General features: G+C 47.1%; 3 protein-coding genes and 5 long non-coding RNA genes across 19 annotated transcripts; 5 read left to right on the top strand and 3 right to left on the bottom strand.

Moving 5' to 3' along the window:
* Positions 1-11045: 11045 nt before the first annotated feature.
* LOC111560200 lies at positions 11046-18521 on the top strand. Its single transcript, XR_002741932.2, has 3 exons — positions 11046-11822; positions 11919-13008; positions 18211-18521. It is a non-coding gene; the product is annotated as an uncharacterized LOC111560200 (long non-coding RNA).
* Positions 18522-34083: 15562 nt separating this feature from the next.
* On the top strand, positions 34084-35341 carry LOC109499246. The gene is made up of 3 exons (XR_002741535.2): positions 34084-34639; positions 34761-34878; positions 34979-35341. It is a non-coding gene; the product is annotated as an uncharacterized LOC109499246 (long non-coding RNA).
* A 43709-nt stretch (positions 35342-79050) lies between these two features.
* Positions 79051-80338, bottom strand: LOC111560199. Of its 2 annotated transcripts, none has more exons than XR_002741931.2 (2): positions 80053-80338; positions 79051-79415 (listed from the first exon to the last, which is right to left on the bottom strand). It is a non-coding gene; the product is annotated as an uncharacterized LOC111560199 (long non-coding RNA). The 2 variants fall into 2 exon arrangements; XR_002741930.2 differs by having other exon boundaries at positions 79051-79315.
* An 86-nt stretch (positions 80339-80424) lies between these two features.
* On the top strand, positions 80425-86004 carry SOD3 (superoxide dismutase 3). Its single transcript, XM_023253250.2, has 2 exons — positions 80425-80579; positions 84621-86004. Exon 2 carries the CDS (start codon positions 84637-84639, stop codon positions 85375-85377), a length of 741 nt encoding a protein of 246 aa, XP_023109018.2. The 5' UTR covers positions 80425-80579; positions 84621-84636; the 3' UTR covers positions 85378-86004.
* Positions 86005-89310: 3306 nt separating this feature from the next.
* Positions 89311-189951, bottom strand: CCDC149 (coiled-coil domain containing 149). Of its 11 annotated transcripts, none has more exons than XM_045056530.1 (13): positions 177587-180167; positions 154719-154880; positions 152720-152758; positions 137934-138041; positions 123967-124083; positions 123114-123286; positions 122301-122373; positions 120790-120874; positions 118342-118486; positions 108193-108269; positions 106299-106331; positions 100466-100582; positions 89311-89697 (listed from the first exon to the last, which is right to left on the bottom strand). In XM_045056530.1, exons 1-13 carry the CDS (start codon positions 177812-177814, stop codon positions 89627-89629), a joined length of 1428 nt encoding a protein of 475 aa, XP_044912465.1. In that variant the 5' UTR covers positions 177815-180167; the 3' UTR covers positions 89311-89626. The 11 variants fall into 11 exon arrangements, with proteins under 11 accessions (XP_044912465.1, XP_044912466.1, XP_023109014.2 ...); XM_023253246.2 differs by lacking the exons at positions 89311-89697; positions 177587-180167 and adding exons at positions 91427-94364; positions 189819-189951; XM_023253249.2 differs by lacking the exons at positions 89311-89697; positions 177587-180167 and adding exons at positions 91427-94364; positions 189436-189666.
* A 994-nt stretch (positions 189952-190945) lies between these two features.
* Positions 190946-193799, top strand: LOC111560197. The gene is made up of 2 exons (XR_002741929.2): positions 190946-191150; positions 191282-193799. It is a non-coding gene; the product is annotated as an uncharacterized LOC111560197 (long non-coding RNA).
* A 14415-nt stretch (positions 193800-208214) lies between these two features.
* Positions 208215-219444, top strand: LOC109499472. Its single transcript, XR_006597178.1, has 3 exons — positions 208215-209001; positions 210115-210396; positions 219200-219444. It is a non-coding gene; the product is annotated as an uncharacterized LOC109499472 (long non-coding RNA).
* A 33924-nt stretch (positions 219445-253368) lies between these two features.
* Positions 253369-285212, bottom strand: LGI2 (leucine rich repeat LGI family member 2). The gene is made up of 8 exons (XM_023253245.2): positions 284998-285212; positions 283034-283105; positions 281378-281449; positions 278948-279019; positions 273981-274052; positions 272874-273043; positions 266066-266230; positions 253369-258683 (listed from the first exon to the last, which is right to left on the bottom strand). The coding sequence occupies exons 1-8, from the start codon at positions 285204-285206 to the stop codon at positions 257866-257868; spliced, it is 1650 nt and encodes a 549-aa protein (XP_023109013.1). The 5' UTR covers positions 285207-285212; the 3' UTR covers positions 253369-257865.
* Between the last annotated feature and the right edge of the window lie 3146 nt (positions 285213-288358).

The following is a 288358-nucleotide window of genomic DNA, read 5'->3' as shown; positions in this document are numbered from 1 at the left end:
TAATTTTAAGGTTAAACACCCTTAAAAACAATGAAAACAAGTCATGAGTAAATGTCTATTTTTTAAACCGCTTTTTTGAGGTATGATTGACATGTAAACCGCTATCCATAGTTAACGTCTGCAACTCCATGAACTTGAGAATAAGTAAGTGCCCATGAAACCATCACCACCATCAAGGCCATCAATATATCCATCACCTGCCAAAGTTTCTTCCTGCCCCCTTTATCATCATCATCATCATCGTCATTCTATTTTTTTAAGTGTATTTATTTATTTTGAGAGAGAGTGTGTGTGAGCAGGGGAGTGGCAGAGAGAGAGGCAGAGAGAGAGAGACAGAGAGAGAATCCCAAGCAGGCTTCACGCTGTCAGCCTAGAGCCCGATGCAGGGCTTGAACTCACCAACCATGAGATCATGACCTGCGCTGAAACCAAGAGTCAGACGCTTAACGGACTGAGCCACCCAGGTGCCCCTGTTCTTTCTTTCCAAATTGTGTGTGTGTGTGTGTGTGTGTGTGTGTGTGTGTGTAAGAATATTTAACACAAGGGGCGCCTGGGTGGCTCAGTCAGTTAAACATCTGACTCTTGGTTTTGGCTCAGGTCATCATCCCACACTTTTGTGGGTTCGAGCCCCACATTGGGCTCCTCCGTGCTGATGGTGTGGAGCCTGCTTGGGATTCTCTGTCTCCCTCTCTGTCTGCCCCTCCACCACTTGCACTGTCTCTGTCTCTCTCAAAATAAATAAATAAACTGAAAAAAAATTTTAAAGAATATTTAACATAAGATCTTAGCAAATTTTTAAGTACACAATACAGTGTTATTAGCTATAGACACTATTGTACGGCAGATCGTCAGAATTTATTCATCCTGCGTAACAGAAATGTACCCTTCGACCAATAACTCCCTGTTTCCTCCTCCCCTCAGTCCTGGCAACCAGCATTCTACCCTCTGCTTCTGCGCTTGCCTTTCTAACATTCCACATGTAAGTGAGATCCTACAGTGCTTGTCTTTCTGTGTTCACCTTCTTTTTTTTTTTTCAATGTTTATTTATTTTTGGGACAGAGAGAGACAGAGCATGAACGGGGGAGGGGCAGAGAGAGAGGAAGACACAGAATCGGAAACAGGCTCCAGGCTCTGAGCCATCAGCCCAGAGCCTGACGCGGGGCTCGAACTCACGGACCGCGAGATCGTGACCTGGCTGAAGTCGGACGCTTAACCGACTGCGCCACCCAGGCGCCCCCTGTGTTCACCTTCTTATCTCACTGAGCACAGTATCCTCCAGATCTATCCATGGCGTCCCCAATGGCAGGATTTTTTTCTTTTTTAGGGTTGAATAATATTCATTGTATGTATATTCTACATTTCCCATTCCTTTCTTACATTAGGACACTGGCAATCCTCCAGAAACAGATGGGGTCTGTGTTCCCTCGCCTTGAGTGGGACAGGCCTGTGATGGGTAGAGGTGACACTGCATAGCTGTGGTCACCCACAGTGGGTCACGACCCACTTCAAGCTCGGTCATAGAAGGTGAGACAGCATTCTCTGGGCCCTCTCTCCAGACAGCCTAATGATCCCAGAGTTGACACAGAAGAAATCCAGTTACATTGTTGCTGCTATGCTGAAGCGCTCACATGGAGAAACCACACAGAGACAGAAAAATACACCAAAGGAGGCCCAGTTGTTTCTGCCTCCAGCCTTTGAATCTTCCATCTGAAGTCCTAAGAGGTCAGCTGCACCTTCTCAGACTTTCTTAACTTCATAATCTGTGAGCATGATAAATGGTTCTTTTATGCTACAAGTTTTGGGGTGATTTTTTTATGCCACCCTCGTAACTGGAATAGGCTATATGTTAGTTGGGCAGGCAGAAGATACACCAGTGAACAAATGAACAAGATATTGTCAAACATGGCTACAAGGCACTGATGACAGGGTGCCGTGGCCAGGGAAGGGGGAGTGGCACCCCCAGACAGGATAAGGAGATCCTGGCAGAAGAGAAAAACATTTGATCCTTGGAGAGCTGCAAATATAGAAAGGGGCCAGAATGAATGTTCTGGGGGACAGAAGTAACAGCAGGTGCAAAGGCCCTGCGGCAGGCTGAAGCATGGCACATTCAAGGAACTAAAAAAACGGCTGGTGCTCCTGGATTATCGCAAAGCGAGGATAACCGTCCAAAGCGAGTCCGAGTAGACAGGGTCACCTTAAACAGGGACATGTAGGCCAGAGCCAAGGGTTTGGATTTTTATCCAGGCAATGGGGAGCCATTGGAAGATTCTTAGCAGTGGTGAGATACGGCTTTATGTACATATTCACAAAATCCTGTTGGCTGCTGTGTGGCAAAAGGTTAGAAGGGTAAGAACTGAAGAGGTTGTAGGCAGCTGGAGCCTCGGTCCAAGAGAGAGCTATGGCAACCTGGGTCAGCTCAGAAGTGGAGGATATAACAGCAACCATAACACTGCCTATGTGGTTTCTGTGCTCAGGCCTTGTGTCAGGTGCCTTACTTGGATGGTCTGATTCTGTCCTCGCAACAGCCCTACGATGTACGTTCTACTGCTTTCCCAGTGAGAGTTCCATCCTCCCATACGTAGTAAGGGGAAGAAGCAGGCTCCTGACCCAGGCAGGGCCACCACAGAATGCTGTTTTCCTGGGGGGGGATCCAGTGGGAGGATTCGGGATATCCTCGAAGTAAAGCCGACAGGACTTGCTGGGTTTGAAGGAGGCGAGGAGAGAACCAGGGATGATGCCTGCGTTGCGGACACGGGCAGTGAGGAGGGAGCTGATGCCCACCTACTGAGACCGGGGAGTCTGGAGAAGCATCCAGGGGGGAGAGGTCTAAGAATGAACAATAATAGTGATGAAACGGATATAATGAAGGCTGATACTTACTGATTTCCTGCCATGCGCAAGCATTCCACGTATACCAACTCATTTAATTTTGCAACAACCTCAAGTAGTAAGGTAGCATCGTTTCCTTGTTTTAGAGAGGCTGAACCCACGGGGTCAGGTCATGGTCTCGTGGTTTGTGAGTTCAAGCCCCCGCGTTGGGCTCTGTGCTGACAGCTCAGAGCCTGGAGCCTGCTCTGGATTCTTTGTCTCCTCCTCTCTCTGCCCCTGCCAGGCTCGTGTTCTGTCTCTCTCTGTCTCTCTCTGTCTCTCAATAATAAATGAATGTTAAAAAATAAAAATTTGGAGAGGCTGAACCCGAGGAACAGTGAGGCTGAAACATTTGTCAGAGGTCACAGAGGTGGGACTCAGGCTGGCTGGCTGGCTGCTCTAACCACTGCACCTGCTGCCTCTCATTAACAGAGAAAAGGTTTAGGGGCGCCTGGGTGGCCAAGTCAATGAAAGCATCTGACTTTGGCTCATGTCATGATCTCGCGGTTCGTGGGTTCAAGCCCCCCATTGGGCTCAGTGCTTTGGCCCCTCTGTCTCCCTCGCTCTCTGCCCCTCCCCTTCTTCCAAAAAAAAAAAAAAAAACATTAAAAAAGAGAGACAGAAAGTGGGAAGCAGGAAGCCCAGCGCCCAGTGCATAATAAGTGATCAGCTATTCTTATTATTCCAATGTGGTTGACCTTCTCTGGTGTATATGACATTGTGTTACTAAGAAGCAGCCCACGCTCGGTGCCCTCAGGAAAGATGCCATGTCTATGGCAAACCCAGACTCAATACACGTGGAAGTTTAAATGATTCAAGACAGCCACAGCACAATACAAAGCAGCAATAGAAGAGGCGCCGTGAGGCAGCGTGTGATGAAGTGTGGAAGGAATGGCATATATCTAGCTATGCAGAGTTTTCCAAATATCTGGAGGAATATTAAAGCCTTGTGCCAGGATTATTAACACATGTGCTCGCAACAGGGAGATTCCTTCTCTATAATTCATGCTGCCCTGTCAGGACCCAAACCAAATGTCAAAGATTGGAATAGTGACATTTACACTGTTTTAATTACCCAGCCAGATTAGTGTTTGTGGTCTTGTTAAGCAGTTCCCAAACAAAGCAATGAAATTTAATGTGTCTGCTGTGCGACAAAACTCATCCCCTTTTCTTCCCCTCCCTCCTTCCCTCCCTTCCTTCCTTCTTTCTCTTTTTCTTTCTTCTCTCCCCCTCTCCATCTCCTTCTTTCTTCGGGGAAGCAGTAGGGACAAATTTTTACTAGTATAATCGAGACAAATTCCTTGAAGTTTTGATACAATAAAAATGAAAAACGCAAGCTGCTCTCAACTTTCTTGCTATTTATGACACCATTTCTTTTTCCTTTGCGGTTCCCCAAATGCCAAAGATTCAAAGCAATAAGTCAAGCTATGTTTTGGGGATGTGTTTCACATTTCCTTAAATTAAAAAAAAAAAAGGGGCGCCTGGGTGGCGCAGTCGGTTAAGCATCCGACTTCAGCCAGGTCACGATCTCGCGGTCCGGGAGTTCGAGCCCCGCGTCGGGCTCTGGGCTGACGGCTCGGAGCCTGGAGCCTGGAGCCTGCTTCCGATTCTGTGTCTCCCTCTCTCTCTGCCCCTCCCCCGTTCATGCTCTGTCTCTCTCTGTCCCAAAAATAAATAAATGTTGAAAAAAAATTATAAAAAAAAAAAAAAATAAAAAAAAACACAGAAAATTTAGAAATAGAGAACATTGAGAAAATTTCACACAATCACACCACTGCCAACACAACTGCTGATAATATCTTGGTGTGTTTCCTTACAGGTTTTTATTTTCCCAAGCTTATTTTCCATACTTGCAATTCTTGTATGCTTATAATTTTGTATCCTGCTTTTATAGGTAAATGTTTATCCGATATGTTTTCCTTTGCTGTTAAGTAATCTTCCAAATTTTGCTGGAAGTCTTTGGACTGAACACTGAAGTTTCTAAACCACATAAGTAAATCGCTTTTAAAATTAGAAAATGAACGAACAAAAGAAGGTACCTAAGTGAAACAGTATAACTCTTTGTCTTGAGGTTGAATGTGGCAAGGCCTCCTGTGTAGGGGTTGAGTATTTTTGGCTCTGAGCTCGCCTCTTGCCAGCTGTGTGACCTTTGAGAAGTTATTTAACCTCTCTGGGCTTTAGTTTCTTCACCCATAAAATGGAGACAATGACGGTCCTCGCTCGTTGAAGCGGATGATCACTGAAACACTGCGGTACCTGTCACGTGATAAGCGCTCACAGAATGGTAGCCATCGTCACGGTTATGATCATTATTATTATTTACATTTGCAAACATGTTTTTGGTGGAATGTACCCTGGCTTAGGGGGAAAGTCTGAGCTCTAGACTTGGAGGAGTTGTGTACTTGTCGCTGACTTCCTTACCTGGAAGATGGAGTGTTAAATGCCCGTTATGCCTCTTTCAAAGAGAACGCTGAACAAGATTAAAAGTTCCGTGAATGCAAGACCTCATGCATGTAAGATCGCACGCGCTGCCTTGTGATCTGAGAGGCACAGTCCTATGGCCGTGGCGGGGAAAAGCTGGGGGCTGGATGGCTCCCCGGCATCTCCTGATTACCAGACCTCATCACAGAGCCAGTTTCGCCACTTAGACCGATGCTGGCAGAACACAACACTATGCAAAGGTCAGCAAAGGATTTCCCATCGACCTGGGGCATCTCCCGCCGTCCTATTCACAGAAGGCTCAGAGCCACATGGTTCTGCTGTGTTAAGGAAACCCATACCTCAGGCTTTTTCTTTCTTTCTTTCTTTCTTTTTCCTGTTTCCTTTTGCCTTTTTTTGCTGTATTCATTTATTTTAGATATTCTATCGGGGCCATTTGCACGGCTCAGGTTAGAAGTGGTCAGCATCTCCCATTTAGACTGCTATTTCCAGGGGATGGTAATTTGATCGCAACATTTGTTCCGGGGAGCAACAGGCCAAGGAGAGGTCTCAGCACAAAAGCATCTTCCACCCACTTGAAAACAACAGCCACTGCAACGCACGCCTCGTGTGACCAATTTAAAATGATGAAGGTCGACAAAAAACACTGATATTTTGAATTCCGGAAGACGGAGGGGGTTGTTTCGACATCGGCATGAAGTTCGTGGCTCAGGTCATCAAGAGTTCATTCTCTAGCGTTCTGGCAGGATCCGAGGGGCTGCCGGCTCCTCCCGGTGCAGCCCCAGGGGCCAGCCAGGTCCCTTCTCTGGGGAAAATGGGTCTGTGCTGCCGCCTCCCCGCCTTCTTCCTTCTCTCCCTCCTCTCTGCCCAGGATGGATTAAGTATGGAGGGGACGTCACAGTCAGTGCCTCCTTCTTGGAAGTTTGCCCCGTCGGGGGGAGCAGGCTTAGGGAGGTGGGAAGTTGGGGACACATTATTTTTAAGAGGTGGACCTCCCACATTTGAGCACCTTGCCCTGCATCACCTCCCCTGTCATCATGAGACAGGGGAATGAGTATAGGGGCTGTGTCAGAGGCTCGCTTATTTACTGAGCACCTACTGTGTACCTGTGCTTTGTGTCTTGCTGGGTGTGCAAAGTTGAACAGTAACACACTTCATCTTTGCAGGGAGGCTTGCTTGGTGTGAAAGACCATCACTGGTGAAGGTACAATTACACATGTGTTTAGGACTGCCCAGGGGACCCTGAGACTCCTGGAGAGGCACAACTGGGAGCAGAAGTTTAAACGTCTCTGAGCGAGTGACGTTTACTTTGAGAAAGGAAGGCTGGGGGAGGGGATGAGGATGTACGTTAAGAGGCATCTTCTTTGGGGCGCCTGGGTGGCTCAGTCGGCTGAGCGTCCAACTTCAGCTCAGGTCATGATCTCGCGGCTCGTGAGTTCCAGCCCCACGTCGGGATCTGTGTTGACAGCTCGGAGTCTGGAGCCTGCTTCGGGTTCTGTGTCTCCCTCTCTCTCTCTCTCTGCCTCTCTCCAGCTCACACTCTGTCTCTCTCTCTCTTTCTCAAAATAAATAAACATAATAATTAAAAAAAAAAAAGAGGAATCTTCTCCACCAACAGCATCTTTTGAACAGTTAGTAGGTACGTTCTGTTGAATTTTGTTTGTCTGAGCCAGAGTACATTTGGATGTGAGACTCTGATACCTATTTAAATTGCTTAAAGTAACAGGGAGATTTGTGAAAAGGGGGGATAAGAAAGAACCCAAGGGGCAAGAGTGTAGCTAAATCTTGCAGGGGATGGGTCGGGGGACAATCAGTGGCTTCCTCCCTCCCTCCCTTATATTGTCACTGCCTTTGGGGATGAAGTCCTGGCTCTCTACTTGGCCTTTTCTAACACCACCCAGAAGGGAGTTCTGAGCACCTTGCTAGAACCTGCCAAGAGTGGGGGTTTGGTCTTTGTTGTCAGGTGCTGGGTTGGGGTCGCAGCATTTTCCTGTGGTGTTGGCTGGAGTAAGGTGCCTATTGTCTAAAAATTTCTGTCCTGCTTGGCGTCTCCTGTCCTGATCATTTTGGTGAAGATAGCAGGCTTCTCTGGGAACTTTTGGTCTGCATGCCTTGATGTTTCTGGAGCCGTTGCTCTGGAAGCTGAAAGATTCTGCCATCACCTCTGCCAGGGTGAGTTCAGTATGGTGCCTGTTTCATCCCTCACTTCTTCTGACTCAAGGCCTTGTGTGGGAATGTTCGATTGGAGGCCAAGTCAACGTCTGCATCTTGGCGGCAAGGGATGCTGGGAAGACCAGGTCTGGACTTCTCTCTTATGGAGGTGAGGACATTTCCCACATATAGAAAGGGTTCCGGTTGGCCCAAAACATGACCGTCCACTACAGAGTTTATTTCAGCAGTGTACGTGAAAAAGCAGGTGAGGACCCAAACTGAGGAGGGGGGGAGAAGAGGTGGAGGGAGAAAATGTATTTGAATGTATTCGAGAGATAGCAAGGACATAGAATCCATTGAAGCTCATAGCAGATTGGGTATAAAGCATGAATAAGAAGGAAGAATCTCGTTACCGATCAAATATCTTTGCTTTTAAAGTAAAAGATGACTGTTATTGTGTGAGTGGCTGATAAAGAATCCAATTACCAATTCTTAATACTCTGTTGTTGGGAGTAACTTTCCTGGAGAAAAAGTATAGAACATAGAGTTCATCTATTTTTTCAGGATTACCCACCACTGTTGCTGGGCCTTTCCACAGCCCAGCTTTAGTCTTATGGGTGCTGCAAGCTAAGACCTTCAGAAACAAGCTCATCCGATCTCCAAGACCAGCAAAGGAGTAGACACACGCCTCCGAAGGGTATCTTTCCTTATGGCATCACAACACAAATCTTTTCTTGTGTTTATCATTATCGTGTCCCATCAGTTTTCAAAATTTATTTGGAAGATTTATCACGAAAACATATCTACATATGTTGTGGAGTAAACAACAACATAACAAGATAAAATTCCACATCATTACAAGGACGAAAGAATAAATACTGAGCAAGAGGGCAGGGCGGGTATGGAAACATTGTAAATGGAAACCTAGATGAAAAATGGCAGTGGAGGGGTCCCTGGGTGCTCAGTTAAGCGTCTGACTCTTGGTTTTGGCTCAGGTCACGATCTCACGGTTCATGGGATCAAGCCCCGTGTCAGGCTCTGTGCTGACAGTGTGGAGCCTTGGGATTCTCTGTCTCCCTCTCTCTCTGAATGGATTGTGTACCTGTGTTGCTATGGACTAAATTCGGTCTCCCTCCCCAGATTCATGTTGAAGCCTTAACTCCCAATGTGACTGTATTTGGAGGATAGGACCTTTCCAGAAAGTGATTAAGGTTAAATGAAGCCATACCATAGAGCCCTGAACTGACTGGGTTGGTTTCCTTGTTAAAAAAAAAGACACCAGAGAGCTCACTCTCTCTGCCATTGTGAGGATGCGGGGAGAAGACAGAGGCTGCACGGGAGGAAGGGGGCCTCACCAGAACTCGGCCCTGCAGGCACCCTGATGATGTCGCACTTCCAGCGTCCAGGACTGTGAGAAATAAATTGTTTATGCCACCTGGCCTCCGGTGCTTTGCTATGGCGGCCCGAGCTCAGATACGTGCGCTCTACATGTCTGGTCATCAAGAAAGAAAGCAAACTGCTCTCTCAGTTCTGAGCTCTGAGAGTCACCCTTACTCAGATAAGACACGTTGAACAATGTGCGAAAATTTGGTAGCAGTTTGTCAGAACACATAAAGATGACCTTAAAATGGTTCCTGACAAACAGCCGATGCTTGAAAGTTAAATTAGGGTTCTTTGAAGAGATGTGGGGACCCCGTCACATTATACAGACGCTGAGCTTCCCGGTGGGGGGACTTGGTGTCACAGTTAGCAGTGAGGTGGTGTCCATCAGCGTCCAGAAAGTGGCATTATTGGGGCGCCTGGGGGGCTCCGTCGGTTAAGCGGCCGACTTCGGCTCAGGTCATGATCTCGTGGTCCGTGAGTTCGAGCCCCACGTCGGGCTCTGTGCGGACAGCTCGGAGCCTGGAGCCTGTTTTAGATTCTGTGTCTCCCTCTCTCTGACCCTCCCCCGTTCATGCTCTGTCTTTCTCTGTCTCAAAAATAAATAAACGTTCTAAAAAAAATTAAAAAAAAAAAGAGAGAGTGGCATTATTTCTGGTCCATATTTTCTGTGCAGGAGCCCACAAGTTGGAACACTCTCGTGAGAGTATGCTGTGTGTATGTGAGAGGAGTCCACACGTGCCAAATGACAGAGAAAGGATGAACACAGAGTCAGAGAAATGTCTGATCAAGGTCACAGAAGGAGAAAACCCTTCAAGAGCCGGACAGGTGTGTGGAATGAGCCCAGTGGGTCCACACTTGGTCAAAAGAGGGTAGCGATGTTTTCAGAAGCCAATAGATTCCCTGCAAGAATATTCTGCTGTCACAAAGGATCTAAGGGCAGAAGTAATCCAGAGGACTCCCAGCTTGTGGGCCTCACAAGCCTCAAGACTGCTTCCCTCGTTTATCAGTGATCCCATTCAAATCATAGCCAACAATTCAAATGGAGACCGTTGGTGAGCGTCTAAGTGCAGCTAATGTCAAAACACGTCCACGAAGCAATTCTTCTTTAAAATAGTGACCACCCTAGGGGCGCCTTGGGGGGGGGGGCTCTGTCGGTTAAGCCTCTGACTCTTGGTTTAGGCTCAGGTCACCATCCCACGGTTTTGTGAGTTCAAGCCCCACACGGGGCTCCCCCCTGGCTGTGTGGCACCTGCTTGAGATTCTGTCTCTCACTCTCTCTGCACCCTCCCATCTCACTGTCTCTGTCTCTGTCAAATAAAATTAAAAAAAAAAAACTTAAAACAATACTTTATTAAAAAATAATAACTATAATAGGAAAAGATAGGATTCCGTAGGCAGAGAAGGAAAGATTAGGGCCTGGGGTCCCTGGGTGGGGAAGAACACCTATTTTGGAAGATGCTGGGAGTGCCTGACCACAGGAAGCCCCCTCAGGCATCAGGTTCCTCTTAAGAATGTAACAGATCCTAGCTGCTCACCCTCAGGTTTCCTTCAAGAATTTGACAAAAGACCTGAGTATGGCCGGAGGCTCCCCCTCATACTATGGAAACGAGCCAATCAGGATAGCTGATTGAGCTGTGTGGCGTCTAGAGCTATCCAGCCAATGAGGGTAGAACCTGAGCAGGAACCAAGGGGAAGGGATGAGGGAGGGTAGACCAGAACCTTATAAAACAAGGACCCTTGCCTGTAGTGTACGGACATTCCCTTTTGAATGTCCCCCCTCTGTAAAGAGAACTTTCCTACTATTCCTAGTTTTTTAAAAAAAATTTTTCTTTTTTACATTGAGACAGAGCCCAAGTGGGGGAGGGGCAGAGAGAGAGGGAGGCACAGAATCCGAAGCCGGCTCCAGGCTACGAGCTGTCCGCACAGAGCCCCACGCGGGGCTCGAACTCACAAACCGTGAGATCATGACCTGAGCCGAAGTCAGACGCCCAACCGACTGAGCCACCCAGGCGCCCCTGTGCTTCCTCTTCCGATCTTATATTCTACTAAACTTTTGCCTGCTGCTTATTTTATTTTGCATCCTCTTCTTCTTCGAAGTGGCGAGACGAGGAATCCCAGGTATGGAGGTAAAAAAAAAAAAAAAAAAAAAATCCTGCAACCTAATGACCCCATCAGGACTTTCTCCCAAGAGTTTGGAGGCTGGCTATCCTTCCCACTGCTGCAGAGTGCAACTGTTTTCTTTCTTGTCGTTTGCTTGGGGCCTGATTTCCAGCCGCGTGTCCTTCAGAGGGGTTTCTCAGTGGGTTAACCACACCCTCCCCGGAAGTGCTTGGTCAGGATATTTGTCGCTTCTTTGCAGCCATGGAAATGCACACAGGGATTGAAAGGCCCACTTTATGCAACGTTGCTCAAAGGATTTGAGGATTCCATTACTGCACAAATCCTTTAATTAAAGCTGGTTCCTCCAGGCCCCTGTTGCCCGGGCCCAATCCACAGCGTCCCTGGCGACCTTGGGCGGGTTGATTAATTGAGGAGCTGGCAGTGCCACCATTCCTTCAAAGATCCCACGATATATCTGTTAAAACAGAAATGCCTCCGGACACCATATGGTCCTGAGTTTGCAGTGGCTCTTAAAATTTATCTGCCACGTCTCCCCCGTGTGACTAACGCCGGCTGCCTTCTACTCGCTAGCTGATTTGACCCATCGCCCTGCCTCTCAGAGGCAGAGAACTTGCCAGCAAGGAGGTATTTGGGGAAAACTCAAGAGGGCGTTTTTTTTGCAATCTGGCAATAAGAAGAACATTCTCCGCTGGGCCCGAGTCACTGTTGATATCAAAGTGGCCAGAGTTTTGCAAAATCTCTCTGCCTCGGCTTCTCAGGGAGGCAGCGATAAGCAATTATATCTGGGAAGTAACCAACATCTCCATTCTGCTGAGGAGAAGAGCCAGGGGAAGGGAAACTGTGTAGCATAGAAAAATCAGGTGGGAGCCTTTCTTCATGGCAACTCTTAAGGGTGACCGTAAATGCTTCCTCTTTATAATTCTGGGTATTCTTTTTTTTTTTTTTGCCTTTGCCAGTGCCCTGAGGATAACACTCTAGTAAAACTGAGCTCTGAGGCATCTTTTCAGAAACCTGAGAAATGAGAGAATTTAACCAAAGGCGAACTTAAAAAATTTTTTTAACGTTTATTTATTTTTGAAAGAGAGAGACAGAGACACAGAGAGACAGAGAGTGAGCTGAGGACGGGCAGAGAGAGAGGGAGACACAGAATCCAGAGCAGGTTTCAGGCTCTGAGCTGTCTGCACAGAGCCAGACGCAGGGCTGGAACTCCTGAACCACGAGATCATGACCTGAGCTGAAGTCGGATACTTAACCGATTGAGCCACCCGGGTGCCCCAAACTTCTAAAGTTGTCTAAAGGAGAGTGGCTTCTGCGACGTTTGTCCATCTGCGTGCAATGCCATCATCGCGGATCTGGGCGTGCCTGTTTGAGAGAAGGAGCTTGCTAGAATCTGTGTAACAGACGAAGAATTCAAAGTAGCCGAGGCAATCCTGGAGGAAAGAGGTAGGGAGGCCAGAGAGGGGAGGAAGAGGGAGGAGGCTGTCAAGGAGACAGAAGCCTGTGAAGCTGGGTTCTGACTCCTGTCTGGGAACCATATCCCTCCACCAGAAGATCCCACCCATCGGGGTGCTTTAAAATGTTTTTAAGTTGTTTAAAAGTGTGTTTGTTTGCTTAGAGAGAGCAAGCGGGGGAGGGACAGAGGGAGAGGCAGAGGGAGAGAATCCCAAGCCAGCAGGCTCCGAACTATCGGCGCAGAACCCGAGGCAGGGCTGGAATTCACAAACCTCGAGATCACGACCTGAGCTGAAGTCGGTTGCTTAACCGACTGAGCCGCCCAGACATCCCAGAAGTAGGTTTCTTCTAAATGGAGGCAAACATTTATCGGAATCCTCGCTGCAAGGGATGCAGATGGCTAGTGTTTGAGACCTTCATCTGTGGCGCAGGAGGAAAAGCAGTTACTGGGTTGAATAACAAGTACCGGAAACGTCTTTGGCGTATAGACAACGGCATCCACACGTGTACTCGTCTGTCCACGAAGACCTGCGCATTTACGTGCGTAGAAGTGAGGAGATTCAATACGTGGATTCAGAGGAGTATGTTTGGCTGGTAAGACTTACAAGAGATACGGTGAGAATACGATGGACCGTAATCTGGCAACCCCCCAAAGGAAGGGAGTCTGGCGGGGGCGGGGAGGGGGGCGGCCGGAGGCTGGCTGTGTAGGATAGTGGCCTCAGCTAAGTATGGATGGTGCCAGCTTCTCTCCTGGTCACCCTGGGAAGAGGACCCCTGGCCTCATGCTAACCACGTGATCGGAAGCAAACCCACACGCAGCTAAAGTGCGCGGGAAAGGTGGGAGGAGTCGAGAGCAAGTTGAGCGACTCGCTCAAGACACGGGGTGGCGAGCTGGGCCTTGCACGTGGCTGTTGCTTCTCCCTCGGGCCTGATCAAAGCTAAAGGAGCCACGTGTCACTGCCTCCCACGGCGCCTTGCCCACCTTATCTGTTGTCGCAGCTGCGTCCAAGCGTCTGTGGACTAAAGGCTAGCAGAGCGTCTCGTCCCGGTGGGTTTGCGAGGGTGACGCGAGCTTTGACTGCCCTCCACTCGCCCTGCTGCCGTTCACGAGGGAAAGGGTGGCTCTGAGGGCAGCGTGGGCCCAACTTCCGTCTCCTGTGGATTCCCATGGATTGGAAGCCAATCTCGTGAACAGGCGGGGGGACAGAATTATAGACACCAGCTGTGTCACTCTCCCACCCGCCCGTTCAGTATGCTCCCTGGGGAAGAGGAGGGCCCTTGCCCTGCCTGCGCGTAGACGTTCAGGCTGCTCCAGTTCATCACCGGCCACGCTTAGACAATAAAACATCCTCCGGTCACTTGCAGTCAAAAGCACAGAGTCACTTTTAGTAATTTAAAAATGCTCAGCCCCACGGAGGGGAATGATTACTCTCACGTTTTCAGGTAAGGGAAGGAAATTGAAGTTTGGAGGGAATCCCTGCTCCAATAAAAGTCTCACGGGTAGAAAGCGAGAAAGCTAGGATTTAAACCCGGACCCTCCCCCCCCCTCCCGTCTCTACCAGGAGCATCCAAAACGATCCCCTCTCTCTCCTTTCTTTCTAACCGGTTTTATCTGTGATAAGCGAAGGGTTGAAACCCAGTTACATCCCAGTCTCTTAGCATGTCTCACGTAGGTGGTGTTCATAGCGGCAGAACTCTCAGATCACACTGGAAAGGACCGTTTACCATTCTGTCCTACCGGGAAGAGAAGAGAATTGTTTACAAGCGGGGCTTCTTAACCTGCGCTCCGTGAATGATCTCCTGGTGGGAAGATAAGTATCTTCTCTCAGGCTTTTTTTTTTTTTTTTCTCAGTGTGCGTCACTTTGTAAATTATCTTTGTGGAATAATATGTTCCTTCTAAATGTAAAAATATTTTCGGTGTGTGGTTTTACTGCAAACAAACGTAGGACGGCAAAGATGTTGTACATGGTTAGTGATAGACACACTAGTGATTACCCCAACTTCCTTTTGAAAAGAGGAGCTTCCCGTGGATGGGGGTGGATGACGGTACTCTGTCGTTGTGAATGTGCACACCTGCCTTGTTTACATTAGTCCTAGCTTAGGTTGCAAAATGCAAGGAGAAGAAATGATGTACAAATGTATATATACCTTGTTCTTTGACATTTACCAATGCACATGAAAAGGACCTTCCCCCTCCACTCCCCCCAAAAGCCCCAGTGTTTCTTATGTGGCAAAATTATGTCAGTCTATCCTCATAATACATTGGACAATGCAAACATTTTACATGAGGCTTGCTTTTAAAAGGCTTTTAAACTTCTGCTGTCTTGACACGAAATCCTTTTGTTAAATATCGCACACAATTGTTTATTCACCCTTCAAGTAAAGAAAGCCATATATAGTTAGAGTGATCTGGGTAAGTCCTTATTCCATGGAGTTGATCTAGTTTATTCGAGACTTGGAGCAGATGAAGAAAATTGAAGTAATACCTCTGTCAAATGGCAACGCTGCTCTGGAATTGTTGACATTTCTTTTAATGTGATGTCCTGCGAGGATTTGTTGTTTGGAGCCACTGCAGCCATTTTGTGACCACGAGGGGGAGGCCAAGAGAATTGCAGAGAAGCTGACCCAGAATTGTGCCATTGTTGAATTGCTAAATTAACACTGGATCTCCCTATCTTTAGATTCCTTGGGCAAAAACACATTCTTGGGATTGAAACCTCCTTAGTTAGATATTTTGTTACTTGCCTTCCATAAAGGATCTGTGATTTAAGCCTGTCTTGAGAATGCTGTTGCATCTTAGCACAAGTCTTTTCTCCTTGGCAAAAAGCTTCAGGGGTACTGATTCTTTTGTGACTTAGCACTGAATATTTTCCAAAGGAAAAGTCAAACTGATTAGATATCAAAGGTAACACTCACGGACCACGTCAAACTGTATATTACAGTTTCACCTTTTATTTCACGGCAAACACCATTATGTTTTTCATTTTATTTTATTTTTTAAAATAAACAAATTTTATTTTAAAATGAAATATCATTCTAAGTAATAACGGCCTGAGGTTAAATTTAAAAATTTAGAAAATATTTCAAAACTTTAAAAAACAGTATTGTGAAACAAGGAAACAAAGTAGACCTAGTTCTAGTTATGTTTCCACATGGGCTCAAGGACACTCTAGCATTTCAAAATAACTGTTGAATGACAATGAGACTGCGGAGATCATAGCAGGTGTAACTGTTGACAGTTGGTAAGAACAGACTATAAATCCCAAGGAAAGAATTAACCCTTGAAAACACAAAATTTGTCACTTAAACCTACTACTTTAGAAAATTCTGGAAAACATACAGATGCATAGGAACATATTCTAGTAACTATTGGAGCCATGATGTTATCACAGCTCATACAGCCTTGGGAAAAGCCTACTGTGTACTCATAGAAGAATGGAATTGAAAAAGAAAAATCCCGTCTTAGTATTATAATCATAATCATTTTGACCTTTCCAGACCTTCCTGCAGGAACCCAGTGCTGGAGTGAGCGCCTTAGGACTCAGACTAGAGCTTAAACCCTAGATGTTCTCCAACCCCGCGGCTTTAAATACATGCGCTGATGACTTTAAATTTGTGTCTCCAACTTTGACTTGTCCGCTTGCCTACTCAACATTTTCACCCATATATATACTAGACATCTCAGAATTGACATGTCCCAAATAGAACTTTCGACTTCCCCTAAATATGCCCATCTCCAGGTCATTCTCAATGCATGTACCACCTGTATGATTGTGCAGGTCAGAAATCACAGTACATATCCAATATGTGTCCTTGTCCCTCAACCCTTATATCATTCCATGGGGAGGTCCACAGGGTTTAGCTTCACAACACAGTTCAAATCCACTGGCTCCTCCCCACCCATCCCTACACTTACCTTTGGTACCAGATATCATCTTGTTTCTCCTGGGCCATAGTAGCAGCCTCCTAATTATCATTGTTGACAAAGTTTTGTGCTACTGTAATCCGACTTTAGCCATTGCAGCTACAGTGATCCCTTAAAAATTCAAATTAGATTTTGTCATTCTTCTACCTAAACCTGCTCTGGTTTTAGTGTTAGTTTCCCAAAGACCCTTCATGATTGGACACTTGCCTCTTCTACTCCAACCGCATGCGGACCGCTCAGCTCCCTCTTTATTATGCTCTAGTTTCCCACCGTTAGGTTTTTTTTAGTTGAAATGTACTTGTGAGCAGATTTAGGATTGAGTTTTGTGCCACTGCACTTTTTCTTCTTGGAAATCATCCCTCATTTTTGAATAATCAAATTAAAGTAAGAAACATGATTTAAAAAAAAACAAAACAAAACAAAAACGGGGCGCCTGGGTGGCGCAGTCGGTTAAGCGTCCGACTTCAGCTCAGGTCACGATCTCGCGGTCCGTGAGTTCGAGCCCCGCGTCGGGCTCTGGGCTGATGGCTCGGAGCCTGGAGCCTGTTACCGATTCTGTGTCTCCCTCTCTCTCTGCCCCTCCCCCGTTCATGCTCTGTCTCTCTCTGTCCCAAAAATAAATAAAAACGTTGAAAAAAAAATTAAAAAAAACAAACAAACAAACAAACAAACAAAACTTCGAACATGGAATGCCTGGGTGGCTCAGTGGGTTAAGGGTCTGATTTTTGATTTCGGCTCAGGTTGTGATCTCACAGTTTGAGAGACTGAGCCCCGCATATCGGGCTCTGTGCTGACCCCGTGGAGCCTGCTTGGGATGCTCTCCCTCTCTCCCTGTCCCTCCCCCCACTCACGGTGTCTCTGTCTCTCTCAAAATTAAATACATAAAAAAGAATTTGAGTTGATTATGGACAAGAGGTTATATTCAAAGCCTCAACTTTTGCTAGATTTCTACCTAATTTTTTTTTTCAACGTTTATTTATTTTTGGGACAGAGAGAGACAGAGCATGAATGGGGGAGGGGCAGAGAGAGAGGGAGTCACAGAATCGGAAACAGGCTCCAGGATCTGAGCCATCAGCCCAGAGCCCGACGCGGGGCTCGAACTCACGGACCACGAGATCGTGACCTGGCTGAAGTCGGACACTTAACCGACCGTGCCACCCAGGCGCCCCGATTTCTACCTAATTTTTATTACAGATGGACATTTGCTAGGTCCACGTTCCTGTATGTTGCTCCATTCCTATGCCTCTATAAGCCCTATGCTGCGGTAGCTTAATCCATCTCACCCTGTTGATTTCAGGAGTGGCCACATGACTTGCTTTAGTCAATGAAACGTGAGTGGCATTAATATGCATCACCTCCAGGCAGAAACTTTCAGAGTCAGCCTATGATTCGTCCTGCTCCCTTTGCTCCCCGCTCTGTGATCTTGCAATCGTGGAATCAGACAGAGCTTCTGTCAGGGACCTGTCAGGTTTCTGAGTGGTCACAATGAGTAGGGCTCCTTTGTCAACCCGTGACGGGCATGAGGTGCGAGTGAGAAATGAACCTGGTGGTCCTCAGCTGCTGAGGTTTTCAGATGGTCTAGCCTATCCTGATGGAGCTAGTGTCCCTTTCTGTCCTTCAGCCTAACGAGCTGGTCAGGGACTCACGGCCTCAGCGCAGAATTGAGGAAACTGAAGCTCCAAGAAGGTGAAGCACCCAGTGCAGGGTCCCCCCCGGTTTCCACTCCAAACCTCTCCCTCTTTCCACTACAGCAACTGTCTCTCACTGAAATGCCACTGGCTAAGGTCATTTTGGGAGAGAGAGAGGCTTTTAGATCTTAAAAAAAAAAAATAAATAACCTTTGCTAATGACCTGGTAATTGTTTTTATAGCTTCCCAATGAAGTGTGAAGTGTTCTAAGAGACAACACAGGACAATTTCCTCTGATGGCGAAGTTTTCCGAAGAGTGATTGCTTCACTCTTTCTGGGCTTTTGCTGCTCTGACTTCGGAGTGATATTGAACGGACGCGGAGCTCTAGGTCTGGCATCTTTGAAGACACTGCAGAGGTTGGGAGGCATGTTGGCTCAACCTTGTCTTCAGTTTAAAGCATTTTTTTAAATGTCCTTCTTTTTAAAAAATGGTCGCATAATAACATATGAACAAATAATAAACAGCTGCCATTGATCAAGCACTTACCCTGTGCCAAGGCTGGGCTCTTGACTTAAAGTCACCGTCCTCTCCGACCAGGGCCCAGGGCAGTGCCCGGCACATGGTGAGGGCTCCAGAAATATCTCTGTAATGAATGAATTATCCACAGCAAACATTTGTCGGACCTGCTGCTTTGAGCGCTGCTCAAATGCTGTGAAAATTTACTGAGAGGGGGGAGAAAAAGATTAGTGTTCAGACAACTTGGTCATCGAAATCACATCCAAAAAGCCATTCGAAATCCCAAGAAGGTGAGCGTTTTAATTGGAAACGTTCATGATTATGTCAGCTAAAATATTAGAGCGAGGTCACCCTTATGACCCTGGAGAGTTTCCTTTTATTTGCTTTAGTACAGATAGCTGGACTCAATCTGTCCAGAGCATCGTGTTCCTTGTAGGATAATGGCTTCTACGAGGATGCTTCGCAATTTCCTTGCAAAGCCTTGCCAATGGTTGCCTCATGTTGTTCTCACGACAGTCCACTAGAGCAGGCCTGGCAGATGTGTTTATTATGCGTGGGAGCCGAGGAGGCTTAGACATCTAGTGACCTGCCTAAAAATCACCCACTCACCACAGGGCAGAGGGAGCTGGAACCCGGGATGCCGGCGCTGGCATGAAGCACTTTCCATCAGACCGGGGCATCTTCCTTCTTTGCAACTTGGATAGGCTTGAGGGGACCATGCAGCCATCAGCTGTTGTACCTTTCGTGTGGCTGTCGTGCTTTTCAATGGTGTGTCGTTTTTTTAACATGAACGGGGGAGGGTCAGAGAGAGGGAGACACAGAATCGGAAACAGGCTCCAGGCTCCGAGCCGTCAGCCCAGAGCCCGATGCGGGGCTCAAACTCCCGGACCGCGAGATCGTGACCTGAGCCGAAGTCGGCCGCTCAACCGACTGAGCCACCCAGGCGCCCCAATGGTGTGTTGTTTTTTAAAAACTTTCTTTTTATTATTTATTTATTTATTTATTTATTTATTTAGAGAAGGGGGGGGCAGAGGGAGGGGAAGAGAGAGAAGCTTAAGTAGGCTCTACACTCAGTGCGGAGCCCCGACTCGGGGCTCAATCCCACCACCCTGGGATCAGGACCTGAGCCGAAACCAAGAGTCAGGCGACTTAGCCACCCAGGTGCCCCTAATGGTGCATTTTTAATCTAAGGTTGATGCCTTTCTCACTGCTTGGTCAGGTACACTTTTCCCCGATGACATACCTGTGATGTTCAGTTTGCGTGTCGACCTGGCCGGACTGTGGCACCTAGTTGTTGGGTCAAATGCCAATCCACATGCTGTTCTGAAAGCATTTTTTTTTTTTTTTAAATAATGGGATTAACATTCAAATTGGTAGACTTTGCATAAAGCAGATTACCCTCCACGACCTGGGTGGACCTCAGCCAATCAGTTCAAGGCCTTGAGAGAAAAAGCCGAGGTCCCTGAAGCTGGAGGAATTCTGCCTCCCAACTCCTTTGAGACTGACTCAAGGAACTTTAATTTCTGCTGGAACTTCCTGGCTGACAGTCAGCCCTGCAAATTTTGGGCTTGCCAGCCCCCACAATTGCATGAGCCAATTTCTTTCTTTTCTTTTTTTTTTTTAAGTTTATTTATTTATTTTGAGAGAGAGAGGAAGAAAGAGAGCACTCACACGCGTGCGAGTGGAGAAGCGGCAGAGAGAGGGAGGGAGAAAATCCCAAGCAGGCTCTTCACCGTCAGTGTCACAGTGTAGAACCTGACACGGGGCTCGAACTCATGAACCGCGAGGTCATGACCTGAGCCAGAATGAAGAGTTGGACGTTTAACCGACTAAACCCCCCAGGTGCCCTGTGTGCATGAGCCAATTTCTTAAAATCCACTCCCCACCCTCTCTCTACACGCCCACATACACACACACTTACGTATTTATATTTACATACACTATGTATATACATATTTACATCTTATTGTCTGGTTTCTCTGGAGAACCCAACACAACACGTCAGTTATGCCTCGTTGGCAGGTATGACAATGGGGACAGCTCCCATCCCCTTGAGCCTCCTGTCCCCTTGAGCCATCTCCTATAGCCTTCGCAACGACTCGGTGTGGTGAGTCGTTACTCCCCCATTTTACAAATGAAGAAACCAAAGTGACTTGAAATGTCTCACCCAAGGTCAGAAAGCTAGACAGTGACCGAGAACGGAGCCAGGTTTCCCGTGCGAAGCACTCAAACAAATATTTCTGGATTCATCTGGCAATCCGTTTTTTTTTTTTTTTCAACGTTTATTTATTTTTGGGACAGAGAGAGACAGAGCATGAGCGGGGGAGGGGCAGAGAGAGAGGGAGACACAGAATCGGAAACAGGCTCCAGGCTCCGAGCCATCAGCCCAGAGCCCGACGCGGGGCTCGAACTCACGGACTGCGACATCGTGACCTGGCTGAAGTCGGACGCTTAACCGACTGCGCCACCCAGGCGCCCCCGTTTTTTTTTTTTTTTTAAGGCAGTCTAAGAATGCATCATGGCGAAAACCAGGCAACTGTCTGTGTTTTTCAGATGTGTTATTTTACCCATCGGGAAACAGCAGTCCATTTGTCAACGATTACTCGGGTCGACCGAGTATAATACGTTGAGCTAAAAGAAAGAGGAAACCTTTCTGACTACTGCTTTTCCAAATTCACTGGGGAGAGGACTCCGAAATCTGTCACCTGGCACCTCCAAGACCAAGTTCCGTCTGTGTGACAGAAGACAAAAGCCTGTCGCTTTCCAGGGGGTTCGGGGTTTGGAGGTTTGGGACCCGAGGTGGCGCGTGGGACCCAGTGGAGAGCGATGATAAGTGATGGTGGAGGCTGTGTTTTCTCTGCAGGCAACATGGCCCTCGGGAGCGCGAGCTAATGTTCTAGAGAGACGGAAAGGAGACCGAGTTTGAGAGAGGCTGCCACCCGTCTCTGCCTAGTGCGCACACTCCCTGCCATTTATTTCACCTGTCACACGTGCACAAATATGCAAAACCTCAGGAAAATTGGCTCTCCATCTTTCTCTGGGAAACTTGATGGGAGCTTTGGAAGTTAAAGAACAAAACAAAACAAAACAAAACAAAAAAAACAACAGGCAGGGATCCTCCTTCATGCGCGCTTATTTTTAGCTCCTCTCTCTTTTGCAGAATGGCTAACGCCAACTCAAACTATTTCTGCAAAGAGTTGCCGGGGACCGAGCGGGGATGTGGGTAGGCCTCCTCGAGCTGGCTCTCAGAAGCAGGTGAGACGCAAGATAAAGCAATCGCGTTGCAGCCACCTTTGACGTAAGTGCTGGAGATTTCTTCAATTAGCTTAATCCTTTCCTCCTGACGCGCACTTTATAGGCAAGCAAATGCCATAATTATCCTCCCCCGTCCTCTCTAATCCCTGTCCGCGTGGCATGCCGACAGATGCTTTTCTGCCTGCCTGTGCTGCCTGCCTCTCTGCGCCCCGTGTCACGATGAGGCGGGCTGTGTGTGACAGATTGCTAAATCTGGCCTCCTCCGTGCAGGGGACTCGGTGTTCAAGTGGCACCGGCTGCTCGCACCTCCCCTCAGGGCTGAGGCAGGCCTGGCTTTGGGCAGGCAGGCCCAGAAAGTTCTGGAGGGCTGCCTTGTGACTCAGGAAATCCCTCGCAGAGAAGGCCAGCCCTCCGCCGCCGGCAGGGTCCACCGTGCGTAGCTTGCCTTGTTCAGGATTTAAATCTGGGACCCTGCCCAGGAAAAGCTGCTCTCCTCCAGGGAAGAGCGTCCGGCCCCAGATGCCAGGGCAGGCGCAGGGTGATTGTTTGGGAGCCAGGGGCACATTACCTGGTCCTGCCCTCCCGTCTAAACACAACAGTCCGTTTGCAGTCACTTATTCGTCTACTTGTCTATGATTTACATCGCTCACACACTTCCATTTCTTTTTCTGAGACCGCCGTTTTGGATCTGGAAACTGCCGTTCACTCGAATTCAGCCCCTCTTCCAACACTCTGTGATGTTTAAGCTAGTTTTTGGGCCTCAGCCTCCCCATCAGCAAACTGGTAACAGTTTCTTTCTTAATTTATTTTTTTTTTCAACGTTTATTTATTTTTGGGACAGAGAGAGACAGAGCATGAACGGGGGAGGGGCAGAGAGAGAGGGAGACACAGAATCGGAAACAGGCTCCAGGCTCTGAGCCATCAGCCCAGAGCCCGACGCGGGGCTCGAACTCACGGACCGTGAGATCGTGACCTGAGCTGAAGTCGGACGTTCAACCGACTGCGCCACCCAGGCGCCCCATAACGGTTTCTTTCTTTGCAAGATCTTTGTGAGGACTGAGGGAAATAACGAACGCTAGGCATCTAGTACAGAGTGGGTGCTTAATAAATGTGCTTTGTTCATGGGACATATTAACGTATTAACGTTACTGCTGCTACTGCGACTGATGTATACTTCTCTCGTGTCTTAGTTCCTGACAGTTTTCAAGATAATTTCGTATAACATCTCTTCAGCTGTTATGAAGTGGATATTATATCCCCAACTTTTTTCTTTTCTTTTCTTTTCTTTTCTTTTCTTTTCTTTTCTTTTTTTTTTTTTTGGAGATAAGGTTTTGACAGTGCTTGAGATCACTGAGATCAGGCATTGGCACACTATGGCCAGTGGACCAAATTTGGCCCACTGTCTGTTTTTGTCAATAAAGTTTTATTGGAACGCGATCATGTCCATTCAGCTGTGCATTGTCTGTGGCCGCTTTTGTGTTGCCACGCTAGAGCTGAGAAGAAGTTTAGGCTTGGTTTAGCCCACCCCGTAAGCTCAGGACAGAGACAGTGTGGGGTCTGGAGTTTCTCATTCTGGAGGAACTTCTAATGAGGGCTTGTCTCCTCATTATCTCCAGTATCTCCGTGTAAACATTTCTTGCTACTTATTATATGCTCTTTATCCCACTCATTCCTCTTTTCCCCACTCCCACCTCCAACCTACAGGAGCATAGCCGAGGTTCCTGGGGTCTATGGACTGGGGCTGCTCAGAGACGAGGGGCCATCGACACCGCAGGCAGAGAATCTGGCTCTGGTGACCCCTTCCTTCTTCCTTCCCTTCCCTACATGTTCCCCAAGAGCCTCCCGTGTGTGCAGCCCAGTCCTGGAAGCTGGGGAGACGCCAGGGGTCAACAAGTCTTTGTGCTGATCCTGAAGGCACAGTGGGGAGGAAGAGCATTAGAAAGTAAAGAAATAATGATAAAACAGGGTACGTTGTCTGCTCAGGGTGTCCAAATTGTTTAGTGGGTCTGGAATGCAAATTTGACAGGGAAGCTGGGAAAGTGGCCAGAGCTGGAGAAGCACAGCAGGGAAAGATCCTTCTGGGCCTTATATCACACTCTCAGGTGTTGGAATGTTCCTGAGGGCAGGAACGAGTCCCCAGGGGCTCAAAACAGGGAGGCCCTCAGCCTGCCCCTCACACTTACAGGGCCCCCAACCCACTCCCCACCTTTCTCCACCCCAGCGTCTGTCCCACTTGGCAGACGTATGCTCTCCTCAGCCCGTGTACTAGTCCACGCAAACCCTACTCCCAGGCAACAAGCCGCTCCTTGTACCTCAGGCCTGGTGGTGTGTGCAGAGCTCATGGCTCTGCGGGAGAATGGATGTGAGGAGGGAAGTCTAGAATTTGTGTTGGTGGGCGGGGCGGGGGGGAGGGTATGGGAGGGCGTAGGGGCCACGGGCTTTAGTGGGAACACCCCTTTGGCCTGCAGACCCTTTGTGTGGGGAGAGGGCTGAAGCCAAAGGAGGGCCAGGGGCGCCTGGGTGGCTCGGCCGGTTAAGCGTCCGACTTCGGCTCAGGTCACGATCTTGCGGTCCGTGAGTTCGAGCCCCGCGTCGGGCTCTATGCTGACAGCTCACAGCCTGGAGCCTGTTTCCGATTCTGTGTCTCCCTCTCTCTGACCCTCTCCTGTTCATGCTCTGTCTCTCTCTGTCTCAAAAATAAATAAACGTTTAAAAAAAAAAAAAAAAAAAAGAGAGCCAGAGACGGACCCTGTGTAGAAGACAGCCCGAGGGCAGGGAGTCATGTCGCTGGACCAGACTGGGCGGGGGTGAGCCTGGAAGCCAGGCCAGTTAAAGGGCTGCTATTGTAGTTCGTGGGATGTCAATGCTGGTCTGAACCAAGGTGGAGGAGACAGGTCTGAAGAGGGAGAGCAGCGCAGGGGGAGGACTTGACAGGCCCAATCCCCCCGGCTGCTCCTGTGGTCTTGACCCTGCTGAGTCTGATCAGGTCACACGCTGCAGCTGAAGAGGCTGCCATCTGCACCCCCCCCCCCCCCCAGGGCAGACCCCAGACACAGAGGATTACAAAAGGGGAAGTACAGGCTTCTAATTAAAGTATGTGCCTCTTGGGGCACCTGGGTGGCTCAGTCGGCCGAGCAGCTGACTCTTGATTTCGGCTCGGGTCGTGATCTCGCGGTTCGCGTGTTCGAGCTCTGCATTGGGCTCTGCGCTCACGGCATGGGGCACCTCTGTCTCTCTCTCTCTCTGCCCCTAACCCCCCTCCTCTCAAAAATAAATAAATGTTAAAAAAAAAAAAACACGTACCTCTCTGAGGAAGTGAGATCCGAAGGGAGCCATGGGTCGGCTGGTGGAAAGAGGGTGGGGGCGGGAGGCTTCGAAGAGAGGAGAAGAGGCAGGGACTGTGTTCCGAAAGGAAGGGCTGCGGGGAGGTAATATTCTCTCTGGCAGGAGTGAAAGGGCGAGGTGGCAAGTGGCAAAAGGTAGGCTAGACCCAGGGTGTCTGTGGCATGAGTATACAACTTTGCATGCGTGTGCATGTGCGTGCATACGTGCACGTCTGTCTGCGTGTGTGTTTGTGTGTGCACTCGCATGCATGCTGGGTAGGAGGGAAGGGCGTACACGAGGCACTTCTTCAAGTGACGCACTCGAGGAGGTTACGTATTCGCCCAGCAAGTCAGGGAACTGTCAACCTCAATGCTTACCTCCTCTTTCCTGTGTGGGGATGTCAAGGTGCGGAAAGAATTCAATCCAGAGACACGGAAGAGAAAAAGGAACAACCAACAGCAACACATACCCATGTGCACAAGCAAACGAAAAGAACTGCAAATACCTCTTCAGCCCACACACTGAGAAGTATTTGACGTTTGACCCATCCGAGCATCTAAAGTGCAGCAGGAGAGCCATGACTTAGATGCCAATCACGCTGTCTTTAACGAGTTTATGTTCGAGGCCGTGATGGCCCCAAAGGACTCCTGGGTCGGTTATCTATAGCTGGAACATTGTGTATGCTGTCTTCGCACAAAACAGGGCCCACTTCCAAAAAGATATTATGTTTTCCCCATCAATAAAGCTTGATTTTTATGGGTGTTTAAAATCACACGTAGGTGTTGAACGGGCTCCAGGACACGAGTCTGCCAATGTCCATCATCTTCATGAGCTCAAATGCCCTAAAATATTGCCCTTGAGGTCCTTTCCAGAAAGACCAGCCCTGCCAGTTTTTCAGTATATCTTGAGATAAGAAAGAATCTTCTGGAGACTGCAGAGCATTTTGGAGAGAGCCGTGCACCACAGTGAGGGGATGTCGGCTGATGGTCTTTAAATTGGGGCTTAGTCAGTGGTGACTTCCTCTCTACCTCCTTGCTGTCAACCCCTCTTCTCTCTCACCATCAACACAGTATTTATTTGTAAAAAATGTTTATTTATTTGTTTATTTGAAAGAGAGAGAGAGAAAACGTGTGTGGAGGAGGGGCAGAGAAAAAGAGAGAGAGAGAATCCCAAGCACGCTCCATGCTTTCAGCGCAGAGCTGGGTGTGGGGATCGAACTCATGAACTGCGAGATCACGATCTGAGCCGAAAGCAAGAGTCGATGTTCAACTGACTGAGCCACCCAGGCGCCCCAACACAGTTTTTATTTTTTAATTTTTTTTAATGTTTTATTTATTTTTGAGACAGAGAGAGACAAAGCATGAGCAGGGGAGGGTCAGAGAGAGAGACACACACAGAATCCGAAGCAGGCTCCAGGCTCCGAGCTGTCAGTACAGAGCCCGACGCGGGGCTCGAACTCACGAACCTCAAGACCGTGACCTGAGCCGAAGTCGGACGCTTAACCGACTGAGCCACCCAGGCGCCCCCAACACAGTTTGTAATATGGGTGCAATCAAAAGTCTAAAATTAAGCTCGTGTCATGTGCTGCCTTGACATCTGATGAAATCGGGAGGGCCTCGAATGGCCTGACCCCAGCTCCCCTTCCCATTCCGCTCCTGTGGATGAGGTCCCGGAGACAAACAAGCTTCCTTATCAAAAGGACCAGGTGTATCCCTGAGTAGCGGCTTTCAGTTATTTGCTGGCCTGCAGAATTATTGAAACAAGCCAATCATATCTTCCCACTGGAACCAGGGGACACACGATCCTTTCGATACTACAGAGCCTGCCTCTCGCGGGCCCCGTGGTCCACTCTGTCCCCTAGCGGACAACCCCTCTGTGGCCCTGCTACCCCAGGGTGTAGCTGGGTGGCGTGGGCAAATTGTTTTAGCTACTCTGAGCCTGAGTTCCCTCAACTGTAGTGTAGGGCATGCCTTATGGGTTGCTGGGAAGATTAGGTGAGATAATCTACTCAGCACATCTTTGCTGAGCATCTCCTAGGTGCCAGGAACAAGGAGCATAGCAGTGCAGAAGCCAACCAGGGTTTCTGTCCGCATAGAACTCAGACTCCGATGGAGGACATCAACAACACGCATTTAAAAATTAAGGAGATGGTTATCGACAGTGCAAAGTGCTCTGAAGAAAAGAATTAATTAAGCCACAGGAGTGAGATGGCATGGCTGGTCCCGGGCAAAGAGGGGGATATATTAGATGTGGGTATCATGGACGCTCCCCTGGGGTGATGATGTTAATGCTGACACCTGAGGGTGAGGGGCCAGCCCCTGGAAGATTTGGGGGACAGCTATCCCGGGCTGAGGGAACATTCCGTGCAGATAACCCGAGGAGGGAGCAAGCTGGGCTATTGGAGCAAAGCCAGAGAAGTCAATGTGGGGGAAATACAAGCGAGAGGGAGCACAGTGCTTAAGGACCAGCAGGTACCTTCCCCAGGAAGCCGTCCAAAGTCAAAGCCCTGCCATCGCATCCCCTGCAGTACATCACGGGAAGGCACAGGCTCTGTGATTCTGCATCACAAAGGGTCACAAAGGGGAGAGCCAGAAGGAAGTGGGGAGGCTTTCCTGCCGGAACCAGTGAAAGGTGTGACTGGTGAGTATTTTTAAAGAAATGAAGCCCTTCCAGAGATCAGAATAGAAAGAGAGCCGGACCAAGTTTGGGCAAATCGAGGTCCTGCTGGAAATTGCTTTGGTGAATAATTAAGAATTGCTTGAAACCAGCCCCCCAACTGATGGAAATGCCAAGCTTCTGATAGTTATTTCTGAAGAGCTGGGAAAGAGTTTGATTTCTCCAGTGCTTGGTTGGGCATTAGATCTCCCTGGGTTCGTATCCCACCTCCCCTACTGGCTAGATACTCAGAGCCTGGATAAAATATTTCAGTGGGGTAAGCCTCAGTTTCTGCAGGTCTAAAATGGGAATAAAGACGATCAGGAAGATAACGATGGCAGTAAAACCTACCTTGGAGGGCTGTTGGAAAGGTTGAGACAATCCCTGGGAAACTCTTAACGAACCAGTGTGGCTCTGATGAGAGCCCACAAGATTAATACGTTCAATATTTTCTGAGATACTTGTCCATTATTAATTGCTTGCTTTTTCAACACAAAGGAGAAGTAACAATTGGCTTTGGTTTGAATCGATACATTCTGGGGGCGCCTGGGTGGCTCAGTCAGTTGAGTGGCCGACTTCAGCTCAGGTCATGATCTCACACTCTGTGGGTTCAAGCCTGGCATCAGGCTCTGTGCTGACAGCTCAGAGCCTGGAGCCTGCTTTGGATTCGGTGTCTCCCTCTCTCTCTGCCCCTCCCCTGCTCATGCTCAGTCTCTCTCTGTCTCAAAAATAAATTAAAAAAACCAAAAAACCATGAATTGATGCATTCTGAATTATGGAGCTGTTCCTAAAAAGGGTGTTCCATTGTCTATCTGCTCAGTGTTCTTTGACATTAAGGGAACTTTTCCAGACTGTTTTTTGGATACCACCCATTAAAATTTCTTAGAAAATGGATTTTTTTGTGTTAAATATAATACAGCTTCACTACAGAACTTATGGAAAACTCTAAAATTTCTTAGAAAATGGATTTTTTGTGTTAAATAGAATACAGCTTCACTACAGAACTTATGGAAAACTTATGGAAAGACAATATTCGGAAGAAAATAAAAATCACTGGTAATTTCATGCTTCCAATGCTGTCACTAACACTTTTTCTTTTAGGTTTTTTCTCTATGCATCTTTAAACATAGTTTATAGCTTATATGTGTTATTTTTGTCCTATTTTCAAGTTTGCATTATAGCATAAACATTTGCATACACTGTGAAAGATTTCCATAAACATTTAAAGTTTTTTTTCTTAACGTTTATTTATTTTTGAGAGAGAGGGAGACAGAGCGTGAGTGGGGGAGGGGCAGAGAAAGAGAGGGAGACACAGAATCCGAAACAGGCTCCAGGCTCTGAGCCATCAGCACAGAGCCCGATGCGGGGCTTGAAACCACAGAAGGACCGTGAGATCATGATCTGAGCCAAAGTTGGATGCTTAACTGACTGAGCCACCCAGGTGCCCCTCACTGTATATTTTAGAATTTTAGCATGGATCAAAAGCAAGCTGATAGAACAGAAACTTGGGGACAGACTTAGGTATGCATGGAAACTTTATCTTCGTAAAGATGGCACCAAAAATCAGTTTGGAGGAAAAGGATTGCTCTGCATATTGTGTTGGCATATGGTGTGAGGTAAGGATCTGATTCAAATTGTGACCTGAATGTGAAAGGTAAAACTATAAAGTAGGGTTCTTAACATAGAACCTTTTGTTAATCTGAGGAGACCTATGGGCTCTTTCTCAGAATAATGGTTTTAAACATCTAAAATGAACTAGATAGGATTACCAAGGAAACCAATTAAGTAGAAATGCAGATATTTTAAAAATTCTTAGGTAAAATACATGTTTCTTTATGAAAGCATTAAGTAAAGCTCTAGTAGTAAATCCAATGACTATGCAATTTTGAAATAGTGATGAACATGAAGAAAATTTTGAGATATCCATAACAACTGTAATAGAAGGTGAAGATATACTTTGTTCCAAGTGCACTGACACCTAGGATTCTAGGTTAATGCCCTCCAGGTTAAGACCCCCTTTCATACAGCTGATAGAAGTGGAGGACATTATTATGTTCGTTAGGCTAGGGAAGAACTTTTTTTTTTTAATATAATTTATTGTCAAATTGGTTTCCGTACAACACCCAGTGCTCATCCCAACAAGTGCCCTCCTCAATGCCCATCACCCATTTTCCCCTCTCCCTCACACCCTAGGCAACCCTCAGTTTGTTCTCTGTATTTAAGAGTCTCTTATGGTTTGCCTCCCTCCCTCTCTGTTTTTGTCCCCTTCCCCTCCCTCATGGTCTTCTGTTAAGTTTCTCGAGATCCACCTATGAGTGAAAACATATGGTATCTGTCTTTCTCTGACTGGCTTATTTCACTCAGCATAAGACCCTCCAGTTCCATCCATGTTGCTACAAATGGCCAGACTTCATTCTTTCTCATTGCCAAGTGGTATTCCGTTGTATGTATAAACCACCTCTTCTTTATCCATTCGTCAGTTGATCAACGTTTGGGCTCTTTCCATAAGTTGGCTATTGTTGAAAGCTACAAGCATTGGGGTACATGAGCCCCTATCCGTCAGCACTCCTGTAAGGGAAGAACTTCTTCTAGTGGCCCCCAAACACACAAGAAATTGATGAATTTATCTGCATTAAAATTCAACAGTTTTGTTCAATAAAGCTCACTAGACTTTAAGAAGGGGACGGGCAGAGAAAACTGCCACCTCCAAAACCAAGAAGGGATTAATATCTAGAACATAGAAGTAGCTTCTGTAAATCAATAAGAAAAAGACAGGAAAAGACAGCAGAAGGTGGGTATAGCACAAGAACAGACAGTTCACAGAAGGGAAAATCCTGAATGTGTAATTAGTGCATAATGAGATGCTCAACCTCACTTGTAATAAATAATCAGAAGATTAAAACATCAGTGGAATAGGTACTACTTTGCGCCCTCCCATTTTCCATAAATAAAAAGCCTGTAACTACCAAGTGTTGGCAAGGATGTGGGAAAATGAGAACCCTCATGCACTGGTGATAGGATATAAACTTTTATAACCACTCTGAGAACAATCAGAATGATACTGAAACTAAGGAGTGCATGTCCTATGACTAAGCTCTCCTACACTGAGTATATGAACAGGGGATTCTGGCATGCTGTTTCCTAAGTGAACACACATCAGGATCTTGATCTCAGCGTTAGTGCTGGTGGATACTCGAGGCAATTTGATGTAGAAGTGGGAGGTGCATACTAATGGATGTATACAATGGAACATATGTGGCCACAGGTACAATGTGCTATATACATCCAACAGCCCAGACACACCCTTGGCTGATAGTGTTGAGTGAAAAAAGAAAGAGTACGAACATCTAAAGATTTATGCACATGCTCTTGAGTAAATTAAAAACGCATGCACACAGAAAAAACCCGCTACTGATTCTGTAAGGTACCTGTATCTTGAGATTGAATATACAAACGGACAATGGCTGACCCAGGATGTGCAGCAACCTCCCCAGGAGACCAAACCCTTATCTATGCTAATCAGCCCAGGAAGCCAGCCTGCTATGTCATTCTTGTAGGAATCAGACTGAACTATTTATTTATTGGGGAGGAGAGACGCAGAGAGAGAGAGAGAGAGAGAGAGAGAGAGAATCTTAAGCAAGCTCCACACTGAGCTCCAACGTGGGGCTCGATCCCACAACCACGAGATCAATGGTCTGAGCCGAAATCAAGAGTTGGATGCTCAACTGACTGAGCCACCCAGGTGCCCCTAAACAAAGACATTTTAAAAATGTTGGTTTAAATTTCTCTCTGCATGGTACCTTCCTTTTCTGAAATTTCTTCTACTGCCTGCTTCCAGGCTTTGCTCTGCTTGGGCTTGGGGGCAAGTATCCAGATCATTCTTCAGCCAGATGAAGGTGCTCAAGGTATGAAAGGCGTCTCCTGACACATGGGTAGCCTACCAAACCTGGCCGTCTCTAAGAAGCTCTCCTACCTCAGCAAAGGCAGGAGGAGTCTTGAATCCAGGCTTTTCTGCCTATGGCCTGGTTTTCTCTCTGTTGGAGCACAGTTTAAAGCCGGGGTCCTCCTGACAACTCAGGGCAGGAGATTAAAGGACAAAAGAGCCCCAGTGATGTCATCTCACGCCTGTTGAGTGCACATTACTTTTCAAAACGATAAAGTCTTGTATGAAGGTTACAGTAGAGGACTCAGGTTCAGTTTAGCCCACTTATTAAGATATAGGCTATCAAGCCCCGATAGAAAAAATAAACAAACAACTAGTAGTTTACTTGGATTTATGCAGTTTGTCTAATCAATCGATCTATAAACATTATGCAAATGTGTGTAAACCCAAACCTCGCCCAGACTTTACGTATGCATTGTTATGTAAACGATCAATCTTGTTAATGCAAATATTAATATAAACCTGACATTAAACACAAGTTTACACAGCCTGGCTTGTTGAAGGCGGCTTGATTTACATTGAAATGTAAATAGCACTCGTGTTCTTTCCGGGGCTTTGGAAAACAGACTGATTAGAGTCCACTGGGCGGCCGTCCCCCTCGGGTTCCCCAGACCCACTCCCAACCCCTCCATTCAAAATGTCTCATGAGGAATTTTGGGGAGAATCGGGACTGCAACTCATCGGTCCCTACTGGTGGGTGTCCTTGCTTTTGATATCCCTGTTCCTTCTGGCCTCCTTCGGGACTCCAGTCTCCAAACCGGTGTCTCAGGGAGAGTCCTTCACCAGCTTTCACTCTCTCATGGGTTGAGGGCCAACAAGGTTTACTATCGGGTGGCCTGCTGGGCAGCTCTGAGCAGGGGCAGGTCTCTGTTCAGTCTGCTCATCCCTCCTTCCCCTGGCTGGCCCCTTACCCTTCAAGTCTGTTTTATGTCACCTCACCTCTTCAGACAGGTCTTCCTGGGTATTCTCAGGTTTCCTCCTGAGCTGTCCTCGAGCATAGCACCCTGTACATCCCATTTGTGTTGCTTTTCTCAATTTGCGACGGCAGGTTGATTTCTGCGTTTACTCTTCCCATCCCCCCCCCCCCCCCCCCCCCATGAGCTCCATGGGATCAGAGCTGTCTGTTTTGTTCGTCCTTTTCCACTCAGTGCCAGGCACATGAGGCGTGCTTAGAAAAATTCTGTTGGGTGGATGGATGGTTGGACAGATCGACGCGTCTGCTCCAAGGCTTGTGGCTTAGCACAAAGATCCACCTTCCTTTCCATAGGCAGCCTCAGGAACTCACCCGGTTCTGTCTTTTCTTTTCGGACCTGGGTCCTGCCCTGAACACACAGAGGAAAAGTAGCTGTCATATATTCAACGTTTAGTGGGTTCCAGGTTTTACATAGGGTGCCTTACACCCATCATCTCGTCTGAACTTGAATCTTCAAGGAATATTTTTTCAAAAGATCGGGCCTTGACAGGGGAGTCAAAGGGAAAAGGTGCAGGCAGGGGTAGTGCAGGCCACAGCTCAGAGTCCAGACGTGAAGTCAACTAGACATGAGTTCAAATCGTGACTTCGTTTGCTATGGATTGACATGGATTTTTACTGAATAATTGTTTCCTGTGGTTGTGGTGACAGTTAAGTAGGATTGAGAGCACAGCATGGGAATTTCGTAAATATCCATAATTATTTCTAGCCCTTCCACAAAAGTTCAGACATCTAGAGACCCAGGACTGTGTTTGTTCTCTTCAGTCACTTTGTCTTCTTTATCCTCTTTGAACCCTTGGTTGCTTTCTGCTCTCTCCTGCCCACCCAGTACACCTTCTGGTAGAGAATTTGTCTTTTTATTTTATTTTCATTTATCTATTTATTTTTTTAAGTACGCTTCACGCTCAGCATGGAGCCCACCATGGGGCTTGTTCTCACGATCCTGAGATGAGACCTGAGCTGAGATCAAGAGTCAGATGCTTGGGGTGCCTGGGTGGCGCAGTCGGTTGAGCGTCCGACTTCAGCTCAGGTCACGATCTCGCGGTCCATGAGTTCAAGCCCCGCGTCGGGCTCTGGGCTGATGGCTCAGAGCCTGGAGCCTGCTTCCGATTCTGTGTCTCCCTCTCTCTCTGCCCCTCCCCTGTTCATGCTCTGTCTCTCTCTGCCTCAAAAATAAATAAACGTTAAAAAAAAAAAAAGAGTCAGATGCTTAACCGATGGAGCCACCCAGATGTGCCCCCCACCTCCAACTTTCTAGTAGAGAATTTGTATGGGATGTACCTTCTGGGGCCTCCACTGAGATCAACGACCCCAAAGAGAGACTGAAGAAGTCAATGACCCAGTCATTTCCTTGTGGAAATGAAAGAAAGAGGTGCTAACATGATCTGGAGGTCTTATACATACCAATCAGTCCTAACCTTAAGGGTCCTGATACTAAGTGAGTGCAACTGGGCTTTGCAAGGCACAGCTAGCTGGTTGGTCACTACCACCAGCCAGAGCCTATCTAATACTGGGCATGTCTGTTTATATCTGACTCCCTCAGAAAGCAGGCCCAGTATCTTACTCATCTTTGTAAGTCACCAGCCAATCCAGTGCCCGCACACAGTGGGTGTCCAACCAATTCGTTGAATCAATACTTCCGTTCCAACCCCTCTCACCCATATTATTGGGCCTTTACCTTGTTAGGGTGCTTTTTTGGAGGGTCTACTTTTAAAGTTGTCTTTGATCTTCACCTGGGTGGGAATTGGGGGGTGCAACAAGAAGACCGTACAAATATAATTTCTCCTAGGGTCTCTGCATGTCTAGGCAATGCCTGCCTGAAAACTGCCTTCTTATGGAGAGGCTCAGTCCTTGGCCAGATGGAGCTCTCGTCCAGCGAGTGAACCCCAATCATCAATAACAGCTGTGGGCCCCAGGAGCTCCCTGCAAAAGCAGAAATACCAGCTGATATGAGAAACTTCCCACTGACCGCCGTGAAAGCAAGAAAAACGAAACTGGAGTGTGAAGGTGGGGCTAAACTATTTCTCTTACATATTATTAGCAATAACATCATTGTTTGAACAGGGCTTTGGAATTGATAAAATGCTCTTTATTGTATCATCTCGTTCATTTGTCTTCCAATTTGCAGATGGAGAAACTGCTCTGCGACAGGCCACGACAGCATCTGGAACCTTCTGTGATCAGCTGCCAGTATCCTTTAATGAGAACTCGTGTGTTCCTTGATATCTCTCTGGGAGCATCTCAAGGTAAGTAAGGACCTTGTGGCGGTCAGCTGGATGACCCCTAGCTGAGTGACTGTAATTGTTCTGACCGTTATGGGCTCACAAACCCTTTTTTTTTTTTTAGAGAAAGGAGATGTTCGCCAAGATGGGATTTTCCCAAAAGAATTCTTTAGAAAAAGTGCCAGAACTTTTACCTTCCACCTTGACAGTCCCCAGAGACAAACTGAAAGGACCTCGCTTAAATGCCTCATCCGAAGGGTATTTGCAATGCTGGCTTCATCATTCAAAGCAGGAAAGGCCTTTGTCATGGTCAAATGGCTTTAATGTGTTCTGAATGCTACATAAATTCAAAGTTGATGGCTCATTTATTTGTTGGATTGAAGTTTTATACAATAAACTAAGCCTTGGTATTTACTAATAACTTGTGCACTGCCCTTTGTTTGTTTAGAACAGCCAGAAGGCAAAGAAGTTGACCGAGTCCCTCATGGCCAATGTGGTATTCAGATCCTGGCATTTCCTGGGACAGTTTATGGATTGGTGGTGGGGATGATAAGAGGGTTGTTTGTGGAGGGGGCAAGGGACATTGTGGAGAAAGGAGAAGGGGAAAACATTGCAGATACGTGTTTCCTTCCAGGCTAATTTGACATAGTCCCACCACACATGCTTCAACTGCTGAACTCAGTGAGCTGGGAATTCAGAACATTGAGTGACAGGCCAGGCTTGGCTGGTGACTTGTGGCATGACCTTGGAAGATTCATTTTCCCTTGCTGTGTCTCGCTGTCTCACTCTGGAAAAAAAAAAAAAAAAGCAAGCAAGCAAGAAAAGAAAGCTTATAATAAATTCTATTCATTGTTCAAGGTGAGTTTCCTTAAACTACTCTCCTTTCCAGAGATCTTTGCTCTATACCTCTATCCCACCCAGAAAAATCTCTCTCTTTCTCAGAATCCAAGAGGTATCATTTGTCCCATGTATTAGGGGCAGGAGCACAGGCTTGGGTGGGCAACTGAGCTGGGTGTGAGTTCCAACTCGGCCACTCATCTCAATTTGAACAAGTTCACGGATGTTTCTGAGTTCCCTTTTCCTTTTCTGTAACATGGGAGTAACGGCGTATATCTCATTATGTTGTCGCAGCAAGTGTAGGATTGGATGCATGTTGAGTCCTCTGTTAAGTGCCTGGAATTTAGGAAGTAGTACTCCTTACAAACAGGAGCAATATTAATTACAGCCTAAACTTGGGGTCCAGAATAGATCGTTAGCTCCTTGGACTGGGTGACCTTCTGATCCTTCATAGCATTCAGCACATGGAGATTTTTTTCGTGGTATTTTCTGTGGCAATAGATGCTCACGGCCTATCTGTTCAAGACAGATAATGTGACTGCCTCTCAGAGGACTCACTGAGAGCAGAAGAATCTTTGGGTTTATTTGAAGGGCAAGAATGAGTTCTGGGAATGACACACGTGGGCAGTATCTGAAAATCTCTCCATTTCCATGGCTGAGGAAATAGATTCCTGTTAAGATTGGATCATAGGATTTGCCTTCAGCACCTCCTCATTTCCAGACAAAGACATTCTTCTTCCAGTCTCACTTATGAGGGCCACCAGCGGGCTCATAAGATGGGGTAGGTTCTAGTCGCAAAAGGAGAAAACGGCTTGCTGGGCTAGAGCTTCAACTCAGGGTCTCTGGTATCTCATGGCCTCTTGGATGCTGGCACCTGACTGTCTGGGTCCCGACCTAAGGCTTGCGGCCCTTGAACACCCTGTAGATGACACTGGCAAGTCTTCCCCCTCCTTCCATGTTGGGCAAGCCTTAGTTTTTCCAGTCTGCATATCTTCCCAAGTTATTTAGAGGAATTCAGACTGGTTTAAGCCAATCAATGGTAGTTCCATTCCCCAAATGTAGCCAGTGAGAATTGAACTCCTGAATAAGATTTCTTAACTCTAAAAAAAGGGATAAAAGGGGGGCACCTGGGTGACTCAGTCAGTTGGGCATCTAGCTCTTTATCTCAGCTCAGGTCATGATTTCAGTGTTCGTGGGATTGAGCCCCACAATGGGCTCTGTGCTGACAGCATGGAGCCTGCTTCAGAATCTCAGTCTCTGCCCCACCCCCCCCCATCAAAATAAATAAACAAACTTTAAAAAAAGGGATAAAGGGATACCACAAAGAACTGGTTCCTTATATTATTAGGATTCTCCAGAGAACCAATAGGATCTGTGTGTGTGTGTGTGTGTGTGTGTGTGTGCATGTAGATATATATTTACTACAAGGAATTGGCTTACATGATTATGGAGACTGGTAAGTTCCCAGATCTGCGTGGTGAGTTGGTAAGTTGGAAACCTAGGAGAGCCTATGGTTTAGTTCCAGTCTGAGTCTGAAGTTCAGAGAACCAGGATCCAGTGGTGGAGTTCTAATCTGAAGGCCAGCAGGCCCAAGATCTAATAAAAGCTAATGTTTCAGTTGGAATCTAAAGGCTGGAAAAAGACTGATGTCCCAATGTGAAGGCAGTCAGGCAGAAGAATTCTGTCTTAGCTGGCGGGGAGGGTCAGTCTCTGTGTTCTATTCAGGTCTTCAACTGATTAGATGTGGCTCACCCACACTAGGGAAGGCAATCTGCTTTACTCAGTATATTCATTTAAATCTCATCCAAATATACCTTCACAGAAATACCCAGAAGAATGTTTGATTAGATATCTGGGCAACCTGTGGTCTAGTCAAATTGACACATAAAACTGGCCATCACATTCCCTTTCTGATTTGGTATATATCATTAGTTGAGTGTGTCTCTCAAAAAGATATGTTGAAGTTCTAACCCTTGGTACTTTAGAAGCTGAACTTATTTGGGAACGGGGTTCTTGCAGGTGTAATTAGTTAAGATGAGGTCAAATTGGAATAGGGTGGGCCCTATTCCGACATGACTAGTGTCCTTATAAAAAGACGGAAATTTGGACACAGCTCCGGAGAGAAGGCCAGGTAATGACAAAGGCAGAGACTGGAGTTCTACAGCTGCAAGCCAAGAAATGCCAAGGATTTTGCAATACCAGAAGGTAAGAGAAAGGCATGGAAGAGATCCCTCATTGAAGCTCTCAGAAGGAACCAACCATGCCCACACCTGTTTTCTGACTCTGGTGTTCACAGCTATGGGACAATAAGTTTTCTCTTAAGCCACCAGTTTGTGGCACTTTTCTACAATAGCCCTCAGGAACAAACGTGTATGATGATGTCATGCCTGGGGCTGCTTACAGACACACTGAAGATTATGGTGCAGAGTCAGAAAAACATGGGTCTTTGAGAAATTTGTTGAGCCTCTGCATTAACCAGCTCAGAAACTGCCCTACATCTAAATTTCTTTGTAATAAGGATAGTACGTATCCTTATTGTTTCAACCATTTGGGATTGAACTTTCTGATACTTGCAGACAAGGGCATCTGACTAATGGACTGATCTCACATCTTCCCTGCTCAGACAGAGCCCCCTTCCGAGTTCCTTGTCTTTGTCAATGGCATCACCATTGACAATCATCACCCATCACCAGATGCCTAAAGGAGAAACCTGGTTGTCATCCTTGGGTGCCTGCTTCTTCCCTCATCCCTCTAACTTAATCACTCATTACGCTTTAACAATGACCTCCTTACTGGCTTTCAGTCTGGCCAGCCATCACTTCCTTGGTACTATCCTCCCTCCTCTGTGTTATCATAGTAGCTTAACTGGACTCTCTGTGTCAAATCATGATGGACCTAAACCATTCTCTTCACTGAGACAGAGCGATGTTCTGTAATATATAATTTTTTCAGGTCATTCTCATTGTCTTTAGAGCAAAGTTCAAGTCCAAACTTCTTAGCCTGGTGTTCGTTGTCATTCACGATTTGACTTCTGGTTGGTATTTCAGCCTCCTCTCTTATTACCTGTCCTCTGGTCAGACTTTGAACTGCTGAAATTTTCATTGTCTCTCTCTTGCCGCAGGACCTTTGCATATGCAGCTCCCTCAAGATGAAATGCTACCCACCTCTCTTGCCCTGCCCAGTGTTAACTCATTCTTCAGGCTTCAGCTCAGCCACTCCCTCCTCCAGGAGGCCTTTTCTGATACTCTGCCATGCTTTGGTTGGATATTTTCAGATTCTAGAACAACACGGATTCCACCCTTAGCCTTCACACGGCCCTGGGTTGTGGTGGCAAAAGCACCCGTGACTCTGAACCAGTGGCTCACAGCTGATAGGGAGCGAGGAGACCTAGGTGCTTGCGTGTCTGCCACTGAGGAGGTTGTGGGACCTTGGGAACGTTCCTGGCATCATCCAGTGAGGGAGTAGGGCTATGTCAGTAATTTTCAAACTATGTCCTTCAGAACCTGGGGGTTCCAGAGAGATGGCCCAGACAAGGGGCCAAAGAAGGGCAAAACAACTCCTAGGTCCCATTCAAGTCTTACTTGAATCTGTATCATATATTGTGTTTCATAAGAATTTCTTCAAAAACAAAGAAGGTCATTAAGAGCTTAAAAATGTTAGAAAGCCACAAATCTTTCGTTTTTCGTTTCTTGTTTTTTAAAGTTTCTTTATTTTGCGAGAGGGTGTGTGCATGTGTGTGGGGGGAGGAGGACAGGAAAGGAGAGAGAATCCCAAGCAGGCTCCACACTGTCAGCGTGGAACTGTTGTGGGGCTCCGACTCACAAACCATGAAATCATGACCTGAGTTGAAATCAAGAGTTGGATGCTTGACCAGCTGAGCCACTCAGGTGCCCGGAGAAGCACGAATCTTTCTAACTAAGGTCTCGTTCAGCTGCCTTTGTAACAGAGGCAGGTGGAGAGGAGGAGAGGTTGAGGAAACAGGAGGTGAGCATGGCAATGTCTAGGAGAGGAGGTGAGGAGAACGTCAACCTCCCCGATTGCTCTGGCCCGGTGAAACCCAGTCCAGGTTGTGGGAGAAGCTGTGTGCTGCGACCGGGTAGTAGGGGTCTGGAGTCCAGAAGGCCTGTGTCTTTCAGACTCTGAACCAGTGGCTCACAGCTCGTATGCTCAACAGAATCACCTGGGAGCTTTTAAGAAACACTGATGTCAAGGGCACTTCCTCGGACAACTGGACCATCTCCAGGGGTAGGGCTGAAGCATCTGGGTGATTCTGAAGCATCTAAACCCTGAGCGAGGAGGGGCTGTGATTGCCTTGCTCACCATCATATTCCTGGTGCCTAATGCATATGGTCAGCAGGCAATCAGCAACAGCAAATATTGAGTGAACAGGTGAGTAAATGAGTTTCACATTAGCAACTGATAAGATTTATACCACCGGCTTCAGGTTACTGCAACTTGCTGAGGTTCAGTTCTCTCACAGGCAAAGTGAGAAAAGTAATTTCTACTTGGAAATGATGCTTTGAGAATTAGCAATATGTCAAGTACCTTGCAGTGCATGTGGCACATAGTAGTTGGTTAATAAAATGGTACTATAATCAGGGCGCCCGGGGGGCTCAGTCAGTTAAGTGTCCGACTCTTGGTTTCAGCTCAGGTTATGATCTCATGGTTCGTGGGTTCGAGGCCCATGTTGGGCTCTATGCTGATGGTGCAGAGCCTTCTTGGGATTCTCTCCCCCTCTCTCTGCGCCCCCCACCCCGTAAATAAACTTAAAAAAAATGGTACTGCAATCATTAGTGGTAATTGATATTGATCAGATCCAGACCAAAAATTAACTGGGTTCAAATGTGGCTGCCATGGATCAGTCAGGATCGCCTAACTTATGCTGTGGTGACAAATACCCCCTAAATTTCAGGGGGCATAACATAGCAATGGACTCTTGTCATCACAGGTTGGCTGGGGGCTGTCGGAGTTTCAGTCCTATGGAGCATTAGAAATGCTGTTTACCATGAGACTACAGAGGAATAGTCTAGAGCTCCTTCCACTGGCAAACAGCCCAGAAATGACCCACATAACTTCCACTCACCGTTGAGTGGCCAGAACTAGTTATATGGTTCTATCAACTGCAGGGGCCCAGAAAGTGCATTCACACCAGGTGCTCTGAAGGCAGAGGACTGAAAGTTACATTGATGAGCAACAAAAAGTGATCAGCCCGGGGGGGTCTCAGTGGTCCGGCCTGACCACACACACCTAACTCCAAAGACAGCACATGTCAATGACAGTTGAGGAAGGAGCTCTGAGTATTCGTCGTGCTTTGAGACCCACCATTAATTCCTCCCTTTGGAACTGGTGCTCGAACATAATTTTTAAACAACCTAATGAGATCGAACTTACGTCCCACAAATTTTACCAGTGACAAATTTCAATGATTTTTAGATTCACGGAGTTGTGCAACCATCACCCCAATTCAGCGTTTCCATCACCTGGTGCCTATTTGAAGTCAGCCCCCACCCCCACACCCAACCTCAAGCAAATATTAATCTGTCTCCACATATTGACCTTTTCTGAACACATCACCCAAATGAAAGCTTGCAATATGCGGTCTTTTGTGTTTGGCCTCTTTCACTTCACGTGTTTTTGAGGTTTATCCATGTGGCAGCTTTGTAGAGGGTTCAAAGGATTTGGGGGTGGTCAAAAACAATATATACGGTGCTCAGGATTGCATGAGAGGGTAAATCCCTTTCGGGATGAGACCATCCAGAGGCTTATGGTTCTGGGACCACCATCCAGAAAGGGAAGAGAACGAGGAACTCCCGACAGAAAGCTGGGTCAGAAAGGGGCTTTTGTGTCTCAGTGATGTCACTTATCAGTGCAGCAGTGGTCTCTGGGTCTGAGAGAAGTGCAGGAGTAGCTTGGGGTCTCTTTGACCCGGGATGTATCTTATCTACCGCTAGCAGAAATAGGATGACGTTTAGTGGGAAATGCAAAGCATGCAAGCTCTAAATGGTTAAAAATCTGCTTGTTTGGACTATTTTTAGAATAATTGGATGTATAAGAGTTTTGGTTTCATCAGGCTTTTTTGCTAATGGGTCTCAGCCTGCAGGAATAACCAACTTAGAGCTCAATACACAGAGACCTTATCTGGCTCATTTACATAACAAGCATATATCACCTATTGAATATAATTCCTTCCTTCCTTCCTTCCCTCTCTCCCTCCCTCCTTCCTTCCTTCTTCCCTTCCTTCCTTCCCTCCCTCCCTCCCACCCTCCCTCCTTCCTTCTTTCCTTCCTTCCTTCCTTCCTTCCTTCCTTCCTCCCTCCCTCCGTCCTTCCTTTCCCCTTTCTTTCTTTCTTTCTTTCTTTCTTTCTTTCTTTCTTCTTTCTTTTTTCTTTCTTCTCTTTCTCTCTCTCTCTCTCTCTCTTTCTGTGGAATAGTATTCCCTTATATGATTCACCACATTTTGTTTATCCATTCATCAATTGATGACCATATAGATGTTTCCAGTATTTGCTATTATAAATAATGGTGTTATGACCATTCACAAACAAGTCTTTTTTTTTTTTTTTTTTTTTTTTTTTTTTTTTTTTTGAGATACGTTTTCATTTCTCTAGGGTGATTCCTGGGAGTGGCATAGCTAGGTCATATAAAAAGTTCATATTTACCTTTAAAAGAAACAAACTTTTTCTAAGGCAGCTGTAAACATTTTACATTATTGCCAGCCATGTATGAGGGCTCTAGGTTCCCCACATTCTTGCCAACATTTGTTATTGTCTGGTCTTATTGATTATAGCCATTCTAGTTCGTGCAAAGTAGTGTCTCATTGTGGTTTGAATTTGCATTTCCCTGACAACTAATGATGTTGAACATTTTTTACGTGCTTATCAGTGATTCATATATCTTCTTCGGTGACACATCTATTCAAATCTTTCGCCCATTTTTAAACTGAGCTGTTGTCTTCTTTATTTATTCTGTTATTCATTCTGGACACAAGCCTTTTATCAGATATATAATTTGAAAATATTTTCTCCTGGTTTATGACTCGTTTCATTTTCTTAATGATATCTTTTGAAGCACAAAATTGTTAATTTTAATGAAACCTGATTTCTCAATGTTTTCTTTTGTTGATCATGTTTTTGGTGTTGCATATAAAGAACTCTTGGTCTAATCCATGGTCACATCACAGGGATTTATTCCAATTTTTAATTTCTAGAAGTTTTATAATTTTAGTTTTAAATCTATGTCTATGATCCATTTTGAATTCATTTTATGTGTATGGTGTGAAGTAAGGGTCTCAATTCGTCTTTCTGCACATGGATATTCAATTGTCCCAGTACCATTTGTTGAAAAGATTATTCTTCCCCCATTAACTGTCTTGGAATCTTTGTTGAAAATCTATTGACCATAACTATTTTTATTTGAGTTGATTTCTAATCTCAATTCTGTTTAATTTAAATATATATTAATTTAAATTAATTTAAATTTATATTAATTTATAATTATATTAAATTATATTAAATTATATTAATTAATTTAAATTAATTTAATTAATTTAAATATATATATATCTCCTTATGCCAGTGTCAAACTGTCTTGATTACTATAGCTTTATAGTAAATTTTGAAGTGAAAGTTTTTATTCTTTTTCAAAATTGGTTTGGCTATTCTGGGACTTTTTGCCTTTTTAAGATCAGTCTTGTCACTTTCTGGAATTTTATTTTATTTTAAAGTTTATTTATTTCTCTTGAGACAGAGAGAGAGAGAGAGAGAGAGCACGAGCCATCGAGGGGCAGAGAAAGGGGGAGAGAGAATCCCAAGCAGGCTCTGTGCTGACAGCTCGTGAGATCATGGCCTGAGCTACAATCAAGAGTCAGATGCCGAAGTGTCTGAGTCACCCAGGCGCCCCAAGTTCTGGAATTTTCATAGAGAGTATGTTGAAGCTAAAGATTAATATGGGCTACATAGAACATCGTTAATAATTAAATGCACCGCATGGGCAAATAATGATAATGTGGCATAAACAAAGTTAAAACCACAGCCTTTTGAGCCAAGAAGAAAAAAAATCTAATTAATAAATTGAGACCATGCAACTAGAAAAAAAATAAAGATTAATTACGGGGATAACTGATTAAAAATTTTTTCCAATCCACTAATGTGTAATGTTTCTCATATATTCAGATTTTCTTTAACTTCTCTCCATAACGGTTTATAATTTTCAGTACACATGTCCGCAAGTCTTACACTGTATTGGTAAATCCATTCCTAAATATTTTATCCTTTTTGATACTATTATGAATGATATTGCTTTCTTCATTTCGTTTGGTGGATTGTTGGTAATTACTATGTAGTAATTGATTTTTGCATACTGAGTTTTTTAAATTTAAATTTTAGTTAGCCAACATACAGTACAATATTGGTTTTAGGAACAGAATTCAGGGATTCATCACCTACATACAATACCCAGTGCTCATCACAACAAGTGCCCTTCTTGATATCCATCACCCATCTAGCCCATCACCCACCTCCCGCCCTCCATCAACCCTCAGTTTGTTCTGTATCATTAAGAGTCTCTTGTGCTTTGTTTCTCTCTCCTCTCCCCCTCTTCTCATATGTTCATCTGTTTTGTTTCTTAAATTCCACATATGAGTTAAATCATCTGTCTGACACTGTCTTCCTCTGCTTATCTCGCTTAGCATAATATTTTCTAGCACCATCCACGTCATTGCAAATGGCAAGGTTTCATTCTTTTTGATGACTGAGTAATATTCCACTGTGTGTGTGTGTGTGTGTGTGTGTGTGTGTGTGTGTGTGTATCACATCTTTATCCATTCATCAGTCATTGGACATTTGTGCTCTCTCCATATTTTGGTTATTGTTGATAATGCTGCTATAAACATTGGGGTGCGTGTACCCATTTGAATCTGTATTTTTGTACCCTTAGGGTAAATAGCTAATAGTGCAGTTGCTGGATCATAGGGTAGTTCTATTTTCAGTTTTTTGAGGAACCTCCATACTGTTCTCCAGAGTGGCTGCATTAGTTTGCATTCCCACTAATGGTGCAAGAGGGTTCCCGTTTCGCCGCATCCTTGCCAACACCTGTCGTTTCTTGTTAATTTTAGCCATTCTGACTGGTATGAGATGGTATATTATCATGGTTTTGATTTGTATTTCCCTGATAGTGATGTTGAGCGTCTTTTCATGTGCCTATTAGCCACATGGATATCTTCTTTGGAAAAGTATCTATTCATCTCGTCTGCTCATTTCTTAATTGGAGTATTTGTTTTTTGGGTATTGAGTTTGATAAGTTCTTTATAAAATTTGGGTACTAACCCTTTATCAAATATGTCATTTGCAAATATCTTCTCCCATTCTGTAGGCTGCCTTGTAGTTTAGTGGATTGTTTCCTTCACTGTGCAGAAGCTTCTTATCTTCATGAAATCCCTATAGTTCGTGTTTGCTTGTGTCTCCCTTGCCTTTAGTGATGTGTCTAACAAGAAGTTGCTCCAGCCGATGTCAGAGAGGTTGCTGCCTGTGTTCTCCTCTAGGACTTTGATGGCTTCCTGACTCACATTTAGATCTTTCATCCATTTTGAATTTAGTTTTGTGTAAAGTGGTCCAGTTTCATTCTTCTGCATCGCTGTCCAGTTTTCCCAACATCATTTGTTGAAAAGACTGTCTTTTTTCCATTGGATATTTTTCCCTGCTTTGTCAAAGATTTGTTGACCACATAGTTGTAGGTTATGTATTGATTTTATTTTCGGTGACCTTGCTGTACTCATATATTAATTACAGTAAAAATGAAATTGTATGGATTCCTTAGGATTTTCTCCATACAGGATCATGTAATCTGTAAATAAAGACCCTTTTTACTTCTTCCTTTTAATCTGAATGGTTTTAATTAAACACTTTTGCCCTACTACACTAGCTAAAAGCTCTAGCCTAATGTTAAGTAAGAAGTGGCAAGAGAGGACATCGTTGCTTTGTTCCTCATCTTGAGGGAAGTGCATTAAGTTTTTCACCAATAACTATGAAATTTAGCTGTAAGGTTTTCAGAGATGCCCTTTACCAAGTTGAAGAAGTTCCCTTCTATTCCTAGTTTGTTTGACAGTATTTTACTAGAATGGGTGTTAGATTTTGCTAAATACTTCTTCTGCATCTAGTGGGTTAATCATGTGGCTTTTGTGCTTTATTCTATTAATGTGGTGCTTTACATCAATTAATGTTTAGATGTTAAACCAATCTTGAATTACTGAGAGAAATCCTACATGGTCATGGTGTATAATTCTTTTTATATGTTTCTAGATTCATTTTCTTAATATTTTGTTGAAGATTTTTGCATCTATATTCATGAAGACATTATTCTGTAGCTTTAGTTTCTTGTGATATCTTTCACTTTGGCATCAGGGTAATGGTGCCTTCACACAATGATTTGGGAAGTGTTTCCATTCCCTGTATTTTCTGTGTGGGTTTCAGAATTATTGGTATTATTTATTATTTAAATATTTGATAAAATTCACTAATGAAGGCATCTGGATCTGGAGGTTTTTGTGTGTGAGGGGAGAGAATTTTTAATTAGCAATTTAATTTCTTTTTTGTTGTTGTTATAGGTCTATTCATATTTTAAAATTTCTTCCTGAGTCCATTTTGATAATTTGTGCTCTTCCAGGAATTTGTCAATTGCACTTATGTTGTCTAATTTGTTGCCATAATGTTGTTATACTAATCTGTTATAATTATTTTAATTTCTGTAGGGTAGGTAGTGATAGCCTCTCTTTCACACCAAGGATTTTTGCCATTTGTGTCTTCTTTTTTTTCTTGGTCAATCTAACTAAACCTTTGTCAATTTTGTTTATCTTTCCAAAGAATCTAGTTTTGGTTTCATTGATTTTTCAGTGTTACTTTATTTTTTGTTTTGTTGATGTCCAAGTATAATTTTTCTTCGTTTTTCTGTTTGATTTAGGGTTAGTTTGTTTCCTTTTTCTTGTTTCTTAAGATGGAAATGAAAATTTTTGATTTGATATCTTTCTTCTTTTTTAATACATTTAAGCATTTAAAGCTATACTTTTTCCTGTTAACACTGTTTTAGCTGCATCCCATAAATGGTTGATATGTTTTAATTTTCATTCATTGAAAAACATTTTCCAACTTTGCTTGTGAATTTTTTCTTTGACTCATTGGTTATTTTGTAGTGTGTTATTTAATTTCCAAATATTTGTGGATTTCTCAATTTTATTTCTATTGCTGATTTCTGATTTATTTCCTTGTGATTGGACTTTTTACCCCCTAACGCCTTCAATATGTCCTTCCACTGCCCTCTGGCCTCCATTGGTTTTAATATTTTTATTTATTTTATTTTTATTTTTATTTTTTCAATATATGAAGTTTATTGTCAAATTGGTTTCCATACAACACCCAGTGCTCATCCCAAAAGGTGCCCTCCTCAATACTCATCACCCACCCTCCCCTCCCTCCCACCCCCCATCAACCCTTAGTTTGTTCTCAGTTCCATTGGTTTTAATAAAGAGTTAATTCTTAACTCTCTTTATGTGTAATGAGTCATTTTCCTCTTTGGTACATTCAAGTTTGTCTTTAACTTTCACCAGTTTGTATATGATTTAGGTGTGGATTTGTATTTAGATGTAGATCTATTTATATTAATTTTATTTAGAGTTCTTAGATCTTCTAGAATCTGTAGATTAATGTTTTCTCATCAAATTTGGGGATTTTCTGGCCATTATTTTTCAAATATTTTTATGTTCATTCTCTTACTTCTCTCCCTCTGAGGTTACAATTACATACGTGTATTTTGGTATGCCTGATGGAGTCCTGATGGAGCTCTTTAAAGTTTCTCTGCCCCCTCCTCCTTCTCCTTCCTCTGTTCTTCAGAGTGTATAATTTCTATTGATTTATATCCAAGGTCAGGGACTCTTTATTATGCTATCTCAAATAAGACATTGAGCCCCTCTAGTGAAAATTCCATTTCACTTACTTTACTTTTCAATTCTAGGTTTCCCATTTGGTTCTTCTAAAATATAATTTCTTAATTTTTTTTAAGTTTATTTATTTTGAGAGAAAGAGAGAGAGCGAACAGGGGAGGGGCAGAGAGAGAGAGAGAGAGAGAGAGAGAGGGAGAGAATACCAAGCAGGCTCTGCACTATCAGCACAGAGGCTGATGTGGAACTCAAACTCATGAACTGTGAGATCATGACCTGAGCTGAAACCGAGAGTCAGACACTTCACCGACTGTGCCACCCAGGTGCCCCTTAAAATATAATTTCTATCTGGATGTCTATATTCTGTATTTGATAAGTCATTGGGCATATTTTGCCCTATTTTTTTTTAAGTTTATTTATTTATTTTGAGAGAGAGAGAACATGTGCAAGAGAGAGAAAGTGGAAGGGGCAGAGAGAGAGAGAGAGAGAATCCCAGTGCAGAGTCCATTGCAGGACTTGAACTCACAAACTGTGAGATCACGACCTAAGCTGAAACCAAGGGTCAGACGCTTAACCAACTGAGCCATCCAGGCACCCCTTACCTTAATTTTTAAAGTGCAATTTCTTTTAGGTGTTGAATGTATTTTGACCAGCCGCTTTGAAATTGTTTCCACCGTCTTAGAGGACCTCTCAGAGACAGTTTCTATTGATTGCTTTTCCCATTTTCCTGTTTCTTTGGATGTTCTGTAATTTTTTTTTTGGAAGCTAGACATTTTAGATAATACATTATAGTAGCTCTGGAGTCTCACTCCCTCTCTTGGGAGTTGCTGTTATTGCTATTTTGTTTTGTTTTGTTTTGTTTATTGACTTGCCTGGACTTATTCTGTAGGGTATCTCCTTACTTCAGTATTGATAGCTGATATCTTTTTTGTTCTTGTTTTTATTTTGAAGTTTGGCTTCCTCCCATTCACCCTCAGTTCAGCACAGCTCACTAACTGGTCCGAAGTTGGGCACCAACACATTGAGCCACCAGGCCTTCTGCCCTTTGCTAATGGATCTCTTCATGGATTGGGGAAGCTATTTGAAGGCCAGGCATTTTATAAATCTGCTCCTGTCTTTACTCTCTACTGAGCCTGTTTGTGCCTTCTCTGCATGTCCACAAAGTCTCACATTCATCTGGGGATGTGTACTTAGCTGGGGGCTTCTCCACTCTCTATTGAGCTTGTACTCAGCCTTGAGCGTGATTACAGCCTCTCAGACCTCTAGGAATAGCTTGGAGCTTTCCTAGGCCCACTATGCCTGTTTTGTTCCCTACGTGTCCCTGTCAAATTTCCGCCTGGGCTTCCAGTCTATTGTTTGTCCCAACCAGTATCACAGCCTCAGAATACCTGTGATACTGGCCTTCCCCCGATGTTTGATAATGCAATCCCTACCGTTTCCCATGATTTCTGAGGGTGTAGGATTTTTTTCCATGCTCCATTCCAAATCAGGTCTGCCTCCCCTGGAAGAAAAATCTGTTGTTTTTCACAGCTTGCCCTGCCCTGGTAGACCTACTCTACTGATGGAACTGAGGGGATAATGGGAACAGCCCCAGGCTAAAACACCCTAGGGTCCAGCCATCCTTAGCCAAGTTTCAGTAGGTTTCCTTGAATAAACACTTCTCATTTTTTTTTGTATGTCTTTGGTCAGTCTCCAGTGTCTCAAAGTTGTTTTTGATAATTTTGTCCAGCTTTACAGTCGTCTGGCGGGAGAAAGAATTTGCAGAGCTTCTCTCTGCCGATCTGGAAATCCCACCTCCTCAATATAACTTTGGGTCATTATCTTTCTATTGTGCGCTGCTTTGCTGAGACTGCTGACTAGAGGCCCCGCCCTTTTCTGGCCAGGGGGTACCTCGAAGACACAGCTAAGCCATCAAACTCCCCTGATTCAAATATTAAATTTTGACAGGAGAGATACAAAAACAGAAAAAGGTTATACTCCATTCATTTTAGCCCCACCCTGACAAGATTCCCAATGATCTCCTGCTACCTACGTTTCCAGAGCTCCCCGGTTCCCACCGTGTACAAAGCCTCGTTCTCTGGCCTTTTATCAATTGCGGAAGAACCTCTACGTCCATCCAAAAAATACCCTTCCCGCTCAAGTTAGCCAGAGCCTGTTTCTGTTGCGTGCAAACAAAGAACCTGACTGATAACGGCTTTTCAAAGGATGTGCAAAAGGGAATCTTCCAAAGACTCCAGATAAGAGGCCAATTATTCACTTGACAGTTTTCAGGACTGCTGCAACACACACGTGCCTGTGGGAAGCTCCTGAGCCGGCAGTGTGCTGTGTGTCTGATGAGATCCCACTGGAGGGGCCAAATCTGCACCTGTCACCATCCACAAAGAGGATCCAATTTTTATCCATTTCATCTGGAGAACCATCTGGGCTGGGAATAGCAGTAATAATAACAAGTCATTGTCACCAGATTTCCTCATCGATAACACTTCTTTTTTGTTGCTCGTGTTAAAAATCAAGTTTTCAAGTCTGCCGGCGAATAAGCAGCCAGGAATCGTTTTAAAGGCTGTCCCGGGCTGTCGAGGGACTGGATCGGGACGGGGCCTAGGACCATGGCATAGAAGGACTTGGCTGCTGGTAGTCTTTTCTGGAGGGGCAGGAGGTTAGGAGGAAAACCCCAGAAGGCTATGGTAGAAAGAAGTCATACTAAAAACTATGCTTGGAGTACTGGATAGACATGGGTTACTTACTAACATCATGTGTGCATATTTAGGGTTTGTTTGGTGTGGGCCAGCATCAGGATGTGGGTGCTAAGTAATCTGTGACTTCTTTTAGAGCTTCTTTATGTATTTTGAGAGAGAGAGAGAGAGAGAGAGAGAGAGCAAGTACAAGTAGGGCAGAGGCAGAGAGAACGAGAGACAGAATCGCAAGGAGACCCCATGCTCAGCGCAGAGCCCGATGCGGGGCTTGAACCCGTGAACTGTGAGATCATGACCTGAGCGCAAATCAAGAGTTGGATGCTTAACCAACTGAGCCACCCAGGCACCTCAGTAATCTGTAATGTTAAGTAGCATTAATAGAGATAGATTACCTTAAACAAGGGAGATGATAGTCCTTCTCTATTTCAAGTTTCTCAGAGCACTCAAAGGTATGGCTTCATTTTGCCATCATATATTTAGCGTGCTACAGACTCATAAGAACACATCTAGAAGAGAACAATCAAGACGGCAAATTGACTTAAATTACCATGTGATGAACAATGGAAGGAACAGAAAGCATTTAGTTCATAGAGGAGAAAATAAGGGGGTAGATATAGAGAATGGGAGGTATGATAGCTATTTTTAAAAACCTGCAGGTCTGACAGGTGAAAGAAGGATAAAATGTGTTCTCTCTGCCTCCAGTGACAGATCTGGGATCAATGGGCAGAAGCTACAGATAGACACATTTTAATTCCATATCCCTCTATGTGAAATACTTAAATATATTTTCCCAAACGTCACCTGAAAATGGGTTTTCACTTTATAATTCCAGTCAAATAATGTATTAAGATGAAAACCAAAGCTATTAGTTTATAAAAGCTGACAATAATACATGGCAGGTAGGCTATGGCTATATGAATTGTGTGTGTGTGTGTGTGTGTATACACATATATATGTAAGGTTTTTTTTACTTTTTAAAAATTTAGCTTAGCAACTATACTACACATTATAACCTATAATAGCAAATGTTTGTTTCCTGTTTTAAAATTAATACAGTGTACAAACACTATTTATAAAAGAACGATGTGTGTTTTGAGCATTTATTTGCTTAAGGGTGTTTAAGAGTTTAAAACAATTTGCAGAACCGTGTATAAGAGCTTTGAGAAATGGAAGAAGATACATCAATAAAGCCTTAAAGGAGAGGAGAGATCAGATAGCTGACAGTGAAAGGCTAACAGTGAACCTGGAGGAAAAGTGTAGGAATTAACAGAAGAGGAAACAGCCTGACAACTGTCAGAAGGAGCAGGGAATAATCTGTCAGCTGTAATCAAGGCAGATGCACACAGCTTAGAAAATGTTAGAGCCATGTGCACTGATCTTGGACAGGGGTACCCTACTGTAACAATAATCGAAATGATCATCCATAGTCACAGGAGTAAGACTCAGGTCCACAGCTAGCTCATCCAACACCTTTGGGTGAATTAGAAAAAGTTCTCCTGCTGGGTAGATACAGCTCTGTAGGTGGATCACTCATAGAGTGGAACATGGGCTAGACTTTACCCTTCTCATCCCCCTTCCACTGAGCTTCTCCATGCAGGGAATAGCTGATTCCACAGACCTGGAGAGTCCTGACATGATCTGTTCCTATACTCTGAAACCCATATACAGAGCTCTGTATCTGAACTCTTCAAGGGCTGTGTTAGAAGAATGAGGTTGTTCATTGTGTTTGGAATGGAATGGAGTATGTTACATTACATACAACTGGTAAGGGTGAACTTTCACAGCTATCCAACTTTGAAAGGTAAAGCTTTAAAAGAAAGTGGATTCCCCACAATTAGAGGGGATCAAGCAAAAGTTTGGTCATCGGAAATAAGAAAGCAGTCTAGTTACTACAACCAAGATCTCAAGTCTGAGTAGAATTAGGACAAAGCCAGTGGGGCTGTGCCAGGGATTTTCAAATGTGAGGGTGCATCAGAGCCTCCTGGAGGTTTCAAGCACATACTGCGGACCCCACACCCCCAGAGTTTCCGATCTAACAAGTTCCCAGGTCATGCTGATGATGCTGATCCAGGGATCATAGTCTGAGATTGCCCTAGACAGTCATTTGCAAATTTGAATGTGGGAACAAATCACTTGGAGACCTTGTTAAAATGCAGAATCCGATTCAGTGGGTCTGGATTGGGGCCTCAGAATCTGTATTCCCTGGACAAGTTTCCAGGTGCTGGCCCGGGGACCAGGATTTGAGTAGGAAGGGACTCAGACTGGTTCCAAGGCAGATGCTGAGCCTGAAGTCATGTGACAAATGATCTCAGCTGTAGAGACTAGAGGAGTGTCAGGCAGGGAGCCAGGTCTTTCATTCATTCCAAAGATAGGAGCACCAGGTTCTGTGAAAGGTGCTGGGAACACAGCATTGAACGACCAAAATGCTTGCTTTCATGGAGTTCACATTCCAGAGAAGCAAAGTCACATTTACAGCTCACTCCCCAAAACTCAGAGGATTCTTCTTCTGGCTTCAATATTTCATATCACAGCTTATCCTGAGAAAGGAGAAGAAATATAAAGGCCTGCAGAAAAGTAGAATAACTTAAAATACTTTTTTTCTTCCCATTTTATTTAAGAAGTATAAAATTTCTCAGGCTTGTGAATAAATTTGTTCAGAAAAGATGTTCATATATTTATGTATGCATACTCACTTTTGCTTTCTCCAAATAATTTCTAAGAAAATGCATCTTAACGCTACTGTCGCGTAGAGGTACAGACGTAGTTAAAACCTGGACGTTGACTTTTCAATTGGTATAGTTCAAAGGTATGGATCAGGACAACGTTTGGAGGGTGCGCATGAGAATTTTCCATCACCTTCTACCTTCCTCCCCCAAAGTCTGGGTGAGTAGGAAGGAAACACCCAGCAGATTGGTAGTCTGAGGTAGTGTGGTAACCAAAAACATGGGTTCAAATCCTGTCTCATCACTTAGGCATCGTGTGACCTAGGTAAGTTACTTAAGGTCTCTGATCTTAATCCTTATCTGAAAAGGAGGAACAAAGTCTACTTTATAAGGTGGTTGAGCGAAAGAATGAAATAACATATGTAGGTCTCACAGCAAAGATAGTAAAGTCTCCATCAATAGTAACAATAGCAGGCTAGAGGTAGACCAGAAAGCCAATATAGTTCAGGGATATTTTTAAGAGACAGGCAAGTAATGTGGAGGGCTAGATATAGCCTAGGCTGCTAAGGTTCTCCTTGGCCAACTTTCCAGAGGGCGACTGGGGATACAATAGAGTAATTTTGTTGGGATAAAAAGAAACATACCAACCAGATAATAAAGGACTGAGTTACACTGAATGGGAGAGAGCTCCGTGGCTACAACTGAGGAGCCTTCCTTTCTAGGAGTAGGGTTAGCGGAATTCTGCAGTACATACGCAAGAACAGCTTTTAAATTTGTGATGCTTTTAAATATGCCTAAAATTACAACCCCCAAAGCTGGAGAAGCTGCAATAAAGCTGCTACACCCATAAGTTTTCGGTGGCAAATTGGTATTATCTTTTAGGAAAGTAATTTGGCAGTGTGAATTAGAAGTTACAAAAATGCTCATGCTCCTTCACTTTCATACTCTTCCACTTGAAAATGTGTTCTAAAAAATTATCCAAAAGAAGGAAAATGAGGAAAGCGATTTTTATCTGTATTTGAGAAAACAAAGAGGAAGCAGCTATAGTAACTTTTATTTTTTTATTGATGCAACTGACATCTAACATTGTGTAAGTTTATTTTATTTTTTATTTGTTTTTTATTTTTTTTCAACATTTATTTATTTTTGGGACAGAGAGAGACAGAGCATGAACGGGGGAGGGGCAGAGAGAGAGGGAGACACAGAATCGGAAACAAGCTCCAGGCTCTAAGCCATCAGCCCAGAGCCCGACGCGGGGCTCGAACTCACGGACCGCGAGATCGTGACCTGGCTGAAGTCGGACGCTTAACCGACTGCGCCACCCAGGCGCCCCCATTGTGTAAGTTTAAGATACACAATGTATCGATCTGAAACGTATATTTTAGTATGACTACCACAGTAGCATTAGCCAACACCATCATCATGTGACATAATTGTTATTTCCTTTTTGTAATGAGAACATTTAAGATCTAATCTCTTAGTAACTGTCAATTACATAATACAGTACGTAACTATAGTATTGTTAACTATAATCACACTGCTGTACTTTAGATCTCCAGAATGTATTTATTTTCTGACTGCAAATTTCTACCCTTTGACCAACAACTCCCCAACTCCCCCAAACCCCCATACCCTGGTAACAACTGCCATTTTACTCTCTGTTTCTGTAAGTTTGCTGTTTTTAGATTTTTAGGTCATATAAATGATATCATGTAGTGTTTTTCTCTCTGACTTATCTCGGGGTAATACCTTCAAGTCCATCCATAGTATCGCAAATGGCACGGTTTCCTTCTTTTTCATAGCTGAATAATATTCCATTGCATATGTATGCCACTTTCTATATCCATTCTTTGTCTGTTCATCCACTGGTGAACATTTAGGTGGTATCCGTGTTTTGGCTATTGTGAACAATGCTGTAATAAACATGGGAATGCTGGTATCTTTTTGAGATCCTATTTTCACTTCCTTTGGATATATACCCAGAAGTGGATTGTTGGATCACAGGGTAAGTCTATTTTTCATTTTTTGAGGAACCTCCATACTGTTTTCCACAGTGGCTGCACCAATTTGTATTCCCACCAACGGTGCACTTTTCTTTTTAGTCAGATTCAGTCCCACTTGTTAGTTTTTGCTTTTGTTGCTTGTGTTTTTGATATCATATCCAAAAAACTATTGCCAAGACCAGTATCAAGGAGCTTTATCCCTGTATTTTCACCTAGGAGTTTTATGCTTTTGGGTCTTATATTTACATCTTTAATCCATTTTTGAGCTAATTTTTGTGAGTAGTGTTAGGGGTCCAATTTCATTCTTCTGCATGAGGTTATCTGGCTTTCCCAGCACAATTTCTTGAAGAGACCATCCTTTCCCCATTGAGTCTTCTTGGCTCCCTGGTCAAATATGAGTTGACCCAATCTTTGCAGATAGTTTCTGGGCTCGTGATTCTGTTCCATCGGGCTATGCGTGTATTTTTATGCCAGTACCATAATGTTTTGATCATTATAGAACTTTGTGGCATAATTTAAGATCAGGAAATGTGATCCCTCCAGCTTTGCCCCTCTTTTTCAGGACTTCATGGCTGTTAGGAGTCTTTTGTGGTTCCACACAAATTATAAGATGGTTTTTTGTATTATGTGAAAAATGCCATTGGAATTTTGAAAAGGATTGCACTGAATTTGTAGATGGCTTTGGATAGTCCATTCTTTTCTGTAATAAACAGCCTGTGTTTGCAGCTGGGTACCTTTCTCATTCTGCTTCCTTCCTACAGAAGGTTGGAGATTCAGAGGCCTTTTTTTCATTTTGTGCTGCTTCTGACTCTTTCGGTCAAGATGGCATTGCTTTGGTCAAAAAAATTCGTTTGAAAAATGTCTGGTTTTTATGAATCTTATTAGAGTTCTCTTCATTAGGCAAAAACCACAAAAGGTCTTTGAGACTGACCCTTCTCTATCTTAGACTGCCTGTAAGGCTGCTAAGGGTAATATCCCAAAGAACCCAGAAGCTCTATTATTTAAGAGGTATGATCTACAAAGCAGGACTGGAAGATCCTCAGGCACTTTTTTTCTGGTTGACAATGTCTATGAGATGCCGCCTTGAATCCTTCTGAAGTCTTTAAAAACATGTTTTAAAGTGACCCCTCTGATGTCATTTTTACCCTATGATCACATTTTCTTGAAAATCTTTTTCCAAGGCTCTTTCTTACTTTAAGAACCCTTTGCTGGCTCAAAATATTCTCTTGGGCCCTTTGTATTTCTTCTAAATTCTCCCTGAAAACTGAATGGTTGGTTCTTCAGCTTATCTGTTTATATCTCTCTGCTCTCATTTTATTATAGGCAGTCCAACAAAGGCGGGTGGGATCTTAAGCATTCTGCCTGGAGGTTTTCTTAGCTCAACTGCCGAGTTTACTGAATGCATTTTCTAATTATTGCAGGTGATAGTTTTGCTGAACCTCCCACCATTACACAACACTGGTCTTCAGCTTCTTGTAACATTTTCCTCACTTTCCTTGAAGCCCTCACTGACGTACTTCTCAAGGTCCTTCCAGCCCTTACCTCTTGCCCAGTGTCAAAGTCAGCCCCACACGTTTTAGGTTTTTGTTACAGCAACCCCTCATCTCCAGGTACCAAAATTAATTTTGGTTAATATGGCTGCATGGGAAATTGCCTCCAAACTTACCAGTTTAAATGAACCGTTTAACTTTTCCTCAAAAATTTGTGCATCAGAAACTTGAAAAGGGCGCAGTTGAACAGTTCTCGCTTGGAGTTACTCATGCAGTTGCAGTAAGAGGTCAGCTGGGGCTGCAAACATCTGATGATTTGGCTGGACGTCCAAGATGGCTCATTCATACCGTGAGGAGTTGACACTCGTGTCAGCTGTGAGCACATCAGGGTCATCAACCAGTTTGTACACATGGCCTCTCCAGCATGGTTGTCTCAGGATACTTGGCCTTCTTACATGGTGCTAGTTTCCCCCAGAACCAACATCCCCAAAGAACCAGGCAACAGCTGAACCCCCTTCCCCCCCAAAGAACCATGGCCCCATCTGAGCCAGTTCTGGATGTTACAGCATCACTCCTGCTGCCCTCTAATGGCTACAAGGAGGTCACTAAGTCACCCCAGATACGAGGGGAGGAAACACAGTGCCACCTCTCAACAGAGGAATGACAAAGAATTTCCAGGTATGTTTTAAAAACTGCCACACAACACATTAAATTCTCTAAGATCAAATACAAAAGGCAGAATCTAGGATTGTGTGGATACTGCGATCGAAGTGAGACACAAGGAATAGGCACGTGGAAAACACTGGAAATATGTGCAAAAATTATTCCAATTATTCTGTTGTTAAGGATGACTTTCTCCATTTATTTTATAGTAAGAAGGAAAGACAAGAAAACAACATATGCGACCTATCTCTAAGTGATTTTATATTTTTGCTTGCTAGCCTCTCCCATTTTTCTCCTAGTTTACACTCGGGGTCACCATGAACAGTGAGGGTGAGAGGAGGCACTGACAGGGGGACTGGTTGGACAGGGAGGCAGCACTGACTGTGGTGGGAACTGACTGAGCAGTGGTTGACTTGCTTATATGACACTTCCAGGACTACCTAATTTAGGGCCAGGAAGGAGTGTACCCACAGCTGTTATCTTCTTGGATACAGGCTCAAGAGCTCCCAAGGTAGGTTAATACATTCCATTACAATGAAATTCTGTCTCCCTCACGAAATAACTAACAGGAGAAATAAATCAAATAATGGAACTGAAAAATGGTACAAACCTGTGCTTGCTTTCAGCCACCCAACCAGCGCAGAGTCAAAGGCCACCTGTATGTTGTACACCACAGCACATCTTGCTCCCCACATTCTGATATCCAGAGAGCTTTCTTCATCTGTTTTTGCTCACACAGCAGGGCCTAAACCACAGTATAGGTGAACTGAACTGTGTACTCCAAAAATTTGTATGTTGAAGCCATAACCCCCAGTGTGACAGTATTCAGAGACAGGGCCTATAATGAAATAATTAAGGTTCAATGAGGTCATCAGGGTGGGGCCCTAGTCCCACAGGACTGATGTCCTTATAAGAAGGGAAGACACAAGACAGCTCACTCAGTGCACACACAGAGGGAAGGCCATTTGAAGACACAGAGGGAAGGTGGCCATTTGCAAGCCAGGAAGAGGGGCCTCAGGAGTAATCCAACCTTCCCCTTGATCTTGGGACTTTCCAGCCCCCAGAACCATGTGACAATAAAATATCTGTTGTTTAGATCACCCAGTCTGTAGTGCTTTGTTATGGCGGCCAGAGCAGATGAATACTAGGCCCTTCAAGTTGGCTTCTGGAGTCCTTTTGCTATGTCCCCATCATTAATTGAGTACTTTCTGGTACAAGGTGATGTTTTAGGTCATCTAATGTCCCCCGTGCCTGTGGAAGGCAGAATAATGCCACCCGTCCCAAAGATGTCCATATCTTAATTCTCCAAACCATGAATATCTTACCTTGAAGGCAATAGGCCCAATATGTATGCCCCCATATACAATTGTTTTCCAGGAGAAGGAAGAACAAATTTTGAAGCACACACATTTGTAATTTTTCCTGATGCGAGAAATACTGAAAATGAACTTAACCGAAACTTAAGAAAATGGGGAGCTCTTTCAAGGATAAGGGTGGTGCAGTTCTTACCCCCTCTGCACAGGACAGGTAAGTGGAAATGGTCCAGGATGGACTTGGGCGGGTAGTAAGGAGAAATGGAGGGCTTACACAATTGGAACAAGCCAGGCATGAACTGAAAACTATTCTTTGAGGGAAAACTTAGAACACATAAACCAATTCCCAGCAGTTCCAATGCGTCTGCCACAAAAGGCCCAGATCTGGGAGCTGAGGGGAAGACGAAAATGCTTGAGACACAGTTCCTGTCCTCAAGGAACTTATAATCTAGGGATAGATTCTCATCTCCATGTGCGACCAGAGACATCACCTAGTATATACAAGGACATTATTCTGGTATTGGCAAGTAAACCAGATGACTCGTTTAGTAATCCAAGTGACGCACCGATTTAAAAGATAGAAAGCAGAAAGACACGGCAGATCTTTCCGAAAGATCGGAAAAGATCACCCCACATGGAGCTTTATTCATCACAGCTGAAAGAAGGCTGGTACAAAAGAAACTACAGAATAGGACAGATCAAGGTCTTGTGAAACCACTTGGCTTTTGTGATCATCCCACCTGTGTTTGCTGACCTCATAGTGTTGGCAGGAGCGTGGCAACTGAAGAACTCAAGAACACGAATGCCTGAAGCCACGTGGCAAGAACTCAAGCCACGAATGCGTGGCTGACGCTGCTGTCTTGACATTACCATAAGATAGTGAAGAAATTACCTGGACGATTTCACAAGGATTCTGCTAGTGTGTCCTCTTCTAAGCTTCTCACTGTTGACTTATTCCATAGGAAACCCACCAGAGGTCTTCATGCTCAATGTCCTGTTTAAGTCATGAGTGCCATATGCCTTTTGCACCTTTGTAACTTATTGATAATTGAAATTTTTAGGAACTCTTAGATCCACATAGGAAATGTGTTTGTGTAGCGGCTCAAGCTCAGGTTTTAGAGTGATCGTCCCCGTACAAGGCCTTAGAAGCTTTACGGGCTATGTGAGCTTCACTGAGTTACTCAACTTCTCTGGACCTCAGTTTCTTTTCTGTAAAATGGGAATGACAGTATAACAAACACACTCATGGTAAGTGGGGTCTGTACCTGGCTGACTCCGGGTCAGATTCCTTTGCAGGATGCTCAGGCCCTTCCAGAGAGACTGACTGAATCCAGTGAAGTTTCACCTTGACTGAGCTATCAGTCTTCTGGCAAGCCCTAGAGCTGGGTGAGAAAACCCTTTCTTCCTTGTAGTGGAGCTAGGCAGAGTCAGCCTTGCCTAAACTCTAACACGTGGTAACATCTGGGGCCTTTCTTTTTCTTTTTTTTTTTAATTTTTTTTCCAACGTTTATTTATTTTTGGGACAGAGAGAGACAGAGCATGAACGGGCGAGGGGCAGAGAGAGAGGGAGACACAGAATCGGAAACAGGCTCCAGGCTCTGAGCCATCAGCCCAGAGCCCGACGCGGGGCTCGAACTCACGGACCGCGAGATCGTGACCTGGCTGAAGTCGGACGCTCAACCGACTGCGCCACCCAGGCGCCCCAACATCTGGGGCCTTTCTAATGGCAGCTGAGTGAAGCTCATCCAAGCCACAAAGCAGCCAAAAGAGTACATGTCCGGGAAACTGACCTGCTGGGACTCCAAGATGGGTCTGGGGCCCATCAGAGCTATAAACTTTTGTTTGTACTTTGCTTTCCTGTCGTTATTGCCTCACCTACACTAGGCTTCATTAAAAGTGACATCCCGATTTCTGATCCCCTGTGGAAACCGAATGGAAGTGGCTGCTTACTTTGGGGATTTGGTGGACACAAGCAGGGGAGCCCTCACTTCCTTAAGGTCAGCTGGCAGCGGCAGTGGTGTCACCAGCAGAGGGTCACGGGGGGGGGGGGGGTAAAGGCACTGAATGGTGGCATGATGAAGAGGTCTGAATGGCAAAATCCGAGAGTCTGTGCCCAAGCACATGGGAGACGGCAGCCCAAGGACTGAAATAGGCGGAAAATGCTGTGATGAAATGGAGGAGTATTTTCTGCAACTAAGTAGGCAGGGTCATGGAAATAGTCCCTTGGGTCACCAGCCCAACACCTTCCTTTGATAGAATACACACATACCTCTACCCAGTCAGTGGTGATGCTCACTGTATTTAACCACTGTGCTACTGTATTGACAAGGACCAGTTCAAAAGGATGTAGCTGGCCCTGGTGCTGAAGCTTCCAACTGTAGACGAAAGTCGCCGGTGACTTGGAAAGGCTATAGAACACTTTTACAAAAGAGACAAGGGGGCAATTGGGTTGTCCGTGATTTTCCCAACAAACCACAGATTCATTCCTGCGGCCAGTAGAATTTTCAACACCAATGCTTCTGAATTCTGAATTTTGATGCTGACGTTCTTTCTAGAGAACAGAGGGAATCAGATTTTCTGGATGTCCTGCTGTGTCAGGAATTAACCCTCTAGTTGCAGGGCACCAGGGAAGTCGGTGAAGCCCCAGAGGAGGGAATGGGTAGCTGCCGCTAATAAGAGGAAAATAGAGGACTTAGGTCAATGTCTATTTACCAAGTAGCACGAAAATACTCCAAAGTTTTGAAAACCAGGGCAGCTGGGTACCGATGCACACCAGTCTTACACACACGAAATCCATATACAACGGACGTGTCCCCACCCTGATGTCGTTTCGTGACAGCATTTAGATAGCAAGCCGAGGCTCTGCACCCCCCCCCCCACCCCGACTTTAGCTGGCGATGGGATAGGTGAGCAACCATGCTTCAATTTAGGCCGCTTCCCGTGCTCGGACATGGGAGGAACATACCTTGCTCCACAGGCAGGGAAGCTACATGAGTGAGACCCCAGGCTACTGCCCCTTCCCCTTGAGTTTCCAAAGAGAAGCAGGTCCACATGCCCCAATTCCCATTTTAGGGCTGTCCTCTTCCTTGCCTAAAAATAAAAGGTTGACTTATTTTTAACTTTAGCTCTTCTGCTTCTGGGCCTGCATGAATGCAAGTTGATTCGTAGCTGGCAAAATGAAACTATTTCCATGACCACAGAAACCCACTCAAGGTCCCGACAAATCCAACCCACACCCTCCTGCTCCCAATCAATAAGGCTGACTCAGTTTCCTGCTGACTCACAGCAGCCCTGGCCCTATCAGTCAGCTGGTTCCACAGGTTACAAGTGGCACGAGGCAGAACACAAGGTCCCTGGGAATCAGAACATCACACAGGGCCACTGCGAGAGACTCAGAAGGAGTCCTCGGACTGCCTGCACTGTCCTCATGGCCTAGACCTCCTTGCTAGGTTGAGCATTTCCAGGGTGCTCTCTGGAATGAGAGCTTGAACAAGAGTGGCAAGTGCCAGGCCAGCTGGAAGCACAGGGCTGAGATTGTTGTTGAGCCAAAGGCCTCCCAACTCCTCATCCGTTACGCAAAATCAAATACCTTGGGATTTTCATGCAACCTAATGGTCAGCTATTTAGAAAAACTGGATTCTAGATGAAATCCCCAGTCACTCTGGAAGAACATAAACTCTATTGCTGGTGATGTGGAAGGGCTCTAACGTGCTTTACATAAAGGGGAGAAGGGATAATTAGGTTGTCCATGATTTTCCCAATAAACCACGGATTCCTTACTGCGGTGACTGATAGAATTCTCAACACTAATCTCTTTTAATTCTGGGTTTTGATGCTGGGGTTCTTTCGAGAGAGCAGAAAGAATCAGATCTTCTTAAAGGAATATATTCTCGGCTTAAGATCAACCTTTTTACATCCACTCTAGTGAATCTCCTTGCACAATTAACGACACTCATTCCTGCTGACAAAAAGGGTTGATAATCTTCTAATAAAAACATCCAATGGCAAGATGATGGAACAAAATACTTTATCTTCTCATAATTCTTAATTTTAATAAAATCCGCGGGCTCTGGGAGGAAGACTTACAGATGACAAGTAAATGGTTAGTTCCTCTTGGAGGCAGCAGCCAAGGAATTTCGGTGACAATCTGTAACCATACGAGAGAAACACACCTTCAAAGGCACACTAAACTCCTGTCTCTCCATCCTCAAGATGACGTTTTTGAGTAACCCCAAACAACTGTGAAACTGTGATGGTTAACTATATGGGTCAGCTTGGCGGGACCACAGTGGCCAAATACGTGGTCCCAACATTATTCTGGATGTTTCTGGGACAGTGTTTGTGGATGGGACTAACATTGAAACCAGTGGACCTTGAGTAAAGCAGGTCGCCTTCCCTAACGTAGGTGGGCCTCATCCACCAAAGACACCCCTCCAAGCAAGAGGGACTTCATCAGCAGGTGGTATTTAGACTTGGACCACAGCATTGGCTCTTCCCTGGTCTCCAGCCTGCAGTCCCATCCCACAAATTTTGTCACCTCTGTAATCATATGAGCCAATTACTTAAAATAAATTTCCTTCTATGTGGATACATATCCCATTGGTTCTTGTCTGGGGAATCCTAACTAATACCAATGTGTTTTCCTGTTTCCCTAATTTGATTCCCTTCTTCTAGTCTTTTCACGGTGGTGGCTGAACAGTGGAATCACCAAGGGAGCTTTGAGAGACTCAGATGCCCATGTCCCCCGACCACAGAGCCTGATTTGATTGGCAAGGGCTGTAGCCTGGGCATCAAGGTTTTAAAAGCCTCCCAGATGATTCAAAAGTGCAATCATGGTTGAAAAACATTTTTCTATGTCCGTTGGTCAAAAAAATCTAAGAACTGGGCTAAAGTCTTCAACTATCCTATTCTTAACCAGCTGAATGGATCCTTTTGCTACAAATCACATGTGTATCAGGCTGTAGAGTAGGGTCACAATGTCCGGGGAATGGATGTTTTTCTCATCAACCTGCTTGTGAGAGCTCTTTAGGTCGCCAGGTGTGAACCACGTTACTCTGTGTTAACACAAATTCCTGCTTCCAAGAAGAAAAACGTGCTTTAAAATTTCATCTCAAAGTTTGACATTAATTTTTTAATGCTGGCAAGTGGAGGGTTAATTTGCATCCATTTTATTCACAAGGAAACTGGGGCAAAACCAGACAGTTTCTTTGCACAGAATTCTTCCTAACACCATAACTGTCCAATGAAGGAATAAATTGCCTTTTGAGAATTTCTTCCCACAGTGAATCTCATGAAGTCATGGAACCATGTCTACGGCTATATTTGCACATGAGCAAAAATGACACACACACAAGGTTATCCATTAAAACCAGGTTTATGAAAGTAAAAGACTGGAAACAACCTAAATGTCTACCACGAGGGACTGGTTAAAAAATTATGGTGCATCCTAAAATGACATGCTATGCAGTCATAAAAGGGAATGAGGCAGTTCTTCATGCTCTGATATGGAACGATCCAGTTGTGTGTTGGAGGTAGCTTGGACCAGTTCGTAAGGGCGGATTATTAGCCTGTGTTCCTAATTCTGCAGTCAGTGACCTCACCCAGCTTGACATTGGCTATGGCGGCAGTTATGTCATGGGAATCTGTACGTGCTACCCCATCCAAGCCCTCCTTACCCCGTAAGCGCTGGTGCTAAACATTTATTAGCATATCACTGAAAAGATCTCCACCACCTACTGTCAAGTAAATAAAGCAAGCGGGAGCACAATGTGCCTCGTGAGCTAGCAACTGTATAACAACAGGGGACACTACATGTTAAAAACCTCTGATTGGGGCGCCTGGGTGGCGCAGTCGGTTAAGCGTCCGACTTCAGCCAGGTCACGATCTCGCACTCCGTGAGTTCGAGCCCCGCGTCAGGCTCTGGGCTGATGGCTCAGAGCCTGGAGCCTGTTTCCGATTCTGTGTCTCCCTCTCTCTCTGCCCCTCCCTCTCTCTCTGCCCCTCCCCCGTTCATGCTCTGTCTCTCTCTCTCTCTGTCCCAAAAATAAAAATAAACGTTGAGGAAAAAAAAAAGGAAAAAAAAAAAAAGGAAACAAAACAAAACAAACAAAAAAAAAACCTCTGATTCTTCAATATGTAAGTACAGAATTACCATATGACCCAGCAATTCTACTCCCAGGTATATACCCAAGAGGAATGAAGACATACGTCCATACAGAAACTTGTACACAAGTATTTGTAGCAGCATTAATCGTAATAGCCAGTAGATAATAACAACCCAGGGGCGCCCAGGGGGCTCAGTCAGTTAAGCGTCTGACTTCGGCTCAGGTCATGATCTCGCAGCTTGTGGGTTCGAGCCCCTCGTCGGACTCTGTACCGACAGCCCAGAGCCCGGAGCCTGCTTCGGATTCTGTGTCTCCCTTTCTCTCTCTGCCCCTCCCCCGCTCACACTCTGTCTCTTTCTCTGAAAAAAAATAAATAAACATTTAAAAAAAATTAAAAAAAAATAAACGTTTAAAAAAAATGAAAAAAAAACCCAACCCAAATGTCCATCAACGGATGAATGAATAAATAACTGTGGTATGTGTGTACAATAGAATGCTATTTAGCCGTAAAAAGGAATAAAGAACAGATACATGCCAAAACCTCGACAACATTATGCTAAGTGAAAAAAAGCCCAAAAGAAAAGGTCATATATTCTGTGTGTGATTCCTTTTATATGATGTATCACACACGGAGGCAAATCCATAGCGATAAAAAGCACTTTAGTGGTTACCAAGGAATGCGGGAAGGGGAAAATGGGGAGTAATTGTTACTCAACGGTGATTTTTTGTGGTCTTTTTTTTCTGGGTTGATGAAAAAGTTTGGAAACTAGAGGGAGGTGGTGGCTGTACAACATTATGAATACGCTAGAGGCCAGTGAACTGTGCACTTTAAAATAGCTATATGTGAACTTCAATTTTTGAAGAAACCAAAAAGACCTCTGGGAGACTGCACATAGAAACAGGTAAACTCATTGTCTCTGGGGAGGAGAACTGGGCATTTGGGAAACAGGGCGCAAGGGTGAGTTTGCCTTGTATGCCTTTTTGTACTTTATTTTTTAAATTTTTTTTAACATTTATTTATTTTTGAGACAGAGAGAGACAGAGCATGAACAGGGGAGGGCCAGAGAGAGGGAGACACAGAATCTGAAACAGGCTCCAGGCTCTGAGCTGTCAGCACAGAGCCCGACGCGGGGCTCGAACTCACAGACCACGAGATCATGACCTGAGCTGAAGTCGGCCGCTTAACCGACTGAGCCACCCAGGCGCCCCATGCCTTTTTGTACTTTAAAATGTCGAAGCCTGTGGCCAAGAGAGGCTATGAAGATGCAGCGGGTATATGCACACCCTCTACAAAGTGCAAGATAAATAAGTAAAGCATAAGTTAGTGGCAGATCACAGTTGGCTCAGAATCTACAAACTAAGGTCCTATCTCAGTTCTCCAAACACTAGCTTCCCAGGAGCCCGTTGGTTGGGTTAAATCTCCCATATTCCAGCAGGTGGGAGTATCTTCTCCAGAGGGCAACTGGACCTCTGGGTTTACTCTGCCCCGTGAATGGAGGACGCAGCAGAATGCTCGGGAGGCCTGGTCATGGGGTAGGTGAGGTGGATCTGGGAAACGGCCATATGTCCTTGGGTCAGGCACATGATGTCTGTGAGCCTCAGTTTTCTCCTCTGTAGAATGGGGATGATCAGACCTGCCTTTCAGAATTGATATGGCAGTGGTATAACTAAGATAAAATACGGGCATGTCTAGCATGTGACAGGCACTCGACGCCATCAATATTCTTTCCCAGGAAGACGGCGGTGCTGCAGGATTCTGCCTGCTCAGGAGAATCTACCCGGGGACTTACCACGAAAATTTGCTCAGCCTTCTTTGGGCAACGAGTCCAGCTGCTAGCACGACCTTTCTCCAGTATCTATGAGCCCTCCGTTTCTTTTGCCTTTACGAATCAAGACTATCGTTGAAGTAGAGAAGGAATAAACAAGTGACAGAAGTAGGCTCCAAAGAGTAACTGGGGCCGAGATTTATTGAGTGCTTGCCTTGGGCCTCGTATTTTACGTGTATTATTTGTAACACTTACAACAGCCCTAGAAGCGATAGATTTCAATTTTCATTTTACAGGGCACAGAGGGTTAAGTCACCTGCTCATGGTCACCTAGTGCTAACGAAGTTCTGGGCGGAGACTGGAGCCCAGGCGTGCCTGACTTTCCGCTTTTATCGCACCCCGCTATGGAACCCAACTTTCAAATTCCCAAAGTCAACACTCCTGCTCTGTGTGTGGGCTTAGAACAATCAGAGAATGCAGACGAAAGCTGGAAGGGGCGCAAAAGAGTATGGAGCCTAACCCCCACTTGACAAGGGCCTCTGCTTAGACATCCCTGCTTCGGTGATGGGGAGCTCACCACCTCATGTGACAGCCCCTTCCATTTTTAGACAACCCTAATTACTAGGAAGACTCCTAATGTGCTATTTGCCACTCAGGTTCGCCTGCTATTTTCATTACAACCTCATACACCCTGATGAGGCCATCGTTAAGATGCCCTCAACTGAAATCCGGAACCCCATTACCTCCTGGACTTGCAATAAGGCCCCTAACACCATTGCCAAATAAAGCTTCTCCAGAACATCAGCACTGCAGACAAAGTCATGAAAGGGATGTTGATTGCTGCTTCAAATGAGTCTGGGATAGGTGATTATCTCTTCCTGAGAAAAGGTTATTCTGGGTGGGATGTATTGTCACTCGGGACAGAGGTATATCGTATATTGCAGGAGTTTAAAATAATCAGAGTCGTGTGCATGCGACGCAATTCCTTGGTTAATTAAAATGCCGGGAAAAGCAACGAAAGCTGATTTTTGTGTTTCTCCTTTTCCTGGTTTTCAGCTTCTCTGGCAGTTTTCTGTGAGTTGAAGGGCAGTCAATTTTAGATGATCGAAAATGAGCTAATGTCGCTCGCTTCCTGCACCATGAGCTTACTGTAAGATCGAACAACCAGCAATGGAGATGAAAAACGGACAGGGATTAGAACGGGGGTATCCGAGGTCTTCCGGGTGTGTGAGCCGCGCTCATCGGATTCCCCGCGGGGGGAACACAATATGTTTACGTGATTGTGTGAACCGCAGGAAGCGAAAAGATGCCAGGGTCAGAAGAGTGATGGGGCCCCTCTGGGATTTCAGGTGGCAAACAGGATTGAGAATCTTAACTTTAATGAAGACAACGAAAATCGCATAATTAACACACACTGTTAGCACCTCATTAGTCTCCCGGGGCTTAAGCTACGCTAAAAATAATCAACACGTTTTGCTTGGATAAGGTGCTCTTGCACGTGGCCACGAAGTCAGCCTTGGCCAGAGCAGAGTGAGGCCATCCCTCTAGCTTTTCTCCAAATGCTCAAGAGCAGGCTTTGCCTTCATGCCGCAGGATGGATGATTAAAACCACATGTGGAGCTACGGAGTGCGAATAAGTGCATTATTGAAGTCTCTCTGACTCTGAGCCAGACTCCAAAATTGCACGCAACCCTATTTCACCACCCGGCCTGCCTCCTGCGTCAAGGCTGTCTCCTAAATAAACGTGACGGGGGCGGGGGCCGGGCGCTGGTGCTGGCTACGAGGCAAGTCATGAGACAGGCAAGGCTTGTTCAGCCCCTTCCCTTCCCCTCCTCGTGGAATTCAAAGCCATTAACAGCTCCCCTCTATGTTTACACACACCCTTCCGCCTAATCTGAGCTTGGCCACCCGAATGCTTTGACCAATGGCATTTGGTGCTGCTCCAGGAATTCTGAGCTCAGGGAAGCTGTGGCCATGCCCTGAGCACCTGAGGCTCAGACATCCAGCTTCGTGGCAGCCCCAGCCGCCCAGTGACGGCAACTGTGAGAAGGAACCCAAGTTTCTAGAGGACAGCCTCTATTCACGCTCAAGGTAACCAGCAGCAAATTCACGGACCGAGACGAACCCTTCTCATCCGACCTTCTCGCTGTCTTTAGAAAAATCCTACATTATAGAACTTCCTTGGTGCCTTAAAGAACTAAAGATAAATACCTGGACCCGTGTGGCAGACAGGGCTAGCTGCCTACCTAGTACACATCCTCCCTTCCTTCTTAATAAGGAAAACTCAATTTTGTTAGGGTAGCAACACGTTCGGCTAAGAGCACTCGCTCTGCCAAATTCTGAAGCGTCGTGTCCCGTGGCCACGAGACATAAGCCAAAGAAGCCTGGGAAGTAGGGGGCTGCTACTCCTCCCCTTTCTTCTTCCTGCCTGAAATCAGCGTCAACATCCAGATGTGCAAAAGCCAAGGCGCAGCCATGCGGCAACAGGCGTGAGGTCAGAAGTCTACAACGCGGGAAAGCCCCGTGCCCTGACGGCATAACGGAGCCACCCTGCCGGCTCTAGACCTTGTGTTCTTATGCGACAAACATCTAAGTGTTTCAACAACTTTTTATCATATTTTCCGTTAGTTGCAGCCAAAAGCCCTCCTTGGCAGTCGCTCTTGGGTTGAGCTAATTGCAAATTGCAGTCTGAATTCTGGTGCCCAGGGGACATAAGGGAAGAAAACATTTTTTGTTGAACACCGCCTGCATAAAGGCCACTTCCTTGCAGGGTACGCTGTGCTAGTTTGGGCTCCCAATAAAAGGAACCCCTGGCTTGCACTAATTTACGTAACAAATCACAGAGTGGGAAGTCCAGAGGTACAAAAGACACAGGTGCAGAACCATCATAGCCTCAGGGACCCAGATTATTCCATCCCTCCGCTTGGCCGTCCTTGGGGAACCCTGTGTGCCAGTTAAACTAGACTAATCAGAAACTTTCCCTGCTGAGCCCCTGCATCTTGTCGGGTAGAGCTGGATACCTGAACAAAAGGAAAGGAGACGCAGGGATCGATCAGCCCAGGGAACCAAAGTGGGCTCTACACACACGTTGCATCATCTGCAAATGCAGAAAACCCCAAAGTACAGAATGACGACGATGATTCTACCAACTTACTGCCAACGTTGGTTTCAACACTGTCTGGCTGCTACTTAAAAAAGGAGGGCTTGTTTTCTTGTCCATTCAGCTAACATTTATGGTTCCAACTGAATGGTCTAATTCATTCATCCTATTTGACTGGTCTCATAACAGGAAGCAATTAAAGCTTCCCAAGGGACCAAACAGTCTACTTGTAAAAAGGGAATATTTGAAGAAAAAAACCCACAATTCCTCCCTTCTTTTTCCTCCCAACTGAGTCACCTTCACTCTACTAGAGCGTGCTGAAGTCAACCCAAACTCTGTTTAAGTGGAAAGAAAAAGATTCCAAAGTCTGTTTATTTTTTTAAAAAAAAATTTTTTTTTCAATGTTTATTCATTTATTTGGGACAGAGAGAGACAGAGCATGAACGGGGGAGGGGCAGAGAGAGAGGGAGACACAGAATCGGAAACAGGCTCCAGGCTCTGAGCCATCCAGGCTCTGAGCCCAGAGCCCGACGCGGGGCTCGAACTCCCGGACCGCGAGATCGTGACCTGGCTGAAGTCGGACGCTTAACTGACTGCGCCACCCAGGCGCCCCTCCAAAGTCTGTTTAATAACAAAGCAAAATCATGGTTGTTTATTGGAAATAGTCTTTTTTTTTTTTTTTAATTTTTTCAGTGTAGAGCTCATGTTCTTAGGAATTTCCAGAACTGGTGCCTCACTGGGAATGGATGTGAAAAGTGATGACAGGATCACATGATGTATAGGCAGCTTCGCAAGAGTTAATTTAATTCCTCCCCAGAATGCTAATCTGCTAACGCATAAAGCCCCATGGTATTCAGTGGAGAACCAGGGGAGAACGAGTTGTACCAGGAACCGCCTACCAGACTGACAGAGCCAGGACAGGACAGAGAGGCACCTGTGTTTTCCTTTGGGGAACCTTGTCTTTCCCTCTCTCCCCGTGTGGTTCTGGTGTGCTGGCCCAACTCCTGGCTAGGGGGATGGGTCTATGACACAATCTCGTATTCCAATCTCAGGAGTTGGTTCTGATGGGCAAACATGACCCAAATAGGTTCTGTGAGACTCAACCTGGGACTCTGTTGGAATTATCGGGGGTTGCAGAGCTACTGGAATGTCAGCTCCTGGGGTTTTTAGTTACGTGAACAAATAAAACCCCAATTACTGAATTTGACATGAGTTGCATTTGTGCAATGTAAGGCGATCCAGTTAATACAAGACACCCATAGTGCCAGTCTCTTGAGTCTTAAAGAGGAGACAGTCACCCGTGACTATATAAAAAAATTAATTTTATATGCACAACTGTCTCCTAACTCCACCCTAATATCTTCGTCTATTTCCTAGCTCAGTGTAGAAAATGAGACATCTTCAAAAACAAGTGATAAAATTACATAATGTGGTTACCATATGCCACACACTCTCTTATCACTTTTACATCCATATCTCCTTTAATCCTCACCCGATTCCGGTCTCTGTTCTTATGTGTGAGAACCCCAGGGTTCAGAGTGGGCAAATGCTGGGAGGGGTGCCAACTCAGTCAGCATGAGGTCAAGAGCAGTGCTCTCACCTCTCCTAAGGTCTCAGGGAGAGCGGGTCCAGCTAGCCTCGGTTGTTTTTACACCTCAACAAGACACCCAGCCCCGCAATGAAGTCTTCTCTTTTTACTCTAGAATGCTGGCTCATTAGAGGTCTGATCTCAAACGCTGCAAGACTGAATTTTAAGGACCAACAACGTATCATACAAAGTTCCATTTAAATGACTTTGCCTGGAAAGACTTTGAACTTGAGGCTATCCTCACACCAATGAGGTCAGCCCAACAGCTGCCAACCTTGTTATCAGGCCATTTACAAACGTTTCTGCTTTCCAAATGTATTAAAGTATAACTTACAAGCAATAACATGCATGATCTTTGGCAAATGTAAACCCTCACGTAAGCATCCCATATTCAATATTCTGTATATAGAACACCTCATCACCCTAGAGAAACTTCTCAAGTCCCTCTGCAGCCAAGTCTAACACACTCATATCCAATGCCCCTGTACCCTAACCCCTTCACGATTCTGACTTTTATGATAATAGATTAGTTGAGCTGTTCCAGGACTTCATGTGAACAGAATCGTACAGTATGCACTATTTTGTGTCTGGCTTCTGTCACTCAGGGTTAAATAGTGTTGAGGTCCATCCACATTGTTGTATGTGCCAACAACTTTTTATTTCCGAACAATATTCAACTGTGGAAATATAACACAAATGATCTATTCACCTGCTGATGAACATTTGTGATGTTTCCAGTAGAACTTACAATTAAAGCTCTTACATATACTCTTGTGTCTTTGTATAGACATACATTTTTGTTTCCCTTGAGTAAATATCTAGGGGGAAAAAATCAGATCACATGTTAAAATATGTATTTAACCCTATATGAAACTTACAGTTTTCCAAAGTGGTTGTACTGTTTTATACTCCGACCAAAATGTATGAGTTTTAGTTAATCTACGTCCTCACCAACGTTTACATTGTCAGTCTTTTTATTTTTAGCAGGCACCCTGATCAAGGGGCATTCGATCGTGATTTTGTCTTGCATTTTCACGATGACCAATAAAGACACTTATATTTATATATCTTCTTTTGTGAAGCCACTGGTTAAATTCTTTGATCTGTTTTTAAAATTGGGTCATCTTTCTTCTTCTTCTTATGTTCTGAGAGTTCTTTATATATTCTGGATACAAATCCTTTGGTAGATCTATGTATTAGGAATATTTTCTCCCAGGCTGTGATTTGTTTTTTCAGTTTCACAGGGGTGTCATTTTTACTTAAGATGAAGTCCGTTTGTCCATTTCTTCTCTTATGGCTTCTGCTTGTCGTCCTTCCATTAAGCAATCGTTACCCTCTTGAGGGTCACAAAGATGTACCTCCTATTCTACAGTCTTACAATAGTCAGGTAGTATTAGTCTGTGACCTTTTTTTTTCCAGAATTATTTTAGCAATTCTAGATCCTTTGCCTTTCTACGTACGATGTGAAGCCACTTCTTCAATTTCTACAAATAAGTCTGCTGAGATTTCGACTAGAATTACAGTCAGATAATGGACATCTTGACAATACTGAATCTTATCCTTCGTGAATATGGAATACCTGCTTTTACATCTACGTTAATATCTCTCAGAAACGTTTTGCATGTGTGTGCATTTTGTACACGTTAAGTACAGAGGTCTTAGATTCTTTCCCAAATTTATCGCTAAGTATTTTCTTCTTTGGTGCTGTTATAAATAGTATCTATTCTATTTTCAATTGTTTGTTGCTAGTATATAAAGTTCCAACTGATTTCTATTTTCTGACTTTGTATTATATGACCTTAAGTTCTCTTGTTATTCATAGTAGTGTTTTTTTAATAGCCCTTCGACTTTCCTATGTAGATAGTCGTGATGTTTGTATGTTTACTTTCTTCTCACTCAATATCCAAGCTTTTTATTATGTTTTTTTCTTGTCATATTGCCCTGGCTAGACTTCTACTACAATGTTGAATGGAGGTGGAGAAAGCAAATATCCTTGCCTTGTTCCCTATCTAAGTGGAAAGCGGTCAAGATTTCTCCATTAAGTATGCTAGTACCCGTAAGTTTTTCATAGCTGCCTTTAATAAAATTGAGGAAGGTCCCCTCTATTTCTAGTTTGCTAACAGTTTTTTATCACGAAAATAAAATATTTTTCTTCTTTATTCTGTTAATGTGGTGAATTGCATCCGTGAGTCTTCAAATGTTAAACCAATCTTGCATTTCTGAGATAAATTGTACTTGGCCATGATATATTTTCCACATATATTTTCTGGATTTCTTTTGCTATTATTTTTCTCAGGCCCACGAGGGATATTGGTCTATCAAGATTTTGGTTTCAGGGTTATGCGAGCCTCCTAAAATGAAGTGAGAAGAATTTTCTCCTTTCTTCTCTGCAAGAGTTTGTGTAAGTTTGGTATAACTTCTCAAATATTTGATAAGCGTTTGGTAGAATTCACCAGTGAATCCATGTGGACTATACTTTTCTTTGTGGGAAAAAAATTTTTAATTAGAAAATAGACTTTAAATATATGGGGCTAAGCATTTATAACCATAAATATGGGGCTATGCATTTATAACCATAAGTTTGTTCAAAATATTTCCTTATCCTTTTGTTAGCTATAGGACATGAAGTGATATGCCTTTTGTATTTCTCACAATGGTAATTCAGATTTATCTCTCTTTTAATTAGTCTTGCTAGAGCTTTATCAATTGTATAATCTTCAAAGAAGCTACTTTTGGCTTTTTTTAACTTTCGGCAATGTTTATCTGTTCTGAACTCCATTGATTTACGTTCCTATTTCTTTCCTTCTATATACATTGGGTTTAATTTGCTGCTACTTTTATAGCTTCATAACATTTAAATCTTTGCATTTTTCTAGGCATTTAAAACTATACATTTTCCTCTCAAAACTGCTTTGGCTACATCCCACAAATTTTGGTATGTTCCTTTCATTATGACTCACTCAGAAATATCTTCTAATTTCTCTTATGGGTTCTTTGACTCACAGATTATTTAGTGTGCATGATTCAATTTCCATGCATTTGGGGATTTTCTAGATCTCTCAGTGTTACTGATTTCCATTTCTTACTTCATTGCAACCAGATAACATAGTCTGTAAAGCTTTCACCTTTTCAAATTTAATGAAACAAGACAGACTAGGATACGGTCTATCTTGGTGAACATTTCGTGTAAACTTGCAAAGAACACTTATTCTGAATTCTTGGGAAAATATCATTTCAGTCATGTCGGTTGATGATGTTCAGATAATCTAAATACTATTTCTTCTATCAACTAGTAAGAGGGTATGTTAAAAATATACAACTATGATTGTGGATTTATTTCTCTCTTTAGCTTTGTAAGTTTCTGTCTAGTGTATTTCAAGGCTTTGCTATTAGAGAGATAAACACTGAGGATTATTGTCTTTCTGATAAATGTGCCTTTATCATCACAAGCTGTCCAATTTCTGTGACCATGGCAACAGTCTTTGTCTTGAAATCTACCGTATCTGCTATTAAGACAACCATGCTCATTTTATGCTTACTGTTCACATGGTATATCTTTTTTCCATCCTTTTACTGCCAACCTATCTGTGTCTTTATATTTCATATGTAACTCTTGTAGGCAGCAAATAAGCCTAATGAACTACTTCTTAATTTTTTTTTAATTAAAAAAATTTTAATGTTTATTTGTTTGAGAGAGAGAGAGGGCCACAGAGCGTGAGGGGGGCGGTGGGGTAGAGAGAGAGAGGGAGACACAGAATCTGAAGCACGCTCCAGGCGATGAGCTGTCCGCACAGAGCCTGATGTGGGGCTGGAACTCACGAACCGTGGGATCATGACCCGAGTCGAAGTCAGATGCTTAAGTGACTGAGTCACCCAGGTGCCCCTTAACTACTTTCTAAAAAATGAGAGGTGGGGCGCCTGGGTGGCGCAGTTGGTTAAGCGTCCGACTTCAGCCAGGTCACGATCTCGCGGTCCGTGAGTTCGAGCCCCGCGTCAGGCTCTGGGCTGATGGCTCGGAGCCTGGAGCCTGTTTCCGATTCTGCGTCTCCCTCTCTCTCTGCCCCTCCCCCGTTCATGCTCTGTCTCTCTCTGTCGCAAAAATAAATAAACGTTGAAAAAAAATTTTTTTAAAAATGAGAGGTATCACGTGGAAATCTGAATCTCTGGCGTCTCTTGAGGAGTGGAAGATCTGGCGGTAATGGGCTGCATTCCAATATGGCAACACATGGTTGGGCTGCCCCTGCCCCCAATAGACTTGGCATCTTGCGTTCTGCCCACGCACCGGGGGCTGGGTTGCTATTTTTCAATGAGCTGCAAATATTTCTTCAGATAAAGATCTCCACTACAATATGAAGACACGAGGTAAATAAGAAGGCTGTGTGTTTAAAGACAAAAAAGAAAGGGCATGCACTTGGCCTATTTTATTCATTGTATAACCTGTCTGGCCCCCACAGGCATTTGAATTTTCAATTCCTGTTACAGTAAATATTCAAGTTCCGTTTGAGATGATCTAACTTGGAGGCTTAGAATTAAGAAAAGGGAGGCTGGTTTCAGGCTATGCATAGCCATTTTCTTTTACAAATAGCTGCTCTCAGCTGCAAAAGCAATTTCAAGTCTACACTAGTGATTATATAATGAATATATGCTCACAAATGAAAAGACAACTGTATTCTGATAGATAAAACCCAACTAGAACAATGCTCTGATTATTAAGCATGTCTCCATAAGTAAAATAAAAGAGTTGAACCAATAGTTAGATCCCATCTCTTTTGCCTTGGCTTTTGAGGGAAATAGGCCAATGAGAGATAAACGCCTGTATTTGATGTACGTTTTGTGGAGAAAGACCAACGTGAAAAGCTTCTTACACCGCGATGGACAAAAAGTTGAGGGAAACACTCAAAAAGTTCCATGTCTTGGTCCCTGGTTGGAGGCACCAGTAGATCCTCTCACCTCTCCATTGTGAGCAGAACGTCATAAGACCCGACTTTATCTCTCCTGCTCTTTCCAGAGAGGGCAAGGTGGTGCCCTGTACATCTGGGCCAGGGCCCAGAAGCACTAGGAGGAGGTTCATGACTTTATTAGATTGCTCCAAAATTAATTCAATTTATTAACTACTCTAACTGTCCCAATCTTCCAGATGCTGCTGCCCCCATCAGTGGGCCTGGTGGGCGACAGTGATTTGGAAGCTCTGGTGGGGGTTCCAACCCACTCCCTTTGGAACCATCACTTAAGAAGGGCCACAACCATATTGGATTTGTTTTCTGAATGAAATCACATGGCTGCTCCCCTATTTTCGTTCCCGGGCCTTGATTCGAAGGCTTTTTGAATCCTGTTAGCATGTAGATTTTCTAATTTCTCTTCTAGAACAGAAGCTGAGTCACAGGACCTCTCTTTTCTCTATAGCTGCTTCCGGCAACGATTTTCCATAACCCTGGCAGTAGAGAATATTCTATCGCCTTTGTCTCTAGATTTCACTCTCTACATGTTGCGACGTTTGTGCTTTTTGCATAAGTTCCTGAGGAGTTTTTCTGCCCATCTTTTCTGTTAGTTTGGTCATTCTAGGGTCTTGAGTGAGGACAGTATTGCTTCTTCAGGGTGAGGTTGCAGGGTGTGTGTGTGTGTGTGTGTGTGTGTGTGTGTGACAGCATGGGAAGAGTGAAGAGATGGTGAATGGAGCCTCAAAACTGGTGAGGTACAAGGTCAAGAGCCTGACAGCTCAGCCACCTGGGCATGAGTCCCTCCTCTGTACCTATAGGTATGACACTGGACAAGTCAGTTAACTCCTGTGAGTCTATTTCCTTATCTGTAAAATATGGGAGTGACTATATCCTTCCTATAGGACTATGCTTTGGTCTCTCATATATAGGTCTCTCCGAATAGACTACAGGCTGCTTGAAGGAAGGCTCTGATTTCTACAAGTTCCTAGTCATGATGCCCACCGAAGGGTCTGGCATCTAGCCATATCAGTTGGGCATGAATTTGGCTGCAAATAACAGAATCTCACTAACAGGAGAACGTATTTGAGGTTTCTTTTCTCCTAGAACAAGAAGACTAGAGCTGCACGGGTGTTGGTTAAGGTGCTCAGTGGGGCACTGGGTTTCATTTAGTTTTTTTTCTTTTTTTCACCACGTTTTCCATGAGGTTTCTGAGGACCTAGATTCTTTCCATCTTTCCCCTCTGTTGGCTTCTGTTCTCACTCTTGCCGACACGTAGTCCCAATGCGGCTGCCACGTCGTTAGACGTCGCACCCACGTTCAAGGCAAGAGCAAGAGGAAAGAGGCACCAACCATTTCTGCCCCTTTTAAAATTCTGCCTTCCCCAAAGCGACATCAGGTTCTGGATCTCACTGCCGGATTACTGGGTCCCATGAGTGCCCCTGGGTGAAAGCAAGTGTCTGACTTTCCAGCTTCTACAGTGGGGGGGGGGGGGGGGAGCAAGAAGAGGGAGGGGCAGGTGTGGTCGTTGCGCTCGGCAAGTATTTTTTTTAAAGTATGACGAGAAAGTAAGCTGAAAATGCTTCCCTTTTCCCAAGAGGAATACACTGTGCGATTATTTTGAGGAAAGAGGCACCACGCCCAATGTGCTTTTTGGTTATTCACGCTGCTATCTTGTTTTCAGACGGTAGGTAAAGCAGGAATGACCTGTTTCCTCTCGCAGATATGGGCAGGAAGGGGAACCGGAGGCAGGGTCAGGGCGCGTGCAGAGCTTCGCCTGGAAGGGTCTCACTCTGGTGCTTTCCTGAGAGTAACTTCCTTCGCACACCCTAGCCTTCTGGTCGGAAAAGGCACCGCTGTCGTGTCCTGTCATTGGTCATTCTCGTCACATGGCCAGCCAAGTGTAATTAGTTGAGAAGGTCCGGGTTCTGACTGGCTTTCATTACCTTCTGATTCGCACACATTGTCCTGACCTGTGAGCGGAAGGGTGACACGTTCACAAGGAAGAGGAAACTTGCCAGAATGCTCCACGGACCCAGAATGCAATCTCCCTTCTTCACTGAGGAGCGGGGCTATTCACGGGGACGCAAAGGTGCACACAAATTGTTTAACAAGTGCCCAGCACACAAGAGCCACTTTAATAAATGCTAGATGCTATTAGTTTATTGCTGTCACTAAGAATGATGCTTCTTTGCCCAACCTTACTGACAAGGACCTCCTTGCCCCTGTATTACCCTGATGTGTTTGGACAAAATGACCCAGATCCAAACTTAGACCCTGTCGTTCCCTGACTCCGTTTCCCTCCCTCTGGGGTGTCTGGGCCAACCTGAGGCAGCCAGACACAGTTGGGAGTCTTCTCAGGCGTGTCTAAAGTACTCGGGTTGGGTTAAACTATCATCACACAGAATTTGGCCTTTTAGGGACGCCACCTGGAGACCCTAATCACTGCTTCGAAAAGTTTTCTCCTCGTGGGAACCGCTTTATCTCCTGGTGGAATTTTGTTCTATGCGTTTTCTGAACACAATGAAAAGGAAACTATAATCGGTGTCCCTGCACAAAGGAAGTTCAAAGTTCTCTAGCAGAGATCTCTTCTACACAGACAGGAGTACCTCGGACTGCATTTTCTAATACTGCTGCTTTTACAACACTCCCTTGATTTTTTCGGTTGTTGTATTAGACATTAACCGACGTGAAAAGAAAGAGAGGTCAGCAGTTCAGCGTCTGGCTGCAAGGCAGTCACTGATGCGAGGAGACAGCCGTGGGGGGCCGGCTCACCTGTTGTCTCTGTCTTTCATCTCTCAGCCTGCGAAGTAGTAAAGTGTAACGATTAAGGAGGCAGGCTTTAGGGATCAGAGTCTTGAGTTGAGCTCTCGACTTTGCCACTTTCTAGGCTCTGCAACCTCGGGCCCCTTCCGGGTTCTTTCCGAACCTCATTTTCCTTATCTACCAAGTGGGCAAGCTAACGCCCATCCCACACCATGAATACGAACGTTACATAAAATACCGTATGAGAAAGCGTTCCGCAAAGTGTTCAGTTGCCAGTTTGGAAAACAAAACCCAGACAACTTGAGCAAAATGGGAACGTATCGACTGACGTAAAAAAACAGAGCTTCAGGTACGGCTAGATCCAGGGGTGCAAACTCTGCCCCTGAGTCACGATTTCACTCAACTTTTATTCCGCTTCCCTCCACATTGGCCCAGTCTTCAGCTGGGTTCTCCCCCAGTGGGGGCCAGGGGGTGGCTAGAACTCCAGTCCTTCTAAAAGTCCCGGCAGAAGTGGCATTACATTTCCCTGGCTCTGCGTGAATTATCCTGGAGCCAATGCAATGTTTTGATGAGTCACAAGCCCACCTCTGGAGTGAGGGATGAAGTCAATTCCACCTGCATGGAATGAAAATGCAGAAAACTGAGGTGCCGTTGCCAAAGGAAGGGTGGGGGCGAACAGAAGATCCTAGAGCTGGCTGCCCGCCAGAATGACCACCTTGAAAAAACAAGCAAACAAACAAACAGTTCTAGGAAGCTGGCAATTGATTCACTCAGCCTCGGGTGGGGCCCAGAATCTAAGATTTTGAACAAGCTTCCGGCTGCCAGGACTAGCATTTGGGTCTCTAGGGGCCCTGTCCGTCCCTTTGCAGCCTCACCCCGCACTCTGTACTGGGTGGGTCTGTCCCTCCCGGACTACGAACCCCCAGAGGGCAGGGGCTTCTGCAGGTTTGGGCACCCAGCATGGAGTGAGCACCCACAGAACATCTGTTGAAGGAAAGAAGGCTGGAGGGCGGACAAGCAGGCAGACAGGACTGCCTTCTCCCATGTGGGCTTTTCTGGGAGAGAAAAGCTGCTATTTCGGGAAAGTGCTGCTGTGATTGAGAAAAGATGATGGCAGCAAAGGAAGGAAGGCCACTGGGGGAGGGGGGGGGGGATGTGGAAAAGGCTCGCCGTGCCCTGGGCCGCATACTCTCCAAAGACTTCTCGAGAACTTTAATAATAAAGCGACAACGGTGACGATGATTGCTGAGGAGTTTGATTGTGTTCCAAGCCGCAAAGTCAGGATGTGACACAGCGGGGCCTGGGCAGCCGGAGTGCACGGGCCCCCCCCCCCCCACCCTCCTGCCTCTCACCTCTCAAAGGCCCTGGGACGAAAACACCACGTGTATCTGCAAGGGGCCCATTCCCTTCTTGGTAGCATCGAGCAAAAGTAAGTCAACAGCTGAGGAAATCAGGGAAGAGCTAAAGGCCGCTCAAGAAAGAGACCATTGTACATCCCTCCAAACAGGCTGCTTTCTGTCTCCTTCTTATCCCTCTGCTGCCGGCTGAAGGTCACTGGCTCCGTCTGGGCGCCACTCAGTGGAGTCACAGGAAGGAACAACTGGCCAGGGAGCCCGGGGACTGGGGAGGGCGGAGGTGGAGGCGGGTGGAGTCAGAGGAGGAGGTGAGGCAATCGGACGACTAGGGACCTGGCCTACATTCCTTCGCAAAGTCAGCCCAATGGCCTTCTTTCCTTCCCGGCCGTGACCACTCCCCTGGGCCGGCTTCCCCCTCGCTGCCCGCAAACAGCCCGGCCTCAGGAGCCAGCCTGCATTCCTGCGAACGCTGGGTGCAGCTCCCCGCTTCTCAGGAGGAAAGCTCTCTTGGAAGAGCGGGAAAGGTGGGTGCCAAGTTGGAGTTCGTTTCCTTCTTCCCAGAGCGCGTTTTTTGAGTCTGAAACTGGGGCGGGGCATGGGGGGGGCGCTTCTTGGGAAAGCGACTGATCATCTAATGACAGAACCTGGCTGCTGGGGAGGGGACGAGCGGGGAGGTGGGGAAGGGGTGAGGGAGGCCTGCGGGGGGGAAAGGAACTGTTGTCCTTTGCACCGCGGAGGCCAGTCCCAGTGGACTTTAGTGTCAGGAGTGATCCCGAGTGAGGAAGGCCGCCTCTCCCAGGACCTCCTCCTGCAGAACCACCTGCTTGGTTGGCGGAGGCACAGAGCGGGGCTCCTGGCCGGTTCAGGCTCACGTCCAGGGCTCCTTCTGGGAGTGGGCCGAGGGACCGGAACACGGGGAAGGTGTCAGAAGGGCCACCGTCTTCCCAGATCCAGACCCAGGACGGGGGCACAGGCCTGGTGGCTTCCTTTGACCTCTTTCTCCAATGACCTGTCTCCCCTTCCAGACCAGGCACATAGCAGGGCCCCCCGAAACCACTTGGTCCTTCACAGCTCGATCTCAGGGGGACCCGGTGTTTGTGTGAGAAAGGGGAGCCTCCCGGGGACCGGCCTCAGGACGTAGAAGTCCAGGTTGAGAACCAAGGAGTCCCGGCTCACCTGAGGTGGAGAAAGATGCTTTTTCTCTCAAGAGAAAAGGATCTCCTTAAAATGTTAATTATTACCCAGCCAATTCTGAAAAAAAGCTTCATCGACACACCCCGCGCCATCTGTTTTTGTTGTTTTTAAGGAAGAGTTTTCCAACTGGCAGAGCCCTCCTGGGGGGCAGGACGGCCAGCGGGGCTGGGGCAGGCAATGATGGTGGACAGCTTGAGGCTGAGGCCTGGGACGGTCCCCCACTTCCGCTCCTGTTCCCTGGGGCTCCAGGGCGGTAACCCCATACCAGGCCATGTCTGAGGTGGTGGTTCCCTGGACCTCACTTTCTGGGGCTTCTCCTACCTTCCGCCACTCCTCCTGGGAGCCCTTCCCGGGCATCACGTCCTCCTGTCACGGCTGCAATAGCATCTCTCACCTGATTGTCCTGAAACTTCTTCTCCTTTTTTTTTTTTTAATGTTTATTTATTTATTTTTGAGAGAGGGAGGGAGAGAGAGAGAGAGCGAGCATGAGCAGGGGAGGGAGAGAGAGAGGAAGAGAGAGAATCCCAAGCAGGCTCCAAGCTGTCAGTACAGATCCCGACAAGGAACTCGGTGCCACAAACTATGAGATCATGACCTGAGTTGAAACTGAGAGGGGCGCCTGGGTGGCGCAGTCGGTTAAGCGTCCGACTTCAGCCAGGTCACGATCTCGCGGTCCGTGAGTTTGAGCCCCGCGTCGGGCTCTGGGCTGATGGCTCGGAGCCTGGAGCCTGTTTCCGATTCTGTGTCTCCCTCTCTCTCTGCCCCTCCTCCGTTCATGCTCTGTCTCTCTCTGTCCCAAAAATAAGTAAACGTTGAAAAAAAAATTTAAAAAAAAAAAAAAAAGAAAGAAACTGAGAGCTGGATGCCGAACCTAGTGAGCTACCCAGGTGCCCCTGTCCCGAAACTTCTATCAGCAGCTTCCCTCTGCTCGCTACGAGTCGCCATATACTAGGAACTTTCTACCAACCAGGCTCTATGCTAAGTGCCTTCGACTGGAGAGCCATTCGGTGTAGCGGCTAAACCTTGGCTTGGACCACACACTTTTAAATCTTGCCCTCAGCTATTTATTGTGTAACTTCGGGCGTGACACTTGCTTCTCTGTGCCTCAGTTTCCTGCCCTGTGGAATGGGGATAACAGTGACACCTACCCCATAGGGTTCATGGAAGACTTATACGAATTAACATATACAAAGTGCTTTTTAACAGCGCTTCTGTGTGTTTGATAAATGTTAACGATTCGAACTGTCTCCCTGAAGTCTCAGCCAGCCCCTGAGGTATGTATTATTATCCCCATTTGCAGATAAAAACAAAAAACAAAAAACACAGAGGCTCAGGAAAGAGCTGGAGCCCCACCAGTTTTCAGTCCGGCAGTCACTCTGCCTAACTCTGCAATAAAAATAACTAAACCCTCAGAGAGTAAGTGGCAGAGGCAGGCTTCAGACAGTGAGTTCCAGAACCACCTTCTTGTACTCACCATACTAGATTGCCTTTCTGTAACAGTTACGGAAGAAAAAAAATCCTCAACCCCAGAGTTTGCTTTTATTAAGATTTTTTTTTTCAACGTTTATTTATTTTTGGGACAGAGAGAGAGACACAGCATGAACGGGGGAGGGGCAGAGAGAGAGGGAGACACAGAATCGGAAACAGGCTCCAGGCTCCGAGCCATCAGCCCAGAGCCTGACGCGGGGCTCGAACTCACGGACCGCGAGATCGCGACCTGGCTGAAGTCGGACGCTTAACCAACTGCGCCACCCAGGCGCCCCCAGAGTTTGCTTTTAAAATGGTACTTGCTGTGGGGCTGGAGAAGACCCTTGAAAGTGCCGCTGACCTGACCCCTGAAGATTCACTTAAAAATATGAAACTGGCCTGCCATATAATACCTCATTTAATCCTCGCCGTGATCCTTGGTGACATTACCCTATTTTACAGGTAGCTAAGACAGAGCCGGTAACTCCCCCACAATATCGCCATGAGCAAACGTCAGAACTGGGATTTGAACCTGTGTTTGACTCTCAAGCTCTGGCTGGGTCCCAGAATCTCTGACGGAGCTTTACAAAAATAATAATTCGTGTCCACTGAATCAGAAGCTCTCGGGCAGGGCCTGGGCACATGGCTTTTATGAACCGGAATGTGACGTGCAGTCGACACGGAAAACCCCTCCCAGTGACGCTGCCTTTTCCAAGTGCCAGACCTGTGTTTCCAAATGTCTACCAAACACCCCACGTGCGTCACCGACCAGACTCTCACCCCCGGGGGCTCGGCTGAACTCACCCTCCCTGCTGTCCTCTCAGGGCCTCTGTCCATGGGCCCAGCCCAGTCTCCCCTGCTGGCTACTCAGTCATCGCGCCGGCTCGTGCCCCCCTCTCCCCCCCACCACTGTCTGTGCTATCCAAGACGTCTCTCAAGTCCATACCCCTCCAGCATTGCTGCCTCCACCTTGGTGAAGGCCTTCACTGGTTCCCATCGGGGTTGCCGCAACTGGGCAACTCCTCTCCCTCCAGCTGTCTCTACTTCTCCCACACAAAATCTCCCCCCGTCCCTTAGACATGCCGTGTCCTTTCACAGGCTGTGAACACGTCAGGGTGTGCCTCCTGCCTGAAAGCAGTCTCTAGTCTGGTTCAGCTCAAAAACGGCTTGTCTTGGGAGACCAAGCTCAAATGTCATCTCCTCTGGGGAAGCATTCCTGGCGTTCCCCTGGCGGGATGGGTACTACTTTCTCTGTCCTTCCCCAGCCCAGAGCTCATCCATCTCCAATCACAGGATGGTGTTAGAATGACTTGATGACATGCCTGTCCCCCGGTGAAGTCCTCATTCAACAATCACGTATTAAATGTCTCCTTACAGCCAGGTGTGGGCCCAGGTGCTGGGGCTGATGAGGAGGAAAACCGAGTTTCGGTCTTCAAGTCTGCTGTGCCCGGCAGAGAAGAGGGGGCAGGACACTTCGGAGAGGGCACGGCTGTTCTAAGGGCCGAGAATGAGGGGTAGGAAGTCTTAACTGGTCTGTACAGGAGGATGCTCAGCGAGGGTGGCAGGGGGTGATGGGGGAGGGGAAGGTCTGGAAGGGCCATCCTTATGTGCCCTGAGACTCTCCCCCCATTGCCCCATGACTTCCTCCAAGTGATGCAGACAGGACTTGAGAGGGCCATGATCACCCTGGCGGCTCGAAAAGATCCCCATGAGTTGCTTGAGACTGTGTCAAAGCCATCTTTACAAGCACAGCACCTGACCCAGGTCCCGGAGCATAGCAGGCCCAGAAAGGCACGGGGCCAAAGGCAGGAATGCGCGCTGGGCGAGGAAGCCCCTGGGGTCGGGGGTCCTCACGTTGCCAGGGACTAAGGCTCGCTCTGCTCCACCCCTGGGGGCGCCCGCAGGTGCCCGACTCCGGCCATGCTGGCGCCGGCGCTGCTGTGTGCCTACCTGCTGCTGGCGGCCCGCGCCTCGCGCGCCTGGTCCGACCCGGACCCGGAGGAGCCCGGCTCCAGCACGGCGGCGCAGATCCGCGACATGCACGAGAAAGTGACGGCGATCTGGCAGGAGATGACGCAGCGGCAGGCGGCGGGCGACCGCCCGGACGCCGCGCTCCACGCCGCCTGCCGGGTGCAGCCGTCGGCCACGCTGGACGCGGCGCAGCCCCGGGTGAGCGGCCTCGTGCTCTTCCGGCAGCAGGTGCCCGGCGCCCGGCTCGAGGCCTTCTTCGACCTGGAGGGCTTCCCGGCCGAGCCCAACAACTCCAGCCGCGCCATCCACGTGCACCAGTTCGGGGACCTGAGCCAGGGCTGCGACTCCACCGGCGCGCACTACAACCCGCGGGCCGTGCCGCACCCGCAGCACCCGGGCGACTTCGGCAACTTCGCCGTGCGCGACGGCCGCCTCTGGAAGTACCGCGGCGGCCTGGCCGCCTCGCTCTTCGGCCCGCACTCGATCGTGGGCCGCGCCGTGGTGGTCCACGCGGGCGAGGACGACCTGGGCCGCGGCGGCAACGCGGCCAGCGTGGAGAACGGCAACGCGGGGCCCCGGCTCGCCTGCTGCGTGGTGGGCGTGTGCGGGCCGCTGCCCTGGGCGCGCCAGGCGCAGGAGCACGCCGAGCGCCGAAAGCGGCGGCGGGACAGCGAGTGCAAGGCCGTCTGAGTGTGCCCCCCCCCCCCGCCCGGGGCGGGGCCCGCGGAGACCCCCTGCGGGCCCCGCCGCTCCTCCGCGCGCCAGGCACCTGCCCCCTGCCGGCCTTGACTTTCTCCCCCCAGCTCCCAGAGACACCTTCTCGCCCGGGGTCCCAGTTCTGCGCGGCTGAGGTCTCCCCGAAAATCCCCTGCACCCTGAGGCCTCCAACCACGTATGCGGTGACACCCCTCCGCATCCAGAGGGCAGGCCGTGCCCTCTGAGACCCCCATCTCGAGCTCTGAGAAGCCCTGGACGTATTGAAATAACCCACCTACCCTCCCGGACCCCCCACCCCCACCCCAGGTTCCTTTCTACCCTCATTCCAGGAGCCCTGAACCAATCCTGCTGTGCCCTAAGGGCTCAACTCCTCCCACCCCTTAGAGTCCTTCTAGGCGCTCTGAGACCCTTCCTGAGGTCACCTAGCCCCCCACCCCAACCGCCGACCCCAGACCTCTCACACACCATGCCAGCACATGCAGCCTGCAGTTAGGCGCTCCTGCCCGGTGTCCTCGGCTGTTGCTCGCCCGCTGCCACCCACAGAGAGGCCGATTGGCAGTCTTCGTGTTGCATATTAAAACTCAGCAATTCAGTCTTGCACTGGGGCCTTGGTTACTTTTGTTTGTTTGTTTGAGGCTCTGCTCCTAGGCTCAGCTACTATTTGGAAACCGCAAAGATAGTTCCCCAAAACAGGCAGGATTTCTCCTGATCCTCTTCTCTCTCTACATCTGCTGACCACGACGTGGGGTCTCTGGTTATCTTGTCCTTCCGTGTGGCTCCCAAGATGGAGGGCACCAGGATCACTCAGGAAAGTGAGAAAAGAAAAAACCAAAAAAAAAAAAAAAAAAACCCAAAAAACAAAAAAACAAAAAACCCAAAAAACCCCAAAAAACCCTGGGCATCCTGGGCTGGAATCCGAAGGGAAAGATGGACAGCTATTTGCAACAAGCTTCCTGGTGGTTCTGATGCTGGGGCCGCCAGCGTGACACAAGGCCAATGCCACTTCACTGGGCCCTGTGTCTCCTCACACGTGCCTCTGAGGGCAGCCTGAGGTCCCAGATGGTGAGAGGGCCAGTGAAGCAGTGTGACAGAGCAGTTTACAGGGCGGTTGGCTTTGGGATCTGAAGTTGCTGGCCTTCTCCACAGTCAGGATAAGGACAAGGCTTCTCTTGACTTGTTGACACAGAGGCGGTTGGAACAATGAAGCCCATGGGCAGGCTGATATTGACTAAGACTTGGATGTTCAGCCTGTCTTTTTGAAAATTATAATCTCTACACAGACTAGATTAGAATGCGTAGCCACCTTCATTTGTGGAATAAAAGCACCCAACAACTTTTTACGCTCCTCGGGCAGACCCACTTTCTAGCTGCGACTTCCATTCCTCCCAGACTCGAGGCAGTGAGTCAAACGGAACCTTCGCCAGAAACCCATCCCCGGTGGCTATTTTTACCGCTTACTAGGACTAACTTGTTATTTACAAATCTTTCCTTGAACCCAAGTGACAATTGGAGAGAAAGGTTTTTGCCTGGTGACTTTGCTCCACCAACTGGTTCTCACTGGTTTGAAGCGTTCGCTTGAACCGTGCAGATTAGCGTTGAAAGGGGACTAGCAAACTGCTTCTTTAAATATCCTGATCCCAACAGATGTGTTTGCCTATCCCCACAGTTAAAAGTGGTGAAAACGAGGCAGGAAGCACATAGGACACACAGTGGAGAGGAATGAACACCCCACGGATGGATGCCCAACACCCCATCTTCCACTCGCTGCCCCGATTATAGGTTAAATTCAGGATCATCAAGGGAGGTTTGGATTTCTTTTTTAGAAGGAGGCTGGTGCTTCTCATCACTTACCTTATGTCGTAGTCCATTTGGGCTGTCATAGAACAGTTCAGACCGGGTGGCCTATAAACAACGGAACTTCATTTCTCACAGTTCTGGAGACTGGAAGTCCAAGGTCATGGCACCAGCATGGTCAGGTGAAAGCCCTCTTTGGGGTTCACACCCAGTGCCTTTCACTGTGTCCTCACATGGAGGAAGGGGTTAGGGATCTCTCTGAGCCTCTTTTATAAGGCTCCCCGCCCCTCATGACTTTGGGACACCTTTGGGAAAAGGTGTCACCTTCTGTTACCATCATCTTTGGGGGTTAGGATTTCAATGTATGAATTGGCGGGGGGGGGGGGGGGCACAAACATTCAGATCATAGTATCTTCTGTTTTTAGTTTCTCTCTTCATGACCCTCAACCCTCCAAGACTAAAGAGGTAACCTAGCAGACCCATTCCATGTTCTTTCGGTCCATCGGTGGGAATTGGATTGATAAGCCCTTCCATGGGGCTCCAGAGGCGAGAAACAAAGAAAGGAAATAATAGAAGGGTGAAGTGGCCTGTTTGGAACCCCCGCTCCGCCACACTTTTAGAAGCTGTGTGACCTGAGTTAAGTCACTTCACCTCTCTGGGTCTGGGTTTTCTCATCTGTAAAATAAGATCATTATATTGTATTGCTGTGAGAATTAAATCAAGTGTTATTTGTGAGAGCTGTATAAAGGGAGGACCTAAGTATCTAATAAATGTCTACTTAATAATGATGGCTAATGTCAGAAAAATAGCTACGTACCAACAGATTGAACGACCTTGTGTCCTAGTGAGTGCCTGCAACTAGAAAGATTCAAGTAGAGGAAACGTTGCTTCCACTTAGGTTTGAAAGAAAGTTTCTGCATCCGGTGAAGAGGCTGGCGTGCTGAACTTTGATCCCCGCTCCTGGGGGAGGGCAGGTAGAGTTCTGGGACGGAGGAAGATTGCGAGTGGTACAGGCAGGCATCTGGTTTCGGGCACAGAACTTGATGCGTGCGGCCAGACCCACCCACTGGACCCCACTTGGCCCCTGGAAGCTATTTTTACTCCTCTCATCTTACAGATCTGTTTTGTTAATCTCCTTATATTTGCTGTTTTGACTTCCCAGCCAGCTTGCTAATCAGTTTGCCTGTTTGACTCACAGGGTTTGCATTTGTCACTGAGACTTAAACACACACTTGTTTTGATTTCTTTTTGTAAAATTAGAAGCGTTTGATGTAATGACTCTACCTAGACACAGCTGGTAAAGTGAGAATAATGCTCGAGTTTGCACAGTTTAAACACAATGTAGACAATAATTAGAAATGCTATCTTTAGATGTTTAGGATAAGCTTTTTCTCAGAATTGCAGTGAATTTTTTTCCGAGTGGGGCTTTTCAGTGCATATATATATATATATATATATGCAGAAATACTAAAAACGTAAGAAAATAGAGCAAATCAGTGAGTGCTTTGGTCAACTTGAAAGACTGCAGGAAATAAACTAACTGATTTTAGATCTGGCATTTTTGACGGAATGCATAAAATCTTTACATTCTCCATAATTTTCATGACTACCATACGATCTAATAATTTTAGGTGGCAGATTGCAACTGATAAGTTGTTACAATATGTTCAGAAGGAACGCTCAGTCTATATGCCTGGCCTGTGGCGAGGGTGGAGAGGGAGAATGGTGCAAATAATAAAGATAATCATCTGTATCAGGAAAATTACTGCATGTTTATTTCAGGGAACAAAAAAATATATATAGTTATGTTACATGATGGTCATAGAATCCAGTAACACAAAGTCTGCAAATGAATAGAAGTTACTTCTGTCTTTAAGTTAAACTACAAAATAGCAGCTGGTCTTCTTTTTCTTTCTTTCTTCTTTCTTTCATTCATTCTTTCTCTTTTCTTCCTTCTTTCTCATTCCTTCCTTCTCTTTCTTTTTCTTTCTTTTCTCCTTCCTCTTTCTTTCTTTCTTTCTTTCTTCCTTCCTTCCTTCCTTCCTTTCTTTTTCTTTCTTTCTTTCCCCTTCCTTCCTTCTTTCCTTCCTTCCTTCCTTCCTTCCTTCCTTCCTTTCTCTTTCTTTCTCTTTTCTTTCTTTCACCAATTGTTTTAAATTTAATAGGCTATCACTGGCCTTGGCTAAGATCCAAAATATATTCCTGGGTTTACATAGATTCCAGAAAGTCTAACCTGTCGGTATTGTACAAACTTTCCCTATAAAAAAAAAAAAAAATCCCATTCAAGAGGTGATATGAAATGTAAGGCAGCACATCTGTATCTATCATCTTAAATTGCCTTCATGCTGTATCAACTTGTTCTGTTTTGTTTTCGTGAGCAATCATAATATCGAGAGACAGGCCCTTCTTATTTTTCTGCTTCTCATTCCTAATTAGATTCACTCCTGAGCTCTCTACTGCATCTCGGAATTTCAAATTTTTCTCTGTTCAGAAAGACATCTGGAAAAAAGGAATATATTAAAGTAGTGAGTTAAGTAAGGGGAATCTTTTGGCTCTTTGACATCCTAACTGAGCTGTGTGATGGTACCCTCTGTATTATTAAGAGAGATTGTTCCAAATGGAGGCGTCCAGAATGAAAGCAGAGGGCAGAGCAAAGAGAGGGCTTTTTCAAGGAGAAGTCGGATACCAAGCCATCCCAAGGGCTACAGGAAGTGATGGAACCAGGAGAAAAGTGTGGCAAAGGCTGCTGGAATTTCAAAGAAACGGGGACGAAAACACCAATGGGCAAGTAGCTGGTCTTTGAAATTCCTTGAGGAAGAGATTGAGCCTTTCATGTCACATGGTGAGTAGGGGCACAAATGCCCCAGTGGGAATAACGCATCCCCAAGTTCACCCCACCATGTGAACGACTGACGCCAGGACCCTTTTTTAGAATTCCACGTCGTCACAATGGTGTGTGTTTGGGATTGAGGACACAAGAGGACCCATAGGGGAAAATGAATTTAGCGTAAGATTGCCAACTGGGAGGAGGCCCCAGCAGGGACTGAGCTGAATGCCAGTAGGAGCCTCCTAGCTAGAGAGGCTTCTGGAATAGCCACGTGAGGTGAAGATGACAGAGGGGCAGGGGAAAGTGGACAGAGGAGGCATGGAAAAAGGCGTTAAGGAAGAGAGATGCCTGATTTTAAAAAGCCAATCCGTTTCCAGGGGCCTTAATTACAAGAAGGACAAACGCTCGTATGTAAAAATCCACACCTAAAGGCTCTCAGGTACAGAGCCGTCACAAGAAATGCAGTATGTGCAAACAAGCTCTCATTAAGAGGCCTGTCAGCTCTGTTTCATTTATCCAGACTGCTCTGCATTCTGCTGGCAACCGAGCTGGAAAAATAACGGAAGGACAGACATACTCGAAGAGGTAAACAAAGGTGGGAACGTTCCAGCTGCAAAACAGAACAGATGATAAAGAAGCCAGGAAGGAGCAGAGGGAAGATGGCATTTTTCTTAACAAACAAGCAACCACTGCCCCTCCCCCCACCTCCAAACCCATGAGTAACGCAACATTCTGGCTTTTAAAGGGAAGAAAGTGAAACAAAATCAGACATGGACTTCAGAGACCATGCTGTCGGTGGTCTATTTTAAATCCATTTCTAACTTTCCTGTACTTCTTCAGACCTGATTTTGTTTTCGCGTTCACCCTTTTAGAGTGTGCGTGTCCCGGGTCCGGCCCTCCCTAGTTCCCATGGTGATCTTACGGAACCTAAACCCTTCGCAGGAATATTCCATCTCCCTTGCCAGGCGTTGGTGTAGACAGAGGCATGCAATAATTCTGACCGATGAAATGTGCCAAGAACTAGATTTCTTGCTCTTGCTCTTAAACACACACACATACACACGGGGAGAAACTTCCTTCTGCCTTTGGACACAAATGTAAGAACAGTGACTGATGCTGGAGCTGTGGCAGCCATCTCGGCAGTTTGAGGGAGTAGCTGACACTGAGGTTCAGCAGAGCAGGAAGATGGGAACCCAGATACTCGATGACTTCTTGAATAAACCAGCCCAGGAATGCCCTACTTCTGAACTTTGTGTTACGTGATGTAATTCATTTCTCTATTAAGTTTCTTAAAGTGTGAGTTGTAGCTGAGAGGACTCTGACTGACCCAGGGTTACCTGGTGGAGGAGAGAGAATGCTGTATGCTTTCACGACGACTCTCAAAAAGAAGACAACCATAAATAATTGCTGAAACCTCCTCTTTAATGTCTGTGGAACAGGAGAACCATGTCGGGCTAGGACAGCAGGGGTGGGGGAGTGTCATATGTGCGTATGGGGCATTGTCAAGGTTACACATGTGACAGGATCAACTCATTGGCTCCGATTCCATCCATTGACACAAAACCCTCCCAGGCCCTCGGCACACACAGTTTGGCTTATCACTCCCTCTGACCTCCCTACCCCAACCCCCCCTCTCTCTGGGACTCAGCGTTTCCCTGCCCCTGACGGAATGGGACGGAGTTTATTGTAAGCCCTGCTTTCCAGAAGGTGATTCAATGGGCCCTAAAGATGTGCACCTGGCCGACCGTGTGTCAAAACCAGAGCTTCCGAGGGGAGAGATCTTTCTTTTTATTATTATTGTATTAAATCTGGCTGTGTTTTCCTTTGGTGGCTCTGGCGGACGATGCGGTCGCGCTGAACATTTGCAGATAGTTAAGGCCTCGTGCAGCAGGAAAATTATTTCTGTGGCTGCTGGCCTGTGCAAGGTCTGCAGCTGCAGAAGCGACCTCCCTGGAGAGGGAGTTGAGGGGGGGGGGTCTGGAGAGCGGGGAGGCGCTGAAGTGCAGTCGGATGAAAGGGGCATCGGGGCCTGACGGGCAGGGGCAGGTGGTGTGTCCAGATCCCAGCTCCTGTGTCCAGGGGCAACAGAGCACCGACTCGGCCGTGCCACCTCTCCCACTACTGGGGTGACCTCTAAGCGAGCGGGAAGAAAGCAGCGGGAGGTCCGCCCAGGCGCCCACGCTGGACCTTCTTGCCTACACTCCGCTCTCCTGCAGCGCAGATGAGACGTGGCAGGGAGGTATCAGGGTGGGCCGGCCCTCCCCGCCCTCCCCCTCCCCCTCTCCCACCACCCCATCTGGAATCACACGCTTGCTATTGACAGCTGATACTTCGGAGGAATTTTCAACTTTCCCAGCTGGGGAGCCTCTCTTTTTCCTGCAGGAGAGCCTCCCCAAGGAGTGATTCTGGTTCTCAGGGGGTGTTTGGAGCTTTGGGATCTGGTATCGGGCCTTTCTGGGGAAATGAACGGAGTTCAGCGGAAAGAAAGGTCTATCATTCGACGAGCCTCTAATTTCCTGTGGCTCCAGATGCCACCTGCAAGAGCTCATTTGATCCCTAAGGAAAGAACCAGGAGGGATGATATCTCCCCTGTCCCCACCCTTGGTGCTTGGCCCCACAGTCCCCCTTAAACGGGTTGTCATGAAGTTATCTTGTTTTCCTCTCTCTCTCTCCACCCTAGGGCCACCCGCTCTGTGTCTTGCCTTTAAAATCCCAGGGGCGCCTGGGTGGCGCGGTCGGTTAAGCGTCCGACTTCAGCCAGGTCACGATCTCGCGGTCCGTGAGTTCGAGCCCCGCGTCGGGCTCCGGGCTGATGGCTCAGAGCCTGGAGCCTGTTTCCGATTCTGTGTCTCCCTCTCTCTCTGCCCCTCCCCCGTTCATGCTCTGTCTCTCTCTGTCCCAAAAATAAATAAACGTTGAAAAAAAAAATAAATAAAATCCCAGTACGTGGCAGCACAGAGGAAGCGAGGTGAAGGGTTCAAGGTTTCAGGTGGCACAGGGAACTGCTTATCTTGCCCTAACCCTACATGGCCATGAAACCCTATAGGCAGCACAGGTTGAGTGGAGAGAACCAACATTTCGAGGTTCTGGCTCTTATCTCATCTCAGAAACAAAAAATCAAAACACCCCTGGAGTCCCCTTCCTTGCCTTCTTATCCCCCCGCTCCCCCCCCCCCCCCCCAGCCCCACTCCATCAGTCCAGGTCGATTAATCCTTCAGAATTACAGGCTGGAAAACTCAGCTCGAGCAGTCAGCAAACAGGGCTCAACAGGGGCTGTGGATTTCAAACCGGAAGCCCAGCCTTCTGAGCCTGCTTAAGCCCCTTTCCACCTGCCAGTCGGGGCCGTGACAGACAGGGCTGCGGGCAGGGTGCCAAGAACACCCGTGCTGGGAGGCCTTACGGGGCCCTGACATGACGAGGCGGAGCCGTGGGCCCTCTGGACCCATTACGCTCAATTACACCTTTCTCTCCAGCCGCCTAACCATTACAAAGACAGGGGCCTGATTAAAAACCTCATCCCTTTCAAGCTCTTCCCATAATCTTGATCGACAACATTAAATGCTAATAGAAAAACATCTTATCTCTAATAAAACAAACGCCGACAGAAAGACGGATGCCAAAACCCAGCCGTGTGGGGGACACGATGCTGCTGCGCCCGGCCGTGTTCACCGCAGCGCGTCTTCGGCACAAAGAGAGGACACCGGGAAGCTTGAGGACCGGCATTTAATAAATCGCACTGTGCTGGCATCATCAGCATGTTCAGTTTGCAACAGGACCTGTGTCCCTTCTCACTTGCGGACTTGGAAGTGTTTTAGGAGAGAGTCGCCTCCGAAAGCTGCTCTGGTGCTTGATTCTTGACCGTCCCCCGTGCCTCTGACGCGACATCGCGGGGATCCCTTTCCCCTTCATGTTTTCACGGGGCTCCTCCTGCCTGCACCCTCCAGGGTCTCCTTGCTGTCCTCCGCGGTGGAGGCTTCGGCCGCTGCCTGGCTGGACTCAATGGGGCCCTGGCAAGATTTGGGGGCCTCCCCCCTGGAGGTCAGGCCCAGCGTGGCTGTCCCCATCTCGTTCCTCTGAGCCTCCCCGAGACCTGCTCTTCTGGCCCCTTCTGGTTCTGCCTCTGCGTGTGCCTCTGTCAGTTTCGTGATTTCCCTTCCAAGCCTGTTCATTTCTTCTTCCTCAGAGGGTACCTGCGGTAATGAAGGATGAAAGGGGTTGCATTGGTTCCCGTGGCTCTGGTTTGCCGGGGAGCTGATGGCGGGCCTTCCCGCGTCCTCGGGTGCTGTCAATGCCTCGGTGGCGGCACGACTTTCATCTCGTTCTTGCGTCTGGATCTCCCCTGAAACAGACCCGGGACAGCATCACACCTCTGGCAGGAAGTCAGCTCTCACTCCCTCTCTCCTCTCAACCCCAGGCCCACGTCACAGGGGCTCTCAGATAGAACATGCTGCTGGCGGGGGCCATGGGACCCACATTAAAAAAGAAAGCAGCCGCTCTGTGTCATTCACGGAGGGAAAGGGAGCCCTTGGCCACGTCCATAACCATCATTTCCGTGTGCCGTTAAATATCTAAATCGAGGCAGGTTTTATAGATGCTGCAGCTCAGGAAAGACCTGGGACCTTTAGTAATGACAAGAGGTGCTGGCTGCCTTCAGGGCAGGAAAGAGAACAGTGGGAGGGATTTAGGGTCCCCCATCACCCTTTCTCCATCAGCACCTCATTCTTCGATGCAGACAGCTGATGTTTCCTCAGTTTCAACAACATGCTATGTATAAAAGAAGCTTTAAGCTCCCTACGCCTCCTAACTAAATTGTTCCACCAAACTTCTCTAAATAACAGAGATTGTCGAGTTCAACTGGAGGGGGATGGATGGCAGAGAACGGGGTCCTGAGGACTGGTACCCAGCCCCATTTTCCTGCTCATCGCTTTGTGATCAGGAGGACCCATCTGGTCTCCTTTCCTCAGACACAAAATGGGGGGGCGGGACTCTGACGTCCCTTCCAGACTGCAGGACTGAGACCCACTTGGGGAGCAGCTTCTTAGCACCCGATCGTGTGCGCTCCACGCCAGACTCTGAGGCCCCCGGAAGTCAAGATTTTCTTAGCTCTCAGACCAAACAGTGGTGAAACGCATGCAAGATCCTCACAGGGCTGATTTCAGGGGCAAGGGGCCTGGGGGGAACACTTCCTGGTACCCATAAGGGGGCCCGAGAGGAGTCTTACTGCGATTGGGCTGGCATCAGACACATGCAAATATTTTCAGGCTGACAGCTGGCATTTGGGGAAACTGGGGGACAAATGAGGGCAGTTAGAGGGAGTGACCTTTTTTTTTTTTTAAGTTTATTTATTTTGAGAGTGAGTAGGGGAGGGGCGGGGGGGGAGGGAGCGGAGAGAATCCCAAGCAGGCTCCACGCTGTCAGCTCGGAGGCCAACTCAGGGCTCCAACTCATGAACTGTGAGATCATGACCTGAGCCGAAATCAAGAGTCCAACACTCAACCGACTGAGCCACCCAGGCGCCCTGAGAGTTGAGCTGTTCTGACCATGTGCTTTCCTGCTTAGAACCTTTCACTGGAGGCTTGCTGCTTTTAGGATAAATTTTCATTCCTTTCACTTAGGTCTTTGGCAGGATCCTAACTGATGAGTTCTTGCTTCAGTCCCTAGCCTCAGTTCCCACGTTTCTTTCACTTCTGTCCATTTTATGCAGGCACCTTTGGTTTCTCCCTCTCTAAAGTGAATCGTACCGGCTAATGACTTTTAGGTGATTTTCTGTGCTGGGCTGAGTGCTCAGCCTTTTACATGTTTATCTTATTCTAGAATATAAGCAGGAGCCTCACCTGACCTGTTCACAGTGCCTGGCACATGCTAAGCATTCAAGAATGTTTATAAACAGCCCCTCACTTTCCTTTTTTTCTTTTGATGGAAGTATAACTTACATAAAAGTGTGCAAATCATTATGTCTACAGTTCACTGAATTCTTACACTGTGAATGCGCCCACGGAAGCAGCGGCCGGGACAAGAAGCAAAATATTACCAACCGCAGTGCCCCTCATCTCCCCCAGCTGTGTCTGCGCCTCTGAGAGAGCTTTGTACTTTTTACTTTTTTACCCCTAACTTGTTACTTATGTATAATTAGCTCATACAAAAATCACCTGAAGTATAAAATCCTACCTGATTAATTTTTAAACTTTGTCAATTTTTTTTTTTAAATTAGCATTTATTTACCCTTGAGAGAGAGACAGAGACAGAGGGTGAGCAGGGGAGGGACAGAGAGAGAGGGAGACACGGAATCTGAAGCAGCTCCAGGTTCCGAGCTGTCACCACAGAGCCTGATGCGGGGCTCGAGTCCATGAACCGTGAGATCGTGACCTGAGCCGAAGTTGGGCGCTTAACCGACTGAGCCACCCAGGGGCCTCAAACTTTGCCAATGTTCTATAGCGGGTACTCACCAGACAGCTGATTAAATGTTTGAATCTGGGGACATATATATGAATAAATGAGTATATTAGTACATATATGTAAATGTCACACATAAATGAATGAGAGCAACCACTGAATTTACCGTTATTTGTTTAGCCTGTACTCAGGTGGCTACCCTAACAGTTCCTAAAATGGCACTCTCAGAAAAAAAGATCTCTAGCTCACGCAAACGTTTAGTGGCATCTGAGGTAGCTCAGGGAAGCAATAACATCATTTCCATACTAACGAAAAGAAAATTTTTATGGTTGTTGTACGGGGGTCATGGGAAACACCGAGTCAAAACGAGCAAGTTTGCAGCATCGTGCAAGGAGCTGTATTCAAAAGGAGTAAATTATGGTCCTTTCTGCAGTTAAATTTTTCACCAACGTGAGATGAATAAACTCCGTCTGGAAATTACTCTTATGAAATTACTCCTTCCAAGACACTTAATAGTATATTCTGGTGCCCCTGAAAAATTAATTAACCTTACCCGTAACAACCTAACCCCTAAACCATTCGCGGTGTTTTTACTGTGGGTCAGGTTAATCTTCTCTACCTTAATTTACATCTAAGCGAGGGTGGTCTAAATTACACGGGGGGCCTTTTGGTCGCCGGTACTTTGCCTCGTGCCATTTCTTTAGATGACATTCTGCTCATGTCCAAACGCATGAATCTTTTTTAAAATGGCAAACCTCTGAGATTACCAGGCAGAACTTTTCAACCTTTTTTTTTTGGCTGGGGATTGGGGGGGAAGCGACATTGCTGTCATCCTTAGAGGTCAAAACACAGCGTCAAGAGGGGGATGGGCGAGGCTGTGGTTCTCCCGTTTGGTCTGATCAGGGATTTTGTTTGTTTGTTTGTTTTTCCTGAGAATGTCTGGATTTTCAGAGCCTCAGGACCATGAAAACATAGGCGCCAGGCTCTGCCCAGGATTAGATTATAGGTCAACAGCAAGATTTTTCAATCCTCTCCTCCCTTGTTATCCAAAAGATGTCTAAAAAGTATGCGCAAGTCATTGTCAGGAGACAAAGAAAAGTTCCCGAAAATGCCACAAACGCTGATCTATGTAACTAGGACCTTCGCTCCTTGCTGGAGGTGCAAAACCTGCCCTTAAGTCTGGGTTTATGGAATGTTGACTCCTAAACTGTGCCGAGTTTTGGTTTCCCCTTGAGAACAGACATGTTGCACTGCCATTTCCATAAAAGAAGGATTTTTGAACTAGCTCGGCATGGGAAGATATTATTAGAAAATAATAGTAATTATTCTGTGCTGTTTTAGCACGCAGAATTAGTATCATTAATCCTTACTAATAACAAACATGTGTCAATAATGATGACGCAATTGACCGGTAGAATTGCTTCATGGCATAAATAGTAAGGAAAGAAAAAATGTTTTCTCAAAAAGATGAAGAAATAGTAGCTCTTTGTAGAAAGGCTGTTAGGCTCCTAAAACTGTGTCACCCTTGCACATTGGCCCAAAGGGGACATTCGTCTTCTTTTGTTAACTGATCTCTGACGGGCTTTGTCCTCCCAAGTGTGGGCTTCTTTCAGTTGGAATTAATCAGAGATGCGGTGGGGATGAGACCTTCCCAGACGCTGACAGCCGCTACGTAAATGCTTCCTTGTTCCTACCGCACTGGTGAAGGACAGGGTTGGAACAATGAGAGGTAATGATGGAACTCTGGAAGCTATCATTTTGAATCAGGCCATTACTTATGCTACCCTTGTGAAAATCAAGCCGGTCTCATGTTCCATTTCAATTTCGCAGGCCTGGGCCCACCCACCCAGGGGCTAAACAAGCTCAGAGCAGATAGAGGGTTTCGGATCCAGTGTGGACACTGGATGCTGGCACGGGGTGACCATCAGCCAAGCCACGTTCCAGACTGCACTGGACCATGGTGTGTTACGGGCCAGATCTGCAAACAGCCACGTGCTGCTGGCTGGAAAGACCCGGTCTTGCCTTCTGGCCAATATGAAACCCACCCGAGTTGGGGATTCTCTCCAAGAATCCTCCCTGTGTATGCTTGGGGATCCTCTTTGTTGAAATCCCAGACCTGTCCAATTCTTCCCATTCCATGCACTATTATAAGTGATTGAGACAAGCTTCAAAATACAGCTGTACCCAGTGAGCCTTGCCGAGCCCAGCTCAGATTAGCAGAACTGCTGGTCTGACCCAAAGACTCGTGATTAATAAGACATAGTAGTTCCTTTCAGCCCTAGGTTTTGGGGTGGTTTGTTACACAATGGTAACAACTGTTTCAAACTGGTTAGTACAGCTTGATAAAAGCAGGGTTTTCAAGTCAGATAATCATCAGGTCAGAAAGACAGGGTAGGCCAGTTCGCCGGGTTACGATTTCAAGTGGGAGACAGTGGGGAGCCACCGAAGATTTCAGAGCAGGGTGCGCAGGTGTAGGGGAGCAGTGCTCCAGAAGCTTTACCCTACAGCACAAGGGAGGAGGATGGGAGTGAGGTAGGGAGGGTCCAGAAGACAGGGAAACCGGATGGAAGCCCTGCGGAGGAAGAAAAGAGGGTTGAGCCAAGCCAGAGGTGGGAGGAATGGAGGTGGGAGAAGGTCTGAAGAAGAGTGGCCACAGACCAGATGCGATGAGGAAGGAAAGCTGACGGGGGCCGATGAGGACTCCAAAGGCAGCTGCAGAGCCGAGAGGGTGGCAAAAAAAGGGAGGAAGCGTGGAGAGTTGGTGACGGCATACTTGAGAAGCCCACAGAATACTTAGGTGGTAAGGTCTGGACTTTGGCAAATAAGGGACTGTAACTCTGCAGATGGGACCCGGCTGGAAAAATATTTCGAGAATATTTTCATAGCGCTGATGGTTGCAGACATGACTCAGGGCGAGAGGAGACGGAGAGAAAATACCGGAACCGGGGAGAGACCCTTGGCTCCTGCAAGCTGGGTATGTGAGTTACGGGCTACTGTGCCACAAGTTAACTCAAAATGTAGCAGCCGGAGACTCAGGAGCCTGGGAGCAATCGATCGGGGTGGCTCTCGTTAGCGGTCTCTCAGGAAGCTGTCACCAAAATGTTAACTGGGGTTGTTGTCATCTGAACGCTTGACTGGGGCTGTGGATTCTGCTTCACGGCTGGTGGCTGGGAGGCCTCAGTTCCAGACCGCATGAACAGCACGTAGGACTGCTTGGGTATCCTCAGCACATGGCAGCCGGCTTCCTCCAGGGAGGATGACTCAAGACAGAGACGGAAAGGAAGACCCCGTATGTCTTTTATGACCCAGCCTAGGAAGTCACATAAGGTTACTTGTGCCTTGTATTCTATTAGTCACCCAGATTAACCCTGATACGATGTGGAGGGGAATATGCGAGGGCATGAATACCAGGAAGTGAGGATCACTGGGGGCCATCCTGGAAGCTGGCGATCACACTAGGGATAAAAAAGCAGACAGACGAAACTTGGAAAGATAGGAAGGATAGTTTAGCTGGGGAAACAAGACTGCCACGTGGGAAGATAGCTGTATCTCACATTGTGAGATGGGCCCCTCTGGCACCTTCAGCGGTACCTTTAAAACTCTCTGCCTCCGGAAAGTGTGTCTGGTAGAGGAGAAGCTTTTATTCTCCATTTAAATGATTCCCAGGACACTTAACCTGTGCCAGACAATGGGCCAAGATTTCCCTGAGGTTGGCACCATCATCTCACCATTCTATGGGTAAGGAGACGTGCAGAGGTTAGAAGTCCCACTTCTCAGAGCCAACACAATATGGGGTTGGAATATGAGCCTGACCTGTTCATATCCTGAGCCCTTTCTCTTAACCTTGATGCCACTGTTCTGAATCCAGAGGCCTGCATTCTTTGGCCGGGAGCTCCAAACAAGACAGGCCCACAGAAACAACAACAGGAAATGCAAGGAATGACCCCACGGGGCCAAAGAAGCTGTAGGAAGGGGAAGAACTGATGCCCACTGAGCCCCTCCTCTGTGATCAGGTAGAGACAGAGAAATCAAGGTGTGCTTACTGACCGTCCTTGGAATTCGTTTTGTTCTCAGCAGGCTGCTCGATGAACTTCAGCAGGGGAGACCTTGATCTCTGTATGGTGGGAACAGCGGGGTCGCCGAACAGTATGGTGTCCTTGCCCCCTGTCGTGGAAAAGGGGAAAATGGACACAGGATGTCACCAGTGCGGTTATAGTTACATTCACCCCACACAATGGACTGGCTGTTTGGGTGAACAAGGCACTTTCTTTAATCACAGGCCATGCCGTGGAAGGGGAATGGCTGACCGGCCCCTTCTGCAGCGTGACGACCAGGCAGGGAGGTGCAGGGTCAGCTGTCTAATGTCCTGAGAGTCTGCTGGGACATGGCTGCCAATAAATGCCACCGTTTGTTACGTTGGCCACAAACCGAATGGCTTTGGTCTGGGTTAGGTGAGAGCACAGATAACCACTGTGGGGTGTTCGGGAGTGCAGGCTCTGGGACTGCCACATGGTTTGTGTTCTGGACCCTGCCACTTGCTAGATGGCTGACTTCAGACAAGGGACTTAAGCCTCGGAGCCTTCCTCTGTAAAATGAGGAAGGACAGCACGCACCTCGCCGGGTAGTTGTGATGAAATGAACTGACTCGTGTGAAGCACTTAAGCATTTCATTAGCGCTCAGTGAATGTCCCATCTTGAAATTATTACTTTGCAGTGTAGACACCTACATACACTCTAAACCCTTACACTAGGGGGGCCTGGGGGGCTCAGTCAGTTAAACGTTCGACTTTGGCTCAGGTCATGGTCTCACGGTTTGTGGGTTCAAGCCGCAAGTCGGGCTCTGTGCTGACGGCTCAGAGCCCGGAGCCTGCTTCGGATTCTGTGTCTCCCTCTCTCTCTGCCCCTTCCCCCCCACCCCACTTTGTCTCGCTCTGTCTCTCAAAAATAAATAAATGTAAGCAAAATTTTTTTTAATTAAAAAAAATAAACACACTCTACTTGCCAGGTACACTACATTTGATTTATTTCAATTTGATCATGGAGGCTGAGTGCTAACTCTGTCATGTGGAAGATAGTATCAGGTCCCCCAAATTATCACAGCTAAACTTTCACTTACAACATCTAGTCCCATACTGGCCAAACTCTTTCATCTATTAGGAACTTGTAGTATGAACACCCTAAGTGGATAGAGAAAGTCTGAGGAATGAAGAAGACCATTACAACTCTATTGTTGAGGCCATGGCAAGTTCTGGAAGTTAGGAGCAGGGAAGTGTGGCTTTGGACACAGTGCGGCTCATGGACACAGACACACAGACACAAAACACGTGGACATAAAGGGACACTGCCCGGGGGTCAGGAGGGCATGCCAAACAGAATCTGATCCCAGACTTCTGTCCACGAGGCCTTGTGATTCTGAGGGTGGGGACTGCAGTGCCCAAAATGAAAACTCCAGGGCTATGGATCCAGACTGCTTAGCAGTCCAACTTTGAGCAAGACCTTTTCTTTCTTTCTTTCTTTCTTTCTTTCTTTCTTTCTTTCTTTCTTTCTTTCTTTCTTTCTTTCTTCCTTTCCTCTCTTTCTCTCTTTCTCTTTCTTTCTTTTCTTTCTTTTCTTTCTTTTTCTTTCTTTCTTTCTTTCTTCCTTTCCTCTCTTTCTCTCTTTCTCTTTCTTTCTTTTCTTTCTTTTCTTTCTTTTTCTTTCTTTCTTTCTTTCTTTCTTTCCTCTCTTTCTCTCTTTCTCTTTCTTTTCTTTTCTTTCTTTCTTTCTTTCTTTCTTTCTTTCTTTCTTTCTTTTTCTCTCTTTCTCTCTTTCTTTTCTTTCTTTCTTTTCTTTCTTTCTTTCTTTCTTTCTTTCTTTCTTTCTTTCTTTTTCTCTCTTTCTCTCTTTCTTTCTTTTCTTTCTTTCTTTCTTTCTTTCTTTCTTTCTTTCTTTCTTTCTTTTTCTCTCTTTCTCTCTTTCTTTCTTTTCTTTCTTTCTTTCTTTCTTTCTTTCTTTCTTTCTTTCTCTCTTTCTCTCTTTCTCTCTTTCTTTCTCTCTTTCTTTCTCTCTTTCTTTCTTTCTTTCTTTCTGGACAGTGCTAATTTTATGCCACTTTATTATTTTTTTTAAATATATGAAATTTATTGTCAAATTGGTTTCCATACAACACCCAGTGCTCATCCCAACAGGTGCCCTCCTCCATGCCCATCACCCACCCTCTCCTCCCTCCCACCCCCCATCAGCCCCCAGTTTGTTCTCAGTTTTTAAGAGCCTCTTATGCTTTGGCTCTCTCCCACTCTAACCTCTTTTTTTTTTTTTCTTCCCCTCCCCCATGGGTTCCTCTTAAGTCTCTCAGGATCCACATAAGGGTGAACACATATGGTAGCTGTCTTTCTCTGTGTGGCTTATTTCACTTAGCATCACACTCTAAGCAAGACCTTTTCTAACTCCAAGCTACTCAGTCTCTCTGGGGCTCACATCAGGGGTCCTAAAGCTCTGTGATTTTACTCTGCTTCAGCCTCAGCAGATACAGAATGGTATTTCTATAAAGACATTCCCTCCCTTAGTGAACCAGCTGAACCTTGGACTGCACCCCTGAGCCCTCAGTTTGTTTACAATACTGGCTTCCCAGTAGGGAACTTCATTTCCAAGACTGTAGTAGAGAGTCCGGCATATGGGAGGTGCTTAATAAATAGCTGATAAGTGTCTGGATAAATGGGTGATGGGTTCTTGGGACTTCTGATGTCTTGGTGGGCACAGGTGCCTGCTGCTGCCTCGGGCAGATGGCATATGTTGTTAGCAGCCACAGCACTCTGGTGTCTGCTGAGGGTCATCCCAGGAGAACAGAAACTGATCCTGAAGCTCCCCACCAGCACAGCTAGTGTCTGATGTGGAAAAAGCTCCAGAATCTTCAGGGACACAGTCTGGAGAAGTGTCCCAAAGAGAACTGTAGATGTACAGGTTGGGATATTATTAAGAGGCCCTCAGATGAAATAAACACCATCAGGTCTCCCTTTGTGCTGCAAAGATCCAATCTGGGAACACTTTGAGGGATTAGTGGTTACTATGAACCCATAGCAGATGCCTCAGGGTGAACTTCTTTTGCTTCTCTCCATCAAGGCAACAGTTACTGTCTTCAAGTTAGGAGCAGGGCCGCGTTTCTTGAGCTTTCTCTAGCAGGTAGACCCGTCCTTGCAGGAAGAGACACACTCTGCCACTCTGTGTCCCAACCAGTCTTCCAAGTCCCCTCTGCCCTGGCGGCCAAAGAATCAGAATTGCCGACTGAGCTGGGAGCTGGGTGCAGCCGAGTGACTGAGGTGGCCTGAGGGCCACCTCCTCCTGGCATGAGGAATTCTCTAGGGTGCAATGTCTCTGTGGCCCTCTCCAGCCACAGAACATCATCCTTTCCACAGTGGCTCCTCAAAAATGCTGGAGCCAGCACCATGAAACCTCTCCAAGAGTCTGAGCAACAAGCATTAGCAAAGGGAAACTGAAGCCATCACTCTCCATGGCCAACCGAGGTGGGGGCTGGGGAGAAGATAAATACTTCCTGAAATTCCTGCCTGGAGAGATCATTTCCTGATCTGGAGGTAAAATGCCAAGGTTTTGTCATTCCTGCAGCGTTTGAAGGATTCAAAGGCTTATCAGAAGGGAGTCCTATCGTTTCTAAGTCTGGATTCCATCTATGCTGATGAATGTGAGCTCTAATCTGATGGTCTGCTGTCTCATTGTTTCATTTTGATGCCTCTACCCGGAGGAGGAGGGGTGAGGCCAGGTGACCCACAAGGAGTCAGACCACAGGCGGTGTGGAAGGCCACAGAGGCACCTCCGTTTGCTGGGCGTGTGAATGTCTGGGAGCGCTCTTGATTCCCTGTAACACAACATCCCTCTCTCCCTTCTCCAAAGTGTGCCAAGTACTTTCAAAATGCACACTTTCCTCCTCAGGCTGATGCTTAGAGTGGAGAAGAGGGAAGTAAAATGAAAAACTCAAGGAGCCAGGCTCTGCTCTTGCCAGGTTTTTTTCTGGCTTTTCGTGTTTCTCTTCAGAGCAGGAGCTCGTCCAGGAAACCTCCCCTCAGAGCTCCCAGGCACCCCCCCCTCTCCCTGCAGAGGCCAGCAAAGGGCTGGAGGGCTGAGGCTGGGGGGTGTCATTCCCTCCTGGGGGATCAGGTCAGCATCCCCTCCTTCTCGCAGGAGCCCCATGCCTTTGTGCCTCATAGGAACCGATTAAATAGTCTGGAGTGCCCTCTCCTATCCAGATGATTTCTCCATGCAGGCTGTGCTGTTGTCGAACTTGCCTTCCCAGCAAGATCCCAAACCTTCCCCAGTGCTATCAAACGACATCAAGAGCTACATATTGTGGGTGCAGAGAGTGAGGAGGGAGGAGAAGAGACTCAGAGAAAACTCATTGCTTGCTCAAAGCCCAGCGGTGATCCTGGCGTGGAGTGAGGCGGAATTCACCACAGTCCTTCGGAGTCTCAGGGCAGACTCTTCTGGCTCTGAACGCCTCTTCTCCAATCCACTTTGCTTTGAAATCCAGTCCCCGGGTGATCTGACTCACCCCATTCTTCTCTTCTCTGAACTGCAGGTCCCCAGGACAGGTGGAAACACCTCAGTTCCAATACTGGCCTCGGTGGCTGTAGGTACCCTTGTAATTCCTGAGCCTTTGTTTCCTCATCAAAAATGGAGGGGGTTGGACTAGATCAGGAAAGGGAAATGTTTTCTCTCACATGGCAACTCGGACCAAGAGGTGGCTTCCTGGGAAGCCAGTGGGGATGTCTGTTCTGAAGGCCACATATGAGATCAGTATGGAAGAGTCACGTGATTGATTAGTAATGTCTGCCGCTGATGTAGGAATGGGTGTGTTCTAATATACCCCAAGGATTTGCCATCCTTGAACCCTTTGCTCTCAGCTGTCCTTCCAGATCTGACATTTGATGACTCTTCACATCGTTCACTCACACACACTGACACCTTTGTCACTCAGCACTTAGTTATATATCACTTCGTGCTTTCTTCTCATTGCCACATGTGTATGCATCTTGCTGCCCTAATGGGACTATGGGTTCTTGGAAGGGGGCAAGGGGCATGTCTAGAATGCCCCGTACAGAACTGAATTCACAGAGGTGCTGCTCAAAAAGGTATCAACATGCTGATGGGCTGATATATTGGAGAAGACACTGATCCTTTCAAGATGCTAGCAAATAAGAGAGAGCTAGCGATTCTCTGGAACTACCGGGACTCAGTCCCCTCCAGGTGGCTGAAACACTGATATGGCTTCACCCTGGGGAGGGGAAGAGGAGGAAGAGGTGGAGAAGAAGAAAGGAACAGAAGGAGGTGGGGGGGTGGGAAGAGGAGAGAAGGAGAGAGGAAGGAGGAGAGTGACCCTTGCTCCACTATCTGGTGTGTTAAAAGCACACCATCAACAATGAGCAGATAGAAGGGCCTGATTGGATTCATATCGCAAGAGGCCCTTCCCTTGTATTTCTCACCAGCGTTTAGAAATGATCGCAAGCCATGCCTCACTGTAACATCCTTCACAAGTGTACCAGAGCAGCTCTTCCCCTTACATTAAACTGTATCAGGATCTGGGGAATCCCCACCGTTTTTTGGTTTTTTTTTTTTGTTTTTTTCCCGTTCTCTCACTTTGTGTCTATGTGGGGGCCGGATACTAGAACGAACACGGCCATGGCACAAAATCCATTTAGCTGGGTCCCTGAAAGCTAATTTTACCGTTCAATATTTGCTTTGTACTAATTGAATTCTCTATTTCAATTGACTGCTCTAATCAGAAAAGTGCAATGATACATAGAGAATGCATTCCTATTTATTTACATGCAGGGGTGTTATTAATGCACTGCTGACACCAGACCCAAACACAGATATTTTAAATAGAACATACTCCCGAATCCTACGGAAACATTGTAGCTCAGGCCTTCAGGCAGCAAAAAAGAGGAAAGAAAGAATTGTTAGTGCATAATACAGCCATTCTAACCCAGACCAAACATCACCAGAGAGAGAGAGAGAGAGAGAGAGAGAGAGAGAGAGAAAATTCTCGGCATTCCTTTACTTATTCAACTTCCATCTTTTTACAGAAATCGTAGAAATAAAACATTGTGAAATTTCACTAAATCACTTGGAGGAAAAAAAAAAAGTCAAAACTCCAGTACAGGCACAGAAATAGCAATCTGACTGCACAAAATAAACGATAAATTTGCCTGTGTTGAAATTCAATGCAATGAAAGAAAGACCTTCAGAGAAGATAAGGTTTTAACTGCATCCAAAGGTTCTTGTGCAAAATGGATCATTCAAATCCCCAGAATGGCACTTGCCACTAATTAGTTCTGTTAGGTCTTTTGACATCAAGTTCAAGGAATCTCTGCTAAAAATTCCAATTTATGAAACGCACTTGCAGACAAACTAAGGCAGCTATTCAGGTTTACATTAGGAAAACGTGGTGTCCACGTCCCTGTGGCAATTTTCATTTCTCACACTTATCGGGAAGCAACTGATATGATTCAAGGGTACAGGAGGCTGGTTCGCGCAGAAAGGTTAAGTAACTAAAAATATGTGTACAATGTTGCTTCTAGGGAAAGAGTGGGTGGCGGAAAATGATAAATACAAGTTTCTGGAGAGTTTAAAGCAAAGGGGAATAGCTGACGGGGGTCTCACGAAGGGGGTATTTTATCAAGACAAAGAGGATAAATATAGCTAATTAAAGTGAGGCATCAGAGTTTCCTCACACAGAGTACAATTGTGGGGAAAAATCTCCAAAGGAAATTCTGATTTTTTTTTTATTTTTTTTAATGTTTATTTATTTTTGAGACAGAGAGAGACAGAGTGCAAGTGGGGGGGGGCAGAGAGAGAGGGAGACACAGAATCGGAAACAGGCTCCAGGCTCGGAGCCGTCAGCCCAGAGCCCGACGCGGGGCTCGAACCCACAGACCGCGAGATCATGACCTGAGCCGAAGTCGGACGCTTAACCGACTGAGCCACCCAGGGGCCCCAGGAAATTCTGATTTTCAAGTTGCACAAATAGGATAGGGGAAGAGAAGGGAAGAGGGGGGAACTAACTCTTAGCTCTTATATGCATTTTTAGGAATGATAAATAGAATAAATTTTTATCAGTTCTTATATTGTTTTAGATTGATGATTAAATTGTACAAACCTTTGTACATTCTTATATTCCTTTTAGGGATCATACTTAAAACGAACAAATCTTGGGGCATCTGGGTGGCTCAGGTGGTTAAGCATCCGACTCTTGACTTCCGCTCGGGTCATGACCTCACAGTTCGTGAGATCGAGCGCCATGTCGGGCTCTGTGCTGACAGCGTGGAGCCTGCTTGGGATTCTCTCTCTCCCTCTCTCTCTCTGCCCCTCCTCTGCTTGCTCTCATGTGTGCTCTCTCTCTCTCTCAAAATAAATAAACTTAAAAACATAGAATAAAATGAACAAATCTTTATAAGATACCTATGGGTAAAAAAAAAAGAAAAGAAACAATTTACTACACTCACAAAGGTGAAAAATAAAGCATACACAGACACATACAATGACAATTTCTGAATTTAGGTCAGCGAAACTTGATAAGTCCATAGATGGGAATTTGTATATTTTTATTGAGTTTTCCCGATTGTTTAACAAAATTGATGGCTTCTAAGTTTAAAGTGCTTGTAGATTTCTCCACAACAATCTTCAAATAAAAGGACATTTAAAAAGTAGAATCTTCTTTGCAAATTATGTGAGGGCTTCCTTAAAAAAAAAAGGAGAGAAAAGAATTTTCATGAAGATCTGCTTACCTGGAAGACTCCACAAACCAGAAACTTCCAGAGTTCTTAACTTTTTCTCCAATTCAGCCACCCGATTCCCTAGGATTCTGGAAAATGAGAGAAAATGGCAACAGACAGATTAATGAGTGTCTTATCAGCTCTCAGCGCTGTGAGCAAGCTACTTGGGAAAACCCCCTAGTGCCCTGATAGAAAATGTTTTGATATTTAAGGTATATGCAAAAAAAGTGTGTGTGTGTGTGTGTGTGTGTGTGTGTGTATGTGTGTGTGTGTGTGTAAAGAATATATATTATATTCATATACATTCTATTGAAAGTACATATGAAAACATATACAAACGAGTGATTAAAAAAATACTAAAATGTTGCCATGCGAGTCCTCTCCCATGTCAATTATTCCATCATTGCCCAAATATTTCACACAATTTCTATACGGGAATTTCTCATTGCTAGAGATTACAATTCATTTTGAATACCCTTAGTAGTATCACAGCTGATTCTCTGAGAGCGGATCTGAGTTCTGGAAACAACCAACTCTAACAAATAAGGTGGGTGAACATGCTTGGTAAAGTTGCTTTGAGTCAATAAAACAGTAAGATCTGCCTTCTTATACCTAACCTACGTCTTACTGACGTCCCCACCCTTATTACCTAGCGTAATGCCTGGTTGATGGTAGGTGTTCGATAAACATATTTGATTACACAAAATGCCTTCCTTTTTTTCAAGGCCTGTAATTGTCTGTGGACGGAATTCAGAAATAGGCATTGCAAAAGAACTTCTAGCAATTGCAGAATCACTGGAATAATTAATTATATTGCTTTCCAAGGTGACCACTCTGGCTCATTGTGACATATAGGTTCTAGAATGTAGATCTAAAAGATTATGCTGTTTACTTGGAGGCCAAACTTGGTCTACGTGCATGGAAAGACATAAATGTGGGCATATATTTCCCATGTTTCACTCTACGTGACATTAAATATAGTTGGGAAATGATTCCATAGTCATCTAAAACTTCAATCACTTCCCATTGGCCTGGGAATTGAAAAACCAGTCTTTATATTATTTGGGGGATTTTCTTGACCCTGCTGTGCTAACATGATGCGGAAATCACCTTCAAGGTAAAGTTTCGATTCCTTTCAGCAGGAGAAATCAGAATGCCAGAATTGTTCTCCTACCTCTCTTTATATTCCAGAGATAGCTGCACACACCCACATACATACAGAGGCATGAATATGTATATATCTGCACGTATATATATGGCTTTGGATCCGTCTTTATTTTCCCTGAATTGACTTGCAGCATCGTAATTAATATTCCCTTTGAGTTCACAGAAAACTCTGACGTTACTAGATGTGGTTTTCTTCATCTAGGTACCTGGAGCTTTTCTTCTTTTCCTTAAGTCTTAAATTCTGCGAGGTCTTTATCAATTACTTTCCATTTTCACCCTATTTGTTGGGTCTATTCTGCTTTCGTGTCACCGACCCTTCAATAAACACCATTCTTCGTAATCTCGCTTTCAATATTTTGCTCAGACCTTCTGATCCAAGCTCCCTTTTCACCAGTTGATGGGTTTGAGATGCAATCACGGCAGGGTTCAAGTTGATGCCTGTTTCTTAACGAGATCAGATCATCTGTGTGCGGCTGCCTCTTGGAAAACAGAAGATAAGGCTTAACTCTTCTGTGTATACTGAAAGATGCCATCAGAACAACGTCTGAAGGCGTGGTGAAGAGACATTTGGTTCTTTCTTTACTGATGTTCCCGGATAACACAGACCTGTCTCCCAGAAATGGGCTGAGGCGAATTTGCTGGTGTCCCCTACTTTGAGGGACCCTGCTTGTTTGTCAGCAGTGACTGTTCTCTTTGGCCTGACACAGGCATCTGATACAGAGCTGGAGGTAATAAAATGGACCAAGTGGAAACTGTACTGGTACCAATGGTAGCAATAACGTCATCAATAACAATAGCAACCACACCACGGTTAACATGAACAGCAGAACTAATCTTTCCCGAGTCCTGGGTATGAGTCAGAGCCCGTGCTGAACACTTATTGAACTTACGTGATCTCAGCTGACCTGACAAAAACCCTGCGGGGTACACTGTATCATTATCTTCTTTTTACACACGGACCCTAAGGAACTTGCTCAAGGACACCCAGTTTATCTTCAAGGTGTATCTTTTGCCCACCCCCAGCGCTCTCTTCCAGCCCATCCCACTTGATTACTCCCATTGGGGAACAGAGGCGCAGAAGTTAGTTAACGTGCCTGAAGGCACAAGCAGGACTCGGCTGGTGATGAATCTGGATTTGAAGTCACAACTCGGTTTGTTGCCAAAGTGCAGGCTCTTAACCAACACCTAACAATGGCACTTTATTTTTTTATTTAAAAAAATTTTTTTTTCAACGTTTATTTATTTTTGGGACAGAGAGAGACAGAGTATGAACGGGGTAGCGGCAGAGAGAGAGGGAGACACAGAATCGGAAACAGGCTCCAGGCTCTAAGCCATCAGCCCAGAGCCCGACACGGGGCTCGAACTCACGGACCACGAGATCGTGACCTGGCTGAAGTCAGACGCTTAACCGACTGCGCCACCCAGGCGCCCCAAACAATGGCACTTTAAAACAAGCACTCTTGCGCCAGGAACTAGTACTCTTTAAAAACTGTTCACGGGGCACACCCTGGGTGGCTCAGTTGGTTAAGCATCTGACTCCTGGTCTCAGCTCAGGTCATGATCTCATGGATGGTGAGATCAAGCCCTGCATCAGGCTCTGTGCTAACAGTGCGGAGCCTGCTTGGGATTCTCCGTCTCCCATTCTCTCTACCCATCCCCCACTCCCTCCCTCTCTCTCGCCCTCTCTCTCAAAAATAAATAAACATTTAAAAAAAACAAGTCTTAAACACTGTTCGTAATTGAAATATGGATGCAGCCGGGCTGACCCGAACAATATAACCCAAGATTCCTCAAATGACAAAAAAGGCTTTTCCCTGTTGGCTTCCCATTTAACAAATATGGCAGGGCGTCCACTGAATGTGGTGTGGTGCAGGGAGACAGGCGGCGGTATGCAGAGATGAAGACAGCGAAGTAGGAACAGGGTCCCTTGAATTCAATTAGACCGATTCAACGCACAATTATTGAGGCGGTAGGGGATGATGAAGGGAAGCAGCCTGGGTGTCTGTATTTGAGGGACTAAAAGTCTGGTGGGAGACAGACGTGTACACACAGAGATACACACACGCACAGAGCCTGTGGAAGGTCTGAATCACATTTATCAGTCACTTATCCTCTTCTAGGTACTCCTCTAAGCACTGCACAGATATTATCTCCCTTAGCCCCTTGCAACAACCAGTGAGGCAGCCCTTAGTAAGTTTAGTTTGTATGTGAGGGAACTGAGATTCAAAGAGGTCAACTAGCTTGTCCAGGGTGACACAGCTGGTAAGTGGAAGGTCCAGAATCAGAACCTGGCCCTGAACGTACACAAGCACTTACGGAGAACTGCAGACAAGAAGTGGAGTCAAGGAAAGACGGATCCAGAGTAGTTTTCAGGGACTCGGCTCATGAATGATCTTGTTGCCATGTTGAGAATGGTGAGACTTTTATACACTGGCAACAGGGAAAGATTGGAAGGTTTTAAGCAGAGAAGCAGCATAATGGCGTTTAGGGAAAGTATTCTTGATGTGGAGTTGAGAATGAACTGCACCAAGTATGAGCAGGAACAGAAAGACCAGTCAGAAGGGTGGTGCCCAAGTCAGCGATGGTGGGGGCCTCAAACAAGCCACTGGGGATGTGGGAAATCAACCAAAAGGAGTAATAACATGGAGGTGGGTGAGGAATTTGAAGCGCCGACAGGATATCCATGTAGACAGCTGGCCATGTGGGAGAAGGAAAGTCTGGGAGTGCAGAGAGGAGCACGTAGGCTGGGGAGTAGGTCTGCTCACCAGCAGAGTGTGAGAAGCCAGAGGAATAGGAGTCTCGAGTACCTCCCACATGAGGGAAGAAGGGACTCGAGAGGCACAGGTAGACCGGGAAGAGGAGAACCAGGCAAGGTGGGACCTGCAAGCCAAGAGGAGAGAGTGTTCCAGGTGGGACGGTGTGGTCAACATTGCCTCATTCTAGAAAGCGGTCACACTGGCTGAAAAAGTCCACCGAGAACATGGGCCTGACCCTTGAGAGAGATGTTTTAGGATGGTGGAGAGGGTGAAACCCAGAATCCAAGTGACAGGGTTGAGGGAAGCAGGCTAGGAGAAACTTTAGGCGGTGAATACAGATGACTCTTCAAGTAGTTTAGCAGGGAATGGAAGGAGACAGTTAGGGCAGTAGCTTGAGGCATAAACAGGTTTGAGAGAGGTGTTTTTGTTTTTTGGGTTTTTTTTTTTTTTTGTAGGATGGGGGAGATTCTAAAATAAGGTTTTTATTTGGCTATGGTTTGTTTAAGGGGGGGATTTCGGCATATGTTTGCCTAGTAGTCTAGGAAATTCCCCAAGATGCCAGGCCTCTAGACAGATTTTCGGTAGTAGTTTCTGATAGTGACAACCTCATAGGAGATCTGCAAAGACAGAACTAACTCAGGAGCTGACCACCATGGTACATCTGCTCTTGCTCTGCAGACAACACAGGGAGCAGAAATTCCAGAGTGAGGGCCCCCGGGGAGAGCCTGGTCCAGAGAGGAAGAAGGGACTATGGCTCTACACACGCCTGGCAATAACCCTGCCCCCACCTCCACCTCAGGGAGCCTCCTTTTGAATCTCCGCTCTGATCCATGAGAGCTCACCCTGCTATCAATATCTTGAACTTCCAAGCTACTTGCCATTGGCCAGGGAAGGGGCGGCGCAGTAAAAACAGTGTGAGCACAGCAGGAAGGGTAGTGAGAGACCAGCGTGTCCTTATTTATTCACCGCCACCACCACCACCAGCACCCAACCACCGGCAAAGCGTTGCCTGGAAAACTGAATGTGGCGTTCAGGAAAATAGGACTTCAACACCTGCCCCTTCCACGACTGCTTTGCTACCTGTTGTTAGGTCACATGAACCTCATCCCTTCTTTGGCAAGCGTCAGACAACTGCCAGCTCTTTGGTGACAAGCACCTCAAGCCAAATTGGATTCATCAGTTCTTCAAGATGGCTCCCACTGGGCCTTCTCCAAGTGGGGGGAAACTGTCGGGCAGCGGAAGGCCAGTAGGGGGAGCACACGCTTACAGAACAGAATATTCTCACAATGCTCCACCAACACAAAACTATTTTATTACTTTAGTCACAAAGGGCCCACTCAACGGGGATAACAGCAAGCAGACCAAGTTCAGATTCTATTCCTAGTTCCCACTCCATTTGTTGTCTAATTAGTTCCTTTACATGCTCCCAAATAAAACATTTATTGAAAGTATGAAACTTAAGACCTTCTAAGTATTAAAAATGGCACATTAGGTACTTTATGTACTGATATGAAGCAATCTTCAAGATCTATTGTTACAGGGGAAAAAAAGCAAGGTGCAAAACAGTGAAAAAAATGCTTTTTGGTGAATACTAGCTACCATTTGTAAAAAGAAAGAAGGACGGAAAGAAAGAACAGAAAAGAAAGAATATCTCTATATAAATATACATGAGTATTTATATGTGTCTATGTAAATATGTTATACACTTACTTACATATGCATCCTTGGAAAGGATACGTAAAAAATAAGAAATGGTGGTTTCTTCCAGGAAAGGAGTTGGGTGGCGGAGTGATAGTAGTAACCACTGGACATATTGTTATTTAACCTTTTAAAATTTGCACCACGAGATGGCACAAAATTATTAAACAATAGTTGAAAATGAAAAGGTGCCTTTCAACAAAATCAAACCTGGCAAAAGGAACATGTCTGTTTCTCAACAGAGGGTGAGAGCCCACGCAGCCTGGGGGTGTGTGTGCTGGCTGTGCGGGTTATGGTAGGAACGCGTTAGGGAATCAGAGTGTCCCAACAGGTAGGAGTGTCAGGCTGATGGCTTGGGGTCCCTGAGTTTGGCAGGCAGCGGGACTCTGTTTTAAAAGTCCAGCCTTTTCCTGAAACCAATATCACACTATATGTTAACGAACTAGAATTTAAATAAAAACTTGCAACAAACAAGCAAAAAAATAAAAGTCCAGCTTTTAAGTGGAGGCTTGTGATGTGTTCAGCTGGAGGGCAGGTATGAGAGCGCTGGGGCTGGAGGTTGTGCAGGAGGAACTGGGGTCTGAGGCTGGAGGATAGATGGGAAGGTCTTCCCAAGGAACAAGTGATAGTCTGGTGGGGACAAAGCAGGGGGGCAGGGGTGATGTGTACACTGAAGGCCCATGGCAAGGACTTGAAATACATACTGAATGCATGAAAACCATGAAGAGTATTAAGGGAGTAGGAACAGGGGTGCCTGGGTGGCTCAGTCAGCTGGGTGTCCAACTTCAGCTTAGGTCACCATCTCACAGTTTATGAGTTCGAGCCCCTTGCTGGGCTCTGGGCTGACAGCTCAGAGTCTGGAGCCTGCTTCGGATTCTGTGTCTCCCTCTCTCTCTGCCCCTCCCCTGCTCATACTCTGTCTCTCTGTCTCAAAAAAAAAAAAAAAAAAGAATAAAAATAAACCCTTAAAAATGATTTTGAAAAGGTGGGGGGGAATAGGTACAAAGGATTAGAAGATAGTTTCGTCATCCATTCATTAAATAATCATAAGCACCTACTATGGGCCCAGCACTATTCTACATCCTGGGAGAGACCAGTGATTCTAATGGATAAACATTCTGGTCTTGGAACAGCTTCAACCTGCATGATGTGGAGGTTTGTGGAGCCGGGATGTCAGGATGGGGGGAAGACCCCATTAAATATTCTTCCAATCATGCTTTAAATGGCTGCATAATATCCTCTCTTAGGCCTAACCAGTCTCCAACATAAAAATACTTGGGTTGTTTCTGTTTTTTTTCCCTCTTATAAACAAATCCATGGTGAACACCTTATGTATGCATCTTAGGGAATCATCCCGATTTTTTTTCCTTTGGATAAATTCCTAGATGCAGACCATGTAGGTCAAAGGGCACAAGCACTTTGAAGGTTTTTGTTTTTTTTGTTTATTTTATTTTATTTTATTTTATTTTATTTTATTTTATTTTATTTTGAGAGAGAGAGAGAGAGACAGAGAGAGCAGTGGAGGGGCAGAGAGAGAGAGAGAGGGAGAGAGAGAATCCCAAGCAGGCTCTGCATTGTCGGCACAGAGTCCCACACGGGGCTCACACTCATGAACCAAGATCATGATCTGAGCGGAAATCAAGAGTCAGACGCTTGACTGACTGAGCCACCCAGGCACCCCTGAAGGGTCTAAGCGAACTAAGGAATGGACGGCCCAGAGCTGATACTTGGTGAATGTGAGGAGCTGAAGGGTATCAGGGGGAAGCTGTCAACCTAGCAGCTGGCCATGTGGGTCTTGCTCTTGATGGTGAGGTGGGGACATGACTTCTGAGAAGAGCCTGCAGAGAGCCAGAGGCAAAGACGGGGGGGGGGGGGGAGGATGCCCCCCTCCCAGGTAGGGAAGAAGAGCAGAAGACCTGGCAGAGGGGATGCCTGGGCGGCTCAGTCGGTTGAGCGACCGACTTCGGCTCAGGTCATGATCTCGCGGTTCGTGAGTTCGAGCCCCGCATCGGGCTCTGTGCTGACAGCTCAGAGCCTGGAGCCTGCTTCGGATTCTGTGTCTCCCTCGCTCTCTGCCCCTCCCCCGCTCATGCTCTGTCTCTCTCTCTCTTTCTCTGTCAAAAATGAATAAACATAAAAAAAAAAAATTAAAAAAAAAAAAAAAAAAAGAAGTCCTGACAGAGGCCTGGGGTGGAAGGGAGGAACGCGGAGCGAATCGAGGGGAAGAGGCAGCGGAGAAAGTCAGAGGAATTCTGAGAGAGCAGTGCAAGACTGGAACTGGGATGCAGAGAAACTGGAAAAGAAACAGACTCAGAAAGTGGGGCTTGGCGGGGACCGGAGACCCTGCTGTGGAAAATTTGGGAAGAAGTCTTGGGAGGTGTTGAAGCGTAGGTGGTCTTTCTTTCCCTTGCACGGCGGCCCCTCCCCCCTAGGCGGTGTGTGCTAAGATCCAGAACCCTGACACCTCCTCCTCTCCCTCCAGAATGACCCCCCCCAGCCGAATCTGCATTTCTAAACAAGTGCCTCCAGGTAATTCCGACAGAGGTGCCCCCCCCCCCCCACACACACACTTTGAGGGGGTGGCTGTTGAAGAACTAAGTGTCCTTATTCACAAGGACACTAGGTAAGTGGAATTTGAGGGGAGCTGCAGAGTGCGGAAAGGCTTTGGGGGTTCAGGGAGCTCTGTGTGGTTTCTGGGTGAAGAGGCAGGAGCCAGAGGAGGGGCAGACGTTGAACAGGTGGGAGGAGGAGTGCACAGGAGACGACGGTGTGGACCAACAGGACGGCGGGCCAGTGTGTTTCCCAGAGATGGGGGAGAGGGTGGAAGGCACTGGTTCCATCCGAGAGTAAGTCTTGGGCTTCATGGTGAGTAGCATCTATTTTCTCGGTCAAAGAGAAGCCGAGGCTGCCTGCTGAGAATAGTCTAGGGTTTAGAAGACCTGACAAGTTTTGAAAGAGCCCCAGTGGGTGCTTTATAGGAGGCAGTGAGGACAAAGAAGGCTCATGTGGAACACTGGTGGCTGCAGGGGATTCTTCCTGAATAAAATAGACCTGGTACCTATTCTGGGGAGATTTCCATTTCTTCTCCCTCCCCTGAGAAGTATCTGAATTTTAGCACCTGACTGTTTCATTCCTTGGTTAAGATTTCTTTTAAGAGAATTTTAAAAACTTCTTCTGTCAATAAATTACCCTTGTCATCCCTCTGAGATTGCCCAGACTCCCTCCACTGCTCTCTGCCTTCTTTTATATATATCTTCATCTCCTGCGTGATCTTCCCTTCACTCCTTGCTTCCCTCTCTCTCTCTTTTTTTTTTCTATTTTGTTTTTTTTTTTTAATTTTTTTTTTTTCAACATTTATTTATTTTTGGGACAGAGAGAGACAGCATGAACGGGGGAGGGGCAGAGAGAGAGGGAGACACAGAATTGGAAACAAGCTCCAGGCTCTGAGCCATCAGCCCAGAGCCCGACGCGGGGCTCGAACTCACAGACCGCGAGACGCGGGGCTCGAACTCACAGACCGCGAGATCGTGACCTGGCTGAAGTCGGACGCCTAACCGACTGCGCCACCCAGGCGCCCCTCTATTTTGCTTTTACAATAGTCTCAATCATTTTCCGGTTGACTCTCTCCCTGTGCCCCCCCCCCCCCGCCCTCGCCAGGACCCTGATTCCCTCATCCCTCTCCTCCTTGCTGGAAGCCTGCTCGCTCGTTCCATGCCTTCATTTTGGTTCTGTGAGTAGGTTTTATAAGCAGGACCCGCTACGTGAAAGATGGAAACGCAGGCCTCTTCGTTAGACAGTGATGAAGGATTTCAAGATGGCGACAGGGGGGCCCTGGACCAAGTGTGGGGCCTTTCTTGAGCATGGCTGCCCGCCCTTGGAACCAGCTCTGTTTGCAATGTTTGTTGCTTTAACTGACTGTATATTCACCATTGTCTGAACACTTCCAATTCCTCATGCGTCTCTAATTGCTATTTTAACTTGCTTGATGTTGCCCCTCGTAGTCAATATGTTTGTAAAAACCAACACACTGTGTTTTGACTGTAGTTCTGTCCCACGACCGTTTTTGCTTATCTGGAAGAGTGACGCAATACTCCCTTCTGGGCCCAGCTGGCTGCCTATGGAAATTGACGCTTGATGTTCCTCTCTGTCCGAACCCCTCAAAGTCATGCTGGAGGCTACGATGGCACTGAGGAGGTGCTTCCCCTGAAGGAAACCTTGCAGGAGAGGTAGGTTACATTCCCCAGGCAATGGCACTACCCAAATCACCCGTGTAATATGCATTTCTCAGCGAGTGGCTCAGAGTAAGTGTTCAATATGTAATGACAGGTAGTATTTCCTCACCCAAATCTGGCGAATGGCCAAGATGTTGTCATAATGCAGATGGACCGTTCCAGTTTAGTTAAGTTTCCTTCCTGACGTGAGGGCTCCCCCGCTTCCCCCAAAGGCCTGCAGACCCACCCGGCTGCCACCCACTGCTGGTAGGTAGCCAGTGTCCCCCCTCTCTCCCACCCACCGCCCACCCAAGGGTTTATCTACATACTTGCTGGTCTGCCTCTGGTGCTGGATGACCATGTTTTTCTCGTGGATTGTCTCTAGTAGGGCCGTTGCCAGAGATTTCAGATCAGAAATGGACTGTGGAGTAGCTGGGAGACTGCACCCATGATCCTCGGACAACAGATCCTGAACTAGGTGGGATTAAAGTTTACAACTCAGTGTTAAGTCCTTCTGAAACGCTGGAATGCAAACCAATGGCCATTCTTCCTGGATAACAAAGCTGGGATATGTTCCCAGCCCCTAAATGCTACAATGTTGTACTGAAGAATCCGCATCAGGTGTCAAGAGTAAAACGAAACAAAATTCAGCATGAGGGGTAAACGGCAAGTAAAAGGAGGAAGTTCTCGTGGAGGAAGTTCTCGTGGACTTTTACCAACAATGTTTTAAAAGGATAATAATAATCTTTTGTATTTGTCCAGTCTTTTGCCCTTTCAAAACATTTTCATACTAACTCATTTGAGGCTGAAAATTCAAAAAAAAGAAAAAAAAAGAAAAAAAAAACTCACCTGGGAAGTATTATGTATTCCCATTTCACAGACAGGAATGCAAGGTGGTAATGGGTTAAAAATATTAGATAAAGGTCACACAGCCTCGCAAATGGTCATGACTCTGGTCCTGAGCTCCTCACTTTGTGGCAAAGTTTCCCACGATGTGGTATGCTCGGTGGGTGGGAAGATCATATAGGGCATTACTTAAAATACAAAATATATTTTGTGCATGCATGTTTTTAGGAACTAAGAGTCACCACAAAAGAGATACCACTTGGACTTGCTTACCAGACAGAAACAAATAAATCTCACTGTCTACCTTTGAGCATCACTTCCTATATGCTTATATGCAGGTACACAAATTCATACATTTTTCTCTTAAAATGGGAAAAAGCTCTTCTTTTTGCACTTAAGCCTATTCCTCATCATTAATATTTTTAAAAACATAAAATAGAGCGGCTGCTTGCTAGCCCATATATAAAATATAGAGTAACTTCTTTTTCTTTTAATTTTTTTTTCCAACGTTTATTTATTTTTGGGACAGAGAGAGACAGAGCATGAACGGGGGAGGGGCAGAGAGAGAGGGAGACACAGAATCGGAAACAGGCTCCAGGCTCCGAGCCATCAGCCCAGAGCCCGACGCGGGGCTCGAACTCCCGGACCGCGAGATCGTGACCTGGCTGAAGTCGGACGCTTAACCGACTGCGCCACCCAGGCGCCCCTAGAGTAACTTCTTTAATTACTGTTGGACATTTATGTTATTTCCTATGTGGGTTTTTTTTTTTTTTGGTTCTGTTTTTATTTTAAGTAATGCAGGAAGAGCTTTCTTCAAGCAATACGGTTTTCATACATCTGTCATTATTTCTTGCTGCTCAAAGGGGATGAGTTCAAGGCTTTTCGATATAGGTGGCCAAAGGGTTATCTAGAAAGGCCGTGCCAGGTTTACTGCTTGGCCATGGCTGGCATTCCCCACATCAGCGCAAGGCTGGATCTCACCATTCAAACATGTTTGGCTGTCAGGGGTACCCACATGAGCCACTCCATATTTCTGTGGAGTATTGTGGTTTTCTGTTTAAAAACAATTCTAGGGTTTCCTCTTTTCAGTCAAGTGGAAAAACAAAAGTTGCTTGGACAAGTGCCTTGGTTATTAGGTGGGCCGGAGATTCAGCACTTTTTTCTTTCTTTTTTTTTTTTACCCCCAGCCACTGTAGCTCTGATTAAGACTGCCGCCTGATTGTTCTGGTCTGCACGGTCGGCAGCCCGAGAGTGGGCCAGTCGAGCGTGTTCAACCTGAGGCTCACATTGAGAACTGAATTCCCAAATATTAAGTGTCAGAAGCAAGCTCTCTGCTATTTATTCCCCTGGACTGTTCCTGGAAGATCATTATTTTTCATCAGAATCGACAAGGAGGAGGAACAAAATTGCAATCGATAAAAGCTTCTTTGAAAAAGGCACATGTTCCATGATAAAATGATTTCAGCAGCTATGAGACTTTTCTATTCTGGTCACAGAGGCCAGGAAAAGTAGAAACTCGATGAGGCTGGAACATGTACTCAGTGATGCTAAACTGGTGATGAGAGGGTAGGGGGAAGCATTCTTGGAAGAAGAGCCCAGTGGAGGGGAACAGATGCAAATGGGGTCCCGTCATTAGAAAAACATCTAATGTAGAGGTTCTCAAAGCAGGATCCCGGAACAGGCATCAGCATCACCTGGGAACACTTAAGAAATGCATATTCTCTGCACCGCCCCCCCCTCCAGACCTACTAAACCAAAAACTCTGTGTGTGGAGGGGACAGTAATCTGTGATTTCACAAGCCTTCCAGGCAATGCTGATGCAGAGGCAGGTTTGGGAAGGCTGTTGTAAGAACCGCTTGGTTCCCAACCCATAAACCGAGATGTAGACCCACAGCCCCAGCACCGGATTGTCACCAGAGGTCGAACCATACCTTGCTTTGCAGACAAGACTCCAGTTAGCGCACTGCTGCTAGATTTACTCTGGCCTTTTGAGTTTTTCCGTCTCTCGAGAGCATTCTAAAGCAGCATTGGGAGAAAATACAAATCTCTATCAAAAAAAGCCAAATAATAGAAAAATACCTCCTTAAAGTAGACGCATCCTCCCATCTGGCACGCAAGAACCCTGGCAAACTCCAGATGCGGACCCAACTTTTAAAATTCTGAGGCCCTGCCAAAGAGTTATGAAATGTATGGATCTGGTAAAGAGGTTTTTGTTTTTTGTTTTTTGTTTTTTTTTAAGTTGGTGCTCAGCAGAATGACAGTAACTACCTTCTCCTATATATAAAAGGCACTCCGTGCATATTTGTTAAATTAAATCGAATCTGAAGTAAGAATTCCATCTAATGTGTGAAGTCGCTAGTTACGGAAACCCCTTCTGAAGAGACATGAGATGGGGAACAGGTTTACTTCCATATACCAATGCCAAAAGATCGTTATTAGTATTTGCAAGGCTTCCGTGGCTGGGCCGGAAGAAGACACGGTCAAAGAATGACATCGGTCGCGGACACAAGATGAGGAAGTGTGAATGTGAACCGGAGTGCCATTCTGACAACAGACCCTTACGTTAAAATTGACATGCACCGTCTAGCCGATGCTTAGCACGTAGAAGAACCGGATAAAGGCTGTGAGATGAATGCATACACACATTTTTTAAATGTATGTATTAGTTACACAACTTTAAAAGCTGTATTCTTCTTTGGCTCCATGCGTATATATAGGCTGACGTAAAGTGTGGCCCCCACCGCATGGAAGAGGACGGACAGTGTAGAGACTTCTGAGGAAAAAAGCTAACGTCAAAAGCCAGGAAAACGAGAAGGTTCTCCCAAGCATCGGGACTGCTGTAAAACTTCACCCTCAGGAAGAGAAATCAATCTATTTTCAAAGCAGAGAAGCCCAGGAGACGTTTCTAATTATAACGCTCACAACGAACATCTGCAGAAATAGATATTATCAAGCTAACGGTGCCGGAATTAGTCTAAACAACAGTGGGAGAATTTAAACACTCTGTCCTTTTAGTGTGACGTGAACATTGTCTCTCGGATCGTGATTTCCCAATCTCTGTTTCTTTCTCGCTCAGAAACCATTTTCTTAGGGATGATTATGCGACAAATAGCGTCTGATGGCAGCATATTGCACACAAAAGCTGCGGAAAAAAAGCTAATTCTACGTGCACCGAGGCCGTAACGTGGCCGTGTCCAGATTCGGGTGGTCTCTGTGTGCCCTGTCCCAGTAACGGCAACAGAAGGGACTCTTGCAAGAGCTGTTTCTGTTGTGTTTGTCGTTTGGGGTATAATTCTTCCCGGTTACCTCAGTTAAAGTTCTTATTCTGTCTGGGAGGGCAGGCAAGTACTCAAACGTCTTTGGCACATAAAAGGGAATTAAAATAGAATGGCATTTAGATGCGCGATAATGAATCATCACTAGTGTCACCATGACTTTCTACCTTGTACTTGGCAATGTTTGATTTCAAGAGGTTGACCTCTTCATGAAGTTGCTTTAGTCTCTCTTGAAGGTACCTAGAAAAGAAAACATTCAACTAGGGAGTGTTTGGGGACAAGATAAAAAAAATACACTCAAGTAGGAGAGGGGAAAAAAAAGGACACATCCCAAGAGCCATCTTTTACATATAATGCCTTCTCACCACCAAAAGGAGGAGAAAAATGCATCTTTGTGACCTCTTCTTAAATGGATGCGATCAAGGTCAAATATGCCCAAATCACAGAAACCCCACTTTAGAACAGCCTTCTGCAGAGATCCCCTACGGGATATCAACACAGTTTCCACATAATTCTCATTAAGATGATTCCACTGGGAAGGCAGGCAGGAAGAGGCGACGCAAGACATAACATGAAGTTAGACACACACACGCACACGCACAAACACACACGCGCACACACGCGCGCGCGCACTGAAACTTGCCTCGGGGAAGAGAAACAGCTACGGGAATTTCTCAAGTTATTTTCTTATTCGTTTCCCCCTCCTTGATAGCAATACCGAGCAGCTCTTGCTGGCTCCCTACCCCTCCTGCCCAACTGGGGAGTGGGGAGGGCAGGGGGAGAGAGAGGAGAGAGAGAAGGGGGTTCGTATGTAGGCACATAGGTATGTGGTGCTTCCTTTCTGACTTTCAGAACTCATCCATGACGCTGACGTCACCATTTTAGCGCTGAGCCTTCCCTTCCATTGTAAGGCAATTCTCTCAAACGTCACTGGGGCTGCAGATGGCCCCCAGAGCACCCGTGGGGGCACGGCCACTTACCTATTCTCCATGCAGAGGGCATCCACGTCGATGAGACGGTTCTCGTGCCCGCCCAGGATACGGTTTAGCTCCTGGTTGAGCCTCTCCACTTTGTCCTGGTAGGAAGAACGTTCCTCTTTCACATCCTGAAGCTCATCCACAGAGGCCTGTAGGTCATGCTCCAGAGACTCAATCTGAAACCAATAAAAGCTTAAGGGAAGGGACAGACTTCCGGCCCGACACTCATGATGTCTGAGATAGGATGAGTGCCACCTGGAAGCAGAACCCACCCCCTCCCAGCGGCAGGTCGCCCCCAAGCCGGAGGCTCCGAGAGGGCAAATCCAGACGCTGAGAAGGGCAGCCGGTGTCTTACACACGCATACTTTTTCAAGCTTCTCGAGACGCAGAAATCTTGTCCTGTTCTTCGAAACCAATGAGCGAAAGAAGGAAGGGGAGTCTAGGCTCTCTTCCTCGTTCCCTAAATAGGGCTCTGTACCCTTTGAGATTCTACCTGAAAAGCATCGCTCGGCATTTCAGGAAACTTGCAGATTAAGGTCAGGGGGTCATGTTTTGTCCCTGTCTATACTGAGTGTGTGTGTGTGTGTGTGTGTGTGTGTGTGTGTGTGTGTGTGAGGGAGGGTGCGTTTCTTTCGTTCAGAACAATGGCATCCAAAGTAGGAGGGCACACGTGCAGGAAGCCCGGACCCCAAGAGGGAGGCTTGGAACTCGCAGAGCACAGAGGAAGTAAAAGCACGCATTACACCCTCTTCTGCCTCTGACTAGCATCCCAGGCACGTCACCCTCTCTGAGGAACAGGGGACAGAGTCCGACCGTACAAACACATCCCCCACTCGTGACAGATGTTAGCAATAACCTGCTCCTTGGCTCTCTCCAGCTGCTGAACCAAGTCTTCACGCTCATGAGCTGCGAAGTGTCGCACGCCAATTTCTTCGTCTCCGAGCCTCTGTTTGGCAATTGTCATTCTCAAGAGCTGCATTTTCCATTGGTAGCAAAGGAAAGGAGAGAGAGAGAGAGAGAGGGAGAGAGAGGGAGAGAATGGGTGTATGTGTGTTAAAATGAATAGATCCAAGCAAATACTCAAGCATATTGGGCAGAAAATTTTGGAAGGTAAGACTTTTCAAGATATACTAAGGAAGGGCACAAAACAAAGAAACTTCTTGACAGTAGCATGAATTTAAAAAACCAAATATAATATATATTATACTTTGTACACACATGCATGTGCATGCATACACAGTATAAGTCTAACAGGAACACAGTCCTGGGCATTTGAAGGTGAACGTCCTTTACAGCACTGCCACAGTGAGGAAAAAACTCTGGGTCAAAGATTAAAAAATGGTAACACAAGGTTAAGAAGGGTCTGGTGAGTCGGGCATACTCCCATGCTCTGAACACTGAGGCTACATCATCAAGGGCCTTAAGAATGCCCCCACTAATGACCCAGTAACCCTGCTTCGGAAAACCTGGGCTAACAGCAATCCCAGACATGCTTTAGGAAAAGAGAAAAAGTAGATGGCACTGGCCTTCACAGAAAGAGCTAAAAAATGAGAAACAGAGTCTAACAAGAGTGGAATGGCCAGCAATCAATCAATGGGCTAGTTTGCAGCTGTTTGACACAAGGGTGATGAACTGTGTAATAACGCAGAACATGCTTATGATAGCATGCTAAGCGGGGAACCAAAAGCAGACGACTAGCTTCCATTTGCAGCATAATTGAAATTACACTAAGAACCCAGGCACAAAAGAAAAAATGACCAAATACATCAACATTTTTAAATGTGCACGTTTAGGTGATGGTGAAGCTTGCACGGCCTCTGTTTGGATCTCTGTTTTCCAACTTTTCAAGTAAGCACACACAACTTTCATAACAGGCTTTTCTTTAAAAATCCCTATAGATAAAATTCCAGTCTTCAAAACGTCTTTTTCCAAAGGGTCCCTGGAGAATCTAGAGCTGCCCCAGGCTCTGGAACCCAGCTCTACGCACAGCCGCAAACCTTCTGGTAGAGCCGCGATGGGAACTGTGACCCCAGGATGATCCCACGGTGCCAGAACATCCCTTAAGTGCCTATCTCAGTGCCATACAGGTTGCCATTAGAGTGAATTTTTCAAGTTATGCCACTTCTTCCTGATGCTTCTTCTAAAAAGGTTCTAAGCCTGACTCCCCCACCTCCCGGTAGAGTGTGAGTGGATGGGCTTCGTAGATGGATGAGATCCTGGAGACAGGTTTTCACAACCCAGCCATTAGGGTCTGCTTGGGGCATGCTCTTCCTTGTTCCAGCATGGATCTTAAGGGCTTCGCTGGTGGTAAAGAAATGGATTTTCAAGTCTCTAAAGGATTTGGGGGCAGGTGAGAGACAGAAAGTTAAAAGCCAAGGTAGAATATTAACAAGACGGAAACAAGATATACCAGCAGTGAACGCTGAAAGTAATGATGCCCAAAGAAAAGCAAAGAGCATTTTTTTTTTGTTTTTAATGTTTATTTATTTTTCAGAGAGAGAGAACATAAGCAGGGGAGGGGCAGAGAGAGAGGGAGACAGAGAATCCAAAGCAGGCTCTGCACTGTCAGTGCAAAGCCCAGCATGGGGCTTCAACCCATGAACCATGAGATCATGACCTGAGCCAAAGTCGGACGCTGAATCCACTGAGCCACCCAGGTGCCCCGCAAAGAGCATTTTCAGGTGACATCTATTTGGGGTCCTTATTTGAAAACCACTCAATTGAATGTGACAGACATTTATTGTGCACCTACTACGAGCCAAAGCATCACTGATACTGAGCAGACAATGTTCCAGGAAGTCTGCACACAGAGCTGGTGGGGGACGTATGGCACGTAGGTATCCAGATGGCTGTGCTTAATGGAACCCGCTTCCGGTTGATCCTCATTGCTGGAGGATTCTGTATTTGTGAATTTGCCTACTGCCAATGTGTCTGTAATCTCAAAATCAACATGCATGGTGCTTTTGCATCATGGGCAGACATGTGCAGAGAAGGACAGAGGTGCAGAAAGTGTGAATCATCCAACAGGCGCATTCCCAGTTGAGGTAGAACAAGGCAACGCGTGTCGCCTTATTTCAGTTCTGGTACCGTGAATAAATACCCCTTTCGTGGTCTATTTAGTGCCATGACTGTTCATCCTTTCGTGTTTTTTGTTGGTGTTTTGCTACGTAAAATACCTAGTGCTGAAGTGCTATCTAGTGTTCCCAGATAGGCTGTGAGGTGCCTTGCAGAGAATATGTGTCGGGCATGAGTTACAGCACGACAGGCCCTGAGTTCAACGTCACAGAACCAACACTATAAATTAAATAAGGTGGCTTTAACCAGAATCACACATAAAGCAAAGTTAGGTGTTAATTGATAAAAACGTTGTGGCCAGAGGCTCCAAGGAACCTGGTCTTGGGCTTCTCCTAGGAGCGATGGGTCAGCATTTGCTAATTCACTGTTCGTAGAGAATTTAGAGAGCAGAACTACAGCAAATAATGAGAATCGTCTGTATTAGGGGAAGCAGGAGTTTATGGCAGAACTGGTTAACTCAGCTGAAAGCTGACACGTGAAACCGTCTTTTACATCACACAGCTTCTCGGTTCAGAACTTTCGGAACCCCAAGAGGGCATACAGAAAGACAAACAGCTAACCAAATGAGAAACATTCCTCGGAGCAAAGGGTCTAGGAGCAAGAAGGCTTGTGCCTTTTTTTGGCACGAGGCAACAGGCGGCCTTTGACCCGGCTTTGAACGGAGGGCACTTCTCTTGATCTGTGAAAAGCCAGACTGACAGCCTGAACTTTAAGTAATAAAACACTACGGTGGTTTTCCATTCGAAGTACGCTTCGCTGAACACCTAATTTAGAATCACGCAATTATGTTTGCTTAATGCCAATTAATTATTAAACATGTTTATTGAGGTCTGACAGCCATATAAGAGAGTCATCTTTTATATGCCGGATGCCTGTTAAGCCTCAATAAATATGTTAACAATCATTTGGTGTTTAATATGCATACAATATTGTCTATTAAATTGCAGGGCTGGACTGGTTGAAACATTTGTTTTTTTTTTTTAAAGTGAGGTCCAAACTGGTAATAGCTGGATCATTAGTTGGTCTGAAATTCAAGTGCAAGCAGCCCAAGTGCAAGTCAAGTCAAGTGCAAGTCAAGTCAAGTGCAAGGGGCCAAGGAGGGGGTTGCGACAGGGATGCCGAAGGCAGAGTTCACCCGCCTTCCAGGGCACCAGCCTCGCAGGCTCTGGAGCCTGTCTTGGCTGGGGTCTGTGTCCTGGCTCCACAGTCTGCTAGCTGTGCAACCTTGGCACACGCCAGAACTTCCCTGGGCTGCAGTATCTTGCACTGAAACAACACAAGGGTAATGGTATAGCTTCCTTGGAGGGTTGCTGTAAGCATGCAGTGAGAAGGAATGGGGTTGCTCTAAGTGAACATTTCACTTAGGGGGCTCAAGCATACGTGCTTGGCGAAAAGATGAGGGAAAGAAAAAAAAAGAGGAGGAAGAGAGGGTGAGAGAGAGAGAAAGTTTTTTAAGTTGGGTGACTACCCACTTCCTGCGTTCAATGCCCCGGACAGAGGGGTGTGGGGGCGCGGCTGGTAACACATTCAGGCACGATCGCATTGTTCATACGAATGCATCATGCCGTGTTCGGGAACATAAATGCCATGTGCCCTGAACTTGATGGACAATTTCAGGGACCATCGCGGGGGGGATGGGAGGGGACCTGTGGCTAGACACAAGTTTTTACCGCTCACATGCTGACTTCAGAACGTAATCCTAAGAGAAGATGGGTTTCTCTGTGATCCTTAGCACAGTCCCCGGAACAACAGAAGTGTGCAAGAAGTGTTAGCTGCTATTACGATTATTGTTACGAGTGTCATCATTGTCGTCCTCCACGTGAGTTTCCCCCCACACTCGCCCGCTGCGGAAGTCCAATCTTCCCTTCAAGCTGGAGGAAGCAGGGCTCCAGGGCCAACCTTATCTGCAGACTGCACGCGATGATGTTGATTTCCCACCTTGGAAATGGCTATTGCTACAACTGCTCCGGGCACTTAATTCCCCCAAACAGGGCGGGCAAAACTCCGCGGCCAGCCTCCCTGCGCCAGCCCCAGAAGTGGATCATTGCCCCGCGAGGCACTTGCCTGCCACCAATGGATGTATTCGTTTGCTGATTTAGATGGAAATAAACGTTTATGAATGAATTACGGGTGTGAGTCGTCAGCTTATGGACGAGGAACGGCTGCAGCTGGGATGTGGCTGGGGGACGTGGCCACAAAACCGTGCGGCTAAATGACTCTTGGGTGCCCTTCCCCCACCCTGCCCCCTGAGTCGATTCCTCCGCCGAGGGCCCCTGCAAACTCTGGTCCTCCTTCCCCCAGTCGGAATGACTCACTCCTTTCCACCATCTCCTCTCAGGCTTCTGCCGTCATGGCCCGCCATATCCTCTCCTCACCTGGCTTCCACTTGCCCGAATCCGTTTTCCCCACGAGACAGGAAGAGGAAGCCAGAGGCAGGAGTGGCTGCTGTTCCCCGGGTGTCACCTGTTCAGACCCTGATGCTGCTATTGCCTGTCATGCATCCTGGGAAAGTCACCCAGCCCTTGCTGGGCCCCAGGGGACATCCGTCCTTTTGGAAATGGGGATTGTCTTAGGGCACCCAGGCTGCTGTAACAGACTGCCATGCACTGGTGGCTTATAAGCAACAAACATTGATTTCTTGCGGTTCTAGAGATCACGAGTCCTAGATCAAGGTGGCGGCAGGCTTGGTGTCTGCTTCCTGGTTCCCAGAGGGCCATCTTCTTGCTGTGTCCTCACATGGTGGTGGCGAAGACAGAGCTGCTGGGGCCTCTTTTATAAGGACACTGATCCCAGGCATGAGGGCTCCACCCTCATGACCCAATAATGTTGCAAAGGCCCCACCTCCCAATACCATCCCGTTGGGGGTTAGAATCTCAACACATAAATTTAGGAGGGGGAGGGGACACAATATTCCACCCCTGACCCCTTAAAATTCACAGTCTTCTCACATACATAATACATTCATTCCATGTCAACAGCCCCCAAAGTCTTAACCCATTCTGGCATGAACTCTAAAGTCCAAAGCCTCACTGAAATAGCGTCTAAATCAGATATGGGTGAGACTCTAGGTATGATTTGACCTGAGCTAAACTCCTCCAGCTGTGAACCCATGAAACCAGACAAGCTATGTGCTTCCACCATACAAAGGAGGGACAGGCACAGGATAGACATTCCCATTCCAAAAAGGAGAACTAGGAAAGAAGAAAGAGGTGACAGGTCCCAGGTGACCTAACAGAGCAAACAATGTTAAACCTTAAGGCTCAAGGATAATCCTCTCTGGCTTGATGCTCTGCCTTTGGACTCACTGGGGTGGCAATGTCACTTCTGTGACCCCATGACTTGGCAGGACAGCCCCACAGTGGCTCTCTGCTGGCCTTGCAGTTCTGGGAGGCCCCATCCTCTATAACCAGGTGTAGGCTGCCGTGACCTCCAGGCCCATGCACACCAGGCAGACTTGGTGACCTCAGATGTGCCTTCATGGGCATTCTTCCACTGTCGTGAAAAACAGCACCTGGCTTCTGTCTGAGACGGTTGATCAGGACAAATTTCCTTATCAAATGGTCACCTGGCCACACGCTTGATGATTTTTTTTTTTTTGCAATACAGATAGCCTGAGGACTATCCATATCCTTAAGTTCTGGTTCCTTTTGCTTAACAATTCCATCTTCAAATCATTTCTCTCTTCTTGTAATTGATAAGCAATCAGGAGGAACCAAGCCATGTCTCCAACACTTTGCTTAGAGATCTGCTCAGCTAAATATCAAATTTTATTGCTCGCAAGTTCTACCTTTCATAAAACAATGGATTCGAACACAGTTCAGCCAAGTTCTTGGCTACTTCATAACAAAGAAGGCCCTCCCCCCCCCCCCCCCCCCCCAGTTTCCAATACATCATCCATGACCTTCACTGTCTACATTTCCACCGATATTCTGCTCAGGATTACTTTGGTATTCTCCAAGAAGATGTAGGCTTTCTCTGCAGCTCGCCTCTTTTCTTCCTGAGCCCTCACCAGAATCGCCCGTGATGGTCCATTCACAGCAACGTAGGTTTTATCTAACACGCACCTTCGAACTCTCCCAGCCCTACCAATTACACAGTTCCAAATTCACTTCCACATTTCTAGGTATTTGTTACAGCAACATCCTACTTCTTGGTACCAATTCCTGCCTTGGTCTGTTTGGGATGCTATAATAGGATGCCATCGTCTGGGTGGCTTCTGAACAACAGAAATGCATTTCTCATCGTTCTGGAGGCTAGGAAGTCCAAGCTCAAGGCTCTAGAGGGTTTAGTTTCTGGTGGGAGTCTGCTTCCTCATTCACAGACAACCATCTTCTTGCTGTATCCACACGAGGCAGAAGAGGCAAAAGAGCTCTTTGGGGTCTATGTGTATCAGCCTCTCCCAGTTAACCAGCACCCAACTTGAGCACCCAAAAACGTGCTAGAAGCTCTTCTTACGCATATCGTCAGTGGCTTTTCATTGCACTGGAATCAATGCCCAAGTTTTCAGCGGGGCTGATGAGGCACAACATGAGGACGTGAGCTGCTCCCATCTGCCTCCTGATTCCATCTCCAGCCGCTTGCGTTTTCTCTGTTCTCTGGCCTGGCCGGCTTCCTTTCAATGCCTCAGACACACAGGCTTGTGCCTGCCTCTGGGCCTTTGCACGTCCTCTTGGTCTGTCCAGAACCCATTTCTTTCAACTCTTTCAGGTCTCAGATCAAAGGTCACTCCCCTCTGTGAAGTCTTCCATGGATACCACTGCTGGAGCCATGGCCTAGGTGCTTACACACATGAACCCAGGTAATTCCAACAAGCACCCGGGGAGGTACTGTGATATCCCCATCTTCAGAGAAGGTGAAGCGACCTGCCCACGTTGCCAACCTTGTAAATGGCAGGGCTGGGAGGTCGACCCTGGCTGGCAGTCTAGGGTTCTGGAGTTTATGCGGTGCTGGCTCTCTCCATGACGACTATGACAGCCATTGCACAGCATTCCCCCCACGGAGCGAGTTGTGTGTTAACCGTTTGTATAAGTTTTCATATGTGATTCTCCTAAGAGGTCCAATGGCCTCCCTGCCACGACTTTATCATCCCAAGCTTGTTCCTGCCTCGGGGTTCTGCACCTCGTCCCTCGGTTACCTGACCACCTCCCACCACACGCCCTTCAGCTTCAGGGCAAAGGGCACATGAACAGATACGCCTTCCCCGACCACCCGATATAAATGGTGCTCCTCCCCCCCCCAACCCCACCAACCCGTCTGCCCGGGCTGCACTCCACAGTGCTCTGAGTAATTTTCTCCTGAGGCGCTTAAAACACCCTCCGACATCTCATGGTGTGCTTCATCAAATATAAAACTCCATCAACGTTGAAGACCCACCATGACGTGTCTCTAAAAAGAATAAAAATCGGCAATTGTAACAACATGATACCACTGACTGTAGGTCAGAGATGTTTAAATGTGAAAAACTGCATCTCCGGATCTGTGAAATACCAATATATTTATTTATTTGGTTACTGTTCATCTCCCCTTGCTAGAAGGGAAGCCCTGTGAAGGCAGGGACTCACTATTTCCTGCCCTATCCAGAGAGCACGTGGTTGGGTCCTCAATAACGATGTGTCGAAATGATGTGAACCGAACCATCCGCTGTACTGCTGACGTCTCCACTGTACCGATGAGAATAATGGTGACACAGAGAAGTCAAGCGACTGGCCCAAGATCACACAGTCAGGAAGCCCCCGAATCACCTTCGGACAGTTCGGTACACATTGACCGCGGAGCCACAATCTTTATAGGGTCCCACCGAGCAGTTTTAAGGCTGCTTCAATTTCTTGGTAGTTTAATGTAGTTTGGATACGGTGGGCTGTAAAATGAGATCGCTTTCAGAGCCCGCTCTCTACTAAAAAGTAACTACAAGCACATGGTCTATGGGATGAGTGTTCAAAACCACCGGTCTCATGGGCCACCCGAGCTACACGCTTAAATAAGGCAGCATGGACTCAAATACAGTCTCTGAGACCAAATGTGTCCAATTCATCTGACAGCAAAACATTAGGGAATCCTGAACATTAGGGAATCAGCTGCTGGCTGAACTGAGCGTTGCCTCTAGTTCACAATCAAGATCCCAGTTAGAGCAGGATACGCTGGGGCTGAAGCAGGTGAGGGGCTCTTATCCTTCATTTTAATTCTTTGTAATTAATTTCTATAATGCCCCAAGGTAAGAGCTTTTCATTAGCACGCTCTCTTCATTTGGGTTTCCTACAGACTAGGACATCTCTCTGCTCCTCTGAAGCATAAAGAGGAACTGTTTACAAAGAGCTCTCTGATTCCTCACCCTGGACCATTACAAACAGCCACAGCTGAGCACTCATTTGTTGTTATCTTTTTTTTTTTGAAACAAAGTATACTTTAATTAGTCACCTGCATGCTCATTGGTCTGTCTTTATTGGCTCATGGCTTTGACTTAATTGGTTTGCGCTCCGAATCCATCCACAAGTCCCACGTCAATAGAGGTATGTTCACAGAAGGGCTCCATCGTTTTATGGTGCCAACGCCAGATAAAACAGAGGTGCTTAAAGACCGTCAGCTGGTGTAACATAAAGTTCATTATTAAGGGCAAAACCTCGTGTCTACGCAATATGACAAACAGCTACGTTTAAAGTGGCCAGCGGGGGCCCAGGAAATGTGGATGTGGAACACTGCTGGGAGCAGCTGTCCACCTGAGCTTCCTTGCTTTTGAACACTTGCATTTTGTGACTGTTCTTCTGCACCCAAGTGCCAAAATCTGTAAAATGAAGAAAAATAAAACCAAGTGGACAAGAAAACCAAGTTCTCAATGGGAACCTGAGTTCCTGTTCCTGGCACATTCTGTTAGGTGGTTACCCGGCAAGGCGCACACAAAATGCAAGGAAGCTTCCAGAAGCTCTGTACCAAAGCAGTAATGCTTGGTGCTGGCAAAGTCTGGGGTGGCCACAAGGAGTGCTGAGTTTGGGGGATCCATCCTGCAGGTGCCACGCTCTTTACCACAGTTTCTGTCTCTATTGGGAGGCACGTACCCAGCGCGCTGGAAACAGTTGATCAACAGAAAGAAAGACCTTGAGCTTCCCGGTGGCATACCTGCACAAAAAGACGGTAAGCCAATCTGGCCCCAGGTCATGCCAAAATACCAGCAACACTTAACCCTTTGTGGAACACTTACTGGGTGCCACGCCCTTACAAACACGTGCGCGCACGCACACACGTTAAATCTCATCGTCCTGCTTTCTTCCCAGCACTAACCACTGTCTGATGATCTTACGTATTTTGTTTTCTTACCGCGTGTCTCCCCAACTAGAATATACGCTCTTTGAGAATGAGCACCTTGTCTTTCTTATTCCTGGATGTATCCACGGCTGCTAGAGCATTAAGCGGGATGTAGCCATTCCCCAACCATGCACTCATGAATACCTGATGAAACCTAACAACAAATCTAGGAGAGGCGTGGTTACTCCCATTTTCCAGATGAGGCAACTGAGGCCAGGAGAGAAAGCCAACTTGCTCGCGCCCATAAAACAGTAACTGGTGGACCCAGAATATAAACCTGGGGCCTCCTGATTTCCAAAGTTGGACCCCTTGGACTGTATTTCCTGACGCCACTTGACAGGGGCAAGGCTGCAGCTGGCCTCTCCAGGAGTGCCCATCTTTCCAACTCCCAGGTCAGTGCCTTCACTTTGGTGGCCTCCTCGTTTGTCATGGAAGTTGGCAAGGCACTATCAGCCCGGCTTCCTCTTTTAGAGAGCTGGTCTACCAGCTGACCTCTGGCTATCGGACCCAAATGCGCTCTGCTAGTTTTCTTGACTGCCTCTTACCCCTCCTTAAATTTCTCGGAGAACCCCTTCTCCCTCCCGGTCCCCTCTGCCTGAATCCACTCTTTTCTTCGTGGCCAGAAGATTCGGAGCAGGCAGACCTCTGAGGTAAGAAGGAAAGCTACGGTTCTCTCTCAGCGGGCTGCTTTTTGAGACTGGAGGCCCCAGCCTCATCTGGGTCTTTCCTCATCATTGGTCCTTATGCCTCACAGACTGACTCACTGAGAGCCCAGGGCAATCTACCACCCATGAAAAGCTTTTCCCAGGGTGATCTGTAAAAGTGTGAGTCCTTGCTTCCCCACGTGCCTCCTCTTTCCTCATTAACCTTTCAGGACTAGAATTATCGGGGAAATGGAGGGTGTCCACTAGGCTTCCCTTTTCACACCTCTCTTCAAGCTCGGATGAGGGGTTTGCATCCCTCCAGGAGCCCCAAGAAATTCTTGGGCACAGTTCAGAGAGATGGCAGGTGGTATTTGATCATGGGACCCCCCCCCCACCCTATCACGGAAACCCCCACCCTCTCCACCCCATGGGAGGGCTAAGCTGCTTATAAGCCAGGGTGGCAACAAATCTTTCAAGAGGCTGTTTGAAAATGCTTTATGGCACATAGGGTTACAAGGCTCTAGCTGAACAAATGGAAAAATTAGTCTACCTTAAAATATCCAAGGCAAGTAATTTCCTATCACCTTGTTTCTTAAATGTACTTAACATCTAGAATCTGGGCTTCCCAAAATACGGATAAGGGTCATCAGTTAAAATGGCAACTTGGAGATAAAAATCCTGTACTTTAACAGTTGCTCATAAAATGATGCCATCGGCCCTTCTGTTTGGAATGAGGGGGCGGGGGGAGGAGTCAGGAGCCCAACAACAGCAGTTATTGAGTGTTCTTGATTTTGACAGGCTTGAGCCAAGCTCTGAGCAGGCATCTCACCCTGAGCCCACCATGGCTCAGCCTCAGACCCTCTGCTCTCTCCACAAGGGCTTCCCAAGGTCTCATACCTGGGGTTTGGTTTGCTTTTGCTTTTACTTGGGTGAAGCGGTTTGCTTTTCTCCAAATTTCTAAACTATTCTCACCCCACAAACAGAGTTACTGATGACGACCAGGGCTTGTTTTCTCAGTCTGCATATTTTCTTGTATGTTTTTTCCTTTCCATCTCCCTTTTCCTCTTCCTTGAACGTTTTTGCTCTCCTTTTCATTCCCTTCATTTGTTTTATTCCTTCACTCGTTCATTTATTCCACTCCATGTCTTCAATAAAGACTTATTAAATAATGTTCACGTATCGGGAACTAAGAGCGCCAATTCTTAGCAATACTGCAGTATACCAGTCAGGAATTCAGCCTGCAAAGAGCTTACTCTTGGGGGTGAGGGTGCCACACAAGTGTAAGCAGAGGGGAAAGAGCAGAGCAGTGTGGGCCCCTAAGAGTTGAAGAAGGCTCCATTTGAGCTAAGACTTAAACGATGAGCAGGAGTTTGCGAGCAGAGTAAAAGGGAAGAGAGTCCCAGACAGAGCAAACAGCAGGTGCAAAGGCCCTGAGGCACAAGGCAGTATAGCTCAACCAAGGGGCTGAAATTAGTGCTGCTGAGCTGAAGCATGAGGTGACCAGTGGCGAGAGATGTGGCTGGAGAAATCAGTAGGGGCCAAATACAGGAGGGCCTAGCCCGCCATGGCAAGGAGGTTGGACTGGATTTGGAAGGCAATGGAAAGGTTGGAGCAGCTAGTGACACGATGAATTAGAAAAAAATAAATGAAGGGCTAACCATTCTACACCACACACCTAGGAACAGGGGCCTCTGAGTTTCCCAAGATGCCTGGTGTCATTATCGAATGAGTAATCCGGCTTTCGTGTTGACAACTGGGGGTGGGGGTGGGGGGAGGGTGGCTACGATTCACGGGGATCTGAAACAAATCAGCCCTATAACTTTAGATGCAAATGAGAATAAATGGAACCTCTGGGGCTCACTGAAGCTGGTGTTTTTCTGAGGAGGAGAGGCTGGATACTGAGATGGGGGTCTGCTGAACATTATGACATCTTTCCTGTAGCTTTTGGCGGGCGAATTACTTCATAGGCCATGAATATGAGTCACTAGATTCCAAACCTTGAGCAAGAAAACAAAGTCTGATAAATGTGTCCAGCTACTGGAATAAAGACCCAGGGCGCAAACAAATCACGAAGTTCAGACTGTGCCAATGCAAAAGGAGGCCCGGACCTGTGCTTAGTGGTGCACATGCACGCACATCCCCACCCTGAGTCCTGCACCTACTCACACGTGCATGCATACACGGTCACGTTCACATGCACCTTCCTTTCCCTTGAAATACCAGTTGCAAACATCGATCCCTAAAATACCACGTGTCTAAAAGGTGACAGAATTAAAAGAAGCAGAAGGTATATTTAGGAACGTTGGGGGGTGGGGGTAGCTAATGTAAGGGCGGGGGAAAGAAATAAAGTAAGAAAAAAAAATCAATCAGGAAGGGCTATAAATCCAAAAATACCATCTTCAAAATGTTTTAGTGTTCCGTGGATTTATTATGTCTCCAAAATTCCTGTAGTATTTTCATGGGTTTAAAGGAAACTGTTAAACACGTCTCATTTTATTCTCTAGAAAACCTTGTCCTCCTGTTACCACTTGAGGAAGTGACTAAGAAGGTCTGGCCCTTAATTATGGACCAAACACCTAGGTTACAGAACTTAAATCCTTTTAGTGGTGAATAAAGCCATACCAGAGGCCTGATTAGCTTGTCCAGTGTTAATTAGAACCCTTCTTTAGGCATTCTCTCCCACCCCCAATTTCATGACCCAGAATAATAAAGCCTAATTTTTCAAATACATATGCTATATCCAAGAGGTTTCAAAAAACACTTAAAGGCAGGTTAAGTGGAGAAGACGCTACAGAGGAAGACTTCCCACTTGGCCCCCAGACTGAGCCTCTCAAGCCAGCAGGAGCATAAAACCCTCTCTGTTTTGTTATGAAGAAGTCTCTGGAAAACTCAAGATACTTCGTGCATTTTTTTTTTTTTTTTTTTTTTAATGAGCCAGCGTCTTTCAAAATGGCGCCTTCCAATAACCAACAGCTCCCAGAAGCAGTGAATGCCACCACCATTTGTCAAGGAAATTTGGTAACATTGAAAAGGCATTTCCCAAGGAAGGACCTCCTCCCTGCCATGCAGTTTTCTTGCGTGAAACTCCAGTGGCCATCTCTATCAGGAGAGCTGTTTCTGGCAAGGAGCTGAACATCAATCTATCGTGGCCAAACAGAAAATTATTTGGGGGGACAGAATTAAACTTTGATAGTTTCTCTTCCTTTCTCTCAATTGTACTTTTGTTCATAGCTTCAGCTGGGAGAGAGAGCGCACACATTCAGTTTGGAGTTTATGAGTTCATATTTTATAATTAACGTTGCCAACAGGGGAGTTTGATTAATACCACGCAGCGGATTTTGAGCAATGTTCCATACAAATTGCCAAATTTAGCAATAAAATAAATTGGTTATGTGAACATAATTAGTAGGATGACTACTTAAAATTCAAAACTGAATGTGAATAATTCCAAATCATCTGAGCCACAAATCCATTATTTGTATAGAAGGGGGAAAGTATAGCGTTTGGGGTTTTATTTTGCCCTCAACCGCAATGTTATTCACCACCAAGCTGAACATAATGAAACTTCTATAATGGGTTGTGGCAATATTTTAGAGCAACCCAGAAGCACGCACATACGCGTGCGTGCACACACAAAGGCAATGTAATAAAGATAAGAAATGCTAAACTGTGAATTTTCATTGCAAATGTAAAAATCTATAACAAATTTTTCAGCAAATGCTGCATTACATTTTTCTGATGTGCTCTACATAAACCTCTAGTGCACAATTACATGGCAGAGCTTTTTCCCTTTAAATATTCACGGTACCTTATTGTCACCCTGGACTTCTGCAAGCCTTTGCTGAAGTTCTTTAATTTCTTCTCCCAGATGTGTATTTCGGTCCTGAGAATCTCTCAGTAGCTGTGCAAGATTAGCCTGGAAATATCAACATATTATGAAATACGTTCAGAAACACAGGAGTGGATAACATGTGGGGCTCTGCGAGGCTCACTGAGGCTGGCGTCCAGGCCCAGCACAACCACACAAAGCCCATTAGAGTAAACGCATACACGAATGTAGCAAGTGTGCAAATCACGCCTCTACAGCTGCATGGAGGCAAACGACGTTGGCCGTGAACCTCGGTGCGGGGACGTGCTCGGTCTCCAGGAGAGCTTCACAGACAAGCAACGGGGGGAGTCTGCCACATTCGACTTTTTAGAAAACGATTTTAAGAGCTCTGCACTAAAAATCTTGCAATGGCCATAGAGGTCAGTTCTTTTTTTTTTTTTTTTTAATTTTTTTTCAACGTTTATTTATTTTTGGGACAGAGAGAGACAGAGCATGAACGGGGGAGGGGCAGAGAGAGAGGGAGACACAGAATCGGAAACAGGCTCCAGGCTCTGAGCCATCATCAGCCCAGAGCCCGACGCGGGGCTCGAACTCCCGGACCGCGAGATCGTGACCTGGCTGAAGTCGGACGCTTAACCGACTGCGCCACCCAGGCGCCCCTTTAGAGGTCAGTTCTAAATGTTGAGCCAACGATCCAGGAAAAGCTTTATTTCCTTGTTTAGGTAGTTTTCTTCCCCTTCACAGAGAACTGGTTTAAAGAGCTTTTCTGTGCTACCTCAGGGTCTAGAATTTCAGTCACAAAATGAGGCAGCCAGAGAGGGGACGAGGGGTGAGCGACCACTGCCGGAATCGGGGCCCAGAGGCAATCCACCGGTCTCCTGGGCTGGTTTTCTCACCTCCTTATTCTCCTCTTCTGGTCCTGCAGTACCAGCATGAGGATGTCACCCCTTCCCTAGGATGTGTCTCCAGCTCAGACTCAACTCCCTCTGGCCCATGTGGATGGCTCTCCATTCACCAGCCTCCAGCTCTCAAGCCAGCTTCCTGTCACACCATCACTGCCTGCTTTCCCAGAGCACGTGAGCACCTCTTACCGGGCCCGCCCCCCCTTTCACGGGTGGCCCGAACCTGGAGATGCCGTCACGTGGCTGCACGGTTTGTATTTTGCTGGTTGCAACTTGCTCTGATTCTCGCCTTGCTTATAGCTTCTTACCTAAGCTCAGCAAGGAGACCTCAGGCTATTGTGAACGAGAGATTTTGTTCTCCACTTCCTCAGCATCCAGGGAGGGCTCGTGTTCCGGCAAATGTTTTAAGTACTCACGATGAGTAAATGAATGAAGTAAGGAGGGAAAGAAGCAAGCAATGAGAACATGACTCCTGGAAAGGAATCACTCAGCAATAGTCGTACAGGGGTTTCTAAAGATTATCTAGAAGATTCCTTTCATATTATAGCTGATGAAACCCACATCCAGAGACATTAGGGGACTAGTACAACTGCAGTGGCCAAATCTCCAAAAAGCTCAGTGCTAATACTTTGGAGGGGCGTCTGGCTGGCTCAGTCAGTACATGCAACTTGATCTCAGGGTCGGGAGTTCAAGACCCACATTGGGTATGGAGCCTACTTAAAAAAGAAAGAAAGTGGGGTGGGGGGAGAGAGAGAGAGAGAGGAAAGGGAAAAGGGAAAAGGGAAAAGGGAAAAGGGAAAAGGGAAAAGGGAAGGAAAGAAAGAAAGAAAGAAAGAAAGAAAGAAAGAAAGAAAGAAAGAAAGAAAGAAAAGAAAAGAAAGAGAAAGAAAGAAAGAAAGAAAGAAAGAAAGAAAGAAAGAAAGAAAGAAAGAAAGAAAGAAAGAGGAAGGAAGGAAGGAAGGAAGGAAGGAAGGAAGGAAGGTTGCTTTAAAAAATGTTAATACTTTTGAGAATACTCAATTACAACAGATACTTTTATAAAAAGGGAATGAAGGTGAGAGAATACGAAGAATAAACCCTGGCTTGGCTCACCCCTGACCCCACACTCTAGCTCATCTCCCATGTCCCATCTGTTGGGGTATCAGGTTGTCTCTACCCTCAGGGTCTCCCCCACTCCAATTCAGCTCCCTCCAAGCTTCCCTCCTCGCTGTTCCCCAAGCATATCAGGCATGCTCCCATCCCTGCACTGTTGCTCTGTACTCTCTGATGGGAATGCTCTCCCTCCAGAACACCTCTTGGTTCCCTCCCTCTCTCACCTTCTTCAGGCCTTTGTTCAAAAGCCACCTGGACCACTCGATCTAACAGTGCAACCTGCCTGCCTCCACCCTGATCTTCCAAGCCCCCTCTCCTACACTAATTTTTTCATTCATAGCCCACGCTACCTTTTAACACACCATGTAATCTAGTTCATGGATTGTTGCTGACTACTTATTTCCTGCCTCTTTCTCCCTACAAAAATAGAAGTTCCATGAAGGGCAGGGAACTTGGTCCTCTCGATGGATCTACCCCGAGCACCTAGTAGGTGCTCCATCAATATTTTCTAAATGAGAGACAATATGCTGAGTCTGGAGTTTGTGGTCTCAGCCTAGCGGGGAATTTGGAATAACAACAATACGTACCAACACTGAAGCCAGTGCTACGCACAGAGTCCTACGTGAAAACTGGACTCATCCCCACTGGCTAGATTTAACCAAGTCCGTGTGACTCAACAACGCAATCTAATTTTCTTTTTTTTTTTTTTTTAATTTTTTTTTTCAACATTTATTTATTTTTGGGACAGAGAGAGACAGAGCATGAACGGGGGAGGGGCAGAGAGAGAGGGAGACACAGAATCGGAAACAGGCTCCAGGCTCTGAGCCATCAGCCCAGAGCCTGACGTGGGGCTCGAACTCGCGGACCGCGAGATCGTGACCTGGCCGAAGTCAGACGCTCAACCGACTGCGCCACCCAGGCGCCCCGCAATCTAATTTTCAACCGCATGCGTGCAAAGTTCGTATTTTCTACTAACTGCATTCTGATTTCCCCAGCTCGCTGTTCTTACCAGGAAAATTAATTCCCATCTTACAGGTAAAAAAGCAAAAAGACAAGAGATACTACGGCCAATTGACTATTCTGGGAAATTTGTGGAAACCGGATGGATTAAGCTGAATCGCACCTTCTGCCACTTACCGGTTTGGGTGGCCGTGTGGGAATTCTTCAACCTCTGGGATTTCCCTGTCTGTAAATGAGGCTAACCACACATGCTTCATGTGATCCCTAAGCTGAATAATGAACACAGGGCACCTACCACAGTGCTTGGTAAAGTAGGTGCTGGTTAAAGGGTGGTTAGCTCCCCTTGACTGCGCCTGTCCAGCGGCTCCAACTCAACCACTGGGCAGACAGTTGGATAGATGTGGCCGAATGCGACCTTGGACACAACTGGCTCCTTTGCGATCCTGCCCCTTCACTGTTCCCTGTTCGTCCATTTACTTATACGGCAAGTATTTATTGAGCACCTAGCCTGCATCACGCACTGTTTTGGACTCTGAGGATACAGCAGCGAGCAGGAGCGACAAAACCCCTTGCCCTTGTAAACGTACATTTGAATAGATGATGTTAAATTAATTATATTATCTTGCCATAAAATACATAATGACCCAGGGGTTGGATGATGAGTGCTATGGAGAAAAATGAGGTAGGCAGACGGAACAGACTGTGTCCGAGGAAAGGGCCACATTTAAATCAAGACTAAAAGAGCAAAAAGAGTTAAGTGTGAGCCTTGTGGGTGGGAAGGGAAAAGTCTCAGATAGGGGGGAATGGCACTGGCTTCCCTCTCTCCCTCTCCTGTTACATCAAAGATCTCCATTAAAATTTTTTTTTTAATGTTTAGTTTTGAGAAAGACAGAGTGAGAGCGACTGGGGGAGGGACAGAGGGAGAGAGGGACACACAGAATCCGAAGCAGGCTCCAGGCTCTGAGCTGTCAGCACGGAGCCCGTCGCCAGGCTCGAACTCACCAACCGTGAGATCATGACCTGAGCTGAAGTTGCATGCTTAAATCGACTGAGCCACCCAGGTGCCCCAAAGATTTCCATTTTGCTGGGCAGTTCAAGGCCGCAAGAGCAGGCTGACCCCGGGCACGGGCGGTGAAGTGATGATTCAGTGGTTGCTTTTCCTTTCCCCGCCCCTCCCCTCCGGCCGCAGCTCTCCTTCCTTAGCGAAGCTATCCCCGAGGGGGCCGCCCCCACTTCCCCTCCACGGAACCCCAGAACGTCTTCCAGACATTAGCTCAGCAAGCATGATCCCTCCGCCACAGGCAGGGGAGCCACCCGAGGAGGGGCGGGGAAGTGGCGTCTCACACCCCCCCTGCAGGAGACACAGCAAAATTCACCTTCCCGGGACCTGCCTCCTCTTAGGCGGCAGAAGAGGTTCTGGGAGAGAAATGCTTGTAAGAGGACCGGTGGGGGAGATCAGGACGCCAACTGTTATCACGACGAACAGGTTGTAATGTATGGAATGGTTGAATCACCATTGTACGCCCGAAATAATGTCACAGTCCGTGTTAATTATACTGGTGTGAAAAGTTTTAAAAATTAAAATTAAAAGTGCCAGTGGAAACTTAATAAAAGGCTACCCCCACCCCTCCAATAAATAAATAAATAAATAAATAAATAAATAAATAAATAAATAAATAAATAAAACCCAAACAACAAAACAAACAAACAAACAAAAAACCCTTTCCTTTTTGGATCAACAGTGGCTTGAGAGCCCCCGGTAGTGGGCAGCCTGGTGTTCACTCGGAAGCCTGACGTAGCAGCTACACGGATACAAGTCCATCTGTCAGTGGTGAACCGCCTGCTCTCAGCCTCTAACCTGACCCAGACCAGAACTTTTGTAAAGTACGATAATCGATTACTAGAAAAATGAACTTAAGACGAAAGGATCAAACCCCAAGTGTTCGTTAGATTCAACGGACATAAAATCATGCTGGCAAATTGCCCTAAGAGTTTCTGAACACTTTCTCCACCTCTGTGCTTATCCCGCCCCCTGGCATGGTCCCTGGGCCTCACTTTGGAAAGCACTGAGCTTAACGAGCTCTCCTTAGCACAGGGCAGGGACCCCGTACCCCCGTCAGAGGTTCCAGTGCCACATGAAGCAGAGGACAGGGCTGCTTTAGCAAATAGTGACTTGCAGAACCGGTGATGGGACAGTTATTTACTCTGTAGGCAGCCGAAAAGCAATCCACTAAAGCGAAGTCAGGCATTTCTATGGTAGCTGCAGAATTAGGAGCACACAGCCTACAAGCTAGGTTTTTAAGTTTTAATTTATTTTTTTATTTTTGAGAGACAGAGAGACAGAGAGAGAAAGCAGGGGAGAGGGGCGGAGGGAGAGGGGGAGGAAGGGAGAGAGACAGAGAGAGCGAGAGCGAGAAAATCTCAAGCAATCTCTGTGCCCACCATGGAGCCTGACGCTGCTCAATCTCACAACCCTGGGATCGTGACCTGATCGGAAATCAAGAGTCGGAAGCTCAAGTGACTGAGCCACCCAGGCGCCCCCAAGCTAGGTTCTAGTAAATCTCCCCCAGCTTTGAAACTGACCTCTCTGGGAGGGCCAGGTGGGGGAGGCACCCTGCTTCAAAGCAGGGAGACTATAATTTTACATTTCACAGGCTGAGTTTCCTGTCAACACATTTCTTTTTTCCTGTTCAGTCTGTTGAGTCCTTCCGCCTCTTCAACTCCAAAACAGTAACTTTGGGAACCAGAACATGACTGTTCTGATATGGTACCTAATCCCTTGCCGTATACCTTAAAGGGGGGGGTGGGCGAAATAAAGAGAGAAAAGAAAAGAAAGTAGTACATTTCATCAAAGCACTCAAAATAGAGGAGAAAAGTTCACACAATTCTTTTGACCAAAAATAACACCCATGACTCACACACACTCACTATAACAATCCATCAAGCTAACACGTGGCTCCTGCTTATAATTTATCAGCTATGCAGAGCATTCTGTCTCTGTGTTATTGAGAAGGACTCTGTGACCATCAGTTTGCAACAGCAGCACTATAGAAAGGAAATGTCAGAGAAAGCGTGGCAGACAGGCTAACACTGGGAAGGAAAACCAAACTGAGAAATTATTTCCTCTAAGTCTCTGGGGCAGGAGGTAGCTTAAACAGCAAAACATAAAAAGGCTTAAAGAGAAGCCTCTTTTAAATATTCAAATCTAGCCAGGGCTGATGTGAAAGGGTGACATTTTAGCTCTGATAATAGGGGAATGAATACAGTGGAATGTATCATAGGACCCATATATCGCAATCACTCTTTCTGGCTGGAAGTTCAGTAAAATTGTGATGGGGAAGAGAGGAGAGGGAGATTTGATGAGGACATAGCTGGAACATTCTGGCACACCTTCATCAACGAACAATTCAACCCCCGATTATAAGCGATGTCTGCAGAAGCGTGCTTCCAAAGCCAGTCCTTGGTGTGGGCACCATGGCGCTCACGGAAATTCTCTCTGCACAGAGGTGAGGGCCACAGATCCCGATAGTTATGTGAAGGCAAAGATCTGGAAGTTGAGAGAGCAGTGTGGATCTCACACCCCAACCTTTCTGCCTTTGGGGGCAGAAATTCTCACCGAGGCAGAGTCCCATGGGCAGGGAGCGTCATTTTTCCGGCTTTCTTCAAGTCCCACTGTATCCTAAGCTCTAGCTTAGCTTAGTGCCTCTGCCACTAGGTCTCAATTCCCCTCTACGTGCCATAAAATATGTCAGAAAAGTTTACATTCTAGATGCGATACAGTTTTTTTTTTAAACTTACCAGAAGTGATGGGAGGGAGATTTTTTAAAAAGTAAATGATATATAACTTGGCAATGACAATTACTGTTAAGGACTCTTGCTTTCAATGATCAAGTGATCGACACTCATGCACAAGGAAGGTTTTCAGGATACTAGTTGTAAGAAACAGCCCTGGATCTTTTATATGGGAGGGAAAAAAAAGGATCCACTACATACCATTCTCCTTGACGTAAGAAAAGATGGATATGAAGGGAATCAGAATATGCCATTCCAAAATATTCCACTTGGCCATAAGGATATTTTGAGCTGAAGGCAATTGAGAGTCCATAGATAGAGACAGTTTCCTTCCGTCCTCCCCGTGTCTGCCTAAATGCAGGGCATAAATTTCCCTTTGTGAAGTGTTCCATCTTCTTCCATACCAGGAAGAAGCAAGAGACTCATCACCAGAGAGCAGCCCCTGACACCGATGAGTCTGCATAAACAAACCTTACTAAAATAACCCTTAGCTTCCATTAGTTTCCTCGTACATTTCCTAGTCACTTTCCCACAGTTTATCATCCCTTGAAGCCCAGACGTCCTTTCTTTTATTAAAACGGTATATAAGCCCCGAGTCAACGACTTCTTTGAGTCTCACTTCATCTATGAACTTTCCCATTCATGTAAAATATTCACAAAATTGTATACTTTTGTTCTTCTGTCTTTTGTCGATTAAATTTGCAGGCCCTTGTGTACTGAACCTAACAGGATAGAGGAAAAGCAAGGCAAAATAAAAGAAAGCGATAAAAAGCTTAAGGTTAACCTTCTAACCTTGCACTAGCCCAGACGCTGGGGAGAGCAGAAAAAGGGGAGGAGCCACATGTTTCCAACAAAGTCCTTAAATGATTCAGATCAGCAACAAGGGGGCAGGGGCAACATTCCAGGAACAATCTCTCACACCATCCTCAATCTCGGTAATTTGTTAGCTATACGGTGTTGCAATAACCTAGCCATGGAAAAGTTAGTCTCCATCATAGTGTAGAAATGATGTATACCAAAAACTCCGAAAACTTACTTCTCAGTTGACTGACATATCAAAACGACAATTTAAAAGCGGGAGGGAAAAAAAAATAAGTAAAAGTCAGAGAAGTAAAACCTTGACCTATGCATTTCCCGGAGAACAGTAAGGAAAAGAGAGGGTGAGTGGGAAAGAGACAGAGACCAGACTTAGAACAGGCTGCTCGACAAGGTGTTAAAAAGTCCGAGGCTCTGGACTCCTTACACCCACACCTTTGATAGGGGAAAGTGCTAGGTTAAACAAGAATGTTAAAAAAAAAAAAAAAAGTTTGATGAAACATCAAGTGTACCTGAGCGGTGTGATTGATAGCAAATTTAATGGCAATTTCTACTCTGCTGCTTTGGTCTATGGCGGCAACTGTGTTAATAGTAACAGACTGAAGCTCGCTTTGCTGAGCAAGGAACCCCCTATTCATAGCAACTGCCAAGATGTGACCTCTGCTACAGTGACAGTTTTCTTATTTACAAAAAACAAACAAACAAACAAACAAACAAAAAACCACCCAGCCAAAGCTCACTCCATACATAGTTTTTGGCTGTGCAAGGGACCCTCAGCAGCCTACTCCGACCTCATCATCTCAAAGCACACGCTTGCGAAGGAACCCATTTCCAGGCCCGCAGGCAAACAACACTCTTCAATAGATCTGGGAGGCTGCTGTTACGATGAACGTTCGCTTCATCTTGGCCATTAGGATTCTGCGCCTGCCCCTTAGTGTCCCCCCGCCCCCCTTAGTAACTCTCAAGTTGTCTGGACTTGTCGAGCCTACATTTCCTCATCTATAAACTGGGGGATGGGGGTGGGGTGCTCTCACCTTCCTCCCAAACCCCTCGCAAGGATTCACAGAACCGACAGCAAGATGCACTGGTGCTCAGAACAGAGTTGCTGCTGTCACGGAGATGTGGGAGGGCTCCCACAGGCTGGGCCTGCACTTCTTCCCAGTGTCCCTGGTGGGACAGGAAAGTCGTGCTATTCAAAGAGTCATGAAAAGAAACATCTCAAAGCACTCAAGATCTTTGAAGGAAGTTTTAGGTTCTGAGCATCAAACCAGGGCGCGTATACAAAGTTGCTCTGATTTGCAGTCACCGGGGAAGAAAAAAAGGTTGACCAAGAAGACTTTTCTACTGAAATAAAAGGCTCCCTCCCATCCCCCAAAGGGCCCCTGCATGCTCTGATTTCTCCAGGGTCAGCATTCTGGCACATGTCACCGTCTAAAGAAGCCATCACTCTACAAGGGAAGAAAGCAGAGACTCCCGCTTAAGCCAGGAGGAATTATCTCCCGTGATGTGTCAGCTCAAAATCAAAACAGGGGAAAACAAAGATGCGTTTGATTGTTTACTCAAGGAGGAGTTTGAATGGGGAAGATGTGCTGCTGTGACCCCAAAGAGTCCCATCTTCTAAGAATATTAACCCAAGATAATTTAAATTCCCTTTGTCTCCTTTGGAGGAACTGCTTGCTTAACAGAAGAAAAAGATTTCAAAGGTTGTTTGAGATCTGGTGATCTTTCAGTGCAGTGCAGAGAGGTACCCTGTGTGCGGATGTGCTGGGGGCACCAAGAACAAATTTTCATTTCGACCTCCCAGGAGAAGCGATTAGGCCATGGCTGTTGTCACGATTTCTTCACAGCTTCTGGAATGGATGGCTCGACATTGGAAATTGAGTTGTTTTAAAAAGGAGTCTAAGTTCTAAGGCTTTCTTTAGCCTCGACAACTATATTTCTCGAACTACAAACACGAAAGTTCTGGTCTGTCCTCTGTGGAGGAGACGAAGCAGGAAAGTTATCTATGGCCACACACTGGTCGCCACAAGAAAGAACACTGGCTTCCCAGGTAGAAATTTCTAGCTGCTTCTGGTTCTCCACCACTTCTAAGGAGAGGGCTTTGATTAAAGCACCTGAATGTCTGGACTTCCAAAATGGGTTGGATTCAATGTTGACTATGCTTCCTCCCCACTCAGTCTAAGAGTCGAATCTAGAACAAAAAAACCTGAACGAGAGCACTGAACTACGAGTTAGCTGACGTGGATTTTAGCTCTGCTCTGTTAACTGGTTGTGTGACCTTGGACGAGTCACAGGAAACATGAAAAACATTCACCAAGCACTCACTAAGTACCAGGCAATGAGCATTACAAGCAGTATCATACCAATGCCTCACAAGAGCTTTGTGAATACGCCTCGTTATGATGTTCACCTTGGAGAGGAGGAATTTGAGTCTCAGAAAGGTCAGGCAGCTCCCCTGTAATCCCCCCAGGCTGCAAGTGGAAGGAAGGGTGAAATTCGAATCAGTGCGACTGGACACCAGAACCCAGCCTCTTACCACCTACTGCTACCCAACGATGCGACCTTGCGACTTTGCGGAAGACCTAACTTGCCCGTGTGACTTCAGGAGAGAGTTGGGAGATCACGTGTGTACAAACGTGTGTGCCTCTACGGTCTCTGAAGAGCACAAAGCACTACAAAGGCTGGGGATGTGGTACTGGTTCCACCTACATTCGAGAAGAACCCTCAAATACGTTTATAGTCAGCTCAAGATGCGATAACAAAGTGCCACAGTCTGGGTGGCTTGCAAATAACAGAAATTTAGTTTTGCAGAGTTCCACAGGCTGACAAGCTGACGCTGGGGTGCCAGCATGGTCAGGTTCTGGTGAGGGTTGTGACTCCTTATTGTATCCTCGCAGCGCGGGGAGCAGAGCAGAGAGAGCGAGCTTTGTCATGACTCCCGTAAGGGCACTAATCCCGTTTGTGACGCCTCCACCTCCAGGACGTCATCTCATCCCAACTACCTTTCAGGGGCTCCAGCTTCTAATACCGTCACACTGGGGAGGAGCATTTCAATATATGAAAGGGCGGGGGGGATACAAACATCCAGTCCGTAACAGAATGATCAAGCCATCTGTCCCTCTGAGTTGCGCAATCAACGGGGGAAGGGGGCAGTAAGTAGAGACCAGAGAGATTCTTCCTCCTAAATCAAGAAACAAGGCTGATGGGCAATGAGATGCTCAATGTGGCCTCTCCTCCTTTTCCAAGAGGTGGATCTCTTGACCTCCACGTCCCATCCATTAACCCGACAGCTCGTTCTTGTTCCAGTGCCTTCTGCTTATATAAGATGTACTTGCTTTGCAGGGAGAGGGGTAAATACGTCACCCACTGGTTTGCCTTTGGGAGAAGCATGTAATGTGATATAGGAGGCATTAGGTCAGAGTGCAGGCTTCTAACCCCTTCTTCCCAGAGGAAAAAGTTAAGGAAATCATTGTGCTTCTCCCTTCCAATCCTGTCACATGTGTGCCAAAGCTGTTTGCTTCTGGCTAAATGGAAAGTTTCACTGTCACCAGTGACTAAGCATTTAATGGTGCATTTTCTTCCCCACAAGGAGCTAAGGAAGAAGGCATCTGAACACCAACTCCCCAAAGACCAGTCACATGCTTTCATAAATAAAATAACCAAAAGTAAATAAAATTGACAAAATATATTTTGAATGGGTAAAATTCTTTATTTTTCCAAATAATGGAACTATTCTCCATCACCCCCCCCCCACCACCAATATTTATCAAGACGTTTCCTGGCAATACTAAGCCAGAATTCTCTCTCTTGCATCGGGTTCTACATTTCTCCCCATCGCACCAGTGGCCATTGACATCCAATATATTTTAATTATTTTCTGTATTGTTTGTTCATAGCATCTGTACTACAATTAGGGTGATGATATTACTTATTGTCTAAACCAAGAGATTTTGGAGAGAGGAAAGGAGCACTAATAGAGATTATGCCATGAAAAACTGGAAACATTCCTGGAAAAACGAAGGTATGGTCACTCTAACTACAGTGCAAGTTCTATAAGCTCAGGGAGTTGGCTCTGACTTTTTCACACCTGTGTCTCCACTGTCTAAATTAGCACAAGACACCCATGAGATGCTCAATAAATAGGTACTGAGTCACGGTGGCTCTGAGCACCTGCTCTGAGTAAACTGCAGGGGTTCAAACTCTGCTCCAACACCAGTTAATTACCAACCCCTCTGAGGCCCTACGAGCCAGGAACCTCCTCTGTGGCCCGAGCGACTTCAAGCTGTCAAAGGCAAACAAAAGGGTCCCGACAAGGGCAGTGGTAGACAGATTCGACACACTAATATACAATTGATTAAAAAAGAGGATAAGGCGGAGGAAAGGATGATAAATATTTATTGGTGCTCACCCAGTGCCAGGCACCATGGTGAGGACTCTGCCTGCACTCTCTCATTTGTTCCTTACAGCCACACTGTATGGTGGGTACCACGTGGATTCCCATTTTATGGATGAGAAAGCTGAGAATTGGACACTGAAAGGAACCTTCCCGAGGCCACACAATTAGTTTCGTGGGTGTTACGGCCGGCTTCCTAGCAGCCCTTCTATCCTGGGTGATTAATCTAAGCCAATTAACATATGATATTCTCAGGGCAACTGGGTGGCTCAGTCCATTCAGCGTCCGACTCTTGGTTTCAGCTCAGGTCCTGGTCTCACGGTTCGTCAACTCGAGCCCCGCATCGGGCTCTGTGCTGACAGTGTGGAGCCTGCTTGGGATTCTGTGTCTCCCTCTCTCTCTGCCCCTCGCCTGCTCGCATTCTCTGTCTCTCTCTCTCAAAAAATAAATTAAAAAAAAAATTAAACAAACTAACGAACCAAAAAAAACCATGCGAGACTCTCCTAGTGAATGTTAGTAGACCAGAAATGGTAGCATGTCCTACACTCGCCCAGTCAGACTGGAGAGAAGGCCTTCTATTCCATGCCTGGGGTTTCTACCTCTCTTGCTTAGGGAAACCTGCCTGAGAAAAAAGCTGATACTCAGGTCAAGAGGAAGCTGATGTTAAAATCGGCACAGTGGTAGAGTGATGCGACAAAACACAGGAGCCCTGTTCGATTTGAATGTTAGATAAATGATGAATAATGTTTGGTATAAGTTTGTCCCAAATACCGCATCGGTCATACTTTTATACTAAAAAAGTACCAATTGTCCATCTGAAATTCAAATTTCCCAGGTGTCCTGTATTTTTATTTGTATTTTTGTTCGCTAAGTGTGGCACAATGGAAGGAAGGTGTCCACGCGATGGAGAAGAAACAGCACGTGCTACCTCTGAGCTTCTGGTTATGCGAGGTCATCGATTCCTTCACTGTCTGAACACTTTGGAACTTCTGTCACCTGTGCCCCAACGCATTCTATCCCATGCAGCGAGTCAGAGGTTCTAAGCCAGGCGGGAAGGACGCAGAGCCAGTCACACCATCACACAAATCCTAAAGGGACAGAAACTGAACGCCATATGCAAATCTAAAAAAGCCAGTGCTGAGGACCTGAACTGGTTTTTTTTCAGAGCCGTAAGAATGCAGCTTGACAGACTTACTGGAATTCATCAGATTCTCCTCAGTCAATGTAAATTTTGTATTATAAAGTCACGGAACGCGAATTCACTTAAACTGTAAAACCCCTTCATGAATACTAACAAACTCTTAAAATTTCAACAAAGATAACTGTTCGTAGACACCAAAAACACAAACACATCTAGCAATTCCAGACTGAGGATCCCAAATTTAAACCGTTCATGACAAATCTCCTTGTAATTTTGTTTGGGAAAAAAAGTCAATTAGCTCCATAGCAAAATTTGCCTTTAGATCAAACCTGGAGCATTGCAGAATAATCAAATTAAAGTAGGAAGAGAGTATAGGAATGAGCAGAACCGAATAACCAGATGGGTAACCATAGGACTGAGCTGGTGTTTAAGGGTAAATGCCCCGTATGTGTGCGTGTGTGTGTGTGTGCGCGCGCGCCTAGGGCATACTATTTACTCAGCATCAAAAATCTCAGGGTAGGGGGGTGCCTTGGCGGCTCAGTCGGTTGAGCGTCCGACTTCAGCTCAGGTCATGATCTCACGGTCTGTGAGTTCGAGCCCTGAGTCGGGCTCTGTGCTGACAGCTCGGAGCCTGGAGCCTGCTTCGGATTCTGTGTCCCCCTCTCTCTCTGCCCCTCCCCCGCTCTTGCTCTGTCTCTCTCTGTCAAAAATAAATAAACATTAAAAAAAATTTAAAAAAAAATCTCAGGGAAATGGACCCAACACATTTATTTGTGATGCCAGGTATATCACCAATGAACAAAACAGGACGTTTGGGAAACAACAACATATATATATATATATATGGGTGTATACAACTGGATTAAAAGAAATGTGATTTATAATATTCCTGAACATAATGTTATGAAAATCCTTTTTTTTTTAAATTTTTTTTAACGTTTACTTTTGAGAGAGAGACAGAGTGTGAGCGAGGGAGGGGCAGAGAGAGAGGGAGACAGAATCTGAAGCAGACTCCAGGCTCTGCACCATCAGCACAGAGCCCAACGCGGGGCTTGAACCTACGAACCGCGAGATCCTGACCCAAGCCGAAGTCGGATGCTTAACCGACTGAGCCACCCAGGCGCCCCTAACGTTATGAATATCTTAACTGTTCCCACATTAATCTATAAATTTAACAAAGCCCCAATCAAAACACCCATAGGTCTGTTTATTTGGGTGGGATCCGAGGAAGGTGTGATAAAATGTAAGTTTTATCTGGAAAAAGTAACAAATAAGAAAGTTGTGAAAAACAAACGCAAAGGGAAGGAGACTAACCTAAACAGATGTCTCAAGTATTATAAAGCCAAAACAGCTAGAGCAGTGTGGTACAACCCCCGGAACTACCCAGGAAGCTCAAGAGAACAGAACAGAAAGTTCATAAACAGATCCACAAATATCTAAGGATTTGTTCAGTGACAAAAGTAAGCACCTAAAATGTGTGGGGGGCGGGGGAATGGATTCATCAGTAAACAACATTGACTACCATTTAGGAGAAAAGAACATAAATGGCGTGGGAGTTTTGCTGGTAAGGAAGCTCTCTACACATTTTGGGATTCCCTGATCCCCCAGTCATTGTAAGGCATCAGTGTGAATAATCCAAGAGTTACCAAGCCTCAGGAATAAGTCTTACCTGTTTCCTTTTTTCAGGGGGAAGTGATGGATCTCCATCCTACAAAGAAACAAATATTACATTTTACTTAAAAACAATATATGTGCTTGGATTCAAAAAAACAAACCAAAGTATGAACTAAATTCAGACCCACCCACTCCTGCCCTCTGCAGTCAATAGTGTCCTGAGCCAAATTCAAATATACTTTAAGAAAAAAGTATAAACGGAACCAGTTATTTTGGAAAAACCTGTAGGAAATCAGTTCCAATGAAACATATATACTTCTTTTTTTTAATGTTTTTATTATTTTTATTTTTCAGAGAGAGAGAGAGAGAGAGAGAAAGACAGAGCATAATCGGGGGACAGGCAGAGAGAGAGAAAGAGAGAGAGAGAGAGACAAAGAATACGAAGCAGGCTCTAGGCTCTGAGCTGTCAGCACAGAGCCCAACATGGGGCTCAAACTCATGACCTGTGAGATCACGATCTGAGCCGAAGTCAGACATTCAACCGACGAAGCCATCCAGCCATCCTTATACTTTCTAAAACTATGTGAAACAAATAAACTAGATTTATCACAATTATTTTTGAACAGAGCCAAAACTAAGATAATATTTCATTTGGGTTGAGTTGAATTCGTCTTTTAAATAGTTAGATCCAAAGGAATAATAGTGGACCCACACATGCTTGAGTTTGCTCTACTGGCGGAACACTTTTAGTGGGTAGGGAAGAAGGGACATGCTCAAAATAAGCAAGAATTAACTGAGCTCTTCCAGTCCACAGGCTTTCTGTCTTAAAAGGATCTGATTCCTCTCCCTCTTGTGCCACCTGGGAATAAAGAGAATTCAGGTTCAGGTGAATGTGTAAATGTTCAGTAAACTCTTCTATCTGATGCTGCCCGTGTGTAAGTCGACCGTATTTTAACCTGCAGAATCTTTCTACTCTATTTCTGTTCCAGGACAATGATCCCAGTGCAGACAGCTAAACGTTAGCCATAGCGTTAGCACCCCAAAACAGAGACTGTATCTGTGAGAGAAAAAAGTAGGAAGCAAAATAGGACTCTGCAGTTGGTGTCTTCCATTTCAGTGTGATCTGTATCCTTAAAAATCCTGCCACATGAAGACCCAGAGAGAATCTAAATGCTCAGGACAAAGGAAACGTTAAAGAAATTATGGGAAACTTACTCTGCAACTGGTTTTTAAAAATGAATTGAATCTGTACGTGTGGCCTAGAGAGAGGTCCCAAATAAAGTACTGAGTGAAAAGAGCAAATGTTGGAACAATATTCACACAGCGCTGTTCAACAGCACTCTGCAATGATGGAAATGTCCCAGATCTAACTGTCCAATACAGTGGCCACCATGGAAATCTATACCAACATAATCCAATATGGCAGCCATCAGCCAGCCACCTATGGTGACTGGCCCCATGAAGTGTGATGACTGAGCCTGATGAAGGGAGTTTTCAATTCTATTGGATTCTAATTAATGTGAAATGAGATTTAAATAATCACATGTTACTAGTGGCTTCTAGTGCAGATTTATAATATGAATCCTCTTTTAAAAGCCCCATAAAAGGGTGCCTGGCTGGCTCAGTCGGTAGAGCATGCCACTATTGATCTCCAGTTGGTGAGTTTAAGCCTTACCTTGGGTATAGAGATTACTGAAGAAAAAAAAAAAACAAAGATAAAAAGTCCAATACAAATAAATTAATAAGTAAGCACATATAAACACACATAAACACATAGGTATATATGCCTATTTCACGGGTGCCAAAGCAGGTGGCCTGTATCAGCTAGCGACTAGGGCTGGGCTGTGGAGGAAACGGGTGACAACTTTCACATCTTAATATTTCCACTTTGGAACTATTTGAATGTAATCCTTTTTTTTTTTTTTTTCCTTTTTTTTTTTAAAGAAATGGCATGTCAAAAATCCCTGCTTTATTTATTTTTTTAAATTTTAATTCCAGTGTAACCCACTTTGTGTCATAAGGGGACAAGGACGTCACCGTGACGTAACACGTACGATCAACTCTCGATATTTCTTCTTCAGGGATTGGTGGCGCTCTCGAAGCTGATTGGCCATGAGTTTGTACTGGTCCCTTTCTTGCTGGCATGTGTCCAGCTCCTTGGAGAGGATCAGCAGAGCCTCCTTTTTACTCTCCAGCTTTCTTTTACACACTAGGTACTGCAAAACAAACAAATCCAAGCCGTTGGTCAAAAACATCAACGGACCTCCGTTTGCCACACGACGTATTTAATAGACCCCGTGGGACTGGTTTCGTTTTGTCGCCTTTTTTATTTTTAGAGGTCATATACCCAGAGACATCAGTGAATGACATGTGCACCTAAAGAGGGCTACGGTACATGATGTATTCCTCTCGTGACAGAACCAAAAAGCCTTATATGTTTGTGAACTTTGGCAAACTGGGATAAATAGATAAAATCATTTAACCGACGTATAACGCAAAAAGCAAAATATTTTTTTTAAAAAATGACACAGATAGATAGTTGGAACCAAATTTTGTTTTAAAAGGATGTATATATCCAGATAAGATTATGTAAAATCGTATTAAAATGTAATGGAATGATATATACAGAAAGACTATTCAATACAAATTTTGAAAAAAAAAATGTTATTAACAACTCTTGGTAACAAAAGTATTTGCATGTGTTTTTAAAGATTTTATTCTTTATGCTTTTCTGTGTTCTCTAGAATAAGCCCTTATGACTATTCTATAATTAAAAAAATACAAAAATGGTTATTAAAAATAACTTAATTGAATTATATATCATTGCAATAGATTTCACTTGTCCATTCAGCCCAGCAGACATTTTCTCACCTGAGAACATTTGTTCACTAACTCCACCAAGATATGTACAACTTCCGTGGTTCCAATGCAGGCACCCACCCCCCCGAGACCCACTCCCCAGAGACCCACTCTGTGAGCTAAGTATTTTAGCCACACTTTGAATTACCCCCTAACAGTTGAGTGTACCTAGCTGAAACTCTTCTTCAGAGATACAGGATATCTTTGTCCCTCCTTCTCCCCATCACCACGCCCCTCCCCCCCCCCCCACCCTGACCATGAACTACCCTCACCTGATAATCATCCACCACCTGGGCCACTGTGAGCCCAACTGGGACTCTTTTACTTTTATTGGATATATTGCACCGTCTGGCGTTATTCACATATGTGAAATGTGGCATTAAATACCTTTTGAATTTGCCCCGTAAAAGACCAAATTCAGAGCATTCATGAAAACAATTTATAGTTTCATTATACACTCTGACATGAGCACTTTGTCATTATGGACGCTCACACAAAGCAGAGAGAGAATCAGCGCTCCCGTACCATTGGAGTCAATGCTCTTTTATGGACAAAAAGCATTACTCATATATAGTGCTTGCTTGGAACTGACTTTGTTAAGTTCAATTTCAAATAAATGAAAGGGGAAAAAGAGAGTTTTGTGCATTAGCACAATTTTTTTTTCCTTAAAAAAAAAAAAAGTAATTGCTTAGCTTTAAAAACAAAGGGGAAAGAAAAGCCATTCTGAGACGGATTTGCGTTCTAAGGGAGGACACTTCCACCTTGGGTGAATCTTATTCCTGGCAGTAATGAGGTTGGAATCCTGCCTTAAAGCGTCCTGGATTTTTAAGACGTTGACATCGCCTTCATGGAAGCAAAATGGTTGTATTGCCACTGTGATTTTTCAAGAGTAAAATCCCCAGTGAGTAAATATCAGAGGAGAGTGGCTCAAAAACCCTAAACGGCAACATCCTAAAAGAGGTATTGAGATTTCACAGGAAAAATCCCATTTACACACAATTTAGCCGATCTGCCCTTGTGCCTCCGGTTCTGCGGCCGAGATCAGAGGCCTGGGTTGTCAGTGCTGTTAGTCCTGGTGGCAGGAAGATGGCCACCCTTGTCCCTCCAATTGATCAGATCCAAATCTGAGGCCCCAAAGATACTTAGTCTCCCAACTTTGGGGAAGAAAACCCCAGTTGCATGGAGACGCCGTAAGGTGCCGTAGGCAAGACTGGCGGTAACAGCCGGTCTACTGAAGGAGAACAGGGAAGGGCCACCACCTAAGGGCAAAGTGGAAATTCAAGTTTCCTGACCTCGAACTGCAGTCTGATGGGATCAGAGAGAGAAGCTGCTTCTCTCCCAAGGCAAGGTCCAAATCAGGCCTCGGAAGCTGTGAGTAAGAGGACTCCCTTCCCTTGGGTCTAAGGTGCCCGGCAGGAAACAGGCACAGAGGCCTTTGCCAAGGCCCCGTGACCTGGGATTTGACGAGTGCAGTCCTGCAGTTCTAGTCCCTTCAGGGCATGGAAAAACAGGACAGTTATTCCTTCACCAAAGGGGAAGAAAGCAAACTCATTCTGTACGGAACCTAGAGCCCCAGCAACAAAAGGGTGGTCTCGAGGAAGCCACTGCTGGACTGCTCTTCCTTCTGCTATGGTCTAGAACAGCCAACTGCAAAAACTGCATTGTGTCACTTATTTTTATCAGTAGAACCCTCAGGCTGGAGCCTCATTGCTGCAGCAGCTCAAAGTGGTGCTGCCCCGGTGAAGGTGGGGACACCTCCCCCACAGCGCCCTGACCCCGGTGCGGCAGCACCAAGAAGGAACGCTAGAAAACGCTGCTCTACGTCCCCCCGGGATGCTCATGAAAATGCGGGTTCCCGGCCCCAGCTCAGACCCACTGACTTGGAAGTTAGAACCCCAACTACAGTCTGGGGAACCTGAGAAGCCAGCGGCAGCCCACGGGTCCAAGGGCGAGGCAGGCTCTCGGGACTGTTCCAGGGATATCTGAGCCACTTTGTGTAGAAGAGAACGGTTCTGAATAACTGCAAGCATGGACTATGTTTTATTGCATCTGATCAAAGAGCTTACATGTATTATTAAAATAACAATAGAGGGGCGCCTGGGTGGCTCGGCTGGTGAAGCGTCCGACTTCGGCTCAGGTCATGATCCTGCCGTTCCTGAGTTCGGGCCCCGCATCCAGCTCTGTGCTGACAGCTCAGAGCCTGCAGCCCGCTTAGGATTCTGTCTCCCTCTCTCTCTCTGACCCCCCTGCCACTTGCGCTCTGTCTCTCTCAAAAATAAATAAACACTTAAGAAAAAATAACAACAGAAAACTCTGGAAGGGTTATGTGTGTGGAGGGGATGATACTGGGGAATGGGATGGAATTTCTTGTACTCGTTCTAAAATGGTGATAGTTTAGTCCCTATGGAAGCTGTTAACATGACCCATTTCGTATCCCTCCAATTGGAAACAAACAGCAACAACAACAAAAACTGCAAGGAAAGGAAAAGGTCCCCAAGAGCCTCCTTGTTGGCAGCTGTGAACAACAAGCAAGTGCATGACTCCAGCCCCAGCCCTGGTGGCGGGGCGGGGGGGAAGGGCAGAGGGAAGGCGGGGGGGGGGGGGGGGGGGCAAAAATAGAAGCCAGACAAGCCAAGTTACCGTACTTGAGACATTTCAGCTCCTAAAGGAGGATGATGGAGGAGGTGGACAGCAGAAAATCACCAGGCAGAGCCAGAAGGCCTCCATCCAGAAGCAGGTCTAGTGAGAAGCTAATCATGAACTTTGGGGACCCTGGGAGAGCCACAGAACAAACATACACTGCCTGGTCCTCGGTTTCTTCCCTTGGAAAATGAGAGGGGTTCCCAGGTGCCCTGTAACTTGAGCAACCCACGATTTTAACACCACCATCCAATAGCAATGGGGGTAAAGGGTGTCTGAGAAAACACTGGGGGTGAGGGGCTCCCATCCAGGAAGTATGACTCACTTCAAACACCCCAGAAATCTCTTCTTCTGCCTTATCTAGGATGGAGCTGGCTCAATGATTTCCAGAGACAGGCCAGGACAGTGGCAGTTCCAGAATCTCTAGGTAGCAGAGGCTAAGGACACTACCTGGTTGCAAAGGGTGCTGGGCTGAAGCTGTGTTTGCAATAACGATGTACGATAAAACGAGAAAAGGCCAATGTCTATGTGGTCGACGTTAGTGTCTCCCTCTGACATGTCCAGTTCTCCTTTCCTTCCAGGCACATGGCAGGACTGTCCCTCGTCATGCTCTGGAGTGAGATAGAGCCATGTTACTTGCTTTATCCAGTAAAGTGGGCCTGGAAGGGACACGAGGGACTCCCAGGGTGAAAGCACTGAAGAGCCAAGGTAAGAACCACCAAGCCTTCTCCTTCCCTGCCACAACACATATTGCTATGGAGACGTCACAAGAACAAAAGAGCCTGCAGTGTGGTACCCACATGGCAGACAACTGCCCTGATGAGTCATCTGGGTCCATGGAGAAATTTACATGATCCAGAAGTAAAACTTTGTGGTTGTTAAGGTACAGAGATTTGGGGGAGGTGTTTGTTACCGCAGCATAACTTAGCCCATCCTGGCTCATACAGTCCATGTCAAAGAAAAGGAGCACAGGGAGCCTGGTGGAGATTAGATTTGTGCACCCCACCCCTCACTGTGCTGCTGCTGAATCACCACAACGATGAAGACACACAAGTATTATTATCATCACTATTAACAAAAACCAAAGTTTTTGTGACAAATGCTTTCCATGTATGTGTGCCTTTAATCCTCACAGCAATCCCGTGAGGTTACTCTGCTGTCATCACATTCATTGTCTAACGAGGAAATGAACTTGAAATAAAAGAGTTCATGTAATGTGCCCAGGGATGGACAGAGTCAGAATTTGAACTTAGATCTTTGTAGGGCCAACCCCTTGAACCCCCAAATCCTGAAAAACTAAGCATTCTGTGAAAAAGAAAGAAAGAGAGAAAAAGAAAGAAAGAAAGAAAGAAAGAGAGAGAGAGAGAAAGAAAGAAAGAAAGAAAGAAAGAAAAGAAAGAGAGAGAAAGAAAGAAAGAGAGAGAGAAAGAAAGAGAAAGAAAGAAAGAAAGAAAGAAAGAAAGAAAGAAAGAAAGAAAGAAAGAAAGAAAGAAATCCTCAGAATATTCATGGAGTTGGTCACTACGTTGAGTCAGTATTCCCAGCACAAGGAGCTATGGGAGGGCAGTTCTGAATTTGGCTACGTTTTAGACCTAGAACAAATGAGTGAAACCTTTATCTCTTCGCCCCCTCCCCTCTAGATCTAGGGGGCCTGCCTCTTCTTTCCTCAGATTCTAGGCCTGAAGGAAGAAGGAAAAAAAAAACAAAAACCCAAACCAAGAGGATCCACAAGCATCTCTCCCCTGTGCTTTTTGGGAGGGAGCCAAGTGGAAGCAATAAGTTTTCTATCCACTTACAAGAAATGGGATAAACTAACGGTGTCAGAAAAGAATCAGAGGGCTGTTTCCTCCAAAGAGGCTTGGTCGGAACAGTCTTGTGTAAGCTGTAGCTGGTCTCAGCCACTCATTCAACAAATATTTTCTAGGTGCCTTCTCTATGGGAGGCACTGAGCCAAACATCGGTCTCCCCAAGGGATAAATGGTCCTGTTGATTTTGAAAATGAAAAACATGATACCTGGATAACAAATCTTATTTCCACAATCCCTTATGGGTTTTTCTGAATCTCCCGACGTTCAGAAAACTGAAGACATGTTCACATCCCATTAGTGACCTCAGCTGACGTGAGGGTGTTTATTCTTTTTTTTTTAAGTTTTATTTATTTTGAGAGGGAGAGAGCACATGTATACAAGAGGTGGGGGGGGAGGTGAGAGAGAGAGGGAGAGGGAGAGGGAGAGGGAGAGAGAGAGAGAGAGAGAGAGAGAGAGAGAAAGAGAGGGAGAGAGAGAAAATCCAAAGCAGGCTCCACACTGTCAGCGTGGGACCTGATGTGGGGCTCAAACTCATGAACCGTGAGATCATGACCTGAGCCAAAATTAAGAGTTGGATGCTTAATCGACTGAGCCACCCACGTACCCTAGATGTGAAGGTGTTTATGGTCTCTATGCCACTAAATGTCAATATTCATACATTTGCTGAAGACAAATCAATGTGTTTGATTATTGACTAGTCACTGCCCTGGAGTTTGCTGGGGCCAATACACAATGTACCATATGCTTAAGGCATTTCCTCTCAGATTCCAATAACTCCAGGAACTGAAACGCCTCTGGGGCCCAAGGAGTTTAGACACAGGGAACCTGACTTTTATTTGAAAGTCACCCTTGCAAATCTCTACACAGTCTTGATGACATGTGTGTGACTAAAGTCCAATCTTTCTTGGACAATAATTGTCCCACACCTAAGCATTTATTGGATATTGACTTCCTCACATAGGCCAGGAAAAACTAAAAGTACATTACATGCAGAAAATCTTCAAGCTGCCTTAAATGCTATGTGTCTATTCCCATAGCCTCCTATTTTCTTTATTATTTAGAATTAGCATTGAATGCTGGAGCTGTGATAAACCTCACAGGTAACCCAAGCGACTTGCCCGACTGCAAAGAACAAGGTTTCTGGCCTAATAGTGTTTTCCAAGTGGTGGGTCACGACACATTAGTCTGGGTAGTGAAATTAATTCACCTGCAATGTCATTTTCTTTAAAAAGAAGAAAAAAAGATGCGGAACAGAAGATATCCGTGTGCATCCCATGAAGGTAAGCATTGTTTCACCAAGCTTTTCTTTTGGAGCATGTGTGTAGGAATAAACACACGTATCTGCATATCTTCACACATTTAGTGTGGACTGCCACTCTAAAAGCCTATAAACCACTATTCTGTAAAAAGCCACCCTGCACATGTATTCATTCATTCGATGGATGTTTCACAAAGGCCTCCAAAGGAGGCAAGAGTGGGATGGAGGTTGGTTTTATGGGCAGGGGAGGAAAACTACATAAAGGAGATGACACTTGATGCATTTTGAGAGTTGAGTGGGCATCATGGCGCCCAAATAAAGGCCATTATGTCATGGAGATAATTAGTTCTTTGGGACTGAGGCACAACCCTGATTAATTAATACCTGCTCGGCCCCCCTCACTGGGCTTCAAACGGAAGGTGCCATGCTAAAATTGGACTTTGTAAACTTTTTCAAAATTCAAGGTACTACGTTCATGGCACTTAAAGCGAACGAAACACTTTCACAGACATTCTCTCATTTGATGGTCAGCATTGTATGACAAGTGGGACAAAAACTGTTTTCCTCATTTTAAAAAAGAGCTGAGATTGTCTTCCTCTGAGTCACAGAACTAACTACTGTCAGCTCAAACCAGGACTCTGACGTACAAATTCCAGGCTCTTTTTAGTATGCTATATTGGTCCCAAATACATTAGTAGCAGGTCCACACATTACCTCTCTTAGATCTAACCATATTAAAAAAAAATGTCTATGTATTTTTGAGAGAGACAGAGACAGAGAGAGAGCAGGGGAGGGGCAGCAGAGAGAGACAGAGAGGGAGACAGAGAATCTTCCACACTGACAGTGCAGAGCCCAGCGTGGGGCTCGAACTCTTGAACTGTGAGATCTTCACCTGAGTTAAAACAGGAGTCGGACCCTCAACCGACTGAGCCTCCCAGGCGTCCCAGGGTCTAACTACATTTTTAACCAAACGCTCTCAGAGATAACTGTGTACTCGGAGTGGTGCATTTTGACTCATAGTGTGTTGAGGCCTCGTTTGGAAGACAGGTGGCCCTCCTGGGACCCTTTTCAATCATATTCCACGGGGAAGGACTGAGGCGCAAGAGGCCACCTAGCCATCTGCTCGGTCACCAACCAACTCCGTCCCGGAGAGTTCTGGCCGCCTGTGTACTGATGAACACACTGGGCTCTTCGCCGGCTGAGTCACGTGGACAAGACGCATAGTTTTTCAAAGGGCACTTGCCACACGGTTACGTAAGCTGTGACTCAGGCCCCGGACCCTCTTCTCTTCATTCACTCAAAACCTTACCCCCCTCAACCAAGAGGATCGCCTTCAGTCCAATGGGCTTTCCTGTCATCTCTTGCTGGTTTCATCCAAGTTGGTGTCACCAGCTCAGCCTCTCACCTGCGTTCACTCTCGTCTCTGACTCTGTGTCTCCATCTGAACATCTGAGAGGCAGCTTCAACTGAACCCTCACTATCCCCTTGAACTTGCCCTGCCCTGAATCTTCCCCATTGGGAAGTGGTACAAACCATGTTTGGTTTTCCATTAAACCTTGGAGTCCTCCTTGCCTCTTTTCTTTTGCTCGAAAACCTCATTTGCTTCATCAGCTAATGCCATGGGCTCTACCTTCACAGGGTATATTGAATCAGGTACTGCTCACCCACTTCCCCCACTCTCACTCTTGTTCCAGCCACCATCATCTTTAAGTTTATTTATTTTGAGAGAGAGAGAGAGAGAGAGAGAGAGAGAGAGAGAGAGAGAGAGAGAACAAGTGGGGGAAGGGAATAGAGAGGAGAAAGAGAGAATCCCAAGCAGACTCTGCACTGTCAGCATGGAGCCCCATGTGGGGCTCGAACTCATGAGCCATGAGATCATGACCTGAGCCAAAATCAAGAGCCAGACACTTAACCGACCGAGTCACCCAGGCGCCCCCGCCATCATCTCTTGATTAGACCGTGGCCCCAGCCTCTTGCTTCACACTGTCTGCTTCTACCCACCTACAGTCCCTGCTCCGTGTCATAATGAGAATGATGCTTCTTAACAGAAAGCAGATGGTGACATGTAGTGACTCAAAGTCCCCCACGGCCTCCCATCACATTTAAAACAAAACCCAAAGTCCTCCCACTTACCCTTGCTCACTGCTCTCCAACCTCACTGGCCTCCTTGCTGGTCTATGACCACATCAAGCCCACTCCAACCTCAGGGCCTTGGCATTGCTGCTTCCTCTGCTTGGATTGCAGACTTGTTCCCTGGCTTCCTTCAGATCTGTTGTTAACGTCTCCTTCTCAGGAAGTTCGTCCCCGTCTGCAAATACCCAGACTCTCAATCCTCTTACACGGTGTTACTTTCCTTCATTGCACTTAATACTTGATCTTGAGTTATGTAACTGATGACTACTGGTTTATTTTCAACATCTCCCTCTCCATGGCCACGAGTGCTTTGCTTTTTCATTCTAGGTGCCCCACATTCAGAATGGTGCACGGTATATAGCTGGTGCTCAATACATACATATAACGAATGAGAAAATGTCATGCATTATCTTACTATATCTCACTATAGCCTCAAGGGTGTGTGTGACATGTGTGGTTTTATCCCCATTTTGTGGATTCTCAAACTCGCAGCTGGTAAAGACCACAAGAATCACCTAAACCAGACCCCTAATCATACACGTGTGGAAACTGGAACCCAGACCGTGCACTGACTTACCCAGGGCTGACTAGTAGGACCCAGAGCTGGACCTAAGCTGAGGGTTCCTCTCAGCCCAGTGCGTTTCTCTCCACACACCAAATTAAGGCACGCATCCCTGGTGAGACATAAGTGCCTATAAACGTAGAATGGTGCCTGGTACTTTTTATAGCAATAAAAATTATTAATAAAATAAAAGAGTAACAGATGATAATAAGTAGCCTGATCATCATTCATTAATAGTCATGAACTATAGTATGCTAAATGCTATAAAGACATACAAAGTTCCCAGAAACACAGGAAAGGCAACTTAAAGCAATGGTTGAGAGCATGGCAGAAGGAACTGGGACACTGCAGTCAGATCTTGACTTTACCGCTCACTAGCTATGTGATCAATTACTTAGCCTCTCCGTGCCTCAGTCTCTCCATCCGTTCAGTGGGTATGATTATAGTATCTTCATAGGGCTAGTATGAGAATTAAAAGAATTAGTATGTGTGAAACATTTACAATAGTAAGTGCCGTATGTGCATTGCTCTTCTATTTTTCATCACAAGGAGAGGATCACAGCTCGGCAAAGAAGGTGCTCAGAGAGTCAGAGGAAGATGTAAATGTTTGAAACGGATCCCAAAGGACAGGTGGAAGGATTGTTTTGCTGGGGGGGTAGCTGCGGTTGTGACAGGTAGTGGTGATGGGAAAACCGTACTCCTGGCAGGGAAACGGTCCCAGCAAAGCTCAGAGGTGAGATGCCGGAAGACAGGCTGTCCGCATGGCAAGCAGCATGCTGGGCTGTCTTGGGGGGAGGAGTGGGAACGAAAGCTACCTAAGATAAAGCTGGAAAGAGAGACAGATGGGTGGTCAGGTCAGAAAGGGCCTGGAAGTGGTGTTGAGGAGTTCAGATTTGATTCTTCCAGCAAGCAGGAGCCCCGAGGGTCTCTGAATAGGGGAGTGACATTAAGAATCCTTTGAGGAAGACAATTTCGGCCTGACATCAATGCGGTGTAAATTATCTTTGACTATACAGCTTGGGTAAAATTTGCTGCCAAGCTCGCAGGGGGAGGGGAAGGCAGCTGGGGTTCAGGGCCCCGCTTTGCAGACACACCTTTGGATCCTGCAGTTTGATCTGATCTGTCAGGCCGACAAAGAACACACTGGCTTTGCTGTTTCTTAATGTGGATTCTGTTATCACCTTGTCTAACGCAGTTCTGTTAGGCGGGGTGCTACCCAGGCAACCGGCTGCAGGCACGGGGTTAGCCTCAGCCACGGCAGAATCTTATCAGTGGCGGACGGGTCACGTGGCTGCCCAACCGCAGGTCAAAGGGCAGAGACGAGCAGGGCAAACCTCACGAAACCCGCCGCTCTGGCCAGGGGATGCACACTTGGTTCTCCCTGTCTTCCATCATTGCTCCCCAGTCAAGGCGTAGTTCTGCCTGTTAAGTTCATGTGTGGCGTGGGGGCCACGCCCCCTCTTCATGTGTGGCGTGGGGGATATTTGCTCTCTTCTCGGCCCAAGGAAAGGAGGGTTTGGGTTTGTTTTCAGTAAAGGAGAAGGAGAAAACAAATCAGTATTTTTTGAACGTCTACTATGTGTCAGGCACTGTTAGGAGTAATAACGATGAGAAGTGTAGACTTTTATTTCATTAACAATAGTAATTAGTGGCATAGTGACCACTATTTAGTGAACATTTTGTTCCAAACTGTACGCAATGATCAACTTGAAACATTATATTCAATCCATACAGCTGCTCTATGACATAGGTTGTATGATTAGCCCCATTTTAGGCAGGAGAACACTGAAGTCCAATGAGGTCAATTTATCCTTCATTCCTAAAGTAGTAGTCAGTAGCAAAGCCAGACTGTTCTCTGCGTTGGGTTCTAAGCAACAGGACCCTTTAGCTGTAAGTGACAGTAACTGATACTCTAACGCAGGAATGTACTGGAAGGATATTGGCACTCATAGAATTGGCAGAAGGACAGAGAAGTCGACTTGGAAACAAGTAAGCAGCGAGGTGACTCTGGTGGCTGCAGGCAGGACGAGGAACCACCAGGTCTCTCAGTGCAGGAAAGATGAGGTTAGAGGCCACCGATCGGGGCAGAATGGGGTAAAGTTTCAGCTTCTTTATCTCTCACCTCAAGGGGTGGCCTAAAGTAGATCATGTGCCATCCTTCGCCTGGGGGAGCACAGGATACCCACATTATAGTCTTGTGCTCTGTCCCTGCAGATTATATCCAGGGGTAATGCCCTCCCACCCGGGGTGTTGGTGGAAAGAGAAATGAATGCTGGGGAGTGAGAAAATGACTGTTCACCACACTAACCTGGGTAGATCCATTCTATTGAGCTTATTCCTCAACTTTGCTAAGGTCCTCCTTCTGGGGGCTTATGAATAAAGGTTGCAAAAGAAACAGTGCACATTTAATAACAATTCCTTTTATTCTGATTAACCTCTGAGACTCTATCAATCACACCCAGAAACACATATACAGTGGTGAAGTCTACACGCTGCCGTGGGGTATACACCTACCACCTGGAGAAAGGAGAAAACCACACACCAAGTACACGGGGTAATCAGTGAACGTGAATGCAATAAACGGTAAAATATGCCCGGTTTTCGGCACGTGTGCTAGACCTCGTGAAACACTTTTATTATCCTCTCCAAGATAGACTTCTTTTGAACTGCATTTCAATTGTATTTTTAAAGCACAACTCACAAGTCATTTGTCGATGTCCATCCCTACCTGCATACAAACGCCACGTAGGTAGCCTTATGCTCTCATCCTAAGAACCGAGACCTACAGTTTTCACCACTGAGTGGCTTTTATCTACCCACTTACTGTTATCTGCAATAAAGCAAATCATAATTTGCTATAAGGAAGATCATAATAATTAAACGACTATCTGAAATACCACATTACTGTTTAGATGGCTTTACAGCTAGACAAATGCGATGAGAGATAAAGGTGGCCAGGCTGTCAGGGAGGGAGCCTCTCCACCGAATGACTCTCTCCCTCGAACAGTGACTCATGGTCCTTGGCGATTTTTACGGATGGGGTCAGGCTAGCTCTCGTTAGCCGCTGCGAGAATATTACCTGCTAATCCCCAAAGGCTTCACAATGTGCTGATAAACTCGTGTGGCTGAAGGGTTCGTGTTCAGGAATGATTTAGAAACTTCTCAACTGTAGGCTCCCTGTTTTCTGAGAGGTATTTCCCCCTCTGGTCCTCCTCTACTTCCTACTTTCTCACTGCCCTCTTCTAACCCTATTTTCCGTCCTCCACCCAGGAATACCTCCTTTCTCACCCAATATGCAGCTTCGGGCAAACAGTATCCGACAATCGACATAACTTCAACTTCCAATAAGCCATTCCCTCCATTCTCAGAAGCCCCACTCTGCCCTGCCCAGTGATGTCTGGCCTGGACCATCACGACAGCCTCCTCTTGCCTCCTTACCTGTCTGGTCCAGGTACGAATCCCTTTGAAAACCATACATCAGGTCCTGCCACTCACTCACCTTTAAAAATATCCCTGTTACGGAGATTGGCAAACAAGAGCTCTGCGGTACCTGGCTGCAGTCTGCGTCGGACTCCTCCTGCCCTCTTCCTGACTCCTGGTAACCACGTGACATTCCAGGTACACCTGAAGTAGGGCATCACAGCCACCAGCCCACCCATCTGCCTCCCCACCGACTGAGGCCTCCCTGCAGCCAAGGTCCAACTCATTCACCTTTGCGTCTCCAGAGCCAAGCTCCTGACCAAGAGTGAGTGCTCAATACATATTTGAGATGTAAATGAATTTTGATTCCCGCTAAGCTGAAACCTATTTACCTATTTGTAATATATTATTTAGTAAGCTAATCAATTATTATTTACTATTAAGCTTAACTCTCGAAAGTCTACTTTAGCATCATGTAGAAAAAGAAATCTGGTGGGGCGTCGGGGTGGCTCAGTCAGTTAAGCGTCCAACTTTAGCTCAGGTCATGGTCTCATGGACTGTGGGTTCGAGCCCTGCGTCAGGCTCTGTGCTGACAGCTCGGAGCCTGGAGCCTGCTTCAGATTCTGTCTCCCTCTCTCTCTGCCCCTCCCCTACTTGCACTCTGTCTCTCTATCAAAAATAAAAAATAAACATGAAAAAAATTTTTAGAAAAAGAAATCTGGTTGCAAAAACTTGGTATGTATGGAGAGGTCACAAGACAGTTCCTATAGAATTGCCATAATGGCATTTGTAATTTCACCTCATTTTTATTCCTTAAAATGAGTGCTTCCCCATATCACAGGGGCATAAACTTCCTTTACATTTTCATTCTCTGAAATCTTGCAGACTGACCACTCCAGATATACAGGACTGTCACTTAGGGACACACTGAACCTTGCCAGGCAGAGTTTGGGCATCTATGGAGTAAGATGCTAAGTGGGGCCAACCCCACGTGGATAGTCATCTCACGGAGTCCCTCCAGCCTGCAGCCATCGTGACCACACCACACTGACTCACCCGTGGGAGCAGCCTTTGCCAGCCACGATCACACCCCAGTCTCCTAAGCACGTCCACAGCCCTGTTCCAAATCTGTGTTCGCCTCTGTAATTTTTAGATAACACTTCAGCAATTTCAGGTTGGTAACAATGATTCTAATGCCATTCTCTAAGATGACTTTTTTTTTTTTTTATGATCTAGCTTTCTCTGAGTCACCATGGCGGCTTCCCCCTCTTCAGTATTACTTTCGACAGGCAAACTTTGATGATTTGAATGCCCCAGGGGATGTGCTGGAAATTTAAGTTAAGTGAGATTTCAGGTAATTGGAAGAGTTTATAATGTGAACTATGGTAGCTGGGGGGTATGTGAAATTCACTGACAGTCTTGGTTAAGTGAAGTTAGGAATAACGAGGGTTTGCCTGAATATCTATTTCAATCCTTCCCTCCTGTTATTCCTTCCTTACTCCCTGTCCCCACCTTCTCAGTCTCTGTACCGTCTGAGTGCACCCCTGTTCTTTTCAGGCCAATAAAAATTAGGAGGAAATGCAAGGAAAAAAGACTGCTTTCCTTCTAGTTGGCCATAAATGGGCTAGGAAATCCCTCTCATTTGCTGAAGACGGCATATATTTTTAAAGACCATTGCTTGCCTAGAGCGACTTTGCTCTCTCCCCAGCGCTAGGCTGATCTGACCTTGCCTCCGGCCGAGATGCTGATGGCAAGGCGTGCAATTCAGGTTTGTTTCACAGAGATCCAGGATTCGGGATGGGGCACTAAAATCGCCCACGCATCTGAGGTTCACCCTTTTCCATCCAGGCTGCCAGGGGGCCTGGGGTACGCTAGCTGTAGCCGACAGCCCACATCACAAACACTCACATATACAATGACATATTAAAACATGTAACAGTCACACATGGAATGTAATGAGAGATTCACTAGGCACTTCATTATGGGATAATAATTCAATTCCATTGCAGAAAGCTTTTCTTGTGGGCTGGGTAGCAATAAAAAGCCAACAAAGCATGGACAACATTTTGGTCAAACTGTCTTTGAAAGCTATAAAATTGCTGTGGCTCATCTTCCCCCTGTCTCAAAAAGAAATCATAAAAAAAAAAAAAAAAAACAACAACCCAACCCTGGGGCACTTGGGTGGCTCCATCGGTTAAGCTTTCCACTTTAGCTCAGGTCATGATCCCGTGGTTCATGAGTTCGAGCCCCGCGTGGGGGTCTGTGCTAATGGCTTGGAGACTGAAGCCTGCCTCAGATTCTGTGTCTCCCTCTCTCTCTGCCCCTCCCCTGCTCACACTCTGTCTCTCCCTCTCAAAAATAAACATTAAAAGAAAATAATAAGAAAAAAAACCCCTAAAATCCTTACTACTGTTGAGCCACAGTGACCGCTGTATATCTATCTGCCCCTGACTTCTCAGATCTGCCCTCAAACACCGTGAGGCAGTGCCTCCACTTCCCAGATGAGGCTCAAGTCGTTTGCAGAACTCCAACTGATTCCAGGACTATCCTTTAACAAAAGGGAATTTGGGAGGCACAGAGACAAAGGCACTATTGATAGACACAACATGGCACCTGGGATTTAGAGTGAAATTATGCGGCTTCCATGGCCATCACCTACCACTCACCCCCTCTGTATCTCAGTTTCCTCTTACATAAATGCTGGGTGAACGACCATCACCATAGTGGACTCTACTCAGTGCCCAAAGGTGATTCAGTATTTCCCATATATAAGTCATTAATCCTTATCACAACCCCAAAAAGTAGACATTCTCCCCTTTTACAGATGAAGAAACTGAGGACCTAGGAGATTTTTCTTTTTTTAAGTCACACAACTTGTGGGGCATCTGGGTGGCTCAGTCTGTTAAGCGTCCAACTCTTGATGTCAGCTCATGTCAGGATCTCACATTTTGTGGGTTCAAGTCCTGTGTCAGGCTCTGTGCTGAGAGGACGGAGCCTGCTTGGAATTCTCTCTCTCCCTGTCTCTCTGCCCCTGCCCAACTCGTGCTGTCTCTGTTTCTCTCAAAATAAATAAATAAACTTAAGAACAAAGTCTCGCAACTTGCCGGTGGCAACGGTGGGATTTATTTTTTTTAATGTTTATTTATTTTGAGAAAGAGAGAGAGAGAGAGCAGGGCAGGGGCAGAGAGAGAGGGAGAGAGAATCCCAAGCAGGCTCTGCGATCTCAGCGCAGAGCCCAATGCAGGGCTCAAACCCATGAAACGTGAGAACACGACATGAGCTGAAATCAAGAGTTGGACGCTTAACTGACTGAGCTACCCAGGCACCCTGGAAATGGTGGGATTTAAACCCAGGCCTGCCCCACCTCTCTCACAGAAGAGTCATAAGGGCTCTATAAGACAATGCATGTTTGTTTTTTTTTTTTTTAAAAAAAAGCACTCAATAAATTCTAAAGGCACCAATCTTATTAACAATCACAATAATCCAAAGAACTGCGTTCATCCTATTCAAAGAAAGAAAACCAATCTCCATTCCTAAGTTTGTCATCTCCCTGCTGGGATGAAGTGTTCCAGAAGAGGGTCAGAGTGTTCCAGATGAAGACTCAATTCAAGATGGAGCATTTGTGGGAGTATTCCCTGGCTTCCATCTCTTCCATACTAGAGTCAGGTGCAGATACTCCAAGGCAAGGAGGTGTTCCGTCCCTGTCTGCCCCCGAAAGGCAGTCATCTGCAGACTAGAGATCTTGAAATCAGACATGCAAATCCATCACTATTTTAATTATCCAAGGAAGTAGAGCTCTTACCACCATCTGCCAAGATGCCAGCCAATCGTGATCATCACGGCTCCCCCCAGCGGTTCTCTCTGCATGAGAATCACGGAGTCATCATTAAAGGGCCACTTGGGCCCCGATTTCCGCCTACAGGATGAAGGTGTCCCCAGCTGAAGCTTGTGAGTGGGAGCTGTTTTTGCCTTCTCTCTATGCCTAGCTCATATTTTCCTGAGCACTGTTAATTTGCTCCTGAGCTTGTCATTATCAGTTTCTTACCACCACCTCCAGGCAGTACTGATTAGTGAGAAGTGTTCCTCAACAAGAACTGTCAGTTCAGAACTCGGCCCCACGGCAACAAGTTAGGTGGAGATTCATTCTGGAACATGGGTGGATGTGCAGTTCTGCTGATTCAAATCGCAGGCTTATTCAGAGGGCAGACTAAACTATAAACACTAATTAAGGCGAGGGCTCTGCCCAGGTCTGTTTCCCTGGCTGGTAATGGTGCAACTGGGTCGATTATGCTAGCAAAGGGCTCCTGTGGATGATCCCAATTTAGTATGGCTTTCAGGGAGGATGGCAAAGTCCTCATTGTCTCCATATCACCAACAAGCCACCAGCCAACACTGGGCATAATTTTATGGCTTCTCTTGACAGCCCATTTGTCCACCACAATCACGGTTCATCAGAAGAGCATTGAAATGACAGTAACATGGGTTGCTTCAGACTCTGCAAGTACAGACACAAGACCTGGCGCTTAAAGGATTCCTTTGGAGAAGACATCACTGATGCAGGTAGCATCAAAGCGTGGGCATTTCTCTTTCAGTAAGGAAAGTCACTGATAATCAAGGTCACTACAGACAGCAGCGTCAATAGGACTGACTAAATATGTGACCAGGCTAACCATTCCAAAAGGAGATGAAATTTTAGAGGCAGAGAGACCTAAAAGCTCATGGAAGGCAGTGGATATCCCAAGTACGTTTTGGGGGGGGGGGGAGTCAGACTTTCTTGGATTCCAGTCCCTGCCCTGCACCTGTAGCTGAATGACCTTGAGCAAGTTAACCCATCTCTTGCTGAGCCACAGACCCCTTACTTGTAAAAGGGGGACCATGACAGTGTGTCTTTCGTAGGGTCTGCGACATAAAGGAGGCAATGGAACCAGGTATCCAGTCCAGTCACTGGCGTGAAGCTGGCATTTGCTAAGAGGTTATTATTTTTTTTATCTTTATAATCCTCCTCCTCCTCCTCAATCATCATCATCATGTTCATGCTGTATCATGAGGACTGTTGCTGTCCGTACTGTGTAGGAGGGTGCAAAGACCAAAGTAGTTAAAACAAGTCTTTGGGAAAGACCTATCAAGCCTGATGGGCCTAGACCCCAGATATGGCCATGGAGGCATCAGACAAAACACTAAGGGCAGACCCTCCTCCACCACTGACCGTGTGCCAGGTACTGTTCTGGGCACTTCACACACATTAGTTCATTTGGTCCTCACAGTGAGGCCCTAGGAGGTAGGAGTTACTATGATCCCCTACATCTCCTATAAAGTGCTGGCCAAGAAGAGGGAAGCAGAAGTGTTCCAGGAGACTTCTGGGAGTTTCCTTAAAGGAAGGAGCATATTCTTCTTCATGTTTTCTTCCTCCTGCAAAATATTCATCCCGAAAATGGAAAGCTCCACTGTTGGAACAGTGGATAAAAGAAACAGAAGGTGCCTGGGTCCCTGAAAAACTGTAAGCTGTCATATCAGCCTTAAACGGTCTTCCTCTAAAGTCACTGTACTTGAGAGAGAAATACAGATAACTCTATCTTATCCAAACCACTGCTGTTTCTGGTATTACATTAAAATTAATCCTAAATAATATGCCAACACACCCAAGCAACTGATACCGAGGAAATTTGGCACCTTTTAATGTAAGATACGTAACTGAGTTCATAAGAGAGCCCTATGTCACCCCTGACAGGTGTCACTGGATATCCATGATACAAAACCGTGTAAGTACTATACTGAGGTTTTCATAGAGTTTAAATGAAAGAATACTTCCTTCTTGGCTTGATAATTCAAAATACATACCTCCTAAAAATGAGCACGACACTAGAATGTTTTTTCATTCGTTCACTCACTCATCCATTTGGTGAGGCTACGGTAGACCAGGGGAAACATAGACTTTGGAATAAAAAGAACCCGAGTTCAAATCCCAGCTCTTGTATTGCCAGCATATTCTCTTATGTTTACTTATCAACTCTTAGCCATATTGATCACAGCAGATGAAATGGCCTCTCAAGGCTGTTGTGAGGTATAAATGAAATGCATATATAAAGCGTTCAGGACTGGGCACATTAAATAGCACCCGATAAACATATCCTTTTTCCTTCAAATATATGCCTGCACCAAACCTTAGATGAACCTTATATGTATGGCACACAGGGCTTAATAAATGGACACATTTGTTAAGAATAACTTCACTGGGGCGCCTGGGTGGCTCAATCAGTGAAACATCTGACTCCTGATCTCAGCTTAGGTCGTGATCTTAAGATCGAGAGTTCAAGCCCCGCGTTGGGCTCCCTGCTGGGTGGGGAGCCTACTTAAAAGCAAAACAGAATGAAAAGAATAACTTTACTGCAGTTAATAATAATAATGATACTGAGAGAGTAGTAGCAATCACAGCAGTGGTCGTAGAAACAGCGGTAGTAAAATAATCAAAAGCTAAACAGAGAGGGTGAAAATAAGGAAGGTCCCCAAATGTGTGCGGTTAATACCTACAGGATCAAAACTTAACTGTTCAGCACGAGGTCGGAGACTGTTTCTGGAGAAGTGTGGAATTTTTCTCGTGAACCCTCACCAATGTTTCCAGTAATCAAAGCAGTGATTTTCCTTGCTCACCAAGCAATCTTATAATCTTAAAAGAACGTCTCTCTAAAACCCAGGTGTTTAAATTGTCCAATGAATTCCTCTCCTTTTTCAAAAATGAATTTTTAAAAAGAAGTTGGTGGACAGGATGAACGAACACCCTAGAATCTGCTCTCCTGTACAAACCTTTACACCGAGTAAGATGCCAGATACCCTTGCCCCAGTGCACAGGGGTAGTTATTAGGTCATTCGGCCTAACTCGTGTGCTTTCACAGAAACTAAGTAAGCAAGGGAAGATATAAGCCGGCTGTGCACAAAGCCACGGGAAAACCTTAAAGGCACTGTCCCTGCAGCCTATTCGAGAGTTTAACAGAACTCTGATGGCAGACATCTGGGTGTTCCGACAGTGGGAAACAATGCAGTTAAGAATTTCTAAGACATAGGCTCAAAGTCCAGCAAATGTATAGTTTGTCGACACGGCGTAATCCCGTGCTGCCACAGAGACTGATGTCGATGGGGATGAGTTAGCGACATGGAAACTGTTCACGACTTATTGCTGAGCAAGAAAAAGAACACCTTATAAAACAGCATACAGTGACAGAATTCAAAAAAATGTTTAATGGGTGCAGGAGGGGTGGGTGGGTGGAGTCGACTAGGAAAGGCATGCAGAGCCTTCTGGGGAGCTGAGAATGTTCTATATCTTGACCTGGGTGGTGCACATGCAAAAATGCGTTGAGCATTCACCGTGTGCATTCACTGTATGTGCGTAGCATGTGATATAAACTCATTTTTAGAAATACAGGCCTGGAAAAATATCTGAATGATTAAACACTAAAATATTAACAGTAGTCATCTCTGGGTACTAGAATTATAGTTATTTTCTTTTAAACATACGTATATTTTCTAGGGACAGTTGGTTGAGGGTCTGACTCTTGATTTTGGCTCAGGTCATGATCTCATGGCTCATGGGATCGAGTCCTGCATTAGGCTCTGTGCTGACAGCACGGAGCCTACTTGGGATTCTCTCTCTCCCTTTCCCCTGCTCTCTCTCTCTCTCTCCCTGAAAATAAAAATAAATAAACTTTAAAAAATGAATAAACATATGTATATTTTCTAAATTTGGGGACCGCTTAAGTTTATTCAGATATTTAAAGTCAAATCCATCATGATCCAAAGTTTTACCATCTCTAGGTAATACCTTCAGTCACTCACCTCTCTTCGCCACCCTTTCTCCATTCACAGATTCAGGCCAACAAGAGTAGGGCCCCCACAGCTGCCCAAGGAAACTCTCTGTGATGGGGGCAGGTAGGATCCAGGGGAGGTGGATCCGTGGCATTATTAGATTCTAGTACTTCTGCGGAGCCCCTGCTCAGACAGCACTGGGTCACCTGGAGCACCTGCCTGCAGCCTCCACAGCAGAGGTGGCATCCTGACCGTCCTCCAGTTATGGCCACATCTGCAGGTGTCCCCGACGCCACTTTTGCTCAACTTCCAGCCTCTACTGAAGTCTGGGCAGGGATTTGGAACCCGACCCCAGAAGTCTGTATCTCAGCTCAAGTTCTTGGGCTCAGATCTAGGTCAGCTGGCACGAGCATGCAGAGGATAGGAACCCAAGCCTTCCGGTGGGAGAAACATCTGACTTGAAGTTAAAAGGCCTGCCTCCACATACTTGCTTCTTGCCAAGTGACCATCAATAAGGACTCCAAATTTCCATTTCTTCACACTACCCCCTGCTCATTCTAACTGACGAGGTGGTTATGAGGATAAGAGAATGGAGAAGAAGGTGACAGCATCCCATTGGCTTCTGCACCCTAACTTTTAGCAAGGTGCCTGAGGCTGGGTTAATCCTCTTAAGCATCAGTAGAAGAAAGACAGATGTAAGGTACTGTTTTTATGTATTATGTCCTGTGATGAGGTGACCGCAGAGGCCAAAGCAATTGCATAGCTTCTTTGCATGAGAGTCAAAGGTGGGTGCAAACAACCTTGGCACAAACCCTTCTAGTCCAGGGTGAAGGCAGAGGCTGGGTACGACACACGATAGCACAGGTCAGAGCCCGTTACAGAAAGTAGCTCTTTATAACCAAATGATTTCCCACCCGCAGCTTCTGCCTCTTGTCAAGCAATATATCTGATACGATAAAATTTCAGTTTGGAAGAAAAGGAAGAAAGAAGGGGAGGTTGGGATGGAGAGAGAGAGAGAGAGAGGAAATGACTTCTAGTGAATTCATAAATCCCTTGGAGCTTTTTTTTTTTTAATTTTTTTTTCAACATTTATTTATTTTTGGGACAGAGAGAGACAGAGCATGAACGGGGGGGGGGGGCAGAGAGAGAGGGAGACACAGAATCGGAAACAGGCTCCAGGCTCCGAGCCATCAGCCCAGAGCCCGACGCGGGGCTCGAACTCACGGACCGCGAGATCGTGACCTGGCTGAAGTCGGACGCTTAACCGACTGCGCCACCCAGGCACCCCCCCCTTGGAGCTTATTAAAAGGAGATTTGACTTACTACCTTTAACAGATCACAGTCTGTATTTGGAAAGTCAGAAGGTCTGTGAGATCAAATGGATACAAGGGGACTTTGGGGAGAGAAACACACGAGAATGTTGTTCTGACGAGCAAACAAATGGATGTCCTTGTTTTAATTCAGCAGGTTTTCAATGCAAGTAGTAACTGAGAGCCGGATAGGCTTGTCATCTCTTTCAGATTTGTCTACAAGCAGGACTTTGTGCTGGGTATAATGGCAGATTCAAAAAACATCCACCCCTTCCCACTCTGAGTAACTCCAGGCTGGAGACAAGGCACGTACGTAAATAATTCCGACCTGGTCACAGAGGTGCACCTGGATGCTATGCGATCGCAGGAGGCCAAAGACCTTCCAGTTGGAGGTTAAGGTGGTTATGACTGAGCCTCGAAGAAGGAGTGAGAAGAAGAGAACCAGGGTTCCTGCCGGAGGGCACAGCCTGAGCAAACCCCAGGTGGGTGGAAACGCTGGCTTCCTGCAAACACTCAGCGTGCTTCTGTTTACCGAGAACACAGGACATGTGAAACAGAGATGTGCAAAATAAGGCCAGATCGTTTGGTTCGGATGAAAGTAAGAAAGGCCTTAAACGACAATAAAGTCTGAGACAAAGTGAGAGCCAGCAGGAGCTATGGAGGCTTTTGACCAAGGAAGGGTCAGATCCCAGTTTTGCTTCCAGGCACTTGACCAGGCAGTGAGGGAGAGGGCAGGAGGGCAGAAATGGGTGCAGGAGGCAGGGAGGCATGTTCTCCAGGGAGGAGGTTACTGTTAGTTCTTTGTGAGCAAGTGCTGTGTCCTGAGAACTGATGTCAGCCTACTAAGAGGCTTATTCAGGACCCCACCAAACGTGGGAAGGAGTTAGCAATGGCTCCAAAGACCAGAGCGCCATTTCCTAAAGCACAGGACCACCACCTCGGCTGCAGAGGGTCGGGGACTTGGAAACATACTTTCATATATATCACCTCACTCTAGCCTCATCTCAGGTGAGGGATACAAGACGGATATTGTTATCCTCGTTGCATAAAGTCCAGAGAAACTTGAGGTCTTGGGGAAGTCATGAGATTCGCCCAACACTAAGTAGCTACCTACCGACGGAGCTTGAAGACTTACGTGACCCAGCTGGTGAGGATACCGGTCATGGGCTGGCGCCACGTGGACACTCACTCCCAGCTTCTTTGGGGCCATGAGCAGTCTGGGGGAGAGGCTGGAAGTGGGGCACACCAGCAGCTGAGCAGGGCTGGCTTCAAAGACAGTATCAGAAATGGCAACGTGAACTCTTTCCTTCCTTCTTTCCTTCCCGCTATTCCCTTCCTTCCTCCCTTCTTTCCTTCCTTCCATGAGTACCTGCCAAGGACCATGTGCCTGGAATTGTACTAGATATTATTGCCCCCCCACCTCTCTGAGGGCCCCCATTGTCAGGAACCCCATTACCTTGCCTTATTATGCTGCCAACAATTCTCCACACCATCTCCCCAACTGAAACGTACCATCAACTTCCCAAGTAAAACATACCAGGCCCAGGGGAGGTAGGACGCTCATGTGATGTGACATTTGGCCATGGCCTTTAAGTATGCAAAGGAGGTCACCTTGGACACAAGCAAAGACCTAGAGATGCCTCAGGGCCTGGAACGATCTGGTATCTGTTAGGAGTTCTGTGGAGAGTGGGGGAGTGGATAGGCAGAAGGGGCCCAGGGGAGTCACTGGAGGTGAGGAGGGAGCAGGGCCCCTGGAGGCCAACTGAGGGACTGGCCTTGACTCTGCAGGCCCCTGAGGGCCATCAGAGAGCTTGAGGCAAAGGAGTGGTAAAGCATTTCAGTGCTTATAAGGAGAACTCCAGCTGGATGACAGGACACAGAAGAAAGGTCTTACAGGATGTAGCAGATAATTCTGAGGACAGTGAATGAGAATCTGAGCCGTGGTGGGACGGTGGAAATGGCGACACAGAGCCCTTATTAAAGACTTGTTCAAGAGCAGAAAATATGGGCCTTGATTAATAATTAGATTGGGTTCAGTTGGGAAGAACGATCAAAGACGACTCTGCAGCGACATCATCAATCGAGATGGGATGGAAGAAGGGAAGACAGATAGGAAAGGCAGAAGCCAGAGGGAGGATGGATTCGGGTTAGGGCACATTGAATGTAGGGTGCCTGGAGACATGTCCAGTGGCCACGTGCAGGGATGCAGAAGCCCAGCAGGTGGGGAAGGAAGAGTGGAGTGTCAGAGGCTGCACAGCCAGGACCACATAGGCTGAAACCTGAGGACAGACCACTGTGCATGGCAGAGAGGAGTCTGGTCTTGGATGGGCTTGGCAAGAGCACTGCAGGAGAAAAGAAGGGGCAGAAGGCAGACTCAGGTGGATCGAGAGTGGATGAGAGCAAGGGGACAAGGAAGAGGCTCAGGTGGGCTCCTGTGTCCTTCTCGACCCTCATCCCTATCACATGGACTCCTGGCAGATCAGCTACCTTCCCACCGCACCCAGGTAATTTCTCCCCTGCTCAGAGGGTATAATCATGTCATCAGTAACATTCTGTGTGTAGACCATTAATAAAGCTATAGGTGGGCAGGCACATTGATGAGTCACTTTTCCATGAGTGAAGACCTTAAAGTAGAGGTCCTGTATATGGGTCAGAACTGGGTTGGTTCTTGGGTATTATTCAGCATCCCCACTCAGTTCTGCTCCTCTTGAGTCATAGCATGAAATTCATTCCTATCTCCTACCCACCCAACATAGCTGGTCACAGTCCCTTCTCTTAGGAGCTCACTAACTTGTGTAGGAGTTGAGACCCACACACAGAGAAGGTCCCTATATTTCTCTGGAAGCATTTTAGTGCTATATGAGTGGCTTGGAGTCTAAGCTATGTAACGCAACAGGCTGAAGAGTTCACTTCAAGCTTGGGTGGTCATGGACGATTTTATGAGGGATGCGGGCTTCTATTCCATTTTGGAGGTCTAGTAAAGGCTGTGGTCTGGGAAGAAGTAGAAGGCCCACCCAGATGAGATCAGGATGTGGGAATGAGGTAGGAACCAGAATGCAGGATGGATCAGTTTGTCTGGAACACTCAATTTCTGAGGGGACCAATGAGACATAAAATTGGAAAGCTCAAGGCCAGTCTGAGGGGAGCCTTTGAATACCAGATAATGGGGAGCCAAGAAGGTTTCTGAGTAAGAAGACTTCGTGAAAAGTGCTTTTCTTCTTAAGGTGGCATAATAGATTAGTTGTACAGAGGATAGACTGTCTTGAAGGAGATCTGATATCCTGGACATAAATGACATGTCACAATAAAACAGCGTAAGGTGATAGAAACAGAGTAGATTATTGAACAAACTTATACAGAAAATGAAAATGGGAAGACTTCAAAACAAAAACCAACCAAGGTTTACGTTCCTTGGGAACCAGTTATCCCCTCCCACGGGCACCACGTCACCTGATGGGCCACAGAGAGATGCAGACTCTCCACTAAGCAAAGATCTCCACCATGAGGTACCCAAAGCCCCGGTGTGGTTTTATTAGTGGAAAACCAGGCGGTGAGTAAGAAATGTCATTCACTCTGGTCATTTTCATTCAGGGACTAGCCAAAGTCCTCTTCTAATCTTCAGCCAATGTATTTTATTCAATGTGAAAGTCACTAAATTAATTTTTTAACATAATAAGAGTAGAAATTGTCAATTTTAGAAGCGCATATGCGAATTTCCCTGCACAGGAGAGAACATGAATCCTATTAGTTAAAAATAGCAGTTGTGCTCACTTTCCCCCACATGCTAATTTTAATAAACTTACTCTGAAATTAGCCTGCCACTATGCAGATAGCTGCTCATCCAAAATGCTCCCAGTAAGCACTAAGCTTGCCTTGCAAGAGTTCAAGTACTCCCAGGAAACTCTGAACAATGCAGAGTTCTAAATGGAACTCATCTCTTCTCACCAGACTTGGCCACTCCCAATCCTCTATCATGCCCAGCCCGGCCTCTCTCTAGCCACCCATCACGGGTCATCTTGGACCCATTCCATTTCATCTTCCCAATCCAGTTGGCTATGAAATCCTGTCGGGGTCATTAAAAACAAAATCTTTCTCTTAGCCATCCCTTCTCCTCTATTCCCACAGACGCTGTTATCTCCTTACCACTTCATTTATTCAAACATCCAGATTCATATATCCTACAATTACTTAATTCCTATAAAGGGCAGAGCACAGTGCAAAGAGAGCTAAGGCCACAAATTAACAACACATGGTCCCTGCTCTCAAGGAGTTCAAGATCATTCGGGTTCAGCGGAGAGATAGACACGTTATAGGTTAGTTAGAAAACCATGTAAGTGGCATGGCTTCGGTGCCAAAGGAGTAATCGGAAATGCTGATGGTGACAGAAAACACTAGATGGCTAGTCCCTCATCTTGTCTTTCCCCGATTCCTGGCAAAGTTACCGAATTTGTCTGCACAGCCCCGCTGCCTGGCATAGTGCCTCGCAGACTCTGTTAGAGGCTCAGTGATCACTGAGTTCGGTGGAAACAGATCTGTCCCAGATAGTTTCATCGACTTGTACCCCAGCTAAAAAAGTGTCCAGCACCTCTCCATTACCAGCTATGTTAGAGCACGCCCTCTGTCTTGCTTTTGAGGTCATTCACCATCTGGGCCACCCTGGCTCTTCCAACCTTCATGTCTGCTATACCTCAACCCACTAGTTCCAGCCTTTCCTCAAAGGTCAGAAGCATTTCCTCAAAGGTCAACTGCCAGCCCAGTGTTCATGCCTCCTTCTATCATGATCACCCATGGCCTCTTCAACCAAAGGGGAGGGACCCAGTTCAAGTTCCACTGCCTCTAGGAAGCTTTTTCCCACCTCTCAAGCCTGACCAAGTGTCTATATATGTGCCCGCTATTCTGTACTGGTTTTTTCATTTAATACTATTATTAATACGAATAATACTTTGAAATATTAACTGATGTCCTATCTACCCACCTTGCCTCCATTTCCTGTAATTCCTACCCTGTTTCTCCCTACACATCCCTCTGCCTTTTTAAGAAACCAGACATTCTGCCTTTGTGTTCCAAGGAAGGGAGCATCCAGCAAAACACACGTTAACAAAGCGATTGGCTCTTCAGTGTTGGAAGTCTGGCCCTTGAGACATCAGGGCATGGAACAGTCTCCCCAGTAGCTCCCTCCCCCATGGCTTCCCAAAGGACTAGAAAGGTCTCCAAAGTTGAGGAAAGGGCAGAATCAGAGGGCAAAGAAAGAGAGTTTGGCTATCAGTGAGTCTCTAAGAATGAGCACGGAGCCTCTGCCTAATCCGCCTGGGGGAGGGCAGTGGAGGGGGAACCCCGGGACCAGGGTGGGGAGCATGGCTAGTCGTGCTGGAAACCTGATGAAGTGGGATGTGAAGAGGTAAGGAATAAAGCTCTCCAGAGCAATGTCTATCTCAAATATCCATCTCTCCCCTTTAAAAAAATTAGATGTCGGGGTACCCAGGTGGTTCAGTCAGTTACACGTCCAACTTCAGCTTGGGTCATGATCTCGCGGTCCGTGAGTTCAAGCCCTGCGTCTGACTCTGTGCTGACAGCTCAGAACCCGGAGCCTGCTTCGGAGTCTGTGTCTCCCTCTCTCTCTCTGTTCCCTTCCCCCCCACTCACGCTCTGTCTCTCTCTGTCTCTCAAAAATAAATATTAAAAAAGATTTTGAAAAAATTCGATTTCTTGAGGCACAATTCACACAGAGAAAGGTTCATCTTTTTTGGGTGTACCGCTCTATGAATTTCACTACACTTGTACAGTCACATAGCCGTCACCACGGCTGAGGCACAGAATACGTCCATCACTCCGCAAAGTTCCCTTGTGCCCTCCCGCCGTCAATCTGCTCACCCTGTTCCCAAGCTCTGGCAACCACTGATCTGTTTCCTGTCCTTCTAGCTGCGCCTCCCCAGAAATTTCGTATTAATGGAATCTTACAGTAGGTATGCTTGGCTCGAGCCTCTGGTTTCCATCACTTGCCAATTTTTTTTTCTTTTTTTAGTATAGTTGGCACACAATGTTACGCTAGCTTCAGGTGTACCAAATGTTTTGGAGGCTCATTCATGTTTCTGCACGGATCAGTAACCTGTCCCCTCGTAACGCTGAGCAGGATTTCATTACATGGACGCACGACAGTTATCTGCTCGTCAGTTCACGGACACTGGGGCTGTTTCCATTCTCAGTAATTATAAAAAAAAAAGGGCTATAAACATTCACATACAGGCTTTGGTGTTGACGTGCATCCTCACTTCTCTTGGGTGAACACCCAGGGGCAGGGCGGCTGGGTTGTTCGGTTAAGCGTATGTTTGACTGTATGAGAAATTGCACAACTGTTTTCAAAAGTGGCCGTAACCACTTTCTATTCCTCCAGCAACGCATGGGGCTTCCAGTGCTCTGCATCCTTGGCGGCATTCGGTTTATCCATTTTTTATCTGTTTGTTTTTCCCTCCTGACAGGTTGTGTTGTGGAACCTTATTGCAGTCTCAATGTACATTTCTCTAATGACTGACACTGTTTAGTATATATTCATGTGCTTATTTTCCATCCAAATCTCTTTTTTTTAATTTTTTAAAGTTTATTTTATTTATTTGGAAGAGACAGAGATAGTGTGAGTTGGGGGGGGGGGGAGGGCAGAGAGAAAGGGAGACGGAGAGAATCCCAAGCAGGCTCTGAGCCCGATGTGGGGCTCAAACTCATGAAACCATGAGATCATGGTCTGAGTGAAGCCAACAGTTGGATGCTTAACTGACTGAGCCACCCAGGTGCCCCACCATCCAAATCTCTTGAGTGTAGAATCTATTTAACTCTTTTGCCATTTTCTTTTTTTAAAAAAGTTTATTTACTTTGAGAGAGAGAATCCCACACTACCAGCGTGGAGCCCGACGCGAGGCTCAAACTAATGAACAATGAACTTGCCTTGAGCCAAAATCTAGAGTCTGATGCTTAACTGACTGAGCCACCCAGGCACCCCTCTTTTGCCATTTTACAAATTAGGCTGCTTGTTTTCTTATTATTCAGTTGTGAGAGTCCTTTATATATTCTAGATATAAGACTTCTGTTCTGCACAAATTTTCTCCCAGTCTGTGGCTTATCTTTTCATTTTCCTAAAGGAGTGTTTCAAAGAGCAGAAGTTTTAAGTTTTGATAAAATACAATTTGTTCTTTTTTCCTTTTGTGGTTATGTTTTTCATGTCCTATGTACCCTTCTTACTCTTGAACCTCCCAAACTGTGAAAAACCATCTCAGTGGTGATAAGAGAACCTTCCCAAGTACAAGCTGGGCACAGATAAGGTTCCATTCCCTAGCCTCCCTAGCCTCTATGGCTAGGTGTGGCCACGTGACTATGCTCAGACTAATGGGATGTGAGCAGAAGTCATCCCTAATGTTAAAAAGCCCCTCACCCTGGACTCCCCCTGCCCTTTTTTTCCCCCCATTCTCATGGGTTGGGACAAAAACATGGCAACAACCAGCTTCATACATACAGTTGGGGACCACCCCCTAAGACACACTGGAGTAAGAAGGTGTAAAAAAAATCTGAGTTCTTAGATGACTCACGGAGCAGGGCCTCCCAGACTGCACCACCACCCACTGTCACATGAAAGAGACCAACATATCCACCTTATTTAAAACAACATATTTTGAGGGTAGGTATCTTTGTTAAAGTAGCTTAAACTTAACCCAAAAAATTCACCCTTCTTTCTGGGGAAGTAGACAATAACCTCAAGGGTCTTGGACCCCCCCGGTGTCATGTGGTGTATGTATGCAGACAACTGCACAATAGTTTCCAAAAGTTTCCGTCAGCTCAGGAGTGATTTGGGGGCAGCGGAATATGAATCCCTTGACTTTCCCCTGGGCAAGAGAGCAGGGTCCCCCTTGCTCAGCAAGGTCCTCTGAGCAAGGCTCAGAGCCGCGAATGAACAAATGATCAACTTGTTCTTCGTTCACCCAAAGTAGCGTGGGTGGGGTACAAGCCATTGCTGAGAGGGGGACAAGGAGAGACACAACCGTGACCTATGACTAGATACTAGACGAAACATGAGGAGATTGTGACTATATGAAAGTAGCCCAGACGGGATGCGTAACCCCTACCCCGTCACCCCTGCCAGCGGCTGAGAACCACTTAAGCCCCCTACAACTTAAACACAGGCTGGGGGAAAGGGAGACACAGGACTCCGACCCAAAGTACATTTCCATCCCTGGGAATGTGTAATCAAAATTCACATGCTGTAGCCAAATATAGACGTTTTCATTTCATGAATGCCCAAGTTTCTGTCCTGAGGTTCATGCTCATTGTACTAACGTTCACTAAGCACCACCTGCCAGGCAGAGGGCCAAGGACTAACAAGCCCCTCACACACCTACGGGGTACGTACGCATTACCCATCTGAAGATTAGGAAAACGAGGCTCAGAGAAGCTGCACAGTGCAGGGACTTTTCCAGGCCATTCTGCTTTGGGCAAATAGCCCCTGCCGCCTGCCTACTCTCAGGCCACGTGGCCTTCCTGGGCAGGGCCCACAACCAGATTACCACACTCCTGAGCCACTGTCTCTCAGGCCAGGTGAGTGATCTAAGTGGGTTCAAATGGAGGGACGCCTGCGGTTGTATGGGACGTACTACATAAGAGTTGCTGTCTTCCTCTCTGAACTTGAAAAGGACGGGAGGCTGAGACTTAAGACAAACAGCAAGGAGACTCACGGATAGAGAGAAAGTGCCCATTTAAGTGTGGGATCCAGCTGGGGCCCAAACCACTCCTCTCTTGGAATTACTAGACAGGTCAGCTGTATTGGTTTGTTGCAGCTGCTGTCACAAACTGCCATAAACTGGGCAGCTTGAAACAACAGAAATTCATTCTCTTCTACTCCTGGGGGTTGAAAGTCCAAAATTAACGTGTCAGCAGGGCCATGCTCCCTAATAAGGCTCCAGGGGAGGACGGTTCCTTGCCTCTTCCTAGCTTCTGGTAGTTTCCAGTAATCTCTGGAACTCCTTAGCTGCATAACTCCTGGTCTCTGCCTCTGTCATCACATGGCCTTCTTTCCTCTGTGACTTCACCCAGTGTCTTCTCCCTGTGCATCCCTACATCCAAATTTTCCTCTCCTTGTAAGGACACTAGTCATTGGATTAAGAACCCACTCTAATGACTTTGCCTTAACTTGATTACATCTTCAAAGATCCTATTTCCAAACAAGGTTGCGTTCACAGCTTTGGGAGGTTAGGATTTGAACATATGTTTTTGGGAAGCACAATTCAACCCACAACATCAGCCGATAAATTCCCTGAGCTGAACCGCTTTGGGTTGGGTTTTTGATCATTTGCACCCAGAGAGAAGTAGAGCCAAGATTCACCCGCAGAGCTCAGTCAACAACGCAGACCCAAAGCCACACCATTAACCATAGGGCCTATTCAATCTCTGTCTTTCCAATGTCAGTGGCTCTATTCTTGGTAGAGGTGCAGGGTTACACAACACACTCAAAGAATATGACGCTGGGGCGCCTGGGTGGCGCAGTCGGTTAAGCGTCCGACTTCAGCCAGGTCACGATCTCGCGGTCGGGAGTTCGAGCCCCGCGTAAGGCTCTGGGCTGATGGCTCAGATCCTGGAGCCTGTTTCCGATTCTGTGTCTCCCTCTCCCTCTGCCTCTCCCCCGTTCATGCTCTGTCTCTCTCTGTCCCCAAAATAAATAAACGTTGAAAAAAAAAATTAAAAAAAAAAAAAAGAATATGACGCTGACTGCTATCTAATTAATTAACCAAAAGTCAAATGGTGAAAATAGTGAAACTGAACTAGGCATGGGTTATCATAAGGCAGCGGGCCAAGAGGTGGCCAGCATTTTTATTTTAGAAATAAAAAATTACTGACTGTCTGCATGGCTGCATTTCAAGATCTCTCCCTGAGAGAGAGAGAGATCTTTTGGAAGATCACTTCACGTGGTGCTAGGAAGAACATTTCCCCGTCCCCAGACATTCAATTTCTAAAAGAGAACATCAGCCAGGCTTCTTTCACATGCATGGCCGTGTTTACTTTGGGGCCTACGAGTGGGCTGCAACTTCAGCTAGTTATACTAAAAATATGAAAATAAAACTGATCTCTGTAGGATCATTTTAAGTGAAGACGGCTTGGTAGAGGCGAGCCGCGGAAGCAGACCGATGAAAAGGCAGCACAGGGCTCTGGGCAGGAAGGGCAATGGAGTGCGTGTCCAGGGCGGGAGGCAGAAACCAGGTCCTCTGCAGAAATCGACGTGAGCCGTCGAAAGGCCCACTCAGCTCAGGTCAGATGTCTGGTGACTGTCTTCCCCAGTTCTTCTGGCTGGATTCCAAAATCACTTTGAAACACCACCAGCCACTGACCACTCTCTCCCTTGGATCCTATTGGCTACGTAGCAGGCATCTCCACGCCAGGCCCAGTCCACACCCGGCCAGCTAAACTTGAGTGGGGCAGGGGAATCCCCTGGGTAGCTCAGTGTCTGAGAAGAGCAGATTTTAGGCTATACCCCTGGGCATTTTGATGCCATCAGTGTATCAGTTTCTTGTGGCCGCCATAACCAGTTACCGCAAACTGGGTGGCTTAAAACACAGAAATGTATTCTCTCACAGCTGTGGAGACCAGATGCCCACAGTCAAGAGGTGTCAGAAGAACTGATTCCTTCTGGAGGCTCTAAGGGAGAATCTGTTCCACGCCTCTTCCAGCTTCTGGTGACAGCTGGCAAACCTTGACATTCCAGGACTTTCGATGTGCAACTCTGATCTCGATCTCCATCTTCATATGGCCTCCCTCTCTGTGCCTCCCCATTGTCTTCTCCCTTGTATCTCTGTGTCTGAAATCTATCTTTACTTTCTTTTGTAAGGACACCAGTCATTAGATTCAGGGCTCACCCTAAATCCAGGATGATTTCATCTCACAGTCTTTAACGTAATTACATCTGCAAAGACCCGATCTCAAAATAAGGTCCCATTCACAGCTACTGGGGGGTTAAGACTTAGATGGATCCACGGTGAAGAGGGGGAAATGCACAACGGATCCGGGGAGAGACTTTAAAACTTGCATTTTTCCCCAAAATGCAGTGACTCTTTGCGCTCTTTGTTCCCCAAATGACTGGGGTGCAGGTGATCTGTAGATCGTAGTCTGAGGAACACTGATTTAGTCACTGGGGATTCAAAGGTGACTAAAACATGGTCCTCTCTCTTGGAGAACCTGCTGTCTAGCTGAAGATACACAGAGATGAACCAGTGATTAACATACAAAGTATGGCCTAATGATTCCAAGCTCTGGAGTCAGACCAGGGTTCAAATTCTGCCCGCTCCAGCTGTAAGGCTCTGGCAAGCTCCTTAACCTATCTGAGCCACAGTGTCCTTACTTGCAAAATCAGAAATAATTCCTTCTTTATAACATTATGAGAATGAGGCTATGTAAAATACTTAACACTGATGAAGGACTCAAGAAACAGCCATGAGGTATTAGGAGAGGGGCAAGCATAGCTCCTTGCTGTGTGCCTTCCACGCCCTAGAGCCTTTACTGAGTGTTTGTGGAAGGCACGAATGCACTACCCTGAAGAAATCCAGCTGGGATAGGCAAGGCAACTCCTAAAAGGCACATGTCAGGATCTTGATTTATTCTATAAGCATTTTTTGAGCACCCGCTGGGTATGGAGCTCGGTGTGTAGGCCCCTGGATCAAAGCCAAGTAAAACACACATCCCGGTGGGGAGACCACCAGGCCACAGTAGCGTGGTCAGCGCAAGGCAGAAGGAAGGCCACCTCGGGGAGGCATATTCGGATGCAATGAAGCACTTCCTTCCTCTGCTTTTCCACCCTTTAGCATTCTCTTCATGTTTATCGCGTAACTCTCCCAAACTGTAGCATAGGTTCCAGAAATTCTTTGAGAGCAGAAGGGGTTGCCTGCCTTCTTTGCCGCTGAATCCCAAGCACCTAGCGAGGTACCTGGCTGCTAATAGACCTTCGATACATATTTGTTGGAGTAGAGAACATTCTGCTGCCATTTCAGAGCCTAATCCTGGACTCTTATGAAGACGCACCCCCAGCCTCCTGGACTACTGGGTATGATTCTTGATTCTTGAAAGTTCCCTGGAGGATCTGTCCCTTGACATACAGCCAGAGAGTTAGAGGAGACGGGAGGGCGCAGGCCGCAAAACAATGCGTCCGAACACTGTCTAGTTAGGAGTTTTCAGCTACTAGACCAAGAGTAAACAAACTAAACCAGGAAGAACTTATGACATCTTATTCCTCTTCAGAAATACAACGCTTTGCACACACCAGACGTTAAGTACTCTTATCCGCCTGACCTGGAGGCCCTGGAAATGATTACAGGAGAAAGTATAAGGGTTTCCCTTCTAACATCCCACAGGGGAAGGAAGAGAGCAAATCACTACACCCTGCATTATGTGCACAGGAGTAAAGTCAAAGAGGCCCCGAGTTGGCTTTGGGCAAAGGGATGGTTCTCGGGACGGAGAGAATGGAAAACTGGGGGGCGGGGGGTGCTCAGCAAGGCTAGGTAGCACCGGGAACTGCCATCACATATGGCGGTAAGTCAGGACGAGTGACCTACCTGTGACAGGGAGACATCAGCCCTCATTGTCACCTGCAGAAGCCGGACAGCCCCTCCCAGGCCAAAAAACTCAGGCTGGGTTGAAGAGGCAATAGCTCAGGAGACTAAAAGCCAACCCCGGGGTGGTTGTGACAAATGGGGTTTGGGGGGAAGAGGGCTGGTGTTTTCTGCTTGCACGAATCGAGTGCCTTCCGCACCTGTCGTTCGCTCCTTTGATAAATGGCTCTCCACCTTACCCAGAGTAGGCCCGCAAGACACACGTGTTGACAGAAGTAAGTGACTGAATGAAGGCTACGGAGGACCCCGAACTCCCCCCACCCTAACCTCCACCGCAGGTAATTCCACCTGGCCCGGGGGGGGGGGGGGGAACCCCAGGTCCCGGATCTCCCCCCCCCCTCCCCGGCACCACCTTTCCGCTTCAGCGCGGGCCGTCCAATCGCTGGGCTCCACAACGGTGGTGACCGGGAAGACAGGTGGGGCTTGGCTCCTCTCCTGCCGGGTCCCCCCGCGCTCCGCTCTCCAATCCAGGGCCGAGCCCCGCGGGAGGGGGAAGGCCCCTCCCCTGAAGCCGGCACCAGATGGCGTGGAAGCGACGCCCGGCCGGCCCGGGAGGCGCGCGACGAGCGGCGCACCTGGCGGGGGCGGGGAGCAGCGCGTCCCCCGCCCCCCGCGCGTCCCCGCCGCGCTTGGCCACCCTGGGGGGCGCGGGCCGGGGGAGGGGGGACGTGCTGCGGGCGCGGGGCGGGGACGCGCGGCCCGGCCCTTCCCGCCTGGCCGGCGCCTCGGCCTCACCTCGCTCACCAGCCCCTGCCAGTCGCTCTCGGTCCGGTCGCCGTTCATGGCCTCCTCCTGCGGGCGCGGGCCGGCCTCGTGGACGCCGCCCGCCTCCGCCTCCGCCTCCTCCCGCCGCGCCGCCGCCGCCGCCACCCGCGCCCCGCGCGGCCCCGAGAGGGCCGGGCGCCTCCGAGCCGCCGCGCCGCCGCCTGCGGCCGCCCGCGCTGTTGACTCAACGTCCGCCTCCGCGGGAGGAAGGGGAGGAGGAGCCGCGGCCTCCCGGCCCGCAGCCAGGGCCCCGCCGGCCCCGGCCCGCCCCGCGCCGCCGGGTCTCCCGCCCCCCCCCCCGCCCCCCCCCCGCCCCCCACCTCCGCGCCGCGACTCCTGACCCCTGCTCCGGCTCCCGACCCCTGACCTCCACGCCTGACCTCCACGCCGGGACCCCTGACCCCTGCGCCGGCCCCGGCCCCCGACCCTCGTGCGGGGCCTCGAAGGGAAGGGACGGACGGCAGCGGGTGGTCTCAACCTGCAGGTGACTCCTGTGTCCTGGATGCCTGCTCTCCCTGGGCCGGAGGCGGGCTCAACAGACACCTGCGTGTCCCCTGCAAGAACCAACCCTACCCCCCCCCCCAACTGTCTAACCAGCCCCTGACCCACTTCCAGAAAGTAAGCATCACCGGGACAGGGTGGTGGCCTTGTTCTCTAATGAATGTTAGGTGTAGGGCCTGGCACATAGTAGGTGCTCTACAAATAGGTGTTGGTCACATGAATGAGCGAACCTCCTGTTATTATATAGTTAACATTGTTTTTAAAGCTTCCAGTGTTTTCTTATATTTATTTCTCAAATTATCAGCTGTCACAAATAGGAAGCAAACGAAAATATTGAAAATAAAACAATATTGAATTCTAAATAGGACTAAAAGCTCTGAGCACGATGCTGCACATGTGTCAGGAGAGGTGTTTAAGACCTAGAGGCATCATGGGGCGCCTGGGTGGCTCTGTCACTTAAGCCTCAGACTCCGTTTTTGGGTCAGGTCATAATCTCTCACAGTTGGTGGGTTCGAGCCCCACGAGGGGCTCTGTGCTGACAGTGCAGAGCCTGCTTGGGATTCTCTCTTTCTCCCTCTCTCTCTGCCCCTCCTGCAGTCACTTTCTCTCGTTCTCTCTCAAAATAAATAAGCTTAAAAAAAACAAAAACAAAAAACCCTACTGGCATCAAACGAGACTTTCCCGAGAGGAAGGACCGAAGAGAGTTACAGAGGGTAGGAAATCTTCAACATATGAATCATTATTATTCAAGATGGCTTCCCGAGGTCTCCTAAACTCCTCTCACGGACCACCACCAATCAGGTAGGTTGAGAAGGAGTTGTGAACCTATTGCACAGTTGTGGAAGCCTGACTGCCAACGTGGCTTTATGATTTCTAGCCCCCTGTGGATCCTGGATCAACCCTGTGAGATGGCTGTCTTCTTCATTTATCAGATGTGGCTACCGAGATCTGAAACGTGGAGAAACAGAGACTCAACCAGGACTTCTGGCTCCCAGAGGCCCTCTTCAGCATCTTGGAAGCCTGAAAAAGAAGTACCACACCTGGGAGATGGAAATACTGCGTTTTATTGTCGGCCTTGTTTTGTTGGCGCGGTACATTGTTCAGAAAACGGCATTAATAATTCCCTGCCGGTGTCCCAGCCACTGTCTATAACTCTGACTCCAGGCTCAGTTACGTGACCTGCTTTAGCTACTGCAGTGTTTCCAACTGTGCACACAAAGACGCTCGTGAAGAAGCGCTTGTGTAGTGGGGCTCCTTGCTTAAGCTCTTGGGAACCTGTGATCACTACCGTGGAAACGAGCCCGGAAGAGCTTGCTGGATGATGGACTCACGACCAACAACCGGCCAGCTGCCACAGCTGTGAGTGAAGCCAGTGACCCCCAGGTGCCACAGATGAGAGGTTCACGCAGGAGCCCAGCTGAAACCAGCGGACGAACTACCCAGCTGAGCCTTGCCCAATTTGCTGACCCACAGACCGTATGGTGAAACACATGGCTGTTGTGTGTGAAGCCACTAGGGTTTGGGGTGGTTTGCCACCCACGCATCAGCAGATAACTGACGTGGATGGTGATACTCCTGACGAGGAGCCTGGATGGTCTGAACTCTCCCTGGTGGCCCGTAGAAGGCAGCAGCCTCTGGCATCAGGACCTGTTGGGCCTTCGTCTAGAAAAGATTCTGCAACAGATCCTGGCAGGCCAGGGGCTATGACAAGGAGCCAGTCTGCCAGGTCGCACATTTATCCAGTGCCTTTTATGTACAAATACCGTACGCATCCTGGGAATGTTCCACGACATCGTAGACCATGGGCCCTGTCCTGGAGGGTTTGCAAGCCTTACCATCAAGGCTTTGCAAGCGGATGTTCTAGGGAACAAGAAGAGAAAATAGAGGCTGGAAGGCAGCCTAAGGCTTCCGGTTTTCTGACCATGCTGGGACCACCTAACCCACTCTCTTTTTAATCCAAAGGGATAGAAAGAAGGTTCGTCCCTGAGCTGAATGTCTAGGGTTAGCTCGGTGCCAGGCACTTGTTCCTAACAGCCTTGATCAATGCCTTACGCTACGAATCAAGGCACCGTCTGCCAATATATTGCCCTCTGGCAAACCATCTGGGTCTCATCCGACCTGTCGATGAAACAAACTGTAGGCAGAGCAGGCATAACGTGGTCCATCTGCCTTCCGCTGCTTCCTGGTCTGTGCATTCAGGTAGGAAAGCAGCCCTTCCTTTCCAGTGACCATGTATAGCTGAGGTTCACGGTACCCCTGCTGCTTTGGAGACTCAGCTGGTATTTCAGGCGGCAGGATAATCAGTGAGCAGTTGGGAGCCCAGGGATGGTCACAGGAGAGACCAGGTACCTTTAAGACAACTCTCCGTGTGACTCTGTTTCCCCTATGTGCTTTCCTTCCCTGCAGAAAGTCAGCCAGTTATTGAGGTATTGAGGTATTGGGGAGGAAAATCAAAGAGTGGCAAGCCTCTACCGTCCCCAGCGCGTGGAGAAACTTCCGACCCGGTTGAAATGGCATCCACAGTTGCCTGGCTTTTCCTTAGAGGTTTTATGCCCCAAGTGCCAGCTCGAACCTGCTTAGCTTGTGAGATGTGATGAAATCACCAACCAAGGCAATGTAGCTGCAAGCGATTCTTTTTTATCTCTTTTCATTTATGTAGCCTGACATTGAGTAATAATAATAATTAAATGCAGTTTAAGCTGTTAGGCACCTATTCCAGAAGGCCTCTAGATACCTCATCAACAGCAGCCCAGGCTGACAAAAACAAAGCTAATTATATTGTGGTTAACTTTTTTCAAAGAAAAAAATAAGACCGCTCACCAACGATCCTCATATCTGATAAAAAGCGGTACATTAAATGTTCCGCCCCACAGTCCATTTGCACGGGACCAATTTAAAACCAGGTGCCCTTGTCTTAAATTTGCCACCCTGGCACTAAGTGATGAAAAGATGGCTTTAGCCTCTATTTCCACACCCACCCCTAGCGCTCTGAAAAGTCTCCAGGGTCTCAATTTTTCCATATTTATTCATAGCCCCAGGGCCAGTTGTATTTATTTATTTATATGTACGTGGAGTGTTAGAAGAGCATGCTTTGGATGCTTTTGAGTGATGCTTCTCACTTTCAAAAGTTTGAGAGGGATTTAGATGTGGCAATCCAGAATAGCTTCATCTGAGAAACGGAGCCAGCAGATTCTGATGCAAACAAAACAAAAAAATCTCTGGAGAGACCTGGAAAGAAAGGACGACTGGAACTTATTGTTAGAAACCTAGCCTCTTGTCACAGCATCTCTACTGACTTGCAAGATGACTTTGGCCAAGTCCCAACAGCCCCAGACACATGGGAAGGCCCTAAAGCTTTTGATCCAACTTCTCCAGACAGTATTTCCAATTCAAATTCTGACCGCCCAAGCAAAAATGTCAGTGTTCTCATTAAAGGAAACTTAGCAGCAAATCTCCAGTTGAGATTTTTGGCTCAGCTATTCTCTGAACTACACAACTGGGGCAACATTCACGACCACTCCTTTCCCCCAGTTACTCTTCTCTGGCCTGAGTTAGGAAACCCAGTCTGATGAGCCTGGGAAGAAAATGATTCAGAACGATAGTGATTTACAGTGACGTATTTGACATATACATACATACATACATATATACATACATATATATATATATATGCATTATATATTTATATCATTTTTAAAAATTAACTCCATATGAGCCAGGGTCCCCGATTCTCACCTTTGTCAAAGGAGGGCCGTTTAGACAGATCCTGCCAGGAGTCCCCCTGGCCTGGTTGCTAAGTGCATTCCTTTGTTCTTGATTTTCGTGGGAGAGGACAGAGGTCTGCAGGTCCTGGAGTCTACGGCAGTCAGGCCTCCTACGGAGCCTTGAGACCTGAGGTCCCCTGGGCCACTGGCCTCAATTCTATAAAAGATAAGCCTCCTCTCTTCCCCCTACCTGGGGATGCTCTGCAAAGCCCCTCATCCATCATTTCCCTAGCAGGGCCGGGAGCCAGACAACAGACAGACCTGGACTCTGTCCGGGGGTTCCTGACTCAGAGCATCCTCTGTCTGTTAGCCTCCTGAGCTCCTGGGCCCTCTCTCTGCCACCACTAAGCCCTGCTCGCCCAGCAGCAAACAATCAGATGCTCCTGCTCCCCTCCCCTTTCCAGCCCCGCTGGCTGCCAATCAGCCGGGCAGCAGGGGGTGGAAGGAAGTTCCACTCCCCGCTGAACCACCGCTGAGGTGCTCAAATGACTGAGTGGGGCTGATGATGGCCTGGCAGGCCGGGACCCCGCAATTGCCATCCTGGAGGGACGCGGGCGCGGGCGTGATTGGCTGGGGCGCTGCGGGGCAGGGGGTGGGGATGAGCCGAGGCAGAGGGGCAGCTCCTGCGAGGGAGGAGTTCTGAGAAGGGGGACTGAGAAGTCAGTCCAGGGAAGGGGCCAAGGAGGGCTGGAGGAGGAAAGGGAGGAAAGGAGGGACAAAGGGAGATTCAGGGCCCAGTGGGGCTCCTGATGGGAGGCCAGAAAATCAGGAAGGTGGGGGAGAGAAGGGCGGAAAACCGTGGGGCAGGGCTGAGTAGGGAGAAATACGCCCCGGGCTGGTGGGGGAAGTGTTGTGAGAGGTGGCCCAAGGAAGGAGTTAAATAGAAAAGATACAGGGAGAGGCACTCTGCTCTCAGATTATTCAAATTTGTTTTACTTATTGATAATGTAGTTCATTTCTTCTGCGTGGGGGGATATGATTCAGCACAAATTTGATGTAAATTTATGGAAATATAAATGCAGAGAGGCTGCGGGCCTGAGCCACGGGCGGGTTGGCTGCGTGGCCCTCAGCACACTGGAGGTTAGCGCTCTCCGGACTTGGGGATCTGAAAATAGAAACGTCTGATTTGGGGGCCACTGGCCTCTTCTGCAGGCCAAGAGAGGCACTGACCTTGTCGCTCTGCAAGGCTTATTAAAAAAAAAAAAAAAGAAAAAAAAAAGTCTGATGATGGTCTAAAATAGGATCACCTACATTGTCCTCGGGTCCGATTTTTCTCTTAGGGTTCGGGGAGGGGGGGACAGTTTTTACCCAGTAGAGACGGGCAGGCTTATTTCAATGAAAAGGGACACCAAAGGAAGAGAACTAACATTATCTAGAACCTACTGTGTGTACAGAATTCACTAGTGAAGTGACAACAATGTTGTTTTTCCTTCCCCACTCTGGAAAAGTAATGGGACTTGGGGGAGGGGGGGGAAAACCCACAAAGGAAACAATTTGACAGGGTGAAAAGGTGGCCTTCCCTATAAATGGCCGGAGCTAGTAAAATATTTATTGCCCATTAGGCTGTCCTTCAGAACCCTGGATGTTGATTTTTATCTTTTCCCTTCATACAGGGTCATGCCTTTTATCTAATGATGTGCCTTCTCCCAGTTGGTAGCAGCCTCTCCAGCCTGGCCATGACCGTGACCGCAAAGAGAACCCTTCCCAGTGTGAGAATAGCTTCTCTGAGCCCGGCCTTCCTCTGCAACTTGCAGCGGCAGTGAGACAAGGAGATTCAAGACCCCAAGATACAAGGCCAGCCAAAGGGTTTTACTGCCGTTTCATTCCCATCAGAGACAGATAGTACCAGCCCTGCTTCCTGCTTTCCACCAAAGCTGGGATTCTTTTCAGAGTCCAAACGGTTGAGCTGCTGCACCTCCCTGGTCTGGGGGCAAAGAGGTGTTTGCCTGCGGTCCCACAGCCATGGTGTGTGGGTGTACTTGAGCAAATGTTTCCAAGAGTGGCAGTGATCTGCTCACTTTTATTACATCCGCGGGGCAGAAGCTGTCAGCCCTTGGTGACACTGATTATAATGCTTTGACCTCATTCAGTCACCAAAGGGCAGATTTCTCTTTGTTCTCTAGCAGAAACACAACTTGGCAAGGAGACACGATTTCTAAAGCGAGGCTGTCAACAAGGGTATTTATGAGCTTACCATGTCCCTGCTATTCCATTGAGTAGCTTACCTTTGGGGGAAAAGGCACATGCATGCACACGTGTGACACGACAGTTGCCATTTATTAACCTGTTTGTTCCCATGAGACAGGAAAAGCAATCTTAAGGTAGTATAAGAGATCTGAGGAGGGTCTTCTAACAGCCAGGTTAAGACCCTGTCTTCTGTCCTCAAGGCTCTTAGTCTAGTGGCCAAGTCCCCCAAGCAGCTGAACACTGCAGAACCATGGAGGAATGTTCCAGAATCGTCCTTCACGGCTATGTTATGTCACATAGTCACCCTTTTCAGGAATCGGGAATGAATCGTGAAAACTAGATCCATTTGGTACACTTAAAAATGGTTAATACAGCAAATTTTATGTTCTATATATTCTACCATAATAAAAAAAAAGTGGGAAAAAAAAGACTAAAAACACACAAAAAAGAAAAACTAGGTCCATTTGGAAAGCTGCGAGAGGGCAGGATCAAAGACTACAAAAATACAGAAAACATGAGTGGGTGAGTTGACTCACCAAATCCCAGATCATTTTGAAACAGATAAAGCGATGACTCCTTTTCAAGGTGAAGGAAGTAGTAATTGGACAAAAGCAGGAGAACGGAAGCAGTGAGTGTGGGAGCTGGAACACTTTCACCATTCTGTGAACTGGTGTCCTCATCTATACAATGAGCAGATTGAGCCAGATGACCTTGAGGGTCTATAGTTCTATGAGATGAAGCAGAATTTTACATTTGGGTGGAACTCTGTCCAAAAGGTTAGTGAAGGTGCTGTTAAGCATCATCCCAGAAAGATCACAGCACCATAGAGTGTTAGAGATATGAGGAATCTCAGAGATCTGGACCCTTTATTTTACAGGGGAAGAAATAGAGACCCAAAGTGATAAAGCACCTTGTCCAAGGTAACAGAGCTTGTTAGGGACAGAGCTGTGCCCGCAGCCCAGCTTCCGGTTCCAATGCTCCGACTTCTTCACAATGCTTTGAAGTTGAGAATATTTGAAGTTCATGAAGACTGAAATTCTGGTCATCTATTGCCTTGCAACAAAACACCCCAAACCCAGTGGTTCCAACATTGATTTATTATTGTCTCCTGGGGTTTTGTGGGTTGACTGGGCTCATCTGGGTCGTTCTCATGTGGAGTCTCCTGTGTGGAGGTCGGATGGAGGCTGGGACTGTGGTTCCCTGAAGGCTCAACGGGATTGGACGTCCAAGACAGCTCATTAACATGGCCGGCAGTCGATGTTGGCAGTCAATGCTGCCCATCAGCCGAGAACTCAGCTGAAGCTGGCAAGTTGAACACCTACTCCTGTCTCTCCATGTTGGGCTTTTCATTACATGGAAGCCAGGTTCCCAGAAGGAGCTTCTCAAGAGCAGGTGCTTCAAGGAAGAACTATGTCTTAGTTCATCTAGGAGGCTATAATGGAATACCATAAACTGAGTAGCTTAAAAACCACAGACATTTATTTCTCACACTTCTGGAAGCTGGGAAGTCCAAGGCCATGGTGCAGACAGATTCAGTGTCTGGAGAGGGCCACCTCTTCGATGGCCATCTTTTCACTGTTATCTTAATGCCGTGGGGCATTGGGTCTCTGGGGTCTCTTGTATAAGAACATTAATCCCAGTCATTAGGGCTGAGTGTTCATGGTCTAATCACCTCCCAAATGGCTCCACCTCCTAATACCATCACCTTGGGGTGACTTTTGAGGAGACAGAAGCATCCAGACCATAGCAAAGTGGAAACTGCTGGTCCTCTAAAGGCCAGTCCTGGAACTGACAGAGAATCACTTCCCCCACAACCTTTTGGTCAAAGGAGTCACAAATCAGCCGAGTTTCAAGAGAGGAGAGTCATAGACCTCACCTCTAGATAAAGACGGGATGGAGCCATCCATGTGCCTAATGGGACAGAAGGATTCCAAAGAAATCCATCGTCTTTGGAAACAAACTACCACAGGAGCAATTCTGATTTTTATCACAAATGATCCTTTGATGCCCTCTTTGAAAAAACAATACTGGGCACATATCAACCAAGCTTGACGTTTTTCTTTTTTACCTTAATGGAAATGAAATCAATTGAGTTCAGGCACCTCAGTATAAATTTTTTGTTTTGTTTTGTTTAGATTCTATCAGTTCAGGAATCCCCTAAGCCAAACCATGGCATAGGAGAGTCCCTAAGGAAAGACTCTCATGATGAAAGTATGAGTACATCTTGTGCGGAAAGGGCAGTGGAACCTACGAAGACAGGTACTAAAACATTGAAAGACTCCATTTCCCTTCATTATGAAGATCAGGGAAGTAGCAAAGAATAAAATAAAATTCCTTGAGAAGCACCTGGGTGGCTCAGTGAGTTCAGCATCCATCTCTTTGTTTCGGCTCAGCATCCACCTCTTTGAACCATGATCCCACGGTTTGCGAGTTCAAGCCCCGCATCAGGCTTGACTGTGCTGACTGTGTGAAGCCAGCTTGGGATCCTCTCCCTCTCTCTCTTTGCCCCTCCCCTGCTCATGCTCTCTTCCATTCTCTCAAAATAAGTTAACAAACATGTTTTAAACCCTTTAGAAAAATAAAAATAAATTCCTTGAGGACAGGGACTGGACCACATTCATCTCTGTATTTCTAGTGCCCAGAACAGAACACAGCACATAGTAGGTGCTAAGTAAACGTTCCTTGAGTTCTACTTGAATGCCATCCTTCTCAATAATAATGTAAACTAGCATTTATTGAGCATTTGCCATATGCCAGGCACTTTGCTGAGCACTTGATGTGTGTCACTTCGCCTAACGTTCACAAAACCATGTAATATCTGTAATTATCCTCGACCTGGTATGCAGCAGGTAAAAGCCAGGGAGGTTCCTGAAATTGTAAAATACTTCCATGCAGGTGGGTAAATAACAGATGCCTTGTGCCCCTGGGATGAACCTCATACCTTACACCTCTCCCTCACCTGATAGCCCAGCCCAGCAGGGAGCCAGGTGGGCACTTCCAGGGAGCTGTTATCGTGTTCTGAGAGCCCTGTGTGGTTCCCCACAGTGGCTCGATCCCCATGGGTTTTTCTGGCCAGAGTTGACCATGGGTAGACAGAGCCCGGGTGGCGCTAAGTGCTTGGTGCCCATCTAGCTGTCCAAGGCTGTAACGAGTCTTCAAGAGTGGCTCTCCCGTGGCTGCCTGTGTGAGTGGTAGCCTCTGTATTGTACCTTCTGGGTTGTTGGATGTTTTGACTATCATTCCCAATTATGTACATTTGAAAGAAGAGGAAGCTGAGAATTTTAAAGAGTTTTTAAATGATTGACCAAGGTCATATAGCTAGTAAGGGTGGATCCAGGACCTTCTCTGAGCTCCGCGCACTCTGCTATGGAGCTTTGCTGCTACATTAGCCAGGGATGCTGTAACCAGGGACCACAGAACGGGTGGTCTTAACGACAGAAATTTACTGCCTCACAGTTGCAGAGGCTGGAGGTATGAAATCAAAATTGACCGTGAAGGATCTGCTCCAGACTTCTCTCTGGGGCTTGCAGGTGACCAGCTTCTCTCTGTGTCTCCTTCTACACGTATCTGTCACTACGTCCAAGTTTCTCCTTTCAACAGGACACCAGTCATATTGGATTAGGGACCCACCCTGCTCCAGAATGACCTCATTTTAACTAATTACTTCTGCAATGACCCTATTTCCAAATAAGGTCCCATTCTGAGATACTGACGGTTAGGACTCCTGCCTTATGCTTTGGGGGGCGGGGTGCAGTTCAGCTCATAACAACTATTTTTGTTGTTGTTGAGACTTCCCCCATGTCTTCCCCCATGTTCTTTCCCCATGTTCTTCCCTCATGTAGAACAAAGTTAATTAGGTGTCTACATAAATTATCTGGAGAAAGTTCATGATGTATATAGGTCTACCAGCTCTCCCATTAATGCTTAACCAGCCCCGAGGCTTTCCCCCCTTACTTCAGTCAGAAGTGGGTTGAATTGGTGCCACTTGGCAACGTTTGCCCTTGCTCAGTGCCACCCGTATCGTTCCATTGTGCCAATCCATTTTAGCATCTAGTTGAAAGATCTGAGAAGAAATGTTTTTTTTACTGATTTTTATTATTTTTTGTGCGACTTCAGCGTCCTTAAGTTCACTGCTGGTTCTGTCGCCACTACGTGGCACGTGAAGTCAACTCTTGTCCTTCAACGGTTGTGTGAACTCTACAGCTCAAGAGATTCCGGAACCGCTGTTCACGGATGATGAATTCCTTCTCAGTCTCAAGGAGATACTGCCAGGGCCTTTCCCAGGAAGTGTGGTGGGAAGCATTGCCTTTGAACTTTTCTCTCCCTGAGAGCTTCAGCCATATCCTGTGTATACGAGATGGTTGTCCAGTGTTCTAGCACACCCCTTCGAAATAGTAACCTTGGTCTCAGATGCGGTGTCCTCGGACTTGGAAACTCATTGGACCAAAAATGTCTACAACTTATTTTTCCCCTTAGATTTTCTTTTTTTTATTGATTTTCCATTTTTAGCACAAGATTGATCACCAGCAAAATACCAATTTACATACAGATTCTGCTAAACTCAGCATCCTATATACTTGGGACTTTTTCATCCATAAACCAATTTTTTAAAGAGAGAGATTCTATTATCCGAAGTGTCCCCGATGACACTCAAGATAGCCTATAGGGAACACACTCGGGAGGCCCGCAGCCCGGTGGGGTGAGCTCGGCTGATTTGTGAGCATAATAACTGTGAAGTCAAGGTTGTAGGTTGCTCCCAATATGGGCAGGTTCATCTTTTGCTTACTTCTACGGCCACAAGCCTATCCTGTAAACTTTGGTCAGCTGTCTGACAAGTTCATTCAGTAAAATTCAATAAATACTCTTTGAGTAGCGACTGTGTGCCAGGCACTGTTTGGGTACTGGGAACAGAGCCGGAAACAGGGACAGGAGCCTTGTCCCCATAATATCTCCAGTGGAGTGGTGCAGCAGGTGTCAGTTACGCAAATGATTATTTCATCACCAAAGGGATAAGCACCACGAAAGAAAAATACAGGGTCACTATAAGAGTACACTGTAGGGGAATCCATGTTAAGTGTCATTTAACATCAAAGACTTGGTGAACTAGCCAAGAGGACAAGCTGAGAAGCCGGGCCACTCGGGTAGAAAGAACTGCACGAAAACCAAGAAACTTCATGGAGACTAGCTGAACCCGAGCACAGAGAGGAGGGAAAGAGTGTGACAGGAGATCAGGCTAGAAGGAGGCCACATTCTGGAAGCGGGAATTTATCATACAAGTACCGGCAGCCTTTGAAGGGTGTATTAGGATTAAAGCTGAGCTTGAGTAACCGAGAGCCAAATATACGGGGACTCAAATAAGAAGGAATTTAATTCCTCCTTCCCGTGGCAGCCTGGCCGGGCAGAAAGGGCATGACGGGGGTAGTTGGTTTCTGGCAGGTCTGGTTCCTCAGCTGGAAATACTGGAAGGTCTGGAGAAGTTTCATGACTGAGAGTTTGAATCATCCGAAGGCTTCTTCAATCATCTGTCCGGCACCTGGGCTTCAAGAACTCAAAGACCAGGACTTCGAAGAAAAATTGTTTTATGTGAGTATAGTTGGCAGACAATGTCACATTAGTTTCAGGGGTGCAACAGAGTGATCCAACTTCTCTGTGCATTCCACTACGCTCACCCCAAGCGTACCTACCCTCTGTCACTATCCAACACTCTCACAATATCATTGACTATAGTCCCTATGCTGTGCCTTTTAGCCCCATGCTTTGTGCATTTCGTAACGGAAGCCTGTGTCTCCTGCTCCCCTTCACCCATTTTGCCCATCCCCCCGACTCCCCTCTCCTCTGGTGACCATCTGTTTATTCTCTTTACTTATTGGTCTGATGCCACCCTCTGTTTGTTTCTTCATTTGTTTTGTTTTTTACATTCTATACACGAGTGAAATTATACGGTGTTTCTCTTTCTCAAAGACCAGGACTCTGTTCAAGTTTTTTTTTTTTTTTTAATGTTTATTCATTTTTGACAGAGGGACAGACAGAGCACGAGTGGGGGAGGGGCAGGGAGAGAGGGACACAGGATCTGAAGCACACTCCGGGCTGACAGCCGAGATCCGGATGCCAGGCTCAAACTCACGAACTGCGAGATCATGACCTGAGCCAAAGTTGGACGCTTCACCAACCGAGGCACCCAGGCGCCCCTTAAGTTTTTATTTTAACTCCAGTTAGTTAACATATGGTGTTATATTAGTTTCAGGGGTACAACGTAGTGATTCCACGCTTCCAAATATCGCCCATCGACGACCAGGACTTTGGGCTGGAGTGCCTGTCCGTGGTCACTACACATTGCTTGCCTTCTCCACAGCCTAGTGACTTCAGGAGAGGCCAGCTTCTCCCCTGGCCGCCCAGCTCCTCATGCTTCCGTTCTAGAAATGAGGCAGAGGCTGCGCTGTCTTTTATGACCCAGCTTCGGAAGGGACACGTGACGGTCACTTCCGTGGCATTCTTTTGGTTACAGGGAAATGGCAAGCCCATTTGGACCGTGGAGACAGGGACACAGGCCCGCAGATGTGAGACTTAGGGGCCAGCTTTGGAAAATATAACGTGCCACATTCAGGAAGGTCATTCCCGATACAGCAGGACTGAAACTCAGTTGCTTTTATGCTCAGGCCCCTCTTCTTTTCACTCTGCCATGCTGATGAGTCAACAGCATCATTGGCATGAAGAAAGGATCTTGTGTTATTAAAAAGCAAAGTTGAAACATCAGGCAAGAAGCCGCATCCACTCTCAATTGAACATTCTCTGTATTACAAACGCAGCATAAATATATGTTTTCCCTTGCTCTCACAGAGCAAACAGCTGCATTTCTTTGCGTCCAAAACCATGGAAAAGTTCCAAACTATAAGCAAAAGGAAGGAACTCAGGAAAACTACTCAAACTTCTATAAGTATAAATCTTCATAAAAATAGTGTTAAGGTTGATTAAAGCAGGTGCTGAAATCTTCTCCAAGCCTCAAGTATTCCACTCACAGACAATCCCCTTCCCCTATAATGATGTCATTCTCTAGGTACTACTTATATGTTTGGCTAAGCAGTCAAATGCGGATTAAATTTCCTTATGTTAACTTGATCCACCACACCCTCCCCTCTTCAACATACCCAAATTCAAGCTTGTTCACACTTGTGCTCTCTCTCTCTCTCTCTCTCTCTCTCTCTCCCTGTCTCTCTCTCTCACCGCACACTCACAGTCACACACACATGCACACGCAGACTATCCTCTATCTCCCTGGAGTTCTTTAGAGTTCCTTACATTCTTTTCAGGGCAGGTATGTTTTCCTTAGGTAAGACTGGACTTGGACAAAAGTCAGGGCGCGCACACCTGTGCACATCCATGAGCTGTAAGTGAATTCTTTCCTTTTGCATCACAAATAAAAATATAGTCTGGAAGATGGGGCGCCTGGGTGGCGCAGTCGGTTAAGCCTCCGACTTCAGCCAGGTCACGATCTCGCGGTCCGTGAGTTCGAGCCCCGCATCAGGCTCTGGGCTGATGGCTCAGAGCCTGGAGCCTGTTTCCGATTCTGTGTCTCCCTCTCTCTCTGCCCCTCCCCCGTTCATGCTCTGTCTCTCTCTGTCCCAAAAATTAAAAAAAATAAAAAATAAAAAATAAAAATATAGTCTGGAAGAAAGATGGGACAAAAGAACCTTTATAAAACCGCTCACCCCTCTTCCCCGCTTTATCATATTCTATCTCTGGTCTGGGAGTCCAAAAATGTCAGGAAATGCATCGTTCCCCACGATTTAGCATTAGCAAGAGAGCTCTTTGAAAGGATTCTATTGCACCTTTGTGTCTTTGCGCATAAACCAGATCTTCTCTAAAAACTCAGTTCAAATTTGATTTGCAATGAAAACCCCTAACGTTGTGGTAAGGATTTTAAGAGATAAAGGGGAAACGCCACTCAGTGCTTGCTGTGTCCAAAGCAGCGTGCTAGGTGCTTTTCCTGGAGATACGTGCATTGGATGTTTTGGCATCAAAGAGGTCAAGCAAGATTAGGAGTGTGTGCCTCGGCGGAGTAGATGCCCAGGAAGGAGGAGGCAGTGGTGGAGGGAGAACCAAAGAAAGTGGGTACAGATTGATTTTGAAGGATGCCTAGGAATGCCAACAGAGTGGATGGTGGAGTCAGTGGAAGAAGGCTTGGCACTGACCTCCTGTATTTCTCCTACTTTCTGAATGGCCATCATACCGCCTATGCACCTTCCCACCCCGGAGCCTTAGCAATTCTTGTGTCTTCCATTTTGACCGCCCTTCCAAGACGGCGAGAGAATAAGTGGCTTTTGTTTTCAGCCCCCAAGTTTGCGGTACATTGTTGTGGCAGCCTGACCTAGCAAACTCGCAGACAGGTGTCCCGTGGTCTGCGTCGAATAGAGCCATTTTCCTGTCATCCCCTAATGTATCTGGGAGCTGCCTTGAGTCCAGAAAGGAAGGCAGGCGGGGGGGCAAGAGGGGCAGGCTGCACTCCACAGAACAGGCTGGGAAGTACACACCCCCCTTTTATTTTCGTTGACATCTGTGATCCACTGAAATGATTTGAATTCTTGCTCAACTCCATCTGCCAGGTTGCTCCCGTGTCATGCACTTAGCTGGTCCGTCTGCCTCCACGAAGAATAAGCACCCTGATTAGCACAGTACTCTACCTCTATCCACGGGTGTTTTTCTGAAAGGCTGAGGGTGGGGAAAACTAGTCACGACGCCCATGGTGTTCAGTCCCATGGTCTGGGGAAGCTGTTGGGGCCCATTCAGAGGTGGCCTGTGCTGCTCTGTGACTTCTCTGTTCTCCAAAGTGATTGCCAAGATGCCCTGCTCTGCTGATTCTCAAAAGCTGTCCCGAATCCACTGGACTCCTTCTCGTGTGAGCTCCCAGGGAGTGGAAATCGCCCACGACAGCTCATGAATGATGATCTCAAGGATTCTTCTGAGGGAGACAGAGATTTCTGAGTAGGTTAGGAAATTTTTACAAAATCTCTTCTCCCTCCTAATCATTAGCGCCACCACTAGCGTTTCCATAATCATCTTTATAATTATTTCAAGTGGAAAGAGAGCGGGGTACCTGCTTAATGAAAAACAGAGAGGTGATTGAATGGCCTTTCTCGGGAATGCACATCATCACCTGTGATCAGAGAGCATCTGAGGGCCGTGGACCCTGGCAAACTTGTCCAAACTACACTTGTTCTCTCCCCTTCCTATACCCTTCGCTCTGGTCGGATTGAACTCCCCCTTCCTGCCGGTGAGGACTGTATGATCACCTACCTCTGTGCCTCTGCTCGCGTTAGCCTGCGACACCCACTCCCATCGCAGAAGCCTCCACCTGTCCCCTCTGCCGAGCGTACAAAAAGCCCTTCTGAAGCTCTCCTGGATACTTTGTCATTTTCCGCCTCATACGCTCCTCCATGGAGGCTTTCTGTCACATTTTCTGCATCCCCCGGAACCCCAGCCACCAAGCATGTGCTTTGGACGCAACGAGTGTTCAATAAATATCTGTTGAAAGAATGAGAAGCCAGAAGTTTAATTCACTAACTCATTCTTTTAATAGACATGGATCAGGAGGAAAGGTGCCCAGGGCAACAATACCAGGTATGGCTATTATTCTGCAAACACCTTTTCTCTTTTTGCTGGACGGACAGGTGGGTGACACCTGCCTATTTTGCCTTTAGGGGAGACCCTATCACTGAGGTCTGGCCAGTGGAAAGGGAGCAGAAATGACGCATGGCGCTTCAACACCTGGTCTGTGAAACCTCCATGCCTGACCCTCCATTCTCTTTCCCCTTCTGCCAGCTTGGTGCTGGTTAGCACGGTATCCTTGGGCACTACATCTGGCAAATGACGAAGCCACAAGATAGAAGGAGCCGTGATCCTTGAATCTTCGCATGGAGAGAAGCCACCCACCAATCAGAAACGCCATTTAGGATTTTATGTAAGAAACCAATGTCCACCATGTTGGAGTCATTACACAGTGAGGGGTTTATTTGTTATAGTAGCTATGATTACCTTAACCAATATCATAGGTTTTAGGGTTTCTCAGAAAAAGCGAAAAAACTGTAATTCTTGGTTTTCTTAGGCAATTGGCTTTTTTCCACTTTGGGCACAAACATACCCTCTTTTCAGTTTGGTTGCCAAGGTATTTCAAACCATTCCACTTCCATAAATGAAGGGGGAGCATAAGAGTTTTGGTTCTTTCCAGAAGCTGTCTGAGATATTCCTCCAGTTCCAACAGCCAATGCAGAGGGGGCATCCTGCTACCCTGGATGGGGAGAGTTTATGGAGATGGGTTAAGAATCATGATAAAAAAAAAAACTTCCGTCTTAGCGATCATAGCCCCCCTTTCTTCTTGGTGTTGACGTAGAGAACAAACGTGTAGTGTTCTGAGCTGTTTGGGGAAGGGAGGGATTCTCTGGCTGAAGCAGGTACCACCTGAGACTATCGGACCTCATGGAAGTCTCTTGCTCTTCAAAGAGCTCTCACTGGTGCTGCCTGCTTGGTGTGATTATCCCAGGAAACATGCTGAATGGTGCCCTGTTGCCTTCTGGAATAGAGTCTAAACTCTTTGGTCCGGACTGTAAGGCCCTCCATGATCTGACCCCGGTTTTTCTTTCCAATCAAACAAACATTTGTTCACTATGTTGTAAACTTTGTCATCCTTCCCATCTTTCCCTGGGTTCTTCCACCGCCATGTTATGTATATAGATTTGAATTTTACATAATTTTAATTATATATTTGTATATATAATAATTGTTTCTGTCTACTCATATAAGGCCCATATATTATACACACAGAGAGACATGTACGTAGTCAAGACAGGCTAGGTTACCCTACAGTGACAAATGAAGCCTACACTCCCAGTGCCTTTTCATACGAAAGATTTCTCTTTGGCCATGCTATACATCCATTCTGGGGGTTGAATGTGTGTTTCGGTCAGAGGAGGTGTCTCTCCTCGATACTGCCATTCAGGAACCCAGGGTGATAGACTTTCCACCATCTGTAGCTGCAAAATCCGGGATGCAAAGCCTTCTCATGTGCTGCAGCAGGAGGGGAAAGGCCAGTTAAGTCCAGTACTAATTTCACATGCATCCCACTGGCCCAAACTTGTCGTTGGACCCTGACAAAGAGCTGGGAAGTGGGGGAAGCAAATGTACTATTTGGTGAGCACGATCATCTTTGCCCTTCTTCCAGGAAGCCTCCCTGGTTCTTTCCAGCTGCAAATGATGTCTCCTGCCTCTGGATTCTGACGGTGCTCTATGTGCCCTTCCTTTGCAATAGGTATTTTCCACATTGTATGAAGATTACACACACGCGCACGCACACACACACACCCATATCTATCTATCTATCTATCTATCTATCTATCTATCTCTATCATCCATCAAAAGAAATCACTTACTGCATGTGAGACGCTTCCCCATTTCAATTTTTATCAACTCATTTAAATCCTCATAATAACCCTATGAGGTACCTCCTCTTATTGTCTCCAACTTACGGGTGAGGAAATTGAGGCACAGAAAGGCCAAGTATCCTAACAGGATTCTAGCCAGGCTTCTAACACGGCCAATTTACTTCCACAGTATCGGCTCTGAACTACTCTACTATATTATGGCTTGTCTTTTTAACTTCCTTATTAGCCGAGAGTAAGATATAAAACTGATTCATTTCTTTATTTCCCATAATGCCAAGTACAGGTTTAGGCACATAACATGTTTTCTGAAACGTATTGCACACAACGCGTCCCTTTTCTAATTAAGATCTTCAACAGATCTGATCTTTTAATAATTCTTTCTGTGTTGCTCCATGGCTCCTGAGGTATCAGAAAACATTTCAGGAGATGTGATTGTTTCTCCTTAAAAAGCTACAGTTCTTCAAGAAGATAGACGGGGGTCTTTGGGGACATCTAGGGGATAGCAAGACAGAAGGCAGCGGAAGTTAAGGTAAGACACTCAGGAAAGACTCAAGCCACTTTATTTATATTGTGTTTGATTTTGTGCTTAAGAGACTGTTAAATTGCATTGGGGAAGTGTGGCTGCTAAGTCTATTTGGTCTTCACTTGAGTCCCCAAACTCTGTAAATAAATCCAGATCCCCAGAGAGGACTTTCTCCTGCTTAAATGTAGATTCCTAGTAAGCTATAATCCCCTTCCATTGGCCGTGAGCCTTCTACAGACTAAATTTAGAAAACTTAAATTACAACCTAGCAATGTGGCTCCCCAAATGAAATGTATAGGGCAGAGTACCCAAAAACACCAGGGAAAATGGTAGTCACAGGGACGTGTCAGGGACCTGGTGGTCAGTCTTACATGTCTGCAATCAGAAAGGCAAAGGTCCTATTCACGTAGAAAGAAATAGAATAGTGGGAACCAATTTAGAACCATCAGAACAATGACCTGGGAGACGAGCCTCATTCTAATTATGACTCCGTGTTCCAACCAGGCATGAAGGAAGTCACAGTAAACCTATTTCTGAGAAAGGCATTGCCCAATGTGGCGATGTCCGCTATCTTATGTGGGGTGAGGGCCAGTGAGTCAGGGAGGAAACATACCAGAAAATGATCTTCGATGACTAACACAGAAGCGGCTGTTCTCATGTTGCCCTGATGGAAAAATTGGTGGGATTGCAGGAATTAATAAGAACTATCAGCCCTGCTTGGATATTCTGTCCTAAAATGGTGACATGTATGTATTTAAATGGGAGGGGCTGGGTAGCACAAGAAGTCTGTCCTGAGAAGATAAGGGGACAAAGTGGTACTTTGTCATTAACCAACCCACAGGATTGCTCTGCACTATCCAGTGAGTGGTAACAATGCCCAAGTCAGCTTAAAATGCAGTGCAGATCTTGGCCCAAAGTATGTTCTGGAATTAAAAAAAAAAAAACAACAACCTGATGTTTCCCTAGCAACCTAATAGAGATCTCGGATTTAAAAGACAAACGTAGGGGCGCCTGGATGGCTCAGTCGGTTAAGCGTCCAACTTCGGCTCAGGTCATGATCTCACAGTTCACGAGTTCAAGCCCCGCATCAGGCTCTGTGCTGACTCTCAGAGCCTGGAGCCTGTTTCAGATTCTGTGTCTCCCTCTCCCTCTGCCCCTCCCCTGCTCATTCTCTGTCTCTCCCTGTCTCTCAAAAATAAATAAACGTTAAAAAAAAAAAAGACAAATGCAGGGACACCTGGGTGGCTCAGTCGTTTAAGCGTTCCACTTGGGCTCAGGTCATGATCTCACAGTTCGTGAGTTTGAGCCCCACATCAGGCTCTGTGCTGACAGCTTGGAGCCTGGAGCCTGCTTCAGATTCTGTGTCTCCTTCTCTCTTTCTGCTTGCACTCTGTCTCTCTCTCTCTCAAAACTAAAAATAAACATTAAAAACAAAATAAAAATAAAAGGCCAATGTCATTGGATGTTAAAATTTGAAGGAAAATGTTTCCATGAGGATAGATGTGATTCTTGTAGAAAAGTAAGCCTCATGTATCAGTTAGGGTTCTTGGTATATTAATTTATCAACAAATATCTATTGAGTCCTAAAATAGGCCAGAGATTGTTCCAAACACTGGAAATGCTGTGGTGAACAAGACAAAGTCCTTTTCCTTATAGGTTTATATTCTGGAGGCAGAGACATAGTAAACAGTAGACAGAAAAACTAATAATTGTGTAATTTCTTACTGAGATAATTACTATGAAGAAAACTAAGCGGTGTCTTAGTCTGTTCAAGCTACTTTAACAAAACACCATAATATGGAGTAGCAAAATACCATTGCCGGAGTGGCTCATAAACAACAGAAATTTGTTTCTTACAGTTCTGGAGGCTGGGAAGTCCAAGATCAAGGTGCTTGGTGATTCGATGTCTGGTGAGAGCCCACCTGCTGGTTTGTAACAGCAGCCTTCTTGCTGTGTCCTTACTCGCTGGAAGAACAAGAGAGCGCTGTGGCATCTCTTTTATAAGGGGCTAATCCCATTTGTGAGAGCTCTGCCTTCATGACCCAATCACCTTCCAGAAGTCTCACCTCCCCATCATAATGGAGAACAGCTTTCAACATACGAATTTGGGGAGGACACATTTTGTCTATAGATAGCACAGAGTAAGGAAAATATTTTCAGTTATTTATTGCCTTGTAACAAACTATCCCCAAATTTAGTGCTCTTAAGGATTTATTATTTTTCGTGATTCTGTGGGTCAGAAATTTAGGGATGGTTCAGCCAGCTCGTTTGACCCATTGGGGTCAACCGTTTGGCCACATTCACTGGCCGAATGAGCTGAGAAAACCAAGAATTCATTCATGTATTTGGTGCCTCCAGGGCCCTCCATGTGTTCTCTTTCTCTCTTTACATGGTGCCTCATCATTCAGTAGTCTAGCTTGATCTTCTTTATAGTATGGCAGCCAGCCTGCCCAGAGAAAACATCCTGGAAGTTTCCAGGCTTGCTAAAGACTGGTCCTGGAACTGGCACACTGCCACTTCCTCTGTGTTCTGTTGGCCAAAGCAGGTCACCAGACCAGCCCCTATTCAAGGGCGGGCAAAAAGACTCCATCTCCTGATGGGCAGAATTGATGGCAGCCATCGTCAGAAACTGTCTACCGAGAGTGACTGGAATAGGGAGCGGGCTGTGTTAGATGCCATGGTCTTAGGAAATGACATTTAAACAGAGACTGGAATGAGGAGAGAGGTTGAACCATGACAAAGATGGGTGTGTGTGTGTGGGGGGAGGTGCACTCTAGACAGACCCCTAGAACCATGGGGACAAAGGCCTCGATATGGAATACACATAGTGTGTCTTGTCTGAAGGTTAACAAAGAGGTCAAAGATTCTGGGGATGTGTCTAAAGAAGAATGAACAATAAACAGGCAGTTAATGGAAACGGGGATACAGTCAGATTACCAGGGGCCTTGAAAGTCATGGTTAGGTCTTTATACGTCACTCCAAATGTGATGAGAAGCTCTTGCAGAAGGGTAACATGAAATGGCTCAGGTGTCAGAAGGATCACACAGGCTGGCTGCTGTGTGAAAAATGAATGAGAGGAAAGAAGTAGTGTAGGTGGAAGGAGGGGGACCAGCTGGGAGACCCCTTCGGTCATCCGGGTGAGAGACAATGGTGGCTTAGAGTGGAGGAGCAGCAAGGGGCATGCAAGAATATGTGAGATTCTGGATATATTTTGAGGTGAGTCCCAGAAGACTTGCTGATAGACTGGATATCGAAGCGAGAGGAAAAGCAGAATTAAGGCTGAGTTCAAGATTTTTGACCCGGCCAACTGCATCAACATTGCTACCATTTGCTGGAATGGAAAAGATGCAAGAGGAGCAGGTTTGGGGGTGGGGTGGTAAAAATAGAGAATTATGTTGGGCACTGGCGCTCCTCCCCTCTTCTCTACTCAAAGACTTGCTCTATGTAAGAATTTTCGTCCTCCACTAGAATATAAATCTCTCCCCATCAACGATGGGCATTCCCATTGTGTAAAAACATGCTTTAGATATTCTAAGCTCAGAGTGACTATTTAGAAATCAAAATATAGATTTTAGTTAAGCTGGTGGATATATGAGTCTTGATTTCAGGGGAGAGGGGTAAAAGTACAAGTTTCAGAGTCATCAATGTACAGTTGGTACTTAGAATCCTGAGACTGAATGGGACCTGGGACTCTCAACTTGCAGAGGTCAGGAAGGAGAGAGACCCGCCAAAGAGACAGAAAGGAGTTGACCAGTGCGAGAAGAAACACGAAAGGCAGTCATGTCCTGGAGGCCGGGGAAAAGATGTTTCAAGAATAAGGCGGTGCTCACCAAGTTGCTGGTATTGTTGGTCAAGTAGGATGAGGGTGCATTGACTTTGGCCAGTGCAGAAGTCTTGGGCAACCTTGACAAGAGCAAGTTCAGTGCAGTAGAGAGGAGAAGAGAACTGATGAAAAAGCAGAGGCAGCTGAGATAGACAACTCTTGCAAAGACTTTTGCTTAAAAGGGCAGGAGAGAAATGGGTCAGCAGGGGCTTCAGGTAAGGGAGGTTTTCAGGTTTTTTTTAAAAGATGAGCAATATCAGAGCACGTTTTTACACAATGGGAATGCACATCATTGATGGGGAGAAATTTATATTCCAGTGGAGGAAGAAAATACTTGCATAGAGCAAGTCTTTGAGTAGAAAGGAGGGGAGGAGCGCCAGTGCCCAAGAGGAAGGGTTGGCCTGAGACAGAAGAGTAGGTAGATAGAAATGCAAATGGATTGGTTGATATTGTGGTTGAAATATGAGAAAGTTCTGTGACTGTTCTGGTTTCTCCATGAAAGGAGAAAGAAGGTCATCAGCTAAAGGTTAGGTAGGGATATTAAAGACTTACAGAGAGAGGAGAATGCTTTAAAAATAGAGTTGAAGAATTTATGCTTTAGGGAATGAGGCTGAATTCTGAGCCCACACGAGGTATGTGGTTATACATTTATAAATTTAGAGTAAACTATTGCTGTGTGTTTTTCTCAAGCCATTTGTACCTGGTTATATGGAGCACATGGGGAATAGGGTTTATCCAAGAGTTTGGTTTTTGCCAAGTGGGTAAGAGGGAGAGAATGAGGTGCATTTAAAAGAAATGCTTGAGGAGTATTAAAAATTTATTTCACATGCATTTACATAGTGGCTCCTACATACCAGACACATGTAAGCACCTGGATATTAAATATTAATATTAAATATTAACCCATTTAATCTTTACAACAACCCTATTAGAAAGATAGATACTATTGTTTGCACCCCCATCCCCCATTTTATAGATGATGAACTGAGACACAGACGATTGAGTAACTTATCTAAGGACACATAGCTAATAAGTGACAGAGCCAGGATTTGACCTTGGCAGTCTGAGTCTGAGCCTGTGCGGCTAACCTCTGCAATGCTTCTCCAGAGGGGCTATAGGGATGGGTAAGGAGGGACGTAGAAACAGAAAGCAAGTGATGGACAGTGAAGACTTTGTAGGGTCAAGGGAACTGAAGGGTCTGGTTGGAGTTAGAATAATAGAAAGAATGAGCTGGAAAGATGGGAGGATGTAATTAGAAAGTGGGATGCTTTTTGAAACAGAGATTTTGGAGAAGGTGGAGTTATTGATCATGTAGGAGTCTAGAACATGATTCTGGGAATGGGTAGCTGAGATGAGATGAGAAAAAAGACAAATGGAGGATAGGAACCGAGAGGCCAGAGTGTTGGGATGCGCCATCTACATAGGCACTGAAGCCTCCAAGAATGCCGACAAGGAGTGCTGGAACAAAAACACCACGGGCCAACCTAGTTCTCCTCTTCCCTGAATAAGGAGACATGTCTTGGAGGCTGGTAGATAGGCACAATAAGAAAGGAGTGGGTCTGTGCGCTCCCACTGAGCTGGATCGTGTGCAGGATGGGGAGGCAGGGGTGGGATAGGAGGTCGTGGTCTGGAAGGAGAATTGAGGGCAATGCCCTGCACCTCCAGGAGAAAGCCAGTGATGATTGGAGAGGGCTTTAGGGAAACCACATTCACGGGGAAAGGCAGGCTGTAACAAGAGAAACGGCTGGGGACAGTGGGGATTTTGCTGCTGATCAAACATGAGTTTTAGAGGTGCACTGGAAGAACCTGAGGGTTGGGAAGGGTGGGCAGCATGAGCAACACTAAGAAATACCCAGGGCTGTGTGGGCATCAGATGAGTCAGGAATGGTCTGGGAGGCTGGCACTTTTGGGGGGTGTCCGAGGTAAGGAGATTGGTCCTGATGGTCTCCCAGGGGAAGAAGATAAGCAGGTCTAATTATAACCCCCTGCTTGGGCCTCGTCCCCGAGATAATTTCTGGGATGCGGTGGGCAGTGTTATGGCAGGAGTGGTGTCATCACGGGCACGGGTGGGTGTTTTCAAAGTCCCATCATCAGTGGTGCCGAGGCCAAGGAGAGGAGCCTTGCCGAGTACAAAAGAAACAGACCTTGGCTAAATTAAGCAAAGGGGAACTTACTCGAGGAATATGAAGAGACCCACAGAGTTGACAAAACTCTGGGGAACTTGACGAGGAAACGGACGGGAATAAAGAGAACCCTGGGTGGCCGGACAGGGAGTACTGTGGTGTCCAGTTTTGTTGCAGGAACAGTCTAATGAGCAAACTGTGGGGATGGCGAATGTTCTCCAAGCATTTACTCATGCATAGAGGCACCCGCTCAAGACTCTGAGTCCCGGGAGAGGAACTCTTGATCGACGGTAGATCAGCGGCTCTATTAGTGAGCGTAAACCAGGCAATGGTGCAGTGACATTAAAAACCCACATCTCAGTGGCTTAACCAACAATGACTCATTTCTTGCTCAGTTCTTGTAAGTAAGCAGGAGGCTCTACTCCACTTGGCCACGCAAAGACTCGGGCCGTTAGAGGTTGCAGTTGTTGCCCTGCCTCGATACATGGCTTCAGAGCTTTCTGAAGAAGAGGCAGCAAAAGGCTGGAGAGTCACACGCTGGGTTTGAAATGCTCTGCAAAGGAAGTGACGCACATCACTTCTGCTCACACCTATTGGTCAGAATTAGTCATGTGACTGCCTGACTGTAAGGGGGCAGGGTCATAGGGGGGAGTACATGGCATTCAGTCGAACAGTAAATGTCTCTGTCACAGGCTATTTTGAAGCAGAAAGAGGGAGGTTCGTTAGCACATCCAAGGTCTTCCAGATCCCAAGTTCAAACTATTTCCTAAATACTCCCCTGCCTTCTTAAGGAGTCTATGTGTAGGAGGGGAGGCGCGTGTAAGGGGTATTTAATATTTCCGCATGTGCCTTCATATTCCTTTCTAAAAATACCTAACATAGTGTTGGAGTACAGAGAACATGCTTGAAATGTCTGGCTGACTGACGGATTGATTGATATGAAGTTTAATCATGGTGAAACAGACACAGCCCCTGTGAACCAAGATCCTCAAATAGTGTAAATTCAATTCAGCCAACCTCTGAGAGAGGGTCTGCACGGTGCGTCAATGACTGGCATTACAGAGAAATGACAGAGAGCCAGAATCCGGAGGAATCTTAAGAGTTCAGAAATCTTAAGAAAGAATATTATTTATTTTTCCTTTGGCTATTAAGAAAGCCTTCATTTCTCTGGAGGAAAGAGACAACATTAAGGACTAAAAATATAGTTTATAGAAATTAAGTCTATTGCCAAGGTAGAAGAATCATCACCTGACTCTAATAAACAACTTCTGAGGTCCTCTACGTGATGACTTCGGTTTTCTGCCGTACGTGATGTGAGTGGATGATGATAATTATGAATGTGATGATCGTTATGTGGGGTCAGTATGAGTACGTGCCAGTGGTACCTTCCAACCACGGGCAAGTTATCAGAGCTCAAGTGTAGGTCCACGCTTCCTTCAAACTACAAACCCATATTCCTACGACCCTGCTACCCTGGGCTATGACGTTCCCTCTCCCGTAGACCCTCATCCCTCCCTTAAAATGACAACTTTCCAGATGTTTTCTATGAGCACCAAGTGCTGCAGTGGGAGAGACATGTGCAGCTCCCCCTGGGACATTGGTCCTGACCCTTCGGAGGGCTTCAAATCCCCTGGACATCTTGTGTAAACATGATTTCTGGGCTCCGCTCCCAAAGTTTGTGACTCAATAGGTCTGGGGGGGGAGCTTACAATGTGCGTTTCTGAGAATTCGTAATTCCTGGGTGCCCTGAGTTGAATAGTGTCGCCCCACCCCCACGGTCACGTCCACCCAGAACCTCAGAAAATAACTTCATTTGCCATTAGAGTCTTTGCAAATACGATGAGTTAAGATGAGGTCCTACTAGATTAGGATGGGCCCTCAATTCGGTATTACTGGTGTTCTCAGAACACCAGTGTTCTTCTAAGAATAGGAAAGACACAGAGACACACGGGGAGAAGTCATGGTGGGGACAGAGGTGGAAAATGTGGTGGCACATCAAGCCACAAGACACCAAGGATTGCCAGCAACCACCAGAAACTAGGGAGAGACAAGGAAGGATTCTTCCTTGGAGCCTTCCGAATGGGCACCGTCCTGCCAAAGCCTCCATTTCAGACTTGTGTTTTTTAAGCCACCTCGGTCGGTGGTAATCCATCATGGCAGCTCTGGAAAACCAATGCACTGGTGGTGCTGAGAATTACTATTCTAGAAGAAAGGGGAAAAGGCCATTTGAGGATCACCCTTCTAGGAAAAAGAAGAGGGAACGTGTCAAGTACCTTTCCACAGGAAAATACAGGATTGGAGTGATAAAATATTTTTGAGAAAAGGGAAGCACGAACATGTTTTTTTGTTTGTTTTTCTTTTGTGTTCTGTACCACATGTGCTACTGGGGGGTTGTGCCAAAGCATCTCCTACTGCTTTTAGGGAATTGCCACTTGAATGGTCATTCCGGGAGACTTTACTCTGAAGTCGGACCCTGTCCGTCCCTGACCTAATACAGGCTGAAGTGGGCACGAGCCCGTGCTTGGCCAATTACCTTCTCTTCTTGGACTGCGGATTGTAAGCAAGAGGTGTAGACACACACACAGAGCACCTACGCTTCCCGGCACAGTGACCAAACCCCCTACGAGGCGGGTGTCAGGGCTTGGTTGTCAGTCCCGCTCCCCAGCCGGCTCTCCAGCCTCCTAGAGCTCCTGTGAGTCCCCAGTATCCTTCCCATAAATCCTCTTTGTTAAATTATCAAGTCAGTTGCCGTTGCTTGCAACCAAAGAACCGAAACGAACACGGAGTATCTGTTGTCTTTTTTACTTCACTTTTTCTATCATTCCAACCTAACATTTTTTCTATTGAAACATCTTGGTTCTCCCCACCCCCCTCCAGTGTCAAAAGTAACGCAAATGTTGCAAAAAGACAGAGTGCTTCCTGAAGTTTGTTTTTTTTTTTTTCATCTTTCTGCGTGGCTTTCCATTGGTTAAAATGTCATCGTATATCCTTTAATAGACAATGAGAGGATAAAATATCGCCTAGCTGATGGGCTTTCCCCTATGGAGGGAACACATATATTAAATGTCTGTCTAAAAAGACCACAGCACTGTAAATATGCAGTCACTTTATCCCAGTAAGGGGTGGGAGAGCTTCCCGTCTGTCGTTTGACTGAGCAAGTTAATATGAACTCCAGCTTCGTCATTACCTAAAGGTTTGTCTTAAAAATCTCATTAGGGGCACCTGGGTGGCTCAGTCGGATAAGCGTCCGACTTCGGCTCAGGTCATGATCTCACGGTCTGTGAGTTCGAGCCCCGCGTCAGGCTCCGTGCTGACAGCTCGGAGCCCGGAGCCTGCTTCCGACTCTGTGTCTCCCTCTCTCTCTGCCCCTCCCCCGCTCAAGCTCTGTCTCTGTCTCGAAAATAACGAAACATTAAAAAATTTTTGAATCTCATTAAAAAATCTCATGTATGTCAACTCCAGATGCCCTCTTAGAGTACGGGACTTGGGTTTTTAATGCAGAAATATTTGTGGTGTCTGAGTATTCATCTGCACTCATAGCTTGTCCTCCCCGAACTGTGAATTGTTTCCTCTTTGTGATATCATCTGCTTCCTCCACCTAAGCCATCTTGTAAGGCGTTTCTAAAGTTGGCTTCCATAGCTCTGACCTGGAAATCAGGTGCTTGTGCAGGACAGTAATATATATTTTTGCAACCGTTGGATACATTTAGTGCATTGAAATAACTCCAGCCAGGTTTTAACGCCTGCCCTTTGCTTAAACTCCGTTGCCCTGACCTGCACTAAACCACAGGTGTCCCAATCCAACTGGACTGCCCCGAGCCATCCCCAAACCCATCCTTTCCTCCCCAGAAATCCAAGCCAAGCTTTTCCAAATCTCCCCAGCAACCTTTCTACAGCACAAAAAACATTCAGAATTTGCCATCACCCATCTTGTGTGTTTTATATAACAAATACAAAATGCTACGTTTTAAAAATTAAAACTCCAGCAATGCACCTTCCAAGGTTCAATTCGAGTTTAGAAAATTCATTATAATGAAAAGAGAAGAAGGAGGATTTTTTTTTTTTTTTATTGCTGATAGTTAGTGGCATTGATAGATCATGGCAGAACCATCCGCAATATGGCCAAATAATTTCACTGGAGAGGATTTTATATAGCTACAGCTAAAATTCAATGAACTGATTCAGAAGACTCAGTATAAAATATAACAGTGACTTCGAGTGCCAAATCAATTTGGGGGCTTGAAGGGATGGGAGAGTTCTTCGTTCCCTCCCCCTTCACGGACGTGACTTTAACTGGAACTGTAAATTCAGAGGCCTCGGAGTGGCCAGGCAGTGGGTTACAGCGGGTGATTTAAGGGACCTCTCATGAAAAATCAGCAAGTGGTTGGGAACACCAATGCTTAAAGGAGTGTATGTCTCTGAAGTATGACCGCAAGAAAAAGTTACAAGGATATTCCTGAGGACAAATCAGGGATTTGTACTCAGTTGACTAGGGTTTGAGGTTTGCAGTTTGGATCAGTTCAAGACACTATTTTCCACCTCTGTTTCCTCACTTGTGAAATCCTGGGATTGGACCAGAGGAATGGTTTCCAAAGTTTTGCTTTGTTTTCTCTTTAAAAAAAAAATTTTTTTTTTTAATGTTTGTTTATTCTTGAGAGAAAGAAAGACAAGAGGGCAAGCAGGGAAGGAGCCAAAGAGAGACACAGAATTTGAAGCAGCGTCCAGACAGGCTCTGAGCTGTCAGCACAGAGCCCGAGGAGGGGCTGGAATTCATGAGCTGTGAGATCATGGTCATGACCGGAGCCGAAGTCGGACGCTTAACCAGCTGGGCCACCCAGGTGGCCCTGTTTTGTCTTTTCAATGATAGGAGGCATTTTTAAGTAATGAATTTATCTTACTGTGCTGAGTGTCTGGTTTGCCCCTCCAGCCCCACATTCCCGCTGCCATAACTGTAATGTGCCCCCCCACCAAGGCTCACATGTTGAATCTACTCCCCAGTGTGATGGTGTTAGGAGGTGACGTCTTTGGGAGGTGAGAACGTCGTGAGGGTTGAGCCGGCAGGAATGGGGTCAGCGTCCTGATAAAGAAACCCTTGCTCCTCTCCTATGATGTGAGGACACAGCAAGAAGATGGCCATCTGAGAGCCAAGAATCGGGCTCTCACCAGATACCGAATCTGCCAGCCCCCCTGATCTTGGACTCACCAGCCTCCCGAACCACGAACAATAAATATTTGCCGTTTAAGCCTCCTGTCTGTAGATATTTTTTGTTTAGCAGCCTGTATGGATTACAACGCCAGCCTTCCTCACCCTGCCCTGAGCTCCAGGAGGCTGAGGAGACCCACTTGCTTCCACTGGAGTTCAGCCAGTAGGAGGAGCCACCCCCGGGGCTGGTGGTAGGGAAAAGGAATCCAGGTGTTTATTTCCCCGGATTATTTCCCTCACTGCTGGGCCGCAGGACAGCGGTGGCGGTACTCTTGCCTGGTGTCCCTCCCTTTTAACTGCCTCTCCCTTCCTCTCCCTCTGGGTTCCAGAACCATCCTCTGACCTTACCCTTTCCGATGTGGGTCGCAACCGCTGTTGTTCAAGTCAAGTCCTTAATCATCCCTCACGGGCGGGCTTCCTTTAACCCCCACCCACACTTTTGTAAATCATCTCTTGATTAAATTCTCCTCAATTGTCCGTGGGAACGTGGCATCTCTTTCCTGCCGGGGCGATGCTGGCACGGCCCTGACACTCCTCAGACCCGCCAGGCGTCAGAGGGAAAAAACAAGAATATTCAGGAACACGTGCCCCTCTATCGCAATCGACAGCACAAAGCTCGTGAGCATGAACTCAGGAACCGAAGTGTCCAGCCTGGAATCTAGTCTTTCCCACTTGCAGGCATGGATATATCCGTCTTTGTTGTCCTCGCGTGTAAAGGCAGGTTCTCACCTTACTTCATAGGAGGGTTGTGAAGATTTAATACACACAAAGCGCTTAGAACGGTGCCTGGCGCGGAGTAAGTACTATGTAAGCGTTAAGTTATTATTATCTACGTCACTTGGCTATTTTCATACACTGGCGGCCAAGCCGTAAAAAACCTTCAGGATGGTCCCCAAACCAAGTGGACTTAGAGGCGGGAATTCGGCTGACGGGCATGAGCACAAAGTCAGAGGAGGAGAAGAATCTCAGGCTCTGGAATAAGACAACGATTCGAATCTTAGCTCTGTCACGAGCCAGCTCCGCGATCTTGGCAAGGGCTTACCTTCTCAGACCCTTAGTTTTCTCATCTACAGGATGGGGATAATGATAGTGTCTACCTCTTAGGGTTGTGCTGGGGCTTAACACGAATCCTCTCTCTATCCTTCATTTACTCGTTCAGTCATTTACTCAGTAAACAGCTTTTGTTCCACCGAGCAAGCTGAGTGCATTAAGGTAGCAAACTTGTTTCCCGGCTTGGGGGTGTGTGTGTGTGGGGGGGTGCTCTAAGACACACGCCCTGGTCCTTCAAGGCCTCTGAAGACAGGACCAGGCCCAAGAGAGGTGAGCTGACGTAAGTCTCACTTCTAAGTTGGATGCCGACCAGGCTCGTCAAATTCAGCCTTCAGATTCCCTCGACACCCCGGCTCAGCATCTGTGTACCCTTGGGGAACCCCTTCTGGAAGAAAAACGACTGTTCCCCTGCTGGGGAGGTGGGAGGGGGCCGAGGGTAGGAGCGTGTGGGAAAACGGCTGCCCTCGGTGGGTGCCCCCACACGTGTGGGGACCGCTTGCACCTGGGCTGTTCCCAGGACTGTGGACAGCAAGTGGCAGATGAGACACACGCCTGCTCATTTCGATGCGCCCCATGCTCCAGATGTGCCTGTGCCCACAGAGGTTTCGGGGCAAGCTGTCCCGGACGTTTCCATTCAGAAGGACGCGGCCCCACTCATTTTTGGAAGCTTTTAAACTTCAGGGTAGACAGCGTGGCCCTTGGGGATGTGCTTTCATGCATTAGGAGTTGATTTTAAACAGCAAATATGCCACCGTCAGTCATAGAGGGAAATAATAATACCACTTCAAAAGAGCAGAGCCCAAAAGAAAGGGTATTATTAATGGGAAAAAATTTTAAAGTCATATTAAAGAGCCTCAAGTCTAGTGGAAAAAGCCAGGAAATGGGAACAAAATTAGCATTATTATAGCTTTTCATGGTAACTTACTCTGGGTTTTTATGGTGGCTTAAAAAAGGAGAAAACTAGGGAAAGCCTAGCTGATAACAATTTATCCGACCAAATACATTTCCCATCCAAAATGCACCTGCGATAGTGACTGTGTTTAAAACGTTTTCTTTTTATATCGGTGTTGTGGCCATTTATCCCTCACAGTGTTACCGGAGAAAGCAGCATTTTGTGTGGAACAGTAAACAGTAAAGCTCTTTGAGACCTTTCAGGAAGAGGTGCCGTTAAGGGGCCCAGGAATTATGATTATTAATTTGCATCTTAATAATCCACATCTTCACAAAAGCCCACACTGCAGATGCGTCCTCCAAAACTGCACAGAGGGTCAGCGCTGTACGTGAACGTGGCTCCTCTGCTCCTAGAGGACAAGAAGCTTCCATGAAGGGCAAGGCCTCTCCTCTCTCCCTTTGCAATCGGCGTCTGGTGGGTTCTCATTTCCCTCTGTTCCAGTCGCCCCAGCTCAACTAGAGCTCACCCTCCCCTCTCTCAGGGCCTCCGCCTTCCTTTTTGTTTTTAAATGTTTATTTTTGAGAGACAGAGAGAGAGAGAGAGAGCAGGGGAGGTACAGAGGATCTGAAGCCGGCTCTGTGCTGACAGCGGAGAGCTGTGGGGCTTGAACTCACCAACCGTGAGATCATGACCTGAGCCGAAGTCGGACATTCAACCGACTGAGCCACCCAGGAGCTCCAGGGCCTCCTTCTTCTCTCTTGGACGTAGGGGCACAGATTTCCGGTGCCCCAAACAATTTTTCTCCATTTGGCTTTGGGACGCTCAGAACACCCGTCTCCTGAAAGTATTACGCAGCCTGAGTATACACATTCACGTGTGGAGCGTGTAAACAAACATGCCTTGAACACCCGGCCTTGTTTATACGTATGCGTGTTCTATTGTTAACCCTTTGGGGCCACCTGGGTTTGCAGTAGGTGAGGATTCAATGACTTCTAAAGATATCTTTTATTCTGTAGAAAACCATATTCACTGACACCTGTCAGTCTACGTCTGTCCAGAAGCACAGAGTGCACACCACCAATTGTGAACATGATGTGATCCGTGCCCTTGGGGCGATCATGATGTCTCCGGGGAAGTTCATCGGTCGTAACCAAGGTACCATTCTGCTGGGGGTGGGGACAGTGCGGGGAGGCTGTGCGTGGAAAAACACATAACTTAAAAGTTACCATCCTGGGGCACCCAGGGAGCTCAGTTGGTTAAGCATCTGACTCTTAGATTTCAGCTCGGGTCATAATCTCACGGTCACGAGATCGAGCCCACCAGGAGGCTCTGGGCTGACAGCGTGGAACCTGCTTGGGATCCCCTCTCTCCCTCTCTCTCTGCCCCTCTCCCACGTGTGCTCCTTCTTCTCAAAATAAATAAATAAACTGAAAAGAAACCTTTCACTGTGACCATTCAAACTTAAAACAAAACATTTACCATCTTAACCATCTTTAAGAGCTCAGTAGTCTTAAGCATATCGATACACTGTCGTGAAACGGATCTCCAGAACTCTTAAATTAAGACTTTTTTACAGAGAGAGACAGAGCATGAACAGGGGAGGGGAGAGAGAGAGGGAGACACAGAATCTGAAACAGGCTCCAGGCTCTGAGCTGTCAGCACGGAGCCCGAAGCGGGTCTCGAACCCACCGACCGTGAGATCATGACCTGAGCCGAAGTCGGCCGCTTAACCGACCAAGCCACCCAGGCGCCCCAAGACTTTATTTTTTAAACCACTTTCAGGTTCACAGTAAAAGTCAGGGGATGACACAGAGATTTCCACGTACCCCCACCCTTGCACACGCACACCTCCCCTGCTCATCCACACCCCCCAGCAGAGTGGTACCTTGGTTACAACTGATGAACTTCCCCTGACACATCATAATGGCCCCCAAGGGCACAGATCACACCGTGTTCACAACTGGTGGTGTGCACTCTGTGGGTCTGGACAGACGTAGAATGACGTGTATCCATTAATGTGGTTTTCTGCAGAATGTTCTCACTGCCCCCCAATCCCTCTTTGTTTCACCTCTTCATTCCCCCACGACCCCACCCCCTCCAGGGCTGTTCATCTTCTAAAACTGAAACTCTACATCCCTCCCCACCTCCCCTCCCCCCAACCCCAGCAACCACCGTTGTTCTTTCTTTCTACGAATCTGACTTTTTTGGATCCCTCATATAAGTGGAATCATGGAGTGTTTGTCTTTCTGGAAATGACTTTTTATCAGAAGCTTGGATTTGAGAATTTCCACTGTGCTGCTCTGTGAGAGCCACCTGCCCCTCCGGGAAAAGGCTCAGTGACAGAAGTCATGCCCTTTCCCATTGTCGCCCACTGTCCACTGTCTGTTTGGTCTGGAGGGCACTGGCCAGTGGGTGATGGCTGGGAAAGGGACAAAGAGCCCTTCATAGGGTCTGGTGGGGAGCACTCCAGCGTCCTCTCCTGCTGTCTGGATTCCTAAAGGCACCGACCCAGTTATCAGCAGCCCTGGAAGGTTCCAGGGCTCTGTGGTGGCCAGGGCAACTCCCTCCAGGCCCGAGAGGCCATGAGACCAACTTCCTCGGGTGGGAAGAAAAGGAGTGGCATACCTAGGTTTCATTTGAAAGCAACTTTTTGAAGAAACAAAGATAAAATTCTTCTCGAACTTCAGTCAAACACCCCCTCCCCCACATTTTCCCTCCACCTCCCCACAAAACAGAGGAAAACAATCTTTGCTTTAATCTTCCCCCAAGAAGGTGGCAGGAAGCTTAATATACACTCCAGAGGTGGTTCTGAAAAGATTTTAGCACAACTGTCAGACTATTAAGAGGCAAAAACACAAACCTCAGGGTTTTCATGTAGCTCCTAGCAAATTAATTGGATGTACGCTGAGTCATTTCTCCCTTTGCTGAGGTAGAAGCTGAAATAGTTCTGGGGAGATGACGGAAAACCTAGTTAACCCAACTCGACCCCATAACAAGGATTTCTCTGAACTTGCCCCAGGCCTGATGGTCCCAACGCACCCTCTTGGTGACCCTCTATTAACATATGTAAAGACTTTCAAAGTGACTTCTAAAGCTGTCCTGTTTTGTTTAAAGTCTGCAGACACCCTCCTGACTCCATTCTCCAGCCCGAACTTGCGGATTTACAGCACCGCCAGCCTGTGAGGACTGAGTCAGATCTAGGCAATCTCAGGCTATTAGTGTGAATTATTTGAGCGACCCGTTGCCTCAGTTACACCGGGCCTTCACCTCCACTGTTTGGCCCGCAGAACATCATGTTTCTAGGGGCGAGATGGATGCACAGCCAATAAGGGTGTTGTTTAGTATGTGTGATCAAGGGATCCAGATGGATACAGAAAAGACCAAGGTCAGCTGCCTTGGTGGAAAGTCATGATCCTTTGCCCAGTTTCCGGACCAGAGCCGCATCTCAGACCCAGAACCTCACTGACTGAACGAGCAGCCAAGTCCTCGTGAAGACAGAGCCTACAATCACCGGGTAGATGTCAGTCCTTCCTGAAAGCATCTCTGTCCGTTTATGCAGGTAACTTGGGGAAAGAAGAACCCGGAGATTTCAAGGGCTTTTGGGCACAAGGTCTAGATTGACCCCGATACCCAGAGTCATAAATCAACACTATTAGAGAAGACATATGACGTCGGTAATAAACGGAATCTCGGGGCAGGTCTGTTCCACAGTGGGTCCCCTGGGCAATTTCTCTGGTCAAATGTACATAATGTGAATGGACGTACTTAGCAATTGTCAGAGACTTCACATTGGCTTCTTGATCTATAAACGCCAAGCGGAAGCTCCTGAAATTTCAGCAACCCCTCACTCCTGCCACGACATGATGGTAAAGAATATATACATATTTGACATAAATTTTTATAAGCATAAATCTCAACCTATTTGCCTGTCTGTCTGTCTAATCTTGTGAGAGGGGGAATGGCTAAGATTAGTGCCATCTTCAAAGACCTAGGTGTAGGTGATGTAGGTGATGGTCCCTATCATCCCTCAGTTCATTTCCCCAGTCTAGCCCTTGCAACAATCAGACGGATCTAGGTGGATGAAAAGGGACCATCAAAACTTGACAAGGCAATAGCCTCAATATACCATATATACCATATATGATACCTAATATACCTATACCATATATACCTATACCATATACCTATACCATATATACCTATACCATATATATACCTAATATACCATATATGATATATTTACTAGAGCAAACTTACATGACCTTGGGAATATGGTAGGTGGCTGTTATTACGGTGGATGTGGTTTTTCCCACACCCATCAAGATGGACGGTCAGAAGCGGTGTGCTTTTGCACAAGATGGACGATGGCATAGTCACAATTTCGCTCTGGAATTATACTCACGGTTTGCCCCCAGACTATCCTGCTTTCTGTCCTCATATAGTCCGAAGGGACCTGGGCTATGTGGACGGCCTCAAGAACAACCCATTGGTTTGTTGCATCAGTGATATCATACAAATTGGGCCCAATGAACAAGAAGAATGCTACCGGGAATGGGAGATAAGACCCATAAAGGATCTGGGGTCTGTCACACTGGCGAACTTTACAGATGTTCAGTGGTTCGGGGCAGGAGGGGACCTCCTACCGCTACGAAGGAAACGCAAACTTGTTACGCGTGTGGGTCCCGGAGGCAGTGCGTTTCACACTTGAGAAAAGTGATGCGATCCAATTCATCAGGTGCGCTGGAAAGTTTCTAGCTTTGAGCGGGGCCCAGAGCACAGAAGGGTTCTGAAGAAAGACTACGTCGTAGCCTAAGCATCCTTGTTGTTCATGCAATGTGACCAAGAAGTCCCGTGTCACCAGAGGTATTTGTGCAAGAGAAAGATCTTTGTGGAATCGCTCGTCCTGATAGTAGGGACACGACACAAACCCCTAGAGTTTAGGGAGGGGGCCATGAAGGCAACCACAGAGAACTATAGGCCATTCAAAACACAGCCGCTGGCATATAACTGGGCTTTGGTGGAAACTGAGTTGTGACCACGGGACATCAAGGGACTCGATGACTGGAACTGCCTGTCCTAACTGGGAGGTGTCAACCAAGCAATAAAATGAGCAGACCTAGGGACCACCCATGGCAAGACAGCAACGGACCTTGGGGGTCAGACACAAGTGAGGTCAGAGGGTACACGCTTCACAAACGAGTAGCCCAGATCTCATCTCACCTACCAGTGTTTCACCAATTCTTCTCCCGCAGCGCCCAGCTCCAACCTCGTGGGAAGTTACCTACAGCTCTCTGAAAGAGGAGGAATTAGCCCAAGCCCAGGCCACTGCTTCTCTGACTTGATATGTACACGCGGGCCTAAAACGGACGCCTGCTGCAAGACAGCTCCACTTGGCAGTGGCCCTGAAAATGGCGAGAGGAAATCTTCCTTCGGGCAACGTAGCCACTCATCCATTTTTGCACGGAACAGTTAAGAGAGGGAGTCCAGGGAAGGCATCTTTTCTTTTCTTTTCTTTTTTTTTTATTTTTTTTAATGTGTATTTCTGAGACAGAGAGAGCATGAGCGGGGGAGGGGCAGAGAGAGAGGGAGACACAGAATCTGGAGGGGCTCCAGGCTCCGAGCTGTCAGCACAGAGCCCGACGCGGGGCTCGAACTCACGAGCCACAAGATCATGACCTGAGCCGAAGTCGGTCGCTCAACCGACTGAGCCACCCAGGCACCCCAAGGAGGGAGTCAAGGGAATGCATCCTTTCATGGGCAATGCTGAGTGCCTTAGATCACGGCTGGCCAACTCTGGCATGGGTTGGGGGGGCGGGAACCAAACCCAGCCCCGTGCCTGTTTTATAACAAAGTTTTATTGGAACATGGCCACACCCATTCATTTTCATGTTGTTTGTTAGCACCTCTGTACTACAAGGGTAGGATTGAGTGCGACAGAGACCATATGTATGGCCTGCAAAGTCTAAAATACATACTCTCTGTCCCTTTAGAGAAAAGGTCGGCTGACTCCCGACTTAGGCAGTTGAGAAGAGGATTGGAAGGAGCAGGATTGGAAGGCAGGGAACAGGAGGGTCTGGGGAAGAAGCATGTGAATGGAGCCCGGAGAGCGGACATAAAGTGCAGTATCTTTGAACAGTTCCTTAAATGTACGGTGGACATTAAACAGCCCCGGGGACCAATGGCTCAGCCCTCAGACTGCCAAACTCTGTCCTTGGTCAGACTTCTAGGGATATTGTAATACCTTCAACAGCCCCTTAAAAAAATCCTATAAGAAGATTCAAGTCGAATCAAGTACGTGCTCTGACCACAGTGGACACAATTTGAAATCAATAGTAGAAATATCTCTGGAAAATTCCCAAACGTTTGAAACTAAATTACACACTTCTAAATAGCATGGGTCAGAGAAGAAATTAACAATTACGTCAGAGAAGATTCCGAAGGGAAGGGAACTGAAAACACAACATAGGATTTGTGACGTGTGACTAAAGCAGCTCTCGGGAAGAGATTTCTAGCACTGAGCACAGACGTCAGACAGAAGACAGGTCTCAGATCAACGGTATCAATTTCTACCTTAGGGAACTTGAGAAACAGGAGCCGATTAAACTCGGAGTAACCCAGGACTCCTTCTTCCCCCAAGGGATACATACTGTGTGATTCCATTTATAGAAAACTCTAGAATAGGCAAACTCATCTGAAGTGACAAAAAGCAGATCAGTAGTGACTTGGGGGTGGGGAAAAAGGAAGACGAAGGGGAAATCGTGAAGGGACACAAGGAAACTTTTGGGGGCCGTAGATCTACTTCCTACCTTGATTGTGGTGCTTGGTTTCATGGGTGTGCATACCTGTGAAAATTTATCAAATTGTGCACTGTAAATATACGCAGTTTATGCATATGAACTATGCCTCAACAAAACTGTTGAAAAAATTATCAGAGAAAAAAAGCCCTCTTTTGGTTGAGCTTGGAGCTGTGAATATGTAAGCCTGAGGCTACTGGCAGCCAGAGGAGAAATCTTGCTTGAGAGTGAAGCCAACCCCGAAGAGAGTAGAACTGAAAGAAGGCCAGAGAAAGATGGATTCCGGTGATCTGTTGAGCACCTGGATCCAGCTGCACCTGAAGCTACCCCTGGAATCTTTGTTCATTGAGGCACTACGTGTGTGTGTGTGCATGTGTGTGTGTGTGTGTGAGACTAACTCAGTCTGAGCTGAATTTACTCTGTTGCAACTGACGAGTCCGCACAAAACGGTCCACAGTCAGCCAGAGAGGCCCTTCCTAATGGACACACATCTTAGGAGGGATTTGTCTGGGGTTTGGGAGTGACCGGTGCTGCCTGTCTTAAGGTTGGAAGGCCTCACCCGTCCTCCTGCGGTCCCTGAACCCAGAGGCCCCGGGAGAGGCTTCCATGCCTGTTCGCTGGGCTGTTTCACGGAGAGTCACGGTCAGTTGTGCCTCTGCTCCAGAGGAGTATTTTTAGCGACAAATAGAGTGGTTTGCAAATAAACAAACGCCTGGAACAAATCCTGAAGAGGACAGTGACTGTGTGCAGCCCACTGCCAAACTAGGTCAGCCTCAGGCACAACTACTTCTGACAGTCTGTTCCCGAAGGTGACCCCCAGGTGCCGGCTCTTTGGCCCACCAGTCAGCCATCTGTGGTTTGCGACTTGGACCTGGGAGAGGCCTGGGACGCCGTCCACGGCGGGGGGTGTACTCCCAGCCACCCCAGAACCCAGGGGGATGAAAATCCCTTGAATTCCACCAAGGGTCCCCACACTGCTTTGCTCTGTCAGCAATTCCAGGAGGTGTCATGTGTTTTTAAGCGGCAGATGTGTGGGGTCCAGAGGGCCGAGCGACCACTTTGGAGCCAGGCAGACCCGAGAAGACCTCCTCGCTCCTCGGCTACACCGGGAGATGAGTGGCGTCTCTACCTCTTCCTGGCTGACTCATCCTAAGGACTCAGTGCCGTAATTCCCCAGGACTTAGGACGCGCTGGGGCGCTGTGACTTTCCCTTTCCTCGTCACTAGATTCTGAGCGTCTCTTGTGTGTGTGAGGGGGGATCATGTCCAGCTCGTTGTGGGCCACCACCCTGATGCCTGCACACAGCAAGTGCTCAATAAATGCGTGCTGAATGAGTGTATGACTGAATCACATCTTCTCGTATCGGCCGCATGGCCTCCAGCGGTGCAGTTCTGTGGGGCTCAGGGCCTCCCTGATCCTGAGGGTGTCTACGTCAGCGGTTCCACCCAAAGCTGCCGCGAAGCTTCTCTGAGTCTATGGGGACCTCCATTTGTGTTCCCCACACCGAGGCCTCCTTGGGGTCAGAGCTGATACCTCAAAGCAGAGACATCGGGGAGTACCTCGGGAGGTAGGTGTACTCTGATCACAGCACTCCCCTGCTTGGAACCTTCCAGTAGCTTTCCCTGGCACTTAGAAGAAACTTCAGACTCCTCAGCAGGATCTTCAGAGCCCTCGTGACCGGACCTCATCTCGCAAATGCCACCGCCTTCAGCGCTGCCTGCCTCAGCGTGTCTCAGATACAGTTCTGTCTCCTGCTCTTTCCTCATTCTAGAATGTTCTGCCTCTGGCTTTGTGTGAAACTGGCTCCTGCTCTCACTCAGGGCTCAGCTCAGCTACCGCCTCCTCAGAGAGGCCTCCCTGGTGCCCACTGCCCAAGGGGGACCCTCCCTCCATCTCTGACCTCATTAATTTTTTTTTTCAACGTTTATTTATTTTTGGGACAGAGAGAGACAGAGCATGAACGGGGGAGGGGCAGAGAGAGAGGGAGACACAGAATCGGAAACAGGCTCCAGGCTCTGAGCCATCAGCCCAGAGCCTGACGCGGGGCTTGAACTCACGGACCGCGAGATCGTCACCTGGCTGAAGTCGGACGCTTAACCGACTGCGCCACCCAGGCGCCCCTCTGACCTCATTAAATATGCCACCCTCTGAAATTATCTTGTTCCCTTTTGTGCACTTCTTCTTTTTTTAATGTTTATTTTTGAGAGAGACAGAGAGAGAGCGTGAGTGGGGGAGGGGCAGAGAGAGAGGGAGACACAGAATCCGAGGCAGGCTCCAGGCTCCGAGCCATCAGCACAGAGCCCGATGCGGGGCTCCAACACAGGAACCGTGAGATCATGACCTGAGCCAAAGTCGCACCCTTAACCGTGGGCCACCCGGGCGCCCCTCCTGTTGTGCCCTTCTTGCCTGTCCCTCTCTCCCAAACACAAATGCTTGTCCGTTTTACCAGGGGAGGGAAGAGATCCAGTGACAATCCCCCAAGCCCTCTCTGTTCAGCCTGGGCTTCCCTTGGGCTTTTCATATAACCGTTGGGTTATACGAGCAATAAATTACCTTTTCCCTAAAGTCATTTTAGGGTTTTGCAACAGTACCTGGTACACAAAGGGATCCTGACGGACATGTCTGGGCCCCTCGGGGTCAGGCCAGGGCTCACTGAGCCATCAAAGCAACACGGGGAGTGGGGTGCAGCCTCCTGGCTGGGGCGGTCTGCTGGGCCTGTGTGGAGAGACCTGCGTGTGGAAGGTGTGAGTCTAAGAAGGGGGAGGGGAAGGCTGGGGGAGGGGGGTCATCAGGACACAGTTACCCAAACTGTGCCATCATCTGGCCCACGCTGGTCCTGTGTCCCGCCCAAAAGGATGTCACCAGAAGCATCGCCAACTGTGCTACGTGATTCCCCTGGGCGCTGGGCCGCGGGGGGATTGGGAAGTGATGCCTCATTGTGGGGACATCTGGCCTCCGAAGAAATATCCTCGGATCACCCCCAAGCAGAGGCCCTGCGCTTCCGGTGACTGCTCTGCAGGCTTCAGTTAACTGAGGACCCTGACCAGAAAAATCTCATTCTTGATCAGAGAAACCTCAAGACAGGCACGCAAGATCCACGGGACAGATATCTGTGCCTTCTGCCTGCAGAGCATTCATTATTTCCTTGGTCTTTGGGGGAACTCCTGTGCTCCTGTCTTGCACTCATGACGCCAGGGGTAGACACGTGACTTAGTACCTGTACGTAGAGATACCGGGCCAACGATGTGCATCGGCCCACACCAGACTGAGGCCATCCCTCTGCACAAGACTTTTGCCATAACTACCAGGAAAGAGGTAGACCTTCTTCTTCCACCGAGAAGGTCCAGCCGGCAGGACAGTGATCCTCTTTGCCATCTTGTGGGGAGATCCTGCCTGCGAATGATACGGAGCGTAGATGAAAGCAGAGTGATGAGACGGAAAACATCAGTTTTTACACTCTGATCCAACCATTCCTGAAACCACATGCGTTCATTTCATAAACCAAAACTCTCTCCCCTCCCCCACTCTCTCTCTCTCTCTCTCTCTCTCTGCATTTAAGCCCATTTGCATTGAGTTTCTGCCATTTGTGGCCAAATAAATTCTGAACGATATCATCCATTAGTCAAAAAACATCTGTAGCAACTACTTGATATTGAAGAAGATAAAAAAAGATGATATGAACCCAGATGAAATACTTGTGCGTGTTGAAAGGGCACACAACGCTGGAGTGTGGCTCATGTGCCAGTCTCATCATTCCCAAGGGGTAGGAAATAGCTGAACCACTCCTGATAATACCTGTCCCTAAGGTATCATCGACCTGGGGAGGACTCTTAGGGAGGGTCTGCCTCTCAGCAATATTGACCGAGTGGTAATATGCATACGAAAGCCTTTTGGAATGCTAAAGCCCAATGCAAACACAGCAACAAATTATGTTCTAAATCGGTTCTGTCCAACACAGTAGCCACTAGCCACATGAAGCTATCACGCGCTCAAAAGAGGGCGAGTTTAGATTGAAATGTGGCAGAAGTGTAAAATGCACACCAGCTTTCAAAGGCTCAGTATTTTTTTAAATAACGTGGCTCTCACATCAGCAATTTCTGTAATGATTTCCTGCTGAAAGGATGATATTTGTGATATATTGGGTTAAATATAATACATTACCAAAATTAATTTTACCTATTATTTTCGCCTTATTTCAAGTCGATACTAGAAAAATTTGAATCGCACATACGACTCGAATTTGGGCTCATGCCATACATTCATTGGGCACCACTAGTCTACATTGTGAGGGATGGCATGTTGGTGTGGGAGGTCAGTGAGGTCTAGAGCAGTCAGGAAAATCAAACAAACCGCACATCAGGCGATTGGTTTGGGGGTGGGATGCCATTTCGAAATGACCTTTTTTGGTTGCCTCGAATTTGCCCTGTGAATAAAATGGACTGTCTCCCCGTTTCCCATCGCACATGCCCCCCACTCTCCACCCACTGCCCTCCACTGGCTTAAATGGGTTCAGCCTTCTATGCGCTGTTCACCATGGAAATACTGGCAATCTTTCTGTAAGGTTCTGTTCTCACTGGTTTCCTTCCCTGAAATGCCCCACATCCTGAAGAGAGGTTCCCTGGCTTCTCCGACGTAGGCATGTCTTCAGGATTTCTCGATAGGGTGACTTTTGTGGTCTCCTGGCCCAACATCCACACTCCTCCTTCTGAAAATCGTGAGTTTTGTCCTTAGCCTGGGTTACCCCCCAAAAAGAGATCCTGAGACAAGGATTTGGGTGCAGGTGATTTGGGGGAAAAGGGATGCCAAAAAGCACCGTGTGGGAGTAGGGGAGGAGACAAGGAAAAGATGGGTGCCCCTAAAGGATACATTGATAAGACCACTGTAGGCAACAGGGCTCAGTCCCTTGGGGGACACTTGGAGAAAGGGTGTGGCGCACATCTCAATAGTCCCACTGGGGGTGAGTGAGCCGGGATATTTGGTCATTAACTTTTATGTCTTGAAGATGAGGATCAGTCTTGAGAAACTAACTCTCTGGTATGTCCAGCTTGTTGATTACACTACTGAGGACGGAGAACGCCCTCCGGCAGAAAGCTACAAGGAAACTTGAGGAGAGTATACAGGCAACGTCTGCCAGTGACCTTCAGGAAAGGCTGAAACGAACAAAATGGGCAGAGCGCAGAAGGTGGGTGCTACAAAGAAGACAGAGATGAGAGATGGAGGGAAGGGAGGTCTTGGGTGATATTTCTGATCTGCTGGATCAAGACTTACCTGAAGCCTATCTCTAGACTTCTTATTTACCTGTACCTAGAAATTTCACATACCGTTTAATCTGGTTTGAGTTTTCTGTTATTTATAACATAATTATTCCTAACTCATTTCTTTCCTGGCTTTGTTCCTATAACTGGGAATACTGCCTGTGGCTTCAAAACCAGGAAACAGCGCTGACGGGTAAGTCACGCTATCTCGTCCTTCCTGAAACAAGAATGCAATGGTAAGAGAGTGAGAGCTACATGAGTTGGTGGCCAAGTTCTTTTTGTGATCCAGTGGCCATTCCAGTGAAGGGGATCTTACAAGGGAACACGTTCAGCTCTCTCTAAACACAGCCCCTGTTCCAAACCAAGTTCTATGTCCAATGCATTGATGTTTATTCCAGAAAACTAAATTCGTACCAAAAATCTTCCCGTGGAAACACAAAGGTTTAAATTTTTCTTTGACACGCCACAGATACTTACAGAGCAATAAATAAATAAGGAAGTTATTTTTCTATGCAATAGAAGATAATTATTTCCACAAATAATTTATGAAAAACAACCAAGGAGGAACGTAAGCGGGAAAAGAAAGGAAGAAATTTCTCCTGACATTCACGTCATTTCACAAAGCTTCATGGATTCGGGAGGACACCCAGGCTCCAGGTAGATTCAGTGTAATATCTGACACACCCCCAAAGCCTGCCTCTCTAGTAGCCACTTTCAGACCCACAAGCTTGGGTCATTTGGGACGGCTCTGTTTTGCATTTGGGGGTGAGAGGGGAGGCGGGCAGAGATACGTACACTTCCATACCTGACATGGCCACAAGAGGGAGCTCCCAATGGTTGGCTGTACCTGAAAAGGAACTGTAGTCCAGGCCATGGAAACTGACAAAGAAAACTTGATTTAAAAGGTGTCTTGTGATCAACCTCAGCATTTTCTTGCTAACATGCCAAGAACAATCACCGAACACTTTCAGTCTGTTCTATGCATCCTCCTGGGATCTGAGCGGCACTGTCCTATTAAATCTAGGTCATTTGATTTCGGGCATCCTTTTATCTTGGGAGCTGCTCCTACATTTTACAAGGTGAATTTTGGAGCAACAATATTAAAGATTCAGAAAGCGGGTAAGGTTAACACGGAGCCCTTGGGCCTGGTAAATTGACAATCGAGCCAGAATAACTATTTACCATTCTAAAGCTCTGATCTTCGCTTCACAATTGTTTCTGAAGGATGCCACTATCACCTCCCTTCCCCACACTCGTCTGCGTCTTTTCAACTCCTATCTGAATTGATTCTCTCTCTTTCCCTCGTTCTCTCTCTCTTTTTTATTATTACCATTTTGCCAGGGACTTTGGATCATTACAAGATTGCGGGTAATGACAGAGTATAATTAAGCTTAAAACAGATTTTTCTTTGAGGAGGAGAGAAGAATCCGCTCGAGCTGAGACTCCAGAATGCCTCGGCTGTAATTTGCGTTGCTGTCACAAAGGGGTCCTTTTTCCGCGTGGTGCGCCGCGATGATGAGCGAGGAGCCCAAGTTGAGGGGTGGGTGCCTCTCCCGGCACTCTCTCTGGAGCCGGCAGAATGGACGCCTAAATAGCTGAGTATAGCTCCAGGCTGATTACAGGCCACATCCTGCTATTGTGCCTCATCAGTTGTCATTGTGGAAGCTGCAGTTGCGCTGGGATATTTCTCTTTGTCGCCTGCTCCACGCTCATTTCTAGGACAGGAGTGAGCCCGAGGCCCAAGGTGGGGAGAATTGTTCTGCCCGGGGTGTCAGTGCCTCGCCCAGGGTAGGGCCGGGCAGATCTTTGGAAATGGAAAACGCACTGGCCCTGGCCACATGCCTGGAGTCTTGGCATCGGTACGACTCCCAGGCTAACGGATAACCTTGAACGAAGAAGGCTGAAGTCACACTCACTGGCTGTGCAAACTTAAGCAACCAGCTTAACTTCTCTGACCTCAGTTTTCTCATCTGTACAATGGGACTAATAATGCTTACCTATTCCCAAGGCAGAGTTGAGGACCAATGAAATGAAATATGAAGAGCCTGGAGATAGTTACACATATACACATACATGTATATTGACACACATGTATCCACACATCTATATATACATACACATGTGTAATACAGTAGCTTATGTGTGTGTATAGTTTCTTATAAGCCAGGAGATAATATCTGGACTTGACCATTACTAAATAACAATAAACTTGCATCCAGTGCTCACTATGGGCCAGGCACTGTTGTGAGCACGTTGTGGGTGTTAAAGCAGTGACAGTCCATAGTGGCACTACCAGCATTCGGCAGAACAGCTCTTCACCCTCTTTGGGACTGTCCCGACCTCGAATGATCGTCAAGGGACTTGCAGGGCCCCCAGCATCTCTACTCACGGAGCACAGCCAGTGCACCCTCACTTAGGACTTTGGACTCTCCTGCACTTTTAAAAACGCCCAGCTGGGAACCAGGGGGGTGGTGTGGACAGAAGCTGGCCACATTGTGGCCGTGGAGTGCTTGGAACGAAGCTCGTCCAAACTGAGACGTGCCATAGGTTTCATAATAACACCCACCGGACCCTGAAGCCTCGGCATGAAAGAAAACCCTGAAGCATCTCATGAACGTTTTTAAGTATTGATTACACGATGAAGTGATGACACCTTGAATACATTGTGTTAACGAAGATCTTTAAATTCATTTCACCTGTTTCTTTTTTTTTTTTTTTTTTTTTTTTTGAGAGAGAGCATGCACGAGTGGGGAAGGGGAGAGAGAGAGAATCCCAAGCAGGCTCCACCTCCAGCGCAGAGCTTGATGCAGGGGTCCATCTCGCCACCGCGAGATCATGACCTGAGCCGCAATCAAGAGTCGGACGCTTAACTGACTGAGCCACACCAGGCGCCCCACTTTTTACTTTCTGTAACGTGGCTATGGGAAAATGTCAAAGTCCACCTGAAGCTCGCATCTGTGGTTTCTGTTACATTCCTCTCTGGACGGTGCTGGTGGACAGTGGGGTATTGTCGGAGAGTTTGAAGCCTACTGGTGTTGGAGCTGCTGTGGCCAACACAGCTAGACCCGCCCCGCTGATACCTGCGTCTGTTCCTTCCGTACTAACAAAACCCTGACTTGTGTTTTGGACGGCCTTGTGTCAGAACGCCTTTTCCTTGGCTTCCCACGGAAGCCAGTTCTTGCCAAAAGGGTACACGTGGGAGTCTCCTGGATGGGCCCTCTGGGAAAGCCATCGTTAGTGTGAGAAAAAATGGGGACTTGGCTGGCATGTGCCTATTGGCCGTGGCTCTTCCCCCACTTTTCCTACCTGGAATGCAGACACAATGTCTGGAGATAGAGCAACCTCTTTGGGACCGGAAGGGTTTACAGCCACGCTCTCCAGATGGCTGGGTGGAGGAAAGAGACTGTTGCTTGAGCAGTGTCACCAGCCCGCCCTGCCCACCTGCCGACTCCCCATGAGTGAGCAGAAGGAACACCCCTTTGGGCTCAGGCCCCCGCGGTTGGGTTTCTGTTACGCGAGTTGAATATGGGCCCGACTGGTCATCATCATTACATTTTGGAGTCAGTGCAGTGGATATTTAGTGCCCTTTCAGTCTGTCCCAGACACGGGAGCATCCTTGCTGTGTTGGGGGAAATGCCAACAGTGAGAGTTGGGCCTCCCCAGCGCAGAACTCAGAAAACACCAATGCCGGGGCCCTCCCAGCACGAGGCTCTGCCGATCCGACTGACGGAAGGGAGAGTTCACTTCGGAGAAGCCCGAGAAGGGGATCATGTGGGGCACCCAACAGCCTTTTAATGCGCACCTCGTCTCGTTGGCCAACCCACGTCGGCGGTGTCCGTGGCCTGTGACCCAGAGGACTGAAGCGTGAGCCTGCGACTTGGTGACCGTCCCGCGACTCCACCGTCTCCTGTTAAATTCCAGTCCCCAAGGAAAGACCCTGGGCCCGTAGCTCCTCAGCAGGAGGGGCCCATCTGAGATTAGGCACATCTTTACATTAAGCCCCCGTGACCCGGGCAAAATGCAAGAGAGCCCCTGTGCTCTCCACCCATCTCATTTTCAGAGGCCACCCCGGGGCTGGGCTTTGGGGGTTGAAATTACCGATGAGGAAAGTAGACAGAGACCAGACCTCTGCAGCGAAACATAACGAGTGAGGGGTTGCTCAAATGTGAGTTTCCCGACTCAGATGAAGTATGCTTTCCAGCTCAGCCGTCGGCCCCAGCCTGAGGCCACGTACGTAGAGTCAGAGAGCCCGGATTCAAATCACTGTCCCAACACTTCCTCGCTTAGGCAGGTCACCTAACCTCTGAGACCTTTGGTTTCCTCCTCAGGGCTGGCTTCGTGCTCATGAGACCGGTGTGGTCACATCGGATCCCCCCTGACTTAGAGGGTCCTGGGACTTAGTTTCATGCTTTGCTGTTGCCATTTGGAAATTCTCAACTTTTGACCAAGGGGCCCTGCACGTGCCCCTTGAACACTCACTCTGCCCCGGGCCTCGCACTTTATGTAGCCAGTCCCGCTCCTCTATAAAATGGGACTAATATTTACCCCAGGGGGTTGTGGCGAGAATTAACTGAGAAAATGGCTCTTACGAGCTTAGCCCAGTGTCTGGAAATAGTATGTTCCCAGCAAATGACAGCTGTTATCTCTCAGTGCAGGTGCATTTTCTGGCGCGTCTTCCCAGGCAGGCTAAGCTCCCTCTGCCTCACTCACCTCCACACATTCGGAGCCCGTGTGGGGACAAATCTGACACCCACTGCGGCATCGAGGTGGTTGGAAATCTTAGGCACCAAGGACTCCCAGAAGTGGGATTTTGTTTCCACTCTTTCCAAATATAAAGGCACATTGAACTTCTCTATGACTTTGACGCTGCAGACGGAATTTCCTAGAGGACTTGATGGTGACGAATGCGGGCCATGTGATCAGCCAGAAATACCACGGGCTCACAGAAGCCCTGGGCTGCCTGCCCCTGCTGAGTGACTGACACCTGTCTGCACCGGACAGCACTGAGGTTTGGAGATCAGACAGAGCTCTCCTGAACGCCCCTTAAAGGCCCCAGGGCCTCACCTCTTAGCCCAGCTGCTTCCTTGCAGACCCTGAACAGCTTTACACGTGTGCGACCAGGCATGTTGTATGGGATTCGCCCCGCACCTCCGTCCTCCTGTGTTGGGGGGGGGGGCAGACATCCTGATGCCATCCTACAGGATGCCCCCCAGAGGCTATGCAACCCAGACGTGGGCAGCAGTGAATGCCTGCAAGGCCACCCTTGGCTAATGAGGCATGAGAGTCAAAGCATAAATGCTTGCCTTTCATCCCCTTGACGGGCGGCTCTGAAATACACTTCATGGGGCCACTTGGAAGGACCTGGTGGGACGGGGCACAGCCCCCCGCACATTAGCAAACTTGTTTCCTCCCCCTGTTCCTCACTCCTGCCCCCTGATAGCAACCCCATGCAAGGAAGGTTTTGTCTGAGGCCCTGGGAAGCCAGGGGAGCCCAGACTGAGACAGTACCCCCTGACCTTCCTGAAATTCATTTATTCATAACAACCTACCTCTACATGTAGTGAGAACAATCTAATGCTCTAACTGTATTAAAAAAATTTTTTTTAACGTTTATTCATTTTGAGAGAGAGAGAGAGAGAGAGAGAGAGCATGAGCAGGGGAGGAGCAGAGAGAGAGGGAGACACAGAATCCAAAGCAGGCTCCAGGCTCTGAGCTGTCAGCACAGAGCCCGATGTGGGATTCGAACCCACCAACCATGAGATCACGACCCGAGACAAAGTCGGATGCTTAACCAGCCGTGCCACCCAGGCGCCCCTGCCCTAATTGTATTTTAACGGCGAAATTAAAGGAAGTGATCCATATAAAAAATTAAGTATCTTTCACTTTGTATACGTTCAGGCAAAGTCTTACCAGAAGACCCAGGGGGCAAGTGTAGATACGGCACCTTTATGTAGATTCACCATGACTGGGACCCGGCACTGAAAACCCGTAGAAGCAGGGTCAGGGGACTCGGCTCTCTGAGTCAGCCCTGCCATTAACCTCCCGTGTCACTCGAGTCCTTTTCTCTGGGCGGCTGTTGTCTCAAGGATAAAATGTGTCATTGAACTGTAGGCTCACTAAGGACCCGTCCTGCTTTACTTCTCTACGGTTTTCTAATCTGACCTTTTCTGGACACTTGTCTTCTTGTTCTGGCCGCCTCCCCCCCCCCCCCCTTCCCAGCTGTTAGACCGGCCATCGGCAGCTGAAATAGTAAACTTGGCATTGAGCATCCGTTCCTGCCAGGCACTGACGGAAAAGACAAGGTCTTGTCATTATGGAGTGCGTATCTGGGGAGGAGGTGGGGGAGGGGAAGAGACAGCAAGGAGACAACTGAACGTAGCATGTGCCAGACCAGTAAGAGCAACGGAGAGGTGTGGAACAGGCACGGGGTTGAGAAATACGGGTGGTAGGAAGCCGGGGAGGGTTGCTAAATAAACACATCCCTTCTGACCTGCATCGGGTAGCGCCATCTATAAAGGGCAGCGCTTTCGGAACTGGCTCCCGCTTGGAATGCCTGCTGCTTCCATTGCTCAAGGGCTCGTGGCCGGAAACAGTTATTTTATCATCCTGCATTGTTTCTGCCGGCCAGGAGTTTGGGGAAGGGCTCCGCCAGGTGGTTTTGACTTGGCATCTCTCCAGCAGTACAGCCAGAAGGGGTCTGGAACCGCAGGAGTTGGAGGCTGGGGCGGCTGGGGGCCGCGGGACATCTCTCTCTCTTGACTGTAGGCTCAAGGCTTCTCTGGGGGGTTTCTGTCCGTGGGAGACTCTGAGATCCCTCACGGCACAGAGGCCTCAGTGCGGTCAGACCGCTAACACACTGACACCGAGCTGCAGGTGAGTGTCCCCAAGCAAACCAGACCGAAGTGGAGACACCTTTTGTTTTGTGTTTAATCTTTATTTATTTTTGAGAGAGAGACAGAGAGCGAGTGGCGGAGGAACAGAGAGAGAGGGAGACCCAGAATCCAAAGCAGGTTCCAGGCTCCGAGCTGTCAGCACAGAGCCGGACGTGGGGCCAGAACTCAGGAACCGTGAGATCACGACCTGAGCCAAAGTCGGAAGTTTAAGCGACTGAGCCGCCCAGGCTCCCCATGGAGACACCTTTTGTGATGCTCATTCCCTAGGGAGGCCCCACAATTCTTGTCTCCTAACGTTTACACCCTGAGGAATCCCCCCGCCCCAACCCCCGACTCGAGGTTGGCAAGAGCTGTGATCAGATTCCAACCAACAGAATATGACAAGACAAGGGGCCGTCATTCCCATGATTATGTTAACACTGTATGGCAGAGTGTAGGACATTTTCAGATGCAGTGAAGGTCCTTAACCAGTTGCCTTTGAGTTAATCCAAAGGGAGGTGATCCTGAACGGCCCTGACCAAACCATGTGAATCACTTAAGAGAAGGCCTAGACCTTCCCTCATGTGAGAGACCCTGAGACACAGAGACGCTCTGTCCATTGCTTGCCGTTACGGGCTGAGCTGTGTCCCCTACTCATATAAATTCATGTGTTGGAGTCCTAACCGCTAATACCTCAGAATGTCACTGTCTGGAGACAAGGCCTTTAAGAGGCGATTTATGATAAAAGGAGACCATCAGAGTGGTCCCTAAATCGATTTAACCGTTGGTCTTATAAAAAGAGGAAATAAGGACACCCAGCGAGACGCCAGGAGCACCTATGCAGCGAGGGGACCGTCAGGGGACACAAGGCAAGGGAAAGAGAATGGCCAAACCTCAGAAGAAACCAAAGCTATCAACACCTCGATCTCAGCTTCCCAGCTTTTAAGACTGTGAGAAAATGCATTCCTGTCGGATACGCTACCTGGTGTGTGGTGTTTTGTTACGGCAGCCTTAGCAGATGCAAATACTTGCCTTGGAGAAGCCGGCTGCCGTAAACGCTACCGGCGCAAGGAAATGAATTCTGCCAAGAACCTGAGGAGGCGTGGAAGTGCCTCCTTCCCTAGCTGAGCCTCCGGATGAGACCGCCACCCAGCCGTCACCCTGATTCCATTCCGGAGAGACCCTGAGCCGAGAGTTCTGCCGGGCCGTGCGCCCGGACTTCTGATCCACAAAACCTGTGAGGTAGTAATAAGTGTTGTGGGAAGCCACTAAGTCTGTGGTCATCCATTACGCAACATGGAATCCAAACCCACCTTTTATGATCCAGCCTTGAAAGTCACAGCACGCTCTCTGTTGTCTTTTAGTTGGGTGCCAGGGAGCCATAAGCCCACCCGGGTTCAAATACTGGGACTGGGGGTGTGGCTTGCTGTGGCCAAGTTTGGAAAATACACCCTGTGTTACACCTGCGTAATTGAATTTTAATTCATGGCTCATGCGTTGAAACCGTAGCTTGCTTTCTGCATCTCTGCCATCTTACTTTACGCTACACGTCTTCTCCAGAGGGTCCTCACAGGGGCTTCTACTGAGGCTGCTTGAACCCCGCTGAATGATGTCTGTCTACCCCTTCAAGGAGACACGACACCAACTGGTATCGGAATACCTGTGTACATCGTACAACGGGCTTTTCCAAACACGTTGCCCGCGCTTGATGACTTGATGACATTTTCTCGTGATGCTTGATAGATAGAAACAGTTTCTCATCTGTGTAGATTTTCCTCCACTCCACCTTGGCTGCTCCTAGCGGCTGGATCCATTGGCACAGCCCGGGAAAGCTCGAGCAGAGCGAGCTGACTGGAAGGGTGCGCCCCGGCACCGAGTGCGGTGGTCTCCAGAGTAGGCTTTCCATGAGCTAGCCACCCCCCCCCCCGCCTCCGTCTCAGGTGCTCCCGGTGAGAAAGGGCCTTGGAGGACATTCAGGCCAACCAGACATCTGGGGCTCAGTTCCCTTCTACAACATCCCCACCTAGTGGACCTGCCAGGGTGCTTCTCCAGTGGGGATAATAATAACTTCCAGTTGCCCCAGGGAAGGAAAAGGCAGGTTCTAGCCCCAAGAAAGAGGCCATTCATCAGCTTGAGTCTCTAAGCTGCTTTCCTTGACCTCTTTAGCAAGACAATAGCCTGGACAGCCAGACGGGGTCAGAAGAAAAGGATTCTCTAAGTTCCTCCGGTGTCATTATGATGTTAGAGTTTGGCGGACTAGATCCTAGAGTGTCATCTACAGACAGAGGAGAAAGAAGCCATGGTCTGAGTCCCGGGCAATGAGAAATCCATTCCTTGTACTTTGGGAGGTTATGGGAGGAAGAGGAGAGAGGCAGGGGAAGCGGAGGAGCTGGCCAAGGTCCTGGGGGCTGGGGTGTGCTGCGGAGGTCAAAGGGAGGGCCAGGGACTCCGCAGAGCCATGATACATTGCCCCATGCATCCAAGCAGAGGCTGACAGGATCTAGGAGAAGCCCACCCAGTGGCCTCTTCCAAAATGGCGCCAGGTGCCAGACAGTGAGTCTGACAGAGCAGTACTTCCAGCCCCAGGAGATCTCAGTGTTTATGTGCCCTAGTGAGGACACCAGGGGACGCTGAGAGGGCTGGCAGAGAGGCCTGCGGGGGGGTGGGGTGGGGGGAAGAGGCCACTGCGGGTAGGCACCCGCGACTGGGGCAAATGGCCAAGACCCAGTGACGGGCCTGGCCAACACCATCTGATGTATACCGACCGCTCAGTGAATGTGAGGCTTTACTCTGAGCCCTTTCTGTTTGTTATCTCATTTAATCTTTGAATTTGTCTTGTGAGGTAGGTATTGTTGTGATCTGAATTTTGCCGATGAGGAAACCACTCAGCAAGATTAGATAGACTCGGTCAGAACTTAGTAGTCCCAAGGCCAGGGAGCAAACCAGGGCAGGGCAGAGGCTGGGGAGTATCTAGAAAATTCTGCACGCATGTGAGGACCCTTCCTGAACCCAACTCCCACTGTCACAAAGACCCTAAAAGTTTTCCTGAAGGGGAAGCCAAGAGGGAAGAAATCTGGAACACTGCATTTTACTTGCCACAGCCTGAATGATCTAATGAGACTATTTGAATTGTTGGATTACACTGAAGTTACGGGATTGGCCTACATTTAGTTCACTCATTACCCACCCAGTGGGGTGCGGTCCATAAAAAAATATTAGGTCAATTAGAGACAAACTGCAGAAGCTTAATGTTCTGCGTGTTTGAGTGGAATGCAAGTGAATGTATGACTTGAATTCATTTCTTAGCCTGGATTATATCTAAGGACCTATTTAGTCCGAACTTAAGGGTCAGAAAGTCCTGGGTTTAAATTCCAGCTGAGCTACTCACTTGCTGTTTGACTCTGAACAACCGAACCCTCTAGGGCTTCGTCTTCACATGTCAAATGATGACCACAAACATATATGGTTTAAAGCAAAGACCAGGAAACATTTTCTATTAAGAGGCCAGAGAATGACTTTGCAGGTCGTAGAATATCTATGGCAACTATTCACTTCTGCTCCTAACGCACAAAAGCAGCCACAGACAATACATAAGTGGGTAAGCATGGCTGTGTTCTAATAAAACTGTATTTACAAAAACAGAGTGCCAGATTTGACCCAAGAGGCTTAGTGTACTGACCCCTGGGTTAGAGTATAGGCTACATGATAGCAAGCAGATCCCCAAATACAGTGTCTTCGTTGAGACAAAAGCTTTTTTCTCACCTCTGTTAGCCATCTGGAGGTGAGCCACCTTCGGGATCCAGGTGCTTTGCATCCTTTGCTCCTCCCATACCTAAGGAATATTTCAGGAGTGGCAAGGACAAGGCTGGAGGGGCTGGCGCTGAGCAAGCAAGGGGAACAGGGTAGGCGAGGAAGTCGGAGAGGTTGTGCGTGTAGGTGTGTGAGAGAGAGATACAGACAGACGGGGCGGCGAGAGTAGCTTAGGGTCTTGTAGGCTGCTACTGGGGCGTGATGATGGCATCCCGGACTTTTCCTGGAGCCGCCTGATCTGAACTACATTTTAACAGGATCCCTTCAGCACTTTGTGGAGAACAGACTGGGGGTAGTCAAGGAGGCAGTAGGAGACCAGTGAGGTCATTGAATTATTGAGGCAAGAGACAATGGTGACAAGGAATGGTTACATTCTGAACATATTTTTTTTCATGTTTATTTTATTTTTAAGAGAGAGAGAGAGAGAGAGAGAGTGTGCAAGCAGGGGAGGGGCAGAGAGAGGGGGAGACACAGAACTGAAGCAGGCTCCAGCCTCTGAGCTGTCAGCACAGAGTCCAACGTGGGGCTTGAACTCACGAAGGGTGAGATCATGACCTGAGCCGAAGTCGGATGCTTAACTGACTGAGCCACCTAGGCGCCCTCTGAACATATTTTTTAAATGGAAATGTGCTTCTTTTTCCCCCTCTGGGAAGATTCATGAGTTTATTCAGCTTATCCAAAAGTGACCCTCCCAAAACTTACAAATCACTGGGTAGACCTGACACGTTTGGGATCTGGCCACAGGCCTCAGGGGACCATTTAGTTTCTGCGCCTCCTGTAGCACATGGGTCCACATGAGCAAGCACCGCATCTGTTTTGTTAGACTCTGAGTCCGTAGTGCTTACTTAGCACAATGCCTGACACATAGCGGGCTCTTAACAAATATTTGTCGAATGAATGAATGAATGAATGAATGAATTTCCCCTAACAAAATGCACACAAATGCAAGAAAGCACATTGCGTGCCAACGAAGCAAGTATTTGTGTTACCTTCCGTGCAGATGCGCAGCTTTGCTTTGGGAGCCACCTCCGTGGGAGACAGAGGGAGCAACGGGGCCAAGATGGCAGTGTTCGCACAGCTGGCTCAGGCCAAGTTCAAGGGGCCACAGCTTCACAGGCCTTCCGGTTGTGCTTTAATAAATCACAAAGCCATAGGCTTTTACAGTCTTCGGTACTTGGGACCAAGATGGTCAACGCGGCAAATTCCAAGGGGCTCCCAGGTTCAAAATCTTCGACTTCAAAGACCCAGCGGAAGCAGGACATTGCCAGGTCTACAACTCTTGGGCAAGACATGCTGCGATGGTTAATTTTATGTGTCACAGGGAACCCAGATATGTGGGTAGACATTATTTCTGGGTGTGTCTGCGAGGGTGCTTCTGAATGACATTTGCATGTGAATCAGTAGACTTGCCCTCCCCCATGTTGAGGGGCCCTCATCTCATTCATTAAGGGCCTAAATAGAACAAAAGAGCGAGCAAGGGAGAAGTCACTCTCTCTGCCGGATGGTCTTGGAGCTGGGACTCTCATCTTCCGTAGCCTTCAGATTCAGACTAGAATTTGGACCACTGGCTTTCCTGATTCTCCCCAGATCTTTGGATTACGGACCTGGGGAGTCCTCAGCCTCCATAATTGCATGAACCAATTTCCTATAATAAATCTATCATCTCTCTCTCTCTCTCTCTCTTTTTCCAATTGCTTCCGTTTCTCTGGAGAACCATGGCTAATACATATGCCATTTCTGGAACGTGGCTTCCCACCTAAAACACAGTGATGTTAGAAGAGGCCTCTAAAGGATTTCAGGCCTACAGGCACCATGTGTCTGGACCCAGGCCTGGTCTCATGTGTCCTGGACAGAAAGTGAATAGCTGGCTGGTGGTGGGGGACAAGGGGTCCCGATCGGCGGCTACTGATGGATAAGCAACATAGAGAACATGGAGGCCAAAAAACCCACCAGGTCTGGGGAGCCCTCACTGCAGTGAATCACGGAGGACCTGTCCAGCCTCTCATAGTACCCGCCCAGCAAAACAGACGGCCTCGCCCCTCTTGTGTTTGCACCCCTGTACTACATACATATGCTTCACCTTGAATGGTCTTACGGAAAAAACATGGGCTTGGGAGTCAAACACGTCTGGATCAGCACCTGGCACCTACAAAGCTGTGTTGTGTTGTGTTGTTTTGTTTTTGCGTTTGTGAATTAGAGAGGGAGGGCAGTGCAGCGGGTGAGCATACACTCTCCAGTGTGAGATCGTCCCAGGTTTGAAGCCAGGCTCTTCCACCTACTGGCTGTGTGACTCCAGACGAGTTCCTTAACCTCTCTGTGCCTCTGTTGCTTCATCTGTGAAAGAGGGATAATGATAGGACTTACCTCGCAGAATCAGAGAGGATAAGATGAAAACAAACCAAATAGGCATAAAACCCTCAGAAAGTACCCGGCACTCAGCAAGTGCCGCCTGAAGGTTAGATATGATTAGTATTTTCGGTGTAACCTTGGCCAAGTCACATGAGCTGAGTCCCAGCTTCTTCATCTGTAAGAGGATGATAACATTGGCCCTGCCCATTGGTCATGAGGGTTAGATGTAACAATGCATAAGTGATGTAACCTATGCAGGCATAGAAACTAAAGTGAGAATGGGGGTCATTCTCCCCAACCACACTTTGTGCGGACAGTACAGCTCAGTGGTTAAAAGTGTGGGTTCTGGGTTGGGGTGGCCAGATTTGGCCAATAAAAATACAGGATGCTCTGTTAAATTTGAATTTCAGGAAAACAAAGGGTAAGTTTTTTTAGCATATGTTCCACGCAATATTTGAAACATTCTTTTTTTAATTTTTTTTTAACGTTTATTTATTTTTGAGATAGAAAGAGACAGAGCATGAACAGGGGAGGAGCAGAGAGAGAGGGAGACACAGAATCTGAAACAGGCTCCGGGCTCTGAGCTGTCAGCACAGAGCCCGACGCGGGGCTCGAACTCACGGACCGTGAGATCGTGACCCGAGCTGAAGTCGGACGCTTAACCAACCGAGCCACCCAGGCGCCCCAATATTTGAAACATTCTTATACTTAAAAAAAATGCTTGTTGTTTATCTGAAATTCTAATTTAACTGGGCAGCCTGCATTTGGAACCCCATTCTGAAGGCAAACTTCATTGTGTTTCTATCCCAAGTCTTATTTGCTGTATAAAGTTGAGCAAGTGCCCTACCCGCTCTCGACCACAGTTTCCTGACTTTGCCGGTCTTTAGCTGTGCATACCAGGGAAGCCTTCAGCCTCTCTGTGCCTCCATTTTTTCATCTGTAAAATGGGGAGATGAATGTGCCTGCCTCATAGAAGAATAACGAGAGGAGGGAGTTAAGCCATATGACACTGCCCAGCATGCAACAGATGCTGGCCATCACGTCATCAGTATTATTTCAGTGAAAACGAATTGAGAACTCTTTTAGGGTAGGCGACACGCTGGGTGTTGGGGAAATAGTGGTGACCCGCACAGACCCAGTCTCTAAATTGAAGGCTTTCTCCTGCCATGGCCTCCACGACTTTAATGGTTATAGAAATTTCCTGTCTTGGGGCGCCTCGGTGGCTCAGTCGGTTAAGCCGCTGACTTCGGCTCACGTCGTGATCTCGCACTCCGTGAGTTCGAGCCCTACATCGGGCTCTGTGCTGACAGCTCGGAGCCTGGAGCCTGCTTCGGATTCTGTGTCTCCTTCTCTCTCTGCCCCTCTGCCTCTCATGCTCTCCCTCTGTCTCTCTCAAAAATAAATAAACATTCAAAAAAGTCAAAAAAAAAATTTCCTATCTTTAATTTCCTAACAGCCACCAAGCGTTGGTTTGAATTCACTTACGATTCCCTTGCAAATGTCCACTTTTCCATTCCCCTGGGCCATCATGACTATAAATCATTGTCTTGTGATTCCATGCTTAGAAAGAGCCAGGGCTAGAACCTGCTCGTTGGAGGGTTTTACTGGGTTATTTATTGTGACAGAAAATGCAAATGGGTTGGCAGTAAACATAAGGGGAAAAAAGCCACCTCAGCAGTACAGGCAGAACGTAAATGCAGATGGAAACGGTGGGGAGACAGTGGCATTTTTAGTAAGTAGAGCAGATACTCCACTTTGCTGAAGATATGAAATGCCAGAAAATTCTCCTGACTGCCTACGTTACTGAAAGACACTTCAAGTTGACCTGCTTCTTCTTTCGGGACCCCAGAATGACATTACGTTTCGCTGTATTTCGTGCAAAACAGGCTGATGGCAAAAAGGCCGATGGAGTGGCAAATCACACCCTAGAAGGGGATCGTAGGGGAGAACAGAGCTTTGCTGAACGCCATCAACTTCCAGCACCCGCAGACAGGATCCTCTCTTGGGGCTGACAAGTTTCCCTTCTCTACTGGTCTATCTCATACCAGAAAGATCTTTTCCAAGTGGCTGGAAATACATTCCCCTGGTCTCTATAGACGACTTACAAAGAGAGTAAGAAAACAGGGAGCCCTTGTCACCCAGCTCTGCTCATGAATACAGACACATCGCCACGTCCCGAGCTGTCCATGTTAGCAGGGAGAAGACTTCTTTCCTACTCCAGATGTTTCCTGCCACGGAGAGGGAGCCCCAGGAACACAATCATTCTGGGACCAACTCGCACGTTTCCTTCTCTCCGCCCAAGACCAGGCGGGATGTCCTAATGGGACTGGTGAGCCAGGAGAGACCAGCGTGCTGAAGTGAACCTCATCCTCTCCCTCCTGCTCAGCCTGCGAAGAGCAAACGTGTCCCTTGCTCCTCCATTCCATGCACCTGTGGCCAGGTATGTGTGTCTGTTGCAGGGTTCAGTGTTAGCAAATCCACCTGCCTGCACAGAACGAGTCCCAGTCTCCGATGGAAACCTCATCGACAGTAAAGGCACTATTCTGGCATTTTATGATTTTTCAATGGGGACAGTTTCCAGACAGAGAAGAGGTCTATTCGAGCTGATGTAACAGAATACCAGAGACTGGGTGGCTTAACAATATTTATTGCTCATGGTTCTGGAGGCTGGGAGTCCAAGATCAAGGTGCTGGGAGTCCAAGATCAAGGTAGGTTCGGTGTCTGGTGGGACCCTCGTCCTAGCTCACAGGTGGCCACCTTCTCCTACCTCCTCACATGGCTGAGAACCAAGAAGGAAGCCCTATGTCTCCCCCTCTTTTACAGGGGCTCCTAATCTCATTCATGAGGGCTTCAGCCTCATAACCTAATCACCTCCCAAACGCTCCACCTCCAGATACCCTCACGCTGGGGATTAGGCTGCAACATAGGAATTCTGGGAGAAACAAACATTCAGCCCACAGCAGCTAGGGACAGAGTCATGTCCGATCCTGGGAGTTCACAAAGCTATCTCTGAGGTATCGTGAATGGTCTTCAGTCATCAACATCCTTCTCTAGGTCGGCCACGACCCACAAAACACAGGCCAAAGCCTCACTGTCATGAAGAAAACTTCCTGGGAGTGGTTAAGGAGGTGAAGGCAATTACATTCCTCTTCCGTATTCCATTCCTAGTCAAGACTCTGCTCAGATGCCTTCCACCTAGAAGGCCGTAGAAATGGCACCTGCCCCTTAAACAGTGTGTGAAGGGGGAGAAATGGTGTTGTGTGTGTGTGGTAGGGGGCTATGGTGGGGATGTGTGTGGGGAGGTGTGGGGGGGAAGAGAGTGCACTGGGGTATGGTGTAGTGTGGGGTATGCGTTTATAGCAAGGGGTGCATTGGGGGGTGCGTTGTGTGGGGGGGTATGGGGGTGTGTGTGTGGTGTGTGTATACGTGTATGTGTAGCTTGTGCTTATGATGTGAGTCACGGGGGGCGGTGGTATTTGTGTATGTTGGTTCCTAAACTTTCTCAGATCAAGGGCTCATCAGCAATCGTGGTGCTACAAGCCATTAAAAATGGGGTACGGGTCATCAACCACCCAACAAATTATTCCCAAACTAAGCAGCTTAAAGCAACAAACACTCGTGATCTCAGCCTCTACGGGTCGGGAATCCGCGAGGGCCTTAGCGGCACAGGGTTTCTCATGAAGATGTAGTCAGGACGGCGGCCGGGTCTGCAGTCATCTGAAGGCCTGACTGGGGTTGACATATCTACCTCCACGGTGGTTCGCTCACGTGGTGCTGGCTGCTGGCAAGGGGCCTCAGGTCCTTCCGTGTGGGCCTCTTAACAGGCTTCTTGAATGTCCTCACAACATGATGCTGGCCTCCCACGGGGAGCTAAGAGAGAGCGAGAAGGAAGCTTCACTGCCTTCTAAGACCTATTCTTGGAAGTTACACACCGACACTTCTGCCACATTCTATTCCTTGGAAATAAGTCCGGAAGTACGGCGTGCATTCACGGGAGGGAAGTCAGTCTCCACCTCCCAAAGGGGGGGGGGGCGGGCACCAAAGAATTTGTGAACCCGGGTGACACGGTGCAGAAAAAGAGAAGCAAAGGCAGAAGAATCTTAAAATCTATTGGATGCACTATGGCCGGAATAAAATATATTAATGTTTGAGCATTTAGACCTTTTTTTCCCCTCCACCCTCTTCCCGGGAAAACCCATGTGGAGAGATGGGACGGAGGCCAGGCAGCGGCTGGAGTGGTGGCATATGGGAGGGGTTTTGGAAGACTGGAGAATCAGGAGGGGCCGCCGTGGAATGTGAGTTGCTAGAAAACATCTCCACTAGGGGAGACCGGCCTGAAGCAGCAGCATGGGGAGGGTGATGACCAGGCTTTCCTCTTCGTTCAGGGAAACGAGGAGAGACCAGAACTCCTTGTAATTATTCCCTGGTTTGGGGGTTGCTTCATTAAATTCTACATTGCGGTGAGACGGGACCACCTGGGTCTTCTGACTTTCTCAAGCTACATTCACATTCCCCGAGCATTTCCACCGCTACTGTAAAAGGGTGAGGAGGCACGATGTTTAAAGCTGCTTAAGTGCTTCTGCATCTTTCTTAAGACGTTTGTATTCTCGGGACCTAGCACAGCACTGTTCACAGAGTGTCACGACTCCAATTTTCTCCTGAGGCCCCAACCTTCCTTTCACATGCCCTTCAGCACACAGCACCCTTGAAAGCAAACAGGGAGATGATAGAACTAACTGGGTTGGCGACACGAACTGGGATCTGTCAGCCCTACCAATGGTGATGCCAATCGGGGCTCTGGGTCACTTCTGGGGATGATGCATGGGCTGGGGTGGGGCATGGTGAAGTGGGCAGGCTTCTTGCAAGATGAAAGAACCTGGCTGTATTTTTTCTCTTGGTTTCTAGTAGACATCTGGGGACATACGCAGGAGAATGCTCTTCAGGGCTCCCCTATAGATTTCTGAAAGTGCTGGGAATTTCGGGGTAGCACTTAAATTACTGTACGCCTCTTCCTGTGTTGCCTTGGCTTGTCGTCTGGCTGAAGGCAGAAGCTGAGATTTAGCAAGAGGCCGCCTGGAGCAGAGGCCAAGAGGTGGGGCTCACCTAAGGCCCTCAGTCTCAGCTCTGCTACCCAATTTGCTGGAAAAAGTCATTTGTGCCAATTAGGCCCTGGTTAGTAAGGGGCTGTCCTGTCTGGGAGGCAGGTAGAGAAGCCAATTGTAAGAACAGGTGATCAATGAAAGTGACACATTGCTCACGCCTCCAATTCTTCTTAGACAGTTAGTCCTCAATTAGCTCTCTGAGAAATCGAGAAAGTGAGTGTACTTGCCTTGCTAATGACCGCATGGTCAGGACTGAGCAATTTACACAGCATTTTAGTTCCAAGATTAAATGCACTGAAATATTGGGATTAATGAGCTTCTGACTTGCAGGTTTGGAAAAATTCAGTTCTTTTCTGTACTTCTCCACAAACACAAAACAATGATTCAGTGGTCAAGCAATAGTGAAAAGGCCATTCTCCTCTCTATCCTGGTCAGGGGTACTTGCTCCGGCCTGAAGCAGCCCTTCCTCCTATGAATTTATTATCTGTATTCACAGTACATATTTCACTGGAATGCACTGGGCCTAGGTCAATGGCTTTTTATGGTTAGATACCTATCAGGTAGATACCTGATCACCTGGGTATCCATTTTCTTTGGTTGGTACTTGTGATGGACACACTCTAAGGTGACCCCCAACCCCATGAGTCCTTTACAATCTCCTTCCTTTGAGGAGTGACTGCAGGACCTACGAACTGCTTCCAACTAATAGAATAGGGCAAAGGTGATGGGATCTCACACCTATTGCTCCTGATGACCTTACAGAAGCTCACAGTTATGTCATGAGAGGATCTATGGGGAAGACCACTGGCATGGAGCTGTGTGTGACTCCCTAGGAGTTGAAAGAGGTCCCCAAGTCGAGAGCCTGAAAAAATATGGGGTCCAGAGACCCGAATGAGCCTGAAAGGAGATGCTTCCCCGGTTGAGCCTCCAGATGAGACGACAGTCTGGCTGACACCTTGAGGGCAGCCTCCCGAGACCTGAGCAGGGGATCGAGTTCAGCTGTGCCAGGACTCCTGACCCATGGGGACTGTAAGCTAATGACCATGTTCTGTTTTAAGCCACTATATTTGTGGTCATTTGTTGCATAGCAATAGAAAATTAATGCGACCCACATGCCATACCAGTAGTTAAATAATTGGTAATCACTACTAACTATTTCTTTCATTGCACAATTAGCCACACACTGCTTTGTGATGCAGAAACACTAGCCCCGGTGTTGTCACTATAGCTTCCCATGATGATCACTTTTCCTCTTAACTAGCTTTAAGCTCCCTGAGGGCAAGAACTCTGCCCTTGTACTTTTTAAAAAGCCCCACAGTGTATCACAGTAATTGACCCACAATAAGTACACAGTCATATGTGATTTGAGGTTTTGACCCTTCATTTGTCCAATGAAACCAAATGGGTCTAAAGACATAGACACATGAGGCAAACTTTCACTGCTCACTTGCTGTGTACCGGGTTAGAGCCCAGACATGCAGAGAACAAGACAAAAGTCTTGCCCTCAATTTGTTCATGGTTCCACCCAATCAATGGGATCCCATCTTGTCACCATGCAGAATCAGAGGATGCCCAAAGATCCCCAGAGTTCTTTGTCAATCCGTCAACATTATGATCGTGCAGATCAGGTAGAGGTGTAGCTGTGAAGTCCTTCAGTGACTTTGTAGTTTGCAAGTAGAAGCAAAAGTCCCCCTGCGGTACCCATCTTCCATATAAACAGGGAGTAAGCCACAAAGATAAATAGGCATACTCCACCCTTCCACAATAGCCCATCATGCCCTCAAATCTGTGACTCAAGTGGGCATATCCATATTCAAGCAGACCAGAGATCAAAGCCATATTAGGCATGAGCTACTTTTTATTCATAGACTTACAGAATATATCGACTTAGGAGGCATGTTGTTTGTTAACTGTATTTACCAAAAAGAGTTAAATATATATTTAGCCTTAAAATGCATCCATTGTAGCTTGCATACTGCAAAATATGCTTTCATATACATATAAACTATTCTTATTTTACCTAAGTTATGCATCTAAGATACATAAAAATGGTACCGAATGGCATATTGGCTTATTTTATCACAGTTCTTATACATTCCTGATAGTCAAAGGGATTGATTGGGAATGCATAGTCTCCTACCGGAAAAAAAAGGTAGATTCTGAAACAAGTAATGGAATAATGTAAGGATAAGAGTGCCTCGCTAGGGTTAGATCTCAGTAGCTTTACAATTCAATTCTTATTTCGATTAGCATTACAACTGGCTCTCTTCATTAAAAATTGGCTGTTAATTTGCCTGGTAGTCCCACCCTCTACTTGCCTGGCTGAGGCAAAGAAAATCGTGATGACCTTTTTCCTTCCATCTTATTTCTACTTTCCCCAAAGAGTTTCCTCCACAGACATCTGCCCTGCTTCTCTGCCCATTCCCTTTAGATTGTCCCAAGTCCGGACCACCTTACTCACTGCGTCAACAATTAGACTTCCGCACTCCACTCCAGGGCTCTCTCTTTAACAGAATCTTTGGCCAGTGCCTAATGAAAGAACTCTCTTCCAAAACTACGAGTGAGAGGCTGATACCTCTGTAGAAGAATCAGGAAGCCTGCTAAAGGCATATGCAAATAGACTCCCCTCCTGCAGACCTTCATCTCTCTTTCATTCTACCCCCGGTCAGAGAAATTTCCATCGTGAGTGTTCCTGGCAACCAAACCTCCAGCATCCCACGCTGATTTCTTTCCTAAAAATACACAGCCTCTCACTCCACGGGGAAGAAAAATGCAACACCGGCATTTCCAGCATGCTCCCCGAAGGCTGATTATGACCCGGAGCAATTCATCATCACTCGTGCCTTTGAGTTTTTAGTTTTTCCCTCATAGAATTCTTCTTGTGTATCTTGTGGACATTGTGACAAGAACCAAATGTGTCTCGACCTCAACATCCCCACCGGAGCCGTGGAGGGAGGGGAAGAGAGGGTAGAGAAGCAGCCGTGCCAGCTAGAAACCCTCTTTAGAAGGGACAATTATCGGAAACTTCTGGAAGACTTTCAAGAGTGGGGCCTTGCATGTAACAGCAGTTCCGTAGCGTTGAATTGTTAAATGGACCAGTTGATTAAATGGTGTCTATTCAGCATTATTCTCCTTCTGGCTGTGCATATTTTGCTATATTTTTAAAATGTTATCTCAAGGTGCTGCTATATTCTGAATCACGATAAAAAGTCTTTATTTGGAAGGCATGTCAGACTGTCACAAAGAAAACACAAAGCCTGCTGTTGAGGGGGAAACCTCCGCCTCGGCCACTCACTACTGGATAACCTTGAGCAGGCAACTGACTTCGATTTTTGCACCTACTTCCTTCCCTCTGAAATGAGCATCCTGCCCACCAATGAGCTGAAGAACTATTTATTAAACACACGAGCTGGACACAGATGCACACTGGAAACATACAAAGCTTTGCTGAAATGCAGGGCGGTCTTATTATCCGCTGCCCGAGGACGCAGAGCCATTCGCACCTAAGGCTTGTTTTTAGTCTTCATGAGAGATCTGTTCCTGATCCCATGCTTTAAGGCTGTGTGGCGTGGCCACTTGGCCACCTGGAGGGACTCAGCCTAGCCACAGAGACTGTAAAGAAGAAACAAGCTGACAAGATGGGAACCAATGGGGGATGGGAAGGCATGGACAAGAACAGCCCCGCCTAGAACGATCTTCACAGGGGACGGTCCCACGTATCTCTCTGCTTTGGGTTTCTGGTGGTGTTGGTTTGTTTTTCTCGTCTTACGTTATTACTGGGGGGAAAAAAAAGCTTCTTGCAGAAATTGTTTAAAACTCAAGGGATGCCTGGGAGGGAGCAGTGGGATTAATGAAGCAAAGCTTCCACCGACTTGCGCCAAGAACATCTATGCTCCTTCAGCAAGTCGGCCAGAACAAATAGCTACTCCCTCAGCACGGAGACTCTTGTAGGCTGCAGACTCCGATCTGGTCTCATTTGGTCAGAAGGAAAAGGGAAGAGAAGCTGGTTGTGGCTGCGGGGATTGCCCACCCTCTCGCCTTCACCCAGCCCCCAGTTCCCTCAACCTGCCTTCGGCCCGCCAGCGTCTCACCTGGACTCAGCAAGAGCCCCTCTCCCCGCCCCGTAGCTGGGAAGCTGGTGCCTTGCTCGGGAGAGGCAGCCCTGGGAAGAGGTGTCCCGACTGCCTTCTGCACAAGCGGCGGTAATTGGGAGCGTCATCTCGACCTGGCACAAACGCGGGGGCCGTCTGAAGGTCCCCTACGTTGTTTGCCAAGTGCCCGTGTTTCCGCCTGGGCTTGTCGGAAGGTTCCATGTGCCAGAAAGAATTGTTTGCCCCTCCTCACCGCCGGAGAAATGCCAGAGCTGCCCCACTTTCGGCCTCCGGTGTGGGGATCGGGGCATCTGTAGTCAATTCGAGTAAACCAGGAAGGCAAAAGAACGCATGCGGAAGAGTGACTTTGCACTTAAAAAAAAATGAAAACACACCGCTTTTCTCCTGTGGGGTTGGTGCTTAGTAGGAAAGTTTCAAGCAGCAATCTGCCATGTGCGGCTGACCTCCTTCATTAAAACCCCCGGTGTCCTAGGCTGAAAGCCCTCAGCCTGCAGTCCCAGAATGGACCCAGGAGTGCTGTTGCAACACCGATGCTATTTATTGCCTTCATCTGCATTGCTTAAACACCAGAAACAACAACGCATTCACATTTGTAGCAAAACATCTACCTACTCGTGACTTGGCAAACAATCGTGAAAAAACAACACTGCAGTACAGTATGATTGTGCTGACTTCAGGGCGACAAGAGACGTGGTCGAGTTGCCCTTTCAGAGCCACTCCCCAAATCCACTTCACATCCTCTGAAGAGAACCAAGCTAATCGGGCAGCGCATGCTCTGGGAACCTTCCACAAAACCAGGGCCCATGGGCTTCCCAGTAATCCACACCAGAGAAGCCCATTTTGACATAGGTGCTCCGGCCCCCTGGGTGCAGACCTGGTGTGTGGGGCTCCGTGTGTCTGGCTGCAAAGCCGGTCCCTGCTGATCGGCCTGAGACCCTCAGCCTACTGGGGATGAGCCCCTGCCAGTACATGGCCCCGTGTCAGCATCTGAGCCCCAGGGGGCTTGCCTGTGCTACGCTCCCGGGACAGGAAGGGGCATTAGCGTCATGAGCACCCTGGGTGCTGCCATCTGGTGCCTCAGCCTCTCTGGGAGGGCTGTACTTGCAGCAGCAACATTAGCAAATCAACAAAGCGGGACATCGTATGAGTAGGGAGGTAGGCAGGTGGGCAGCTGGTAGGTTGGTACTCAATGATTTCTAAGAGTAAGTTGCCCAGAGGGCAAAGCCATGCACAGATCAAAGGGCCACCTCTAGGTTTTCAAAGTCCACCGAGACTTGTGAAAAGTCCTCTTTTGATTCCATAAAATCTTGCTTCAGAAATTCTACCAAATGCTCATCAGGCGGAAATACCTGTTCTATTGCTTTGAAGGATGGGATGAAAAGCACCATTCAGTCTTTGGCCTGTCTGCTGGTTACCCACAAACTCAAAAGAATGGGTTCAGGGAAGCAGCTGGGTCACGGAGAGCATCTAACAAGCGGTATTGCTCTGGCCGCCCCGGGGGCTGGCTTTGAACCACAAGGAAGAGGGGAAATGCCTTTGTCTCACTCATGGGCCTACAGCCCGCGCTGGGCCTAGATATGCATCAGCAGAGTATTCTCTTTGTGGTAAAGGAAGCAACGTCCAACATTATTTTGTTAACACACCCATGATGTGCGTCTACGTGAGCCAATGAAATAGCCAACGTTCTGCTATTAAGGGGGATTCAGGAAACTGAAATGGCTCAAAATAGCATTGCTGAGTGTTACCAGATTTTTAAACGAATCATCAGCAAATCTCTTCAGCTGACTTTGGCTTTAAGAGTTCTTCCCAAAAGGATTGCTAAAATGGAATGAGAAGGGCCCATAGTTTGGTCTTTGTTTGTTTGTTTGTTTATTTCATTATAAGAGCTATCCCATCTTATCCAACTTTCTCCTTCCTCATTAAAAAAAAAAAAAAAAAGCACATTACTGTCCTAGATGGTTAAGAGCTAATGCTGTAGTCTTTTCTCAGTGACAACAGGCTTTAAGATGTCTTTTTAAATGGGAGAACGGACACGTCATGCAAGTAGCCAATAAATGCAATCCCTGATTAAAATGTGAGTTCTAAAACTTTGAAAACTTCTAACTACTCCCCCGGTGCGGTTTTAATTTCAGAGCTCTGAACTTGGCTTCTTTTTGTATTTGCTTCTTGGCCGCTCTCCTGTGAGAGCCAGGGTTACATGTCTTTTAAATTCACCAATCACGCCTTCACAAACTTAAGTCAACGACTATATGTTCAAAAATCTTTGTTTTCCCTTTGAAACTGGATGCAAAAAAGAAATCTCTCCTGTCGGTGGAGACAGCCGTGAAGGAACGAGGCGCTTGCACGTAAATCTCCTTAAATTTTGTGAATAGCTGCTTTTCCTTATCCCACTGGTATATCTGGGAGAACGTATAGTCACTCCCCAGGGCCAGGTAGTGGTTATCTTTAAAAGAAAAGGGCTGCAGGGTCATGGCCCCGCGGGACGGAAGAGCCTGGATCTCCACAAACCGCTTACTATTCCACTTCATGACCCTGGAGTCCCCGATGAAGCGGGTGAGAGAAAGGTAGAGGGCATTCTGCATTCTAAAGCTTTTCACGGCCAGTACGTCCTCCATGTTGGGGATATCACTGTGGGGGACAAACTTCTTAGAGCTTTTATTCCACTGGAGGATGATGGGGACCTGGGAGCGGCTGGACAGAATCAGATGCGATTTCCCGTCTATGTCCACAAACTCCGCATCCGTGTCCCTGAACCACTCGTGCAGGGACTGGTAGGAGTAGAATCCTTTGCTGTTCCATTTATACACTGTGGACAGCCCAGCTTTCGAGCTGTCTGCGATGACGAAGAACGTCTCGTCCTCGATCTGAAACAACTCGATGTCGTTGGGCTTGGAAATGCGGGAGACTTCGATGTCTTGGAATTTGACAAACTTGGTCCAGCTCTCGTCGTATTTGTAAATGTGGGAGCCGCCGAAGAGCTGGGCCACCACCACGAAAACCTGGTCGTCAATGAGGATGGCCTTGCAGCCCACAATGGACTGACCTGTGCCCCGAGAGAAACGAGAGGGGATTAGGGCACCGCGGTGAAAAACGCTCCTCCGCAGCGAAAATGGGGCCCTTGTGAACTGTAAAACGGGGAGAGATGTAAAGAAATGGAAGGAATGGAAAACCGGACAGCCGACGTGGAGAACGGTGTGGCGGTTTCTCAAAACACTGAACACAGAATCACCATGTGACCCAGCAATTTCACTTCTGGGTCCAGAGCGAGGTCTCTAAGAGATTTGCACAACCGTGTTCATAGCCGCGTTATTCACAACAGCCAAAAGCCAGAAGCAACCCAAGCGTCCACTGATGGATGATGGATAACCAAATTGTAGTACGTACACACAATAGAACATTGTTCCACCTTAAAAAGGAAGGAAATTCTGACACACGACACATGACAATATGGATGACCGTTGAGGGCATTATCCTAAGTGAAATAAAGACAGTCACAAAAAGATAAATAACCGGGGCGCCTGGGTGGCGCAGTCGGTTAGGCGTCCGACTTCAGCCAGGTCACGATCTCGCGGTCCGTGAGTTCGAGCCCCGCGTCGGGCTCTGGGCTGATGGCTCGGAGCCTGGAGCCTGCTTCAGATTCTGTGTCTCCCTCTCTCTCTGCCCCTCCCCCGTTCATGCTCTGTCTCTCTCTGTCCCAAAAATAAATAAACGTTGAAAAAAAAAAAAAAGATAAATAACCTATGATTCTACTTATATGAGATCCCTAAAGTAGTCAGACTCGTAGAGACAGAAAATAGGACGGTGGCGGCCAGGGGCTGAGAAAGAGGGGAGAGAGGGGGGTTAGTGTTTAATGGACACAGAGTTTTAGTTTTTTCAAGATGGAAAGAGTTCCAGAGATTGTCTAACCAGCATGGTGAACGGCACTTAATGCTACTGAACGATACACGTAAAAGTGGTTAAGATGGTAAGTTCTATGTTAATGCATATTTTCCCACAGTTAAAAAAATTTTTTTTAATTTTTTTTAACGTTTATTTATTTTTGAGACAGAGAGAGACACAGCATGAATGGGGGAGGGTCAGAGAGAGGGAGACACAGAATCGGAAACAGGCTCCAGGCTCCGAGCCATCAGCCCAGAGCCCGACGCGGGGCTCGAACTCACGGACCGCGAGATCATGACCTGGCTGAAGTCGGACGCTTAACCGACTGTGCCACCCAGGCGCTTCCAGTTAAAAAAATTTCTTAAACTTAAAAAAATATATATGTGTCTCCACAGAAATAAGTGCTGATCACCTGGTGTCTTTCGAGGCAGGAGCACGATTCAGGAAAACCACAAACACCAAATGAACTGTCTTCATGCTATTCAAAAAACGGATTCCCCAACTCCACAGAGCAGGATGAAACAAATGGGGAGTTGGGGAGGGAGGATAAAAAGGTAGGAGTCAGGTCGCAGAGACACGAGGAAAGGACTGTCACGAGGGCTCTTTGAAGACCCTTGGCCTCTTCTGATTTCTAGAGCCAAAGGAAGCTGAATGCTGGCGGAACAGCGTTAAACCCTGTGGCTCTAAGCAGGTGGCCCAGGATGTGAAATGCAGCACGTGTAAGCTTTCTGACCTTGTGCCCGTTGACTCTCTGTGCTCAGGCTCCTCGTCTATAAAATGAGGATGCTGTTACCCCCGACGCGACAGGGTTAGTAACGACTAAATGAGAAATTCATGGTTGGTGTTGTTAGAACAGAGCACCCACAAACAGGAAGTGGTCAACGATTAGTAGCTATCCTTACTGGATTATTGAATACAGGGTCTCGTAATCAAAAGATGTAACCCCTTTAAAGTCGCCCATAGCAGGCACTGCAAAAACACCTGTAGAATGATCACTGACCTGAATGATCTAGCTCAGGCAGCACAAAGCCAGAACTTTGCTGCAAAAGGGGACCTCTCCTGTCCGGACCACCTCCTACCATTTTCTCCCCCACCCAGACCCCCGAGGCTTCTCCCAAACTCCTCCCTCCAGCCAGCAAGCAATAGGACCACTCACATCCATCTAGGTCATCTGATTAAAAGTCATTTCTTTCCCCTAATTTTCTAGGCAATGTGGGCCAAAGTGAATTTGGTCTGTAAATTACAAGGATAATTATCCAATTTCTGTCCTTAGTATCAACTTTGGGGGCAGACCGGTGGGTGGATTTTTGAGGGATATTTACTTTTCCTGGTCCCTTTCCTCCGTTTCAAACTAATTATTCCTTTTCCCCCCTGAGTATAAAAGTTTCCAATGTTCATCAAAGCAAATTTTGAAAATAACAGGTAACCATTAAAAAGTGTGTACTATTGAGCAGGCACTATCCTAAGTACTTTACATGTATTTATTCATTTCATGCTTACAACAACCTTATGAGACCAGTATTATCATCATCATCATCCCCATTTTATAAGGGGAAAAGTGAGGCACAGAGAAGTTAAGTAACTTATACAAGGCCACACAGCGAGTATGTGATAGAGCCGGGGACCTAAATCCAGGTAGTCTGGCTCGAGTCTACACTCAACTACCAACATACCAAAAAGCACAAAGAGGAAAACCAACATCACTCGTACTGCAAATGCTGAAATAACACTTCGTATCTTGATAAATTTCCTTAATCGTTAATCTATGCACATACCCAAATTCCAAATTTAAAAATAAATTTCGGCTCCGGGGCACCTGGGTGGCTCAGTCGGTTGAGCAACTGACTCTTGATTTCAGCTCAGGTCAGAACCTCACAGTTGATGGGTTTGAGCCCCGCATCAGGCTCTGCACTTACAGGGCAGAACCTGCTTGGATTCTCTCTCTCTCCCTCTCTCTCTGCCCCTCCCCAACTCACACGCCCTCTCTCTCTCTCACTCAAAATAAATAAATAAACTTAAAAACATAAATGTGGGTTCAAACATTTTTTTTAATTAAAACTAAAAATAAATTTGGACTTATAGGATACGTGGGCTTTTTATAGTCTACTTTTTTTCCACTCGACCGCTATGATGTAAACGTTTTCCCCTGTTATTGCACCTTCTAGAACTTGAAGCTTTAATATTATATGGTATTCCATCGCATGGGTGTATCCTATTTTTAACAAATCCCCTATTGTTGGACATTGCAGTTATTTCTAGTTTTTCATTATTGTACGTAACATGCTTCCTTGTAGTCTTTTTTGAAAACCATCTGGCGGTATTCTTAAACGCAGGCATTGCCGTGCTAAATGTTGGGCACGCTTTTTTTTTTTTTAATTTTTTTTTCAACGTTTATTTATTTTTGGGACAGAGAGAGACAGAGCATGAACGGGGGAGGGGCAGAGAGAGAGGGAGACACAGAATCGGAAACAGGCTCCAGGCTCTGAGCCATCAGCCCAGAGCCCGACGCGGGGCTCGAACTCCCGGACCGCGAGATCGTGACCTGGCTGAAGTCGGACGCTTAACCGACTGCGCCACCCAGGCGCCCCAACGTTGGGCACGCTTTTAAGGCTTCTGGATTTAAACTACTGAACTGCTCTTCGGAAGCCGCCTGACTCCACCCTGACAACACCAACAGAGTGCGTACTCCTGCTCCCCTTCCTGAGTGGCCTACCTATGGAGGTCCCTGCGACCCAGAAGTGTCCCACAGGCCTGCCAGTCTGTCTCAGCTGCGGGGCGCTGTGAGAGAGACAGAAAGAATTCCTTTCTTGGAGATGTTCCAGAACACCTCTGTCCAGGCGAACACTTTTAGCCTATAGAACTGTGAGTAGAGGCAGAAATCACCATGCGTGTGTGTGTGTGTGTGTGTGTGTGTGTGTGTGTGTGTTAGCGTAGGGGAGAGAGTAGAGCCTAGAAATCAAAAGGCAAACAAAATAAACCAAAGACAGGAGAGCTGAGAAGAGATGTAGAGAAAAAAAGGAGACGTAAAGTGTGAAATCTTGGGGTGAGCGTTACAGTGGGTTTCCTTCTCCTCCCAGCAGCAGCAGATCCATGGCTGAAGCCGTCCCTCCCGCGCATGCTCATCACGATCTGCAAAGGGGGATGCAGGTGCCCCTCCCAGTCCTCAGGGCCCCCGTCTGGCCAGGCATGGATTAAGGAGACCATGCCCAGCCCTCGCAGACTCTGGGATCACTCCGTGATCAAACAAGATGACAAATGACAATGCACGGCCCGTGAGGGGAAAACGGGTCCGTGTTTCCCTTGGTCTTGTTCAAGGCAAGCGGCTGCAGGGTGGTGGGGAGGAAGCATTCCAGAGGCCACAGCAAGTATATTTGTCATGTGCCCGGCACATGAACACTTAGGGCTCTCCTTCACGCCAGGCCGCGCTCAGGGAACCACACTCCTTCCTGCACCGAGGGATCCAGGCTGTTTCTGGAATCACCCTCTTCCCCTGCTCCCTCGGTCATTCTACGCTGGCCCCTCCTTTCCTATGCTGATGAAAGTTATGGAGAAGTTTTAGCTGAAGTGAAAGAATTAGGCTCTGGAAGGGGGGAGGAGGGCTGCCCCTTTTTTTATCCCCAGGTGACAAAACTAATATTCGCTGAGGACCTACTACGTGCCCGTCTGCCCCGGGCCCCAGTCAATTCTCGTGGGTCCAATCCGACGATGATCCCATTTTGCAGATGAAAGGGGCTCTTGGAAGGAAACTAACTTTGCCAAGGTCACTAGCTGGAAAGATCTGGAGCCAGTTTCATCGAAAACCTGCCTGATGTTGGAGCTCACAAGTTTAACTTCCTCACTGTTGTAACCCGTTTCTCAGGCTTGGCTGTGAAGAGGATGTAGGTGGGCTTTGTGTGGGGCTGCCCACCGCTCATTAGATTGAGAGCGAGGGGCTGAGGAGTCCCCAGAAACTAAAAAGGCCCCACCTTGGCTCTCACCTTGGCCACACCCACTCCGACCTCACTGAATGCTTCCCACCCACCGCTGCCCCAACCCACGCCCCCCGGCCCAGGCCATCAGCACCTGCTCGGATTCCTGCAACAGCTTCTCAACCAGTCTCTCTGCTTCTACCTTCATCCCCTGTCCCTGCCACAGGCTACTCACAGCCCAGCCCCCGGTGCCGGGCACCTGCCTCATCCTGGGCAGCCCTGCCGACCTCTGCACGAAGCTGTGCGCTCAGATTAAAAACCCAAGTCCTTCCTCTAACCTGTCCTTGTCTGCGGCAGCTTTCCCTCTGGATCATTTTGTTCAGGCCAGAATGGCCCCCCGGATGACCCCAGCAGGAAAGGTACCCTCCTGCCTCCGGACCTTTGCACTTGCTGTGGCCTCTGGAATGCTTCCTCCCCACACTGTCCACATGGACCAACCCCTCATGTCCCACCCATCTTTTCCACGAGGCTTTTACACCAGTCTAAAACGTCAACCCTCCCATGGCCGGTTCTTCAAAACTTCCATCCCCACCTTCCTTTCCCTTCTCAGTGTGTTGCCATCTGCTGTGTTATCTGTATCATAATTATTTGCCTTTCTTTTTATCTCTCGCTCCCATTATAGTACAAACCCGTTGGGGGTGGAGGTATAAATCCGGCCTGTTCACTGCTGTGGCCCCAGCACCTACATCATGCCGAGCTCAGAGTAAGTGCTCAAGAAATCACTGCGGACAAATGAATGAATGAATGAATGAACGAATGACTTGACGACTGTCGGGATGCAACCAGCTGCAGACTGTCAGCAGGGCAAGTGGAGGGCCGTGCTGTCCCTTCCTACCCAGGTCAACCTGAGAGAGGAAAGGGGTGAGATGCATCAGTGACGGGCCCTGAGCTCTGCCCCCAAGGTGATTCAACATGCCTGAGCCCTGCTCTCTTTGTCTGCAAAGGTGTGAGAAGGAAGCCGGCACTGAGAGCTGCTTGCTCTGTGCCTGGCACTCTTTGAATCCGCACAAACATCCATATAAAGTACCTGTGTTGCCCGTTTTACAGATGAGGAAACTGAGTCTCAGAAGCCACAGCCACTTCTTAGTACCTGGCGGGGTCAGGAGTACAAGCCACGTGCATCCGTTTTCAAAACCTGAGCTCTTTATCGTCTGTCCACCGCCTCTCTATTGAAAGGGGCTTTGGTCCTCCCCCTGCGGGCAGGCAACCCGCACTAATACCTCAAGGGGCTGCAGCCAGCTTCCAATGAGATACACCAGCGCCTGGCACCTCACGGGCCCGCGACCAGCCTTGGCAACAAGCCCTGGTGTGGAACCCCCTGCACAAAGCACGGGGGCCAGCTCTCATCCCTCACCTATCCTCCAAGTCTGCAAAAAGAGGGAAGCAAAAAGCATGTGGATAGCAGCCCCCACCCCTCCACCTCCTTTTTGCCTCGAACGTGGACTCTGGGTTCCTCGGTTCACCTGCAGCGCTCTGTGCTGAGTGTGCACTTGAAGCCAGAGGGGCTGTTCTCGGGACTGTGAACTCAGCACTAGGAAGCCAGGTGGCCCAACAGCAGAGGCTCATCTGACGTGGCATCTTCTGAGCTTACGGAGGTGCTCGCGTGTCTCACAGACCTCTCAGTGCTGCAGAAATTAGGCTCATTAGCGTCTCTGTTCTTGGTGGGGGGAAACGGCACTCTCTCCGCCTCCCTACACCCCCTGCACCTGCTGCAAAACCGCGCTGCACCCGAGAGATTCCTAGGAGTCTCCTAATCTGGAATTTCTACCTGATACGCTTCTCTGGCTGCAGCAGCAAAACACTGCTCTAACTCCAAATCGGGAACCACTAAGGGCAAGCCTCTCACAGGGTAACAGGCCACCGTGGTGCTGTTTATAAAGTCAGTGTTATTATCAGATTGCACTTGATAAACAAGACGTCTCTAAAAGATGGTTTTGACTTTACCCACTATTTACAAAGCAAGTAGCCCGTTTTTAGCAGCGCTAAGACAATGGGTTCCTGATAGCGTTGAAAGAGGCATTAACTAGGTATCAACCCAAAGGCACGAATTTAGACATCCATTTATTCTTACTGTGTTTGTATTTGTGAGAAGGAAGCAGAGGCCACCAGGATCTGGCAAGTGTGGGCATGCGTGTGCATGCACGCATGTGCATGTGTACGCGTGAGAACATGCGTGTTAGCATATTCGTTAACGATCAGCTTAACCAAAGTCGAAGGTATCACTGGGCTGCTGAAAAGCTGTTGAAGTCTTAGGCTGCCACAAGTGATCAGGATTAAGGGATCGTCTGGTGACTTCTCACCACGACCGGAAAATCCCTCCCGCAACAGGCGACCCATCACCTCTCCCTTTGGAAAGAATCAGCAACAATAAATAAGACCACCACCCTAAGTTTCTGTTCTCACCAATAACTGACCAAGTCGAGAAAGAATCAGAGAGACGAGGGCGGGCTGGAATGTGTTCCCCGACTCTCACCAAGTCAGAGAGCCCAGCTTTTCCTTCCGGGGGAGGACAGAATGCTTCTTCGCCCACCAGCCACAACGAAACGAGGGGGATACATTGACCAAAGCCACAACATACCTGTGATATTGTCATAGCTCCGGAAGTTCATTTCGATATGGTCCCACTCCAGCACCATGCAGTTCTCCATGCTGGGCTGAGCGATGGCCACGTACACGTCGTTCTTGGAGTTGAATGTATCCACTGAAACCGACTGGTAAGGCAAAGTCTGATGAACGACAAAATCTGGGAATGGGTAGTTAAAAAAAAAAAAGTCTCTATGAGATCCCTTGTGGGAATTATCATCCACCATCACCCTTCTACCCTTTTCCATCATTGGACGTGAAGAGGACCAGGAAGGAGGGAGGACCGCAGAGAAGCAACACACACATCACAGCGTGCTTCATTCTGGGAGATTCCAGAAGGCTTCTCTGCCTTGTACAGGATGATGAATGCACAGCTTCTACATTCTCTTCTCTGAGACAAATAGCTCACCGTTTGGCTACAGGATCTCAAAGTTTTATACAAATTTCGGTGAGACCTGGCTTTCAAAACCACAAAAGACCCCCCCCCCCCCATAGCAACATTCCAGAAATGATCATGCAAATTACTCCGGGAAGAGAGCTGCAGTGGTCACACCGGTTTGGGAAATGCTGTCTTTCTAAGCCTTCTTGGACCGGCCTGGTAGCAAAAAACCGGTTTCATTTTGTTTGTGTGGAGTTTTTCAAGCTTACCTGCCAAGGCGATTGTGTATAACCCTGTTATATTCCCACGCTCTGCCTTACTCCTGGGGGCAAACACCGCCACTCCAGGTTCAAAACCAAAAGTAAACTCCCCAGGGCCTCCTGGGTGGCTCAGTCGGTTAAGTGTCTGACTTCTGCTCAGTCATGATCTCATGGTTCATGAGTTCGAGCCCCGCAGTGGGTTGTGCTGACAGCTCAGAGCCTGGAGCCTGCTTCAGATTCTGTGTCTCCCTCTCTCTATGCCCCTCCCCTGCTCATGCTCTGTTCCTCTCTCTCAAAAATAAAATAAACATTAAAAATTTTTTTTTAAATTTTTTTTTCAACATTTATTTATTTTTGGGACAGAGAGAGACAGAGCATGAACGGGGGAGGGGCAGAGAGAGAGGGAGACACAGAATCGGAAACAGGCTCCAGGCTCCCAGCCATCAGCCCAGAGCCTGACGCGGGGCTCGAACTCCCGGACCGCGAGATCGTGACCTGGCTGAAGCCGGACGCTTAACCGACTGCGCCACCCAGGCGCCCCAAAAAAATTTTTTTAAAGTAAACTGCCCGAAGGGCACACTGCAGTTTCGGAAACCACACCAAAGGCTCTGATACAGTGTCAGAAATTTACAAAGCCCACAGTGCAGGGAAGTTAAGCAGCGTGTTCACCAGTTACTGGACTCGGCGCCGTAAGAAGTGGCCATGCCTGAGATCCGGACAGTGTTCTGCAGCTCAGCGAGCAATGACTACAGATCTGTTAGATTTTCAAGCCACACGGAACTGTCCTCTTTGACCACGTGTTCTATTCTTACATTTAGCGCTAACACTCCTCATCCCTTCTGCTCCCCTGAGCTACCACTGACTCATTGTGTTATCTTGGTAAGGATGTACAAGTTTCCCAAGGAACGGCGTGAGTTTGCACCAGGACACAAGGACAGTGAGTGTGTGGGGAAGCCACAGAAGAAGCGAAGAAGAAATTTAAAAACAAACAAACACCAAAACACTAATAAAGTTTAAGGTAAGTGATTTCTTCTGCTAGAGATGTTTCAATGTGCGCTGCTTCCTGGCAGAGGCTAAATGCACCCTGGTAAAAAGATGGTGGACGTCTGGCTAAGGGAAGTCTTTCCTATGAGAAAACCCTGGCGTTGACCATCTCCTCCCCACCCATCCTTAGCCCCGCCTGCACAAGCCCCAACTCTTCTGCAAAGCCTTCCTGGCGCCAATATCCAGGACTCTTTCCTAACTCACTGGATTCATAATAAGGCACTGCCGTTTAAGTCTTATTCTTCACGATGACTGAATCTCCAGCATAGCGACTTCGGCGTCGGATTTGGAGAAATGGGGAAGATCTTACAGCCCCGGGCCATTTTACAAGGCCAGACGCTGAAGTTCAGAGAGGGCAGGCGCCTGGCCAGGGCCACACAGCCAGTGTCCTGTGCCTCCTGAGCCAAGGGCTTTGTGAGGTCAGGCCTGGGACCGACCCTCCCGGGAACCTCCCACGGCACAAGCCTATGGCAGCCACTTCAGAAATAACTCTGACTCGGAAGCCTCTTGAAAGAGGTCAAATGAGAAAGGCTGTAAGGGGGTAGGCCGCTCAACAGTGAGCAAAGGCAGGAAGTGCAGACGGGGCAGAGGCAGGAGAGGAAGGGAGAGACGCTGAGCTGAGTGAGTGTTGAGGTGGGAAGAGTGGAGCAGGGCTGAGAAGAGCAGGTAACAGGGGCGGGGGAGACGGGGGCAGGGCTGAGGCAGTGAGGGCAGCAGGAGGCACAGGGAAGAGTGCTTGGAGTCAGACCCCCTGAATCCACTTCCCGCATTTGAGACTCTGGGCTGTGCGCTTGCCCCTATAAGGCCTCAGTTTCCTTATGTGCAATATGGGGGCAGGGATTCTTACCTGCCAAGCTTGATGGCAGGGACACACTGATAGTGTCGGTAGAAAGGCCCATCTCAGGGCTCGGCACATAGTAGGTGCTTCATCAACACGGAATCGAGGTCTGAGAAAGGACAGTCTACCTCCTCTGTCCTAGCCCCCACTGGGCTGTATCTTGAGGAAGTGTCCATTTTAATGGCGTCTAAGATAACATGGCAGAGCTGTGACTCCACGGCCTTGCGGAGTGACCTTGGGGAAGTTATTTAACCTCCTCATTGTATGTTATCATTCATACTCACTTAGAGTTGTGCGTACCACAAAGTGAGTGCGCAATACCTATTAACTTTTGGAGGTGTCCCTATCCCCATTCTGAGTGTACGGGAGGTGCGTAATAAATGCTTCCCTGGCTTAGAAGTGTGGGAGGGCTGGCCTTGCCCGCCCCATGGCCTGTTCTGAAAACTGTGTGGGGAAGAAGTCGGGGGTCATCGTGTGATGCACACAGGTGCAGGGAGAAGGGGGAGAATCAGAAAGGAGGCCGCCTTTGCACCCTGACGGCAAGAAGTGGCCGACGGAGAGTGGGGACAAGTGTCAGCAGTGGATGCCCTCATCCGGAGTGGAGCATCCGGACAAACTGAGGCTTTAGGTTCTTGCCTGTCTTTGCAGCTCTGTGACCTGGGGCAAGAAACCTGAGCCTCAGGGTCCGCATGAGTAAAAGGAGGGTAACACCTATTTCATGAGGTTGCTGGAGAGACTAAGTGTGAGCACGGAGCCTCCTACAGAGTGAGCCCTGGGGGGTTTTACATAGTAGCTTCGTGTGCGAGCCTCATATACTCTGTAACAGTGACCCTGGAACCCGTAGGAAGAGTGACAATGGCTGCTAGCCCCACCCCTTTGTCAACCCCGCCCCCCCCTCCGCCCCAGATAGCAACATCGCTGCAGCAAACAGTAAAGGCACACAAAACTCAACCTGTAGATGACTGGAAAAAGGGAAGTGGCAGCAGTTACCATCTGCTCCAGAAAAGGGCTCCAAGAATACCGTGCCATGCTCTCCATTACGAGGCAGGCACATCCAGCTTCTCGGCCGCCTTCTGCTAACGTAAGCCCCGGAGGCTCCAAACACTCCTGCCCTGCCCGTAACCCGCGTCCCCCACCCGCACCCCCGAGTCTCAGAAACACCAGCATTCGCTGAAAAACGCAGGCTGTTTAAAGGGCAGACCCAAAAGTTTCCGTTTTTCATTAAAAAAATCCCCGAGAGAAAGAGAGCTGCCAAAATTAGACAGCATTTTACAAATCTAGCTTTTTAACGGTTCTATTTTCATTTGTTTTCCCAAAACATTGGTTTCATAATATTTTCTATATGCTGACTATCTGGTACCACACAGACTGTTAAATCATTGCAATTATAAATCTAATTCTTAATAGGAGAGCCCTTCTCCCCCTTACCTACGCAACACCCCCCCCCCCAAAAAAAGGAGGAGGAGGCAGAAGAGAAGGAGGAAGGAAAAGGAAGAAATGTCTGAAAGAAAATGATTGATGACTATGTGTAGGGGTGGAGGGCGGGCTCGAGGAATTTTCAGATCTTCTCCCATCCCCATTTTAATTCGTCTTTCATGAACGGCAAAAGCACATTCGTTATGCAAAGCTCTCCAACAATACACATACTGATATGACATCAATTTGCTGGTGGTAAAGTCTTAATGGCATTCTCTGCAAAACGTGTGGCCACTCCCATTCACATTGGATTGAGTTCATGATGTCAGTGGGATTCTCACAATTTAGGCCTTGCTCCCACTGGAATCAACAGATTTTTACATAGCTATTTATAGCCCTTGCAGAAAATAAATTATACATGATGCTGATCCTATTGGGAGAGAAACTGCACATTAATGCATTATTTCTCTTTGCTTTTCATCAGCCCAGAAATAGGGAAGCTAACAGGACAATTAGGATGCAAAATTCACTCCAAGGAATTTAGTGAATTATCCTCCTAACATGGGGAATCATGAATAGGTAACAGGGATTTTTGAGGCGGTTAAAAATAGACTTGAAGCAGAGGGTTATGGAAAGACCGTGATTAATCTAGAAGCTGAAACAGTCCGGCGGTGGTTCTGCCATGTTCATTACACCCAGGTGCCAGAACACAATGGTAACAGTATCTTCCTCTCCTTCCTCCACCTGAAGAATTTACTCCTTTCCTGAAAATCTGAGCTAAGAGAAAAAGCAATGCCCTCAGACGATGTGCTTCTTCCCTAAAATGCAGTGAGGATGCCATAATAGTACCAGGACTCTCAGATTTGGCTTTCCATCTGCCATCATCCTTGCACATTTCCCTTCCAGCCTTGAATAAAGCACCAAAGAATGAGCCTTGATATGAGCAGGAGACAGGAACCAAAAAAACCCCAAACAAAACAAAACAGAACCCCTCAGAATGTATTGACTTAGTTCTTACAAGGCACAAGGCAGGGACTATCCCTGGGGGTGGACACAACTTGGTTCCGCCATTTTTTCTTGATGGAGAAAACTATGAGCAAAAGCTAATTTGTTCATGAGTCTCAAAGCGATAAGACAGTAGCAAAGATAGAATCATCACTTCCCTGTTACCAGGGAGGACTGCCGACTATCTAAATCTTAGTAGGAAGCTTTTTAGCCAAGGCAAATATATATATGAGAGAGGATGCCCTAAAACGTGTTAGGGGGCTCATGCTGCATCATGGGTTCTGGGTTTAGGACCAAGGTTGGTTCCAAGCCCCGTCTATTCCTGTGACAATTCTCAGAGCCCAGATCATTTCCATAACCGTCCCCAAGGCTCTAAGGTCAGAAATGATGTTCTCTCATATAAATTATTCCCTGTCCCCAGATCCTCGATACCCATGTCATTCCGCCCAGAGACTGGCAGAGTTTTCAGGCAGGTGTGACGAGAACAATGGGAAAGCTGCTCACTTCCCCTGGGGGTTCAGAGAACTCGCCAGAAAAACTGGAGAAGAGGCGAAAAGGAGCCCCGGTGAGCTGTAGTTTGGCATTTCACACCAAATGGCCTTGAATGCCACCTTTCGGTGCAAATGTCATTGACTATGACCTCTGATTTATTGCACTGCTCTACACTATAATAAATAACCTGCTAGTGGCCTCAGCTGGCAAAGGGCACCTGCCAATTACACAGCTGAATAGGCTCCTGTTCAACGACGGAAGACAAGGGCATCCCACAAGACTTGCGGTTTTCTTTCAAAAACACGTGAACTTGTAAAGTTCCTTATTTACAGAGATATCTGGAAACAGTTTTTACTTTATGAGTTCTTGTTTGTTTATTTGTTTGGAGGGCAGCAGCAGGGCTGGCCTAAATGTCACATTTTGTTCTTGGAAGGGTTTTTTTTTTTGCCTCTGAGTTTCTGTAACTATTTTCTGAGTTCTCATTCCTGCTGTTCCCACTGACATGCCTCGAGGCTTTGTAGATATCAACTCTCAGCCTAAATGTTTATTTTTATAAGTTTGGTAAGCAGGTTTCATACTGTGGATTGATCTGTCTTCCTTTAAAATCTGGCTTCAGAAGCCGGAGAAAACTCCACCTAAGCCTTTCATACGGAGGCACTCACCTGCGCGCTACAAGGTGTGACACTGGAGGCAGTTAGTCTTTTAATTTTATCTCATAACCTGTAAAATGTATAAATGGAGACCCCGAGGCAGGTCCTGGAAAAATGCAAAATCAAACTTCCTTTACATTTTTCCTCAATGTGGGTTTTTTCTTTAGATAACTACTTGTTCACTTCTATTTCCATTTTGCCATTGGTTATAACTCAGCCAGTGACCTCTTTTTTACAGGGAACTACGAAAGCAATGTATGGGCTGTAAAGTCTCATATTTATTAGCTGCACGTTCAGTAAACTTCCTATTATTCAATCAAGGGAACAGTGAAAACAGTCAATCAAGGCAGCAGGAATGTGGCCCTCTCTGCACGGACTTTCCGTGAAACCTCATTTGCAAATATTCTTATGCCCAACTTGCCAGTTCCTACTTTGGCCCTTAAAAAAAAAAAAAAAACAAAAACAAACCTTCAGAGAAATTTGAATTTTGTAAAGAATCACAATTCAAGCCAGGGCACTTAACAAAAAATCCTCCTGAACTGTTGAGATGTTTTCCTGACCATATCAGTTCATTTCCTTTAGAACGCTTAAATGTCACCTAAAATAATTTGGATAGAAAACGTTTACACCCACTTTTCTCTGGTTCCTGTGGATGACAGAAACGAAACACAAAGGGATTCCTCTCAGCAAGAGTCTTTCACGAGAGCGGTTCTGAATACCTGTGGTTGTGCATTCGTAGTCGAAGCTCGGCACATCATTTAGCGTTTTTTCCTGATATTCGGGGGGACCGATGCACAGGACGTCAGACACCGTGGAATTCGTCATCTTCAACCACAGATACAACCACTTGGCTTTGCAGTCACATTCAAATTTATTGCCCCTTAAGTCTCTAAAATCCAAAACAAAACACAAACACATACCTGGAGAAATGGACATGCCTGAAATGTTTCAGCAGGAATACGATGATTTAACATCCTGATCTATTTCATACCCCCCCCCCAAAAAAAGAGAAATTAAAAGAATGTTGTATTTAATGCATCCTATTTCTTGTGCGCATCACTGACTTTACTTAATGGTCTTCAGTGCCCATGATTTTAACTGTAGCTTACAGAGAGCTCTCGGAGCTGACATACCACTATTTCTCCAAACTCTCCTGAAACGGTCATCATGCCAGGCTGGAAATGGGGGAGGGTAGACAGAAGAACGTTCCCCCCTCCCCCCACAGATGCAGACTCTCACAAAGCCAGGACATTACAGGAAGGTAGCGTTCACGAACACAATCGAAACATTAAGATCTTGTGGAACAATGTCCGGTAAGAAGTGCCAAACACTAGAAGATACAGCAGAGGGATACGCTACCTTGAGAAAGGAAACCTCACACCCGGCGAGCTTAATTTGCCAATGACCTAACGCTACTAAGTGTATTCCAACATGGCAAGACCTAACACAATACCAACTATATATTGTTTCCCACCATGCACTCTTTGTCACTGATTTCTTTTTTTTAAATGTTTATTTATTTTGAGAGAGAGAGAGACAGAGACAGAGGGAAAATGCATGGGGGAGGGACAGAGAGACAGGAAGAGAGAATCCCAAGCGGACTCCACGCTCCTTTTAGGGGCTTGAGCTCATGACCACATGCAGGACGTGAGCCTCTATGAAGAGTCAAATGCTCAACTGACGGAGCCACCTGGGTGCCCCTGTCACGAATTTCTGACTGCAACATGAAAGAAATGCAGTGAGGGGGAGAGGGGGCATTAAAGACATGATTAACTTGGACACAATGACACGTGATTAACTTGGACTCAAGCATTTTCCTTACTTACAGTTCAATCAGAGAGTCTAAATCACTGAAGACATCCCTTGGGAGTGCTTTTATGTGGTTATTGGCCAGAGAACTAGAATAAGAAAATCATATGTTAATGTGGTTATTATCCTCAGGCCCTGTCACTCCAAAGCCCCTTAAACAAAGCTAATGCTTTAAAACAGAGCTCTCTCTAAACCTCTTCAGCACAACATGGCTCACTTTCTGGCTTTGCTCATTGATACTGAGATAAAGAAATAAGTTTTGTGAGACAAAGCCAGCATGATAGATGCTGGAGTACAATGTACTTTTTGCTTTGTTTTTAAAAGAAGCTCTTTATATACATTTGTCAAACGTTGGATGGCATCTTATATTTCTCAGAATAAAAGCCAAAGTCCCTTTGATGTCACGCAAGACTATTGTCTATAGTTACCCCCACTCCCACTTAACTATGAGACTGGATCTCTGACTACTCGAACACCCACGCTGGCCCCTTTGCTATTCAAATGGATAAGGCACTCTCCCACCCTGAGGCCCCTGAACTTGTGATTCATCTGCCTGAACGATCTCTCTGTGGGTACCCACACAGATCACGCCATCATCTCTTTTAGGTCTGTCCTCACTGATCACCACTTCCCTGACCTCTACCAGCTCCCTTCCCTGCTCGGTTGACCTTCACCGCACGACTGTCGCTTCGCATACCACATATTTTAATTCTCTGTTTATTGGCTGTGTATCCTCCCCAGACATAAGCAACACGAGGGCAGAGATTGTGTTTGTCCACATCTGTATCACGGCATCCAAGCAGTGCCCGGCACATAGTAGGTACTCAGGAAGCCTTTACTGAGTGAGTGAGTGAATGAATGAACGAAGCACTGAGGTGAGAATGATCAAAGAAAAGATGTACAGTCTTGTCCAAGAAGTTTCCTTGCAGTCCATCTACGCAAATTCTATTACTTGTGAGTCTAAGAAAGGATTCAGTAAATACTCTTTGGCACAAAGACTCTCAGCTCTAACCCCATGATAATATAAAATTTCAATGGACTACAGTGTTTAGGGAGCAAGCGATTGTGATCGGTTTCCTTTCTCATTAGCGAAGGTTGACCAGAAAGCATTTTGCATTGCTCTTAGTTTTGAAGATCTAAAATGTCCTAGTCTGTTCCTCATCTCCAGGAAGAACGACTACCATCAACGCTTTTTCTGATGATTCAGGATCATGCAGTGCCCTGTCATCATCCTGCTGAAGATGAATGTCCGTGGCGCTGGGCTGTTGACGTAGAAAGATGCTGGGTGTTGAAAAGATGTACATCGAGCCTGCGCTTCTCCCCAGGGCATCGTGCTCTAACGTGAGTCAGCCAAGAGACTGATGCCTACTTTTGTTTTCTTTTGTTCACGTGAGTGCAAACAGCAAGACATATACATGATAAACACGTACGCGATTCAGCACCAACCCCTTTAAAACATATATATGAAATTAGCCTTGTGTGCATCACAGTGACCCAGCGGCTCGCAGAGAAAGCTTCGAGCCCATGTGTAACCCAAACATTCTTGCTGCAATATACCAAGAGAATATGGGGAGACCTGAACATTTCACAATTATGTCCCTTCCTGCCTACGTAACCACAAATGGATTAAAATGCAATTTCATGTATTATTTTACCTTTCTTTCCTACATGATTTAGGGGTACATTTCTAAAGATGTTGGAAAACAGGCTGAATAGGTAATCAGGCTGAACATTGTCGGGCAGTAGCTTTCTGAAATTAAAAAAAAAAAAAAAGGTGCTTGTTTTGCTTTTTTACTGGCTGATGGTCACTTTTTCTGGAAAGCCCCAAAAATTCTTTTAGCTAATTAAAGGTGAATTATTTAGCTAGACATTTTTAGCTAATTGAAATGTACCGTACCCACGTGATAAGAATATATGGCAAGTTCGAAGCCCAAAAATGTAGAATGTTTAGCAACCTTTCCAAGCATTCAATTTCAGAAAGCCAAATTATTTAGATGGACTATCCACTGCACTCACACTAAGTGCATACCATCTCCCTTTCCATTTCATTTTGCCTACAAATTTATGGCACTTACTTCATTTCTGAAACTACTTAACAGCAACCTGTCCCCTGGGCTTTGCAGGACTGCTGGAAGATAAATGTCCTAGATCTTAGTTACAGATTGGTACTGCTTCTTCAATGCTTTGAAACCTGATCTATGTTTCTTGAGAACAAGAATGTGAGTCTGTAGGCGCTGGAAAAACTCATAAAATGATACAAACCAGATACTTAAGCAAATTCCAACTAGTGACTTCCTTGAGCATAGGAGTGAGCTTTGGAGAAGCGGTGTGCAAACCTCCTTGCTTAGAAGTTGACAAAAACTGGGGGCAGGTGGGGAGGACTGGTCCATTCTTTCAACAATGTATTAAATGCTTTAACTCCTACCTACGTCTCCAACCTACCTACGGAGTCAGCTTTAGAAGTCACCTGACTTGCCCAGAAGCAGAGTATACGTGGAAAATCCAGCTCAGTAAGGAACCCATTGATCAACCAGGGAATCACACGGGATGTGCTGCTAGCTTCCAGCCCTGTGCTAGATGCTGGGGGAAGAGCAGGGCTAATGAGAGAGCTGCGTGGGCCCTGTCCTCAGGGAGCTTTCGATGCAGCTGGGGAGATAAAACTGACATCACGAAACAGTACCAACCAGTACGGCCAGGGCTACTTACAGGGTTGGGTGTGTGCAACCAAGAGGGAGGTTACAGAGGGGAGATCAAGAACGGCTCCATGGGGGAGAGAGAACTTAATCTGGACTTGGAAGGAAGAGCAGATTACAGGAGGTCTAAGGTAGAAAATACAACATCCTAGGTAATGGACAGGATGTGAGCAAAAGCCCAGGAATGGGATGGGTTGGGTGCAAACCGGGGTCCACGGAGAGATCAGTGTTCTGAGGACATTTAAGGACATGAGGTTGGAGAGCTGGGGAGTGCCAGGCTCCATAGGCTTGACTGTAGAATGGCAGCATGCACTGGGACGGGCACCTGAATGCATCAGAAGTATGCCGGACCCAAGCAAAGGGCTCTTCGTCACACAGAATAGAAGGTGCCTCTCAACACACATGCACACATTATATACACATGTGGTTCCGTGCACAAATAACCAGTGCGTGCGCACAGTTACGTACACACGCAGCATGTACACCCATCTACCCGCATAGAAGTCCGTGCATCTCTGAGCAAACCTGTGCCAAGATCTGCAAATACACGTGCACAACTGCTGCATGGTCACGCCTGTTTTCAGACCAAGGACCCGCAGTCAATGGGTCAAAGGAAAGCTGACACCTGGGCTAACTCACTCACGTGGCTTTTTGCTTACGTTCACGATCTGGCCAGAGCTTCTGCTCGAAAGCAAAGCCTCTCATTCCTGACTTCTGGGAACCAGATCGATCTGGTCACAGCTGTTCCTCTCCAGACACCCACAGCTGTCCTCTTAGCAGACCCTGTCTGGCCACTCAAACTGCCAAGGGTACTCAGCAGTCCATGGAGAAAATGGAGACTTCTTAATGAGTGGAGGGGGGCCGTGCTGTTGCTGTTGACCATGATAATGACGGCAGCTCCAAGCACACCTTGCGCATTTACTACGGCTAATGGGCTGGATGCTTTGCAAGCGAGCATTAACCCACTCTATGCAGCAATCCCGTGGGGTCAGTATAATCACCCCCACCTCCAGGATGAAGAAACTGTGGTCCACAAAGGCTAGGCAACGTTAATAAATGGTGGCCTTGCGATTTGGACCCAAGTCTACGCAACTCCAAATCCATGACCTGAACCTCTACAGGAATGTGGGGATTTGGTGTCTGGGTTCCATCTGAAAACAAAACAAAACAACAGCAACAACAACAAAATGAGGCTTTTACAGAAAGAAGGAAAACCTGGGGCAATAATGACAACACGAGGCTGACACTCTCCAGGATCGGTGGTGCCGATCCAGACGTTTGGACCTCCCGTACTCCTCCCTTATCTGCTTACTTTAGGAGGTTTATTTAACTCAGACAGGGCTTCTGCTTGGTAGGATTCCAGAATCAAGTGCTCGTCGAGCCTGCTAACTGACACCTTTGCCTGTATCAGGGCTTGATGTAAATGATTATCTCTTTCGATGTGTGTCAGTCAGGGTTGCACCTGCTGAAGGCACTATCACCCCTGCCCAACACCCCTATTCAGAATCTTCCTATTCTCCCAATTTTTTTTTTATCACAGAGATGAGACATGCTATCTTACTCAATCACAAAGTATCTATCGTGCACACAGGACCCGATTCCTGGCTAATAAATGGTTCTTACCAAGAAAATGACTATTTTTACATTTTCATGAACACAGCTGCAATTTTTTTTCCAGTTTTCTAACTATGCCAAGTACGTGTACTTGCCTCATTCTGATATGGCAATTCAAATCAATTTGTGTTTAACTTTTTGTCCTCCAGAAAGCTATTAAAGAAGCCAGAGAGCTTAGCTTAAGCTGCAGATTAATCCAACATAAAAGAAAAAGCTATTTGCATTCAAATTAGAGGAACCACAAAAACGTCTCTATTCCATTTCATCCAAATTTTGATCCTGCATTCAACATTCTTCAATGAGTTAACTGAAGCCTCAGTTCCCAAATCTGTAAAATGGAGATTCACAAAGATAACGAAGAGAAGGCTCACTAGGCACGCAGGCACACAGCGGGTGTGTTATACGTGACAGTGTCCTTCCTACCTTCTTCATCACTGGACAGAGGGCCCTCGCGGATCCTCGTTTCACATGCTGTCATGTGGCCCATAACGGCAATTCAGGGTAACGGAAAAGATAATTAAGCTGAGTGCATGAGTAACCACACTGGACTGCTGTCTGATCAACAATACAAAACACTTCGGGCAACCTGGAACTTAGTTTCCTTGAGAGAATGTTACCATATGGACAAAACAGTCAAGAAAGAACAAGCATCTCGCAACACGTTTCAGAGGACTTACAGGTGAGTCAGGTCACGAAGGCCACGAAAGGCATTTCTTGAAATGGTTTCTATCTTGTTCCCTTCAATGAACCTAAAGAGAACAGCAGTATCATTCCACCAAATTTTCTCCACTTAATATCTCTAAACGATATTCAAAATGAATTAAGTGGAGTACGTTCACTTTTATTATTTTTTTAATGTTTATTTATTCTAGAGTGAGAAAGCATGTGTGAGTGGGGAGGGGGAAGGGGCAGAGAGAGAGGGAGACACAGAATCTGAAGCAGGCTCCAGGCTAGCAGCACAGAGCTGGACGTGGGGCTCGAACTCGCGAACCAAGAGAGCGTGACCTGAGCCGAAGTCGGATGCTTAACTGACTGCGCCACCCAGCTGCCCCCAAAACAAATTCTAAAAGCACTCATGAATTGAAAACATTCATCTCTGAAAAACACAAATAAATAAATAAAAGTAAAGAAAACATTCATGTTTTATAAATAAATAAATAGATAAATAAATAAATAAATAAATATAAAGCAATCCTTCTCTGAAGGATTAGGTCAGCGACACCAGATTCCAAGTGGGAGCCAGGTTTGTGTGCAAGAATGCATCCACACAAGTGTGTGTCCTACGCTGGTTCCAGAAGCAGCATGGAAGTCCTCCCATTCAGAGCTGGCAACACGGCTGGGGGGTGGGGGGAGACATCTTGGGAGGAAAGATGAGAAAAAAGCCCAATACAAAGGCAAGAAATTCTTCCATCTCTGCAAGGCTGGAAAGCTTCCAGACATTCTCCCCACTCAGACCCTCTTAGAGTTTACAGCGCCTGGCTATTAACACTCTTGTTAATATCGTCGTCTCTTGAGGGGAGCCCATTGTTTTACGTCTCTGCGTTAAAATTTTTGCTGGGGGAGAATTCCAGTAAGCTCGGCTTCCCGCAAACTCGAGTTCAGCATGTCCCATACAGCCTTATCTCTGAACAAATGGGTAACAAGGCAGGAATTCTCTCAAGATCTCTAAGCCACTAGGAAATAGGAAACATAATGAAGTTGAGGATGGGCCAAACTTCTTGCTCTGTGCTAAAATGGCTTAGGGCTTGCGCACAGGCCCTTGCAATAATAACCCTGACTGTGCTTTGAAGTCTTCATGGGAAATACATAAAGCGAATGCACTGTGACTATTCCCTAGGACCACAGAGAACTAAATTTCAGTTTATGGCATCCCATTACATCAAACGTAAGAGGGTCTTTGATGAGATGGTCCAAGGGAGAGGCTTTGCAACACGATGCCATTAGTTGGTAAAATAGTTCTTGATTCTTATACTGACCTTTATTTGATGTCTTATTTGTTTTAAATCAGGGGTCTCTTGAGTACGAGAATTCGGTATAGGCTGATAAGCGGACTTCCCTCTCAGTAACCTTGGCAGTAAGATGAACTGCTCACAAGAGAAAACTGATAGCTTTACATGTGCTACCCCCATCAGCTGTTCAAGTGCTTTGACAGAACGTAGTTAGGCTTAGCACTTCAGTCATGACCCGCTTTCCATATTCTGTATACTATCAGGCTGCTATGAAAGTTTGCATATCATGTGTATTCTGGAGAAAGAATTCCTTCAGAGACACCTTTCCTAAGGACATAAAATCAGCAGAGTTTTCTCAGACCCACGATGCGTTTAGAATTCAAACATCTACCTGTTAACCTCAGATAAGAAAGCGGAGACCAGCCTTTAAAAATCCCTCTGAATGCTAAATAAGGAAATCCCATCTGATAGCAGGACTAATATTATTACAAAGTTACAAAAGGCAAGGATGGAAGCATTTAAAAGGCGAAAAGACATGAAAGGGGGGAAAGGCAAATCAGAAAAGAAACCGGGGGGGGAGGGGGGGGATCGCAACAAGGGCAAAGCTCTCTGCCAGGGGGAACAACCTGCACGTCCAAAAAGAAAACAAAACCTCTTCTTTTAAAGAAGAAAAAAATACAATTAGACTCTCATCAGCAGCTCATGGGAGATACTGCGAAAGGGAAATAGGATAGCCAATTTCAAAACGTGAAGTTACATCCCCATATAGGGAGACTTTATTTAAAAATAAGTAACCCTCAGAAGCCTTCAGCTTTATTTCTGGCCGATCAGCAAATCCATGCCTAGTTATGAGAGGTAAAAATATCCAACGCCATTTCCAATTGTGCTTAGTCCATGCCAAATTAAATGTCAGCAGAGAATGAGTGAATATCTTTCCTCCTTTGTTTGCTTTCACCCGCTTTGTCTCCAACCTCCTCCCGTCCCAGCATGTTTATACACAAGTAAACTATAAAAGGTCAGGGCTGAAAAGAGAGTGGGGTGTCCTCCATTTTGTCCGCCCCTAAGCTCTCTAAGAGATGCTGTTCCTGCTCGGACAGCAACAGAATGATTCGATGGGCATACCCAACACTCAGCAAACAGACAAAGCCCAACACTTACAGGTATTCGAGATGAAACAGTCCAGCAAAAGCATCATCCCGGATGGCTGTAAATGAGTTAGAATTCAGCAATCTGAAAACACAGGACAGATTTCAATGCAGAGATTTACACCTGGAACCACACAGTGAAGCCCCTTTCTGTTCTCTTTCGCCACATTCTGATCCACGGCAAAAACGGGTTCTTTGCAGCCCAAGCCTGGCTCCGTAGGTGCACAGCCCGACTCGCAGATGCCAGCAGGCAATTGCAAGTGGAGTCCTTTTGGCTAGATTTTTGGGTCACCCCACTGCTCCACCCCCCCCATGGGTCTCAGTAAATTCTCTCAAAACATGCCAACGCTCAGCACAACTAAACGGCCAGCCAATGCTTTGCCATGCCCGAGCCACCATGGAATCAGAGATCTAAAAGGACCTAACCCAACTCTGTTTTCAGAGAAATGTGTGCCCAGAGAAGTGACTTGACCAAAGTCACACAGCTGAGACCACAAAAATTAAAACTGAAAAAAACGAAAACTCCTTTCTACCATATTATACATTCCCATGAGAAATGATTAAAAAAAAAAAGTTTAAGAAATCTTCAGAAGTCTCTTTATCAGCACATAGTTTCCTATTAGTCACCACGTAAGCTTCTTTGGTAAAAGTTCACAGAATCTATATCGTCACCACTTGAGTCTATTTGGTGAAATGCCTGAAACTGTGTCTCCCGCATATGGAAAGTATATTTTAATAGAACCACAATTTCCAAGAAGTGACGGCTTTTAAAATGTTAAGTACGAGGTCAGAAGCAGGTCCATAATATTTCAAGAACAGAACTATCCACGTCAACTTTATTTAGGATGAGAAGTGATCCATCCCTCACATGTTTTCTGGAATACGTTGCTTGATTTTAACATCCTCTCAAATTTAAGAAACAGCATAAACAGAACGAGCTATGTGCTCATGACTTTGCCTATCACTGACTTGCTTTTGAAAACTGCTTTTTGGACATTTCTTTTCATCAGCAAACAATAACGGGACTGGGATGCCAGGCATGACACGAGCTCTCGCCAAGAGTGGCTGGATACAGAGCAGTTACGAGTGTGGGTTAGAAAGCGGCTGGGATTCCGGACAAGTTCCTTAACTCCTCTGAGCCTTAATTTTCTCGTCTGTCAAATGGGGAGCTAAAAATACTCTCTTTGTAGGGCTGATCAGATGATCAGATAACATTTTCCATATAAATGGATAGTATGCTGCCTGATAACATTTTCCATATAAATGGATAGTATGCTGCCTGATCGTTTATATCCTCAGTCAATGAAAAATACTTCTATTTCCGGAGCCAACAGCGAGAGTGTAAAAGGCAGGTTTTCTTTTAAAGTGAGGTGTTCGGAAAACGCTTCATTTAGGTGAAATTTGGGGCATCATTCAATGTCATCACGTCTCCTGTTGCCAAACACGGGTGTTGGGATCTATGATAAGTCCTGGAGGAAAACATGGGCCAAAAGGAGACACTGAGCAAAGAGTCTGAGAGTCAGTCAGGTGGGGACACCACAGGGGAAGCTAACACTGAGAGTTTATTGGGGGTGTTTAAGGAAGGACTGATACCAAAGGGGCAGGGATGGTTCCTCCCAGGTCTATACCTCCGGGGGCCCCATTTGCAGAGAGAACATCCCATACTCACAGCAGCTGCAGGGAAGGCAGGTGGGAAAACATTCGGTCCTTGATTTCGGAAAACGTTCCATTTACCAGGCTCCTGCGGGCAAAAGAGAAGCGAAACAAGGCCTAGGTCTCTTTCAAAAGTGATCGCAGGATGGGCAACCGGCCACATTCTCCACCTGTATTTCAAACTCCTCCACTCAAAAATGAGGCTTAAAATCGTCAACCGGGGGGGGCTTCTCAGGGGTAGAAACGAGAAGAGTCAAGCCATTTTCCAACGAACTGGATCAATATGAAAACTAGTCTGAATAATAGAAGCCTTTACCATCAGTCTAGCTCCTTCCACAGACATTATCTCAGCAAGTTTAAATCAATCCCCTCCCTTCCTTCTCTGAACTACAGGAGGCCCTGGCTGAAAATGGATAATTACTTCACCTCTGCCCAGGATTCTGTTTGTGTAGACACAGCATTAACGTTGGCCGGGGAAACTCCGGGGAAGGTTTAAGCATTCCCCTTGGGAACACATCTCTGAAAGACACTCAGAGCACCTCTGGTTAAATGCACTGTGAAAGCCTTGGGGAAAAACCCAAGAGACACCTGAACTGGAACGTGGGGTAGGAGGCAATGCCATCTGCCAGATATAATGGTCAAGGCGGGGGCAAGCGGCTTGACTGTTTGTGCCACCAGGTCCCCTATCCTTTCTGGCCACAGCAGGACCTCGATACATTATTTCAACATTACTTCAGTTAACATGCAGAGCAATTAAGCAGCTGCCGTTCTAAAGCATGTATTTAACAAGGGGAATTCTAATTTCTGGAATCCTCCCTGTCACTCGACTTAGCAACATTAGGAATCAAAAAGGCTCTCGGTTCCTGCTGGCCAGACCCTCCGGAGTTTCTGTAAATGCAAATGGGAATCCCTTCAGCCCCGCACCTTGCCTGGGGTGGGAGGCAGGGGAGTGTAGTAAGAAGGACATGAAGAACTTCACCCCTGGGACTCCCTGCCTCTGTGTTTGGGTGGGCATCACCCCAGCACCTTGGCCTGGAAGGAGGAAGTTCTTTCTGCAGGAAACCTTTCCCAGCAGTAAAGATATAGCCCAACAGCCCCTTCCACTGTCAATGGGACCTGGCTGCGGGGCTTGTGGGGCAGTGTGAGGGCAGGTTGGAGGCATCACTTAGCAGGTGAAGAAATAAGGTGGGGCCCTTCCGGTTAATTCCTCCAACGCTGAAAACGCGGCCAACTTAATGTGTGCTAGGGAGAGGCGGGCAAGAAGCCCTTGTGAACTCAGGGCAAGAAATCTTCCGGCACTTGGCCGCTGGCCTGGGTGCCCTAGGCTCTGCCCAGCGCAGTGCTCCCTTCTACCAGGCCTCATGAGGTGGCCCCCACTTCCTGAGGCTGCATGCCTTTGCTCGGGTCCCTCCCGACCTGCGGTGTGGACTGGTCGGGAGGAGGCCACGGTGTAAACCACCGCCCCAGGCGCGAGGTGGGACAGTGAGGCCTCATCGCTCCCCTGTTTACACTCACTCCAGTCAGGCTGGGGGCACATTCCTGCCCCTACACAACCACCCCTCCCCCCTCCACATGCTCTCAAACTTTAACGCACCCCAGAATCACCTGGGACGCCACATGCAGACTCCAAGTGGAGCCAAGGCTCCACTCCTGAGACCCTGCTTCATTCAGCGCGGGCCCGGAAATCTGCATTGGCACGAGCTCCCCCAGGTGGGTCTGATGCAGCTGGCCCGCGGGCCACACTTTAAGAAACACTGCCACAGGGGGCTGGGCTGGGCTCCCAGGCTCTGGGTCTCGGGCTCCCTCCACCCTCCCCTGGGCCCGAGACTCCACCCACGTCCCACAGCGCGCCCCCACCCAAGCGCGGAGAAAGAGGCCGGGAAGCGGGGTCGGGGTCGCGCTGTCCCAGCGCCGGAGGCAACTCCCCGGCGGCGGCGGGCGCAGGGTGGGGCGGGGACTGGAGGGGTCCCACTCACTCACAGGGAGCTGATGTCGCCCGGCACGATCCTGGGCACCCAGGAAGAGCCCACGCAGATGATGGACTCCTTGGTACAGCTGCAAGTGGCGGGGCAGCGCGCCAGCCGCCTCACCTGCGCGCCCGGCGGGATCAGGCACGCGGCGCTCAGCAGCAGCAGCAGCCCCGGCGCCCCGCCGCCGCCGCCGCCGCCGCCGCCCCGCCGCAGCGCCATGCCGGGTCCCCGCCGCCCGCTCCCCGCCCCGGCGCCCACCGCCGCCGCCGCCGCCGCGCCGCGCGCTCGGACCCTGCGCCGCTGCAGACGCGGGCGCCGCTCGCTGCTCCGCCGCCGCCGCTGCTGGCGAGGACGAGGGCGCCGCGGGTGTGGGAGGCCGAGCCGCAGCCGAGCAGCATGCTGGCCGCCACCCCCACTCGCGCCCCCCCACCCGAGCCCGGGCTCGCTGGGCGGCCGCCGCCGCTGCGCCCGCCGCACTCGCGCCCGCCTGACATCAGCACTCGCGCCCGCAGCCCGCTCTGGCCAATGAATAATGCGGGGCGGGTGCCCGCCCCCGCCGCGCCCCGCCCGGACCCTCCCGACCCTCCCCGGGAGCCGCGGGCCCGGGGAAAAGTTGGGTGACCTTGGGGGAGGGGCCGCCCTGGCCGGAGACGGCCCCCCCTTTCCTCCCCCGGGGGCCCGACTGGGCGGCGGGGGCTCACATCCCCCCCCACCCCCCGCTGCTGTCCCTCCTAGGGCTCCAAATGATTTGGGGGAGGCACTGGGCTTCTTTCAGCTGGGACAAAGTGTGAGGCCAAAAAAAAAAAAAAAAAAAAAAACACAACCCTAGGACCTGGGGAACTGGCTTCATTGCTGGGTGCTTTGAAGAGCACAGAATTTTGAGCAGCCTTTATTAATTTTTAAGAGAAGAAATGAAGTGAATGCTACCATGGAGTTCGGCCGGGATGATTTTGCTAGTCTTTCGCGGCGGGGGCACTGGGGTCGGGCGCGCGTTCCCGCAGCATCCGGGGGGGGGGGGGTGGGGGAACTGAAGCCAACCACCTTTCCCTGGGGAAGGCACGTAGAGCAGAAAAGCTGCTACAGCAGTGCACGCCCCTTGCTGCTCGGCGGCCTGCCTCCTGCTTGCTGCACAGATACATGCCTCCCAAAGTTTTCCCTCGCTCAGCGTGCTTGCTCACTGGCACCGCAACCACCCCAATTAAAGGACAGAGATGAGTAGACATTGGGGGCCTGACACATCCTAGGCACTGTGCATTTCATCCCCTAACTGTTTGAGGCTGGTCCCATTCATATCCCCAATTCACTGATGAGGAAACTGAGACCCGGGAAACATCAGTAAATGGCTGGTGGTGGAGTAAATGGCTGGGCAGGGATGGGATTCAGAGCCAGGATGGGAACTGGGACCCAGGCTCTACTGAGCCCCTCTTCTACTCAGCACGTTTGATACGCTGAGCTTGAATCTTACCACAAGGTGATGTGACCTGGGGAGATAAAATGGCTAAAGCAGAACCAAAATAATGGTGAATCGCCCAAACTGCTCAGGGTAGGGAATCAAGGGCACCATCACCAGGCTACTAACCAAGGAACATAGTTTCGTATGTTCAGATATATCCAGAAAAGGCAGCACCCAATGCAAAAGGTTATTACTGTTGGAATCGTCAGTTATTGATTCCTCAGCAAACATTTTGAGCACAAACTGGGCTGGCCACTGTGGAAGGGGACAAGAGGACAGGCCGTAGGGATCCTCAGGGAGCTTGAAGTCATGCTGGGTGGATAGCCCTAAAGAAGTAACTCCACACGGAACACGGCGGTTACAGACTCACCAAGAGAGGTTCAGGAATTGAAAGCAAGTTTGTTATAGATAACTTCATGGAAAGAGCTGGACATTCCATTGAAGGGCACTATCCAGCACCAGCATCCATGTCAATCAGTCTACATTCATCATCACGGAATTCCCACATCTACTCTGAGAAGTGGGTCTTTCCCACTTACAGATGGGAAAACCGAGTTCAGAGATGTTCTTCTCTTGTTCAAGGTCACACGGGACCCAGCCAGGAGGATCCTCCTCCAGAAAGGGCTGCTGCGTCAGGCCCTCATTGCCATATTGGAAGGCATTAAAGATGCTTTGCTCAGCAAGGCCCAGTGCTAGGGGCTGAGGACACAGACCTCTAGGGAAGGCAACAGGCACATGGACCCACAACCATGGACGTGTGTCCTACATACCTGAAAGACCTCAGCCCTGGGAGGCACGGACTACTGCTTTATGGAGAGGAGTGGGGAGGCTTTTGCAGTGCAGTGCCTTCCTGCTGCCCCAGGAAAAGAAACTTTGGTTCTCAGCTGTGTGGACTGGAGTGAGGAGGAAGGGTAGAGAAGGTCAACCCTCTGTTCCCAGAACTAGACAGGTTTGGGTTAGCATGCCAGCCTGCCACTCTCCAACTGTAACCGTGGGCAACTGACACTTTCTCTAAGCCTCGATTTCTTCACCTGTAAATTGGGAGCTGGTTGTATCCACTTGGGGGAGTTAATTGTGATCAAGAATGTGAAGCACCCTATGCCACACAGAAGGTCCTGGGTGTTTGTTCAGAGGTCAACGTGATACTGTGGGCAGGGCAAATCTCCGCAAAACCCTGGGACTGGAGGGGAGAGATGGGAGCAAAGAGGTGAATTTTCCTAACTTTCGTGCCTCTGTTTTAATGAACACAGTCTAGCACAGGGGTTCTCAACCAGCGGTGACACTTGGCAATGTCTGGAGACATTTTGGGTGGTCACAGTGGGGTGGATATGTAATGAGCAGGGGCCAGAGATACTACTAAACATCCTGCAATGCACAACAAAGAATGATTCAGACCAAAATGCTGCTGGTGCCAAGGTGGAGACACCCTTCCCTAATGGAAAGACTCTGGGCATGAGCAAGTCCCGAAATACAGATTCTAGGCCTGCTTTACCACTCGTAAGCGAGCCTTTTGGTCATGTCGCTCCCGTCTCCAGCCTCTATTTCTTCATCTATAAAATGGGGGCGATGAGACCTTCCCCTCTCTTTCCTAAGTGAATGTGACATATCATCATTATCACTGTCCTTCCTCTCCCCTCACCTGGAAAACTAGAAAGTTCCTGGTAGGAAGAGTGCAGAGAGAAGATTCGGGTAGCATAGCTGGCAGGATTGGAATTTGTTTCAGCTCTGTTAGAGACACCAAGTGAGAGCCTGTATATTACAAGGTGCAGTTTATAAATTAAGATATAAAAAAGGAAATGCAGATGACTTTGGTTTCGTTCCAAGATCTTCAGCAGTTAAATAAAAATCTTAATAGACAATCAGAGAGACACAATCTGTTTCCAGGAAATAGCAAGAGTTTTTCAAAATGTAAAAATCT

Source organism: Felis catus, chromosome B1, assembly GCF_018350175.1.
Source record: "Felis catus isolate Fca126 chromosome B1, F.catus_Fca126_mat1.0, whole genome shotgun sequence".
Classification (NCBI taxonomy): Eukaryota; Metazoa; Chordata; class Mammalia; order Carnivora; family Felidae; genus Felis; species Felis catus.
This window is presented reverse-complemented; position numbering and strand designations above follow the sequence as displayed.

Bases quoted from the DNA above. Each gene is read 5' to 3' on its own strand.
- CCDC149 (XM_045056526.1), bottom strand. From the start codon at position 177,814: ATGGAAGGAAGGAAAGAAGGGAGGAAGGAAGGGAATAGCGGGAAGGAA. The intron at 124,084-137,933 runs GTACCGTGAATA...TGGAAAATGCAG, and splicing joins AAGTCCAGGGTGACAATAAG to CTCTTGAGAATGACAATTGC. The intron at 94,365-100,465 runs GTCAGTAAGCAC...GGTCTGTTTCAG, and splicing joins CAAAACGAATTCCAAGGACG to GGGAGATCCAGACGCAAGAA.
- LGI2 (XM_023253245.2), bottom strand. From the start codon at position 285,206: ATGGCGCTGCGGCGGGGCGGCGGCGGCGGCGGCGGCGGCGGGGCGCCG. The intron at 281,450-283,033 runs GTGAGTATGGGA...CTGTGTTTTCAG, and splicing joins CTGCCTTCCCTGCAGCTGCT to ATTGCTGAATTCTAACTCAT. The intron at 279,020-281,377 runs GTAAGTGTTGGG...TGTTCTCTTTAG, and splicing joins CTGTTTCATCTCGAATACCT to GTTCATTGAAGGGAACAAGA.
- SOD3 (XM_023253250.2), top strand. From the start codon at position 84,637: ATGCTGGCGCCGGCGCTGCTGTGTGCCTACCTGCTGCTGGCGGCCCGC.